The following is a 288,358-nucleotide window of genomic DNA, read 5'->3' on the forward strand; positions in this document are numbered from 1 at the left end:
CAGGATGCAGACCATCTTAGATAGCGGTTTCATGTGCCGGAATGGTGTACAGAACACCCAGACAACCTTAGATAGCTGTTCAGGTTACCGGAATAGGGCGCAGAACACCTTAGATACCAGTTCCGGGTGCCGAAACAGGGCTCAAACCATCTTAGACAACCGGTCCGGGTGCCGGAACAGGATGCAGACCATCTTAGATAGCGGTTTCATGTGCCGGAATGGTGTACAGAACACCCAGACAACCTTAGATAGCTGTTCAGGGTGCCAAAATAGGGCGCAGAACACCTTAGATACCAGTTCCGGGTGCCGGAACAGGGCTCAAACCATCTTAGACAACCGGTCCGGGTGCCGGAACAGGATGCAGACCATCTTAGATAGCGGTTTCATGTGCCGGAATGGTGTACAGAACACCCAGACAACCTTAGATAGCTGTTCAGGGTACCGGAATAGGGCGCAGAACACCTTAGATACCAGTTCCGGGTGCCAAAACAGGGCTCAAACCATCTTAGACAACCGGTCCGGGTGCCGGAACAGGATGCAGACCATCTTAGATAGCGGTTTCATGTGCCGGAATGGTGTACAGAACACCCAGACAACCTTAGATAGCTGTTCAGGTTACCGGAATAGGGCGCAGAACACCTTAGATACCAGTTCCGGGTGCCGAAACAGGGCTCAAACCATCTTAGACAACCGGTCCGGGTGCCGGAACAGGATGCAGACCATCTTAGATAGCGGTTTCATGTGCCGGAATGGTGTACAGAACACCCAGACAACCTTAGATAGCTGTTCAGGGTGCCAAAATAGGGCGCAGAACACCTTAGATACCAGTTCCAGGTGCCGGAACAGGGCTCAAACCATCTTAGACAACCGGTCCGGGTGCCGGAACAGGATGCAGACCATCTTAGATAGCGGTTTCATGTGCCGGAATGGTGTACAGAACACCCAGACAACCTTAGATAGCTGTTCAGGGTGCCAGAATAGGGGGCAGACCACTTATAGATACCTGTTCCGGATGCCGGAACAGGGCTCAAACCATCATAGACAACCGGTCCGGGTGCCGGAACAGGGTGCAGACCATCTTAGATAGCGGTTTCATGTGCCGGAATGGTGTACAGAACACCCAGACAACCTTAGATAGCTGTTCAGGGTACCGGAATAGGGCGCAGAACACCTTAGATACCAGTTCCGCGTGCCAAAACAGGGCTCAAACCATCTTAGACAACCGGTCCGGGTGCCGGAACAGGATGCAGACCATCTTAGATAGCGGTTTCAGGTGCCGGAATGGTGTGCAGGACACCCAGACAACCTTAGATAGCTGTTCAGGGTGCCAGAATAGGGGGCAGACCACCATAGATTCCTGTTCCAGGTGCCGGAGCAGGGTACAGACCAGCTTATACAACCGTTCCGGGTGCCGGAACAGGATGCAGACCACACTAGATTGCCGTTTCATGTGCCGAAATGGTGTGCAGGACACCCAGACAACCTTATATAGCTGTTCAGGGTGCCAGAATAGGGGGCAGACCACTTATAGATACCTGTTCCGGATGCCGGAACAGGGCTCAAACCATCATAGACAACCGGTCCGGGTGCCGGAACAGGGTGCAGACCACATTATATTGCTGTTTCATGTGCCGAAATGGTGTGCAGAACACCCAGACACCCTTAGATAGCCATTCCGGGTCCTGGAATAGGGCGCAGGCCACCTTAGATAGCTGTTCCGGGTGCCGGAATAGGATGTAGACCACCTTAGATACCCATTCTGGGTTCCGAAACGGGCAGCAGACCACCTTGGATACCCATTCTGGATACCGTGCTAGTGTGCAGAACACAGAGACATTTTTAGATAGCCTTGTTGGGTGCCAGAATTGGACGCAGACCACCTTAGATAATCGTTCTGGGTGTTGGAACCGGGTGCAAAAACACCCATACATCCTTATATAGTCAGCACCCCCACAGCTGTGCTTCCGTCGCTGCCCCGCCAGTGTTGTACTATACCGGCTCCTGCTCACACAGTGACAGGCAGCCTGCATTGGCACGCTGCAGTGACTGCAGCATCCTGTACCACCTACGCTCCTCCCCTCCCAATTCCCAATGTCCGCAGTAGGAGAAGAACATAGCGCGGTTGACAAACCGGCAGCCAGGTGGAAGCAGCTGCTCTGGAGGCTGAAGTAAGTATAACACACACAGACACACACACACAAACCAGGGATGTCTTAACAGCAGTGTAGGCCCCTGGGCACAGCAATGCACTGGCGCCCCTACCCATCCTCTAGTGGAAGGGGTGCTATCAGCGGCAGCTTTGGTGTCCCGTGGGTGGTAGGGGGTGTTTTATGGGCCCAATTCAGGACGGATCGCAATACGCAATCCAAATGCAAAAATTACTAAAAGGAAGCGGTGCATGCACAGGGCCTGTCCTGCGCCCGCATTTTCTGTATGCGCCCGCAGAAAATGCAAATGAAGTGTTCGTGGGGCAGGGTGCGGCAACGCTCCTTTTCCAAGGCAGAGACTTAGCTTTGCGGGGGCGTGGCTTGGAATTGGGGGGCGTGCCAGCATGAATGGGGTGGACATGACAGGGGCATGATCGGGGCGGCTGCGTGACTTCACACGCAGCCACCGCAATCAAAAAGATGGAGGCAGGCCCCCTGCGGTGTGATCGCAATTTCTGCTTGGAAATGGGGGGGGGGGGGGGTGGAACCTGAACCAGGCCCTATATTCCACTCTGCATGTAGGACCTGGAGCAGTAATTTCTGCTAATTACTCCTCTACTGCACAGGTGGTCAGTGATGTGGTGGGAGGGTGAACACTAAACTGTAGAAAGTTTACATTGTGCTGAATGAAGGGGCCCTGGTACATGACTTCCAGGGTGGTAGGGGTTTTTTAATATGTAGGGGAGTGGTGGATAGTGGAGTGGGCTTAATATTCATCATTTTCTGGTGGGAGGGCAGCTTGCTTGACTGCAGATATCTCAAGTTCTTGGAAATAGATTTTTTTTTAGCTTTGAATGAGATTAAAAAAGTAGCTATCCCCCCCTTTCCCCCCCCCCCCCCCCCCCGCCCACCCCCCTCCTTCAGGAGGTGCTGGGGACCTGGGGATCACAGTTCAGGAGCCAGAGCAATTCACCAACGAAAATATACAAATATATTATAGTATATATTAGGCATGTGGAGCTGGAGCCTGCTGCTGGAAGGCTGATATCTCTGGATCTGGGTATGGTAGAGACAAGCTGCCAGAGTCAACCAAAAGGGGAGAATCCCATCTTTTGGGGTACACTGTCAGAAAAACTCAAAGTCAGACAGAACCTGAGATATCTGGCTAGGAGAATCAATTAATAAGCTTGGATGGAGACCACTGCTTTGAAGTCAGATATCTCAGTTTCCCCAGGGCCAATTTTAAAAATCTGTTACCCCCTGGAAAGAGGGGACGTTCAGCTATCAGCCTAGCTCCCTTATACACCTGGTGCAATGTGCAAAAGGAAAGGGGGCTCTATCTGGTGCAATGTGTGACAGGGGGCTCTATCTAGTGCAATGTGTAAAAGGGGGCTCTACCTGGTGCAATGTGTAACAGGAATGGGGACTCTTCCTGGTGCAGTGTGTAAAAGGGAGCTGTACTTGGTGCAGTGTGTAAGAGGGGCTCTACCTGGCAATGTATAAGGGGACTGTAACATAGTAACATAGTTAATGAGGTTGAAAAGATGCCCATCGGCTTCAACCTGTATTCTGTATTAAGCCGAGTTCATTATAATGTCCCTGCTGAAGTAATGTTTTGTGTCTAGTTAACAACTATAAATCATGTTAATCCCAGATTATCAAAGTTGATATTTTAAATTCTATAACCTTGGATATCTTTTTCAGTCAGAAATGTACCCAATCCATTTTTAACTGCATTTACAGATTCCGCCATTACCACCTTCTCTGGCAGGGAATTCCAAATCCTTATTGCCCTAACAGTGAAGAACCCTTTCCTCTGCTGCGTACGGAATTTTCTTTCCTCCAGCCTCAGCGAGTGACCTCGTGTCCTATACAAAGGTTTTTTTAATAAGCAATTCCTCTGATAACTCTTTGTAATGTCCCTTTACATATTTGAAGATATTAATAATATCTCCTCTTAGATGCCTCTTTTCCAGTGTATACATATTCAACCTAGTAAGCCTTTCCTCGTAAGCCAGTCCTTCTAGCCTTTTAATCAATTTAGTAGCACGCCTTTAAACCCTTTCGAGTTCACAGATATCTTTTTTATAATGTGGTGCCCAAAATTGAACACAATATTCCAGGTGCGGACGTACCAATGATTTGTACAGCGGCAGGATTACATCCTCGTCCCTTGTCTCAATGCCCCGTTTTATGCACGCTAGCACCTTACTTGCCTTCTTTGCTGCACTTTGACATTGTATACGGTTATTAAGCCTATTTCTCTTACGTCCTAGAGCAGGCCTGGCCAACCTGTGGCTCTCCAGATGTTGTGAAACTACACATCCCAGCATGCTCTGCCACAGTTTTAGCATTCCCTAATAGCAAAACTTTGGCAAGTCATGATAGGACTTGTAGTTTTACAACAGCTGGAGAGCCACAGGTTGGCCAGGCCTGTCCTAGAGGATGCTGGGGTTCCATTTAGTACCATGGGGTATAGACGGGTCCTTTGGGAGCCACTGGCACTTTAAGAGTTTAATAGTGTGGGCTGGCCCCTCCCTCTATGCCCCTCCTACCAGACTCAGTATAGAAACTGTGCCCGAGGAGACGGACAACTTTGAGAGAAGGAATTACACAGATAGTGGCGAGATTCACAGCAGCTCACACATACAAGGCAAACCAAGCTAACCAACTTGCAAACTCAAAAAACAAAAAAAACAAAAACAATAGGAAGCGCTGTCACCAAAAGTATCAAATTTAATAAAAGTTGTTTTTACATTATTCACAATAACACACACAATATTATATTTATTATTATTATTATTATCCTTTATTTATATGGCGCCAAAAGGGTTCCGCAGCGCCCAATTACAGAGTACATAAACAAATAATCAACTAGGAAAACAGCAACTTACAGTTGGCTACAATATAGGACAAGTACAGGGTACATAAACATAGCTACATCAGCAGATGACACTGGAATAAGTATCAGGTGGCAGAAGACTGCTGGATTTAGTGCAGCTGAAGATTATTAAAGTAAGAAAAGGGTAAGCACATGAGGGAAGAGGGCCCTGCTCGTGAGAGCTTACATTCTAAAGGGGAGGGGTAGACAGACAGGGGTGACACAATTGGGATACATAGAGAGTGTAGAACAGAGGGTTAGGATGAGATTTGGCTGGGTTTGGTGAAGAAGTGGGTCTTGAGAGCCCGTTTGAAGTTTTGTAGAGAGGTGGAGAGTCTGAGAGGGAGAGGTAGGGAATTCCAGAGAAGTGGTGCAGCACGTGAAAAATCTTGGAGGTAGGAGTGGGAGGAAGTAATCCGTAGGCAGGAGAGTTGGCGAGCATTAGCAGAGCGAAGAGGACGGGTGGGAGTGTAAAGCGAGATAAGATCAGAGATGTAGATGGGAGAGGAGTGGGTGAGGGCTTTGTAAGCAAGTGTGAGAAGCTTGAAATGGATTCTGAAAGGGAAGGGGAGCCAGTGAAGGTCTAGTAAGAGAGGAGAGGTGGACGTAGTGCGTTTGGTGAGGAAAATGAGCCGGGCAGCAGCATTGAGTATAGATTGGAGTGGAGAGAGGTATTTGTCAGGAATGCCAGTCAGGAGGAGATTACAGTAGTCCAGTCTGGAGATGACCAGTGAGTGGATAAGAGTCTTAGTAGCATCCTGGGTCAGAAAGGGTCTGATCCTGGAAATATTTTTTAGATGAAAACGGCAGGTTTGTGACAGGTGCTGAATGTGTGGTTTGAAGGAGAGGGAGAAGTCAAGGATTTCTCCAAGACAGCGCACTTGGGGGGTAGAGGAGATAGTAGTGCCATCAATAGATAATGAGATTGTAGGAGGTGAGGTTATACGGGAGGGAGGGAAGATGATCAGCTCGGTCTTAGACATGTTAAGTTTAAGGAAGCGCTGGGACATCCAGGAAGAGATAGCAGAGAGACAGTTGGAGATACAAGTGAGGAGAGTAGGGGAGAGGTCTGGAGAGGAAAGATAGATTTGAGTGTCATCAGCATAGAGATGATATTGGAAACCAAAGGAACTAATGAGCTTACCTAGTGAGGACGTATAGAGAGAGAAGAGAAGAGGACCAAGGACAGAACCTTGGGGTACCCCTACAGTTAGTGGAAGTGAGGGGGAGGTGGAGTCATGAGAGGAGACAGAGAATGAACGGTCAGAAAGGTAGGACGACAACCAAGAGAGGGCAGTGTCACGCAGACCAATGGAGTGAAGGATTTGCAACCAACCAACTCTCCTGGGAGTTTGAAACCATTCTGCTGACTCAATGCTACAGATACAATGTTACTTTAGATTTTATACAGTAACTTTTTAGTGTCCACGCTAGGAGGCTCTCTTTGATACACTGTATCAATATCACCCTAGCAAAGTCTCTTATATTCCGGGCCACACAATCAGGCGAGCTGTGACAAGAGTAGCATGCTTTAATTCATTGTAGAACTGAACCGAACACTGTGGCATAATTGATCACAAATCATCTAAAATGTGCATCCTACAATTGTTATAAAAATCAAGGGCATTAGTGAGCTCATTCATTTAATTAGCCCACACGTGGAGCCTGCATATTTTAGAGACTTCTCTGAGGATCTTACTAAAGATCAATTCAATATTGATACAGTATATCAAAGAGAGCCTCCTAGCGTGGACACTAAAAAGTTACTGTATAAAATCTAAAGTAACATTGTATCTGTAGCATTGAGTCAGTAGAATGGTTTAAAACTACCAGGAGAGTTGGTTTTATAATATTGTGTGAGTTATTATGAATAATGTAAAAACAACTTTTATTAAATTTGATACTTTTGGTGACAGCGCTTCCTATTGTTTTTTTGTTTGTATATCCATTTTTATTTGAGGTTCAGCACCCCAAATTGTGAAGCTGCAGTCACTAATAAAGTGTTTTTATAGGTGTCTAACAGTCAGTATACTAGCGCCCACTGTCTATATTGGAGCTTGAAAACTCAGCAACATCTGAACAACATTACTTAACCAAGTAACAACACAGTACTTAACCAAGAACAAAACAGTACTGAAACAAATAGCTACTGCAGGATAACGAAGCACTGGGCGGGCGCCCAGCATCCTCTACGGACTACGAGAAAAGGATTTACCAGTAGGCGATTAAAATCCTATTTTCTCTTACGTCCTAGAGGATGCTGGGGTCCACATTAGTACCATGGGGATGTACCAAAGCTCACAGAATGGGAGGGAGAGCGCGGAGGCTCCTGCAGAACAGATTGACCAAACTGTAGGTCCTCAGATGCCAAAGTATCGAACTTGTAGAACTTAGCAAACGTGTTCGACCCTGACCAAGTAGCCACTTGGCAAAGTTGAAAAGCCGAGACACCCCGGGCAGCCACCCAGGGAGAACCCACGTTACGAGTAGAGTGTGTCTGAAAGGATTTTGGATACTGCAATCCTGCCGAAGAATATGCATGCTGGATAGTGAACCTGATCCAGCGAGAGATCGTCTGCTTAGAAGCAGGACACACAATTTTCTTGGGATCATACAGGACAAACAGAGAGTCCGACTTTCTGTGATGAGCAGTCCTCTTCACATGGATCTTCAGAGCTCTTACAACATCTAATGACTTTGATGGAATTGAGGAGCCAGTAGCAACTGGCACCACAATAGGTTGGTTGATATGAAAATCTGACACAACTTTTGGAAGGAACTGCTGACGTGTCATGAGTTCAGCTCTATATTCATGGAAGATTAAGTAGGGTCTTTTACAAGACAAAGCCCCCAATTCCGACACACGCCTAGCTGAAACTAAGGCCAACAGCGTGACAACCTTCCATGTGAGAAACTTGACCTCAACCTCCTTTAAAGGTTTGAACCAACACCACGTTAAGATCCCAGGGTGCCGTAGGAGGCACAAAGGGAGGCTGGATGTGCAGAACCCCTTTCAAGAATGTCTGAATCTCAGGGAGGGAAGCCAGTTGTTTCTGGAAGAAAACGGATAAGGCCGAAATCTGGACTTTTATGGATCCCAAACGCAGACCCATAGCCACACCTGCTTGCAGTAAGAGGAGAAACTGTCCAAGTTGAAACTCCACCATAGGAAACTTCTTGAATTCACACCAAGATACGTACTTTTTCCAAAGTCGATGGTAATGTTTAGACGTTACTCCATTCCTAGCCTGTATCAGGGTAGGAATAACCTTGTTCGGAATACCCCTCCATACCATCAAACATAGTCGTGGTAAGTCTTGATAAGCGAACGTCCCCTGTTGAAGAAGGTCCTCGTGAAGAGGAAGACGTCTCGGATCTTCCAGTAGTAATTCCAGAAGATCCGCGTACCAAGCCCTTCTTAGCCAGTCAGGAGCAATGAGGATCACCTGAACTCTTGTTCTTTTTATTAGTTTGAGAATCCTTGGGATGAGTGGAAGTGGAGGGAACACATACACCGACTGGAACACCCACAGAGTTACCAGAGCATCCACCGCCACTGCTTGTGGGTCTCGTGACCTGTAACAGTACCTCCAAAGCATCTTGTTGAGGCGAGAGGCCATCATGTATACTTGAGGTACGCCCCATTGGCTTGTTACCTCTGCGAACACCTCTGGGTGGATTCCCCATTCTCCTGAATGGAGATCGTGTCTGCTGAGGAAGTCTGCCTCCCAGTTGTCCACTCCTGGAATGAAGATCACCGACAACGCCACCGCGTGTCTTTCTGCCCAGATGAGGATTTTTGTTATCTCTAACATTGCAGCTCTGCTCTTCCATCCGCCCTGCCTGTTTATGTAGGACACCGCTGTGACATTGTCCGACTAAACCTGAATGGCTTGAGCTTGCAGAAGATATGCCACCTGTAGAAGGCCATTGTAAATGGCCCTCAGTTCCAGAACATTTATTGGAAGGAGGATTCCTGACTGGACCACTTTCCTTGGAAGTTTTCCACCTGAGTGACTGCTCCCCAACCTCTGCGACTTGCATCCGTGGTTAGAAGGATCCAGTTCTGAATCCCGAATCTGCGGCCCTCGAGCAGGTGAGAAGTTTGGAGCCACCAGAGGAGTGAAATTCTGGCTTTCGGCTATAGGCGTATCCGCTGGTGCATGTGAAGATGCGATCCCAACCACTTGTCCAGGAGATCCAGCTGGAAGGACTGTGCATTGAATCTGCCATATTGTAGAGCCTCGTAGGAGGCTACCACCTTTCACAGAAGGTGAATGCATTGATTAACCGACACCCAGGCTGGCTTCAAGACATCCCAGACCATTGATTGGATCACCAACGCTTTCTCTACTGGTAGAAACACCCTCTGCACCTCCGTGTCAAGGATCATCCCCAGGAAGGGTAGTCTCCTTGTTGGTTCTAAGTGTGACTTTGGAAGATTTAGGATCCACCCATGATCCAGGAGTAGTTGAATTGAGAGAACAATACTCTGCAACAGCCTTTCCCTGGAAGATGCCTTTATCAGTAGATCGTCCAGGTATGGAATAATGTTTACTCCCTGCTTGCGGAGGAGGAGGAGCATCATCTCTGCAATGACCTTTGTGAACACCCTCGGTGCTGTGGAGAGGACGAATGGAAGGGCCTGGAACTGGTAGTGACAGTCCTGTATCGCAAACCTTAGATAGTCCTGGTGAGGCGGCCAGATCGGAATGTGAAGGTTCGCATCCTTGATATCCAGGGATACCAGGAATTCCCCCTCCTCCAGACCTGAGACCACCACTCTCAGAGACTCCATCTTGAACTTGATCACTTGTAAGTATGGGTTCAATGACTTTAGGTTCAACATTGGCCTTACCAAACCATCCGGCAGTGCCGTAACTAGGCATTTTAGCGGTGTGTGCAAGAAACGACAGTGGCCCCCCCGCCCCCATGTAAGATAGGGGCAGTGCGCGCCGTATGCGCGCAAAAAATTGATAGGGGCATAGCTTCATGGGGAAGGGGCGTGGACACAAAATAATAGCAATTCATACTACGGTGCACAGTAGTCTACATTATTCAAATTACGCTGCACAGTAGCACCACTACACCTGGTAGATCCCCTTTTATACATTACAGCAGACAGCGTCCCACTTTTTACACATTACAGCAGACAGTCTCCCTTTTAACACATCGCGGCAGCCAGTCCCCCTTTTTACACATTGCGGCAGACAGCGTCCCCTTTTTTACACATTACAGCACACAGCGTCCCCTTTTTTAACATTACGGCAGACAGCGTCCTCTTTTTACACATGACAGCAGACAGCGTCCCCGTTTTTACACATTACGGCAGACGGTGTCCCCCTTTATACACATTGCGGCAGCCAGTCCCCCTTTTTACACATTGCGGCAGACAGCGACCCCTTTTTTACACATTACAGCACACAGCGTCACCTTTTTTAACATTACGGCAGACAGCGTCCCCTTTTTACACATTACAGCAGACAGCGTCCCTGTTTTTACACATTACGGCAGACGGTGTCCCCCTTTATACACATTGCGGCAGCCAGTCCCCCTTTTTACACATTGCGGCAGCCAGTCCCCTTTTTACACATTGCGGCAGCCAGTCCCCTTTTTACACATTATGGCAGACGGTGTCCTCCTAAAAGAGAGAGAGAGAGAGAGAGAGATACTTACCATCTCCCCGCTGACAGGCTCCTCGTGCAGCTTCCTCGATGCAGGCAGGTGAGAAGGAGGAGGAGGGAGGGGGAGCAGGGAGCCGCAGCAGCGCTATTTCATTGGTAGTAAGCACCGCTGCAGCATCCCCCTCTCCTTCCGTATTGGCTGCCCGGCGCTGCTGTGGATGCTGGGATGGAGGAACCGCATCCCAGCATCCACAGCAGCGCCGGGCAGCCAATACGGAAGGAGAGGGGGATGCTGCAGCGGTGCTTACTACCAATGAAATAGCGCTGCTGCGGCTCCCTGCTCCCCCTCCCTCCTCCTCCTTCTCTGCTGCCTGGTGCTGTAGCTGTCCTCCACAGCGCGGCGACGGCGCACGGGGCAGACTTCAGAGGCATGTAATGAGTCAATTTGACTCATTACATACCGCTGGCCGTGCGCCCTCAGGGCAACTGCGCTGTGTGCCAAGCCCACTTGGCACACAGAACAGAACAGTTAGTTAATAGAACAGTTAGTACTGTTATCACACTCCACCCTGGTACCGTGAGGCATTGGAGTTATGTGGAGGGCAGCGCTCCCTGTCAGCGTTCTGTGTAATCTGCAGGGAGAAAATGGCACTGTTGAATGCTGGATCCACTCTGAGGGGAAGCCCCGCGCCCTGACCTGGTGCGTGGCTTCCCGCACTTATTATTTAAACTGGCTTCAGGATTTTATATGTTAACAGTGGGATTAGTCCCTGTAAATGCTATGACCAGTGTAGGTTAACCTGCTGACTGGGGACTCCCCTCCAGCATCTACATGCAGAGATGTTGCTGAGCCATACCGGAGCACAGCCCCTCAGAGCTGTGCTCCAACCCTTGTGCCACCATACCCGCCGGCGACCCACTAACCATGATGCTGGCACCATACTCACCACTCTTCTATCTTCTGGCTTTGTTAGGGGGTGGCGGCCGTGCTGTGGGAGTGAGCAGTTGCCTCATGGGCTTGCGATCATCACCTTCAGGATCTCAGTGTCCTGTCAGCGCAGATAGAGAACCATTAACTCTCTATTAAGTTGGTTCCTACTCCCCCCTTAAGTCCCACGAAGCAGAAACTAAGGAGGTCATTCCGAGTTGTTCGCTCGCAAGGCGATTTTAGCAGAGTTGCTCACGCTAAGCCGCCGCCTACTGGGAGTGAATCTTAGCTTCTTAAAATTGCGAACGATGTATTCGCCATATTGCGATTACAAACTTCTTAGCAGTTTCAGAGTAGCTCCAGACTTACTCGGCATCTGCGATCAGTTCAGTGCTTGTCGTTCCTGGTTTGACGTCACAAACACACCCAGCGTTCGCCCAGACACTCCTCCGTTTCTCCAGCCACTCCCGCGTTTTTCCCAGAAACGGTAGCGTTTTTTCCCACACGCCCATAAAACGGCCTGTTTCCGCCCAGAAACACCCATTTCCTGTCAATCACATTACGATCGCCGGAGCGAAGAAAAAGCCGTGAGTAAAAATACTACCTTCATAGCAAAATTACTTGGCGCAGTCGCAGTGCGGACATTGCGCATGTGCACTAAGCGGAAAATCACTGCGATGCGATGAAATTTACCGAGCGAACGACTCGGAATGAGGGCCTAAGTCCCACAAACTAAGAAATCTCCTAGGAGCTCCCCTAGCTGTGACCGGCTCCTCCAGGCACATTTTCTAAACTGAGTCTGGTAGGATAGGCATAGAGGGAGGGGCCAGCCCACACTATTAAACTCTTAAAGTGCCAGTGGCTCCTAGTGGACCCATCTATACCCCATGGAACTAAATTGGACCCCAGCATCCTCTAGGACGTAAGAGAAATCGGGATGCCAGCATGGGTATTCTGAACGCTGGCATATCATACTGGATCCCAGAATCACAACTATACATTTTGGTGCCAGAAATAAAATTGGTGCCCCCCACAAAGGTGCGCTGGAAAAATATAGGGGCATGGCTTCAGCGGGAAGTGGCATGGTCTCAAAATAATACAAATTCATATAATGCCGCACAGTAGTCTCCATTATTCAAATTACGCCACACAGTCGTCCCACTTATACACATTGTACCAGGGAGAGCCTTCATATACTCTACACCAGGTAGAGCCCCTTTTACACATTATGCCAGGTACAGTTCCCTTATACAATGAAAGGTAGAGCCCTCTTACACACTGTACCAAGTAGAGCTCCCTTTTACACACTGCACCAGGAAGAGCCCCCATTCCTTTTACACATTGCACGAGTTAGAGCCCCATTTTTAACACATTGCACCAGATAGAGCCGACTTTCCTTTTACACATTGCACCAGGTGTATAAGGGCCCTAGTCTGATAGCTGATGGTCCCCTCTTTCCAGGGGTACCAGATTTTTTAGAATCTGCCCTGGGGAAACAGAGAGATCCGACTTTAAAGCTGTGGTCCCCATCCAAGCTTATTCATTGCTTTTCCCAGCCAGATATCTCGGGTCCTGTCTGACTTTGAGTTTTTCTGACGGTGTACCCGAAAAGCTGTGGCTTTCCCCCCATGTGGTGGACACTGGCAGCTTGTCTCTACTATGCCAGACCAAGAGATATCAGCCTTCTAACAGCTGGCTCCAGCTCCACACGCCTAATATATATTTCTCTGACGTCCTAGTGGATGCTGGGAACTCCGTAAGGACCATGGGGAATAGCGGCTCCGCAGGAGACTGGGCACAAAAAGTAAAAGCTTTAGACTAGCTGGTGTGCACTGGCTCCTCCCCCTATGACCCTCCTCCAAGCCTCAGTTAGATTTTTGTGCCCGAACGAGAAGGGTGCAAGCTAGGTGGCTCTCCTGAGCTGCTTAGAAGTAAAAGTTTAAATAGGTTTTTTATTTTCAGTGAGTCCTGCTGGCAACAGGCTCACTGCATCGTGGGACTAAGGGGAGAAGAAGCGAACTCACCTGACTGCAGAGTGGATTGGGCTTCTTGGCTACTGGACATTAGCTCCAGAGGGACGATCACAGGTTCAGCCTGGATGGGTACCGGAGCCGCGCCGCCGGCCCCCTTACAGAGCCAGAAGAGCGAAGAGGTCCGGAGAAAGCGGCGGCAGAAGACGTTCCTGTCTTCAAATAAGGTAGCGCACAGCACTGCAGCTGTGCGCCATTGCTCTCAGCACACTTCACACTCCGGTCACTGAGGGTGCAGGGCGCTCGGGGGGAGCGCCCTGAGACGCAATAAAACGATATAAAAACCTTATATGGCTAAAAAAAATGCATCACATATAGCTCCTGGGCTATATGGATGCATTTATCCCCTGCCAGTTTCCTGAAAAAAGCGGGAGAAAAGGCCGCCGTGAAGGGGGCGGAGCCTTTCTCCTCAGCACACAAGCGCCATTTTCTTTCACAGCTCCGCTGGAAGGACGGCTCCCTGACTCTCCCCTGCAGTCCTGCACTACAGAAACAGGGTAAAACAGAGAGGGGGGCACTATTGGCAGCTAATATATAAATACAGCAGCTATAACAGGGAGTAACACTTATATAAGGTTATCCCTGTATATATATAGCGCTCTGGTGTGTGCTGGCAAACTCTCCCTCTGTCTCCCCAAAGGGCTAGTGGGGTCCTGTCCTCTATCAGAGCATTCCCTGTGTGTGTGCTGGATGTCGGTACGATTGTGTCGACATGTATGAGGAGGAAAATGATGTGGAAGCAGAGCAATTGCCTGTGTTAGTGATGTCACCCCCTAGGGAGTCGACACCTGACTGGATGGTAGTAATTAAAGAATTACGTGACAATGTCAGCACTTTGCAAAAAACTGTTGACGACATGAGACAGCCGACAAATCAATTAGTGCCTGTTCAGGCGTCTCAGACACCGTCATGGGCGCTAAAACGCCCGTTACCTCAGATGGTCGACACAGACCCTGGCACGGATACTGAATCCAGTGTCGACGGTGACGAGACAAACGTAATGTCCAGTAGGGCCACACGTTACATGATCACGGCAATGAAGGAGGCATTGAACATTTCTGACACTACAAGTACCACAAAAAAGGGTATTAAGTGGGGTGTGAAAAAACTACCAGTGGTTTTTCCTGAGTCAGATGAATTAAATGAGGTGTGTGATAAAGCGTGGGTTTCCCCCGATAAAAAACTGCTGATTTCTAATAAATTATTGGCACTATACCCTTTCCCACCAGAGGTTAGGGAACGTTGGGAAACACCCCCTAGGGTAGATAAGGCGCTCACACGCTTATCAAAACAAGTGGCGTTACCGTCTCCTGATACGGCCGCTCTCAAGGAACCAGCTGATAGAAGGCTGGAAAATATCTTAAAAGGTATATACACACATACCGGTGTTATACTGCGACCAGCGATCGCCTCAGCCTGGATGTGCAGCGCTGGAGTGGCTTGGTCGGATTCCCTGACTGAAAATATTGATACCCTGGATAGGGACAGTATATTATTAACTATAGAGCATTTGAAGGATGCATTACTATATATGCGAGATGCACAGAGGGATATTTGCACCCTGGCATCTAGAGTAAGTGCGATGTCCATTTCTGCCAGAAGAACGTTATGGACGCGACAGTGGTCAGGTGATGCGGATTCCAAACGACATATGGAAGTATTGCCGTATAAAGGGGAGGAGTTATTTGGGGTCGGTCTATCGGACCTGGTGGCCACAGCAACGGCTGGAAAATCCACCTTTTTACCCCAGGTCACCTCTGAGCAGAAAAAGACACCGTCTTTTCAAACCCAGTCCTTTCGTCTCTATAAGGGCAAGAGGGAAAAAGGCCGCTCGTTCCTGCCCCGGGGCAGAGGAAGGGGAAAAAGACTGCACCATGCAGCCTCTTCCCAGGAGCAGAAGCCCTCCCCCGCTTCTGCCAAGTCCTCAGCATGACGCTGGGGCTCTGCAAGCAGACTCGGGCACGGTGGGGGGCCGTCTCAAGAATTTCAGCGCGCAGTGGGCTCACTCGCAAGTGGACCCCTGGATCCTGCAGGTAGTATCACAGGGGTACAAATTGGAATTCGAGACGTCTCCCCCTCGCCGGTTCCTGAAGTCTGCTCTACCAACGTCTCCATCCGACAGGGAGGCAGTATTGGAAGCTATTCACAAGCTGTATTCCCAGCAGGTGATAATCAAGGTACCCCTCCTACAACAGGGAAAGGGGTATTATTCCACGCTGTTTGTGGTACCGAAGCCGGACGGCTCGGTGAGACCAATTTTAAATCTAAAATCTTTGAACACTTACATAAAAAGGTTCAAATTCAAGATGGAGTCACTCAGAGCAGTGATAGCGAACCTGGAAGAAGGGGACTATATGGTATCTCTAGACATCAAGGATGCTTATCTCCATGTCCCAATCTACCCTTCTCACCAAGGGTACCTCAGGTTTGTGATACAAAACTGTCATTATCAGTTTCAGACGCTGCCGTTTGGATTGTCCACGGCACCACGGGTCTTTACCAAGGTAATGGCCGAAATGATGATTCTTCTTCGAAGAAAAGGCGTATTAATTATCCCTTACTTGGACGATCTCCTGATAAGGGCAAGGTCCAGGGAACAGTTAGAGGTCGGAGTAGCACTATCTCAGATAGTGCTACGTCAGCACAGGTGGATTCTAAATATCCCAAAATCACAGCTGATTCCAACAACACGTCTACTGTTCCTAGGGATGATTCTGGACACAGTCCAGAAAAAGGTGTTTCTCCCGGAGGAGAAGGCCAGGGAGTTATCCGAGCTAGTCAGGAACCTCCTAAAACCAGGACAAGTGTCAGTGCATCAGTGCACGAGAGTCCTGGGAAAAATGGTGGCTTCTTACGAAGCGATTCCATTCGGAAGATTCCATGCAAGAACTTTTCAGTGGGATCTGCTGGACAAATGGTCCGGATCGCATCTTCAGATGCATCAGTGGATAACCCTATCTCCAAGGACAAGGGTATCTCTCCTGTGGTGGTTACAGAAGGCTCATCTTCTCGAGGGCCGCAGATTCTGCATTCAGGATTGGATGCTGGTAACCACGGATGCCAGCCTGAGAGGCTGGGGAGCAGTCACACAGGGAAGAAATTTCCAGGGCTTGTGGTCAAGCATGGAAACGTCTCTTCACATAAATATCCTAGAGCTAAGGGCCATTTACAATGCCCTAAGTCAAGCAAGGCCTCTGCTTCAGGGTCAACCGGTATTGATCCAGTCGGACAACATCACGGCCGTCGCCCACGTAAACAGACAGGGCGGCACAAGAAGCAGGAGGGCAATGGCAGAAGCTGCAAGGATTCTCCGCTGGGCGGAAAATCATGTGATAGCACTGTCAGCAGTGTTCATTCCGGGAGTGGACAACTGGGAAGCAGACTTCCTCAGCAGACACGACCTCCACCCGGGGGAGTGGGGACTTCATCCAGAAGTCTTCCAAGTGATTGTAAACCGTTGGGAAAAACCAAAGGTGGACATGATGGCGTCCCGTCTCAACAAGAAACTGGACAGATATTGCGCCAGGTCAAGGGACCCTCAGGCAATAGCGGTGGACGCTCTGGTAACTCCGTGGGTGTTCCAGTCGGTATATGTGTTCCCTCCTCTTCCTCTCATACCAAAAGTACTGAGAATCATAAGAAGGAGAGGAGTAAGAACGATACTCGTGGCTCCGGATTGGCCAAGAAGAACTTGGTACCCGGAGCTGCAAGAGATGCTCACGGAGGACCCGTGGCCTCTACCTCTAAGGAAGGATCTGCTCCAGCAGGGACCTTGTCTGTTCCAAGACTTACCGCGGCTGCGTTTGACGGCATGGCGGTTGAACGCCGGATCCTGAAGGAAAAAGGCATTCCAGATGAAGTCATCCCTACCCTGATCAAGGCCAGGAAGGATGTAACTGCAAAACATTATCATCGCATTTGGCGAAAATATGTTGCGTGGTGTGAGGCCAAGAAGGCCCCTACGGAGGAATTTCAACTGGGTCGTTTCCTACATTTCCTGCAAGCAGGATTGTCTATGGGCCTAAAATTAGGATCCATTAAGGTTCAAATTTCGGCCCTGTCGATCTTCTTCCAGAAAGAACTGGCTTCAGTGCCTGAAGTTCAGACGTTTGTCAAAGGGGTACTGCATATACAGCCTCCTTTTGTGCCTCCAGTGGCACCTTGGGATCTCAATGTAGTTTTAGGGTTCCTAAAATCACATTGGTTTGAACCACTTGCCACAGTGGATTTGAAATATCTCACATGGAAAGTGGTAATGCTGTTGGCCCTGGCTTCAGCCAGGCGCGTATCAGAATTGGCGGCTTTATCCTATAAAAGCCCTTACCTGATATTTCATTCGGATAGGGCGGAATTGAGGACTCGTCCTCAATTTCTCCCTAAGGTGGTTTCAGCGTTTCACATGAATCAACCTATTGTGGTACCTGTGGCTACTAGGGACTTGGAGGACTCCAAGTTGCTGGACGTAGTCAGGACCCTGAAAATATATGTTTCCAGGACGGCTGGAGTCAGAAAATCTGACTCGCTGTTTATACTGTATGCACCCAACAAGCTGGGTGCTCCTGCTTCTAAGCAGACGATTGCTCGTTGGATTTGTAGTACAATTCAACTTGCACATTCTGTGGCAGGCCTGCCACAGCAAAAATTTGTAAAAGCCCATTCCACAAGGAAGGTGGGCTCATCTTGGGCGGCTGCCCGAGGGGTCTCGGCTTTACAACTTTGCCGAGCAGCTACTTGGTCAGGGGCAAACACGTTTGCTAAATTCTACAAATTTGATACCCTGGCTGAGGAGGACCTGGAGTTCTCTCATTCGGTGCTGCAGAGTCATCCGCACTCTCCCGCCCGTTTGGGAGCTTTGGTATAATCCCCATGGTCCTTACGGAGTTCCCAGCATCCACTAGGACGTCAGAGAAAATAAGAATTTACTTACCGATAATTCTATTTCTCATAGTCCGTAGTGGATGCTGGGCGCCCATCCCAAGTGCGGATTGTCTGCAATACTTGTATATAGTTATTGTTACAAACAAATCGGGTTGTTTATTGTTGGAAGCCATCTTTTCAGAGGCTCCTACGGTTATCATACTGTTAACTGGGTTCAGATCACGAGTTGTACGGTGTGATTGGTGTGGCTGGTATGAGTCTTACCCGGGATTCAAGATCCTTCCTTATTATGTACGCTCGTCCGGGCACAGTATCTTAACTGAGGCTTGGAGGAGGGTCATAGGGGGAGGAGCCAGTGCACACCAGCTAGTCTAAAGCTTTTACTTTTTGTGCCCAGTTTCCTGCGGAGCCGCTATTCCCCATGGTCCTTACGGAGTCCCCAGCATCCACTACGGACTATGAGAAATAGAATTATCGGTAAGTAAATTCTTATTTATAATATATTTGTATATATTCATTGGTGGATTGCTCTGGCTCCTGAACTCTGATGCCCAGGTACCCAGCACCTCCTGAAGGGGGAGAATCTCTAGTTTTTTTTATCCCATTCAAAGCTAAGAAATCTATTTCCAGGAACTTGAGATATCTGCAGTTAAGCAAGCGGCCCTCCCACCAGAAAATGATGAATATTATGCCCACTCCACTATCCACCCATCCGCTACATATTAAACACACCCTACCACCCTGGAAGTCATGTACCAGGGCCCCTTCATTCAGCACATTGTCCCTGCCCCTTCTGTGCAGTAGAAGAGTAATTAGCAGAAATCATTGCTCCAGGTCCTGCACGATGAGCAGAACATAGGGCCTGGTTCAGGTTCCACTCCCCACCCCTTTATCAAGCAAAAATTGCGATCGCACCACAATTTCTGCTTAATCGCTAAAATTAAGGAATACTCCTGCCGGTGCAGCCTGGCTGCGCCTGCAGCGGTCCAGCCTTCGTCTCTTTGATCATGGCGGCTGCGTGTGACATAAGGCACAGAGCCGGCCCTAGGTATAGGCAAACTAGACAAATGCATAGGGCATTTGGTATGCCTAGGGGCACAAGCAGCTTCTGCTGATTAAAATGATATGCATCATGCCTATATTCTGTGTGTGACTGTAGCTGTATCTGCATACAATATGCTACATTACAGTGTATTCCTGGAAATCAGTGTAACGTATCATTTCATATGCAGATACAGCCACAGTCGCACACAGACTATAGGCATGCAGCATATCATTTTAATCAGCAGAAGCTGCTTGTGCATCGTAGCCAGCTGACTCACACCAGGCATCTCCTGCTGCATCGCGTACTGAGGCAAGATATAGGAAGACACACCTGTATCCAAGCAGAGGCAGAGGTCACAGTGTTAGCAACCTTGTGAGTGCTGTGTGCAGGTGGGTTGGTTGTGCAGTAGTGTTCAGCATATGTGTAAGGGACATTATGTGTGTCATGTGTATAAATGCATTAAAAATGTGCGGTATAAGTGTAAGGAATGTTATGTGTTTTATATGTGTATAAAGGCATTAATAATGTGTGGCATATGTGTAAGGGACATTATGTTTGTCATTATGTGTATAAGGGTACTAATAATGTGTGGCATATGTGTAAGGGACATTATGGGGGAATTCAAATGTTTGAAAAGTCAGTTGGTTGTCTGTTTTTTCCTGTCTATTAGATAGGAAAAAACAGACACCCAAATGACTTTTCAAACAATTGAATTACCCCCAATGTGTGTACTTATGTGTATAAGGGCATTAATAATGTGAGGCAAATGTTAAAGGGACATTATGTGTATAAGGGCATTAATAAAGTTTGGCATAATATGTTAGGCACATTATGTGTAAGGGGTATTACTGTGTTATATAATGTGTATAAAGGCATTACTAATGTGTGGCAATATGTGTATAAGGTGCTCTATTGTGTGGCATAACATGTAGAAAGGGGCATATGGTCTAATGTGAATAAAGAGCAATATGGTGTGGTGTAATGAAAATAAGGAGCAATTCAGTGTGGTGTAATGTGGATAAGGGGAACTACTGTAAGGAGTAACGTATATAAAGTGGCACTACTGTGTGGTCTAATGTGAATAAAGAGCAATATGGCGTGGTGTAATGTGAATAAGGGGCACTACTGTGAGGAGTAATGTAAGTGGTACTACTGTGTGATGTATCGTGAATTAGAGACAATGGGCCTAATTCAGATCTGTTTGCTGTCTAGCGATTTTCGCTGCGCTGCGAACAGGTAACTACTGTGCATGCGTATGCACAGCAATGCACAGGTGCGCCGTACGGGTACAAACAGCATCGATGTTTTGCACAGGTTCTAGTGTCGATTCCATTTGCACGGGCGTTCGCAAGGAGACTGACAGGAAGGAGGCGTTTCTGGGTGTCAACTGACCGTTTTCTGGGAGTGTTTGGAAAAACGCAGGCGTGTCAAAGCGTTTGCAGGGTGGGTGTCTGACATCCATTCCGGGCTTGAATAGGCTGAAGTGATCGCAGCGGCTGAGTAAGGTCAGAGCTACTCAGAAACTGCACAAGCTGTTTTGGTACAGGGCGTCTGCACACGCGTTTGCACACTTGCAAAGCTAAAATACACAGCGTCTATCTGTTCGCAGCACTGCAAAAAATAGCCTGCAAGCGAACATATCTAAATTAGGCCCTCTATCGCATGATATAATGTGAATGAAGTTGCAGTACTGTGTGACATAATTTGAATTGGGAGGACTATTGTGTGGTCATGCCCCTTCCCAGAAAGAACACACCCCTCTTTGGGCTGTGCGCCGAATGTGCAAAGTGTTCCTATTTAAAATATAGTGGGTAGGAGCACCAAAATGAGGACTGCTATGGGTAAGGGGTGATGGTGCTGGGAAAGGGTTGCAGGATCAGAGGCGGAACTAGCGGTGGTGCTAGGGTGCACCAGCCAAAATCTTGCCTAGGGCATCATATTGGTTAGGGCAGGCTCTTGTAACGCAGCAGCCCCGATCACGCCCCACCGGTTCACGCTGGCACGCTCCCGTTTCTAAGCAACGCCCCCGCAATGCTCCATCCCTGCTTTGGAAAAGGAGCGTTGCCGCCCCCTGCCCCGCAAACACCTCTGCCTGATTGACAGGCAGAGGCGGTCTCATTTTCTGCAGGCACCCACAGAAAATTCGAGCGCATGCACAGGACGTGCCCTGCGCATGCGCCCAAATCTTTTTAGTAATTTTTGCTGTTGGATCGCATATTGCGATCCAACCTGAATCGGGCCCATAGAACACCCCCTACCGCCCATGGCACATCAAAGCACCCGCTGATAGCAATCCCCCACCCCTTCTGCTGCAGGATGGATAGGGGCCCCAGTGCACTGCTGTGCTCCTACTGCGGACATTGGGATTCGGGGAGGGGCAGAGCGTAGGTTGTACAGAATGATGCAGTCACTGCAGCATGCCAATGCCCGGTTGCCTGGCGGCGGCGGGAGCGCGGCTGTGGGGGTGCTGACTATCTAAGGATGTATGGGTGTTTCTGCACCCCATTCCGACACACAGAATGATTATCTAAGGTGGTCTGCATTAAATTCTGAAACCCAGCAGGGCTATCTAAAGATGTCTCTGTGTTTTGCACACCAGCATGGTACCCAGAATGGGTATCTAAGGTGGTCTGCTGCCTGTTTCGGAACCCAGAATGGGTATCTAAGGTGGTCTACATCCTATTCTGGCACCCGGAACAGCTATCTAAGGTAGCCTGCGCCCTATTCCGGTACCCGGAATGGCTAGCTATGGTGATCTGCTGCCTGGTCCGGCACCCGGAATGGCTGTGTAATGTGGTCTCTGTGTTTTGCACCTCCTTCCAGCTCCCGGAACGGCTATGTAAGGTGGCCTGTGGACCATTCCGGCACCTGGAACGGCTATCTAAGGTGGCCTGCGCCCTATTCTGACACACGGAATGGCTATCTACAGTGATCTGCTTCCTGTTCTGGCACCCGGAATGGCTGTGTAATGTGGTCTGGATATTCTACACCCCGTTCCGGCACCTGGAACGGTTGTCTATGATGGTTTGAGCCCTGTTCCGGCACCCGGAACAGCTATCTAAGGTGGACTGCGCCCCGTTCCGGCACCCGGAATGGCTATCTACGGTGATCTGCTGCCTGGTCCGGCACCCGGAATGGCTATCGACGGTGATCTGCTGCCTGATCCCGCACCGGGAATGGCTGTTTAATGTGGTCTGGGTGTTCTGCACCCCATTCTGGTACCCGGTACGGCTATCTAAGGTGGACTGCGCCCCGTTTTGGCACTCGAAACGGCTATCTAAGGTGGACTGTGCCCCATTCCGGCACCCGGAATGCTATCTACGGTGATCTGCTGCCTGGTCCGTCACAAACAATGGCTGTGTAATGTGGTCTGGGTTTTCAACACCTCTTTCCTGCACCCGGAATGACCATCTAAGGGGGCCTGCGCCCCATTCCGGCACACGGAATAGCTATCTACGTTGATCTGCTGCCCATTACGGCACATGGAATGGTTGCGTAATGTGGTCTGGGTGTTCTGCACCCTGTTGTGGTACCCGGTACGGCTATCTAAGGTGGACTGCACCCTGTTTCGGCACCCGGAATGGCTATCTAGAGTGATCTGCTGCTGGTTCCGGCACCCAGATTTTTTGCGTAATGTGGTCTAGGTGTTCTGCACCCCGTTCCGGTAACCGACACGGCTACATAATGTGGTCTGCACCCCATGCCGGCACCCGGAATGGCTGTCTATGGTGGTCTGTGCCTGCTCCGTCACCAGGAATGCCTATCTATGGTAGTATGCGGCCCATTCCAGCACCTGGATTGGCTATCTACAGTAATCTCCTGACCATTCCAACACCCCTTCTGACTGTGTTCTTCACCCCCTTCCGGGACGACAATCTATGGTGGTCTGCTGCCTGTTCAGGCACCCGGAGTGGCTATCAAAGGTGGTCTGCAGCCCGTTCCAGCACCCGTTCTGGCTGTGTAAGGTGGTCCTGCTGTTATGCACCTCCTTCCAGCACCCAGAACGACTATGTAAGGTGGTTTGCAGCCCATTCCGGCAACCAGAACTGCTATCTAAGGTGGACTGCGCCCCGTTCCAGGAACCAGAAATGGGTATCTAAGGTGGTTTGCATCCTATTCCATCTATGAGCCCTGTTTCGGCACCCGGAACAGGTGTCTAAGGTGGTCTGCGCCCTATTCCAGTACCCTGAACGGCTCTCTAAGGTTGCCTGGGTGTCCTACACACCATTCCGGCAAATGAAACAGCAATCTAATGTGGTCTGCATCCTGTTCCGGCACCCGGACCGGTTGTCTAAGATGGTTTGAGCCCTGTTGCGGCACCCGGAACAGGTATCTAAGGTGGTCTGCAGCCTTTTACGGCACCCTAAACAGCTATCTAAGGTAGTCTGGGTGTTCTGTACACCATTCCGGCACCTGAAACCGCTATCTAAGATGGTCTGCATCCTATTCCGGCACCCGGACCGGTTGTCTAAGATGGTTTGAGCCCTGTTCCGGCACACGGAACAGGCATCTAAGGTAGTCTGAAGCCTTTTACGGCACCATGAACCGCTATCTAAGGTTGTCTGGGTGTCCTGCACACCATTCCGGCACCTGAAACCGCTATCTAAGATGGTCGGCATCCTGTTCCGGCACCCGGACCGGTTGTCTAAGATGGTTTGAGCCCTGTTCCGGCACCCGGAACAGGTATCTAAGGTGGTCTGCAGCCTTTTACGGCACCCTGAACAGCTATCTAAGGTTGTCTGGGTGTCCTGCACACCATTCCGGCACCTGAAACCGCTATCTAAGATGGTCGGCATCCTGTTCCGGCACCCGGACCGGTTGTCTAAGATGGTTAGAGCCCTGTTCCGGCACCCGGAACTGGTATCTAAGGTGTTCTGCGCCCTATTCCGGCACCCTGAACAGCTATCTAAGTTGTCTGGGTGTTCTGTACACCATTCCGGCACCTGAAACCGCTATCTAAGATGGTCTGCATCCTGTTCCGGCACCCGGACCGGTTGTCTAAGATGGTTTGAGCCCTGTTGCGGCACCCGGAACAGGTATCTAAGGTGTTCTGCGCCCTATTCCGGCACCCTGAACAGCTATCTAAGGTTTTCTGGGTGTTCTGTACACCATTCCGGCACATGAAACCGCTATCTAAGATGGTCTGCATCCTGTTCCGGCACCCGGACCGGTTGTCTAAGATGGTTTGAGCCCTGTTGCGGCACCCGGAACAGGTATCTAAGGTGGTCTGCGCCCTTTTCCGGCACCCGGAACAGGTATCTAAGGTTGTCTGGGTGTCCTGCACACCATTCCGGCACCTGAAACCGCTATGTAAGATGGTCTGCATCCTGTTCCGGCACCCGGACCGGTTGTCTAAGATGGTTTGAGCCCTGTTCCGGCACCCGGAACTGGTATCTAAGGTGTTCTGCGCCCTATTCCGGCACCCTGAACAGCTATCTAAGGTTGTCTGGGTGTCCTGCACACCATTCCGGCACCTGAAACCGCTATCTAAGATGGTCTGCATCCTGTTCCGGCACCCGGACCGGTTGTCTAAGATGGTTTGAGCCCTGTTGCGGCACCCGGAACAGGTATCTAAGGTGGTCTGCAGCCTTTTATGGCACCCTAAACAGCTATCTAAGGTTGTCTGGGTGTTCTGTACACCATTCCGGCAACTGAAACCGCTATCTAAGATGGTCTGCATCCTGTTCCGGCACCCGGACCGGTTGTCTAAGATGGTTTGAGCCCTGTTGCGGCACCCAGAACAGGTATCTAAGGTGTTCTGCGCCCTATTCCGGCACCCTGAACAGCTATCTAAGTTGTCTGGGTGTTCTGTACACCATTCCGGCACCTGAAACCGCTATCTAAGATGGTCTGCATCCTGTTCCGGCACCCGGACCGGTTGTCTAAGATGGTTTGAGCCCTGTTCCGGCACCCGGAACAGGTATCTAAGGTGTTCTGCGCCCTATTCCGGCACCCTGAACAGCTATCTAAGTTGTCTTGGTGTTCTGTACACCATTCCGGCACCTGAAACCGCTATCTAAGATGGTCTGCATCCTATTCCGGCACCCGGACCGGTTGTCTAAGATGGTTTGAGCCCTGTTCCGGCACACGGAACAGGCATCTAAGGTGGTCTGAAGCCTTTTACGGCACCATGAACCGCTATCTAAGGTTGTCTGGGTGTCCTGCACACCATTCCGGCACCTGAAACCGCTATCTAAGATGGTCGGCATCCTGTTCCGACACCCGGACCGGTTGTCTAAGATGGTTAGAGCCCTGTTCCGGCACCCGGAACAGGTATCTAGGGTGGTCTGCGCCCTATTCCGGCACCCTGAACAGCTATCTAAGTTGTCTGGGTGTTCTGTACACCATTCCGTCACCTGAAACCGCTATCTAAGATGGTCTGCATCCTGTTCCGGCACCCGGACCGGTTGTCTAAGATGCTTTGAGCCCTGTTCCGGCACCCGGAACTGGTATCTAAGGTGTTCTGCGCCCTATTTTGGCACCCTGAACAGCTATCTAAGGTTGTCTGGGTGTTCTGTACACCATTCCGGCACATGAAACCGCTATCTAAGATGGTCTGCATCCTGTTCCGGCACCCGGACCGGTTGTCTAAGATGGTTTGAGCCCTGTTCCGGCACCCGGAACAGGTATCTAAGGTGGTCTGCAGCCTTTTACGGCACCCTGAACAGCTATCTAAGGTTGTCTGGGTGTCCTGCACACCATTCCGGCACCTGAAACCGCTATCTAAGATGGTCGGCATCCTGTTCCGGCACCCGGACCGGTTGTCTAAGATGGTTAGAGCCCTGTTCCGGCACCCGGAACAGGTATCTAGGGTGGTCTGCGCCCTATTCCGGCACCCTGAACAGCTATCTAAGTTGTCTGGGTGTTCTGTACACCATTCCGGCACCTGAAACCGCTATCTAAGATGGTCTGCATCCTGTTCCGGCACCCGGACCGGTTGTCTAAGATGCTTTGAGCCCTGTTCCGGCACCCGGAACTGGTATCTAAGGTGTTCTGCGCCCTATTTTGGCACCCTGAACAGCTATCTAAGGTTGTCTGGGTGTTCTGTACACCATTCCGGCACATGAAACCGCTATCTAAGATGGTCTGCATCCTGTTCCGGCACCCGGACCGGTTGTCTAAGATGGTTTGAGCCCTGTTCCGGCACCCGGAACAGGTATCTAAGGTGGTCTGCAGCCTTTTACGGCACCCTGAACAGCTATCTAAGGTTGTCTGGGTGTCCTGCACACCATTCCGGCACCTGAAACCGCTATCTAAGATGGTCGGCATCCTGTTCCGGCACCCGGACCGGTTGTCTAAGATGGTTTGAGCCCTGTTCCGGCACCCGGAACAGGTATCTAAGGTGGTCTGCAGCCTTTTACGGCACCCTGAACAGCTATCTAAGGTTGTCTGGGTGTCCTGCACACCATTCCGGCACCTGAAACCGCTATCTAAGATGGTCGGCATCCTGTTCCGGCACCCGGACCGGTTGTCTAAGATGGTTAGAGCCCTGTTCCGGCACCCGGAACTGGTATCTAAGGTGTTCTGCGCCCTATTCCGGCACCCTGAACAGCTATCTAAGGTTGTCTGGGTGTTCTGTACACCATTCCGGCACATGAAACCGCTATCTAAGATGGTCTGCATCCTGTTCCGGCACCCGGACCGGTTGTCTAAGATGGTTTGAGCCCTATTCCGGCACCCGGAACAGGTATCTAAGGTGGTCTGCGCCCTATTCCGGCAACCGGAACAGCTATCTAAGGTTGTCTTGGTGTCCTGCACACCATTCCGACACATGAAACAGCTATCTAAAATGGTCTGCCTCCTGTTCCGGCACCCGGACCGGTTGTCTAAGATTGTTTGAGCCCTGTTCCGGCACCCGGAACAGGTATCTAAGGTGGTCTGCGCCCTATTCCGGCAACCGGAACAGCTATCTAAGGTTGTCTGGGTGTTCTGTACACCATTCCGGCACATGAAACCGCTATCTAAGATGGTCTGCATCCTGTTCCGGCACCCGGACCGGTTGTCTAAGATGGTTTGAGCCCTATTCCGGCACCCGGAACAGGTATCTAAGGTGGTCTGCGCCCTATTCCGGCAACCGGAACAGCTATCTAAGGTTGTCTTGGTGTCCTGCACACCATTCCGACACATGAAACAGCTATCTAAAATGGTCTGCCTCCTGTTCCGGCACCCGGACCGGTTGTCTAAGATGGTTTGAGCCCTGTTCCGGCACCCGGAACTGGTATCTAAGGTGTTCTGCGCCCTATTCCGGCACCCTGAACAGCTATCTAAGTTGTCTTGGTGTTCTGTACACCATTCCAGCACCTGAAACAGCTATCTAAGGTGGTCTGCATCCTGTTCCGGCACCCGGAACGGTTGTCTATGATGGTTTGAGCCCTGTTTCGGCACCCGGAACAGGTATCTAAGGTGGTCTGCGCCCTATTCCGGCACCCTGAACAGCTATCTAAGTTTGTCTGGGTGTCTCGCACACCATTCCGGTACCTGAAACAGCTATCTAAGGTGGTCTGCCTCCTGTTCCGGCATCCGGACCGGTTGTCTAAGATGGTTTGAGCCCTGTTCCGGCACCCGGAACAGGTATCTAAGGTGGTCCGCGCCCTATTCCGGCTCCCTGAACAGCTATCTAAGGTTGTCTGGGTGTCCTGCACACAATTCCGGCACATGAAACAGCTATTTAAGGTGGTCTGCCTCCTGTTCCGGCACCCGGACCGGTTGTCTAAGATGGTTTGAGCCCTGTTTCGGCAACCGGAACAGGTATCTGAGGTGGTCTGCGCCCTATTCCGGCACTCTGAACAGCTATCTAAGTTTGTCTGGGTGTCCTGCACACCATTCCGGCACATGAAACAGCTATCTAAGGTGGTCTGCATCCTGTTCCGGCACCCGGAACGGTTGTCTATGATGGTTTGAGCCCTGTTTCGGCACCCGGAACAGGTATCTAAGGTGGTCTGCGCCCTATTCCGGCACCCTGAACAGCTATCTAAGTTTGTCTGGGTGTCTCGCACACCATTCCGGTACCTGAAACAGCTATCTAAGGTGGTCTGCCTCCTGTTCTGGCATCCGGAACGGTTGTCTAAGATGGTTTGAGCCCTGTTCCGGGACCCGGAACAGGTATCTAAGGTGGTCCGCGCCCTATTCCGGCTCCCTGAACAGCTATCTAAGGTTGTCTGGGTGTCCTGCACACAATTCCGGCACATGAAACAGCTATTTAAGGTGGTATGCATCCTGTTCCGGAACCCGGAACAGGTATCTAAGATGGTCTGCCCCCCATTCCGGGACCTGGTACTGATATCTAAGGATGTCCTATTTCGGCACCCATAGCATATAAGTTTGTCTGGGTGTTCTGCACCCAATTCTACCAACCGGAATGGATATAACGGCGCCCCACCCCACAGGGGCGTGGAAAGCCATGCTGAGCCCCAGTAATGTAATGCGGTGTGGCCTAATTCGGGTGCGTATCTACACCTCTGAAAGATATGATTAATTAAAGTATTAATTGTGTGCAATTTATTCAAAGGGGCCAGGTTGCTTAATCGGAAGCAGGTCCCTCCTCTTCGGCCGACGGCGCCATCTGCCCAGTGACATCTGGGAACATGACGCATGTGCACTACAGGACGCTGCCCAGTACCGCCAAGCGTAAGTATATTTGGGAAGGGGGATGTGGACTCCCCTGTCGGGCCCCTCCAGCAGCCTGGGACTGGGTAATTAATACCTGATTACCCGCCTCTTGGCACCACTGCATGTGGCGCTGCTCATAAATATTAGTTTTAATTATATTTTTTTATAAAGGCGGCGTGGTCACACCCCCTACCCTCCCAACAAAAACAATGGGCAAGTGGTCATTTATTATTATTTATTTATTTATATATTTATACTGCTCTAAAAAAGAAAAAAAACCTCCCTATGCAGCCAGTGTGTGAAATAGATGAGCTGCAGCACCAGCAGCTATGCCCGTTCTCCCCCCTCCATCCCTCTGCTCGAGTGTAGTACCAGCGGGGTATGTGGGAGGCTGTCAGCCCTGTACAGCGGTTCCCCTGTGTGACAGCAGCGCACAGACAGCGCCACTGTGCAGGGCTGACAGCCTCCTAGCAGTGCAGCAGCTTCGTGCGGGAGCCTGCAGTGATTTCTCCCTCGCCACTGACAGCCCGTCCGCGGACCCGCCCCCCCGGACGGGGACGCGCTTTCACAGCTCCTTAGCGGCAGAGGTCGCTGCAGGGAGCTGATCCGGTCCGGCATTCCGGAATTTGGTCTGGTCCGGTTTTCACCTAATCCCGCATCGGAACTACATATTTGTGCTGCTGCTGCTGCTGCTGACAGGTCATACACTGCACCCTGTATGCTGCAGCACTGATTCAATATAAAGTATATGACTTGCTCCTTATACTTTGATCCAGCGCTGCAGCATATAGGAGTGCAGAGTAGGACCTGTCCCTGGGCCTTATACATACCTCCCAACTGTCCCGATTTTCGCGGGACAGTCCCGTTTTCTGGGGTCTGTCCCGCTATCCCTCCCGCGGGCCGCAGTGTCCCGCGGCGGGTGGGGGCAGTTGGGAGGCTCCTGATCACTCACTGCTCTGCTCAGTTGAGAGCAGAGCTGCGGTGAATAGACGCTGTGCGCGTGCGCACAGCGTCTATTCCAGTGAGTTAGAGGGAGAGGGGGCATGCCAGCAGCTCACAGAGCGCTGGCCATGCCCCCTCAGTGACGAAAACGGGGGCATGGCTCGCGATCGCGGGACCTCCCGTGAAGCCACACCCCTTCTACACAGGCCACGTCCCTTTTCGGTTGCGGGCGCGCTACGCGCGCCAAGATGTCCCTCCTTCGTCTACTTCAATGTTGGGAGGTATGCCTTATACAGTGACTTAGAGGTCATTAATCATGAATTGCATATTCAGTGCGATCTGGGCGGGATCTTATCGCCTAGGATCACATTGCAATATGCGATCCTATCACCCGAATGTATTATTCTGCACACGCAAAAGGAACCTGTCCCTATGATGTACTGTGATGGCTGCCGTGGCTTCTGCGCATGCGCGGTCAGCTAAGATCACACTGCACAGTGGCCACTTCCGGGGAGTGTTCCGGGGGAACCCTCTGCCCGGCCACAAGTGCGATGTGTAGCCCATAAGCTACAATGGGCTACCTCCATTTTCAGATGGCAGTAGCCGCGGGGGCCTATTTTGGGAATGCAGCGCATTCCAGATATTGATAAATCAGGCAGCATCTCATCCTCCATAGAAACCTATTGGGGATGTGGCTGCCAGCGGGAATGGAGCGATTGCAGCAGGTATCTACAATACCTGCTGCGGTCCCTCCTTCTTACATTTGGGGGATACTTAATATTTGCAGTTTACCCCCGAATTTTTGGGGCTATAGCCGCAAATATACAATGATAAATGGGCCCGTTGCTGCTGCAGCATATGGGAGTGGAGAGTATGGCTTAGATAAACAATGCAAATAGCAACACCATGCATTTCGCCTCCGGTCATCTGGTATGAACTTACGCCTCTGGGTAAAGTCAATGGTTTCACCAACCTTCAGATGAAAAAGGTGGCACTCCAGCAGAGCTGACTACTGGAAGGATTCAGCAATAGTCTAATTGAAACTTGCAAGCTGAGAAGCCTCTGGAAAGTCTGTGTTTGGAGACAGTATAATCGGCACTGAGTACAGGGCTGGCAGTAACTTAAAGAAGGCAGGGCCCAATCAGACAGCTCCTGGAGAGACTGAGTAATTCTAAATCAAAGGCATGTGTGTACCTGCTCTGTAGACAGACAGCTAATTACTTATACCCCTTTTCCACCTGTAGCACGGGTCGCAGCCGGGAGCCTGACACGGCTGCGACCCATGCTACAGCCCCCTTTCCCACAGCGCTCACCAACCCGGCATATTGCCGGGTTGGTGACGCTGCTAGTGACGCGGCAGGGGCGGCGCTGGGAGATCACATGATCTCCCAGCGCCGCCCTTCCATTCACTGTGAACGGGAGTCGTGTCGCCTCGACGCGGCTTACGTTCACACTACACAGCTTACTGGGTTGAACACGTGTTCAACCCGGCAAGATACCCGGGTAGGATTCCCGGATCACTTGATCCGGGAATTTGCCAGGGGGGGCGTTTCCACTAGGAAAAAACATGGTTAAATGAGCGCCCCCGCGCATTTGCCTGTGTTTTTTAAAGGTAGTGGAAAAGGGGTATTAATGAACACATGATGGGAACACACAGGGAGGCAATGAAAGACCAGCTAAGCTGTATGAAAACGGAACCATGTTTGAAGCTGTAACCCATGGCAACAAATAACCGGGATCTGCCAGCAAACTGATCCGCTACCTGCGGATCCTAACAACATTCTGGGGGCACTTAATGTAACACCCCCAACCAGAGGCGTAGCAACATTTTGAAGGGGTCCATGTCCCAATGCTTCCAGAGAGACACCTCTCCATAGCAATTGTTCATTTTATGTCCCATAATAGTGCTCTAGTTTATTTTCTGAACCACAGTACTGTCTTCCTTTATTGTTATGTGCCATAGTAGTGCCCTAGTTTTTGTTTTATGAACCCTAGTAGTGCAATAGATCATGTTATGTGATATTGTAGGGCTGTCAAATCACATTATGCAACACAGTACCCCCAATTCACATTATGACATACAGGGCCCCCAGTTCATATGATATTATGGGGTGGTCTTCAGTTTGCCGGCTGTCGGGATCCCGGTGCACAGTATACCGGCGCAGGAATCCCGACAGCCGGCATACCGACAGCTTTTCTACCTCTTGGGTGTCCACGACCCCCCTGGAGGGAGAATAGATAGAATGGCGCGCACAGCGCGCCACCGTGCCCGCAAGGGGCTCATTTGCACTCGCCCAGCTGTCGGTATGCCGGCGGTCGGCATACCCTACTACACCCGATATTATGTCACATTACAGTGCCCCAGTTCATATTATACCACATTGCAATACCTTCACTTCATATTGTACCACATAACAGTGCCCAGTTTATATTATGTAGCATTATAATGTCCTCCAGTTCATTCTATGCTACATTACAAATAATAGGTCCAGTGGTGAAAAATGTATATAACATATATGACAGGAAATGTGGGCCCCTGTCTGCTCTTGGCCTCATAGCAGCTGCACCTCATCCTTGTATATAACACATGTAACTGTGACAGGGAAGGTGGGCACCTCTCAGCTCTGGGACCCATAGCAGCCACACTCCCTGCACCTATGATAGCTACGGCCCTTGACCCCCACCAATCAGGGCATGCCTACTGTTACCAAAGTGTGGGCACTTACAAGGAACCAGGTTCAAGGTGTGATTTCAGTATTGTGAGTGCACAATACTGGATTCACACGCCTTGTCAAAGTGACAAGCCAAACTATTTTTCTCACTGACACAATGAATGGCCAGAACGTCAAGTAAAACATTTATTTGTGAAACTAATCTGGATTTTGTTCCAAAGTAAAATAGACAATTCCACAAAAAGGTAATAACAGAGGAGCAATCAGGATATCAGAGAGCAATCAGGATATCAGTAGACACCAGTATTAGACAAATTATGCTAGAAAGATGACAGAAATCAGCCGTTTTCAAGTAATAAAAAAAAAAATACAACGTTGTTACTGCAAAGTACCACACTGCACTGGTTCAGTAGAACCGGGTAAGAGCTAAACTCCTCTGGTGCTCAATATCCCAGGATTCCTCCAAGCCTGAAGTATTCACATAACACTTTGTTATCCCTTCACATAAATAATGTAATGCATTTGATATTCAATAAGATCAGGAGCGGTTCTTGGTGCGGGCAAGCAGTGCCTTCGCCCAGGGCGCTGCGGCCTGGGGGCGCGGCTGCAGTCACCCCGCAGGCACCGCCGCCTACCCGCACCCCACTCCCCTCTCCACGACTGCAGCAGATGCCATGGGCTGTGTGGGCGTCCACTGCAGCCGGCTCCAGGGACAGACACTAGAGGACAGTATTGACCTCTAGTGTCTGTGCGGCGCTGCTATGGGAGAGACATCATGACGTCTCTCCCATAGAGAGGAGCCGGTGGCCAGAGACGGAGCAGCAGCAGCAGAGCAGCGGTCGGGAAGCAGGAGCGGGGCAGTGGTAAGTATTGTTTTTTTTGTTTTTGTGTGTGTGTGTTTGCAAGAGGCGACAGGGGGCACAACTACTGGGGGCAAAGAAAGAGGGGGCACAACTACTGGGGGCAAAGAAAGAGGGGGCACAACTACTGGGGGCACAACTACTGGGGGCAAAGAAACGGGGCACAACTACTGGGGGCAAAGAAAGAGGGGGCACAACTACTGGGGGCAAAGAAATGGGGCACAACTACTGGGGGCAAAGCAACAGGGGGCACAACTACTGGGGCAAAGAAAGAGGGGGCACAACTACTGGGGGCAAAGAAATGGGGCACAACTACTGGGGGCAAAGCAACAGGGGGCACAACTACTGGGGGCAAAACAACAGGGGGCACAACTACTGGGGCAAAGCAACAGGGGGCACAACTACTGGGGGCACAGCAACGGGGCACAACTACTGGGGGCAAATCTACTGGGGGCATAGCTCTAGGAGGCACAACTACTGGGGCAAATCTACTGGGGGCACAGCTACAGGGAGCATAGCTACAGGGGGCATATCTACAGGGTGCACAGCTACAGGGGGCATATCTACTGGGGGCACAGCTACAGGGTGCATATCTACTGGGGGCACAGCTACAGGGGGTATATCTACTGGGGGGGGCACAACTACTTGGGGCAAATCTGGGGGCACAGCTGCTGGGAGCATAACTGTGGCCATGCTCCTCCCCTATGGAGCCACCCCCATTTTTTTGTCGCGCCACAACTGTTTTGCCGCGATGGGGGGGGGGGGGCGCGCCAGTGGAAACTTTCGCACTGGGCGCCACAAGGTGTAGAACCGGCCCTGGATAAGATCTATCCTGGCCTGTGAAGTACCTGTGGGATTGTATGAGTTCCGGAGCTCTGGACCCCTGTCGGCCCATCTTCCATCTTTCGAGGGTAACTGAATGGCTGGTGATTAGAGTGCTTGAAACCCCTACCACAAATGTGGTCTACATGCTCTTATTTGTTTTATTTATTGTGAGTGTTCTGTTTAATAAATCTTCGTACTTTGTTTATGGCAGTACTGCACTATGTTCCTTTCTTTCCTTTGAGATACCAATAAGGTGGAAAACATGGGAGTATTTTGCCATATGTCTTTATAAGAGGAATCTGCACTTTAAAGGATCTTACAGTGAACAGGATCAAATACGCTCTAGGGAGCTGGAGTCAGGGTCAGCCTCTCCTTTCTCAGCTGGCAGGCAGTGACTTGCTCCTCCAGACATGGCTCCCTTGGACAGCGGAACCAGTAGTTTATGGAAAGAGGGGCTGTTCGGCAGCGGACCTTGAGACAAACGGTTGTGGCTGACAGCACTTCACGACTATCCCCTGGCTGGTCTCAATACCCAGGCTCTTCAGCAAGATCTGTCAGACTTCATCCCCCAGACTCACACACCACCATCTCTTCATGCCCTGCTCTGCCTCCGCTTCCAGCAACGTCACTCTCTGCTCTGCCCGCTGGTCTGATTCTGTTATTGGTCTCCTCACAATGCTGTCCTGCCCATGCCAGGACTCTGGGCTGCCATACTCCTCACTGCTTACCTGCTGGGCTCAAACTCTCTCCCTAGACCCCTCCAGCCCCCCTGCAGCCGTTCTCCTACTCTCTGTAGCTCCACCTCTCTCTCCAAGATTCCTGCTGATTGGTCCAGGTCACAGTGGCACAGGGTGTCTCCACTGGAATTCTGCCCAACATCATCAGTTCCCAACAGAGGGAATGAATACCTGCATTGTGGAATGTTACTAGGGCTCCAGGACAGTCTTTCCCACCCTTCCAGCACTTTCTGAGTCTGTCCAGCTAGAAGGGTCACATACATTTCACAGCAGTCCTGTTTGATTGATAGGGCTGCCCTCTTGTCTCAACTTCAGCTTATCAATAAACAGTGGTACCCCAGATTTTGGGGTACTAAATTAACATTTGCGGGTATACCCTAAAAAGGTCTGTTTTCTGGGAATTTAATGCAAATATTATTTGACAAATACAAGTGGTGTGCAAATTAGTTTGGACAAGCAAAATTTTCAATATAATCAGTTTATTTATTGATTAAATATGAAATACTACACTTTTACCTTTATTTTAGTATGTTATGTGTCCACCCTTAGCGTCTGTTACACTGTTCACTCGGTGTGGCATGGATAAAACTAGTTTTTCACACATATTGTTAAATTCTTGCTCGTGAAACCACACCTCACTTCGGGTGGTATTCATGTGACCGGCGGTCGGGAGACCGACGGTCACATGACCTCCTCCAGCATCCCGACCCCTCACTATCTCAATGGTCGGCATGCTGACCAACAGGGACTATTTCCACTCGTGGGTGTCCACGACACCCATAGAGTGGGAATAGAATCCGTGGCGACCGTAGGTCGCCACCGAGCCCGCAAGGGCGCAAGGGGCTTGCTGCACTCGCCCCTCCCCGTCGGGATCCCGGCGTCGGTATGCTGCCGGGATCCCGGCGTCGGTAAGCTGACCGGCGGTCTCCTGACCACCGGTCAGCCATACTACACCCCTCACTTCAGCAAATCAGCATCTTTTTGGTAGTACAGATCTTAATCGGGTTTAGGTCTGATGAGTTTCCCAGTCATCCTAAAATATGAAATATTGTGGTCTTGGGAGAATTTTTCCATTATCTTTGAAGTGTGGCATGAGGCAAGATCTTGTTGAAAAATACCATCTTCGTTTGGGAACTGGCTTGCTAGTGTAGGAATGAGAAATCCTTAAAAAAATTCTGCATATTTGACGCTGTTCATCATTCCTTCGATTGGTTTTAGATTACCAACTCCTTTTGATGTGAAAGATCTCCAAAACATTACTTTTGCCTGCGGCATATAGTCGAGCTGTCTACATTAACACCAGCCAATAAAAGGTCTATCTGAAGATCAACACTGGTCTTCCCAGGGTTTATAACACTATTTCTGATTAAAATCTTGTCATCCTGTGATGTAGTCTTTCGTTTTCATCCACAATGGGCTTTTTAGTTTGAGTTACATGGAACCGGTTTCCTTCATTAAGGAAATTATTCTTGAAACACTTGATTTTCCAATGCCAACTGCATCAGCTATCTGGCTGACAGTTTTCGTCGTATGCTGGTGCACAGTGATTACCTGAGCTCTCTTGGAATCTTCATGAGTGAACCTTCAAATGTGGATCACCTAAATTCACAAGTATTGACTGACCCAATGTTTCCACCACAAAATCTCACAAAAGACTAAAAATGTAGAGCTAAATGTGTCCCTAATAACTCCATAAAGTCATTTTACAACCTATTTTACCCAAATTTTAGCAAACACATGCAGTATTTTTAGTTTATATCTGTTTTTATTTCACATTCCGGGAAAAACGTGCTTGTCCCAACTAATTTGCACTCCACTGTAGGACCATAAATGTTGGACTTTCATACAGTAATATATATCAGGGTCCAATATACTACAAATTTCCCAAAAATAATTAAAACATTTTGGATTATTTATACCATATTATCAACATATTACACACAGAGAAGGCAGTCAGTTTGTGTATGGAAGCAGAATTTATGTAAATTCACTTGGAACTAGAGTTGTCTAATTCAGGCCTATTGTTTATGAAGCGCTGATTCTCTTTCACCAATATTGTTATAATCATCATCATTAATTTGTAAGGCATCACAATGTTCCACAGAGTTGGACAGTAGGGAATAACAGTACATATACAGTATAAAACAGGAACATACAGTATAAAGTAGGCTAAATAAATGAAGACATGAAAGCAAACGATGGGGAGGTCCCTGCTCATAGGAAGGCTTACATTCTAATTGGAAGAGGATACAGCAAGTATGACTGGACATTAGGACAGCGTGCATTAGTGTGGGTCATATAGGTGGGAGTAGGTGAAGCGTGAATAAAGAGATGGTCATTCAGAGAATTATTTCAGATTTGATGGGTGTGGGAGTGTCTGATCGAGCATGTTTATGGACTTCCATAAAGCCTTGTATATGGGAGAGAGAGGATATTACCAGAGACAAGGCAATTCAATAGGTACAATAGATCTAAGAGAGTGAGAAAGTACTTTCAGACAGGACTCGACTGGCCATCTGGTGATTCTGGGAAATATCAGAAGGGCAGATGGCATGATACTATTATTATTATTATTATTATTATTATTAATAATAATAATAATAAAAAAATGTATAAGGTGCCACAAGTGGTTCATAGTGCCTTACATGTGGCAACAGTAGGAGAGTACAGGGTACACAGAACATTACATTACAGTAAGCAAAACAGAGCACAAGTAACAATAAGCACCACAATTGCTGAGTGAGGAAGTAATCGGCGAAGAGTGGAACCTGTCTCTATGGTACCCTGACAAGTATGTGCGGGCCCCTTTAAGACCTGACTCACAGGTCTGCAGCAGCACTGGGAGAGCGCGGCACAGTAGGAGTTAAAGCCGAGACCCTGGTCTGATCACATGGTTTAGATGCAGATCGCTGATTGGACATGGGCAAATTGAGAGAAGAGAGCCTTATGGGAAGAAGTTGGAGCAGTGCAGAGTGAGAGAGGAGGTGTGAGAGCGCTTGCCACATGCGGAGCTGAGCAGGAGCTGAGAGATTAAGTGTCACCCACGGGACACTGGGCAGTGAGAGTAGCGCTGCAGAGTTGAGCTGTGGGGTTATGCCGGAGAGACAAGTGGCGGGTGAGCGTGTGTTGAAACGCAGCAACCAGAGACCGGACACTGCCAGGCCTGAGGAGAGGCACAGACACCATGGCCATTTTGGGACAAGAAGGAGCCCTTAAGGACTTGCTAGGCAATTAAACACCTCCACTTAAGAGGGTCTGAGTGAGTAGAAAAGTATACAAACAACAAGAGCCCTGGGCAAGTTTGATAACCAGGTTAAAGGACCCCTATCCATAACTTTGAAAGTAAAGGGCGTGGATAGCATAACGCCACATTGCTTAAGTTAGACACTGCAATCAGGGCCGTTGAGAGACATGCCGGGCGCCGGTAAAGGCTTGGGGGCATGGCTTATTAAGTGGGTGTAGTTATGTCCACTTAAGCCACATTTTAAAATTTGTGAATAATAAAATAAATGCAGGGCCGCTTACAAGGGGGGCACCGTTTTAACATAGGGGGAGGGCACCCGCTTCCTACCTTTCTTGATCTGAAAGTTGGTCCCTCCTCCCCAGCCAGCGCCATCTTCCCAGTGATATTTGGAAAGATGGCGTCTGCCACTAGAGAGAAAAGAGGTGCCAGAGTCTTTGCTTTCTATGTGCAGCACCATCTTCCGGAAGATATCTTCAGGAAGATGACGCCACAGTACAGGCATCCAGGGAGAGGAGGTTAGCAACCCGGGGCCCCTCCAGCAGCCGGATAATTTGTACCCTCTCCCCCTGCCTCTCGGCACCACTGACTGTGATGCCATAATTTCTCCAGCTAAGCACTGCAAGGAATTTATTGAGACAACCATCTTCTCTACCACATTGAGACTATGAGATTACATGAACCGAATTGTGGTATCAGCGCAAGTACAGACATTTATTTTAGGAAACTGAGTTTGTGACAAGCTTGTGTACAGCCCTGTAAGCAGGAAAAGAGACAGAGTTTGCTGCATTGAAAAGCTCCTCATCGCTAAGTAAATTATCTGTTAATAGACACTACCATCCCTTTGCTTGTTACATCCTCTTTTCATAGGACCGTGAACAATTGACTCTGAAAACATCCAGGATTACCGCTTTCATTTATGTGCCAATTACCCATTGACATACTGTGTCACAGCAGACTTCTACCTGAGCACCAACATTAATTTCTTGTGAAGATTGAAAGACCTTGGCTAGGGAAAAATAGAAAGTTAGTGATTATTGCTAATTGTATTTTTCATCACTCTCTTCATCAACACATTATATGATTCCAATTATTCCCTGCCAGTATTTGTTATTCTAATTAATATGTTCATCTGTGATTCTAATGATATTCTGCCATTCTTATGTGGTTCCAGTTAATTGTCTTTTGCATATTGAATGCTCCTTTGTGGTGTGAACTGTAGCCCACTGTCTTCTCTTTGTTTATCTTTTACACCCCAAATTCTTAATTTTTGTGATTATCCAAATGTAATTATCCATTTAATCATCATCTTCAATCCAGAGTTCATTGCAGCTCAATAAAAGACATCCTGTTGGAATTGATGACTCACTCCTGTTTCGTATCAAACTATCCTATCTCTCTGAACACGGTACTGCAGGACAAGGTACAGGGAGCAACATTTCAGGGGAAAGGTCCATCACATAGTCACCCAACACCTGTAATACCTCTCTTAACCACTTAGACATACCTGAGCGAGAGTAATTCCAGGCTAAATGGCCACTGAATAGGTGAAGGCTGTCAATAAAGTGCTAGAGAAAAGGCTAGAAAATTGGCCAGTCTGGCCACACCGAGAGACCAGTGCTGGCTCAAGCTCCCAGCATTCTGCTTGGCTGCCCGGCACACAGAGATAGGGGCTTACCAAGCATCTCCGCTTCCAAGCACTCTGCAAGGCTGTCCAGCATACAGAGAGATGAGGGCTGGGGGGTGGGGGGGTGCAATGAAGCCAGGCCCACTGTGACTTGTGGCACACACCAAAAGCCATGACCATGCCCCCTTGTCATGCATGCAGGCATGTGGTGCGTGTGCAGAGTAATATGTCAGAGCTGTTTTAGAATCCCAGTCCATCCCTGCTTTCAGATGAGATCTGAGTTGTAGGAAGTGCGTTGTATGAAGCTGTATGGGTGGTGTTGTTGAGGGCTTTTCAGGTTAGTGTGTGAACTTGAATTAGAAGACACACTGGTCCAGTGCAGGCATTTAGTAAGTGGTACTGTAGATGTGGAGAAATGAGAGCACAAAGATAACTGTATAAAATGGATTGAATTGGTGATTGATGGGTGAGGGAAATGTCAGATTAAAGGTTTCAGTAGACAAGGCAGGAGATTATGGACCTGATTCTAAATCGGATGCAGTCGCAGGGCCATCTTCATGTGTAGTCACACTGGCAACTGCCCAGGGCCCCCACGATTCTAGGGGTCTTCGAACGCAGGTAGAGAATGCTGTCGGGCCGCTCTGATTGTGAATTGCACACAATCAGAACGGCCATGCAGCATTCTCTGACTGTCTTACAGCCTGCAGCTAGACAGTTAAAGGCTTTCAGCATGCTAATTGATTGATGGATGGAGGTATCCACCAGAGTGCAACATTCTCTACCTGCCTCCCATTCTGCAGACAATGAATGGTTGTCAGCATGCTGATTGATGGATGGATGGATGGATGGATGGATGGATGGAGCTATCTACCAATCAGAGTGCAGCAGTCTCTATTTAACTTACATCCTGCAGCCAGTGAATAGCTGTCAGCATGCTGATTAGTGGATGACTGGAGTTATCCACCAATCAGAGTGCTGACAACCTTTCACTGTATGGAAATGTGTAGAGATGGCGCGTGACCACAGGATGTGTAAGTGCTTTATTTTTATAATTCCCGTAAATGGGTGGGTAGGGGTCCCATTGCATTGCTTTTCCCAGGGCCTACAATGCTGTTAAGATGGCCCTGCCCAGCCGCAATTGTGTCTGCGGCTTTTGGGAGTTGCTAGTCTGTGACTTTATGCTGATGTATAAAGCCATTCCTTGGTGTACAGCTGACTGAGATGCCCACTGTCAGTGTCTGTACACGCTGAAATACAGATTGGTGCATCTTTAGAGACACCGTCAGTCACACCATCATACTGTAGCTTGCACAAGCCCTATGGTAGGCACAGCTTCTCTGTTTTATAGATTCCAATGTGAGTGGTTGAGTGTTTGTGTATGCAACCACTTTCAATGACATGCCTGTTCAATGTCACTTTCAATGACATGCTCCTATAACAGGCCATATAAAATGGACCATTTCCGAGAAGTCACTAAGCCACCTCCCTGTACACCCACCTGTACACCCAGGTATACCCACCTCATTTTTCAACAAATTTCTAAGACAGTGGGGGAAATTTACTAAGCTCCCGATTTTGACCGAGATGCCGTTTTTTCATCAAAGTGTCATCTCGGTAATTTACTAAACACTAATCACGGCAGAGATGAGGGCATTCGTAATTTTTTGCAAATCCAAGTAAAAAATTCCGAATGAATACACCATCGGTCAAATTACGCCTGTTTAGATATGAATCTCGGTCATTTACTAACCATTCGTAATTGTAATTGCTGCCGTGAAAATGCATTCGCGGCCGCGAAAAATTACAAATCGTAATTTTTTCCTAAAAAAAAAACGCGCCAGCATTTGAAAAGCGTGTTTACATGTGTACTCAATTATCCATTACTCACACCTGAATGTTTGGCCCTATAAAAGTGTTCCCGGCACATTTTGAACTTCTCTCACTCTGAAATGGCGGCTGTGGTGTGTGGCAATGATTTTTTGTTTGCTGTGGGATACCTTAGACTGCTCCATGAGGCTTCCAGGAATCAGGCCCAGGTAAGTGAACATGGTCAACAGGTTGTCCAGGTACCGCGGAGGCTGCGCCAGCCTCGTTTTTTTAGAGGGCGTTTAAACTTAAATGCCTTGTCCGATGATAGGGTCATACAGATGTTCCGCCTAAATAGAAACAACATTTTCCACCTGTATGACCTTGTCAAACTGGGCATAGACCCTGAGACAGCACGCTCTCGCTCTGTCTCAGGCCTACACAAACTCCTGGCTGTGTTACACTTTATGGCTACTGGGAGCTTCCAGGCTGTGGCAGGCGACGTCATTGGTATCTCACAGCCCACCTTTTCCAGATATTTGATGCAGGTGAGTCTAAAAATACATAGGCGGTTATGTCTAAGTGTTGCTTCTGTAAGTTCAAACAACACAGTATTGTAGAGAATACCTAACATGACACTCACCTTAGCTTCTTTAATGTCCACTCAGGTTTTGGATGTGTTGGAGCCACACATTAATGCCTCAATCTGCTTCCCTACCGAGGAGTCGGAGTGGAGTGCTGTCAGGGTAGCTTTCTATGAGCTTGCTGGCATGCCCAATGTGCTGGGGGCCATAGATTGCACACACGTTCAGCTGAGATCACCTAAGGGCCGCCAATATATATATACTAATAGACATCTGTCCCAATCAACTAATGTCCAGGTGGTCTGTGATGCAAACTTAAAAATTATGAGTGTTGTTGCAGGTTACCCTGGTGGCTGCCATGACTCCTTCATCCTCAGTCAGTCATCGCTCTTCGATAAATTTGAGGACGGACAAATGCCTGATGGCTGGCTGTTGGGTATGTTTAAAATGTTTTGTGTGTATGTCTTTTATCCACAAACTCGAGTTATGATTAGGTGAAAGAATAATCTAACATATGTACTAATGTGGACTATATCTGTTTTTCAGGTGATGGGGGTTACGGCTGCTACTCTTGGCTCCTTACTCTATTGTCCCAACCTGATTCTCCTGCTGAACACAGTTACAATCATGCACATAAGGCTACGCGGAATGTGATAGAAAGATGTTTTGGTGTGCTGAAGTCACGGTTTCGGTGTCTGGATAAATCTGCTGGCCTTTTGTTGTATAGTCCCTCAAAGGTGACTAGAATTGTGTTCTGCTGCTGTTTTCTCCATAATCTGTGTTTAACCCAACATCTGGCACATGATGAGGGAGAAAGCAGTCGGCAAGCAGAGGAGTTAGACCCATCTGGTGACAGTGTGAGTACATATGTAGGGAGGCAGGTACGGCAAGAAGTGATCCTGCGCTATTTTTCAGGTCAGTTTTAGTAGGCTGTAATTATCCTTGACTAAACACTTTGCACTACTTTCTATTGTGTGTTTTGTTACTTACTGTTTGTAGTTTATAGTGGTGTGTCCATTGTACTTAGTTTATGCTAAAAATACATTTTCAGTCATTACCCATGAAAAACATACATACATACAGAGCAGCTTCGACAATGTTTGAGACGGACACAGGAAGTTGTGTGTTTGTCAAATACAAATTTTTATTTTGCCAATCACATTGGGGTTATTTTTTCCGCTTGTGTGTGCTGGGTGCTGAGCTTTGTGCTGGCTCACTGGCACGTGCTCTGGAGGAACGCCGAACAGGGGAGGTTACTGGCGTTTGGATAGGGGTCGTGGTCCCCGAGCTGGAGGTTACTTGGTGAGCTCCCATCAATGAAATATTGCTGCTCAAATTATTAAGGCTTGCAATCAGCTGAGTGTTGGTTGCAGTGTGGCTGGCTACAATCCTGGATAACGACTCATTCACCACTTGGTTGTGCTGAATGAGCTGAACGAGTGCCTGCTGATGGCGCTGTTGCTCATCTATGATGCGCGATAAATGAGCAAGCATTTGGCTGTTGTCAGCCCTTATTTGCTCCATTGAGGTTGCCATTCGCCCTACTTGTACAATCAGTCTGCCCGAGTTGCGACTAATACGCGGTAGATGATGGGGCAGACTGGCAAGGTGTTGTGTATGTGCGGTCAGGCTGGCATTGCTTTGGGCCTGTTGGCTTGTCCAACTGGCCCAAAAATCATCTGGTATTTGGCTTGGGGGCGGAGCTTGTGCCAGTTGTGGACTGATGGAGGCTTGGGGGATATCCTGCAGCTGTATTGGCTGGCTTGGGTCAACAGGTGTAAGTTGCAGTGTGATGGTTGCCTGTTGGTCTTGTCCCTGCTGGTCCACGTCGGCCATCAAGCTGGGCTCTGTATGGGGTGGCCAACATGCAATGTTTATTTGTAAATTTTTTGCAAGGCTACTTCTACACATTACTACATTCATAATACTCCATTTTTTTACTTTTTGGCGTTGATTTCATAAACTTATAATGTTTTTTATGCTCAAAAACATATATACCAACACAGGCGGCCACATAGACAGATTTGCATAATCCTCACCTAACTAACTCCCCTCCACAGCATTACACTGTTAGATTCCCTCCCCTGACCACGATATAGACTACTTACCTGGATAGTCCAGAGGAGCGGAGCAAGTAAGCCATCTACATACTGGACAGGGGAGATGTGTGAACACTATAATGTTGTGGATGCTGTTTTTTTTTTGGAATTTTATTGTTATTTTATTTAAATGTGCACGTGTGTGGGCCAAATTTTAAAACAATTCTGATATTTATTAAAAATGATGTTGGCGAGAACATCCACTAAGACCTTATTAAAATTTTTTTTTTCACCTTTAGCAATTGAAGACGTAACATCACATTGCTGGTTCTGGAAAACATGTAATCTCAAAACCAACTAACAACATATTAACTGTACTGTGTATATTATTGCCTATGTGTTTAATTTCTGTTTTTACTCACCAGATAACTGAGGGGATCGGGGCTCATCACTCTGCGAACTCGCCAATAGTGCCAGTGGTGGCTGGGGTGACACTGCCGAAAGTCGTCGCCTGGGTTGGGATGATGGAGCCGCAGATTCCGAGCCAAGACGCCGTGTCTTACTTGGCCTCCTGGGTAAGTGGCCCAAGCCCTGTGATGGGCGCCTTACAGGAGGTCGGCTTCCAGAAGCAGAACCTATGTGAAAATATAAACATTAATATTTTGTACTTCTATGTGTTTGCAGAATATGTGACTACACTGAAGTCTTACCTGCAATCCCAGCCTCATCCTGACTTGTCTGAGGCCTGTCTGGCCGGCTGGTCTGTGGGACTGTTGAAAAAGTGTACCAAACATTATTACCATGCTTTGTGTAAAAAAAACCCCTGCAAAGCCTTATTGTACTGTAACCATCTATTAGGTATTGGATAAACAAATAATTTCTGATTAAGAGCTTCAAGCTTCATTATTTTGTGGTGTATATCCAAATGTACATGATGTTGCACACAATAAATCTGTTACATTTTAGAATTATGCCTCAGATATTGCAGAGATTGACTACTTGCAAATGTTTCACAAATTTAATGTTGAAATAATTGCACCGTTTTTCAGAAGTAAATAAATACAAAAATCTTTTTAAAATAAGCAGACAACACAGATGTCCAAGCAATATCGTCAAAAAAAAAAATCATTTTTTTAAAAAAAATTAAAAAGCCATTGCACATGTTTTTGCGCAATATTAAATTTACCAAACAGCCAATGCAAGGTGAAAAAAGCACATTCTAAACACAAACACACCTTAAGGGTGCATAGGCCTGCAATATGTGAAACACAATTTATGCATCCTTTACCCTTTAAAAATGACATTTACAACATTTAGAGGACATTTAAATAAAAATATAACACATCAAACTTACCATCCTGCGTGGGTCGGTCCGAATCCCGGACATGAGTAGCAGACACCACTTCGGCAGGAATCAATGCCCGCACAGGCTCCTCCCAGTCCCGATAGGTGGCCCGGAAAGGGGGGCCACCTCCGGTTTTTCTTGCAGATTTGGCCTCTTTGGCCATCTTGGCCTTGACACGCCGCTTTATATCATAAAACCTCTTGCGGCACGTGTCCTCAGTCCGCCTCACCACACCCTCACTATTCACGGCAAGTATTACTTGCCCCCACAGGACAGACTTCCTGCGGGAGGACACCTTGCCAGCATCCTGACCAAACAATTGGCGATGGTGCTTCATCAGCTCACGCACCAAAGCCATGTTTTCAGCATAGCTGAACTTTATATTCCTGCCAGTCTTGGTAGTGGTGCGTGGCTGCGGAGCCACAACACCATCACTATCACTGGAAAATACAGCAACAGGCACCCCCTCCTCCTCCTCCTCACTAACCTCCTCCCTCTCACTACCCCCCTCCACCTCACTAACAGCCTCCACCTCACTACCAGCCTCCACCTCACTACCAGCCTCCACCTCACTAACCTCCGCCACCACACTGACCTCTGAGTCTGACATGACAAACAACAAAAAACACAGAAAAATCAAAACACAAAACACACTCCTCCACTACTCCTACTACTACACACCACACAGCCAACACACACGCTCACTCACTCACTCACAAACAATGACAAAAGACTGTAAAAAAAAAACAAGGACAAAAAAGTAGACAAACTGTGAAAAAACAATACTACAAATATGACAAGACTACTTACACACACAGTACAGCACTCAACAATCACCAAACTCCTCTCCAAATCCACCAAAAACTCCACCAAACTCACCAACTCCAAATACACCTTCCTCTCTCCTCTCCACTAGCTAAACCCACGAGGTGCGGTGTGTTTGGGGCGGTTTTATAGTAATATGCACAGACACTCCTCCTTCACGAATACAACCAATCACGGCCGCGTGACGAAAACGAAACTTAGGACTAAAAACGCGGCAGCAATTTCTAAATCACTGCCGTAACAGACATGTGACGCAGTCGTAAAAAAAACCATAAACGCGGCCGCGAAACAGCAAACGCGGCCGCAATCTACAGCAGAAAAGCACGAATGACATCGACATCGGAAGAAACGAAAAATACGAATACGACAGCTTAGTAAATTAGTCGTAATCAATTCAAAAAGTTGCAATTTTACACTGTCGATGTCATTCGTGATTGAACTTGGACATGATTCTGGAAATTACGAATCTTAGTAAATTTACCCCAGTGAGTCTCTGTGCGCATGCTATCTGGATGCACGTGTGGCACAGACTCAGGCTCTATGAGACCATGGAGAATAGCTTTGGAAACATCATGGATAAGCAAAGAACATATTTTGACAATATTGTAAAGGTGCTGATGGCAGGACCGGATGTGACGTATACAGCAGAAGGTGACGTCAAGTGTGACATCAAGACAGTGGGTTTGGGAGACTGCATATTAGTCCAGCACACACAGTGGCTGACTCTACTGTGTGTAGATTACAGATACATACTGTACTTGTATATGAAGCTTAAACTAACCAATATACCTTATCCTACCTTACCTGTCACATGCCCCTCTTGTAAACAAGCAATGCTTCCAAATGTAAAAAAGAAAAAGAACATCAATTTTCTTTTTAGTTTTATTGTATTTAAGAAATTTTATTTTATATATTTTGTTACACTCAGCATCAATTGATAACTTAATAAAAACCATAGCTGATGAATTAGTGACTGATGACATATTAATACTTTAGTTTCAGGATGAGGAAAATATGTTATGGATCTTATAATACAGTAGTCAAATTAAAAACGATTCAGTTCGTTGTAACACATTGCGGAAGCACATGGAAACAAGACTCTTCTCTGGGCAGAGGTAAGACCGGTGGACATGTGACTGTAGTATGCCATCACTATACTCTCTTCTTCTTTACAAATCCATTTGCCATGGACTGCCTATAGATAACAGGATACAAATAATGTTAATATAGTATATGAGGTATGAAGGAATGAAACAACCAGCTTATAGTACAATTTTCTATGAAATCCTAACACATACCTCCTAACTTTGAATTTCTAAGAAGCGGGACAGTACTGTGCGGCAAAGCCGTGCCTGCCCGAAAAGGCTGCATGGCCTCGGTAAAAGGGGGCATGACTTCACAGCAATGCCGCGACCACCTGCCACGCCTCTCGTTATCGTCACAGTGGGGGCATGGCCAGTGCTCTGTGAGCTGCTGGCATGCCACCAGTCCCTCTGTCCCCTGTGAATCAGGGACGTACAGTCAGGGGAGGCAGTGCCTCCCCTGTCATTAATGATTCAAATAATACAAAGAAGATACTTATGACACATATTCTGTCATAAGTATCTCCTTTATATTAATCTAATCCTTATCACTGTGTAGATGAGGTTGGGAGGCACCGATCGTGATGCCTCGCGTTGTCAATGGGAAAGGGGCCGGAGCGGGCGCGGATGGGACCAAGGCCCTCATTCCGAGTTGATCGCTCGCTAGCAGATTTTAGCAGCATTGCACACGCTAAGCCGCCGCCCTCTGGGAGTGTATCTTAGCTTAGCAGAATTGCGAACGAAAGATTAGCAGAATTGCGAATAGAAAATTCTTAGCAGTTTCTGAGTAGCTCGAGACTTACTCCTACACTGCGATCAGCTCAGCCCGTTTCGTTCCTGGTTTGACGTCACAAACACGCCCTGCGTTCGCCCAGACACTCCCCCGTTTCTCCAGACACTCCCGCGTTTTATTCTGGCACGCCTGCGTTTTCCGCACACTCCCAAAAAACGGTCAGTTTCCGCCCAGAAACACCTATTTCCTGTCGATCACACTCCGATCACTTCAACGATGAAAATTCTTTGTTCGGACGTGACTAAATCTACTAAGTTATGTGCTAAAATACTTAGCGCATGCGCACTGCGTACCATGCGCATGCGCATTTTTGCCTTAATCGCTCTGTTGCGAAAATCGGCAACGAGCGAACAACTCGGAATGACCCCCCAAGCTATGGGCAGGAAAAGCCCATTGAAAATACATTGGAAAGCGGCACCAACCCATGAAAGCACGCCCCTGTCAGTGAGGCCACAGTCATTGGCCAGCGGATCCGTCACTGGATCCGCTGTTATCACTGTGTGGACGCGGCGGAGGTGCGTGCGTCAGTGGTGGCGGGATGCGGTGGAGGTGCGGGCAGCAGGATGTGGCGGAGGTGCGGGTGGCGGGACGCGGCGGAGGTGGTAGTATTAGCGGCAGTCAGGGAACCGAGATCCCTGCCTGTCATTCTGCAGAGTTTGGCAGCGGAGCGGTACCAGTTTCAAAAATGGTGGCTCAGTGTCATTTTTTAAATTCAAGAAGGCCGCCACGAGCCAATCACGGCTCGCTGCATCATTTCCCCCTCTGGCTGACTTATATAAGTCAGCGTGAGGCAGGGGCGTCAGTCCAACTGAGGAGGAGGAGCAGTGAAGAGCTCCTGAAGAAAGAAGACGCCGTGGAAGTCCTGGATGGTCAGCGGCTATGCAAAAGAGCTTAACAGCTACCGTCCACCAGATGAAGACGCCGGAAGCCCTGGGAAGGCGGCAGCCATGCAAAAGGGGTTAAAGGCCACTTCGGGCGTGGCTTTGCATAAAGGGGCGTGGCTTTGCAGGAAAAGACTACCTCATACCCCAGTTTTGCAACCTGCACGCCCAGACGTTAGCCACCACAAGAAAGAAAAATAATCCTGATTCATGCCCCTTACATTATTTGTAATTTTTCCTCCTTATAGTAATGCCCAGTATACATTATGCCACATACTGCAATGGCCCTTAGACATTATGCCACACACAATAATGCACACACCGTAATGCCCCCGACACATTATCCACACACCGTAATGCCTGTGACACATTATGACAGGAATCGCAATGCCCGTTATACATTATGCTACACACTGCAATGCCCCTGATACATTATAGCACATACAATGTCTGTGACACATTATGACACACACCGCAATGACCCTGAGACATTATACCACATACCACAATGCTCGTGATATAGTATACAACACACCGTAATGCCTGGCACATTATGACACACACCGCAATGTCCGTGATACATTATGATACATTATGTGTGATACATTATGCCACACACTGCAATGACCCTGAGACATTATACCACATATCACAATGCCCGTGATATAGTATACCATACACCGTAATGCCTGTGACACATACTGCAATGCCTGTTATACCCTATGCCACACACCGCAATGCCCGTTATACATTATGCCACAATGCAATGCCCCTGAGACATTATACCACATACCACAATGCCCGTGATATAGTATGCCACCCACCGTAATGTCTGTGACACATTATGACACACACCGCAATGTCCGTGATACATTATGCCACACACCGTGATGCCCATTACACATTAAGTCCTATAGTAAGGCTTCTAATTACTTTTAAATTACCTGCTCGTTGCCAGGGGTTTTCATGCTCAGGGTGTCATGCTCGTTGCCAGGGGTTTCATGCACTGGGTGTCATGCTCGTTGCCAGGGGTGTCATGCTCGTTGCCAGGGGGTAGTGCTTGTTGCTAGGGCTGTGCTCTCCCAGTGCCACATATGCCCCCAGTGCCAGATATTTCCCCACAGTGCCAGGTACTCACATGCCCCCAGTGCCAAATATAGCCCCCCGCTCCCATGTGTCAGGTACACATATACCCCCCAGTGCCACATATGCCCCCTGTGCCAGATATTCCCCCACAGTGCCAGGTACTCACATGCCCCCAGTGCCAAATACAGCCCCCTTCACCCCCATTGTGCCAGGTACACATATACCCCCCAGTGCCACATAAGCCCCCCTACCCCTGTGCCACATATGCCCCCAGTGCCACATAAGCCCCCCTCCCCCTGTGCCGCATATGCTCCCCCAGTGCCTCCCCCCCCCACGCTGTTTTGTGCTGGAGGGACACGGAGGGCACAGCGCACGCCTCTCCTGTGTCCCTCCTGGGTCTCCGGCGATCTGTTAAAGGAAGTGTCGGTTCGTGAGCCAATCAGAGCTCACGAACTGCACTTCCTTTATTATACCCGCCGGAGCCCCGGGAGGGACACAGGAGAGGCGCGCGCTGTGTCCTCCGTGTCCCTCCTTACAGCAGCGGAGGGAAGGAGGAGACAGCAGATTGATATGCGGACGCTCGTCCGCATGTCAATCTGCGCTAAATCAGTGGCGCTCCCACAGCCCCTCGCCCCCAAGCCACCGCGAGGGCTGCAGGGGCAGTAGTTACGCCACTGGGACTTACCCTGCACAAGCTCCCAGATCTAAAAGTCCTCCCTTGTAAAATCTCCACTGTCCCTGGAAGTGCTGGCACCAACACGTTTCGGAACTTGATGTTCCTTTTGAAAGGCATATGCCTGCCGATGGGACAGCAGAACAGTCCCCCAAAAATGTGAATGTCCCGCGAAAATCGGGACAGTTGGGAGGTATGCCTAATAAATTGTAGGCCAAGCACAATAAGAATGTGTTCAAGCAATTGTACACATATGCATACCAGAACACAGAGGCATAGACACTTAAGAAAGTTGTATTACAGGTTGAGTATCGCTTATCCAAAATGCTTGGGACCTGAGGTATTTTGGATATCGGATTTTTCCTTATTTTGGAATAATTGCATACCATAATGAGATATCATGGTGATGGGACCTAAGTCTAAGCACAGAATGCATTTATGTTTCATATACACCTTATAAACACAGCCTGAAGTCAATTTTAGCCAATATTTTTTATAACTTTGTGCATTAAACAAAGTGTGTGTACATTCACACAATTTATTTATGTTTCATATACACCTTATATACACAGCCTGAAGGTCATTTAATACAATATTTTTAATAACTTTGTGTATTAAACAAAGTTTGTGTACATTGAGCCATCAAAAAACAAAGGTTTCACTATTTCACTCTCACTCAAAAAAGTCCGTATTTCGGAATATTCCGTATTTCGGAATATTTGGATATGGGATACTCAACCTGTATTTGCAGATGGCCAAAGGCAGGTGCAAATAGATGAAGATGATGATGATGACGACAATCAGAAGCACTGCTTGTGATTGGCAGCTTGTGAATTTACTAATAATGCTTACTGAAGATTTCTTCATTACACGGGTATACATTATGCTTCTATGTATTTGGTAATATTTTATGTTATTTTGTCATACATAATATGGGGAATTAATTCTGATGTATTAGAGAAGAATATTATTAATGCTTTATAGCCAATGTAATTTTTTTTTTAATAACTGGCTATAAATATGGGAATAAACCTGGGTGTGTATATGCTGCTGACACTTGCCATTGTTGAAGCTTTGCATGTTCATGTTCATGCAAAATGTGTTGTCAACACAAAATGTGCTTGTGCTTTGGGGCTCAACTGAAGACAACTCTGCATGAGGCCCAAGGTGACGTTAAGCAACTTTAATCCCCAAATGGAAAAGAGCACTTCCTGACAAGGATCACCTATGATACTTGCAAATTTGAACCTGGTTGGAAATGCTCTAAAATTTCACTGGTATGATGGACAGAAACTATTTTGTGGTTCAAACTTAGTGGATTGCTGTTTGGGTTGGTAGTACGCATTAAAATGTGCAAATTCAAATAGCTTAAACTTAGCTGAACCTGGTCGATTTGTTTCAAAATAGTTTTTGCTAATGTGTACTTTTTTCATATTTCAGTTCTGTTATATATAAAAAAAGAAAAGAAAAAGAAAAAAAGACAATGACAAAACATTGTAAACCCCCCCCCCCCCCACTAATCCGAACATGGCCTTTATTCTTACTTGTTTATGTAGTCCTTATGTCTAGGTGTCTTGGTATGATCTTGGTCGTCTATTTTCTGATCTTTAGAATTATCATATTCTCGGACATCATTCACTTCTTTAACCTGGCCCGTTAAGACTTTCACTACAAACATTACAATGTACTAAGAGGAAAAGCAGAAATATATTAATTGGTGAGGATAGAAAATGTTAATAGTCTAGCAGTTACAGTGTCACAGCTGATTTCATTGCTCATCTATTTATACAAAACAAACATATGGATGGTGTAATGGTTAGCATTACTGCATCACAGCACTGAGGTCATGGGTTCGATTCCCACCATGGCCCTAACTGTGTGGAGTTTGTATATTCTCCCTGTGCTTGCGTGGGTTTCTTCCGGGTACTCCGGTTTCCTCCCACAATCCAAAAATATACTGCTAGGTTAATTGGCTCCCAACAAAAGTAACCCGTGTGTGTGTGTGTGTGTGTGTGTGTGTGTGTGTGTGTGTGTGTGTCTGTGTGTGTGTGTGTGTGTAAAGCGTTGCAGAATATGTGTGCGCTATATAAATAACTGGTAATAAATAAATACATACAAATATGTATAACCAGAGCCGTAGCTAGACAGCTTGATGTCCTGTGCAAGGGAGAGAATTATTGGGACATTCCCCCCAACCCTCCCCCCCCTTCTCCTAGAGAAAGCCCATGCTATGATGCCCCTTCCAACATTTTATATATAATATAATATATTATAATATGTTATATTATATTATCTATAGATAATACTCACACATTTATAGACCACTATAAGAAAATGGATTTGGACACAAATACTCTTTATACCACATTCATGTACTTAACTTGTTATTCAGTTACAATACTCTTTATTAAATAACATATTTCAATATACTGCCATACCCAGGATTCAAACCTATAACCTGTTGAATTCTAATCAAACACCCTACCCATTGAGCTATTTGATCCTGCATAAAAACTATGAACGCTATATGAAGCTACTGGTACTTAAAAAAAATAATCAGCATTGCAATTGAGCAGATCTATGTAGTGTGCAGTCACACTTCCAATCTCTTGCAGCCACACACTACATAGATCGCCTCAGCCGATCATTTTTTCACAAAGATAAGTTTCAAATAGTTAGAATTCTCTAGCTTAGAATCATCTACCTTTCTATGCAAGAGCAGAGAGCTCAATGAATAGTTTGTCTGATTGCAATGCCACAGGCAATGGGTTCGAATCTTGGGTATGTCAGCACCTTGAAATGTAATAAAGGACAGTGTGACTGAATAACAAAGAAATCTCAAGTTGAGTTCATGAATGTTGTATAGGTATTAGTGACAGAAGGGGTCAGGGTAGGAGACAGCAGCGGTCAGGAAATGCTGGGCTTTAGAAACGGGAAACTGCAAGTGAAAGTAATTAAAACAGATAATTGACAAGTGCTGCCAACAGCGCCACCTACCATGCAGCGCTATGTGCGGTGCCCCCTCCGTACACACCTAGTTACAGCCCTGTGTATAACTAAAAACCACTACAAGGGACTAAGACAGTAATGATGTTACTAGCCAGGATATGCAGTGGTCCCAAACTCGGTCCTCAAGGAGCACTAATGGCCCAGGTTTTAAGTATGTAGGTGTGGCTGTTAAATACCGAGACTGATGCTATAATTTATGTTTAATTATATTAAGTAAATTTTAACTCAGTTCCCCTTTTATGTACTTCCCTTCTGCCTCCACACACCGCTGCATTCTTATTTTCCTTTGGTCAAAGTAATGCTGTAACACATTATCAGTTTCTTTGTAAATGTGACCAACGCTCTACTTATATAAGTAATACTGGGGTGGCAGCAGTACGTGTGAGAGGTTAAACCCAGAAACCTCCAGTATTTAAAGTTCAAACAGGATTTACACAACTGCGCCTACTTGCAAAATAAATTGTCAGTATAAGTGAAAGAACCACGGAATAATATGTAGTATGAAAAATACTGACGTTTATTTGTATATAAATAATATAGGGTCAAAATTTGCTTTTACCCAAATGTATGAAAAAAATGATAGTGATAATCATGAAGTTGGGCAAAGAATGATGATTAAAAAAAAAAAAAAAAAAAAAAAAATTATATATATATAATATAAAAAAAGAAAATGAAAAATATAAAGTGGAAATGAAAAAATTAGAAAAAATATGTCTAAGTCCCAAAATGTCTGGTGTGAGCAGAGTGTGGCGTCCCACCTCTTTTCCACCTTATTGTCGTTTTTTACTATCCGGTATCACAGTATAGATTGATATTTCTGGATTAGCAGGAATGTTGAATTCCACAGTTAGTCACAGTATCGCTGTGGGGTACCCCAATCTGGACAGTGGTGGGATGAGGTGATCAGGGTGAAGGTAAAATTAAATATCCCCGGACTCCCCGCTAACCTCCTCCGTCCTGTGCAGCAGGAGACGTCCGCAAACACAGACGTCTGCCAGTGTTCAAAACCGGAGGGACGCGGTCATGCCTCTGGGGGGAAGGTATCGACGACTTCTGGACCCACAAGGGGACTGTCCGCCGTGAACCTTCCCTCCTACGGGGTGTATTACCTTTTCTCCTGCGCTCGATCCCGTCACACACTTCCACTCCTTTCTTCTGTCTTCTCTCAGCCTGACGATCGGTGCTCCGCTCTCAGGTCTGTGTCCTCTCGGCCGTGCGGCTCCGTTTCTCCTCCACAGTGTCTCTTGCGAATCAGTTTGTTCCGTCCAGATATATTTCAAAATACTGTTGTTTTCTCTCGTCCCTGCCTGCAGCTCCAGCAATGCACAGTGCAGTAAGGTGGATGTGGCGGAGGAGCCGGACCCTGCAGCAGGCTGGTGATGACCAGACAGACACTCCGCTCTCTGTAACTGTATTAAAGCTGCTTTCTTGTGCCTGCAGGAACAGCTCAGCCCTTCCACTGGAAGGGCTGAGCTGTTCCTGCAGGCAAAAGAAAGCAGCTTTAATACAGTTACAGAGAGCGGAGTGTCTGTCTGGTCATCACCAGCCTGCTGCAGGGTCCGGCTCCTCCGCCACATCCACCTTACTGCACTGTGCATTGCTGGAGCTGCAGGCAGGGACGAGAGAAAACAACAGTATTTTGAAATATATCTGGACGGAACAAACTGATTCGCAAGAGACACTGTGGAGGAGAAACGGAGCCGCACGGCCGAGAGGACACAGACCTGAGAGCGGAGCACCGATCGTCAGGCTGAGAGAAGACAGAAGAAAGGAGTGGAAGTGTGTGACGGGATCGAGCGCAGGAGAAAAGGTAATACACCCCGTAGGAGGGAAGGTTCACGGCGGACAGTCCCCTTGTGGGTCCAGAAGTCGTCGATACCTTCCCCCCAGAGGCATGACCGCGTCCCTCCGGTTTTGAACACTGGCAGACGTCTGTGTTTGCGGACGTCTCCTGCTGCACAGGACGGAGGAGGTTAGCGGGGAGTCCGGGGATATTTAATTTTACCTTCACCCTGATCACCTCATCCCACCACTGTCCAGATTGGGGTACCCCACAGCGATACTGTGACTAACTGTGGAATTCAACATTCCTGCTAATCCAGAAATATCAATCTATACTGTGATACCGGATAGTAAAAAACGACAATAAGGTGGAAAAGAGGTGGGACGCCACACTCTGCTCACACCAGACATTTTGGGACTTAGACATATTTTTTCTAATTTTTTCATTTCCACTTTATATTTTTCATTTTCTTTTTTTATATTATATATATATATTTTTTTTTTTTTTTTTTTTTTAATCATCATTCTTTGCCCAACTTCATGATTATCACTATCATTTTTTTCATACATTTGGGTAAAAGCAAATTTTGACCCTATATTATTTATATACAAATAAACGTCAGTATTTTTCATACTACATATTATTCCGTGGTTCTTTCACTTATACTGACAATTTATTTTGCAAGTAGGCGCAGTTGTGTAAATCCTGTTTGTAACACATTATCAGTCAGCTGTCTACCTCTGTAACTGATGCAAAATGGGTTCCCTTGAGTACAGATTTGACTTTAGGGAAAATGAAGAAGTCACATAAGGTCTGGCGAGTATGGTGGGTGTTCTAGCACTACAATCTGTTTCTCGGCCAAAAACGGCTTCACAGAGAGAGCAGTGTGGGCTGGAGCATTGTCCTGATGGAGGATGAAACCATTTTTCCACAACTCTTGCCTCTTTCTTCTGATTCTTTCCTGCAAACTTTCTAGAGCAACCTGTCCTGAAGTTCCCACTAATAGGCCCTACACACTGGACGATTACTGCGATTTGAACAATTATCGATATGAATGATGATCGATACCATTGAAATTGGCTTGCATTGAAAAATGAGAAACGCGCATCGTTCATCATCGGTACCTCCACACTAAACGATATTAACGATATATCGTTCTTTTCCGAACAATATCGTTCATATCGTTCTTAGATATTTACCACTGCGTAGGGCCTATTAGAGGGAGCATGCTGGACGGGATGTACTAAAAGGAAAATGCGGTAAAAACCTGTTTTCTGGGTTTTACTGCAATTCTTGTATGTACTCGGTGTGTGGTGGTGGTGGGTGGTGGGGGGAGCGGAGCGGGCTGTGGTTTTGCCTAGGGCATCGAGGAATCTTGCACCGGCCCTGAGCATATGGAAAGATTCAGTGGTGTTTTGTTCAATGTAAATAATAATTTTAAATGAACACGTTGCTCTTCTTTTGAACTAAGCATTTTTATGACGCATGGGAAAAATACAACTTCTTTGAACGGCGTGTGACAGCAAACTACCTGTGCGAGAGGGGTGAAACTTGCACAACCGTTTTGGGATAGTCCAAGGTCAATGTTTCTCCACTCCCTCTCAACTCACTCAGAATGGTTTATTTTTTACAAGGACAATTATTATTATTATTATTATTATTATATAGCCACACCTAGTATTCATGCTTGGTCAAAGGTGACTTAATTAGTACCTCAGTTAAATATGATTTAACCATCTGTGCTGAGCCATGGATATCTTTAAAACCTGGCCTGTTAGTGCTCCTTGAGAGCAGAGTTTGTGAACCACTGTGCTAGACTATCTGCTTTGTTTTTGTTTGTTGTTTTACTATTCTTCCCTGACTCCTGCTTTAACCGTTCTTAGAAATATATTTACTATTTACTAAAGTGCAGGTTTTTAGAAGTGGAGACGTTGCCCATAGTAACCATTTAGATCCTAGCTATTATCTTCTAGAAGAAGCTAGATAAATGATAAGTAGAATCTGATTGGTTTTCATGGGTGACATATCCAATTCTTAAAAACCTGCACTTTAGTAAATATACCCCTAAGCCCCTTTGATTGATATTTACCAAATTATTACAAACAACTCTTCACTACAAAATTTCCTTTGTTTAATGCTCTCTACTCCTCCACTTGATTTGTTCCCAATGTGACTTCTCTGGAACCTGGGACTTCTCTGGAACCTGGGCTTCTTCCCTTGCTAGCTACCGCAAGATACAACTCCAATTAAATACAACAGAGGGACAAATTTGCTTGGTAAAATGTAAGAACTTGGTTCTAGTGGGAGTGTTAGAGGGTCCTTATTTTAAAAAGACAGTGACAACTTCCAATTAAAAATTAAAGCAATGGTAATGAAATGCATATAAGGAGATACTGACCACCAAAACATCAGTTTGACAAGCCTGCTCTAGAATGGAGTAGAAGGCACAGAAAATAAAAAATCCATGTGTACGGGCAGTCGGCTGAGTGCCCGTACACACAACACGATGCGCCAATATATCATTAAATTTATTGGTCGTTGGCTGTGTAGCAGGTCCGATGCTATATGTCTGTGAACAACAGCGTTCACAGACCTATCGCTCGTACACACTGGCCGTCAGACCCGCGATATATCAGCCATTCTCGATATATCGGCAGTGTGTGGGCACCATAAAGCTGGGAAGTGACAAACGATATATATCTGTAGTGCACTGGCAGGTGTGTACACTTGATATGGTACATATCAGGATATATCGGCATGTCTGGCTGTGTGTACAGGTGACTCTACGACCACCCATACACTGCCTGCAAGGACTTACATCACAGCTGGGCAGTAGAGATGAGCGGGTTCGGTTTCTCTGAATCCGAACCCGCACGAACTTCATGTTTTTTTTCACGGGTCCGAGCGACTCGGATCTTCCCGCCTTGCTCGGTTAACCCGAGCGCGCCCGAACGTCATCATGACGCTGTCGGATTCTCGCGAGACTCGGATTCTATATAAGGAGCCGCGCGTCGCCGCCATTTTCACATGTGCATTGAGATTGATAGGGAGAGGACGTGGCTGGCGTCCTCTCCATTTAGATTAGAAGAGAGAGAGAGAGAGATTGACCTGATTTACTGGAGCTTAGGAGTACTGTAGAAGTGTAGAGAGTGCAGAGTTTACTAGTGACTGACCACAGTGACCACCAGACAGTGCAGTTTTATTTAATATATCCGTTCTCTGCCTGAAAAAAACGATACACAGTGACTCAGTCACATACCATATCTGTGTGCACTGCTCAGCCCAGTGTGCTGCATCATCTATGTATATATCTGACTGTGCTCAGCTCACACATCTTATAATTGTGGGGGAGACTGGGGAGCACTGCAGTGCCAGTTATAGGTTATAGCAGGAGCCAGGAGTACATATTATTATTAAAATTAAACAGTGCACACTTTTGCTGCAGGAGTGCCACTGCCAGTGTGACTGACCAGTGACCTGACCACACTGACCACCAGTATAGTTAGTAGTATAGTATACTATATTGTGATTGCCTGAAAAAGTTAAACACTCGTATCTGACTGTGCTCAGCTCACACATCTTATAATTGTGGGGGAGACTGGGGAGCACTGCAGTGCCAGTTATAGGTTATAGCAGGAGCCAGGAGTACATATTATTATTAAAATTAAACAGTGCACACTTTTGCTGCAGGAGTGCCACTGCCAGTGTGACTGACCAGTGACCTGACCACACTGACCACCAGTATAGTTAGTAGTATAGTATACTATATTGTGATTGCCTGAAAAAGTTAAACACTCGTCGTGTGACTTCACTTGTGTGGTGTTTTTTTTTTTATTCTATAAAAAACTAATTCTGCTGACAGACAGTGTCCAGCAGGTCCGTCATTATATAATATATACCTGTCCGGCTGCAGTAGTGATATATATATATATTTTATATCATTATTTATCATCCAGTCGCAGCAGACACAGTACGGTAGTTCACGGCTGTAGCTACCTCTGTGTCGGCACTCGGCAGTCCGTCCATAATTGTATACCACCTACCCGTGGTTTTTTTTTCTTTCTTCTTTATACATACATACTACTACTACATCTCTTTATCAACCAGTCTATATTAGCAGCAGACACAGTACAGTACGGTAGTCCACGGCTGTAGCTACCTCTGTGTCGGCACTGGGCAGTCCGTCCATAATTGTATACCACCTACCCGTGTTTTTTTTTTCTTTCTTCTTTATACATACATACTACTACTACATCTCTTTATCAACCAGTCTATATTAGCAGCAGACACAGTACAGTACGGTAGTCCACGGCTGTAGCTACCTCTGTGTCGGCACTGGGCAGTCCGTCCATAATTGTATACCACCTACCCGTGGTTTTTTTTTCTTTCTTCTTTATACATACATACTACTACTACATCTCTTTATCAACCAGTCTATATTAGCAGCAGACACAGTACAGTACGGTAGTCCACGGCTGTAGCTACCTCTGTGTCGGCACTGGGCAGTCCGTCCATAATTGTATACCACCTACCCGTGGTTTTTTTTTCTTTCTTCTTTATACATACATACTACTACTACATCTCTTTATCAACCAGTCTATATTAGCAGCAGACACAGTACAGTACGGTAGTCCACGGCTGTAGCTACCTCTGTGTCGGCAGTCGGCAGTCCGTCCATAATTGTATACCACCTACCCGTGGTTTTTTTTTCTTTCTTCTTTATACATACATACTACTACTACATCTCTTTATCAACCAGTCTATATTAGCAGCAGACACAGTACAGTACGGTAGTCCACGGCTGTAGCTACCTCTGTGTCGGCACTGGGCAGTCCGTCCATAATTGTATACCACCTACCCGTGGTTTTTTTTTCTTTCTTCTTTATACATACATACTACTACTACATCTCTTTATCAACCAGTCTATATTAGCAGCAGACACAGTACAGTACGGTAGTCCACGGCTGTAGCTACCTCTGTGTTGGCACTCGGCAGTCCGTCCATAATTGTATACCACCTACCCGTGGTTTTTTTTTCTTTCTTCTTTATACATACATACTACTACTACATCTCTTTATCAACCAGTCTATATTAGCAGCAGACACAGTACAGTACGGTAGTCCACGGCTGTAGCTACCTCTGTGTCGGCACTCGGCAGTCCATCCATAATTGTATACTAGTATCCATCCATCTCCATTGTTTACCTGAGGTGCCTTTTAGTTGTGCCTATTAAAATATGGAGAACAAAAATGTTGAGGTTCCAAAATTAGTGAAAGATCAAGATCCACTTCCACCTCGTGCTGAAGCTGCTGCCACTAGTCATGGCCGAGACGATGAAATGCCAGCAACGTCGTCTGCCAAGGCCGATGCCCAATGTCATAGTACAGAGCATGTCAAATCCAAAACACCAAATATCAGTAAAAAAAGGACTCCAAAACCTAAAATAAAATTGTCGGAGGAGAAGCGTAAACTTGCCAATATGCCATTTACCACACGGAGTGGCAAGGAACGGCTGAGGCCCTGGCCTATGTTCATGGCTAGTGGTTCAGCTTCACATGAGGATGGAGGCACTCAGCCTCTCGCTAGAAAAATGAAAAGACTCAAGCTGGCAAAAGCAGTAGCACCGCAAAGAACTGTGCGTTCTTCGAAATCCCAAATCCACATGGAGAGTCCAATTGTGTCGGTTGCGATGCCTGACCTTCCCAACACTGGACGTGAAGAGCATGCGCCGTCCACCATTTGCACGCCCCCTGCAAGTGCTGGAAGGAGCACCCGCAGTCCAGTTCCTGATAGTCAGATTGAAGATGTCAGTGTTGAAGTACACCAGGATGAGGAGGATATGGGTGTTGCTGGCGCTGGGGAGGAAATTGACCAGGAGGATTCTGATGGTGAGGTGGTTTGTTTAAGTCAGGCACCCGGGGAGACACCTGTTGTCCGTGGGAGGAATAGGGCCGTTGACATGCCTGGTGAAAATACCAAAAAAATCAGCTCTTCGGTGTGGAAGTATTTCACCAGAAATGCGGACAACAGGTGTCAAGCCGTGTGTTCCCTTTGTCAAGCTGTAATAAGTAGGGGTAAGGACGTTAACCACCTCGGAACATCCTCCCTTATACGTCACCTGCAGCGCATTCATAATAAGTCAGTGACAAGTTCAAAAACTTGGGCCGACAGCGGAAGCAGTCCACTGACCAGTAAATCCCTTCCTCTTGTAACCAAGCTCACGCAAACCACCCCACCAACTCCCTCAGTGTCAATTTCCTCCTTCCCCAGGAATGCCAATAGTCCTGCAGGCCATGTCACTGGCAATTCTGACGAGTCCTCTCCTGCCTGGGATTCCTCCGATGCATCCTTGCGTGTAACGCCTACTGCTGCTGGCGCTGCTGTTGTTGCTGCTGGGAGTCGATGGTCATCCCAGAGGGGAAGTCGTAAGCCCACTTGTACTACTTCCAGTAAGCAATTGACTGTCCAACAGTCCTTTGCGAGGAAGATGAAATATCACAGCAGTCATCCTGTTGCAAAGCGGATAACTGAGTCCTTGACAACTATGTTGGTGTTAGACGTGCGTCCGGTATCCGCCGTTAGTTCACAGGGAACTAGACAATTTATTGAGGCAGTGTGCCCCCGTTACCAAATACCATCTAGGTTCCACTTCTGTAGGCAGGCGATACCGAGAATGTACACGGACGTCAGAAAAAGACTCACCAGTGTCCTAAAAAATGCAGTTGTACCCAATGTCCACTTAACCACGGACATGTGGACAAGTGGAGCAGGGCAGGGTCAGGACTATATGACTGTGACAGCCCACTGGGTAGATGTATGGACTCCCGCCGCAAGAACAGCAGCGGCGGCACCAGTAGCAGCATCTCGCAAACGCCAACTCTTTCCTAGGCAGGCTACGCTTTGTATCACCGCTTTCCAGAATACGCACACAGCTGAAAACCTCTTACGGCAACTGAGGAAGATCATCGCAGAATGGCTTACCCCAATTGGACTCTCCTGTGGATTTGTGGCATCGGACAACGCCAGCAATATTGTGTGTGCATTAAATATGGGCAAATTCCAGCACGTCCCATGTTTTGCACATACCTTGAATTTGGTGGTGCAGAATTTTTTAAAAAACGACAGGGGCGTGCAAGAGATGCTGTCGGTGGCCAGAAGAATTGCGGGACACTTTCGGCGTACAGGCACCACGTACAGAAGACTGGAGCACCACCAAAAACTACTGAACCTGCCCTGCCATCATCTGAAGCAAGAAGTGGTAACGAGGTGGAATTCAACCCTCTATATGCTTCAGAGGTTGGAGGAGCAGCAAAAGGCCATTCAAGCCTATACAATTGAGCACGATATAGGAGGTGGAATGCACCTGTCTCAAGCGCAGTGGAGAATGATTTCAACGTTGTGCAAGGTTCTGATGCCCTTTGAACTTGCCACACGTGAAGTCAGTTCAGACACTGCCAGCCTGAGTCAGGTCATTCCCCTCATCAGGCTTTTGCAGAAGAAGCTGGAGGCATTGAAGAAGGAGCTAAAAGGGAGCGATTCCGCTAGGCATGTGGGACTTGTGGATGCAGCCCTTAATTCGCTTAACAAGGATTCACGGGTGGTCAATCTGTTGAAATCAGAGCACTACATTTTGGCCACCGTGCTCGATCCTAGATTTAAAACCTACCTTGGATCTCTCTTTCCGGCAGACACAAGTCTGCTGGGGTGCAAAGACCTGCTGGTGACAAAATTGTCAAGTCAAGCGGAACGCGACCTGTCAACATCTCCTCCTTCACATTCTCCCGCAACTGGGGGTGCGAGGAAAAGGCTCAGAATTCCGAGCCCACCCGCTGGCGGTGATGCAGGGCAGTCTGGAGCGACTGCTGATGCTGACATCTGGTCCGGACTGAAGGACCTGACAACGATTACGGACATGTCGTCTACTGTCACTGCATATGATTCTCTCAACATTGAAAGAATGGTGGAGGATTATATGAGTGACCGCATCCAAGTAGGCACGTCACACAGTCCGTACTTATACTGGCAGGAAAAAGAGGCAATTTGGAGGCCCTTGCACAAACTGGCTTTATTCTACCTAAGTTGCCCTCCCACAAGTGTGTACTCCGAAAGAGTGTTTAGTGCCGCCGCTCACCTTGTCAGCAATCGGCGTACGAGGTTACATCCAGAAAATGTGGAGAAGATGATGTTCATTAAAATGAATTATAATCAATTCCTCCGCGGAGACATTGACCAGCAGCAATTGCCTCCACAAAGTACACAGGGAGCTGAGATGGTGGATTCCAGTGGGGACGAATTGATAATCTGTGAGGAGGGGGATGTACACGGTGATATATCGGAGGATGATGATGAGGTGGACATCTTGCCTCTGTAGAGCCAGTTTGTGCAAGGAGAGATTAATTGCTTCTTTTTTGGTGGGGGTCCAAACCAACCCGTCATATCAGTCACAGTCGTGTGGCAGACCCTGTCACTGAAATGATGGGTTGGTTAAAGTGTGCATGTCCTGTTTATACAACATAAGGGTGGGTGGGAGGGCCCAAGGACAATTCCATCTTGCACCTCTTTTTTCTTTTATTTTTCTTTGCGTCATGTGCTGTTTGGGGAGGGTTTTTTGGAAGGGACATCCTGCGTGACACTGCAGTGCCACTCCTAGATGGGCCCGGTGTTTGTGTCGGCCACTAGGGACGCTAATCTTACTCACACAGCTACCTCATTGCGCCTCTTTTTTTCTTTGCGTCATGTGCTGTTTGGGGAGGGTTTTTTGGAAGGGACATCCTGCGTGACACTGCAGTGCCACTCCTAGATGGGCCTGGTGTTTGTGTCGGGCACTTGGGTCGCTGAGCTTAGTCACACAGCTACCTCATTGCACCTCTTTTTTTCTTTGCGTCATGTGCTGTTTGGGGAGTGTTTTTTGGAAGGGCCATCCTGCGTGACACTGCAGTGCCACTCCTAGATGGGCCAGGTGTTTGTGTCGGCCACTAGGGTCGCTTAGCTTAGTCATCCAGCGACCTCGGTGCAAATTTTAGGACTAAAAATAATATTGTGAGGTGTGAGGTATTCAGAATAGACTGAAAATGAGTGGAAATTATGGTTTTTGAGGTTAATAATAATATGGGATCAAAATGACCCCCAAATTCTATGATTTAAGCTGTTTTTTAGGGTTTTTTGAAAAAAAACACCCGAATCCAAAACACACCCGAATCCGACAAAAAAAATTCGGTGAGGTTTTGCCAAAACGCGGTCGAACCCAAAACACGGCCGCGGAACCGAACCCAAAACCAAAACACAAAACCCGAAAAATTTCAGGCGCTCATCTCTACTGGGCAGGCACTTTCAAATGCCCGCCCACTTGTGATGTACAGCATGACACATCGATCAGCCGATTGGTGTGTATTCAGCAGTTACCAAATCGGCCCCTGGGTATCAAGTGCAATGAGCATGTATGACCCAGCAATGACAGGTCACACACTTGCCATAGACACCCGCAATGTCCAGCAAAGCAGTAAGTATCTGCTTACCCCGCCAGACAATACTGCCGGGGGCTGAGCATCATTTAGTTGCCTCCGTGAATGTTTAATGATAAATAGTGTTTATAGGTTGTGTCTTTGTTGCAATTAGCACTGATATAAAAACCCATATAATGATAACACAATCAAATCTCCAAGTTTTCTCATAAAAAGGAGAAAATTAAAGTGTACTCCCTTAGCAGACATTAAATGTAAGAAAAAATAAGATTTTAAACCTACCGGTAAATCTATTTCTCCTAGTCCGTAGAGGATGCTGGGGACTCCGTAAGGACCATGGGGTATAGACGGGCTCCGCAGGAGATAGGGCACCTAAAAAGAACTTTGACTATGGGTGTGCACTGGCTCCTCCCTCTATGCCCCTCCTCCAGACCTCAGTTAGAGAACTGTGCCCAGAGGAGATGGACAATACAAGGCAGGATTTAGCAATCCAAGGGCAAGATTCATACCAGCCCACACCAATCATACCATGTAACCTGGAACATACATAACCAGTTAACAGTATGAACAAACTACAGTAACGGTCCAAGACCGATGTCAACTGTAACATAACCCTTATGTAAGCAACAACTATATACAAGTCTTGCAGAGTTTCCGCACTGGGACGGCGCCCAGCATCCTCTACGGACTAGGAGAAATAGATTTACCGGTAGGTTTAAAATCTTATTTTCTCTTACGTCCTAGAGGATGCTGGGGACTCCGTAAGGACCATGGGGTTTATGCCAAAGCATCCAATCTGGTGGGAGAGTGCGTATGACTCTGCAGCACCGACTGAGCAAACGCTAGGTCCTCATCAGCCAGGGTATCAAACTTGTAGAATTTAGCAAAAGTGTTTGACCCCGACCAAGTCGCCGCTCGGCAAAGTTGTAAAGCCGAGACGCCTCGGGCAGCCGCCCAAGAAGAGCCCACCTATCTAGTGGAATGGGCCTTAACCGAATTTGGTACCGGCAATCCAGCCGTAGAGTGAGCCTGCTGAATCGTATTACAGATCCAGCGAGCAATAGTCTGCTTCGAAGCAGGAGCGCCAATCTGATTGGCCGCATACAGGATAAACAGAGCCTCTGTTTTCCTAATTCTAGCCGTCCTGGCTACATACATTTTTAAGGCCCTGACTACGTCCAGGGATCTGGAATCCTCCAGGTCACTTGTAGCCACAGGCACCACAATAGGTTGATTCATATGGAACGAAGAAACCACTTTAGGCAAAAATTGCGGACGTGTCCTCAATTCAGCTCGATCCACATGAAAAATCAAGTAGGGGCTCTTGTGTGACAAAGCCGCCAATTCTGACACTCGCCTTGCTGATGCTAAGGCCAACAACATGACCACCTTCCAGGTAAGAAATTAATTTTCAACTCAACCTTGTTAAGCGGTTCAAACCAGTGTGATTTTAGGAACTGCAACACCACGTTCAGGTCCCATAGTGCCACTGGAGGCACAAAAGGGGGCTGGATGTGCAGCACTCCCTTTACAAACGTCTGGACTTCTGGAAGAGAAGCCAATTCCTTCTGAAAGAAAATCGAGAGGGCCGAAATCTGTACCTTAACAGAGCCTAATTTCAGGCCCATATCCACTCCTGTCTGTAGGAAGTGGAGAAGACGACCCAGATGAAAATCTTCCGTAGGTGCATTCTTGGTCTCACACCAAGACACATACTTTCGCCAGATACGGTGATAATGTTTTATTGTCACCTCCTTCCTAGCCTTTATTAACGTAGGGATGACCTCTTCCGGAATCCCCTTTTTCGCTAGGATTCGGCGTTCAACCGCCATGCCGTCAAATGTAACCACGGTAAGTCTTGAAATACACAGGGCCCCTGCTGCAACAGGTCTTCCCTCAGAGGAAGAGGCCAGGGATCTCCTGTGAGCATCTCTTGTAGATCCGAGTACCAGGCCCTTCGAGGCCAGTCTGGGACAACGAGTATCGTTCGTACTCTTCTTCGTCTTATGATCCTCAACACTTTTGTGATGAGAGGAAGAGGAGAAAACACGTAGACCGATTTGAACACCCACGGTGTTACCAGAGCGTCCACTGCTATTGCCTGAGGGTCCCAGAGACCTGGCGCAGTACCTCTGAAGTTTTTTGTTGAGGCGTGACGCCATCATGTCTATTTGAGGAGTTCCCCAAAGATGTGTTACGTCTGCAAAGACTTCTTGATGAAGTCCCCACTCTCCTGGATGGAGATCGTGTCTGCTGAGGAAGTCTGCTTCCCAGTTGTCCACTCCCGGAATGAAGACAGCTGACAGAGCGCTTACATGATTTTCCGCCCAGCGAAGGATCTTTGTGGCTTCCGCCATTGCGACTCTGCTTTTTGTCCCGCCTTGGCGGTTCACATGAGCCACTGCTGTGACATTGTCTGATTGAATCAGAACCGGTAGGTTTCGAAGAAAACTCTCCGCTTGTCGAAGGCTGTTGTAAATGGCCCTGAGTTCCAACACATTGATGTGTAGACAGGACTCCTGGTCTGACCAAAGACCCTGAAAATGTTTTCCCTGTGTGACCGCTCCCCATCCTCGGAGGCTCGCGTCCGTGGTAACCAGGATCCAATCCTGAATTCCGAACCTGCGACCCTCCAGGAGGTGAGCACTTTGCAACCACCACAGGAGGGACACTCTGGTCCCTTGGGACAGAGTTATTTTCCGATGTAAGTGCAGATGGGACCCGGACCACTTGTCCAGAAGGTCCCATTGAAAAGTCCTTGCATGGAACCTGCCGAAGGGAATGGCCTCGTAGGCCGCCACCATTTTCCCCAGAACTCGAGTGCATTGGTGAACTGACACCCTTTTCGGTTTTAGCAGGTCTCTGACCATGTTCTGTATGTCTTGGGCTTTCTCTATTGGGAGGAAGACCTTAATTTGTTCCGTATCCAGTATCATACCTAGGAACGGTAGTCAAGTTGTCGGAATCAACTGTGACTTCGGTAGATTTAGAATCCAACCGTGTTGCTGGAGCACTCTCAACGAGAGCGCCACACTGTTCAGCAATTTCTCCCTTGATCTCGCTTTTATCAGGAGATCGTCCAAGTATGGGATAATTGTGACTCCATGCTCGCGCAGGACCACCATCATTTCCGCCATTATCTTGGTGAAAATCCTCAGCCGTGGAGAGTCCAAACGGCAACGTCTGAAATTGGTAATGACAATCCTGTACAGCGAATCTCAGGTATTCCTGATGGGGGGCATATATGGGGACATGAAGGTGCGCATCCTTTATGTCCAGAGACACCATAAACTCCCCCTCCTCCATGTTGGCTATTATCGCTCTGAGAGATTCCATTTTGAATTTGAATCTTCTTATGTACAGGTTTAGGGATTTCAGATTCAAAATAGGTTTGACCGAACCGTCCGGTTTCGGGACCACAAATAGGGTTGAATAGTAACCTCTTCCCTGCTGGTGCAGGGGAACCTTGATTATCACTTGCTGTATACACAGCGTTTGAATTGCAGCTAACACTACATCCCTTTCCGATGTGGAAGATGGTAGGGCCGATTTGAAAAATCGGCACGGGGGCACCTCCTCGAATTCCAATTTGTAACCCTGGGAAACTATTTCCAACACCCAGGGATTCAGGTCCGAACTGACCCAGGCCTGACTGAAAAGTCGAAGACGTGCCCCCACCGGTGCGGACTCCCTCGGGGGAGCCCCAGCGTCATGCTGTGGGTTTTGGAGCAGCCGGGGAGGACTTTAGTTGCTGGGCACCTGCCGAAGCAGGTGCTCTCTTGCCGCTGCCCTTACCTCTGGCGAGGAAAGAGGATCCCCGACCTCTTTTGGACTTGTGCGACCGAAAGGACTGCATCTGATAGGGTGTTACTTTCTTTTGCTGTTGGGGAATATATGGTAAAAAATTTGATTTACCTGCTGTGGCTGTGGAAACCAGGTCCGTCAGCCCATCCCCAAATAATACATCACCCTTGTAGGGTAGTACTTCCATATGTTTCTTGGAATCCGCATCACCCGTCCATTGGCGAGTCCATAAGGATCTTCTCGCTGAGACAGACATGGCATTGGCCCTAGAAGCTAGCAATCCAATGTCCCTTTGAGCATCCCTCATAAATAAGACTGCGTCTTTAATATTGGCTAGAGTTAGGAATATAGTATCCTTATCCATATTATCAAATTGATCTGTCAGCTCATCTGTCCAAGCTGCAATTGCGCTACACACCCATGCAATTGTCGGTCTTAGCACAGTACCCGTATGAGAATAAATACACTTTAAGGTAGTTTCTTGCCTGCGATCTGCAGGGTCCTTAAGGGCTGCTGTGTCAGGAGACGGTAGCGCCACCTTCTTGGACAAGCGCGTCAGGGCTTTGTCCACAGTGGGGGGTGATTCCCAAATCTCCCTGTCCTGCTTAGGGAAAGGGTATACCATATAAATTCTTTTGGGGATCTGCAGTCTCTTATTCGGAGTCTCCCAAGCTTTTCCAAAGAATTAATTTAATTCATGAGATGTGGGAAAGTTAATAATCTGTTTCTTTTCCTTAAACATGTGTACCCTTGTGTCGGGGACAGAGGGTTCATCCACAATATGCAACACATCCCTTATTGCCACAATCATACACTGAATGGTTTTAGTCACCCTAGGGTGCAATTTTATTTCGTCATAGTCGATACTGGAATCAGAATCCGTGTCGATAGTAGTGTCTTGTGTTAAGGGACGCTTTTGAGACCCCGACAGGCCCTGTGAGTCGGTCCAATCTGAGGATTGACCCCCTGATGTCCCCCCTAAATCAGCCTTATCAAGCTTTTTATGTAAAGATGCCACACTTGCATTCAACATATGCCACATGTCCATCCAATCTGGAGTCGGCACAACCGACGGGGACACACCACTCATTTGCTCCACCTCCTCCTTGGAAAAGCCTTCCGCTTCAGACATGTCGACACCACGTGCCGACACCCCACACACACAGGGATTAACCTATAAGGGGACAAAACCCCAACGAGGCCCTTAGGAGAGACAGAGAGAGAGTATTCCAGCACACACACAGTGCTTAATAACATGGAAAAATATGACCAGATAGCGCTTTTATATATATATAAAATGACCAGATTCCCACTCACTGCGCTCAAAATTCCCCCCTCCTCTTTTTTCCAGCCTGAATGTTCAGCAGGGGAGAGACCAGGGAGCCAGCGCTTTCCTCATGCAGCTTCTGTGGAGAAAATGGCGCTGGTTAGTGCTGGGGATCAAGCTCCGCCCACCCGACGGCGGGCTTCGGTCCCGGTGATTTTTTTATAGAAAACGGCGGGGGATCGTAGAATTACTGCCCAGCAGCCTAATCTACCTTGTCAGTGCCCAAATGTGAGGTTTATTGCTGCCCAGGGCGCCCCCCCCTGCGCCCTGCACCCTTCAGTGCTGCTCTGTGTGTGTGAATGGGAGCAATGGCGCGCAGCTTACCGCTGCGCGCCTTACCTCATGAAGATCTGATGTCTTCTGCTGCCTAGGATGTCTTCTGCCTTCTCATACTCACCCGGCTTCTATCTTCGGCATCTGTGAGGAGGACGGCGGCGCGGCTCCGGGACGAACCCCAGGTGAGACCTGTGTTCCAACTCCCTCTGGAGCTAATGGTGTCCAGTAGCCTTAGAAGCAGTGCCCAACTTGTCAAGCCAGCTCTGTTTCTCTCTCCTCTGTCCCACGATGCAGGGAGCCTGTTGCCAACAGGACTCCCTGAAAATAAAAAACCTAACAAAATTCTTTTTCCACAGAAAACTCTAGAGAGCTCTCTGCAGTGCACCCATTCTCCTCTGGGCACAAGATCTAACTGAGGTCTGGAGGAGGGGCATAGAGGGAGGAGCCAGTGCACATCCATAGTCAAAGTTCTTTTTAGGTGCCCTATCTCCTGCGGAGCCCGTCTATACCCCCATGGTCCTTACGGAGTCCCCAGCATCCTCTAGGACGTAAGAGAAAATGCATTGTTAGCTTTTTAAAATATTACTGAATTATTCACTAGCAAAGTCAATTAACATTCCTTTAGTGTCCATATTTGATGATCTGAAATGTTGGGAGTTCTGAATAAATATGAAAGAATTACTAAAGCATACAGAAAACCTGAGACTGAAAATCTAACATGAGTAGCTCAGACTGGATGAATTCACCATACAGATTAGTCATCCTACACACTACGCTAAGGCTTGTTCGCCCACATAATACATGCACCATTCAGTGTTGGCAGTCAGATCACAGAACAAGCATTGTTAATGTTGGATGTACGTGGACAAAATGTCACCATGAATCACAGTATTGTCTCAAACATTTCAGTTCTAGCAAGTTCCTTTAACCTATGCATATATATGACTGCGTTTTGTAAATACTTACATAAAGCAATTCAAATTGTGGGTTTGCTGGTCATTAGATTCTCTCTTGGTGTTGGTGTACCGTAATGGTCCATAACACAACAGTGTTTAAATATCAACCTTTGGTCTATTTTAACAGTTTTTTTAATTATCTTTCCAGTTCTTATAGTAAAGATGCACTTACAGTGACTATCCTCAACCTATTCTACTACCCACTAAATATACCGCCTACAGACTCCATAGAATATATTATTGCAGCATTAGGAGAGAGAGACAATATTTACAGATTTTAGGCTAGATGCATCATTGCTTGGAGGGTGATAAAATGGAAAGTGATAAAGTACCAACCAACCAGCTCCTAACTGTCATTTTTCAAACAGGGCCTGTGACTTGGTAGTTAGAAGATTATTGGCTGCTGCCTTTTCTCTTTCCATTTTGACACTCTCCAAGCAATGAGGCATCTAGCCATCTGACTGTAAAACAAAATGTATGAATATAGCTTTAACAATTAATCTGCTTCTGTTTTCTTACATCCTTAGATGTGACTGAATGGTCCCTCTTTAATGTCTGGGCAGAGGAGCAGCTGTGCCTAGACAGGAAGGGGGGTTTCTGGTACAAACTACCCCGGGCCAGTTTGTGGGCCCGCTCTGGCCAGGGAGGTATTACACTGCCTCAATGATGGTGCAGACATGCCCCCCTCGCCTCTTCATCAGATGGCACCAGAAGGGTTTGGCCATGATCCCTTAGCTGTCCTGCACAGAAGACAGATTCTTTTTAATTATTTAAAAAAGACATGGCTCCCCAGAGCTATAGCTATGTGAAGGTATATAAGGAGGGTATTGTACAGCTTATTATCATGTTCAGTAACAAAGAGTTATGTATGACATCATACATAGATAGATATATATATACACACACACAACACACACACACACACACACACACACACATTATATACTGTATACACACACACTCACACACATTATATACTGTATATACATACGTACTCACCAAAAACCAATAAATATTCATAAGTGTCAATAAAAAAAGGAGAACATTGAAGAAAAAATAAAACGGGATGTTTGGATTAGACTGGAGGCTGGAGCAACATGTGACATAAAGGACTTTCATAGGAAACCAGTAGAGACGGAACCAGAACCTGTGGGAACAGGAATATGATAAGTACGTACACACAATTATAGGACAGTCATTTAAATATCTATAGGTGACAAGTGCCAACAAAGTGTGTACTTACCAGCTCATGCTAAACAGTACAGACCCAATATCTGTAATGATACTGTTCATTTTGTGGTAAGCTCCACCTCGCGTTTTGAAGTAGATATTGAGTTTGGTGAATTCTAGCAGAATGTCATTAAAGTCATGAAGGAAGAGTACAAGGATTCCGATATTGTGGTATCTGGAAGGGACACATATAACAGATTATAGGATCTTAATCTGAATATTTCTGTAAATTAGCATAAAAGGTTCAAACATTCGTGATTATTGGTCAACATGACCCGTTAGGTCAAGGAGAAATGTATCCTATAGATTGTAAGCTTGCGAGCAGGGCCTTCCTACCTCTATGTCTGTCTGTTTTTACCCAGTTTTGTTCTATTACTGTTGTTCTAATTGTAAAGCGCAACGGAATATGCTGCGCTATATAAGAAACTGTTAATAAATAAATAAATAAATATTTGGTCTGGTAGTCCACTAATCACTGACTAAATAAACCTGGACTTAATTAATTGTTCTAAAAATAAGCATTTCCATTAATCAAGTGTATATTAGTACAGACAAAAAGAAGGAGGCGTTGTGGGCACTATTTATAAATAAGAAGCCCTTAATAGTGGTAATGACCATTTTTTATTGGCTCTCTGTGTTGGGTTACATAATTTTTGCTCAGAATTTTGAAAGAAAATATCATGAGGCAGTTAAGTATGGCAATACTGGCCTGAACCATACTCAACTGCCTCATGATATTTTCTTTCAAAAGAAACTTTATCTATGAATTGGACTTTATCTATGAATTGTATTGATTTTTAAACAGAAACTGAAATCCCAGTGAATATATATATATATATATATATATATACACACACAGTATATATACATATACACATATACATGAGCTGTCAAACCAACCCATGTTTGAGCACAACAACAGAGACTTGCCCAGCAAAGCAGTGAGCTTTGTTAAATTAGTTTTAGAATGAGGAAGCTCCTTTTGGTGCCATTGATATGGTGTCACTGTACCTGTCTTTGAGACAAACAATGTTGCATATTTTTTTGCAAAGGAAAAAATATTTGCTGATGATGGTGATGGACTGGTCAGTGTGTGACAATCTAATTGAAATTGAGGATTAGGCTAAGCTTAACATTTTCAAAAACATAAAGTTTTAGTGCAAACAGAATAAAATATTTAGAGCTACCTTATCACTTAGGAGGGTATACTGTGAGATGTGTTTGGAAGACAATCAATGGCACTTATAAGACTGTGCTGGTCTGTATTTTATGCACCTTTTATAAAGTGCTTTCCCTCCTGAAATAATAGCAACATTCACTTATAGCCAATTTTGCCCAATGATAGTTGAGAATAGTTTTCTTAAACAGGTATGGAAGCCAGCTCAGAGCACTTAGGGTCTGGCTCTGAAAAGACCTAACATCCTGTAAAAAGTCTCATGTATACTGCTGCTGTCCTCTGATTTCTAGAAGCAGCTTAGGATGGCATTAGTCAGAGATGCCCACAACAACAAAAAAGCTTTATTATTAAAATAAAGCTAAAATAAAGTTTTTTAATAATTTTTTTTAATGATTTTCTACATATATATTTTTTAAACATACTACTGTTTTCAGAACACAGATGGGTGGTGCTAAGATGGCTCACGTATACACTGATGGACAGAATACAGACTATGGGGTATATGCAATTAGCGGCGAATCGCGGCAATTTTTCGGCCGTTTGTTAATTCAACACAATTCGACCGTCGAATTCCAACAAGTGGGTGCCGGAATTCAACATATTCAATAAAAAACGGATTCGACAGTCCCGCTGTCGAAAAACGGCCGATTTGACGGATTTTGATCCGATTTAAAAAAAAACGGAAAAAACTGTAAAAAACCCGGAAAAAAATTGCGTGGGGTCCCCCCTCCAAAGCATAACCAGCCTCGTGCTCTTCGAGCCGGTCCTGGTTCTAAAAATCCGGGGGGGGAAATGACATGGGATCCCCCGTATTTTTAAAACCAGCACCGGGCTCTGCGCCTGGTGCTGGTGCAAAAAATACAGGGGACAAAAAGAGTAGGGGTCCCCCGTATTTTTTACACCAGCATCGGGCTCCACTAGCTGGACAGATAATGCCACAGCCGGGGGTCACTTTTATACAGCACCCTGCGGCCGTGGCATTAAATATCCAACTAGTCACCCCTGGCCGGGGTACCCTGGGGGAGTGGGGACCCCTTCAATAAAGGGGTCCCCCCCAGCCACCCAAGGGCCAGGGGTGAAGCCCGAGGCTGTCCCCCCCATCCAAGGGCTGCGGATGGGGGGCTGATAGCCTTGAGAAAATTGAAAGAATATTGTTTTTTCCAGTAGTACTGCTACAAGTCCCAGCAAGCCTCCCCCGCAAGCTGGTACTTGGAGAACCACAAGTACCAGCATACAGGAGAAATGCAGAGACCCCCCCGTGACTGCTGTCACAGAAAGGTCTCTTCAGCCAATCAGCGAGCGCAACGTCCTGGCACTCTGCTGATTGGCTATGCGCGTCTGAGCTGTCAGACAGCGCATCGCAAAGCCTCTCCATTATATTCAATGGTGGGAACTTTGCGTCAGCGGTGAGGTCACCCGCGGTCAGCGGCTGACCGCGGGTAACCCCACCGCTGACCGCAAAATTCCCACCATTGAAACTAATGGAGGGAGCTGTGCGATGCGCTGTCTGACTGCAGACGTGCATACAGCCAATCAGGAGAGTGCCACGAAGTAGCGCTTCCTGATTGGCTGAAGAGACCTTTCTGTGACAGCAGTCACGGGGGGGTCTCTGCATTCGTGGAAAGGGGTCCCATGTGTAAACATGGGACCCCTTTCAGTCCGCCTGGTTCGGGTGTTCGTTTTTTTTTTTTGCCAAATACGTGGATTATAATCTGGACACTGGATTGAGGTGAGTATAATTTTATTCACAGGTACACGTGGATTCTACTTGGACAAGTGGACAGAGGTCGGCGTGTGAACATAGGTAAGTATGTGTGTGTCGACATGTGTGAAATAAAGTTTTACTCTCACGGTGTGCGTGTCCTGTTTTTATTTGGGTATTTTTTTTCAGTAGAACTACAGGTACCAGCGGGCCCGTTTTTCTCCCGCATGCACGTACTTATGGTTCTCCAAGTACCAGCTTGTGGGGGAGGCTTGCTGGGACTTGTAGTACTACTGGAAAAAACAATATTCTTTCAATTTTCTCAAGGCTATCAGCCCCCCATCCGCAGCCCTTGGATGGGGGGACAGCCTCGGGCTTCACCCCTGGCCCTTGGGTGGCTGGGGGGGGACCCCTTGATTGAAGGGATCCCCACTCCCCCAGGGTACCCCGGCCAGGGGTGACTAGTTGGATATTTAATGCCACGGCCGCAGGGCGCTGTATAAAAGTGACCCCCGGCTGTGGCATTATCTGTCCAGCTAGTGGAGCCCGATGCTGGTGTAAAAAATACGGGGGACCCCTACTCTTTTTGTCCCCCGTATTTTTTGCACCAGCACCAGGCGCAGAGCCCGGTGCTGGTTTTAAAAATACGGGGGATCCCCTGTCATTTTTCCCCCCGGATTTTTAGAACCAGGACCGGCTCGAAGAGCCCGAGGCTGGTTATGCTTTGGAGGGGGGACCCCACGCAATTTTTTTTCGGGTTTTTACCATTCCATTTAAAAATAAAATTAAAAATAATAAGATTTTACTCACCGGTAAATCTATTTCTCGTAGTCCGTAGTGGATGCTGGGGACTCCGTAAGGACCATGGGGATTAGCGGCTCCGCAGGAGACTGGGCACAACTAAAGAAAGCTTTAGGACTACCTGGTGTGCACTGGCTCCTCCCACTAAGACCCTCCTCCAGACCTCAGTTAGGATACTGTGCCCGGAAGAGCTGACACAATAAGGAAGGATTTTGAATCCCGGGTAAGACTCATACCAGCCACACCAATCACACCGTATAACTCGTGATACTATACCCAGTTAACAGTATGATAACAACTGAGCCTCTCAACAGATGGCTCAACAATAACCCTTTAGTTAGGCAATAACTATATACAAGTATTGCAGACAATCCGTACTTGGGATGGGCGCCCAGCATCCACTACGGACTACGAGAAATAGATTTACCGGTGAGTAAAATCTTATTTTCTCTAACGTCCTAAGTGGATGCTGGGGACTCCGTAAGGACCATGGGGATTATACCAAAGCTCCCAAACGGGCGGGAGAGTGCGGATGACTCTGCAGCACCAAATGAGCAAACTCTAGGTCCTCCTCAGCCATGGTATCAAACTTGTAGACTCTTGCAAGAGTGTTTTAACCCGACCAAGTAACAGCTCGGCAAATTTGTAAAGCCGAGACCCCTCGGGCAGCCGCCCAAGAAGAGCCCACTTTCCTCATGGAATGGGCTTTCACAGATTTAGGGTGCAGCATTCCAGCCGCAGAATGTGCAAGTTGAATCGTGCTACAGATCCAGCGAGCAATAGCCTGCTTAGAAGCAGGAGCACCCAGCTTGTTGGGTGCATACAGGATAAATAGCGAGTCAGTTTTCCTGACTCCAGCCGTCCTGGAAACATATACTTTTCAGGGCCCTGACTACGTCCAGAAACTTGGAATCCTCCAAGTCCCAAGTAGCCGCAGGCACCACAATAGGTTGGTTCACATGAAAAACTGATACCACCTTAGGAAGGAATTGGGAACGAGTCCTCAATTCCGCCTTATCCATATAAAATACAGATAAGGGCATTTGTATGACAAAGCCGCCAATTCTGATACACGCCTGGCCGACGCCATGGCCCACAGCATGACCACTTTCCACGTGAGGTATTGTAGCTCCATGGATTTAAGTGGCTCAACCCAATGCGACTTCAGGAAATCCAACACCACGTTGAGATCCCACGGTGCCACTTGAGGCACAAACGGGGGCTGACTATGCAGCACTCCCTTAACAAAGTCCGAACTTCAGGCAGTGAAGCCAGTTCTATTTTGGAAGAAAATCGATAGAGCCGAAATCTGGACCTTCATGGAACCCAATTTTAGGCTTATAGTCACCTCTGACTGTAGGAAGTGCAGAAATCGACCTAGCTGAAATTTCTCCTTTGGGGCCTTCCTGGCCTCACAGCATGCAACATATTTCCACCATATGCGGTGATAATAGTTTGCGTTCACTTCTTTCCTAGCTTTAAATAGCGTAGGGATAACTTCCTCTGCAATGCCCTTTTCCTTCAGGATCCGGCGTTCAACCACCATGCCGTCAAACGCGCCGCGGTACGTCTTGGAACAGACAGGCCCCCTGCTGCAGCAGGTCCTGTCTGAGCGGCAGAGGCCATGGGTCCTCTGAGATCATTTCTTGGAGTTCTGGGTACCAAGCTCTTCTTGGCCACCCGGAACAATGAGTATAGTTCTTACTCCTCTCCTTCTTATTATTCTCATTACCCTGGGTATGAGAGGCAGAGAAGGGAACACATACACCGACTGGTACACCCACGGTGTTACCAGAGCGTCCACAGCTATCGCCTGAGGGTCCCTTGACCTGGCGCAATATCTTTGTAGCTTTTTGTTGAGGGGGGACGCCATCCTGTCCACCTGTGGCCTTTCCCCACGGTGTACAATCATTTGGAAGACTTCTGGATGAAGTCCCCACTCTCTCGGGTGGAGGTCGTGTCTGCTGAGAAAGTCTGCTTCTCAGTTGTCCACTCCGGGAATGAACACTGCTGACAGTGCTAACACATGATTTTCCGCCCATCGGAGAATCCTTGTGGCTTCTGCCATCGCCATCCTGCTTCTTGTGCCGCCCTGTCGGTTTACATGAGCGACCGCCGTGATGTTGTCTGACTGGATCAGCACCAGCCGGTGTTGAAGCCGGGGTCTAGCCTGACTTAGGGCATTGTAAATGGCCCATAGTTCCAGAACATTTATGTGTAGGGAAGTCTCCTGACTTTTCCATAGGCCTTGGAAGTTTCTTCCCTGTGTGACTGCCCCCCAGCCTGGAAGGCTGGCATCCGTGGTCACCAGGACCCAGTCCTGTATGCCGAATCTGCGGCCCCCTAGAAGATGAGCACTCTGCAGTCACCACCACAGCGACACCCTGGCCCTTGGAGACAGGGTTATCCGCCGATGCATCTGAGGATACGACCCGGACCACTTGTCCAACAGATCCCACTGGAAGATCCTTGCATGGGACTTGGCGAATGGAAATTCTTCGTAAGAAGCTACCATCTTTCCCAAGGCTCGCGTGCATAGATGCACCGATACCTGTATTTGTATTAGGAGGTCTCCGTCTAGAGACGCCAACTCCTTGGACTTCTCCTCCGGGAGAAACCCTTTTTATCCTGTTCTGTGTCCAGAACCATACCCAGGAACAGTAGACGCGTCGTAGGAACCAGCTGCGACTTTGGAATATTCAGAATCCAGCCGTGCTGTTGTAGCACTTCCCGAGATAGTGCTACTCCGACGAACAACTGCTCCCTGGACCTCGCCTTTATAAGGAGATCGTCCAAGTACGGGATAAGTACTTCGGCCATAACCTTGGTAAATACCCTCGGTGCCGGGGACAGACCAACGGCAACGTCTGGAATTGGTAATGACAATCCTGTACCACAATTTTTAGGTACACCTGGTGACGAGGGTAAATAGGGACATGCAGGTAAGTATCCTTGATGTCCAGTGATACCCTGAAATTTTCCAGGCTTGCAATAATCGCCCTGAGCGATTCCATTTTGAACTTGAATCTTCGTATATAAGTGTTCAAGGATTTCAATTTTAGAATGGGTCTCACCGAACCGTCTGGTTTCGGTACCACAACATTTTGGAATAGTAACCCCGGCCTTGTTGAAGGAGGGGTACCTTGATTTCACCTGCTGGAAGTACAGCTTGTGAATTGCCGCCAGTACTACCTTTCTCCGAGGGCAGCAGGCAAGGCTGATGTGAGGCAACGGCGAGGGGGAGTCGTCTCGAACTCCAGCCTGTATCCCTGTGATACTACTTGCAGAACCTAGGGATCCACCTGTGGGCAAGCCCACTGATCCCTGCAGTTTCCGAGACGCGCCCCCACCGCACCTGTCTCCACCTGTGGAGCCCCAGCGTCATGCGGTGGACTCAGAGGAAGCGAGGGAAGATGATTTGATCCTGGAACTGGCTGACTGGTGCAGCTTTTTCCTTCTTCCCTTGTCTCTGTGCAGAAAGGAAGCGCCTTTGACCCGCTTGCTTTTCTGAAGCCGAAAGGACTGTATCTGAAAATACGGTGCTTTCTTAGGCTTTCGTGAGGAAACCTGAGGTAAAAATTTTTCTTCCCAGCTGTTGCTGTGGATACGAGGTCCCAGAGACCATCCCCAAACAATTCCTCACCCTTATAAGGCAGAATCTCCATGTGCCTTTTAAATGCAGCATCACCTGTCCACTGCCGGGTTTCTACTACCCTCCTGGCAGAATGGACATTGCATTAATTCTGGATGCCAGCCGGCAAATATCCCTCTGTGCATCCTTTATATATAAGACAACGTCTTAAATATGCTCAATGTTAGCAAAATATTATCCCTGTCTTAGCGTATTAATATTATCTGACAGGGTGTCAGACCACGCTGCAGCAGCACTATTTATGCTGAGGCAATTGCAGGTTTCAGTATATAACCTCATACCCTCCAACTGTACCTTTTTAATAGGTACAGTACCTTTTTTTCATGGTCTGTACCGATTTTTGGCTCTCCAAACTTCCATTAAAAGTATAGGAAAAGGGACATGGCCACGCCCCCTTTACCCGCGACCACGCCCCTTTTTCGGATTTGTCCCGATTTTTCAGTGTAAAATGTTGGAGGGTATGTAACCTGAGTGTGTAAATACAAACTTCAGGATCGCCTCCTGCTTTTTATCAGCAGGTTCCTTCAAGGTGGCCGTATCCTAAGACGGCAGTGCCACCTTTTGACAAACGTGTGAGCGCCTTATCCACATTAAGGGATATCTCCCAACGTGACCTATCCTCTGGCGGGAAAGGGTACGCCATCAGTAACTTTTTAGAAATTACCAGTTTCTTATCGGGGGAAACCACGCTTCTTTTCACACTTCATTCATTCATCTGATGGGGGAACAAAACAGTGGCTGTTTTTTCTCCCCAAAAATAAAACCCCTTTTATGTGGTACTTGGGTTCATGTCAAAAAATGCGTAACACATTTTTTCATTGCCGAGATCATGTAACGGATGTTCCTAGTGGATTGTGTATATGTCTCAACCTCGTCGACACTGGAGTCAGACTCCGTGTCGACATCTGTGTCTGCCATCTGAGGTAACGGGCGTTGTTTGAGCCCCTGATGGCCTTTGAGACGCCTGGGCAGACGCGGGCTGAGAAGCCGGCTGTCCCACAGCTGTTACGTCATCCAGCCTTTTATGTAAGGAGTTGACACTGTCGGTTAATACCTTCCACCTATCCATCCACTCTGGTGTCGGCCCCACAGGGGGCGACATCCCATTTATCGGCCTCTGCTCCGCCTCCACGTAACCTTCCTCATCCAACATGTCGACACAGCCGTACGGACACACCGCACACACACAGGGAATGCTCTGACTGAGGACAGGACCCCACAAAGTCCTTTGGGGAGACCGAGAGAGAGTATGCTAGCACACACCAGAGCGCTATATAATGCAGGGATTAACACTATAACTGAGTGATTTTTCCCCAAATAGCTGCTTGTATACATATATTGCGCCTAAATTTAGTGCCCCCCCTCTCTTTTTAACCCTTTGAGCCTGAAAACTACAGGGGAGAGCCTGGGGAGCTGTCTTCCAGCTGCACTGTGAAGAGAAAATGGCGCCAGTGTGCTGAGGGAGAAGCCCCGCCCCCTTTTCGGCGGACTTTCTCCCGCTTTTTCTGTGATACTGGCAGGGGTAATTTTACATCTATATAGCCTCTGGGACTATATATGATGTATATTTTGCCAGCCAAGGTGTTATTTATTGCCCTCAGGGCGCCCCCCCCCAGCGCCCTGCACCCATCAGTGACCGAAGTGTGAGGTGTACATGAGGAGCAATGGCGCACAGCTGCAGTGCTGTGCGCTACCTTGGTGAAGACCGAAGTCTTCTGCCGCCGATTTTCCGGACCTTCTTCGTGCTTCTGGCTCTGTAAGGGGGACAGCGGCGCGGCTCCGGGAACGAACACCAAGGTCGGGTCCTGCGGTCGATCCCTCTGGAGCTAATGGTGTCCAGTAGCCTAAGAAGCCCAAACTACCACCTGTTAGGTAGGTTCGCTTCTTCTCCCCTTAGTCCCTCGCTGCAGTGAGTCTGTTGCCAGCAGATCTCACTGAAAATAAAAAACCTAAATATACTTTCTTTCTAGGTGCTCAGGAGAGCCCCTAGTGTGCATCCAGCTCGGCCGGGCACAAGAATCTAACTGAGGTCTGGAGGAGGGTCTTAGTGGGAGGAGCCAGTGCACACCAGGTAGTCCTAAAGCTTTCTTTAGTTGTGCCCAGTCTCCTGCGGAGCCGCTAATCCCCATGGTCCTTACGGAGTCCCCAGCATTCACTTAGGACGTTAGAGAAAATAATAATATTTTTAAAAATATATAAATAATACTTGTGCCTCCAAAATAGACAAACCAAGTACCTAATCCCTTCTAATATAAATAGATATGCTATTACCCAAAAAAAAACACAAAAAAACACGTTTTAATTTTTTTTTTTTAGATTCCGCCACCAAAGTGTGGCGGATTGAAAATGACGAATTTACTGTCTAAAAGCACTGTTGTTGAATTTCCAAACTTCAATTGAATATACTTTTGGCGAATTGCCGCATTTGTACCATTGCAGAAATGTCGAATTTGACAAATGTCGAATTTCAAAAAGTCGAATTTGGAAAGTCCGTTTTTTTGACGGAATGTACTGAATTGCATTTTCGATTTATTTATTTTTGGTGAAAATGTCCCGTTTTTCAACATTTTCGGGAATTCGACCGCAATTGCATATACCCCATAGACTACTCTTACAGCTGCCTACCAGAGTCAACAGGAGGTAAGCACTTCTGCAATGCCATGGTAACTCTTCTTTTTGAAGGCATATTAATAAATCTACAGTACTCCATAGTGTGATTAATACAGCAGCAGGGTAAACTGGATGAAAAGCGCATCCCAGTGGATGGATGTAATTGGCTCACATCCTGCTGTGGTACTCCCTCTTCGACCAGGAATACTCAGCTGCAGCAAAATCCCTTTGTCCTCATAGCAATATTTATTTTCATTATTTGTATAAAATTGGAACAAAAGATGTCTCTCACTGCCCTCAGTGTAAATTCACAATGTAGCATGCCTGATACATTTATAGCCCAATTAGGGATTATGTGTGTTCCATGCATTTGCAGGGCTTCTGTCACTATTCAGGCATTGGAAGGGACACACCTGAGAGTAGTGCAGCTCGGGTGGTCTTCAGGTTGGATTCTGGCGCCGTTGTGCTGGCCGCCGGGACCCCGACCGCCGGCAAACCATACTACACCCATGCAGCTCAGCTTGACTAGGAAGCCAGAGGCAAACTATTAATATACTGAGCAGATAACATTGTGGCCAGTGTCTGGGGGAAAGAGATAAGGATGTACACTATTGTTATGTGCACCTTAGATACCTGATTGCAGTAAGAGCAAGGCAAGAAACTTCTCTGGCAGTTAAACAACTCGTTGTAGTGATTAATAACCTGTTAAAATTTAGATGTACAGTATACAATTGTATAAGTACCACTATGCAACATACTGAGCATTTATGAAAAGTTCCTATATTAGGAATAACTCATACAGGACCTGTACATAAGAGCTCAAGCTTCAAGGTGTTGTATGGTACGTATACAGGGACGGATTGGGAACAAAAAGCGGCCCTGGAAAAATTTGTACTAGTGGCCCCACATGGGCAGCACCAGAGGTGTAAGGTCTAGCCATGGGCCATGGCAGCAGCACCCTCCCCCCAAGACTTTCCAGATAGTGGGCTTGTCCAGCATCAAGGGGGAAGTTAAAAAGAAATAAAATTAATTATTATGAGCACATTATATCAATGATACATCTTCAGAATTTAGGAAACTATATAATTCTTTAGAAAGATATATTTTCTTGCTTATTACACCAACTGTATCCCAATCACTATTCACTCAATCTTATATGTCAGCCAAGCAGGCAGACAGAGCATACACTAGATCATCTGCAATCACAGGCTAACTGGAAAAGTAATTTTCATATATGCAAATTATTTTGCATCTTATTCATTATATAGAACAAACAAAGAAAAAGTAAGAAAAAGTATACTCTGCGCCAAAAAACTATGTAATACCAGTGTGCAGTCTCCGGTTGCCTAGGAGACGAAACGCGTTGACGCCCACTCCTTATTGGTCTCTGTTTGGTCTCAGCTGTTCGTGGAACGGACCCGCTGCTGCACACAGCCACAGCGGTCATCTGCACGTTGTGCACCGGGTGCTCCAGCCGACTGCCAGCCGCAGACTGCTATCCGAGAGGCGGCGGTCCGGAGCTCAAAGCCGGCGGTGTCCTGCATTACGTCTCGTCAGTCCTTTACCATCACAGAAGCCGGCGAGTGTCAGCGGGTGCCGCACACGGCTGTTCGCAGCGGCTTCAATTTGGCCCGTCCCTCCATTCATCTTTACCGGGTGTCTGCCTATGTCCTCCGCAGTGGGGTCAATTACCCGTGGTATGGAAATAATCAGAGCAATCGTCTGATAAGACCGTCAATCAGTGGAGCTGCTCTGCAAATGGAACGGTAATTTCATTCGATCAATATCTATATGTGCAATTTACTATAAAACGGACCCTGTATCTATACAATCCAGGAACCAGCACATTGATAATTACCTAATACAATAAATATACATTATCCACAGAGAGACTGCATTATCATATTTGCGGGACTTCTTCATTACTATCAGGTTTTTTGACACTGGGACGCCAGTGCCTAATAATATAATCTTTACCAAACAGAGCCAATAAGTTATTTTTAGAATACAATATATTGTTTATTGTCTATGGCCCTCATTCCGAGTTGTTCGCTCGGTATTTTTCATCGCATCGCAGTGAAAATCCGCTTAGTACGCATGCGCAATGTTCGCACTGCGACTGCGCCAAGTAACTTTACTATGAAGAAAGTATTTTTACTCACGGCTTTTTCTTCGCTCCGGCGATCGTAATGTGATTGACAGGAAATGGGTGTTAGTGGGCGGAAACACGGCGTTTCAGGGGCGTGTGGCTGAAAACGCTACCGTTTCCGGAAAAAACGCAGGAGTGGCCGGAGAAACGGTGGGAGTGCCTGGGCGAACGCTGGGTGTGTTTGTGACGTCAACCAGGAACGACAAGCACTGAACTGATCGCACAGGCAGAGTAAGTCTGGAGCTACTCTGAAACTGCTAAGTAGTTAGTAATCGCAATATTGCGAATACATCGTTCGCAATTTTAAGAAGCTAAGATTCACTCCCAGTAGGCGGCGGCTTAGCGTGTGTAACTCTGCTAAATTCGCCTTGCGACCGATCAACTCGGAATGAGGGCCTATATTATTTATTTGGAGAGCAATATTGCTACAAAGTTTATGTATGTATGTGTCTTATGCTGCTAACTTTTAAACAAACTAAAATATAAAAGTGGTTATTTATAATTGAAGTTGTACTGAGTCAATCATTATACATGACAGACTGCACACTGGTATTACATAGTTTTTTGGCGCAGAGTATACTTTTTCTTTGTTTGTTCTATATAATCTTAAGCGACCTAGCAAGTTGCTTCTACTCAGCTGCCTATTCACATATCTTTATATTCTTTTTTAAAAATAGTTTGATATATTTATATATATATACATAATTTTTTGATTTCTAGAACCAGCGCCGGATTAGCAGATCTGTGACAAATGTCCAGTTCTGCAACCCACTAACCAATCTTATTCATTATGTCTATAAAAAGGACCACATGTCCTCAAACAAAACAGGCCCCACTGGTGCGCCGGCCCACCGGGAAACTTCCCTGTAAACCCTATGGGCAATCCGCCGCTGTACGTATATAAATGATAAATGTATACTGTGCATCTACATTTTAACAGTGTATTAATTTATTTGACTTTTAGACAAGGGAACATCATGAGGAGTTGCTAGCACTCCTAGATCCAGTTGTTACTGAATGTTTATTCATTCATAGCATTTTACAATCGAGTTAGTTGTCACTCTACATGTGTGGGTGCCAGTGTGTGTCTCTTCAGAATGTGTGACTCACCGGAAAGCATAGGAGAACATAATAAGACAGAAAGTGACCACATGGTGCAGGATCATTACAACAGAGTCCTTTCTCCATACATCCATATACAAAGTGGCATACGTAGAGTGTGCATAAAAACTACCTTGAATGAGATATATAAGGGCAATATTCCTGGGAACGTCTGCTCCTGACTTCCAACCTAAACTCCACCAAAGATACAACAACATTATATAAGACCAAGTTGTTTCAGTACTTGCACATGAACAGTGAAAAGAGCAAACATAGATCTCTAGTGGGACTACAAATCTTGTCATTACAGCTAACAGCTGACATCTTGGGTAGTTTCAAAAGGTAATAATTACATATTGCTGACATATTCTATCCCTCTTTTACCAGAATTGTTGGGATCACATACAATGCTACCCCTTATTCTTTGAGAACAAACTCCTGCCAGTACATCAAAGCTTCTGTTCCTGTGTGGACAACCAAGAGCAATTTAAACAGTCATGTCCTACTATCTAGCATGGAAACTACTTTGACAGAGCCTTTATAAACCTCCCCTTCTCCTGGTTGCCATTATAGGAATAAAAAAGACTGGAGCATCAGTGGTCACTGGAAGGGGACAGCAGGAGTCCCTGCCATAGAATCCCTAGTTCTCTGCCAATTGGGTGAAAGAGTGTTAGCTGAACATATTTATGGTGGTAATATGCCTTAAGTAAAGAGTACGGCCACCACCAGTTTTAGATGTTTATAAATCTTTGGTGGCTTTATTTACCAGGTGGCAAAATAAACACAATGGGAGAATTTAAGAAAGTGTAAAAAGATTGTAGTCAATAGTACCACAATTTCAGAGCTCCACAGTCCTAATTATGAAATTTTCCCGTAACTACACTTTTTACAATTTTTTATGTAATTTTAAAACTGTCGCTGACATTCCGAGAAGAGAAAGCAGTTCTGTAGAGACTACAACCTGACATAATACCATATAACGTTCCCATATTCAATGTACAGATAAGAAGATTGCATACTCATAGGCACCAACATTTCAAAACAATTTCCAGAGATAGATTTTTCTATGCATGTAACATACAAATTACCTTAAGGCAGTCAGTATACCATATACCATAACATGACCCCAGGACATGATCATATTGGAGCTCTTCTGGTACTTTCTTTCTGCAGTAATTCAGTTCACACATAGGGGTATATTTACTAGATTTCAAATTGATGTAAATCAAGCTAAATCGATGTTGCGTTTCGCGGGCTAAAACACACATTTGCTAACAGATTATTTTTGATATTTATTTTTAAATGTGTTTTTTAGCCCTGCAAACACAACATCAATTAGTTTGATTTCCATCAATTTGAATTTGATAAAAATTGTTGAAATATACCCCTCAGAGTCAACTGACGCCGTAAAAAATTAGAACCCTGGAGCTGGAACCCGCATAAATTCAGAAGTACGAGTGGTGTGCAGTAAGTTTCCAGATGTGTAGAATAAGGGTAGAGTAGACACAATCTGACTGTTAGGTTGTGGCCTGTAATCACTGACTAAAGTTCTTGTGAAATGTCAAGGCACAGAATTGTTTATAAGCAGCACTGCACACTGAAGAAGTCAGCATGTTCACTTCCTTTGCAAACTCATTATGGAGCTCAGCAGAGGCCACTGTAGAGCCATGATCTTCCACGACTACAAGAGTGGTCTGCGAAAGCAGGAGAGTTTGTGAACTGCTTTTGGGAAGGAAGTACCACTGTGTTTGAGTGGCTTACAGAATTTCAGCGCAGCAGACAGTCCTTGGAAGAAGAGTGATGTGGCTGACCTGTATCTGCCATCACTAGGGCCAAGGTTGCAGCCGTGCAAGCCATAGTTGAGGTGGGCGCCAGGTTGACCGTGGTCAAATTAGAAAAGGAGATGGACATTTCCTTGGAATCTACTTGCTTGATTCTCCATGAAAAGCTTGGCCTAAGCAAAATTTCTGCATGCTGGGTGCTCCATCAGCTGACTTGAGAGCAAAAGTAGGCTCGGATGACGTGGTGCAACATGCTGGCCTGGTTTGATGGTGGTCGCTCAAACTCTGTCTGGGAGATCATCAGTGGTGATGAATCCTGAATCTACAGTTTAAACCCTGAGATCAGACAACAGATGGCCTAGTGCATCCCAGTTGGAGGTGCGCTGCCACAGACGTTCCGATGTGAGCATAGCGTGGCTATGCAGATGGTGACTGTTTTTGTAGCCAAGACTGGCTATTTCCAGGTGCTGTCCAAGAGCTCGTGCTTGTGGTGCCGTTCTCCATCGCAACAATGCACTTGCATACAAGTCCAGGAAAGTGGTGGATTTTCTGGCCCATGAACGCATCCAGGACCTTGATCATCCACCATACAGTCCAGACCTGGCCCTCTGTGACTTCTGTGTCTTCCCACAAATCAAGTGCAAGATGCATGGGATTTGTTTTGAGTCACCGGAAACTGCAGTAGAGACCTTCATCTAGCATGTAGAAAACATACCTATTTCAGACTGGTCCAGCTGCTTCAAGTGATTTGTGTGCATGCAACTATGCATAGACTCCTCTGCGGAATACTTTGAAAAAATGTAGTGCTCACTATTTGTGTAAATATACTACTTTTTGTGCATCCAGAAACTTATTGCACACATCTCATAATGCCCAATTTATGCATGCTTGATGGGGGTGTATCACAGAGGAGAAGCTTGAAATTAAAGTGCTTTGACACAACTGTCAATAAATACAAGTAATAGCTGCTGGGATCCCAAAAGCCAGCAACTTGAATACCTCCCGTTGCATTGAATGGTGGATACATTGGCTAGTTATAAATCTGAGTAGCAGGATTGATGAATGGCTAGAACTATCCAGAAATCAGGAATGGATGCTGTCACATGGTCTTTACAGTATGCTGAGAGACAGCACTAGTGAGCAGGACGAATAAGTAATTAAACTGAGTCACCCAAACAGATCTATGACCTGACTTTAATAATGTGGGTGGGCTCCGTATTTAAATGACACCAGTTATCTGGGATCTGCTTTTGTATTTTGTGTGAATGGGTGTGGGGTCACTGCTCTACTGCACCAACCCAAAAGAAAAGTTTAGATCTGCTGCCACCCACTGGATTATGTGAATTTTTTGCTGCCATATGGGTTAGTACATAGATCTATGTATAAGGCATCCCTAAACCTACCATGGAAGGCGGAGGGTGAATCATAAAAGAAGTTGTGCTCAGTGAAGAAGAGTAGGTATGAGCAGTACGTCCACGACAAGCTGTAGAAGAGACATTTCCAGGCACTCTCTGGAACCTTTTCTGCTTCTCTTGGCCGGAGTCTGCACCATTTACTAAATGGCTGTAGATAAAATCAGAAACCTTGTCAATGTGTATATATAATGAGTGGAGGCCCAGGCTATGGATTGCATGTGTTTATATATAATAATGTACTTTCTGTGTGAGCTCAGTGATGAAGCAGAATTGGAGGATCCCTGCGGGCTCTGAAGAGTGCTGTACACAAGAGGTTTCAGAAAATGCTAATACATTAGGAGGAGTACTACATAAATGGATCAGCACGTGTGATGCTGGAAGCAGCGATCAATGAACTTACAATGGTGGAAGTAATCTGTACTGTGCCAAATTATGTGAATGTAGCTGTATACCCAACTGATCTGGAGTGGAAGCTAAACAGAGAAATTTAATTGATAGAACAGTGAATATATGAATAAGACTGCCAACGCTACAATTAAAAGTTCTAGAATAAACATACCACTGCCATGAAAACAGTATGAATAAAGGAACATAAACCCTCTGCTGTTAGCTTTTTATGTTTAGCATAAGAGGTAATCGTACCTCTTGTATCTCTCAGCAGTTTTCCTGTGCAGCTCTTTGACCGATGTCTAAAATTAGGCTTCAGCTACAAGTGGGATATAAACATGAACTTGCCAACCACGGTACATACAGTAGAGAAAAGGCCTTATACTACAGTAAATAATGTGCTTTCTGTAACCTATACCATATTGCTGCATAGTAGATTACACAAAATGTACCAATATATTGTTATGCACCTAGAATACAATTTACTTATTGGTGTGATGGAAATAAGACCTGACGACTAATGTGATGTTTGTGAGTTAATATTCTGTGGATAACACTAGCTGTTGTATGTTACAGATGGCAAGAGTATGAAAAAAAAAAGAAAGAAACACACTTTCGTGCTACCCCCTTTAAATGTTACCTGTACTTAACAACTATATACAGTATCTATCTATCTATCTATCTATCTATCTATCTATCTATCTATCTATCTATCTATCTATCTATCTATCTTCTGTAATTAAATTAATTAAAGATCCTCCTGCTAGCCCTCTGACGAAGTCCTGAGTGACGAAACCAGTAGGGGCGTGGCCTAGCAGGTGGATCTTTGTGCAGCCGAGAAGCACCTTTCACAGACGGTGAAGTCCGGTATTGATCTTGCACTTGTTATACTTACGGTGGTTTATAACGCCGCTTGTGGTACGTGTTCTTACCTCATGTGTGTCGGATTGTTGTAATAAACTACAATTTGAAAACTGATACGCACTATGGAGCGCTCCTTTTCTTCCATTTAATTACAGAATTCATTACCAACTGTAGGTATTGGTGTCCAGTGGAGCTGCCGATTCAAAGAATCTTGGTGCTTAAGGGGATATATTGGAATCCATTTGAAAGCGTGGACATTCTCCTTTTTTGCAGCTGAAACTGGGAGTTGTGGTTCCACAGTAAAACACTTGCAAAGAGGACTGGTATTTACGCATAAACTGTTTCTGTTTTATATATATATATATATATATATATAAAGACACTCGCTCTCCCAGCGCATTGGAAAAAGCAAAAACAAGCCAGCACTCACAGTTTATGATGAAGAATCGAAGAGGATTTATTCCATTTCAAAGCCACATGTGTGGGTACAGAGTCACAGTCGCAGCCCGACAGCTGTTTCAACCAATTTGAGTATTCCTCAGGGGCTGGTTGAAACAGCTGTCGGGCTGCGAATGTGACTCTGTACCCACACATGTGGCTTTGAAATGGAATAAATCCTCTTCGATTCTTCATCATAAACTGTGAGTGCTGGCTTGTTTTTGCTTTTTCCAATGCGCTGGGAGAGCGAGTGTCTTTATACTGTTTTGCTGCCTTGCACCACCAATACATCTGACATTATGGCTTTGAGTGCTGTCCTTTTCTCTTATATATATATATATATATATATATATAAAATATATAAAAGATTAAGAATGCCAAATTGATTTCTCACAAATATTTAAAATGCCCGCTCTAATATATATTGTAAACGCCTGCACCTCTTATTACCATATCCCATGACTGTGCGCTATACATCGCAAAACACTGCATCCCATAAGAGAAAACAATACACCCACACATTATCTGAGTTCCAAAGCTCATTGACGTATATATTTGTTATTAAAAAGGATATGGATTCAATATATATTTCAAAGTACAGTATACCTATAGTTACATGATTACAACTCACACAGTAAGCAGATTTAACTTACAGTTACATACAGTTACATACAGTTACATGCCAGCGATACAATACCATTATCCTTAAGTTATATAAATTCGTCTTTCCATATCACTCTCTCTCTCTCTCTCTGTAATGTAATGCTGGGACTCCATCTTCCTCTGAGACCTTACAGCAACTCTGAGACCAAAACAGGAACTACCTTCCTGTGTGATCAGTGTGTTATCTAGTTTCTGGGGGAGGGATTCACGATGAGTCACCAGTTCCTTTGTATGTGCTGAACAGGCTCAGCCCTGGGGACGTCCAAAGGGGCTGGCCTGAGCTTCCTGTCCACTGTCCTATTTGGAACATCCATTGTTCTAACAAAAGTGATTTTAGCTTTTATACATTTAATCATAACTATCTGTCACAATGTCCTACAAATTAATAACAAGTATCAAATTAATCTACACATTAAGCTGGTTGTTTTAATAGTAAATATGACAGATCTATCTTGCTTCGTTCAAATAATACACATTCATGACATTAATTCATTAGATAGAATTTTAAATCATCATGATGTCTGGCGCTTGATATTATTATAATTATGTACTGTATGAAATAAGTGTCGAATCCATCTCTGTGGCATGTCCGTGTAAATGCGTGTGTTACCATATATTGCTGTGCTCGCTTGCAAGTATAGCGACTTATATGTGTGTAGAGTTTGTATGTTCTCTTTATGTAATATTTTTGACTTCGACAAGATATAAAAGATATTTGGTGACTAGTACTGCGCTTAAGAACACTTTTATATTCTGACTTTAATAAAAAAATGATTCTCCATACCAAGTAATAATTATCTTATAATAAAATAAAAAATAAAAATGGCTGCTCCCCTAAGATTGGTCCGCTGCTTGAAAAAGGGCCTATTGGGTAAATATAAAAATAGTTTTCTTTGGGTGCGCCTATTCATATGACTTTCTATAGGTTAATTCTTTATCACAGAGATCTTAATTACAGTTTTGAATATCACAATAGATCATTGAGTACAACCAAACTTAAACAATAAACGAGCTAAAAAAGTGTACATATATACAATATATATTACTCCATGAACACAGTGTGTATGTTAGAAACCAATCGTATCTTTTTATTATTGGATCTGAATGATCAATCCATAAAACACCCTGTCAACCTTTTGTACCTGTCGACCTACTGCATGTTGACCATTTGGTGTCGACCTATTGACTGTAGACCTAAATACTGTAGATTGTCTATATTCAACACTGACCTTAAATTGTTTGCTAAAATGGTTGCAAATAGATTATCCCCTCTTTTGCCTAGTCTGATTAATCCTGACCAAGTGGGCTTTGTGGTAGGCAGGCAAGCGTCAGACAACACAAGCAGGGTTATTAATATGATTGAATACTGCCAGGTCCAGGACAAACCTCTATTAGTCCTTTCTTTGGATGCAGAAAAAGTGTTCGATAGGCTCCATTGGGACTACTTACAGACTACCCTGCGCCGTTTTGGATTTGCAGACAGGATACTCAACTCCATTTTGGCTTTGTACTCCTCGCCGTCGGCTTCGGTTTTCACCAACGGCTGTAATTCCTCTACATTTAATATTACTAATGGTACTCGTCAGGGATGTCCCCTATCACCTCTGATTTTTGTTTTGGCTGTTGAGCCTCTGGCTGAGCGAATTAGGTAATTTTAGTATGCCTTCTAGAGCCTGAATCGTCTCTACCACATTTGCATGCTCTCCTGGATTCCTATGCGGCAGTCTCCTACTATAAGATGAACACCACTAAGACTGAGGCCCTCCCTCTGAATATTTCTGACAGTGCGCTTCAGCGTCTGAAGAATGATTATAAATATGCGTGGCAACTTAGATCGCTTAAATATTTGGGTGTAAATATTTCCAGAGACAGGGATCTATTGGGGTGTAATTACGATACGCTCTTTCGGGCGTTTGAAATGTTTATTAAAGATTGGATGATGCAAGAGGTCTCCTGGGTTGGGCAGGTGGCGGCTGCAAAAAATGGTTCTTTTACCAAAATTTATGTACCTTTTCCGTACTATCCCCAGGCGTTTCCCTAAAGTTATTTTTAACAAGTTTAACCGTTTATTATCTAAATATATCTGGGGGATGCAAAGCCGAGGATAGCAAGAACCACTTTAATTGCTCCGAAGTGTGCAGGTGGGGTGGCGTATCCGGATTTGGAGATGTACCAAACTGCTTGTTTGCTTACTCAGACCAGGGATGGGTTTACTCAGGGCACTTTTAAACCATGGGTATCTATAGAACAGACTGCTACCGTATATACTCGAGTATAAGCCGACTTTTTCAGCACTTTTTTTTGTGCTGAAAAAGCCACCTCGGCTTATACTCGAGTCAGTGACAGGCAGAGGCAGAGCAGTGTGAAGGAGGGACACAGAGCGCACAGCGCGCGCCTCTCCTGTGTCCCTCCTGCATCTCCGGCGGCAGCGGCGGTTCTATTAAAGGAAGTACCCGTTCGTGACCTCTGATCACGAACCGGCACTTCCTTTAATAGACCCGCCGCGGCCGCCGAAGATGCAGGAGGGACACAGGAGAGGCGCGCGCTGTGCGCTTCGTGTCCCTCCAGAAGACAGCGCGGGATCGACGGAGGGGTAAGTAACAGCACTGTGGGGCATATCTGGCACCTGGGGAGGGAGCATATCTGGCAGCATGAGGGGGCATATGTAGCAGCATGAGGGGACATATCTGGCAGCATGAGGGCACAACTGGCAGCATGAGGGCACAACTGGCAGCATTGAGGGACATATGTGGCAGCATTGAGGGACATATGTGGCAGCATGAGGGGCTTATCTGGCAGCATGAGGGCACAACTGGCAGCATGAGGGCACAACTGGCAGCATGAGGGACATATGTGGCAGCATGAGGGGCTTATCTGGCAGCATGAGGGACATATGTGGCAGCATGAGGGCACAACTGGCAGCATTGAGGGACATATGTGGCAGCATGAGGGGCTTATCTGGCAGCATGAGGGGCTTATCTGGCAGCATGAGGGGCATATGTGGCAGCATGAGGGGCATATGTGGCAGCATGAGGGCATATCTGGCACTGTGGGGCATATTTGGCAGCATGAGGGCATATCTGGCACATCAGGCACTGTGGGGCATATCTGGCACTGTGGGGGCATATCTGGCACTGGGGGCATATCTGGCACTGGGGGCATATCTGGCAGTATGAGGGCATATCTGGCACTGTGGGGGCATATCTGGCAGTATGAGGGCATATCTGGCACTGTGGGGGCATATCTGGCAGTATGAGGGCATATCTGGCACTGTGGGGGCATATCTGGCAGTATGAGGGCATATCTGGCACTGAGGGCTGTGTACGGCTAGAGCTGCATTTCCCACCCTAGGCTTATACTCGAGTCAATAAGTTTTCCCAGGTTTTTGTGGTAGAATTAGGTGCCTCGGCTTATATTCGGGTCGACTTATACTCGAGTATATACGGTATATTTCCCTTTACTTTGCCAGACTTGCTCTGGTTGCCACATTAGTTCCTCCTAGAGTTGCTGTTTGTTCAGCGGTTCAAACAATGTTATCTGCGTGGCGAACAGTGATTAGATCTCTCCCCACTGGTGCTCTGCCCTCCCCGCAGCTGTCTCTCCATGCTATAGCCGTAATGATCCCTGATTTACACCTACATCATTGGCATGACCTAGGTCTCTCTACTCTACAAGATGTTCTCTTAGACGATGATTTAGTCCCCTTTTCCTTCCTCCGGGAACAATTTCACATACCTAAACAAGATTTTTATAAGTATCTCCAACTGCGGCACTGGCTTCAAGGTTGCCTTCCCAAATGCGTCCACCACACTGGTCTCCCTAAGGTATTAATGTCTCTTCTAATGCTCAAAAGTAATAGAGGTGGCATCTCTAGATGGTACAAGCATCTTGTTGTTGAATCCCGTAATGGAGTATTTCCCTCACAGACTAAATGGGAAAAAGACCTCCCTAATATTTTTACTGAACTTATATGGAAGGCTATATTTTGATCTTGTTTTAAAATTTCTAAATTTGTGAATCATTCTGAAATGTATTATAAATTAGTTCATAGAGTATATTTTACACCGGAGCGACTGCATAAAATTTGGCCTGATGTTTCCTCTAGTTGCTGGAGGAATTGTGGGATGGTGGGAGATATCCTTCATATTTTTTATGTCTGGCAATTCAGTCACTTTGGAGTGAGGTGTTTCTTCTCATTTCTAATGTATTAGGAGTGGTTATTATAGCTGACCTTCTCTTGGCACTTTTCCATTATTACTCTGGTGAGATGTCTAGTTGTGATAAATACCTTTTGGGCCATATTCTTATAGCCTCTAAGGCCGCTATCGCCCAAAAGTGGAAGTCGGCCGTCGTCCCCAATATATTGATGATAGAAAATAAAGTTCACCAACATTTTGTTTTTGAAACAGCAGAATATATTTATTCCTCAAGGGCTTCCTCTATCCATAGGAAATGGTATAAATGGACCCTATATAGAGAAAGATCAGGCCAAGCTTGTGTTTCTGGTGCTCCAGCTGACTTATCTGTACTGCGATCTCCTGACTCACACAAGACCTTAAAGTGTTGATTGATGCAGACTTTCTGTTCTCTTACTTCATTGTGTTCTACCTCCAATGTTGTATTACTGTTTTCCTGATATGTCCCCTTCTTCCCCCTTGTCTTTATTAGTTTTTTGTTTGTTTTTTATACTCAATCGTTTCCCTTTTGGTTTTGTATCTTACTATCTGTGTAAAACTTCAATAAAAATGTAATATAAAAAAAAAAAAAAAAAAAGTCTTCTCATGGCCGGGACAGTTCTAATGGTAAGAGTTGTCCCAGAAGGTAGGGGTTCCTGCATACCAGAAATCACAGATGCAGGCAGTAGAAAGTGGGATGTACCAGAATTTCCATATGAAAATTGATAGATCCCTTTGGGCCTGTTTCTGAGTTGGACACAAGTCCAAATGCAGATTAATCCATTGGATATCATGGATAAAGTGCGCATGTACTGTACACACACATGGCTGAGTCTGAGAGTGCAGATGGACTGATCTATTAGTTAACGGGTTGCTCTATCTATGAAGTGAGCTTTTCTGGGCAGCTATATGTAATCACACAGTACTGACTTGTCTCATAGGAATGTTATAGAAGTGTTGTGGACATGTAGGTAGCCTTCCATGCTTGTTAGTGGTATGCTGATGGAGATGGTATGCCTGATTTAGACAGATATTATTCACTTGGCATGGGGTGAGTGTAAGCCCAATGCTAATGATGACGACTGTGGACAGTAAAACAGTGGGCAGCCCGGCCTTCCATATGAAGAAGGATATTTGCATAAACAGAAGGATCCTGGCATTAGCATAAGGTAGTAGGCAGGCTGAATAAACAAGCACTGTGTGGACTAGTGTAATTATACAGTATACAGGGACAGAGCTGAGTGAACAGCTTATAGGGTAACAACAATCAATGGTCCAGCAGGAAGGCCACATTGCTACAAGCGTTAGGGGCCTAACTCAATCTAAAGGTGGAGTTAATTCTCCCAAGCAAACACCAAAACCTTTCCGTTTTTGGAGTCTGCTGAATATTGGGCAGCCCATTAGTGATGATGATTAGGCCCCTGAGTGAGCTCTGTGCAGGAGCCCATTCGGCATTGTGGGACTTGCCTTATCAGAGAAGAGTAATTGAGATTCCTCCTAAAACAAAATGTTATTTTTCCCCAATAACAACTAGGCTAACACTGCACTGTGTATCTCACCTTCATATATGAAAATTCAAATTTGACAGTTTTGTGGTCTTTTCCGATAAAAAGTTGGAAATAAGAGAAATTATCTAATTTTATATGACACAACTATTTCTGAAACATATTTTTCGGAAACTTTTCTTTTGCTTTCTATAATATATTGCTTCAAGTGCAACTCCTAAAGTGAAAAAAAAAAAACAGGAAAATTAATCTATTTTTATATTAAACTATAGTAATAAAAATAAAAAAAATAAAAAAGTTACTTGTATTCAATGAGTCAACATTTGCAAAAGTTATATTAATAATCCATCCCTTCTGAAGTTCAAATGGTCCAAGAAAATAGGATTTTAATTTTCTCGTAGTCCGTAGAGGTCACTGGGGTCCACATTAGTACCATGGGGTATAGACGGGTCCACTAGGAGCCATGGGAACTTTACGAAATAAATAATGTGGGCTGGCTCCTCCCTCTATACCCTCCTACCAGACTCAGTCTAGAAACTGGGCCCGAGGAGACGGACATACTTCCAGTGAAGAATTTAACTGAACAGTGGACAAGAGGAAAGCCATGCTAACCAAACTCAACAGGAACAGCAACAGCTGAACCAACAACATTACTTAACTAAGTAATAGGATAGGAAACACGAAGCACTGGGCGGGCACCCAGTATCCTCTACGGATTACGAGAAAAGGATTTACCGGTAGGTAATTAAAATCCTATTTTCTCTTACGTCCTAGAGGATATTGGGGTTCACATTAGTACCATGGGGATGTACCAAAGCTCCCAAACCGGGTGTGAGAATGCTGAGGTTCCTGCAGAACTGATTGACCAAACTGAAGGTCCTCAGAGGCCAAAGTATCGAACTTGTAGAATTTAGCAAACGTGTTGGATCTTGACCAAGTGGCTGCTCAGCAGAGCTGTAAAGCCGAGACACCCGGGCAGCCGCCCAGGAAGAACCCACTGACCTATAGAGTGGGTCTGTAATTTCAGAACCGGCAATCCTACCGATGAATAAGCTTGCTGGATAGTAAGCCTGATCCAGCGAGCAATAGACTGCTTTGAGGCAGGACACCTAATCTTTTTGGGATCATAGAGAACAAACAGCGAGTCAGATTTTCTGTGACGAGTTGTCCTCTTCACGTAGATCCTCAAAGCCCTCACAACATCCAGGGACTTTGAGGTAGCAGAGGTGTCAGTAAGCACCGGAACCACAATAGGTTGGTTGATATGAAACGCAGACACCACCTTAGGAAGAAATTGCTGACGAGTTCTGAGTTCAGCTCTATCCTCATGAAAACAAAATAGGGGCTTTTGTAAGACAACGCCCCCAGTTCGGACACACGCCTTGCAGAAGCCAAGGCCAACAGTGTAACAGTCTTCCACGTAAGAAACTTAACGTCAACCTCCTGTAAAGGTTTAAACCAGTCCGATTGCAGAAACCGCAACACCACGTTAAGATCACAAGGTGCCGTGAGAGGCACAAAGGGCGGTTGGATGAGCAGAACCCCCTTCAAGAACGTCTGAACCTCAGGGAGGGAAGCCAATTGTTTCTGGAAGAAAATGGACATGGCCGAAATCTGGACTTTCAAGGAGCTCAAACGTAGGCCAACATCCACACCTGACTGTAGAAAAGGGAGAAAACGTCCCAGTTGAAATTTCACTGCAGGAAATTTCCTGTTTTCACACCACGAGACATATTTTTTCCAAATACGGTGGTAATGTTTAGACGATACCCCTTTCCTAGCTTGGATCATGGTTGGAATAACCTTGTTCGGAATGTCTTTCCGGGCTAAAATCTGATGTTCAACTTCCATGCCGTCAAACATAGCCGTGGTAAGTCTTGATAGACGAACGTCCCTGTTGCTGAAGATCCTCTCGCAGAGGTAAAGGCCACGGGTCCTCCAGGAGCAACTCCAGTAGGTCCGCGTACCAGGCCCTTCTCGGCGAATCTGGAGCAATGAGAATCGCTTGAACCTTTTCCCTTTTTATTCTTTTGAGAATTCTTGGAATCAGTGGAAGAGGTGGGAACACGTAAACCATCAGGTAAACCCATGGAGTCACCAGAGCGTCCGCTGCCACTGCTTGTATTTCCCACGAACTGGAACAATAGCGCTTTAGCTTCTTGTTGAGACACGATGCCATCATGTTTATCTGTGGAATTCCCCATTGACTTGTCAAGGACTCGAACACCTGCGGGTGAAGGCCCCACTCTCCTGGATGGAGGTCGTGTCTGCTGAGGAAGTACACTTCCCAGTTGTCTATTCCCGGAATGAAGATTGCCGACAGCGCCAACGCGTGTCTTTCTGCCCAGAGGAGAATTTTTGTCACCTCTGACATTGCAGCTCTGCTCTTTGTTCCGCCGTCGGTTTATGTACATTACGGCCGTCACATTGTCCGACTGAACCTGAATAGCTTGATCTTGAAGAAGATGCGATGCCTGTAGAAGGGTGTTGTATATGGCTCTTAATTCCAGAATGTTGATCGGAAGAATGGCTTCCTGACTTGACCATTTTCCTTGGAACTGTTCCCCTTGGGTGACTGCTCCCCAACCTCTGAGGCTTGTGTCCATAGCTAGCAGAATCCAATTTTGAATCCCGAACCGTCAACCCTCGGTCAGATGAGAAGTCTGGCACCACCATAAAAGAGAAAACCTGGCTTTTGGCGACAGACGTATCCTCTGGTGCAAGTGAAGATGTGATCCGGACCAACAGATCCAGCTGGAATGGCCTGGCATGAAACCTTCCATACTGCTGAGCCTCGTAAGAGGCTACCATCTTCCCCAGAAGGCGAATGCACAGATGCACCGATATCCGGGTTGGTTTTAGGTTTTAGGACATCCCGCACCATTGACTAGATTACCAATGCCTTTTCTAAGGGAAGGAACACCTTTTGTTCCTCCGTATCCAGGATCATTCCTAGGAACGGAAGCCTCCGTGTTGGTTGCAGGTGGGATTTTGGTAGGTTCAAAATCCATCCGTGATCCTGGAGAAGTCGGGTTGAGAGGGCAACGCTGTCCAACAACCTCTCCCTGGAAGACGTTTTATCAGAAGGTCGTCCAGGTATGGTATGATGTGGAGGAGAAACATCATCTCTGCCATCACCTTGGTGAAAACCTTCGGTGCCGTGGAGAGGCCAACTGGCCCCCTCCTCCAGCCCTGAGATCACTGCTCTCAGAGACTCCATCTTGAATTTGAACACCCGTAAGTACGGCTTCACTGACTTGAGGTTTAAAATGGGCCTTACCAAACCGTCCAGTTTCGGTACTACAAACAGGGTGGAATAATAACCCTTGTTTTGTAGGTGTAGTGGAACTGGAACAATGACCTGAGTATGTACCAGTTTTTGAATCGATGCCTGTAAAGTCAAACCTGCTTCTTGAGAAGTTGGTAAGCCGGATTTGAAGAATCTGGGAGGTGGGAGTTCCTGAAATTCCAGTGTGTATCCCTGTGCAATAAGCTCTTTGACCCAGGGATCTTGACATGATGTCGCCCATATGGGACTGAAATAACGTAACAGGGCTCCCCCCTGCCTGTCTTCCAGGCAGTGCGGTCCACCGTCATGCTGAAGGCTTTGAGGAAGCAGATCCGGAGGTCTGTTCCTGAGAACCTGCAGCCGCGGGTTTTCTGGGTTTACTTTTACTGCCTGGAAGGTTGTAGAAGAACCCTTGGATTTTCCTTTAAATTTTGCAGTCCTAAAGGACTGCAGAATTGGAGCAGAGTAGGTTTTCCTAGCTGGGGTTGCTGCGGAAGAAAGGTATGTAGACTTACCCGCCGTAGCTTTGGATATCCACGTATACAGTTCATCTCCAAAAAGAGCCTCGCCCGTGAATGGTAGGCTTTCCACGCCTTTCCTGGAGTCCGCATCCACATTCCACTGACGTAGCCACAAGCCTCTGCGTGCTGACACTGCCATGGCAGTGGTGCATGCATTGAGCAAACCAATTTCCTTTAAAGCCTCCACCATAAAGTTAGCAGAATCCTGAATATGCTGTAGGAGTAAAATAATCTCCCCCTTGGGCAAGGAGTCTAAGCCGTCAAGTAGGTTACCTGACCACTTAGCAATGGCCCTAGTGATCCATGCACAAGCAATAGTGGGTCTCTGGGCCACCCCAGCCACAGTGTATAAAGACTTGAGAGTGGTCTCAATCTTGCGGTCAGCTGCGTCCTTTAAGGACGCGGCCCCTGGGAACCGGTAAGACTATCTTACGCGATAACCTGGACACTGATGCGTCCACAATCGGCGGGTTTTCCCATTTCTTCCTATCCTCCGCAGGTGTCGGAAAGGAAGAAATCAGCATTTTTGGGATCTGAAACTTTTTGTCAGGGTTCACCACATCTCTTCAAACAGGGCATTTAATTCCCTTGAAGCGGGGAAAGTAGCTGAGGATTTCTTTTTAGTGTTAAAATAAGATTCCTTTTCTACATCTTCAGTCTTGTCAGGAATATGTAGGACAGATCAGTGACGGCCTGTATACCCTGTGAAAGGACAGCATCCCCCCCACTCGCATCCACTTCACCCTCCTCTGGATGCGACGTTTCAGGATCCGTTTCACCCTGCATGATTTGGACCAGAGTACGCTTTTGTGGACAAATGGCGAGAGTGTGGGGCGCAGGCATGGGAGCTGAATCTCTATTTATCAGGTTATCCATATACTGCTATAAGAATTTTGTCTCATTCTCAGTATGAGACAGCTTAGTAGAAATATTTGAAATCATCCCTTTAATGGAGGCCAACCATGGGGGTTCAGCCCCACTGGACTGGGAGTGAACACTATCCTGAGTACAGGGTAGTGAGTCCCCAGGGATGAGAGACATACCGCTGTACAAGACACACAGTCCCTGGACATGATTGTAAAGGGGCACCTACACACACACTAATGAAAACTCAGTATATGTAGGCAGGGTCGTCAGAGAGACACAGAAATCAGAGCCAGCCACACAGCGCCCCTTCTAGCAAGGTAAAACCTAGCTGGGTCGCACAGAAATAAGCACCTAAGTAGTGGTTATAATCTTAAACTTGCTCCCCCCCTTTACTAAGACCCCATGGTACAACTGAGGAGACTTGGAGTCCTTGTGGAGGAGCAGCGCATCCCTGGGAATGCTGCCTGTATGAGCTGAAGAGGGAAATGGCGCTGGAGAGCTGTAGGATCAGCTCTGAACGAAGCCCCGCCCCCTGTAATGGCGCACGGATTCCTGCATTTTTTATACTGGCAATGTGGTAAAATATGTCTAACCAAGAGTTAAAACCCCTGTTAATATGTTGTGGCCAGTGTGGGCATCAGCAGAGATTCAGCGCGCCCCTCACAGCGGGACACACCGCCAGCGTGTGTCTGTCTGAGCCCCCTGAAGCGCAGCCTTCAGTCAGAGCTGCACTCCAGCCCTTGTGCCACCATTCCCGCTGTCACTCCGCTAACCGGGACGTCAGCGTTGTACTCACCACTCTTCATCTTCTGGCTCTGTTAAGGGGTGGCGGCATGCTGCAGGAGAGTACGCTGCACCGTGGTGTGGCTTGCGAATGGCTCCCTCAGGAGCTCAGTGTCCTGTCAGCAGAGAAACGGGGCCATTAACTCTAAGGAAGTTGGGTTGTTCTCCCCCTTAAGTCCCACGAAGCAGTCAGGCTGTTGCCAAACAGACCTGACTGAAAATAACAAACATTTGAAATAAAATTAGAAACCTCGTCAGGAGCTCTCCAAAGCGTGACCGGCTCCTCCGGGCACATTTTCTAAACTGAGTATGGTAGGAGGGGCATAGAGGGAGGAGCCAGCCCACACTATTGATTTCTTAAAGTGCCCATGGCTCCTAGTGGACCCATCTATACCCCATGGTACTAATGTGGACCCCAGTATCCTCTAGGACGTAAGAGAAATAGTAAATGGTACAGGTATATATATCACAGGCAGCTGAGCCTGCAGTTTTACTCAGCACAATTGCATCTTTATGCTAATGCAACAGCTGATGGAATTCATACAGACACGCCCGCCACTGTTGCTCTAATCTACTGTTTTGAGTAAAAATAAGATTTTACACTTACCGGTAAATCTATTTCTCGTAGTCCGTAGAGGATGCTGGGACTCCGTAAGGACCATGGGGAATAGACGGGCTCCGCAGGAGGCATGGGCACTTTAAGAAAGACTTTGGACTCTGGATGTGCACTGGCTCCTCCCTCTATGCCCCTCCTCCAGACCCCAGTTAGAGAAACTGTGCCCAGAGGAGATGGACAGTACGAGGAAAGGATTTATGGGAATCCCAGGGCAAGATTCATACCAGCCACACCAATCACACCGTATAACTTGTGATAACTACCCAGTTAATAGTATGAACAAACAACATAGTCTCGGTCTAAACCGATGAAACTATAACATAACCCTTATGTAAGCAAAAACTATATACAAGTCTTGCAGAAGAAGTCCGCACTTGGGACGGGCGCCCAGCATCCTCTACGGACTACGAGAAATAGATTTACCGGTAAGTATAAAATCTTATTTTCTCTAACGTCCTAGAGGATGCTGAGACTCCGTAAGGACCATGGGGATTATACCAAAGCTCCCAAACGGGTGGGAGAGTGCGGATGACTCTGCAGCACCGACTGAGCAAACAGGAGGTCCTCCTCAGCCAGGGTATCAAATTTATAGAACTTTGCAAAGGTGTTTGACCCCGACCAAGTAGCTGCTCGGCACAACTGTAATGCCGAGACCCCTCGGGCAGCCGCCCAAGACGAGCCCACTTTCCTAATGGAATGGGCCTTAACCGATTTAGGCAATGACAATCCTGCCGTAGAATGCGCCTACTGAATCGTGTTACAGATCCAGCGAGCAATAGTCTGCTTTGAAGCAGGCGCGCCAACTTTGTTGGCTGCATACAGAACAAACAGCGCTTCAGTTTTCCTAACCCTCGCTGTTCTGGCCACATAAATCTCCAAAGCCCTGACCACATCAAGGGACTCGGAATCCTCCAAGTCCCGTGTAGCCACAGGCACGACAATAGGTTGATTCATATGAAAAGAAGAGACCACTTTAGGCAGAAATTGAGGACGAGTCCTCAATTCTGCCCTATCCACGTGGAAAACCAGATAGGGGCTTTTATGTGACAAAGCCGCTAATTCCGAAACACGCCTCGCAGAAGCCAAGGCCAACAACATGACCACTTTCCAAGTGAGATATTTCAACTCCACTGTTGTGAGTGGTTCAAACCAAGGTGACTTGAGGAAACTTAATACCACATTAAGATCCCACGGCGCCACCGAAGGTACAAAAGGAGGCTGAATATGCAGCAAACCCTTCACGAATGTCTGTACTTCAGGAAGAGAAGCCAATTCCTTTTGAAAGAAAATGGATAAGGCCGAAATTTGGACCTTTATGGACCCTAATTTTAGGCACAAAATCACTCCTGTTTGCAGGAAGTGAAGCAGACGACCCAAATGGAACTCCTCCGTAGGAGCAGTCCTAGCCTCACACCAAGAAACATATTTTCGCCATATACGGTGATAATGTTTCAATGTCACATCCTTCCTAGCCTTGATCAGGGTAGGAATGACCTCCTCCGGAATACCTTTTTTCGCTAGGATCCGGCGTTCAACCGCCATGCCGTCAAACGCAGCCGCGGTAAGTCTTGGAACAGACAGGGCCCCTGCTGCAGCAGGTCCTGTCTTAGAGGAAGAGGCCACGGATCTTCTGTGAGCAACTCTTGCAGATCCGGATACCAAGTCCTTCGTGGCCAATCTGGAACAATGAGGATTGTTCTTACTCTTCTTAGTCTTATTATTCTCAACACCTTGGGTATGAGAGGTAGAGGAGGCAACACATAGACCGATCTGAACACCCAAGGTGTCACTAGAGCATCCACCGCTACCGCCTGAGGGTCTCTTGACCCTCAGGCGGCGCAATACCGCTTTAGCTTTTTGTTGAGACGGGACGCCATCATGTCTATCTGAGGCAGTCCCCACCGACCCACGATCTGTGCGAAGACTTCTTGATGAAGTCCCCACTCTCCCGGATGCAGGTCGTGCCTGCTGAAGAAGTCCGCTTCCCAGTTGTCCACCCCCGGGATGAATACTGCTGATAGGGCGCTTACATGGCCTTCCGCCCAGCGAAGAATCCTGGTCGCTTCTGCCATGGCCGCTCTGCTCCTTGTGCCGCCTTGGCGGTTTACATGAGCCACTGCTGTGACATTGTCTGACTGAATCAGAACCGGTTTGTCCCGAAGCAATGCCTCCGCCTGGCGTAGGGCGTTGTATATGGCCCTCAACTCCAGGACGTTGATGTGGAGACAAGTCTCTAGATTCGACCAGAGACCTTGGAAATTTCTTCCCAGTGTGACTGCTCCCCAACCTCGGAGGCTTGCGTCCGTGGTCACCAGGATCCAGTCCTGAATTCCGAACCTGCGGCCTTCTAGGAGGTGAGCACTGTGCAGCCACCACAGGAGAGATACCCTGGCTCTGGGAGACAGGGTGATCCTCTGATCCATTTGTAAATGGGACCCGGACCATTTGTCCAGTAGATCCCATTGAAAGGTCCTTGCATGGAACCTTCCGAAGGGGATGGCCTCGTACGATGCCACCATCTTCCCCAGGACACGCGTGCAGTGATGCACTGAAACCTTTTTTAGCTTTAATAGGTTCCTGACCAGGGCTATGAGCTCCTGAGCCTTTTCCATCGGAAGAAAAACCTTTTTCTGGTCTGTGTCTAGAATCAGACCCAGAAAGGTCAGGCGCGTTGTAGGGACTAGCTGGGACTTCGGTATATTGAGAATCCAGCCGTGCCCCTGCAACATCCTCACCGACAGCGACACGCTGTCCAGCAACTTCTCCCGAGATCTCACCTTTATGAGGAGATCGTCCAAGTATGGGATAATTGTGACACCCTGCTTGCGCAGGAGCACCATCATTTCCGCCATTACCTTGGAAAGCCCAAACGGCAACGTCTGAAATTGGTAATGACAGTCCTGTACTGCAAATCTCAGGAACGCCTGGTGAGGAGGGAAAATCGGAACATGAAGGTATGAATCCTTTATGTCCAGGGACACCATCCAATCCCCCCCTCCAGGCTGGCGATGACCGCTCTGAGCGATTCCATCTTGAACTTGAACTTTTTCAAGTACAAGTTCAGGGATTTTAGATTCAAAATGGGCCTGACCGAACTGTCCGGTTTCGGGACCACAAACAGGGTTGAGTAATACCCCTTTCCTTGCTGGAGAAGAGGAACTTTGACTATCACCTGTTGAAGATACAATTTTTGAATTGCAGTCAACACTAACTCCCTCTCTGAAGGGGAAGCTGGCAGAGCTGATTTGAAAAACCGGCGAGGAGGCACGTCTTTGAATTCCAGCCTGTGTCCCTGAGAAACAATCTCTATAGCCCAGGGATCCACCTGTGAGTGAACCCAGACCTGGCTGAAAAATCTAAGACGTGCCCCCACTTGAGCTGACTCCCCCCGGGAAGCCCCAGCGTCATGCGGTGGACTTTGCAGATGTAGGGGAGGACTTCTGCTCCTGGTAACTAGCTGCATGCAGCTTTTTTCCCTTGCCTTTTCCTCTGGCAAGGAAGGACGATCCCCGTACCTTCTTGCTTTTATTGGAACGAAAGGACTGCATTTAATAATGAGGTGCCTTTTTAGTATGCTGCGGAGGGACATAAGGTAAGAAATTCGATTTACCGGCCGTAGCAGTAGAGACAAGGTCCGAGAGGCCTTCTCCAAACAACTCCTCCCCCTTGTAAGGCAACGACTCCTTATGCCGCTTTGAGTCGGCATCCCCCGTCCACTGTCGGGTCCACAGGAGTCGCCTAGCAGAAATAGACATAGCATTTATTCTGGAGCTTAGTAAACAAATGTCTCTTTGAGCATCCCTCATATATAAAGCAGCATCTTTGATATGCTCTAGGTATCCTTATCTAGGGTGTCAAGTTCCGTAGATAAGGAATCTGTCCATGCTGCGACAGCACTACACACCCAGGCCGATGCCATAGCCGGTCTAACGATAGTACCGGAATGCGTGTAAATGTGCTTCATGGTAACCTCCTGCTTACGATCAGCAGGATCCTTGAGGGAAGCTGTATCCTGAGAAGGCAGTGCCACCTTCTTGGATAAGCATGTCAGCGCCTTGTCTACCTTCGGCGAAGATTCCCATCGTATCCTGTCCTTTTGTGGAAAGGGATACGCCATAAGAATCCTTTTGGGAACTTGTAGTCTCCTATCTGGAGATTCCCAAGCCTTTTCGCACAAGTCGCTTAGTTCAAATGAGGACGGAAAAGTGACCTCAGGCTTTTTCCCTTTATACATGTGTGCCCTCGTGTCAGAGACAGGGGGTTCCTCAGTGATATGCAAAACCTCTTTAATGGCAATAATCATGTAACGAATACCTTTCGCCACCTTTGGCTGTAATTTTGCATCCTCATAGTCGACACTAGAGTCAGTATCTGTGTCGGTTTCTGTGTCAGTGATCTGGCATATGGTGCGTTTTTGAGACCCCGACGGTCCTGGTGCCACAGGGACAGGCATGGTCTGACTACCTGACTGATCCCTAGCTTCAGCCTTGTCTAATCGTTTATGCAGTAAATTTACATTTGCATTCAAGACATTCCACATACCCACCCAGTCCGGTGTCGGCGTTGCCAACGGCGACCTGACCATCATGCACTCCCCCTCCTCCTTAGGTGAGCCTTCCTCGTCAAACATGTCGACACACATGTACCGACACACTTCACACACACAGGGAATCTCTTTTCTGAAGACAGGTTCCCCCTGAGGCCCCTTGGAGAGACAGAGAGAGAGTATGCCAGCACACACCCCAGCGCTATATAACCCTGGAGAAAAACAGATTGTTTACCCAGTAGCGCAGCTTAATGTATAAACGCCAATTATGTGCCCCCCCCTCTACTTTAAAACCCCCTTTCACCGTGTGTCAAGCAGGAGAGAGTCCGGGGAGCTTCCTCTCAGCGGTGCTGTGGAGAGAAAATGGCGCTGGTGAGTGCTGAGGGAGAAGCCATGCCCCCTCGGCGGCGGGCTTCTGTCCCGCTCAAACTTACTAAAAAATGGCGGGGGCTCTTTTATATACATGTACAGTGCCCACCTGTACATGTATGTAGACTTTTGCCATAGGAGAGGTGTTTTATTGCTGCCCAGGGCGCCCCCCTGCGCCCTGCACCCTTACAGTGACCGGAGTGTGTGTGGTGTATGGGAGCAATGACGCACAGCTGCGGTGCTGTGCGTTACCTCAGTGAAGCACTGAAGGCTTCTGCCGCCTGAGACGTCTTCTGTCTTCGTTTCTTCTGGCTCTGTGAGGAGAACGGCGGCGCGGCTCTGGGGTGAACGCCCAGGACGAACCTGTGTTCACTCCCTCTGGAGCTAATGGTGTCCAGTAGCCGAGGAAGCAGAGCCTATCATTTAAGTAGGTCTGCTCCTCTCTCCTCAGTCCCTCGATGCAGGGAGCCTGTTGCCAGCAGTGCTCCCTGAAAAAGAGAAAAAATCCTAACAAAAATGCTTTCTAAGCAGGAAACTCAGGAGAGCTCCCTGCAGTGCACCCATTCTCCTCTGGGCACAGTCTAAAACTGGGGTCTGGAGGAGGGGCATAGAGGGAGGAGCCAGTGCACACCCAGAGTCCAAAGTCTTTCTTAAAGTGCCCATGCCTCCTACGGAGCCCGTCTATTCCCCATGGTCCTTACGGAGTCCCAGCATCCTCTAGGACGCTGTTGTATTGTCAGTCGTGCATTCGTCACACCATTGCACATTAGAGCAATCCTATGATGTCACAGAATGTCTGCCAGTGCCACTGCAATTGTGTATTTGGATGCAGTGGATGGCCAAGGCACGCCTGCATCTGGCTAGTCAACCCCGTTACCACCCAGGATCGCCCACTGAAATGCCACACATTAGTATTGCATTTATACACATAATTCCACACAGTAATGCCTCTTACACATTATTAATGTACTTATAAACATAATGCGCCTTACACATTATGACAACCTTTATTAATGCACTTTTACACATAATGTCCCTTACATACATGGCATGCCGCACATTATTAATGCCCTTGTACACATAATGACACACATAGTGTCCCCTACACATTTGCTGCACATTATTAGTGCTCCTATACACATAATGACACACATACAGTAGTACCCTGTTACATATATGCCGCACATTATTTATGCCCTTATACACATAATGAGACACAAAATGCCCCTTACACATATTCCAAACACTGCACATTATTAATGAATTTTTACATGACACACATAATGCTCCTTACACATATTCCAAACACTACTGCACAACCAACCCAATCACATGCACACAGCACTCACACTGCCACTAACACTGTGACCTCTGCCTCTGCTTGGATACAGATGTGTCCTCATAAATCTTGCCTCAATGCTAACGTTGGGCACCTTTTTTTTTATAAAAAATGTATCTTATGTGCATTGCTTTGTGGCTAGGATGCACAAGCAGATTCTGCTGTTTAAAATGATATGCAGCATGCCTATATATTGTGTGAGACTGTGGCTGTATCTGCATAAGAAATGCTACACACAGAATATAGGCATGCCGTATATCATTTTAATCAGCAGAAGCTGCTGATGCCCCTAGGCATATCAAATGCCCTAGGCAATTGCTTAGTTTGCCTATACCTATGGCCGGCTCTGGGAGTGCCCACCAATGCTACTGCTGCACAGCCTTGCCTCCAGGTACACTGTGACTGCTGGTGTCAGTGGAAAAAAAGTGGTGTCGACCTTCTTTTCTGTCGACAATTTTCCATGTTGACCTTTTCATGTGTTGACATGTTGTACCTTTCTGCCGTTTCCAGTGCCGACCTTTCATAGGTTGACCTAATGACCATGTCAACATTTTGTTCATGTTGACCTTTTCACTGTCAACCATTTGGTGTTGACCTAATGATTGTAGACCTTCTGACTGTAGATCTATTAAGGTAAAAAAGCTTTCTTCCACAAATTCACAACCCCTTTAAGAAGGCCCTACAGACAGTGGGGGTCATTCCGAGTTGTTCGCTCGTTGCCGATTTTCGCAACGGAGCGATTAAGGCAAAAAAGCGCATGCGCATGGTACGCAGCGCGCATGAGCTAAGTAATTTAGCACAAAACTTAGTAGATTTACTCACGTCCGAACGAAGAATTTTCATCGTTGAAGTGATCGGTGAGTGATTGACAGGAAGTGGGTGTTTCTGGGCAGAAACTGACTGTTTTCTGGGAGTGTGCGGAAAAACGCAGGCGTGCCAGGATAATACACAGGAGTGTCTGGAGAAACGGGGGAGTGGCTGGCCGAACGCAGGGCGTGTTTGTGACGTCAAACCAGGAACGAAATGGGCTGAGCTGATCACAGTGTAGGAGTAAGTCTCGAGCTACTCAGAAACTGCTAAGAATTATTTATTCGCAATTCTGCTACTCTTTCGTTCGCAATTCTGCTAAGCGAAGATACACTCCCAGAGGGTGGCGGCCTAGCGTGTGCAATGCTGCTAAAATCTGCTAGCGAGCGAACAACTCGGAATGACCCCCAGTGTCCAACAATATTGTCACTATCGACCTTTTTACTACATCCAACAACAACAAGCACTAGAGTTATAAAAAGCTAAAATATTATAATTTTGATAAATAATCTTTACTAAAAGTGACAAAGCACGTAAAAGCAAAATAATAAATATAATCTGTGCACTTTGACAGAGGCGTCACAGGGTGTGGTGACACCCGGTGCGCATCCTTCACATGCAAGCGCGCTTGAGGCAAAAAGGGGGCGTGACCGCAAAGAGGGCGTGGTTGTACGGGTTGTCACTCCGGGGGGCGTGCGGAGATGCTGGGCTGTAATGGGCTGCCCCCGGAGACTGTCTGCAGCACTGTCGGCTCCTCTGCTATGACAGGAGCCGCGTGCTGTAGCAGAATTTCACACTGCAGCACCTGGCTCCTGTCACTGCGGAGAAGCCCACAGATTGGTGTCACCCCCTTCTAGGCGTCACACCCGGGTGTGGGCCGCACTCCCCGCCCGCGTCTTGTGACGCCATTGCACATTGATGTATTTTACATGATGCTTGCATGTTCTTAGTAAGTTTCCCTGTTAGTTCACATGACACCAAGGATTCGCTGGAGATCAAAAGGAGAAGATCCATTTGTCATAGTTACACATGTCCACCCATTTCATAAATCACCCTGGTGCCACTGCCAACCTGGTTCAAGATAATGTTTCTATCAGTTCCCACCAGTTTTCTCTTTAAAAGTACATCCCATATTGCTTCTCATCTTGGCAGGAGGAGATAATCAGACAGCAAATAAAATGTTTGTTTTCTACTTAGTAGATCCACAGTGGTGAGATTGGAGAATAGGCATATCCTACCTTTAAATCAAGAACAATATCATTCAGTATTATTAAGCATAGTTCTGTAATTAATGTACATATAGTTAAACTAGTATATTGTATATTTAAAGTATGCATTTTATGTACACTGATGTATTTTATTAGCAGAAGTTGGGATCAGAGCTGACATAATTCCCCTAACAGTAGGTGTTCCCCAACTTCTGCTCTTGGACCTTTCCTTTTCTCTCGCTATACGTCCTCTTTAGGAGAGCTCATTAACTCTTTCGACTTCCAATGTCATCTCTATGCTGATGACACTCAAATCTACTTTTCGTCCCCTGACCTCTCCACCTCTCTCCTCACATATATCTCCAGTTGTCCACCTGCTATCTCTTCTTGGATTTTCCAGTGCTTTCTTAAACTTTACATGTCTACTGAGCTGTTCATCTTTCCACCCTCCCGCATAACCTTGCCCCCCACAATTTCATTATCTATTGACTGCGCGATTATCTAGCCCTCAAGTGCGCTGTCTTAAAGTTATCCTTGATTCCTTCCTTTCCTACAAACCACACCTTCAGCACCTCTCACTGACCTGCCATTTCCATCTCAAAAATATTTCCAGGATCAGTCCCTTCTGCACCATGGATGCTATTAAAACCCTCATCCTTTCACTGGTCATCTCCAGATTGGACTACTGCAGTGGTTCTCAAACTCGGTCCTCAGGACCCCACACAGTTAACGTTTTCCATGTCACCCAGCAGCTGCACTGTGTATCACCAACTGTCACATTTTAAAAATCTACAGGTGACCTGCAAAACATGAACAGTGTGGGGTCCCGAGGACCGAGTTTGAGAACCGGTGGACTACTGTAATCTCCTCCTAAAGAAAAGAATGTCTCCCAGCGCTAATGTTATCAGGTGTAAATTCTATAATTTATAATAAAATCTATTCATAGAAATAAAAATAACTCTAACAACAATGTATGTTTAAAATAAAAATTGTATTTTATTTCCTAGCATGGATGTTAAAAAATGGACCATAAAAGGGAGATCCTCATTGGTTCCAATAATGTAAGGTATTCAATATAAAACAATTGCTGGTGAGTCCTAATACCGGTATACTGAATACAAACAACCACATACAACATAAAACATAAAGACCAGTGATACACTGAATAGCGAATTATTCACTGGATGGATATTTGTAATCCTCAGGTAAGTATAGGTGAGGGTATGAAAGTCGGTACTATAATGTAGTCACCTATCAAACAGGGAATTTGCCCATCAGGTGTCCTGGTTAATACCAGTCAAAGCGTAGTCCTTCCGGTGTAGGTATATACAAGTCACTCTAAACGGGATGCCCAGATCCTCAGTCTATGAACTTATAACGCTCAAAACACTTACTTAGATGTCCCAGGAAGTGAATGAACGGGTGTCTGCCGGCAGACTGTAACTGATTGCTCCGCGATCAACTAGTTTCGCCTGTCACCGCAGGCTTCCTCAAGATGGCCGAGCAAGGTCAATCCCCCGTTCTTTATACTTCCCTAGCGTGTCCGTAGTCATGGTGACCAGTTCTCCTGGCGCGCTTCGTACACATTCGTTACCATGGTAACCTGTCCTCCGTCTACGTCCTCCACATGTCATATTGGTAATCATGGTAACCAGAAGTGTTTAGATGAGCCGCTCCGTCGCGTTGGTTACTATAGTAACCGGACCTCCGTCTATGTCCTCGGCATGTCATAGCGGTTGTCATAGTAACTGAAAATGCTTAAATGAGCCGCTTATGACTCGTAGCACTTCCCTCCTCTCCTCCACAACATCCATCGTAGTTTTCACTCTCTATAGTAGATAGCAATAGTGAGATAGCACTCCCACCTATCCCGGCCATAATCCTCATCAGTCATAAAACGGGATTGTTAATCAACATTCCCTCTGTGTTGTTCCTGATTGTTTACCTCTATATCAGTTTCATCCCCTAACTTATAGTCTCTCAGGGGAAGGATGTAGAGGTCATAATATCTAATTAATAAGACAATTCTAAACGGCCATCTTCCAAAGTATCCACATGGTGTAAAACAACAGAAAACAACAGACAACAACCACACAAAAGACAGTGTCTCTCTATCCTAGGGATAACAATATAATAAAAATATATATATAAAATTATAATAAAAATGTTTCTAATACCCCCCAGTTTCCTCGAGCTAGGTCCCATAGGGTTTACTTTATTCTTTAAGGAAAGGAAAGAGGTCCCAATCTATATTAAGGCCCTTAGGCACCAAGGTTTCCAACTCAAAAATCATTCTAGCTTCTTCTTTCAGTAATGCATTATCCCAATCCCCTCAACTCCACGATCTTTGTACTAGTTTTATCCCAATAAATTCTAGGCCCATAGGGTCACTATTGTGCATTTTAGTAAAATGTTCCAGAATATTGTGATTGTCTTTATTAGTCCGGATATTATTTAAATGCTCATTTATCCTGGTGGATAGACTACGGTAGGTCTTCCCTACATACTGTAGCCCGCAGGGGCATGTCACCAAGTAAATTACGCCTTTCGAATTACACGTAATTTTATCTCTTATATTATATTCTTTCCCTGTACTGTGAGATATTTATCCACACATTTAGTCGAGATTTTTCTAGTTTTTCTACATACTACGCAATTATTGCATCTATAAAACCCGGACTTCATTTCTTTCAGCCAGGTTTCCCCCCCTCTCCTATCGTTCTTATAATAACTCCTGACTAGGCTGGTTTTTATATTGGGCGCTCTTTTGTATATTATTCTGGGTTTCGCTGGCAGGATTTCCCTAAGGTCATCGTCTGCGGTGAGAATATGCCAATGTTTGTAAATACTTTCTTCTAGAAACCTCCGTTGACTTGAGAAACCCGTCAGAAACATCACATCCTGCTTTGTCTTTGTACTCTTCTCTTTGTACTGGAGGAGGTTCGTTCTGGCCACTTCATCTACCTCATCCTTATTCTTCTCAAGGTCACTCCTGACATAATTCTTCTCCTCGAATTGTTCCATCAATTCCATGACTTGTGCATCATAATCCACTTTCTTAGAGCAATTCCTTCTTAATCTTTTCATCTGTCCTTTCAGAATATTAGATAACCATTTAGGATGATGATTACTCTTGAAATTTAGGTAGCTGTTACAATCCACATCCTTTCTAAATGTTTTAGTTTCGATCTTGTTTCCTTCAATAAAAATTGTTAGATCCAGAAAATTGATATTTTTGTCGCTCACTTCACACGTGAATTCCAGATTGTATATATTATCGTTAATTTTCGTAATAAATTGATCAAAGCCTTCTTTCGTCCCCCTCCAGATGATAATCACATCATCTATATATTGTCAAAGTCAGAAAAATATCACTATGCACACTGCCATATTTGCACCTCATGCGAGTGCCTGCTGCGAGTGCATGGGCTCTCCCGTGCGTGCGCATACTCGCTGTTGCGTGCACCCGCAGGCGCACGGTATGCGCATTTACGGTAAAGTTTATGTGCGTCTAGCGGGCGACTCGTTCATAACATATTTTAACTATATAACATATTTTGTAGATCATGGTCCCTTTGATAGATTCTGAAAGTTTAGTTAATATAGCATGTTCATGGACAAAGAGATCCCTCTTTGTTTGATACGAAGGGTCAGACATGGGTCATACAGTGGTGTTTAGTATCCATCAGAAGAGTATTTAATTAGCAATATTCCGGTGTTGGTTTGAAGCGGATTAATCGCTCGTGCGAATAGTTATGGACATAAGAAGTTTATGTCCATTTACTATTATTTGCACTTACTTATCCATGCGGCGGGAAACCTAGTTTCCCACCCACCTGAGCAGTTGGAAATGGTCTCAGCCCACCTGTATGAATCAACCTATGACCTTTTGTTATAATACGAAGACGAATTCCTGTGTCCAATGAACAATGAGATTGTAGGGACCATTGAATTGTATTGTGTGTGGGGCATAAATAGACAAGCCGATCATATCCAGCTCTCACTCTTCAACGGTTCTCATTGCTGATAATCGGGAGCTGGATATCCAGAGGCGCATGCGATCGTTCCCCTTTGTGCGTAAGTTTTTCTCCGCAATCATATTGTCTTTCTTGTTGTTGTGAGCCATCTCTCTCTCTCTCTCTCTCTCTTCTCTTTCTCTCTCATTTCTCTTATATAGTTATTGTACTGATATTGTATTTCCTGTGTAGTTATCTGGTTAGTTAGTCTATGTTATATTGGTAGTGTATGACTTGTATTGTATTATTCTTTTTGAACGTTCATTCATTTCCTTAAAAGGCGTTAGACCCTTAGACCGGTATTGTGTGTTCATTATATTGCAGTGGGTAATAGGAGCGTCTCTATCACTCAAACAGCTTTAGTGTAAGCCATCTGACTCTGTGTTGTATTCTCATCTTATCACTACCCCAAGGTTTACTGCATAATACACTGTTTTATGGTATAGTTATAAAGGTTTAACATTGTGAGCGTTAGCGCCGCTGGTGATCTCCTCGTGGTCCCGAGCGTTCGCTATGCTATAGCGAACCATTACGTTAGTCGGCAGCCAATAGCGTGCCTGTCTGTGATCTCTTGGCCGTGAGCAAACGTGACGCTTGAGCGTCTCGACTACGGCTAAGCGATTATTACGCAACGTGCGTACCCTTACGGTATTCCATACGTTAATAGCGTACAGTGTTCTTAGACCTCTTAAAGGGTTTCAAGTAAGAGAAATATTTAGCTTTATCAATTGGCGGCTCGTCCGTCCTTCACATATCTCTGCTAGGTAATTTCAGCAGACATTATCCATCAGCAAAGGGCGGGAGATCATATTCCTCGTAGTGCTGTCTGGATAAGCGTCTGCTTCGCTTAGTAAAGGGTGCTGAGGGAATCCGGAACCGGAGGTAAGAACAACACGCTAGTGTCTTTTAAAACTGTTTATTTCTGTCTTGCGTACGCACACACGCATATATCTGCATTTCTTTTCATTTGTGTATTTTCATATATCACTCTCCTGTTTGCCATTTTATAATTGATAAACGTGCTAAGAGAGATTTGTCGCTATTTCATAGTTAAAGTGTAAAAGTAATACATTAAGGGATAAAGTGCAAAGCACGCACGCAGCTCTACCTAAAGATACAAGGAGAGATTGGTGTGGTGTTCGGTAGATGATCGAGGATCATCTACATTGATAAACGTGTAAATTGTGTTACGGTGGATATTTGCTTTGCGTACACGTGTCTCTAACAAAGGGTGAGACTCGCGTACGCAACTCAAAGGCCGACGCACGCAGCGTACATTACGTAACGGAGCGTCCGGGTACGCCCACGTAACTCAAATCACACACTAGTGTTATTGTAACAGGCGAAAAGGTGGCAACGCGATAAATAGCGCAAATCGATTTTAGTGTCCGAAATTTAGACTAACAGATCCTTCTCCAAATTTACAACACATCTGGTCTAAAGGAAAGAAAATTTCTGCGCAGAAATAGAAATAGAAACAAAAGTGTACATGTGGTGAGTGAGTGTTTGCATATATAAGTTTATACAATTTTTTTAGGTTGAACCACAAGAAGTCGAGTTCTCGCAGGGTACATGCATGTAAGTGACGTACATGGTGGCTAGGGAGGCATCCCTTGTTAAACATAGAATCTGAGCAATAGAGTATAGCAGACCAGGAGGTCACACTGTAGCACAGACCAGGAGGTCCAGAACAGACCAGGAGGTCCAGGTACAGCAGACAAGGAAGTCCGCTATAAATAGAGAAAAGAGCACAACCCAGGGGGTTGGTGCAGAACCCATATAGGCCATTAAAGCTCATGCTGAAGGAATTCGCAGCCGCAATTTTCGATTCCACTGGTCGCTCTGCACATAAGATTAGTTGCTTATGTGCTGAACGATTGTACCGCACGTAATTGTGTGCATTAGTTAAATCTGACCAGTACCATTTGTGTACGAAACGGGTCATAAATACTATTTGTACATTCTGACGTGATTTGTGTAATTTTTTATTTTCAAAAGGGAAGTTCGCTGGTCACTCAGGAATTATCCAACAATCAATAGTTACTGGAAAGGGTCAATGCTCTGCGGAACACACTCACATGTTCCAGTAAATAAAGGTTCCTAGGGGCCCTGGGTCGAGTACGCCAGCACTAGGGCAGTGTGTAGGTCGTATTGGTCGGCGTGGGCGAGTGAGTGGGGTACTCGGTAAACCGCCACCGTCAGCCTATCTTGAACATTTTGGTTTTTGTAAGGGTTGGCTGAAGAAAGCAACGCCTACAGGTATGGGGGCCAATTGTTCAGGTAGGGGGCGATCAACCTCGGTTCGGGTTGATTCAGTGAACCGACCAGTCGGGTCGGCAAGGTACGTAATGTGTGAAAAATACGGTTCACACACAGAGGTTTTATGTGATGAATGGGAGAGAATGACTGTACATGACGGGGAGAAATTCCCAAGAGTAGGTAGCTTTAGCCCAGAAGTGTTACAAAATCTAAGGAGGAGGATATGTCTCATTAAATCAACAAAGAGACGAATCAAACATTATGATTATTTGCAGTTATGGCAACAGGAGGGTGAAATACAGAGAGGATTGGCTCAGGCGGCGGGATCTAACCCTATCAAGAAACTGATAGCCACGGCCCCGCCGCCACCATACATATCAGGAGAGAAATTGGTTGCGGAGAATGACGCACTAGGGTGTAACAAACAAACACTTAGCAACTGTGTAAATGTTAATAAGTTAACCAATGTAAGTATTAACCCGTGCAAGTTGTACCCTGTTTTGAACTTTCCCCAGGAGTGTGATCAAGAGGACGAATCGGCAACAATATCGGCGCTCTCTCTAGCAGCCACCATATCAGAAACTACAGTAGGCACGGCCCAACCCTTAAGATTAGTAACAAAGGCCCCTAGCGGAGGGACAGGTGAGGTCGTATCTACGGGTAAGTACGGCACCATACACTATGCTGAAACCATTTCACCACAGGCTGTAGAATCTACACAGAATGATGTTGCTAGACTTAATCCTGTTAGGGTGATAGCTGTTCCAAATGGGAAAACAGACACCACAGGAGTCACTCTCATTAGGAACATTGCCATGTATAGCCCATTTTCCCGAATGGAATTAAGAACCATAGTGTCTGAATTCCCTGACCCTAGGAAAGACTTAGTTGCTAGCCAGAAATACATCAGAGACCTAGGGAACACTTTAGAGCCCAATAACAAAGACTGGCAGGTATTGCTGAGGGCTTGTTTACCCTCCAATGTCGACTCGGCTCAATTTTTAGCTGACTGTGGATTGGATCAGGATGTACCTCTTACAGATGTGTACAACAAAGATAATGTAAAAAGGATAAGTTTACAGTTAAAGGAGTATTTCCCAGCTGTAGTTAAATGGAACAAGATATTCTCCATTAAACAAAAGGAGTCAGAAACAGCTGCAGAGTATTTTCACAGGGCATTACTAGATATGGCTAAATACACAGGCATAGAGGACATTAAAACAAACATAAACCATCGAGAAGTAGCAGTGTCTGTACTAATGGATGGCTTAAAAGAGGCATTAAAGACAAGGGTACAGACCACGCAACCATGTTGGCGAGGTCTGTCGGTGGCTACTTTGAGAGAGGCAGCTGTTGATCACGATCGGAATATCACCAGACACAGGGAGTCACAAAGTGATAAGTTAATGGCCGTAAGTATACAGGCCCTGACCACAAGGCAGCCTTTGTATAGATCACCAAACCCTGTGGGTAAGTCAAATGTGGTAACCTGTTATTCTTGTCATAGAGAGGGACACTTTGCACGAGACTGTAAATCGAGAAACATACAAAAGTCTTATCAACCCCCTAGACAACGACACGACACACGACATTGGGAGCAGGGTTCACAGAAACGGAGTTATGAGCCACATGCAGGGGAAACAAAAAGATATCCCCCGAACAGAGACTGGCAAGCCTCTGGTAGTTCCCATTTAACCCCTTCACAAGTAGTTGCTGCCAGCGGGATTCAGGGAGGTCACCATACCCAATAGGGGTGTGGCCATACCTGTAATCTGCAGCCAGTAAAATTGATTGCAAGTCTTGGAAGTGCAATTAAGTGCAATTAATGTAGCTGGTAAATCATTAAACTTTCTTGTAGATACGGGGGCGGCCAAATCAGTGATAAATTCGACAGTGGGCATGAGAACCACTGGTAAGACAATTCCAGCCATGGGAGTAACGGGAGTAGTCCAGCATTACCCTGTTAGCAAACCAGCCGAGATTATAATAGGGCCTTTACATACCAAGCATTCCTTTTTGCTGGCTGCATCGGCACCGACTAATCTCCTGGGAAGAGACTTATTGTGTAAAATGGGGTGCGTCATTTATTGTACTCCTGAAGGTGTATTCTTGGACATACCTGAGAATCACGCTCAGGAAGTGCGAGACATGTTAGACTCCCCATCAAAATTAATGACACATACCATTATGACAAATAAGATTCCATCCCAAATAGAAGAAATGACATCCCAGATACCAGAGTCACTTTGGACTAAAGATGGACAGGACACTGGATTAATGGCAAACGTAGCTCCGGTAGTTGTACAAGTAAAAGATGGTAGGATAGCTCCAAAAATCCCGCAGTACCCTCTGAAGCCAGAGGTGGAGTTAGGAGTTTACCCAGTAATAGAGCGCTTGCTACAACAGGGCATTCTGGTAAGAACATCCAGCACTGCCAATAGTCCCATCTTCCCTGTGAAAAAGAGTGGGGGGAGGGGTTACAGGCTAGTGCAGGATCTAAGGGGGATTAACAAAATAGTTGAGAGTCAGTTCCCCGTAGTGCCAAATCCAGCTGTCATCCTTATGCAAATCCCTCCCACTGCGAAATTTTTCACTGTTATTGACTTCTGCTCCGCTTTCTTTTCGGTACCTCTGCACCCTGACAGCCAATATTTGTTTGCATTTACATACAGAGGAGTCCAATACACATGGACTCGATTACCACAAGGTTTCATAGATAGTCCAAGTATATTTTCTCAGGCTTTGCATGATTGTTTACAGTCTTTCCAACCAGAGAGTGGATCAATATTGATACAGTACATGGATGATTTACTACTGTGTTCAGAATCATTGGAAGCATCCCTGAAGGATACGAAACAGCTCCTGTTTCATCTTTCAGACACAGGACACAAGGTTTCCAAAGACAAGTTACAATTATGCCAAACTAAAGTAAAATATTTGGGACACTGTCTAACACAAGGACTGAGACACCTGACCGCTGATAGAATTCAAGCAATTAGAGACATGACTCTGCCACAAACCCAGCAACAGATCAGAACGTTTTTAGGAATGTGTGGGTATTGCCGTAACTGGATCCCAGGATTTTCCATTCTAGCATTACCTTTGCAGGAGATGGTTTCCTCAAACAAGCCCGATCGGATTTCGCACACAGACGAGTCCGAGATGGCATTTGAGAGACTTAAACAGTGCCTAACGCAGGCACCAGCATTAGGTATGCCAGACTATGGGAAACCCTTTGAGCTGTATGGAACAGAAAGTGCTGGTTGCGCGGCAGGCGTCTTAACCCAAAAGCACAGTGATGCCAGCAGGCCAGTAGCATACTACAGCGCTCAGCTAGATACGGTAGCGCGATCCCTCCCCACATGCTTGCGAAGCGTTGCTGCAATAGCATTGCTAGTAACGAAAAGCGAAGATGTAGTGCTAGGTCACAACCTCACAATTCATACACCACATGCAGTGTCAGCCTTGCTAAATTCTGCCCAAACCAGGCACGTCTCATCAGCGCGGTTTACAAGATGGGAATTGGCACTAATGGCCCCCGTAAACATCACCATAAGGAGATGCAGTGCATTAAATCCTGCAACATATCTCCCAGGTGTGCCTGGACAGGCACAAAGGGTGGAGGATGAGAGTGGTGGGGAAGGAGAATTTAATACAAAGGAGGACACACATGATTGTATGGAATATTTGACCCAAAATTTTACCGCAAGGCCTGACATCAGTGACAACCCACTGGAAGATGTAGATCTAACCTTCTACACGGATGGTAGTTGTCACAGACAGTCAGACTCGGGAGACTTGTGTACTGGATACGCAGTCGTAGATGACCAAGGCACCATAGAAGCAGAACCGCTAGGCCCACCTCACTCAGCCCAGGTTGCTGAACTGGTCGCCCTAACCAGAGCATGTGAATTGGCTAAGGGCAAGTCAGCCAATATCTACACCGACTCTAGATACGCTTTCGGGGTAGTCCATGATTTCGGAGCCCTATGGCGCCTCAGAAACTTCATGACGGCAGCTGGTACACCGGTAGCGCATGCAGCTCACATCAAAAGGCTTCTAACAGCGATACAGGAACCCGACAGAGTGGCTGTTATCAAGTGTAAAGCACACACATATAGCCAGGACCCAGTATCACTTGGTAACAGCCGAGCAGACGAAGCTGCTAAGTTAGCAGCTGGTACCCCCAGACAGACAGACACCACACAACTGATGGTATTTAATACCATCAACACACAGAAGTTGTGTGAAATGCAAAATTTGTGTTCCACACAGGAAAAGGCAGTCTGGAAGGCAAAGGGATATGGCCAGGAGTCCTCAGGACTCTGGACGGATGGACAAGGTAAACCAGTGGCCCCCAGAGCATATCTTCCATGTTTAGCTGAGGCAGCACACGGGCTGACTCATCTGGGCAAGGAGGGAATGTGCAAGTTGGTAAGAGCATATTGGTGCGCCCCAGGATTTTCATCTCATGCGAGTAAGAGAGCAATGTCATGCCTTACCTGCTTGAGAAAGAATATCGGAAAGGCAATACCAACAGAACCATCTCATATCCCACCTACAGGCGGACCTTTTCAGGTAATACAGATTGACTTTATTCAATTACCCCCTTGTCGAAATTTGAAATATGTACTTGTTTGTATAGATGTATTCTCAAATTGGGTCGAAGCATTTCCTGCGGCCACAAATACCACTATGTTCACTGCTAAGAAAATTGTGCAGGAATTTGTATGTAGATATGGTATCCCTAGAATAATCGAAAGTGATAGGGGTACCCATTTTACAGGTGATGTCTTTCAAGGAATGTGTAAGTTGATGGGAATTGATAGCAAGCTGCACACTCCATACCGTCCACAGGCGAGTGCGAAGGTGGAAAGAGTGAACAGCACTATTAGAAATAAACTGAGCAAAGTTATGGCAGAGACAGGATTGACATGGCCAGAAGCTTTACCCATTGTACTGTACAGCATCAGAACCACTCCCAGGTCCCCTCTTAATCTGTCTCCCTTTGAAATCTTGTTTGGTCGACAACCGCATGTTATGATTAACCCTCAGGATGATTTGAAGTGTAACAATGAAGTGACTGTAAAGTACCTGGTTAACATGAGTAGACAGCTAAGGAATCAAAATGATAATTTGAAGTTAGTGATTCCTGATCTACCAGATAGTAATTGTCATGACATTGAACCTGGGGATTATGTAATGATACGGAATTTTCTACGCTCAGGTTGCCTTATTGACAGATGGGAAGGACCATACCAAGTCTTATTGACTAGCACTACTGCATTGAAGGTTGCCGAGAGAGAGACTTGGGTTCATTCGTCCCACTGTAAGAAGGTTGCTGATCCAGAGAGGTCCCGTGATAAGGAACAGACGGTAGAGGAAGTTGTATCACTGGAGTGTCTGTTCCAGGAGGACTGAGGCGGCACCTGAGCATTGAAAAATCATAAGATCAAAAGCAGTTGTCGATTCCCTGTTCCCTTTTATTGTTTTTTTTCCACTTCCCATCCCCTCTCCCTCAAATTATTTTTCCCCCCTTCTCATTCTTCTCCGTTTCCTCCTATAAGATGGACTTGCACCAAGAGACTGTGATCCGGATTTTCCTGTTGACCATGATGTTGACCAGAGCAGTCTGTTCCGGCGAGAGTACCATGGAGGTCGAGAGAGGTTCTGGAATGGGTTCTGATGACAAAGATGGAGGCGTAGTTTTCCAAGAACAACTTAACCAACAAGTAAAGGCGAGTATCAGAAAACGATCCGATAGCATTGACAATAGAAGGAATTGTGAAGGATTGTTAGCTGAAGAAAACTGTATCTGTAGGCTCTGTGACAATGTAGTTGAGGATGGGTGCATCAAGAAATGCCAATCCAGTTTTAATATCCACATGGACCGGCATCCATTGAGTGACTATCACTCCTTAGTGGGTAGTGTGTTAAATCAAACAGATTGTTGGGTATGCTCTCAAGTACCTCAAGGTCATAGCAAATCAGGACTAGTACCATTTCCTTTAACGGTAGGGGAGGTACTTGAGCTAAAGGGTGGGAGACCGGTGGACAGGAGGTTTAATATCTCCAGTCCTCCTAGTTTGAAGCTCCACCAATATCATGTGGATAGATCCCTAATATGTTTTAACATTACCAATCCCCGAAAGCCGGGAAATTGGGAAGTGTCATGGAGTAACCAAACCATTACCTTTTCATATAGAGCAGATAGAATGCCGACAGATACAGAGCTTATACGCCACATAGCCAGTAGAGAAAAATCTTTCCGATATAGGTATACCCTAGGAAGTAGGATTACGAGAGTTGGAGAAGTATCACCAGGATACTGTGCACATATCGTACAAACTGATACGTGTACTAGACAGATGGGAGAATTAGGGGTAGGAGATTTCACATGGAGGATGTGTAATATGGTTATGTCCTACTCCGTCCCATATGTTCTCCCCGATGATGCATATTTCATATGCGGGAGGAAGGCGTATAAGTGGCTTGCCCCAAACTCTGAAGGATTGTGTTATATTGGAAAGGTACTGCCTGAAGTAATGACTGTATCACATGCCAAAATGAAAGATATACACTGTGGTGCCCAAGCTCCTTATACTCACACCCACTACGAGCACGTAGTTAAACGGCACCTGATAGAAAGAACAGAGCATCCGGCCTCTGACATGATCCATGAATCCACCGGGATTCAGGTCCTAATCGCGTTAGATTTCACTCGCACCGCTAGAGGAGTGCTGAACTATAGATACATATCTGCGCTTGCAAATTTGTTAGACAATATCACAGAAATGTATGATGACACGTTCAGGTATACTGGAAGAGAACTTCAAGCTTATAAAACAGAACTGGTTCAGCATAGAATGGTTCTTAATTATCTCACGGCAGTAACAGGTGGATATTGTGTCACACTGGCAACGCAGTACGGCGTGAAATGCTGCACATATATAACGAATAGTACCGAGGACCCGGTCGAGGTCATAGACCAAAAGATGGATGATATTCTCCAATTAAAGTGGGAATTTCGCAGGAGACACAATCTCACCCTTGCTGCTGTGGGTAATGAGCTGACTGGTTGGGTGTCATGGTTGAACCCGCGAAATTGGTTCTCTGGTTTAGGAGAATGGGCTCAAGGAGTCATAATGGATGTAGGGAAGTTTCTCCTATGTATCTTAGGTGTTGTCATATCGATTGGCTTGATATTTAGATGCGGTCAGGCTTTAACGAAGTGCAAACGTAGTACCAGGGTAATGAGTCTAAGGAGTGAGGAAATTGTAATTCCAATGGATTTGATTTATGACCCAACTGTAGAAACAATGATGTGATGAAAATGCGATTATACGGTCCGTTTCTTTCACCTGTTTTTCCGTTTTCTCCAAGGTAAAAAGACCCACTTTTGACGAGGAATTTGATGATCCTGTATACAGACAACTGATGGATTAAAGAAGAAGTTTTGACAACCTTATACACAGATATTTGATGAACTATGCCATAGACCCCCAGTTTCCCTAGAAATTTTAAAATTACGCTAGCCCAACACTTTTGTAAGTCTAGGGACATTGACAAAGCTTTTTGCCTACACCTTTTGGCAAAAGCCCAAAGAAGACTGTATTCAACAGACACCGAACAAGACTTCAACCGACAAATGTTCATTAACCTGACATAGAATACCACTGCATTTACCATAAGTGTTCTTTATCTTCATCTCTACAACCTTCAGGTAATGACACACATAGTCGATAGGGTATACAGGCACAGATATCAGCAATCACATATTCCCCCATTCATGTATCATCAACTAAAATGTGCTCCCCCATTTTGTTGCAACCAAAAATCCGAAAAGAGCTCGGTAAAGTTTGACAGCCCATCCACAGACCCGTACCGCGGGATAAGAAGGAATTCAAATGTATACTTCGCAATACCTCGAAGCTTGATTTAAAACACGTACGGCACGATGATACATGACCCCCCAAACATGGATTCATACACACATGCTTCTGCTATCTCAATAGGTCATACCCTTTTCCTACCTTCTCCTCTCCTCCCCTACCCAACCATGGAAATGTATTTACACCTGACATATATTTTTCTTGTTTTGAAATGTTTTAGGAAGTGGCAGTTATTGTTGACTGCCAAAGGGTGGACTGTCAAAGTCAGAAAAATATCACTATGCACACTGCCATATTTGCACCTCATGCGAGTGCCTACTGCGAGTGCATGGGCTCTCCCGTGCGTGCGCATACTCGCTGTTGCGTGCACCCGCAGGCGCACGGTATGCGCATTTACGGTAAAGTTTATGTGCGTCTAGCGGGCGACTCGTTCATAACATATTTTAACTATATAACATATTTTGTAGATCATGGTCCCTTTGATAGATTCTGAAAGTTTAGTTAATATAGCATGTTCATGGACAAAGAGATCCCTCTTTGTTTGATACGAAGGGTCAGACATGGGTCATACAGTGGTGTTTAGTATCCATCAGAAGAGTATTTAATTAGCAATATTCCGGTGTTGGTTTGAAGCGGATTAATCGCTCGTGCGAATAGTTATGGACGTAAGAAGTTTATGTCCATTTACTATTATTTGCACTTACTTATCCATGCGGCGGGAAACCTAGTTTCCCACCCACCTGAGCAGTTGGAAATGGTCTCAGCCCACCTGTATGAATCAACCTATGACCTTTTGTTATAATACGAAGACGAATTCCTGTGTCCAATGAACAATGAGATTGTAGGGACCATTGAATTGTATTGTGTGTGGGGCATAAATAGACAAGCCGATCATATCCAGCTCTCACTCTTCAACGGTTCTCATTGCTGATAATCGGGAGCTGGATATCCAGAGGCGCATGCGATCGTTCCCCTTTGTGCGTAAGTTTTTCTCCGCAATCATATTGTCTTTCTTGTTGTTGTGAGCCATCTCTCTCTCTCTCTCTTCTCTTTCTCTCTCATTTCTCTTATATAGTTATTGTACTGATATTGTATTTCCTGTGTAGTTATCTGGTTAGTTAGTCTATGTTATATTGGTAGTGTATGACTTGTATTGTATTATTCTTTTTGAACGTTCATTCATTTCCTTAAAAGGCGTTAGACCCTTAGACCGGTATTGTGTGTTCATTATATTGCAGTGGGTAATAGGAGCGTCTCTATCGCTCAAACAGCTTTAGTGTAAGCCATCTGACTCTGTGTTGTATTCTCATCTTATCACTACCCCAAGGTTTACTGCATAATACACTGTTTTATGGTATAGTTATAAAGGTTTAACATTGTGAGCGTTAGCGCCGCTGGTGATCTCCTCGTGGTCCCGAGCGTTCGCTACGCTATAGCGAACCATTACGTTAGTCGGCAGCCAATAGCGTGCCTGTCTGTGATCTCTTGGCCGTGAGCGAACGTGACGCTTGAGCGTCTCGACTACGGCTAAGCGATTATTACGCAACGTGCGTACCCTTACGGTATTCCATACGTTAATAGCGTACAGTGTTCTTAGACCTCTTAAAGGGTTTTAAGTAAGATAAATATTTAGCTTTATCAATATCTTGCCTATAAGGCAAGATTTGGAAAATGCTCATTGTTGGCCCATATGAACTCATTCTCCCACTGGGCGAGGAAGAGATTCGCGTACGAGGGTGCGAAGTTCGTACCCATGGCGGTCCCTTGGGTTTGTTTATAATAATTGCCCACATACCAGAAGAAATTATGTTTTAAAGTGAAATGCCCTCCATAATAAAATTAATTTGATCACTCTTCATCTCAGATTCATTGGTGATGATTTTCCGGATATTCTCCATTCCTTGATCGTGTCGGATAGAGGTGTAGAGTGACTTAACGTCACACGTAGCTAGCAGATTGTCTTCTTCCCTTGTCACTTTACTCAAGGTATCTAAAATATGCACAGTATCTTTTATATAACTCCGTTGTGTTTTGACCAACTTTTTCAGGAAGACATCAATATAGCATGATAAATGTGAGGTTAATGATTGGACTCCAGCGACAATTGGCCTTCCTGGAGGGGCATTTTTGTCCTTATGGATTTTAGGCAGGTGATAGAACACTGCCACCTTGGGATGTTCCGGATATATGTACTTAAATTCATCCAACGCGATGGAGCGGCTCATCTAAACACTTCTGGTTACCATGATTACCAATATGACATGTGGAGGACGTAGACGGAGGACAGGTTACCATGGTAACGAATGCGTACGAAGCGCGCCAGGAGAACTAGTCACCATGACTACGGACACGCTAGGGAAGTATAAAAAACGGGGGATTGATCTTGCTCGGCCATCCTGAGGAAGCCTGCGGTGACAGGCGAAACTAGTTGATCGCGGAGCAATCAGTTACAGTCTGCCGGCAGACACCCGTTCATTCACTTCCTGGGACATCTAAGTAAGTGTTTTGAGCGTTATGAGTTCATAGACTGAGGATCTGGGCATCCCGTTTAGAGTGACTTGTATATACCTACACCGGAAGGACTACGCTTTGACTGGTATTAACCAGGACACCTGATGGGCAAATTCCCTGTTTGATAGGTGACTACATTATAGTACCGACTTTCATACCCTCACCTATACTTACCTGAGGATTACAAATATCCATCCAGTGAATAATTCGCTATTCAGTGTATCACTGGTCTTTATGTTTTATGTTGTATGTGGTTGTTTGTATTCAGTATACCGGTATTAGGACTCACCAGCAATTGTTTTATGTTGAATACCTTACATTATTGGAACCAATGAGGATCTCCCTTTTATGGTCCATTTTTTAACATCCATGCTAGGAAATAAAATACAATTTTTATTTTAAACATACATTGTTGTTAGAGTTATTTTTATTTCTACGAATAGATATTATTATAAATTATAGAATTTACACCTGATAACATTAGCGCTGGGAGACATTCTTTTCTTTTGCATTATTGCGAGGATAGTGGAAATCCTCATCTCTCCTCCATAGCAGCTTACATCTATCAGGTGAGGCACATTAGCGCAGTCCTCCAATCCTTGTTATTATGGTGTAATCTCCTCCTACCTGGCCTCCCTGATAAATGCCTTTCTCCACTCTAATCTATCATTCAGCCACCTCAGTCCGATACATAAATACCTTCATGGCAGCTCCACTTCACTCTCTCTCTCTCTCTCTCTCTCTCTCTCTCTCACACAGAGCCGTTTCTTGCGGTGGGCGAGGCGTGCATTCGCATGGGGCGCCCGCCGCGGCCCTAAGCCGCTCTGTTTGGCTCCCCCTCCCCCCGTCATTACTATTCCGCCTTGGGGCGGGGTTTCGTGCAATGATGCATTTGCGCCATGACGTCGCACTGCAAACACGTCATTGCATGAAACCCCGCCCCCGAGCGCAGTACTGATGACTGGGAGGAGGGGGAGCCAGGACACGACGGGAGACTGGAGAGGCGGGCCGGTGCGGGACGCGGGATGGAAGAAGATCTCTGGCCGCCAGATGCCGCTGCAGTGCAAACGTAAGTATAGCTTCTTCTTTTTTTTTCTCTCTATGTCTCTCTTTGTTGAAGGAGTCTATGCCTGCTATAATGTGTAAAATGGGGATTCTTGCCTGCCGTAATGTGTAAAATGGGGATTCTTGCCTGCCGTAATATGTAAAATGGAGACTCTTGCCTGCCGTAATGTGTAAAATGGGGACACTTGCCTGCCGTAATTTGTAAAATGGGGACACTTGCCTGCCGTAATGTGTAAAATGGGGACACTTGCCTGCCGTAATGTGTAAAATGGGGACTCTTGCCTGCCGTAATTTGTAAAATGGGGACACTTGCCTGCCGTAATGTGTAAAATGGGGACTCTTGCCTGCTGTAATGTGTAAAATGGGGACACTTGCCTGCCGTAATGTGTAAAATGGGACTCTAGCCTGCTGTAATGTGGAAAATGGGGACACTTGCCTGCCGTAATGTGGAAAATGGGGACTCTCACCTGCCGTAATGTGGAAAATGGGGAATCTTGCCTGCCGTAATGTGTAAAATGGGGACTCTGCCTGCTGTAATGTGGGGATTTAATGTATCAAGGGCATTGCGGTGTGTGGCATAACATGTGGGGTTTAATATTGTAGATTTTTTTTTCCTGTGGTGGCCGTGATCTGTTGGCGCAGGGTCAAAAACTGGGGTGTAAGGTAGTCTTTTCAGACGAGGCCAAGCCCATTTTAACGAGGCCACACCCCTTGTTGGGATCGCGTGCAAGGTTTTTATTTATACATCTAGGGTGGGGCGGGGCGCATTTTTTTTTCCATGACAATGTGGGGGGGGGGGCGCATTTTTAAATCTCGCACTGGGAGCCAAATTGGCTAGAAACAGCCCTGCTCTCTCTCTCACACACACACACACACACACACACACACACACACACACACACACACACACACACACACACACACGTCCCAACACATAATATAACACATCCCTCCCTCTCACATATATATATACCTAGTTCTACCCCTTACACCTCCCTCTCATACATGTACCCCAACCACCTACATCTCACACATATATACCAAGCCCTGCCCCAGCCACCACACTCTCACACACATGTACCCCAGCCACCTACCTCTCACACACATACACCTAGTGTGCCATGATCCTGCAGACATAATGTTTACTTTCTATGACTAATGTTAAACGTGATGCTTCCTTGTGTTTATGGTGGCCAATCCCAGGATCTGGATTGGTGGGATCCCAGGATCTAGGGCCAAAAACGGCCGGGATTCAATCCCGGGATTGGAAGGTCCAATCCCGGGGATTGAGGGATCAGCGTTGAGCGTCCACAGGACGCTCAGACGCTGCCCGGCTTCCTCCTTCCGGCTCCCCCGGCGCAGCATGAGGTCACGCTGCGCCGTCAGCCGTGCACCGTGGGAGTGCAGGAAGAGATCCCCACCCGCCCGCCCTTGGTATATGGTTAGTAATGTGTGCGGTGCGGGCGGGGTGGGGTGGGGAGTGGGGGCGGCCACACACTTAAAAGCCAATCCCGGGTATATGTGTATTAGTAGGAGTGATGGTGTATGCATACCTCCCAACTGTCCCGAGCTTCGCTGGACAGTCCAGTTTCCCGCGGTGGTGTGGGACAGCATCTATTCACGGGTGACAGAGGGACTGGAGGCATGCCAGCAGCTCATAGAGCGCACAGTGATGGAAAATGGTGGCGTGGCTCGCGAACGCAGCATTGCCGTGAAGCCATGCCCCTTTTGCATAGGTCACACCCCCTTTTCAGGAGTGTGTGTCTTCTAGAAGTCCCGCTTATAGGTTTCACCATGTTGGGAGGTATGGTGTATGTGCCCTAATATCTGTGTATTAGGAGGAGATCGGGTGTATCTGCTCTGAAGTCGGTGTAATAGGAAGAGATAGGATATGTATGTGTTCACATGAAGTGTATTTGACATAAAGTGGGTTACATCCATGTGTACTGATATCTGTGTATTAAGACTAGGTAAGATTTATGTGTTCTGATGTCTATGTATTAAGAAGAGGTTAGATGTATGTGGCCTGATTAGGCTTGCCATAATATTCCTTTACTCCGGAACACCAATGATTTACGCAGGTTCTGTGGCTGATTAAAATCAGGTGAAATGCAGGCTTGAAATTACCAGCCACAGAACCTGTGAAAATCATAAATGTCCCAGATTAAAGGGCCTGATCAGGTCCGGCACTACCCACTCAGCAAAGGGATGCAAAGCAGGTAGGCGCCAAACTGAAGAGGCGCTCTCCCTGCTCTGCATCCTTGTTCTGCGCCTGGGCCCCCTGCTGCTGCCGCCGGCTGCTGTGCCTGTCACAGCTTGAATCTTCCCCCTACCCCCCTGCAGTGTCCGTCCGTGTCCTGGCCGAAAAGGGGCGGAGCTACATGACACTGATGGGCGGAGATACACGGCGCCAAAGGGCGGGGCTACACAGGACCAGGCTGCAGGAGGAGGACAGAAACTGCTACAGATCCAGCCTGCCAGATGGTATGTTGAAGGAGAGTGTGTGAGAAAGTGTGTGTGTGTGTGTGTGTGTGTGTATCTATGTGTATGTATATCTACAGTATGTGTGTGTATGAATGTGTGTATATGTGTGTGTGTGTGTGTGTGTGTGTGTGTGTGTGTGTGTGTGTGTGTGTGTGTGTGTGTGTGTGGGGCATAATTTGTATAAAGGGCACTACTGAGGGCATTATATATCATCGGTGCTACTACAGGGGCTATTTTGCATATAACCGGCGCTACTACAGGGGCTATTATGCATATAACCGGCGCTACTACAGGGGCTATTATGCATATAACCGGTGCTACTACAGGGGCTATTATGCGTATAATCGGCGCTACTATTATGCATATAACCGGTGCTACTACAGGGGCTATTATGCGTATAACCTGCGCTACTACAGGGGCTGTTATGCGTATAACCTGCGCTACTACAGGGGCTATTATGCATATAACTGGCACTACTACAGGAGCTATTATGCCTATAATGCGTATAACCGGCGCTACTACAGGGGCTATTATGCATATAACCGGCGCTACTACAGGGGCTATTATGCGTATAACAGGCACTACTACAGGGGCTATTATGCGTATAACCGGCGCTACTACAGGGGCTATTATGCATATAGCCAGCACTACTACAGGGGATATCATGCGTATAACCTGGCGCTACTACAGGGGCTATTATGCATATAACCGTCGCTATTACAGGGGATATCATGCGTATAACCGGCGCTACTACAGGGGCTATTATGCATATAACCGGCGCTACTACAGGGGCTATTATGCGTATAACCGGCGCTACTACAGGGGCTATTCTGCGTATAACCAGCACTACTACAGGGGTTATTATGTGTATAACCGGCGCCACTACAGGGGACATTATGTGTATAAACAGCACTACTATGCGCAGGGTAATGTGAATAAGATTGTGATGCTGTGTGGCGTAATTTGAAATGGGGGTACCCTTCCATGTGAGACCACACCCCTTTTTTGCCGCACGCTGTCCCTTTGTAAACTATGGGAGGGCGCAAATTTATAGCTTGCAGGGGGGCGCCGAACATTCCAGCAGCGGCCCTGGTCCTGATGTCTCTGTATTAGATAGAAATTGAGAAGTCTGTGTCTTTTGTATTGGGAGGAGATACAGTAGGCTCAGGCCCGGCGCTACCCGCTCAGCAAAGGGATGCAGTGCAGGTAGGCGCCAGGCTGGGAGAGGCGCTCTACCTGCTCTGCATCCCTGTGTGCTGCTGCTGCCAGCTGCTGTACCTGTCACACTGTTTAACAGACAGCAGCGCTTGAAGCCTCCCCTTATCTCCCTGCAGTGTCCACCGTATCCTGGTCGAAAAAGGGGCGGGGCTACACAGCGCCGAGAGGCGGAGCTACACAGGACCAGGCTGCAGAGCCTGAGGACGACAGAAACTGCGGCCAGCCAGATGGTATGTGGAGGGAACGTGTGTGCGTGTGTATCTGTGTGCATGTGTGTGTGTATGTATGTGTGTGTGTGTGTGTGTGTGTGTGTGTGTGTATGTGTATCTATGTGTATGAGTGTGTGGGTGGGGGGTATAATTTGTATAAATGGCTCTTTTGACGGCATTACAGTGGTTGAAGTGGGCCGGTACTCAACGGTATGGCATACCGGCACTTCGCCACTGACCCGGAAGTTGTTTTTTTTAAACTAATAGCAGTATGCAGTGCAGACCATAGGCATGCGCACCCCCCACTCACACGCTTGCCGCCAATTATTGCCCTCCTACCCCACCCCCGCTGCCGATTAATGTGTCCCCCCCTTGAGTCGCCCGGTCAGGTCTCGTTCATGTGCCGTGCAGTGTGGAGACAGAGGAGCGGGACACGGTGCCTCAGCTCCTGTGTGAGGCTGCTGCCACCGTCCACGGAGGGAGTGACGCCGGATGGGAGCTATGGGGAGCAGTGTCCACAAAGGGAACAACGGTGGCCAGGACCCAGGATCTACAGGGAGCAGGTGACATTCTTGTTTAACTTAGCGAGCACCTTTCACTACCATACTGCCCTCCCTGCTCCGCACCACTGCTGCCATACTGCCCCCCCCTGCTCCGCACCACTGCTCCCATACTGCCCCCTCGCTCCGCACCACTGCTACCATACTGCCCCCCCTGCTCTGCACCACTGCTCCCATACTGCCCCCCCTGCTCCGCACCACTGCTCCCATACTGCCCCACTGCTCCGCACCACTGCTCCCATACTGCCCCCCCTGCTCCGCACCATTGCTCCCATACTGCCCCCTGCTCCACACCACTGCTCCCATACTGCCCCCCTGCTCTGCACCACTGCTCCCATACTGCCCCCCCTGCTCTGCACCACTGCTCCCCTACTGCCCCCCCTGCTCTGCACCACTGCTCCCATACTGCCCCCTGCTCCGCACCACTGCTCCCATCCTGCCCCGAACTACTGCTTCCATCCGGTGCTATAATGCTATACCGTGTGCGATAATGTGAATTATGCCTCATTCTATGTGCTATAATGTGAGTTTCAGCTCATTCTATGTGCTATAATGTGAATTTCGGCTCATTCCATGTGCTATAATGTGATTTCGGCTCATTCCGTGTGCTATAATGTGAATTTCGGCTCATTCTGTGTGCTATAATGTGAATTTCGGCTCATACCATGTGGCATAATGTGAATTTCGGCTCATACCGTGTGGTATAATGTGAATTTCGACTCATACCGTGTGGTATAATGTGATTTTCGGCTCATTCTGTGTGGTATAATGTGAATTTTGGCTCATACTGTGTGGTATAATGTGAATTTCGGCTCATACTGTGTGCTATAATGTGAATTTCGGCTCATACTGTGTGGTATTATGTGAAAGGGGCACCAGTACTAGATAGTATAAGGGGTACTACTATTGTGGTGCACAATGTGTATAAGGGGTATATAGTGTGGTACACTGCACTTATGGACACGACCCCTTTTGAGTGGCCACGCCCCCTTTTCCGGAGTGTGCAGAATTGCAACCATCATTTTTCCATACTCCCACTTCAAAATTTCCACTTCGACCACTGGGGCATTATATGTAACTGGTGCTACTACAGGGGCTATTATGTGTACAACCAATGCTACTACAGGGGTTAATATGTGAATAAGCAGTACTGCTACAGGGGCTATTATGTGTATAAGCAGCACTACTACAGGGGCTATTATGTGTATAAGCAGCGCTACTACAGGGGGTATTATGTGTATAACCGGCGCCACTACTGGGGACATTATGGGGTGAATTCAAATGTTTGAAAAGTCGGTTGGGTGTCCGTTTTTTCCTGTCTATTAGATAGGAAAAAACAGACACCTAACTGACTTTTCAAACATTTGAATTCTCCCCTATGTGTATAAACAGCACTACTATGTGCGGGGTAATGTGAATAAGATTGTGCTTCTATGTGGCGTAATTTGAAATGGGGGTACTATTGTGTGGCCATGCCCCTTCCTTGTGAAACAACATGCCTTTTGCCACACACTGTCCCTTTGTAAAATATGGGAGGGCGCAAATTTATAGTTTGCAGGGGGGCGCTGAACACCCTAGCACCGGCCCTGAGTAGGATGTATATTTCCTGATGTCTGTGTATTAGTATACGATTTATGAATCTTGATGTTTACGTATTAGGAAAAGGTGGGATGTGTGTCTTTTTGTCTCTGCATGTGTCCTATGAATTAAGAGGAGTAGGCTTAGGGATGGCAATTGAATGGTTCATCGTCAATGTTACCATCAGTACTTTATATAGATGGCAGGAGACCATTGATTGAAACCACTGATAGCGTAAACCTTTGATTGACATCACTACTGTTGGTCAGATAAATACGTTTAGCCAGTCAGGGAAGGAGGAGGGGCTAATTGGTGCGACCAGGGAATGGGAATAAGCCCCATGTACGGGGGAAAAAAACATTGCTGCATTTCTCACATTGAAACATCCACTCTACACCATCAATGGTTGCTATCCATCACTGAGAAAAAGGATTGGTAGAGTCTGCACAGGATCACTCAATTGAGGTGTTTAATATTTTAGGATGATATCATTAAAGCAAAAGCTCTAATATATAAACCAACATCTGGCCAATATACAACACAAATAATTAGTATTAGGCGCTGGGTTGGTGGTGCTCCCAGAGATAGTTCAGTAAACTAATGCACAAAAAAAAAAAAAAAAAAAAGGGGGGGATGATTCCCGTATAGTACCGGAGCCAAAAGAGAAAAAGAAAGACATTGGGGTATATTTACTAAGCTCCCGATTTTGACCGAGATGCCGTTTTTTCTTCAAAGTGTCATCTCGGTTATTTACTAAGCAAAAATCACGGCAGTGATGAGGGCATTCGTAATATTTTGGAAGTCCTAGGAAAAAATCACGAATCAATACACCATCGGTCAAATACGCCAGCAATTTGGTAGAAATCGGTAATTTACTAAAAAGTGCAAATCACAAAGACTGCCGACAACACTGCCGTGCTGAAATACAATTCGTGAAAAAGTGCAAAAAAAAACCAGACCTGCTTTTTTTTACCGTGATTGGATAGGCATGCACGGATCCATGAGATCCGTGCATGTTTTTCAGTGGGATGGGGTGGGAAATGTTTGAATTTGTTAAAACAAAATGCGTGGGGTCCCCCCTCCTAAGCCAAACCAGCCTCGGGCTCTTTGAGCCGGTCCTGGTTGCAAAAATATGGGGGAAAAATTGACAGGGGTTCCCCCATATTTAAACAACCAGCACCGGGCTCTGCGCCTGGTCCTGGTTCCAAAAATACGGGGGACAAAAAGCGTAGGGGTCCCCCGTATTTTTGAAACCAGCACCGGGCTCCACTAGCTGGACAGATAATGCCACAGCCGGGGGTCACTTTTATACAGCGCCCTGCGGCCGTGGCATTAAATACCCAACTAGTCACCCCTGGCCGGGGTACCCTGGAAGAGTGGGAACCCCTTAAATCAAGGGGTCCCCCCCCCTCCAGCCACCCAAGGGCCAGGGGTGAAGCCCGAGGCTGTCCCCCCCATCCAAGGGCTGCGGATAGGGGGCTGTTAGCCTTTGTTGAAAGTGTTGAATATTGTTTTTAGTAGCAGTACTACAAGTCCCAGCAAGCCTCCCCCGCAAGCTGGTACTTTGAGAACCACAAGTACCAGCATGCGGTGGAAAACCGGGCCCGCTGGTACCTGTAGTACTACTACTAAAAACATACCCCAATAAAGACATAAGACACACACCTTGAAAGTATAACTTTAATACATACATCCACACCACCATATACACATACTTACCTTATGTTCACACGAGGGTCGGTCCTCTTCTCCATGTAGAATCCATGGTGTACCTGTTGAAAAAATTATACTCACAAAATCCAGGGTAGAAGGCTCTTCTGCTTGTAATCCATTTGTAATCCACGTACTTGTCAAAATAAAAAAACGGACACCCGACCTCGAACTGAAAGGGGCCCCATGTTTTCACATGGGACCCCTTTCCCCGAATGCCAGAAACCCCCTCTGACTGATGTCTAAGAGGGTTTCATCAGCCAATCAGGGAGCGCCACATTGTGACACCCTCCTGATTGGCTGTGTGCTCCTGTACTGTATGACAGGCAGCACACGGCAGTGTAACAATGTAGCGCCTATGCGCTCCATTATAACCAATGGTGGGAACTTTGTGGTCAGCGGTGAGGTTACATTCGGTCAACCGCTGACCACAAAGTTCCCACCATTGGTTATAATGGAGCGCATAGGCGCTACATTGTAACACTGCCGGGTGCTGCCTGTCATACAGTACAGGAGCACACAGCCAATCAGGAGGGTGTCACAATGTGGCGCTCCCTGATTGGCTGATGAAACCCTCTTAGAAATCAGTCAGAGGGGGTTTCTGGCATTCGGGGAAAGGGGTCCCATGTGAAAACATGGGGCCCCTTTCAGTTCGAGGTCGGGTGTCCGTTTTTTTATTTTGACAAGTACGTGGATTACAAATGGATTACAAGCAGAAGAGCCTTCTACCCTGGATTTTGTGAGTATAATTTTTTCAACAGGTACACCATGGATTCTACATGGAGAAGAGGACCGACCCTCGTGTGAACATAAGGTAAGTATGTGTATATAGTGGTGTGGATGTATGTATTAAAGTTATACTTTCAAGGTGTGTGTCTTATGTCTTTATTGGGGTATTTTTTTAGTAGTAGTACTACAGGGTACCAGCGGGCCCGGTTTTCCACCGCATGCTGGTACTTGTGGTTCTCCAAGTACCAGCTTGCGGGGGAGGCTTGCTGGGACTTGTAGTACTGCTACTAAAAACAATATTCAACACTTTCAACAAAGGCTATCAGCCCCCCATCCGCAGCCCTTGGATGGGGGGGACAGCCTCGGGCTTCACCCCTGGCCCTTGGGTGGCTGGAGGGGGGGGGACCCCTTGATTTAAGGGGTTCCCACTCCTCCAGGGTACCCCGGCCAGGGGTGACTAGTTGGGTATTTAATGCCACGGCCGCAGGGCGCTGTATAAAAGTGACCCCCGGCTGTGGCATTATCTGTCCAGCTAGTGGAGCCCGGTGCTGGTTTCAAAAATACGGGGGACCCCTACGCTTTTTGTCCCCCGTATTTTTGGAACCAGGACCAGGCGCAGAGCCCGGTGCTGGTTGTTTAAATATGGGGGAACCCCTGTCAATTTTTTCCCCATATTTTTGCAACCAGGACCAGCTCAAAGAGCCCGAGGCTGGTTTGGCTTAGGAGGGGGGACCCCACGCAATTTTTTTTTTAAGTTTAAACATTTTTTTATTTTATTTTACAAGGTGCACAATGAAGCCCAGCACGGATCTCTCAGATCCGGCCGAGATTCATTGTATTAAAGTCGGCAGTGTTTTACAAGTCACTCGCGTAAAACACTGCCTAAAAAAACGAATGACATCGACATCGGAAAAACCGAAAATGCAGAATACGGCAGCTTAGTAAATTAGTCGTAATAAATTCAAAAAGTTGCATATTTACACTTTCGATGTCATTCGTGATTGAACTTTGACCTCAAACGAAAAATTACGAATGTTAGTAAATTTACCCCACTGTGTCTTTTCTGGGGCACACTTTTAATGAAAATGAAATGATGAGTTCTATTTAAAATATAACTTTTATTGTCAACCTTCATAAAATATTGACTATAAGGCAAAAGAAAGGGGGGGGGGAAACAAGGAAAGGTAATAATAATTACAAATTATTAAATTGCTAAGCTATAGTCTAAATAAATCGATAGAATATTGTCTGAATAAATCACTGATATAATAACGATAACAGTTTGGCTTAATGGTTCTGTGAGCGAAAATATATGGGTGTCTCCAAAAAATTATTATGTAAATCTTAAGTATTGGTGTGAAATTTTCTCCCTGGAATTGTAACAATTTGATATGTAGTGAAAATATCACCGGAAGAAAAAATCAAAACAAATAACCAAACAATAGGTTGTACCTGGCTCACCTCTAATTCCTGAGTGTATCAGGGATTTACAAACAGAAGGGGAAAAGAAGGAGGAAAGTGATTCTTGGTCCTGTGTCCTGGGTTTGGATAAAAATACCTGCAGTACCCGGTATTCCCTGGTGGTCTCCCAACCAGGTACTGACATGGCCCACAGTGCTTGGCTTCCAAGATCAGACGAGGTTGGGCATACTCAGTATGGTCTGACCGCAGGTAGATGTATCCCACACCTGATGACACCAGGAACTCTGTATCCTAGATTCTGAGAGAATTTCCCAGAGTTTTCTTGTAGAGGCCCATGGTCCCGTAATGATGTTGTTTGGCTCCGGTACTATATGGGAACCATCCCCCTTTTATTGTGCTATCCATCAATGGCCATCAGTAAGTAGGGTTTCTGTGTCATGATATTACTGTATTAGAGGAAGGAGAGTGAGAGCAAAGATGATTTTATCTATTTGTATTGTGGTGACAAGTGCTCTGTGTCTCTCAACTGCTCCCCTCCCCATCCATTCCCACTCTGCTCCTGGGCACATGACCCAGGGTACACATGTTGGAGAGTGTCACTGACCTGGAAGATCCATGTAGTAGTTGTCGTACGGAGACCAGTCAATGCCAGAGAACACAATACAACATACAGCAACTCCATCCAAGAAAACTTGGCATGTGCTTGTAATGTGGCGTATGACGATACCAAGCCACAGTCTTTGCATTCTTTCAGGGCACCCAGGAACTGTCTTCCACTCTGAATTATAAGGTCCATGTACCCCAGAGATGATGGGATCTCAAAATGTTGTATACTATGTCCTTGTTCCATGACTGGTGCTGGAAAAGAAATGTAGGACTCTTTCTCTTTAAATGTGATTAGAGTGTGAATAGGGTCTCATCTCTTTATTGGATTGGAAGGACGTAATCATATCAAAACCTCTGTACCTTTGGACTCAGCTGACAGCAATGCACTGCCAGAAGTTACCTGTTATAAGCTTGGTCCATTTGACTGCTCTTTGTAGGGTACAGTAAATGATGCAGAGATAGGTGCCCCTTCCTGGCCTTATTCTCTGCAGAGCTAGTAGGGGCAGAAGTGATGCATAATATGGTTAGAGGAGACAGCCAGCTGTAGAAGGGGTGATGCTAATGGGAAGAAGAGTCTCAGCAGCCCTGTGTCTTCTTTCTCTTGTCGCGGTGAGGAGGGGAAGCTGGTGCAGTGAATCTCCTTTTCCCTGGTTGGAAGGAACCAGTGTAGCAAGGCTGGTTCTAGCAGGGAGGAGAGGCTGCTGCTGCTGTTTGTTCAGTAGACAGATAGCAATCAGATCCTATATAGGAAATCTGAGCAGCAGGCTCGCTTGGCACAGGGACTGAGCACTGGAGAAAATGGTGCATCCACTCGTGGGGGCGAGCGTACAGACACTCTGCTTATCAGAAAAATGCAGCCAGACTATATATGTATTCAGAACACGTTTGAATGGAGGGGAGGGAAATAAGGGAAGGATTGTCCTGCGACCTATTGCTTCCAATAGAGAACAAGAGAAGGGGACAGAGCCTGTGTGATGTCAGATCCTGCAAGTAACTCATCTAAATGGGTCAGCTGTGTCCAGTACAGAGAATGTGAACTGTCAGATCATATTTTTCTATTGATAAGACATAAGAAGTATGTATATTTGTAGATAAGATATGTACGTCCTGAAGTTTGTGTATGCAAAGGCAATGAAAGGTACATGTTCATTTTATACCTGTGGACAGAACCTCTTTTTGGCCCAAATTATCTTTTTATCTAAAGTGTCCTTTTCATTTTAGTCAGTGTTTTTTATTTATATTACATGTTACTGGTAAATAAACTATAAACTCCCTAGATTTAAAAAAATAAATAAACAAAAATCAACTCAAGAAAGGGTAATTTTAGTCTAGAAATCAGAAGATGTGAGCAATGCCTGTGAATTTGTAGAAGAGAGCCTGTTATTGATTTTATATATAGTAAAAGGTTTGCTTCACAAAGTACGACTCTCCACACTTCGCTCTGTCAGGTGTCTCCTTTATTCCCCACAAATGTTGTTATATCACATTTGTTCAGCAAACACAGCTTTCCTGACCACTAACTAAGTCCAAACCGACCCTCTCTGTCATCCGGATACTAACTGGCGTCGGAAGCCCCGCCCACTGTTTAAAAAAAACCTTTATACCTTCGCACCATTAATTAATCACACCCATATAGTGTGTGTGTGTGTGTGTGTGTGTGTGTGTGTGTGTGTGTGTGTGTGTGTGTGTGTGTGTGTGTGTGTGTGTGTGTGTGTGTATCATATAAATATATATGGATCCCCATGATGAAGTCTCCCTGCTAGACAAAACATGTCGGGACTGCACAGCTGTACCTGATATTATCCCATGGACAGATAAGCGCTTATTTTTATGTTTGCTGGTATCAAAGATCTTAGATTGATTAAGCTGAATGCCTCAGCCTAAATCTATCGACAGTAGCGGATCTTACCACGGGCAAGCAGGACTTTTGCCCGGGGCGCCGCCTTCTGGAGGGCGCCGGAGCCATCCGGAGGGCGCCGCACCATGGCAAGATCCGCTGCTGCTGTGCCCCCCGCTGCCCGGTCTGTCCCACTGCCCCCCGCTGTGAAGGGAACTAGACGCATAGCGTCTAGTTTCCCTTCGTGGAGAGGACCTTTACTGTGCGGTGCGCGATGACGTCATCGCGCACCGCACAGCAAAGGTCCTCTCCACGAATTGAACTAGACCCTTCGTGGAGAGGACCTTTGCTGTACGGTGCGCGATGATGTCATCGTGCACCACACATCATTTCAGCGGCACTCATACTGTACAGGGGGCATAACTGACCACGCCCCCTGTATGAAGCCACGTCCCCATTGCCTGCCCGGGGCGCTGCAAGCGCTCGAACCGGCCCTGTCTATCGAGTACTGAGCTGCTAAGTGCTCAGGCGTCCTCTTCCCTCAGGGCAGACTCCAGTGGTTAGTGTAAGTTTGTGTTTGTATGTATATGTATGTATGTATGTATGTATGTATGTATGTATGTGTTCTATGTGTGTATCTGTGTGTACTGTATAAGCATACAGTGCATCCAGAAAGTATTCAGAGCTTCACTTTTTCCACATTTTGTTATGTTAAAGCCTTATTCCAAAATGGAATAAATTATTTTTTCCCCCTCAAAATTCTACACACAATACCCCATAATGACAACATGAAAAAAGTTTTTTTGAGATTTTTGCAAATTTATTAAAAAATAAACAAACTAAGAAATCACATGTACATAAGTATTCACAGCCTTTGCCATGAAGCTCAAAATTGAGCTCAGGTGCATCCTGTTTCCACTGATCATCCTTGAGATGCTCCTACAGCTTAATTAGAGTCCACCTGTGGTAAATTCAGTTGATTGGACACGATTTGGAAAGGCACACACCTGTCTATATATGGTCCCACACTTGACAGTGCATGTCTGAAATCAAAGAAATTGTCTGTAGACCTCAGAGACAGGATTAATTTGAGGCACAAATCTGGGGAAGGGTACAGAAAAATATCTGCTGCTTTGAAGGTCCCAATGAGCACAGTGGCTTCCATGATCCGTAAATGGATGAAGTTCAGAAACCACCAGGACTCTTCCTAGAGCTGGCTGGCCGCCTAAACTGAGCGTTCGGGGCAGAAGGGCCCTGGTCACGGAGGTGACCAAGAACCCGATGGTCACTCTGTCAGAGCTACAGCATTCCTCTGTGGAGAGAGTAGAACCTTCCAGCTAGCACTGTAGAGGGGCTATAGTGCTAGTTACACATAATGCCCCCCTATAGTACTAGTTACACATACTGCCCCAAGTATAGTGGCAGTTACACATACTGCCCCAAGTATAGTGCCACATACATATTCTGCCCCCAGTATAGTGCCAGTTACACATACTGCCCCTGGTATATTGCCAGATACATATACTGCCCCCAGTATAGTGTCAGTTATACTTAATGCCCCCTCTATAGTGCTTGTTACACATACTGCCCCTGTATAGTGGAGATACACATACTGCCGCTCTTCAGTATTGCTCACCACCCTGGGCCTCCTCCTCTGTCATGCTGCAGCTGGGCTGCCAGCGGTCTGTATCTATGGGAATTCAAGTGCACTTCTCCTTCCCCATTGTTGAGTCCAGTCCTCGGCGACCAATTTAAAAATAGTGGCGGTTTGTGATCAAAGCTTGCAGTCCGTCAGCCAAATAGGAGTCGCAGCTGCCGGGCTGTGAGCTCTGACTGGCTGATGGCGGTCACCATTTTTAAAATGAATATATGGGAGGTGGTGGTGGGCGGGCGCCGCCTGGGTGTCTGTGGACGCGCCCTCAGGCTGCAGCGCTCCAGCCGATGTCCTGCTTGCCCGCCTCCAGATCTGCCCATGATCCCAGGGCTGAAATTCCTCAGAAAGTTGGGACACCAATAAAATGATGTCCCTTCTCATGAGGAACAGAATCTGGGCATTGGGTGTGATGTTAATGGTGTATAAATAGCCATTAATATTATTTGTTACAGGTTGCCTACATGTCCCAGCAAGCCTGCTCCAGCATGATGGCACTTGCCAGCATTTCTGAAATTAAGTGAGTTAAGAATTTTGGGGAAGACTCCACACTTTTTTTTATTTGGTAATTATTTTGCTGCTTCCAACAGTGTGTCATAGCATTTTTTTTATTCATGATCAACAATTGATTTTGTATTAATTTAAACTGTCAACCTTATGCTCCCCTGTCATACTCCCTTTCAAACTCCTGACATATATAAAAACGATTAGAGTAATAGAAATAAGATATAACATAAACATCTTTGTTTATTGTAATCCTTTTTATAGCTAACACTCAGCTTTGTGGAGATCCCTGGAGCTGCAGGGAGACAAGAGATGAGGCAGCAACAGCTCTGTCTCAGTTCTACAGTCAGACACTGCTTTGCAGACCTGTGGGCAGGGCCACACCATGGGCAGTAAGGAGTAGGTAAAAACCGCAATGGTCCGGACCCCAGAACATTGGGCTGGACCGGCTCCCATAGTGTTCATCCCCGTCCTGGGGGGTTGGGGGGGTGGGGGGTGCCTGTGACAGCTGTTACCGGGGAGGGAGAGATTACAGCTTCCTCGTATGGTTTGGTCCGTTCCAGAGTGGCTGTAATCTCTCCATCCATGGCACCTGAGACAGTGTGGCATAATCTGAATAAGGGGCTCTACTCTATTGTGTAACGTGTATAAGGTGCACTACTGTGTGACGTATCATGAATAAGGGACATTACTCTGTGGAAAAACATGAATATAGGACACTACTGGGTGTAAAGTACATAAGGGGCACTACTGTGTGGTGTCATTTGGGATGGGTGTACTATTGTGTGGTCACCCCCCATACCCATAAGACCACTCCCTTTTTTGAAGGCACACTGTCCCTGTCCAAAATATGGGGGGTGGCACCAGTGCTCTTTCTGGCGCAGGGCACCAAAATGTCTGGTTGCAGTTGTGTTCTGATTATCTTGTGATGCCCAGTATCTGATCCCCCCCTGATCCCTACTGACCGCAACTGCAGCCGCTGTCCCCGCAGGGGTTAATAGATTGTCCGGTTGCTAGGCAACCCTGGCTGGCCGGACGATTACCTGGAGGACACTAGGACCCAGCATTGAGGAGGCTGGAGACTGAGCAGGATTGGCGGTCCGCAGAGCGGGAAGAAGGAGGCGGGACTGGCGCGGAGTTGTTGGCGCCGAGAGACAGGAGGAGTTCGACCGCGCGGTGTACAGGGGAGCCGCCGGTGACAGCCGTGATCGGAGAGCCGGGTCTGACCGTAGCCACCAGCCCTCTGTCGCGGAGGAGAGCTGCCAGACGGGACACCACCGCCGGGTGGAGGAGAGGTCCCGCTACTGCCGAGGAGGTTAAGAGAGTGGGGAGCCGGACCCGCTGCCGCAGACAGGGGAGAAACGGGAAGGAGCTGCTGGCAGGAGACGGCCAGAATCAGTGGAGCGCTGCCTGAGTGTATACCCAGCAGAGGGGAGAGCCGTGACCCGAGCGCAAGACAGCGCCAACATAAAGAAGTGCGCAGAGTGCTGCCAGCCTACAGGTATTTATGCTGTAGAAAGTCCTCCAGCCAACCCATGCACCCCCCGTGACTTGTCAAAAGACACACTGCAGCCAAGTTGGAAGTCCCTTAGCAGGGAAAGTGCCTGCATAACAAATACATCTCATCTACGGCCATAAAGACCTAGTCAGCGACACCCCTGAGGGCCATCACCATATTCCAACTTGTACAGCCCTAAAGCTCAGTTCACATAGACTGCTCAACCTCTGTGGAACCCTCAGGGATAACATTTGTGATTATTCACCAGGCTGTCAAGTCAGTATTATTTCTGCTGCCTACTGCGAGCAGGATTTATTGGACCTACCGGCTACCAAGTGATTATAAACCCCTTCAGACATTGTGTTCCACCAGTCCGTGCTCAAACTGTTGGGACATTATACTGGACTAGAGACTCCCTTTTATTGAGCCCATAACGCCATCTAGTGACCCGTCAGTATAACGCATGCATACTCATGAAACAGCTGTATAAGACGTCTGAGTGTTGAAATTCTGAAATGCTCTTGTGTTAATGTTATGTTATATTTTTAGTATGTGACTAAAAGTACTGTGGCTTATTGAATTGCACTGAGCTCTACTAAGCGGTGAATTAAGTCACATGGACCAGTGACTAACCCTGTGTATAATAAATCTTTGTTACTGTACCCCACCGTAGTGGTCCTTTCACATTTGGGGGGGGAGGGGGGGGGGTGTTGCCTATACTGGGGTATCTCCGTCCCTTCTGCCCAGGTTCTGCACAGGTGTCCTCCGCAGATTCCAACCACCTTCGCACAAGCAGGAACTGGACGGCCGGACCGGGACAGACGCGAGATTCCAGGTACGCTTTACCACGTATCACATTTGGCATCCGCGAACAGGATACGAGCAAGATGACGGATCCACAGGTTCCCGCTACTCCCATGCTACCACCGGCACCCGGACAAGGAAACACGACCACCATGGCGGCATCACCATAGACTATGCCATACTATTTTGGAGCACCATGGTTACCAATGTTTGCAGGAAAACAAGTGCCGGGTTCGAGTACATTCAAATAATTCAAAGACAAGATGTACTCCATGTTCCGCCTGTTCTCACTAACCGAAGAACAGAAAATAGAGATCGTGATGGGTCAATTGACGGATTCGGCACTACGGGAAGTGAAGGCATGGGAAAACAGTGAAAAGAAGACCGTCGAATGCATCTTCAAGAAGCTGGTGACCATATTCGACTGCCAGACCATAGCGGAATTAAAGAGCCGCCTTTATGCGAGGAAACAAAGACCCGATGAATCACTGCGTGACTTCGCGCTGGCCCTACAAGAAGCTGCAAAGACTATACGGGCACTGGATGAACGAGAGGCCGAAGGGATAGACAGAACGTTAACAGACCTGTTTGTGGAAGGGGCAAGAGGAGAGACGATTCGATCTCAAATGCGCATGGAGAGACGACGGCAACCAGAGAGCTCCTTCTCCGAATTCAAAGAGACGATGCTGCAGATCCTTGGGAAAAATCAGAGTAATAATGTCGAGAAAGACGCGTCTTCGGAGTGGAGTGAAGAGGACAGCTACTGAGAAACCACACCGCTCAGGAAATCTGACGGACCAACCCAAGGAGGAACGGTCCTCCAACAAGCGCAAGCCTCACCGAGTCCAGATTCTATGGAAACGCTCAACCAAAAGCTGGCGGAGATGACGGCGACTCTCTCCCGAATGAACCGAAGGATGGATGAGTTCGACAGGGACCAAGAGAGGAATAGGCGCCAAGAATGGCGTCAAGAACGAAGTGGGCGGAGTCGTCTTCGCTGGGATGTGGTAAAAGAATCTGGCCGAAGACCCACCAACCAGTTCGACTCTCAGGGGAGCCCGATATGCAGAAGGTGTCGACAGAGTGGCCATATCGAAAGGAACTGCCCTGCGGCCGCTTTAAACGAAGAACTCCCAAGGCAGCGGACCGACCTTCGGGAGAGGAACCAGTAAGTGGGCCATTGCCCCAAGAATGGTCCAGATACGTCGGGGAATGCCCACACCTGAAGATCTGTATCGATGGAATTGAAATTCCAGCTCTGTTGGATACTGGGTCGCAAGTCTCCACCATCCGGATCACCGAGTTCCTTCAGCACTGGGACGAAGCCGCCATTGTGTCCCCACCAACCACCTGGCTCCATCTGCTGGCCAGCAATGGACAACCCATAACGTATCAGGGTTACTGGGAAGAGGACACAAAAATTGGAAACGCGACATTGCCCCGGCAAGGGTATCTTGTCACCACGGCTCCTAACACCCACCTACCTCCCGTCATCCTGGGGATGAATGTCTTGAAGAATTGCCCTGATGAGCTAGTGGAAGCCCTTCGGCAGGAGATGCAGATAGCCGCCCCAGTGGAGCGGAGAGCCTTGCAGCAGACGGTGCACCTGCTGGAGAAGGAGAAGAAATTCGCCAACTATCGAGGGGAGGTGGGGAAGGCCAGAATCGCCGACCACCGGGCCATCCTCTTGAGGCCGAACTCTGAACATGTAATTTGGTGTAGGGCAAAAATCGGCCCAGGAGGACGAGACTATGAAGCCTTGGTGGAACCCTGTGACTCGGAGGGCCAACAACCCTTCGCGGTGGCGAGAACGCTAGCAAAGGTGAAATACGGAAGAGTGCCAGTGCGCATATTGAACCCGCACCCCTATACTATCAGACTACACAAGCGCTGCCTGGTGGCGAAAATAAGCTCAATCGACTTCCAAGACATTGTAGGCCAGGAGGTGACCACAGCTGCCCAAGAGACGGCGACCGAGGGGCCGTCGACAACGGGTCAAGAAACCCCATGGTGGGCTGATATTCAGATCGGCAGCGCAGATACCCCCGACGAACAAAAAGCGGGAGTATTACGAGTGGTGCGGCGGAATGCAGCAGGTTTTAGCCAACACCCTTCGGATTTTGGGAGAGCCGACAAGGTGTACCACCACATTCCTACAGGGACGACCCCTCCTGTTAAGGAGAGACACCGACCCCTTCCCCCAGCCTTATACCAGCCTGTGAGGAAAATGATAGCAGAGATGAAAGACGCAGGAGTTATCAAAGAAAGTCACAGTCCATGGGCAGCTCCGCTAGTGATCGTTAAGAAGAAGGACGGCAGCCTACGCTTCTGTGTTGATTACCGCAAGCTCAATGCGGCTACCCATAAGGACGCCTACCCACTCCCTCGGATAGAAGAGTCCTTGACGGCCCTGAAGACTGCCGCATACTTTTCGACCCTTGACCTCACCAGTGGATACTGGCAGATTCAGATGGCCCCCGAAGACATGGAAAAAACAGCCTTCACGACACCGATGGGTCTGTTTGAATTTGAAAGGATGCCGTTCGGGCTTTGTAACGCGCCCGCCACATTCCAACGAGTCATGGAACACTGCCTTGGACAGCACAACTTCGAGATGGTCTTGCTATACCTCGATGACGTAATAATTTTCTCGAAGAGTTACGAGGACCACTTGCAACATCTAGAAGAAGTGTTCCAACAACTGACAAAATGCGGTCTGAAACTTAAGCCCACGAAATGCCACCTGCTCAAACCCAAGGTCCAGTACTTAGGCCATGTCGTCAGCGCGGAAGGCGTGATGCCCGACCCTGAGAAGGTCCGAGTTGTCCGGGACTGGTCAGTGCCGAAGACCGTTAGGGATGTCCGAAGCTATCTCGGGTTCGTGGGCTACTACAGACGTTTCGTGGAACGCTTTGCCAAGGTGGCAGCTCCGTTGCACGAACTGTTGAGAGGTCAGTCTGGCCGCGAAAGGAGGGGGTCGTCACCAGTGCAGTGGGGCGAAAAACAACAACAGGCCTTCCACCAGTTGAAGACCTCCTTGACGGAAGCCCCGCTATTGGCTTATCCCGATTACGAGCAGCCGTTCCAAGTCTGCACGGATGCCAGCCATCGAGGATTAGGAGCCGTATTGTCTCAGGTGCAGAGTGGGCGCGAGAGAGTAATCGCATATGCCAGTAGAGGATTACGCAAGACAGAACGGAATTGCAAAAACTACAGTGCTTTCAAATTGGAACTGCTCGCCCTAGTCTGGGCCGTCACGGAAAAATTCAAACACTATCTCGCTGCAACACCATTTGTCATCATGACAGACAACAACCCCTTGGCACACCTGTCCACTGCCCGACTTGGTGCCCTGGAACAGCGATGGGTATCACAGCTTGCCAATTTCCAATACACTGTGTCCTACAGGAGTGGGAAGTCCAATGGCAACGCTGATGCTCTTTCCCGGTTGCCCACCACCGATGTGGCAGAAGAGGGAAGGGATGTCGAAGAAGAAATAGAAGCCCCTGTCTTCAAAGCCTCTAAGAAAAGATGGACGGTCACCTCAGACCCCGTGGCCGTCACGGACCAACAGCGATCGGACTTACCCGAAGCCCCTACTGTAGACTGGGAAGTGATCCAGCGACAGAATCCAGTGCTGAAGGAACTCACAGCCCTCCTCCGAAATAACCAACAACTGACCCGGGCACAGCGTGCCGAAGCAGATCCGGAGCTGGTAAAGCTACTGCGCCACCGGAGACAATTTCACCAGAAACAGGGCATCTTAGTACGTACCAGCATTGACCCCGGTACTCACCAGACAGTGAACCAAGTAGTTGTCCCCAGGAAACAGGCAAATTCCCTACTTACCGCCTACCACGACAAGTCGGGGCATTTCGGTACACAAAAAACGGAAGCCATCTTACGTACCTGGTACTTCTGGATAGGTCTGCATGATGACGTAGAATGATGGTGTCGGGACTGTGTCCCCTGCACCCTGAAGAGACGCCCAGATGCACATCAGAAGGACCATTTGCACCCCATCAAGAGTCACCGTCCGCTGCAAATTGTCGCTTTCGACCACGTGAAACTAGAGCCCAGCACCAGTGGACACAACTATGCCTTAACCATGACCTACCACTATAGCAAGCTCCTAGTGGCGGTCCCTGCGAAAGACTTGACTGCTAAGACTACGGCCGAACTATTCCTGAAACACTTCGCCAGACCCTACGGGTACCCCGAGTGCATACTAACTGATCAAGGGCCTGCCTTTGAGTCGCAGCTATTCTATGAACTGTGCTCCTATTATGGCTGCCAGAAAGCGAGAACGACACATACCACCCACAGGGGAATGGGCTGTGCGAGAGAGCTAACCAGACCCTCATTGGGATGCTCAGAAGCCTACCAGCTGGAGACCGCGCCCGTTGGCCGACCTTGCTGCCCGAACTCATTTACCTCTACAATAATGCGGAACATTCTTCCACCGGTTTCTCAACCATACTATCTTATGTTTGGTCGACAAGGTAAACTGCCTCAAGACCTAGAGCTTGCCCCCACGCTAACGTCTCCTGCCACTCCACAAACTGACTGGGTCCGTGAGCATCAGCGGAGAATTGAAGCAGCCAGAGAGCTGGTGGAGATGCGGATGGGAACCGTCCGACATCGACAAGAGAAGGATTACAATGCAACCATCCATCCTATGCCTCTGTACGTGGGCGACCTTGTGTGGAGGAAACGGAACCACCGCACCAGTAAGTTGGACACCATGTGGGAAAACGCACCCTACGTTGTCGTCAGCATCCCGGAGGGAGAACGGTTCACCTATGAGATCCGCCGAGGTCAAGATGGGCCGTCAGTGTTGTGCCCAGAGAGCAACTCAAACCTTACACCTCCGAAGTGTCACCAGAAACAGCAAACTCACCTGCGGCAGAAGGGCGGGGATCCTCGGGCGACATACCCTTACTTGACCCCATGGAGCTCTTACTCTTTATGTTCGGCCTGCCCGCATTGAGCTCAGCACCTGATGACACCCTAGACCCCGTGGTTAATGGGCCCTTAGAGGGTCAGAGTCGACCCAACCCAGTCGCTACCCATAGTGAGCACCGAGCCTCCACGGTGGAAATTAGAAGGTCGGGACGTAGCACAAAGGGCGTCCCGCCCTCTAGGTACAGGGAATAAGCTAATATTTGATCTGTAAATACGTTTGTTCAGAAATGTGTATGTATATTGGTACCCTACGTTCACCTGTTTACTACTGCTCGCATCCCGAAAGACTGTAGCATTAACTTTTGCCATGTCGCCTAATGCGTGAGGACACGCAATCTTCCAGAGGGGAATATGTGATGCCCAGTATCTGACCCCCCCCCTGATCCCTACTGACCGCAACTGCAGCCGCTGTCCCCGCAGGGGTTAATAGATTGTCCGGTTGCTAGGCAACCCTGGCTGGCCGGACGATTACCTGGAGGACACTAGGACCCAGCATTGAGGAGGCTGGAGACTGAGCAGGATTGGCGGTCCGCAGAGCGGGAAGAAGGAGGCGGGACTGGCGCGGAGTTGTTGGCGCCGAGAGAGAGGAGTAGTTCGACCGCGCGGTGTACAGTGGAGCCGCCGGTGACAGCCGTGATCGGAGAGCCGGGTCTGACCGTAGCCACCAGCCCTCTGTCACGGAGGAGAGCTGCCAGACGGGACACCACCGCCGGGTGGAGGAGAGGTCCCGCTACCGCCGAGGAGGTTAAGAGAGGGAGGAGCCGGACCCGCTGCCGCAGACAGGGGAGAAACGGGAAGGAGCTGCTGGCAGGAGACGGCCAGAATCAGTGGAGCGCTGCCTGAGTGTATACCCAGCAGAGGGGAGAGCCGTGACCCGAGCGCAAGACAGCGCCAACATAAAGAAGTGCGCAGAGTGCTGCCAGCCTACAGGTATTTATGCTGTAGAAAGTCCTCCAGCCAACCCATGCACCCCCCGTGACTTGTCAAAAGACACACTGCAGCCAAGTTGGAAGTCCCTTAGCAGGGAAAGTGCCTGCATAACAAATACATCTCATCTACGGCCATAAAGACCTAGTCAGCGACACCCCTGAGGGCCATCACCGTACTCCAACTTGTACAGCCCTAAAGCTCAGTTCACATAGACTGCTCAACCTCTGTGGAACCCTCAGGGATAACATTTGTGATTATTCACCAGGCTGTCAAGTCAGTATTATTTCTGCTGCCTACTGCGAGCAGGATTTATTGGACCTACCGGCTACCAAGTGATTATAAACCCCTTCAGACATTGTGTTCCACCAGTCCGTGCTCAAACTGTTGGGACATTATACTGGACTAGAGACTCCCTTTTATTAAGCCCATAATGCCATCTAGTGACCCGTCAGTATAACGCATGCATACTCATGAAACAGCTGTATAAGACGTCTGAGTGTTGAAATTCTGAAATGCCTTTGTGTTAATGTTATGTTATATTTTTAGTATGTGACTAAAAGTATTGTGGCTTATTGAATTGCACTGAGCTCTACTAAGCGGTGAATTAAGTCACATGGACCAGTGACTAACCCTGTGTATAATAAATCTTTGTTACTGTACCCCACCGTAGTGGTCCTTTCACATTTTGGGGGGGGGGGGATGTTGCCTATACTGGGGTATAGGCAGGAGTCCTCCGCAGATTCCAACCGCCTTCGCACAAGCAGGAACTGGACGGCCGGACCGGGACAGACGCGAGATTCCAGGTACGCTTTACCACGTATCACATTCTGTTTGTCACAAACACATCACTCAGGTTTAAGGGGTCCTGTATGCGACATACAGAATACCAGTATCTGGCAAACTCTTCCCTAATGCTGTCAGTTCTAGAGGTGACAAAACGAACTTGAGAAAGTTATTAGGATACTGATTTGCAGTTAGAAGGCCAGCCATAGTAGCTCTTACATGCTGTAGAATGCAAGCCTCCCAATAGAAGCAGTATCCGTCAGGGGAGACAGAGCCTCACCTGTCATATTCCAGTGAAAATAGCTGTTTTTTACACTGATCTGTATTATAAAATAGATCAGTATAAAAATTATGCTATTGTCATTGGAATATGAATTTGCAGCACTCCACTGCAAATGCAGAAAGCAGAGGAGAGGCACCAAGAGATCTGCCTCTCTCTAGCAGTTAAAAGCTGCATGAAGCGGGGGGCGGAGCCATGAGTAAGGCATTAATTCTTCTTTGAGAACAGCACCAGCTCATACTTACCTACTTCCTGGCTGCTCCTGGAGAGAGCAGCCAAGTCGGCTCAGCAGGGGGGCGGGGTGGGACAATGACAAGCAAAGGGGGTGGAGCAGCGGCAGGGTGGAGGCGGTTCTGGGCAGGGTGGAGGAGGGACGTAATTTAAGCCACGCCCCCGCTCTGTAAAACCGCTATTATCTGCATTATACTGCAGGGGGCGTGGCCATGATGACGCGATGCAACAAGAATCGCGTCATCGACTGCCTGGACCGCCCACTTTGCTCACAAAGTGGGTGGCCGGGCATAGGAGAATTTAAGAATCGGGAGACTTGCCTGCTCTTTCTGGAGCCTCCCGGCCATTCCCGGAGAGTAGGTAAGTATGCACCAGCTTGAGGCAGCTCTGACATATGTGCCTTGAGTCTTGACACAGGCTCAAGGCACGTCCCCTCAGTTATGCATATGCAATAGCTACCTCTCTCATCTCCCTTCCCCTGTACTGCACTGAACATGAGATACAGCCATAAGGAGACAGCTTCCTCATAAATATCACAAGATAGGTAAACAACATTGAAATGCCTGATCCCCCAGCTCTTTTATCACCATATCATCCAGCAGATACAAGATTTAATGTTTAGGGCACCATGGTGTGGGAAACCTATCATTAACTGCCCCAGCAAACATATAGCTGACCACTGCACTGCTGCTGAGGGGGAATATGTTTCTTTAAAGAAACAATCTTTCAAGGTACATGTGTCATGTGACTGCCCATGCCCAGACTCTTACATGGCAAGATTTTATGTGACACGTTTCCAGTGGGATCCGGTCTGAAGGTCGACACTGTCTAGGTCGACAATGTTTAGGTCGACCACTATAGGTCGACAGTCACTAGGTCGACATGGATGGAAGATCGACAGGGTTTCTAGGTCGACATGTGCTAGGTCGACAGGTGTAAAGGTCGACATGAGTTTTTCACATTTTTTTTTTCTTTTTTTGAATTTTTCCATACTTAACGATCCACGTGGACTACGATTGGAACGGTAATCTGTGCCGAGCAAAGCGGTAGCGGAGCGAAGGCACCATCTCCGAAGCATGGCGAGCGAAGCGAGCCATGCGAGGGGACGCGGTGCACTAATTGGGGTTCCCAGTCACTTTACGAAGAAAACGACACAAAAAAAACAAAACCTCATGTCGACCTTTAGACCTGTCGACCTAGCACATGTCGACCTAGAAACCCTGTCGACCTTCCATCCATGTCGACCTAGTGACTGTCGACCTATAGTGGTCGACCTAAACATTGTCGACCTAGATACTGTCGATTTGATGAACCACACCCGTTTCCAGTTTGGTCTTATGTTATGTGCAGAGGCATAGTACTTAGCTCCTATAGGTGAGACACCTAATAACTATTTACATCCTCTTCTAATTCTGGTTACTGCTGTTAACCCCTGCAAAACCACTACTTTGTTCCTGCATTATCTTGTTACTACTAGTGATGAGCGGGTTCGGTTCATCGGAATCCGAACCCCCCCGAACTTCACCCTTTTTTGCACGGGTCCGAGCAGACTCGGATCCTCCCGCCTTGCTCGGTTAACCCGAGCGCGCCCGAATGTCATCATCCCGCGGTCGGATTCTCGCAAGATTCGTATTCTATATAAGGAGCCGCGCGTCGCCGCCATTTTTCACTCGTGCATTGGAGATGATCGTGAGAGGACGTGGCTGGCGTCCTCTCAGTTTCTGTGTTCAGTGTGCTGCAAATATCTGTGCTCAGTGTGCTGCAAATATCTGTGCTCAGTGTGCTGCAAATATCTACGTTCTCTGCCTGAAAAACGCTGCATTGTAGTATATAGTAGGAGGACAGTGCAAAATCAGTGCAAAATTTTGCTGACCACCAGTATATATATAGCAGTACGGTACAGTAGTCCACTGCTCTACCTCTGTGTCGTCAAGTATACTATCCCATCCATACCTGTGGTGCATTTAAGTTTTGCACAGTGTATATATATAGTAGGAGGACAGTGCATAATTTTGCTGACCACCAGTATATAATATATAGCAGTACGGTACAGTAGGCCACTGCTCTACCTACCTCTGTGTCGTCAAGTATACTATCCCATCCATACCTGTGGTGCATTTAAGTTTTGCACAGTATATATATAGTAGGAGGACAGTGCATCATTTTGCTGACCACCAGTATATAATATATAGCAGTACGGTACAGTAGGCCACTGCTCTACCTACCTCTGTGTCGTCAAGTATACTATCCATCCATACCTGTGGTGCATTTAAGTTTTGCACAGTATATATATAGTAGGATGACAGTGCATAATTTTGCTGACCACCAGTATATAATATATAGCAGTACGGTACAGTAGGCCACTGCTCTACCTACCTCTGTGTCGTCAAGTATACTATCCATCCATGTCTGTGGTGCATTTAAGTTTTGCACAGTATATATATAGTAGGAGGACAGTGCATAATTTTGCTGACCACCAGTATATAATATATAGCAGTACGGTACAGTAGGCCACTGCTCTACCTACCTCTGTGTCATCAAGTATACTATCCCATCCATACCTGTGGTGCAGTTAAGTTTTGCACAGTATATATATAGTAGGAGGACAGTGCATAATTTTGCTGACCACCAGTATATAATATATAGCAGTACGGTACAGTAGGCCACTGCTCTACCTACCTCTGTGTCGTCAAGTATACTATCCATCCATACCTGTGGTGCATTTAAGTTTTGCACAGTATATATATAGTAGGAGGACAGTGCATAATTTTGCTGACCACCAGTATATAATATATAGCAGTACGGTACAGTAGGTCACTGCTCTACCTACCTCTGTGTCGTCAAGTATACTATCCATCCATACCTGTGGTGCATTTCAGTTGTGCACAGTATATATAGTAGTAGGCCATTGCTATTGATATATTACTGGCATATAATTCCACACATTAAAAAATGGAGAACAAAAATGTGGAGGGTAAAATAGGGAAAGATCAAGATCCACTTCCACCTCGTGCTGAAGCTGCTGTCACTAGTCATGGCCGTAACGATGAAATGCCATCAACGTCGTCTGCAAAGGCCGATGCCCAATGTCATAGTAGAGAGCATGTAAAATCCAAAAAAATAAAGCTCAGTAAAATGACCCAAAAATCTAAATCAAAATCGTCTGAGGAGAAGCGTAAACTTGCCAATGTGCCATTTACGACACGGAGTGGCAAGGAACGGCTGAGGGCCTGGCCTATGTTCATGGCTAGTGGTTCAGCTTCACATGAGGATGGAAGCACTCATCCTCCTGCTAGAAAACTTAAAAGAGTTAAGATGGCAAAAGCACAGCAAAGAACTGTGCGTTCTTCTAAATCACAAATCCCCAAGGAGAGTCCAATTGTGTCAGTTGCGATGCCTGACCTTCCCAACACTGGACGGGAAAAGGTGGCGCCTTCAACCATTTGCACGCCCCCTGCAAGTGCTGGAAGGAGCACTCGAATTCCAGTTCCTAATAGTCAAATTGAAGATGTCACTGTTGAAGTACACCAGGATGAGGATACGGGTGTTGCTGGCGCTGGGGAGGAAATTGACAAGGAGGATTCTGATGGTGAGGTGGTTTGTTTAAGTCAGGCACCCGGGGAGACACCTGTTGTCCATGGGACGAATATGGCCATTGACATGCCTGGTCAAAATACAAAAAAAATCACCTCTTCGGTGTGGAATTATTTCAACAGAAATGCGGACAACTGGTGTCAAGCCGTGTGTTGCCTTTGTCAAGCTGTAATAAGTAGGGGTAAGGACGTTAACCACCTACGAACATCCTCCCTTATACGTCACCTGGAGCGCATTCATCAGACGTCATTGACAAGTTCAAAAACTTTGGGTGACAGCGGAAGCAGTCAAATGCCAACTAAATCCCTTCCTCTTGTAACCAAGCTCCTGCAAACCACACCACCAACTCCCTGAGTGTCAATTTCCTCCTTAGACAGGAAAGCCAATAGTCCTGCAGGCCATGTCACTGTCAAGTCTGACGAGTCCTCTCCTGCCTGGGATTCCTCCGATGCATCCTTGAGTGTTACGCCTACTGCTGCTGGCGCTGCTGTTGTTGCTGCTGGAGGTCGATCGTCATCCCAGAGGGGAAGTCGGAAGACCACTTGTACTACTTCCAGTAAGCAATTGACTGTCCAACAGTCCTTTGCGAGGAAGATTAAATATTACAGCAGTCATCCTGCTGCAAAGCAGATAACTCAGGCCTTGGCAGCCTGGGTGGTGAGAAACGCGTTTCTGGTATCCACCGTTAATTCACAGGGAATTAGAGAATTGATTGAGGTACTGTGTCCCCGGTACCAAATACCATCTAGGTTCCATTTCTCTAGGCAGGTGATACCGAATATGTACACAGACGTCAGAAAAAGAGTCACCAGTGTCCTAAAAAATGCAGTTGTACCCAATGTCCACTTAACCACGGACATGTGGACAAGTGGACCAGGGCAGACTCAGGACTATATGACTGTGACAGCCCACTGGGTAGATGTATTGCCTCCCGCAGCAAGAACAGCAGCGGCGGCACCAGTAGCAGCATCTCGCAAACGCCAACTCGTTCCTAAGCAGCTACACTTTGTATCACCGCTTTCCATAAAAGGCACACAGCTGACAACCTCTTACAGAAACTGAGGAACATCATCGCAGAATGGCTTACCCCAATTGGACTCTCCTGGGGATTTGTGACATCGGACAACGCCACCAATATTGTGCGTGCATTACATCTGGGCAAATTCCAGCACGTCCCATGTTTTGCACATACATTGAATTTGGTGGTGCAGAATTATTTAAAAAACGACAGGGGCGTGCAAGAGATGCTGTCGGTGGCCCGAAGAATTGCGGGCCACTTTCGGCATTCAGCCACCGCGTGCCGAAGACTGGAGCACCAGCAAACACTCCTGAACCTGCCCTGCTATCATCTGAAGCAAGAGGTGGTAACGAGGTGGAATTCAACCCTCTATATGCTTCAGAGGATGGAGGAGCAGCAAAAGGCCATTCAAGCCTATACAGCTACCTACGATATAGGCAAAGGAGGGGGAATGCACCTGACTCAAGCGCAGTGGAGAATGATTTCAATGTTGTGCAAGGTTCTGCAACCCTTTGAACTTGCCACACGTGAAGTCAGTTCAGACACTGCCAGCCTGAGTCAGGTCATTCCCCTCATCAGGCTTTTGCAGAAGAAGCTGGAGACATTGAAGGAGGAGCTAAAACAGAGCGATTCCACTAGGCATGTGGGACTTGTGGATGGAGCCCTTAATTCGCTTAACCAGGGTTCACAGGTGGTCAATCTGTTGAAATCAGAGCACTACATTTTGGCCACCGTGCTCGATCCTAGATTTAAAACCTACGTTGTATCTCTCTTTCCGGCAGACACAAGTCTGCAGAGGTTCAAAGACCTGCTGGTGAGAAAATTGTCAAGTCAAGCGGAACGTGACCCGTCAACAGCTCCTCCTTCACATTCTCCCGCAACTGGGGCTGCGAGGAAAAGGCTAAGAATTCCGAGCCCACCCGCTGGCGGTGATGCAGAGCAGTCTGGAGCGAGTGCTGATATCTGGTCCGGACTGAAGGACCTGCCAATGATTACTGACATGTCGTCTACTGTCACTGCATATGATTCTGTCACCATTGAAATAATGGTGGAGGATTATATGAGTGACCGCATCCAAGTATGCACGTCAGACAGTCCGTACGTATACTGGCAGGAAAAAGAGGCAATTTGGAGGCCCTTGCACAAACTGGCTTTATTTTACCCAAGTTGCCCCCCCTCCAGTGTGTACTCCGAAAGAGTGTTTAGTGCAGCCGCTCACCTTGTCAGCAATCGGCGTACGAGGTTACTTCCAGAAAATGTGGAGAAGATGATGTTCATCCAAATTAATTATAATCAATTCCTCCGTGGAGACATTCACCAGCAATTGCCTCCAGAAAGTACACAGGGACCTGAGATGGTAGATTCCAGTGGGGACGAATTAATAATCTGTGAGGAGGGGGATGTACACAGTGAAAGGGGTGAGGAATCGATGAGGAGGAGGTGGACATCTTGTCTCTGTAGAGCCAGTTTGTGCAAGGAGAGATTGATTGCTTTTTTTTTGGTGGGGGCCCAAACCAACCAGTCATTTCAGTCACAGTTGTGTGGCAGACCCTGTCGCTGAAATGATGGGTTTGTTAAAGTGTGCATGTCCTGTTTATACAACATAAGGGTGGGTGGGAGGGCCCAAGGACAATTCCATCTTGCACCTCTTTTTTCTTTCATTTTTCTTTGCATCATGTGCTGTTTGGGGATTATTTTTTGAAGTGCCATCCTGTCTGACACTGCAGTGCCACTCCTAGATGAGCCAGGTGTTTGTGTCGGCCACTTGGGTCGCTTAGCTTAGTCACACAGCTACCTCATTGCGCTTCTTTTTTTCTTTGCATCATGTGCTGTTTGGGGACTATTTTTTTGAAGTGTCATCCTGTCTGACACTGCAGTGCCACTCCTAGATCGGCCAGGTGTTTGTGTCGGCCACTTGGGTCGCTTAGCTTAGTCACACAGCTACCTCATTGCGCTTCTTTTTTTCTTTGCATCATGTGCTGTTTGGGGACTATTTTTTTTAAGTGCCATTCTGTCTGACACTGCAGTGCCACTCCTAGATGGGCCAGGTGTTTGTGTCGGCCACTTGGGTCGCTTAGCTTAGTCACACAGCTACCTCATTGCGCCTCTTTTTTTCTTTGCATCATGTGCTGTTTGGGGACTATTTTTTTTAAGTGCCATCCTGTCTGACACTGCAGTGCCACTCCTAGATGGGCTAGGTGTTTGTGTGGGCCACTTGGGTCGCTTAGCTTAGTCACACAGCTACCTCATTGCGCCTCTTTTTTTCTTTGCATCATGTGCTGTTTGGGGACTATTTTTTTGAAGTGCCATCCTGTCTGACACTGCAGTGCCACTCGTAGATGGGCCAGGTGTTTGTGTCGGCCACTTGGGTCGCTTAGCTTAGTCACACAGCTACCTCATTGCGCCTCTTTTTTTCTTTGCATCATGTGCTGTTTGGGGACTATTTTTTTGAAGTGCCATCCTGTCTGACACTGCAGTGCCACTCCTAGATGGGCCAGGTGTTTGTGTCGGCCACTTGGGTCGCTTAGCTTAGTCACACAGCTACCTCATTGCGCTTCTTTTTTTCTTTGCATCATGTGCTGTTTGGGGACTATTTTTTTGAAGTGCCATCCTGTCTGACACTGCAGTGCCACTCCTAGATGGGCCAGGTGTTTGTGTCGGCCACTTGGGTTGCTTAGCTTAGTCACACAGCTACCTCATTGCGCCTCTTTTTTTCTTTGCATCATGTGCTGTTTGGGGACTATTTTTTTTAAGTGCCATCCTGTCTGACACTGCAGTGCCACTCCTAGATGGGCCAGGTGTTTGTGTCGGCCACTTGGGTCGCTTAGCTTAGTCACACAGCTACCTCATTGCGCTTCTTTTTTTCTTTGCATCATGTGCTGTTTGGGGACTATTTTTTTAATCTGCCATCCTGTCTGACACTGCAGTGCCACTCCTAGATGGGCCAGGTGTTTGTGTCGGCCACTTGGGTCGCTTAGCTTAGTCATCCAGCGACCTCGGTGCAAATTTTAGGATTAAAAATAATATTGTGAGGTGTGAGGTGTTCAGAATAGACTGGAAATGAGTGTAAATTATGGTTATTGAGGTTAATAATACTATTGGATCAAAATGACCCCCAAATTCTATGATTTAAGCTGTTTTTGAGTGTTTTTTGTAAAAAAAACACCCGAATCCGACAAAAAATTTTCAGGGAGGTTTTTCCAAAACGCGTCTTACTCCAAAATATGGCCGCGGAACCGAATCCAAAACCAAAACACAAAACCCGAAAAATTTCCGGTGACCATCACTAGTTACTACCAATAAACCCAGAACCCTTCTTAATTACTTTCACAACCACTTTACACCTATTGTGACCACCATCCCAATAGCCTATATTAATAAATAAAGTATCATGATTCTATGCAACCATATATAGGAAATTGAGCCAACCATCATTCTAGTTAAGTTTTACTAAGCAATAATGGCAGATTTTACCTATGGGCTTCAGGACTGCATGCCCACCCAGGTAAAATCCGCCACCCAGCTTAGGGGGTCATTCCGACCTGATCGCACGCTAGCTATTTTTGCAGCGATGCGATCAGGTCCAAACTCAGCAAAACTGCGCATGCGTATGCACCGCAATGCGCAGGCACGTCGTACTGGTACAAAGCGGATCGGTGCTGGGCGATGGATTTAACGAAGAATCCATTCGCATAGCCGATCGCAAGAAGATTGATAGGAAGAAGGCGTTTATGGGTGTCAACTGACCGTTTTCAGGGAGTGGTTGGAAAAACGCAGGCGTGTCCAAGCATTTTGCAGGGAGGGTGTCTGACGTCAATTCCGGGACCAGACAGGCTGAAGTGATCGCAGCGGCTGAGTAAGTTCAGACCTATTCAGAAACTGCACAAAACTCTTTTGTACCGCTCGGCTGCACAAGCGTTTGCACACTTGCAAAGCGAAAATATACTCCCCCATAGGCGGCGACTATCTGATCGCAGCGCTGCAAAAAATAACTAGCGAGTGATCAACTCGGAATGACCCCCTTAGAGTCAGTGTAGCCAGATGCAGTCCGTGACTGCACTGGCTTCACTATGACTGCAAGTGACTCCCTATTGGAAGTCCTACCTGTCAGTCACAGACATACAAGGCAGTCCCACTGGGAGGTGTTTCCTCCCTCCGGGATTGCCAGATCGTGCTGCGATTAGCAGAGAGCTGGCTTCCTATAGGAAGCCATTCCCTGTCTGGTCGTCACATTCCATAGACGCCAGGAGTGTGCGCATGCGAACTGAAGCCGACAGTTTGTGCGCATGCGCCGAGCCTGGAACCTGTCAACTCCATTGCGCATGCTCCGGTACACGGTATTGTCCGCTCTGGCATGGAAGTGGCAGCCCCTCTACCAAAAAAAGTAGGAGCTGCCGCTGCTAAGCAAACAAGATGGCAAATGTTATTTTGATTAGAATTACAAATGAGTTATTAACAGAGGATATCATTATATGATAATCATAGAGGCTGTAATAGGTATGACAAATGATACCATTTCCTACTGTATGTCGTCCTCTTCATGGCTGTAACTTCCAGAAAGACAGAACTGGCGCAGCATTCTCCCAAATACCACCCTACCATGCACCCCCCTTCCCCCTAGATCCGGGTAATTATTCTATGTGCCATATGAATAACAAGTTAATATTGCGCAGTGTGGTGAAAATGGGTATAGTATACTATGGGGGGTATGCAATTAGCGCCGTTTTTTCCGCCTAGGTGAAAAAACTGCGCTTTTTGCTATTTTTAGGGTGAATGGGGATTTGCGCTATGCAATACAGGTTGAGTGTCCCTTATCCAAAATGCTCGGGACCAGAAGTATTTTGGATATTGGATTTTTCCGTATTTTGTAATAATTGCATACCATAATGAGATATCATGGTGATGGGACCCAAGTCTAAGCACAGAATGCATTTATGTTTCATATACACCCTATACACACACAGCCTGAAGGTCATTTAATGCAATATTTTTAATAACTTTGTGTATTAAACAAAGTTTGTGTACATTGAGCGATCAGAAAACAAAGGTTTCACTATATCAGTCTCACTCAAAAAAATCCGTATTTCTGAATATTTGGATATGGGATACTCAACCTGTAGTAGGGCCGGATTTTTGCCTAGGCAAAAAATGCTGCATTGGACGGAAAACACGTGGATTGGCAAATCCATGTGTTTTCCCTCGAAAACGCGGGCCATTTTTGTCGATTTTGAGGCATTTTTTTCGCTTTTTCACTTAAAAAAAAAAAAAGGTAAAAAAAGGCATTGGCGAAAATGCATTCAAAACAGACAAAAACGTCCCAAATTGAACGCTCAGTGGGACAAATTCATTAGCTTTGAAAGGATCAGAGCTAATTGCATACCCCCCTATGTTTGTAACAGCTAAATACATATGTGTTTCAAAGGGCAGCGAGGACCACAGATGTTTTAAGGGGTACCAAGGTATACCAGGGTAAACCATCTTCCGCTTAGAATGGTGTAATGTTACTTGCTTCATACTATGACAGTCGTACTCCCTTTATGTTGCTTACACACAGCAACAACTGCCAATGGCCAATCACACATCTCATTCTCAAATAGTGGGACTAAAGAGAAGCAAAGTGAGAAACATTCTGTTGTATGGTTTTCTCCTGCCCAAAGGTGAACTCAAGATGTGGCCTACAGTATGTGCCAGGTTCTTTAGGAGGGGTGTAGTATGGTTTGCCGGCGGTCGGGGTCCCGGCAACCAGCATACCGGCGCCGGAATCCCGACCGCCGGCATACTGACAGCTGGGCGAGCGCAAATGAGTCCCTTGCGGGCTCGCTGTGGGCACGCTGCGCTCGCCACGCTGCGGGCACGGTGGCGCGCTATCTATTCTCCCTCCAGGGGGGTCGTGGACCGCCAAGAGGGAGAAAAGATGTCGGTATGCCGGCGGTCGAGATTCCGGCGCCGGTATGGTGGTCGCCGGGAGCCCGGCCCTCAGCAACCTGAAGACCACCCCTGTAGGAGTTGCTCCTAAGTACTGCTTATTGGAGAAGTGTGCAGAGAAATACTCTCCCCTGCACAGTGCTCTCTCCTGCCAGTAGTGTGCAGGAGAGAGTATTTGCCCGGATTGGAGCTCATACTTATCATATTAATACCTCCCAAGCCTTAGGGCGGGATGTACTAAAGCAAAAATGCGGTAAAACCCCCGAAAACGGGGGTTTTACCGCATTTTCATATTTACTAAGACCCTACCGCAGCGTTTTCGGCGTCCAGGGTTTCGCCATCTCTGGATGGCGAAACCCTATAGAAGCCTATGGGCTTCTTTTCGCCGACCGCCGCAACCCGCCGACACCGTCGACCCCCGCCGCAGACGCCGACCCCCCTTCCCCCTGGCTTACCTTCCTCCAGGCTGCCCTGGACCCGGAAGGTAGTGTCCTCCTCCCCCTAGCAACGCAGCCGGACGTCCTTCCGGCTGCAGGGGGGAGGAGGAGGTGCCGGGGGCAGCCTGCTGCTGCTTCCCGGCATCTAGCCAGTGTGGGGACCCCAGGGAGGTGACGGAGACCCCCCGCAGACCACCTAACAGGTATCGCGGGGGGCCTCCGTCACCGCATCGCGATGTTGATCGCATATGTTAGTACATATGCGATCAACATCGCTGCGGTAACCGGCGAGGGGCGGCGATGTATGTTAATACATCCCGCCCTTAGTCTTTTAGTTTGAATTACACTTTTATTGTGAAACCTCTGACCAACTGTATATCCCAGTGGTTTCCAAACTTTTTTGAATCACGGTGCCCTAGAATATCAGAATTTTTTTCACGGCACCCCTAGGCCAAAAATTTCTTATTGAGAAATTTAGAAAGAAATATTACATTAAGTAGATTGCGTTTATATGTCATCCTTAGGGTCAGTTGTGTGGTGAGGGACAAGATTTGCTTCTGTTTGGCCACATATTTTATGACTGGCAGCCACCAGCACTGGTTTTGCCTATTATATTGGCCATGAATAATTTGAATTGGTCCTGGACCACCAACCCAGGGCACCCCTGAAAGTGTCCCGAGGCACCCCAGGGAGCCACGGCACACAGTTTGGGAACCTCTGGTATATCCCATTAGAATACATTGCATGGGCTTGGGAGTTATAGGGCCAGATGTACTTGAAAAGCCTTGAAAAGTGATAAATTGCACGGTGATAAAGTACCAACATACCAGCTGCTATCTGTTATTTTTGAAACCCAGCCTGTAACATGGCAGATAGTAGCTGATTGGCTGGTACTTTATCACTGTGAAACATATCACTTTTTAAGGCTTAGTACATCTCCCACATATTCTATTACATTACAGGATGAGTATCCCTTATCCAAAATGCTTGGGACCTGAGGTATTTTGGATATCGGATTTTTCCGTATTTTTTAATAATTGCATACCATAATGAGATATCATGGTGATGGGACCCAAGTCTAAGCACAGAATGCATTTATGTTTCATATACACTCTATACACACAGCCTGAAGGTAATTTTAGACAATATTTTTCATAACTGTGTGCATTAAACAAAGTGTGTGTACATTCACACAATTCATTTATGTTTTATATACACCTTGGGGGTCATTCCGAGTTGTTCGCTCGCAAGCTGCTTTTAGCAGCTTTGCACACGCTAAGCCGCCGCCTACTGGGAGTGAATCTTAGCTTATCAAAATTGCGAACGAAAGATTTGCAATATTGCGAAAAGACTTCTCTGTGCAGTTTCTGAGTAGCTCGAGACTTACTCTGCCAGTGCGATCAGTTCAGTGCTTGTCGTTCCTGGTTTGACGTCACAAACACACCCAGCGTTCGCCCAGACACTCCTCCGTTTCTCCAGCCACTCCCGCGTTTTTCCCAGAAACGGTAGCGTTTTTTCGCACACACCCATAAAACGGCCAGTTTCCGCCCAGAAACACCCACTTCCTGTCAATCACATTACGATCACCAGAACGAAGAAAAAACCTCGTAATGCCGTGAGTAAAATTCCTAACTGCATAGCAAATTTACTTGGCGCAGTCGCACTGCGGACATTGCGCATGCGCCTTAGCGACTAATCGCTCCGTTGCGAGAAAAAAATAACGAGCGAACAACTCGGAATGACCCCCCTAATACACACAGCCTGAAGGACATTTAATACAATATTTTTAATAGCTTTGTGTATTAAACAAAGTTTGTGTACATTGAGCCATCAGAAAACCAAGGTTTCACTATCTCACTCTAACTCAAAAAATTCCGTATTTCGGAATATTCCGTATTTCGGAATATTTGTATATGGGATACTCAACCTGTATTATTATTTTATTATTATTATTATTATTATTAACAGTTTCTTATATAGCGCAGCAAATTCCGTTGCGCTTTACAACTGGACACAATTAGAAGACAAAACTGGGTAAAAACAAACAGTCATAGAGGGAGGAGGGCCCTGCTCGCAAGCTTACAATCTATGGGGAAATAGGCATTGATACACAAGGATAGGTGCTATCTATTGCATAGTTGTTCACCAGATTGTAAAGGTTCTTAGTGGGCTGCATGATATCACATCACACCAGTGATGAACCAGGTTCAGGGGAAAGGAGAGTGAAGAAAGAAAATATGTGGGGGATGCGTGGACTGTGCTGTGAGGATATAATTGGATAGGAGAGCTATGAAGGTAATGTGAGCGGTTCTGGAGTTTAATAAGCTTGTCAGAATAGGTGAGTTTTCAGGGAACGCTTGAAGGTTTGAAGACTAGAGGAGAGTCTTATTGTATGTGGTAGGGCATTCCACAGAGTGGGTGCAGCCCGAAGAAAGTCCTGTAATCGTGCATGGGAGCAAGTAATGAGTGTGGATGAGAGACGTAGATCTTGTGAAGAGCGAAGGGGTCGGGTTGGGAGATATTTTGAGATAAGTGAAGAGATGTATGTTGGTGTAGTTTGGTTAATAGCCTTGTGTGTGAGTAAAAGTATTTTATATTGAATACGATAGAATACAGGTAACCAATGGAGGGACTGACATAGTGGGTCTGCAGACGATGAACGTATAACAAGGAATATTAGCCTCGCAGCTGTATTCAGAATTGATTGTAATGGTGAGAGTCTCTTCTTAGTAAGACCAGTAAGAAGACTATTGCAATAATCAATGCGGGAGATAGCGAGAGCATGGATTAGGGTTTTAGCAGTGTCTTGTGTAAGATATGATCGTATTTTAGAGATGTCTCTTAGATGCATGTAACATGATTTTGATACAGATTGAATGTGGGGAGCAAAGGACAGTCAAGTATGACACCTAGGCAGCGAGCTTGTCGTGTAGGGCTGATTGTAGAGTTCTCAACAGTGATAGAAATATCAGGTTGGTAACTGCTATTGGCCGGTGGAAATATAATTAACTCTGTTCTGGAAAAATTAAGTTTGAGGTGGCGAGATGACATCCAAGATGAAATGGCAGAGAGGCATTCAGTGACCCGGCCCAATACAGATATAAACAAATCAGGGAAGGATAGGTAGATTTGAGTATCATCTGCGTACAGATGATACTGAAATCCAAAAGAGCTGATTAGTTTACCAAGAGATGAGGAATAGATTGAGAAAAGCAGAGGACCTAAGACTGAGCCCTGCGGTACTCCAACTGAAAGAAGTAGTGAAGAGGAGGTGGATTTAGTGAAACGGACACTGAAAGAGTGATTAGATAGGTAGGATAGGAACCAAGAGAGGGCAGTGTCCTGAAGACCTAGGGATTGTAGTGTTTGTATGAGAAGAGAGTGGTCAACAGTGTCAAAAGCAGCAGAGAGCTCTAGAAGAATAAGTAGTGAGTTACGGCCTTTAGACTTCGCAGTGACCAGATCATTCCCTACTTTAGTCAGTGCTGTCTCTGTGGAGTGTTGGGAGTGAAAGCCTGATTGATGTGGGTCCAATAAGTTATATGAGGTAAGGAAGTGTGTGAGGCGAGTGTAGGCAGCCCTCCGGGAGATCCTGCAGGGGAGGTGACACATCATCTGCTTCAAAATGCCCCAATTCACGTCACTAAGCAGCAGAGACAGGATTGTGATGCTGTCATTCAACTCAAGTCATTTTATCATCATCATGTTCCCATTCATTGGAGAAGTGTCAGGATCTGAAAGTATGGACTATTGTCTTGAGGAATCTGGGAGAACTCACTCAAATACACCATGATTTTTTTTGTCCTTTAAAGGATATATCCACCTTCAATGGCATCTTCACAACACTGGAGATGTAGTAACTGTTAGACAGTGGATCACTCTATTGTCTGTCTCTATTCCCAGCACTAGAGGCAGCTTCCTTTCTCTAGTGTTTTCCCTCCTAGTGTTAGCTCAGTGCAGGAGGAGGTGCTTAGTGCACAGTCTGAGAGAGTTCTTCCTGGGAGAGACAACTGCATTGACGTGCAACTTCTGCTCTCCTGAGTGTGTGACCTTGTCTACCCCGCAGCCGCACCCTGTGTGTATTCAGCTGCATCTTGTGTGTACTGAGATGCTCTGTCACTGCTGTACTGCTTCACATGTATACTGTGAGTTCCTGCTGTTGCAGAACAACTTCCATATACTAGTGTTATCTTTGTTATCTGAATAAACCAATCATCCTGGTTAAGTGTCGTTGTGTGGACTAACATCCCTATTCGACACACTGCCAACAATAAGGCTCTATAGAAACTGTTCTATAGAGCTCTATTGGGAACAAGGACAGCTTTGCAGATTTCTGTATTTTGCCTGCAGCATCGTTGCAGTGCTGAAAAAAATAGCTTGACATGGTTCTCTGCTTGAGGTAGCGTGGGAAGGTTTTGCAAATATGGGTCTGCTATTTGTTGTACTCACAGCATGTTAAAGTAACAAAAATTGCAATAACGATAAAGTTATCTTTAAACTCAAAAGTAAGAACGTAATTTTGGGGGAGATTTATCAAAGCTTGAAGAGAGATAAAGGAAGACAGATAAAGTAACAGCCAATCAGCTCATAACTGTCATTTTTCTAACACAGCCTGTAAAATTATGACTAGAAGATTGGTTGTTACTTTATCTCTCGCCACTTTATCCCTCTCCACATTATGACAAATCTCCCCCATCTGCCACTAAAATGAGTCTTGCAACGAAATGTAGCCCCTCATTCTCTGTAGGTGGGATTGCAGTACAGGTGTAATGCATATTATGTAAAATAAGATTTACTACTGTCCTACATACATTATACACTATGAACAACCTCTCCTTAATGAAAGAGTCTTACCTGTTACCAGTATGTGTGGAAGGGGGAGATTGGACACAAGTTAATCCATAGCCCAGAGATTCAATGGGTGCTTGGCACTTCAATTCAGGTGACGTGGGATCTTTACAGTGGACCCCAATTTTCTCTGCATGTGATACATATTTGATGAAGGTGGGTTTGCCCAAAAGTGCACAACCCTTTAAAAAGGCTGTACATCTCACACAGTATGTGTACAACAACAGTGAAGTCAATATATTCTGTCTGCAGTGAGTTTTTTGACATGTTGCTGTTACATTGGTACATTACTCTGATGATGAATAGGACATACATCACTAAGGATATAATAGCATTCTATTAGGCTTTACCAAAGGTAAAAAAGAGGCTATTTTATTTATATTAATTACATTTGTAAAATCAACCTGGTACTGCTGAGTGAAATAGTGTTGCTATGGTGACCGATAAGAATGCTGATGTTGCTATGAGAAACTGTTCTGCAGCTGCAACAATTCAGTGTCCCCCCACCCTCTGCTTCCCTAGTTTCCTCTTTTGCTATTCATCCCCACCTCCTCTCATTTATGCTGGAGGTTAGAATCTTGTTCTGCTGCTGTACATAGAATGGAGAGAAGGCAAAAGCTTACATGTTTTTTTTCTGTACTCAGTAAATCCATAATGGTAGGACTAGAGAACTGAGATTTCCTACTTTCAAACAGACTACTAAATAATGTAAAACTAAATTAGATTTTTTTTGTATCATCTTTCTGTAACTATTGAACATATAATTAAATTGTTTATTGTATGTTTAATTATGTGTAGATTGAGTTGGTGCAAGATGTTTGTGTCCTAACATTTATGTCGTTTGAGGAGGTAAGATGGATGTGTCTTGATATCTGTGTATAAGAATGAGGTGAGACGGTAAGTTCTTTGACATTTGTATATAAGGATGAGGTGGGATGTACAGTAGAGATGAGCGCCGGAAATTTTTCGGGTTTTGTGTTTTGGTTTTGGGTTCGGTTCCGCGGCCGTGTTTTGGGTTCGACCGCGTTTTGGCAAAACCTCACCGAATTTTTTTTGTCGGATTCGGGTGTGTTTTGGATTCGGGTGTTTTTTTCAAAAAACACTAAAAAACAGCTTAAATCATAGAATTTGGGGGTCATTTTGATCCCAAAGTATTATTAACCTCAAAAACCATAATTTACACTCATTTTCAGTCTATTCTGAATACCTCACACCTCACAATATTATTTTTAGTCCTAAAATTTGCACCTAGGTCGCTGGATGACTAAGCTAAGCGACCCTAGTGGCCGACACAAACACCGGGCCCATCTAGGAGTGTCACTGCAGTGTCACGCAGGATGTCCCTTCCAAAAAACCCTCCCCAAACAGCACATGACGCAAAGAAAAAAAGAGGCGCAATGAGGTAGCTGTGTGAGTAAGATAAGCGACCCTAGTGGCCGACACAAACACCGGGCCCATCTAGGAGTGTCACTGCAGTGTCACGCAGGATGTCCCTTCCAAAAAACCCTCCCCAAACAGCACATGACGCAAAGAAAAAAAGAGGCGCAATGAGGTAGCTGTGTGAGTAAGATAAGCGACCCTAGTGGCCGACACAAACACCGGGCCCATCTAGGAGTGTCACTGCAGTGTCACGCAGGATGTCCCTTCCAAAAAACCCTCCCCAAACAGCACATGACGCAAAGAAAAAAAGAGGCGCAATGAGGTAGCTGTGTGAGTAAGATAAGCGACCCTAGTGGCCGACACAAACACCGGGCCCATCTAGGAGTGTCACTGCAGTGTCACGCAGGATGTCCCTTCCAAAAAACCCTCCCCAAACAGCACATGACGCAAAGAAAAAAAGAGGCGCAATGAGGTAGCTGTGTGAGTAAGATAAGCGACCCTAGTGGCCGACACAAACACCGGGCCCATCTAGGAGTGTCACTGCAGTGTCACGCAGGATGTCCCTTCCAAAAAACCCTCCCCAAACAGCACATGACGCAAAGAAAAAAAGAGGCGCAATGAGGTAGCTGTGTGAGTAAGATAAGCGACCCTAGTGGCCGACACAAACACCGGGCCCATCTAGGAGTGTCACTGCAGTGTCACGCAGGATGTCCCTTCCAAAAAACCCTCCCCAAACAGCACATGACGCAAAGAAAAAAAGAGGCGCAATGAGGTAGCTGTGTGAGTAAGATAAGCGACCCTAGTGGCCGACACAAACACCGGGCCCATCTAGGAGTGTCACTGCAGTGTCACGCAGGATGTCCCTTCCAAAAAACCCTCCCCAAACAGCACATGACGCAAAGAAAAAAAGAGGCGCAATGAGGTAGCTGTGTGAGTAAGATAAGCGACCCTAGTGGCCGACACAAACACCGGGCCCATGTAGGAGTGGCACTGCAGTGTCACGCAGGATGTCCCTTCCAAAAAACCCTCCCCAAACAGCACATGACGCAAAGAAAAATTAAAGAAAAAAGAGGTGCAAGATGGAATTGTCCTTGGGCCCTCCCACCCACCCTTATGTTGTATAAACAGGACATGCACACTTTAACCAACCCATCATTTCAGTGACAGGGTCTGCCACACGACTGTGACTGAAATGACGGGTTGGTTTGGACCCCCACCAAAAAAGAAGCAATTAATCTCTCCTTGCACAAACTGGCTCTACAGAGGCAAGATGTCCACCTCATCATCATCCTCCGATATATCACCGTGTACATCCCCCTCCTCACAGATTATCAATTCGTCCCCACTGGAATCCACCATCTCAGCTCCCTGTGTACTTTGTGGAGGCAATTGCTGCTGGTCAATGTCTCCACGGAGGAATTGATTATAATTCATTTTAATGAACATCATCTTCTCCACATTTTCTGGATGTAACCTCGTACGCCGATTGCTGACAAGGTGAGCGGCGGCACTAAACACTCTTTCGGAGTACACACTTGTGGGAGGGCAACTTAGGTAGAATAAAGCCAGTTTGTGCAAGGGCCTCCAAATTGCCTTTTTCCTGCCAGTATAAGTACGGACTGTGTGACGTGCCTACTTGGATGCGGTCACTCATATAATCCTCCACCATTCTTTCAATGGTGAGAGAATCATATGCAGTGACAGTAGACGACATGTCCGTAATCGTTGTCAGGTCCTTCAGTCCGGACCAGATGTCAGCATCAGCAGTCGCTCCAGACTGCCCTGCATCACCGCCAGCGGGTGGGCTCGGAATTCTGAGCCTTTTCCTCGCACCCCCAGTTGCGGGAGAATGTGAAGGAGGAGATGTTGACAGGTCGCGTTCCGCTTGACTTGACAATTTTCTCACCAGCAGGTCTTTCAACCCCAGCAGACTTGTGTCTGCCGGAAAGAGAGATCCAAGGTAGGCTTTAAATCTAGGATCGAGCACGGTGGCCAAAATGTAGTGCTCTGATTTCAACAGATTGACCACCCGTGAATCCTTGTTAAGCGAATTAAGGGCTCCATCCACAAGTCCCACATGCCTAGCGGAATCGCTCCGTGTTAGCTCCTCCTTCAATGTCTCCAGCTTCTTCTGCAAAAGCCTGATGAGGGGAATGACCTGACTCAGGCTGGCAGTGTCTGAACTGACTTCACGTGTGGCAAGTTCAAAGGGCATCAGAACCTTGCACAACGTTGAAATCATTCTCCACTGCGCTTGAGACAGGTGCATTCCACCTCCTATATCGTGCTCAATTGTATAGGCTTGAATGGCCTTTTGCTGCTCCTCCAACCTCTGAAGCATATAGAGGGTTGAATTCCACCTCGTTACCACTTCTTGCTTCAGATGATGGCAGGGCAGGTTCAGTAGTTTTTGGTGGTGCTCCAGTCTTCTGTACGTGGTGCCTGTACGCCGAAAAGTGTCCCGCAATTCTTCTGGCCACCGACAGCATCTCTTGCACGCCCCTGTCGTTTTTTAAAAAATTCTGCACCACCAAATTCAAGGTATGTGCAAAACATGGGACGTGCTGGAATTTGCCCATATTTAATGCACACACAATATTGCTGGCGTTGTCCGATGCCACAAATCCACAGGAGAGTCCAATTGGGGTAAGCCATTCCGCGATGATCTTCCTCAGTTGCCGTAAGAGGTTTTCAGCTGTGTGCGTATTCTGGAAAGCGGTGATACAAAGCGTAGCCTGCCTAGGAAAGAGTTGGCGTTTGCGAGATGCTGCTACTGGTGCCGCCGCTGCTGTTCTTGCGGCGGGAGTCCATACATCTACCCAGTGGGCTGTCACAGTCATATAGTCCTGACCCTGCCCTGCTCCACTTGTCCACATGTCCGTGGTTAAGTGGACATTGGGTACAGCTGCATTTTTTAGGACACTGGTGAGTCTTTTTCTGAGGTCTGTGTACATTTTCGGTATCGCCTGCCTAGAGAAGTGGAACCTAGATGGTATTTGGTAACGGGGGCACACTACCTCAAGAAATTGTGTAGTTCCCTGTGAACTAACGGCGGATACCGGACGCACGTCTAACACCAACATAGTTGTCAAGGCCTCAGTTATCCGCTTTGCAGCAGGATGACTGCTGTGATATTTCATCTTCCTCGCAAAGGACTGTTGGACAGTCAATTGCTTACTGGAAGTAGTACAAGTGGTCTTCCGACTTCCCCTCTGGGATGACCATCGACTCCCAGCAGCAACAACAGCAGCGCCAGCAGCAGTAGGCGTTACACGCAAGGATGCATCGGAGGAATCCCAGGCAGGAGAGGAATCGTCAGAATTGCCAGTGACATGGCCTGCAGGACTATTGGCATTCCTGGGGAAGGAGGAAATTGACACTGAGGGAGTTGGTGGGGTGGTTTGCGTGAGCTTGGTTACAAGAGGAAGGGATTTACTGGTCAGTGGACTGCTTCCGCTGTCACCCAAAGTTTTTGAACTTGTCACTGACTTATTATGAATGCGCTGCTGGTGACGTATAAGGGAGGATGTTCCGAGGTGGTTAACGTCCTTACCCTACTTATTACAGCTTGACAAAGGCAACACACGGCTTGACACCTGTTGTCCGCTTTTCTGTTGAAATACCTCCACACTGAAGAGCTGATTTTTTTGGTATTTTCACCAGGCATGTCAACGGCCATATTCCTCCCACGGACAACAGGTGTCTCCCCGGGTGCCTGACTTAAACAAACCACCTCACCATCAGAATCCTCCTGGTCAATTTCCTCCCCAGCGCCAGCAACACCCATATCCTCCTCATCCTGGTGTACTTCAACACTGACATCTTCAATCTGACTATCAGGAACTGGACTGCGGGTGCTCCTTCCAGCACTTGCAGGGGGCGTGCAAATGGTGGAAGGCGCATGCTCTTCACGTCCAGTGTTGGGAAGGTCAGGCATCGCAACCGACACAATTGGACTCTCCTTGTGGATTTGGGATTTCGAAGAACGCACAGTTCTTTGCGGTGCTTTTGCCAGCTTGAGTCTTTTCAGTTTTCTAGCGAGAGGCTGAGTGCTTCCATCCTCATGTGAAGCTGAACCACTAGCCATGAACATAGGCCAGGGCCTCAGCCGTTCCTTGCCACTCCGTGTGGTAAATGGCATATTGGCAAGTTTACGCTTCTCCTCCGACAATTTTATTTTAGGTTTTGGAGTCCTTTTTTTACTGATATTTGGTGTTTTGGATTTGACATGCTCTGTACTATGACATTGGGCATCGGCCTTGGCAGACGACGTTGCTGGCATTTCATCGTCTCGGCCATGACTAGTGGCAGCAGCTTCAGCACGAGGTGGAAGTGGATCTTGATCTTTCCCTAATTTTGGAACCTCAACATTTTTGTTCTCCATATTTTAATAGGCACAACTAAAAGGCACCTCAGGTAAACAATGGAGATGGATGGATACTAGTATACTTATGGATGGACTGCCGAGTGCCGACACAGAGGTAGCTACAGCCGTGGACTACCATACTGTGTCTGCTGCTAATATAGACTGGATGATAATGAGATGAAATCAATATATATATATATGTATGTATATATAATATCACTAGTAATGCAGCCGGACAGGTAGATAATATATTTATTAGGTAATGATGACTGATGACGGACCTGCTGGACACTGTCAGCTCAGCAGCACCGCAGACTGCTACAGTAAGCTACTATACTCTATAGTAGTATGTACAAAGAAGAAAGAAAAAAAAAACCACGGGTAGGTGGTATACAATTATGGATGGACTGCCGAGTGCCGACACAGAGGTAGCTACAGCCGTGGACTAACGTACTGTGTCTGCTGCTAATATAGACTGGATGATTGATAATGAGATGAAATCAATATATATATGTATGTATATATAATATCACTAGTACTGCAGCCGGACAGGTAGATAATATATTTATTAGGTAATGATGACTGATGACGGACCTGCTGGACACTGTCAGCTCAGCAGCACCGCAGACTGCTACAGTAAGCTACTATACTATAGTAGTATGTACAAAGAAGAAAGAAAAAAAAAAAACCACGGGTAGGTGGTATACAGTTATGGATGGACTGCCGAGTGCCGACACAGAGGTAGCTACAGCCGTGGACTAACGTACTGTGTCTGCTGCTAATATAGACTGGATGATTGATAATGAGATTACTGTGTCTGCTGCTAATATAGACTGGATGATTGATAATGAGATGAAATCAATATATATATGTATGTATATATAATATCACTAGTACTGCAGCCGGACAGGTAGATAATATATTTATTAGGTAATGATGACTGATGACGGACCTGCTGGACACTGTCAGCTCAGCAGCACCGCAGACTGCTACAGTAAGCTACTATACTCTATAGTAGTATGTACAAAGAAGAAAGAAAAAAAAAAACCACGGGTAGGTGGTATACAATTATGGATGGACTGCCGAGTGCCGACACAGAGGTAGCTACAGCCGTGGACTAACGTACTGTGTCTGCTGCTAATATAGACTGGATGATTGATAATGAGATGAAATCAATATATATATGTATGTATATATAATATCACTAGTACTGCAGCCGGACAGGTAGATAATATATTTATTAGGTAATGATGACTGATGACGGACCTGCTGGACACTGTCAGCTCAGCAGCACCGCAGACTGCTACAGTAAGCTACTATACTCTATAGTAGTATGTACAAAGAAGAAAGAAAAAAAAAAACCACGGGTAGGTGGTATACAATTATGGATGGACTGCCGAGTGCCGACACAGAGGTAGCTACAGCCGTGGACTAACGTACTGTGTCTGCTGCTAATATAGACTGGATGATTGATAATGAGATGAAATCAATATATATATATGTATGTATATATAATATCACTAGTACTGCAGCCGGACAGGTAGATAATATATTTATTAGGTAATGTTGACTGATGATGGACCTGCTGGACACTGTCAGCTCAGCAGCACCGCAGACTGCTACAGTAAGCTACTATACTCTATAGTAGTATGTACAAAGAAGAAAGAAAAAAAAAACCACGGGTAGGTGGTATACAATTATGGATGGACTGCCGAGTGCCGACACAGAGGTAGCTACAGCCGTGGACTAACGTACTGTGTCTGCTGCTAATATAGAGTCTAGACTGGATGATAAATTATTGATAATGAGATGAAATCAATATAATATCACTAGTACTGCAGCCGGACAGGTACTATATATATTTATTATGTAATGACTGATGACGGACCTGCTGGACACTGTCAGGTCAGCACAGCACCGCAGACTGCTACAGTAAGCTACTATAGTAGTATGTATAAAGAAGAATGAAAAAAAAAAAAACCACGGGTAGGTGGTATACAATATTATATATATATATATATTATATACAATTATATATATATATATATATATATATATATATTAAACTGGTGGTGATTGATTATTAAACTGGTGGTCACTTCAGGTCACGTTGCAACTTGCAACTAGTACTCCGAGGCCTAAGCAGACAATCACAAAATATATTATTATACTGGTGGTCAGTGTGGTCACAACAATGGCAGTGTGGCACTGACTCTGGCAGCAAAAGTGTGCACTGTACGTTATATGTACTCCTGAGTCCTGCTCTCAGACTCTAACTGCTCCCCACTGTCAGTGTCTCCCCCACAAGTCAGATAATACCCTTACAGTCACACTATCTAATCTATAAATATCACTTCAGCAAGTAGTATAGTAGTATACAGTATAGTAGTACTCCTCCTAATAATGCTCCCCAAAATACTGTGTCTCTCTCTTCTCTAAACGGAGAGGACGCCAGCCACGTCCTCTCCCTATGACTCTCAATGCACGTGTGAAAATGGCGGCGACGCGCGGCTCCTTATATAGAATCCGAGTCTCGCGATAGAATCCGAGCCTCGCGAGAATCCGACAGCGTGATGATGACGTTCGGGCGCGCTCGGGTTAGCCGAGCAAGGCGGGAAGATCCGAGCCTGCTCGGACCCGTGTAAAAAACCTGAAGTTCGGGCGGGTTCGGATTCAGAGGAACCGAACCCGCTCATCTCTAATGTACAGTATGTTCCTTGATATGTGTATGTAAGGATGAGGTGGAATGAATGTGCTTGGATGTCTGAGTGTAAGGATGAAGTGGAATGTATGTTCATTGATATCTGTGTAAGTATGAGGTGGGATGTATCCAGGGCCGGACTGGGACTAAAAATAGGCCCTGGTATTTTCGAAGCACACGGGCCCACCTCTGTGACTCCTCCCCTTACTATTCCTGACCCCTCCCACTTATTAGTCTATGCTCTTACAAATATAATTAATATTCTAACAACATACAAGTGTACATCATTCTCTATTAAAATACACACAACCAGTGGTTGAAGTGGAAATTTTTAAGTGGGGGTATGGAAATGTGAAGTTTGTAATTATGCCGCGCGCTCCGGAAAAGGGGGCATGGCCACTCAAAAGGGGCGTGGCCTTCAGTGTAGTTTACCACACCATACACCCCTTATACGCATTATGCACCACAATAGTAGGACCGCTTATACTATCTAGTACTGGTGCCTCTTTCACATTATACCACACAGTATGAGCCAAAATTCACATTATAGCACCCGGTATGAGCCGAAATTTATATTATATGCCCCCAATAGTGCAGTGCCAGATCCACAATTGCCCCCACAGTGCCAGGTATACAAATGCCCCACAGTGCCAGGTATACAAATGCCCCCACAGTGCCAGGTATACAAATGCCCCCACAGTGCCAGATCCACAAATGCCCCCACAGTGCCAGATCCACAAATGCCCCCACAGTGCCAGGTATACAAATGCCCCCACAGTGCCAGGTATACAAATGCCCCCACAGTGCCAGATCCACAAATGCCCCCACAGTGCCAGATCCACAAATGCCCCACAGTGCCAGATCCACAAATGCCCCCACAGTGCCAGGTATACAAATGCCCCCACAGTGCCAGGTAAACAATTTCCCCCACAGTGCCAGGTATACAAATGCCCCACAGTGCCAGCCAATTGCTCCCACAGTGCCAGGTATACAATTGCCCCCACAGTGCCAGGTATACAAATGCCCCACAGTGCCAGCCAATTGCCCCCACAGTGCCAGCCAGGTATACAATTGCCCCCACAGCAGCCAGTGCTGCAGCTGCTTACCGCTGCTGCACTGCTGCTGCTGCTGCTGCTGCTGCTCTCCTCGTCCGGGCTCCGGCTGTGAGGGACGAGTGAGTCAGGAGAGGTAGCGCCTGCCAGCGCGGCTGTGTCTGGCGCGGCGGCGTATAGCGGATTTCGTTCAAACCAGCCGCCAGTTCGTGAGCCAATCAGAGCTCGCGGACCGGCGGCTTCTGATTGGCTGCCGGTCCGCGAGCTCTGATTGGCTCGCGAACCGGCGGCTGGTTTGAAGTCCGCTATACGCTGCCACGCCAGACACAGCCGCGCTGGCGGGCGCTCTCGTCTCCTGACAGCTGAGACATGCTGCTGCCGGACTGAGCGGCAGCGTGTCTCAGTCAGCGCTGGACCGGCCCACGTGGCCATCGGCCCTTCTGGCATTTGCCAGAAGTGCCAGATGGCCAGTCCAGCGCTGGATGTATCTGTTGATATCTGTGTGTAAGTTTGAGGTGGGATGTATGTGTTGATGTGTGTGTGTAAGGATGAGGTGGGATGTAGGTTCCTTAATATCTGTGTGTAAGGATGAGGTGAGATGTATGAGTTGATATTATGGGCGGGATGTACTAAACGAAAAATGCGGTAAACTCCCTGTTTACCACATTTTCTGGATGTACTAACCCCCGGCTGGCAGGACAGCGCCGCGGTGGGGTACGCCAGCTTTAGTTGGCGTACGTCCATAGAAGCCTATGGGCTTCTCTCCGCAGCGCTGTGTGAGGGATCCGATCGGATCCCTCCCAGCATGCCCTGCGGCCGCCCCCGTCACCCCGCGCATGCGCAGACTGACTTCTGGGGCCGAATCCCGGAAGTCAGGCTGCCGCTGCGCATCGCGGAGGACAGCTCTTTTTCGGAAGAGCTGTCCTCCGCAATGCTGATCGCATATGTTAGTACATATGCGATCAGCAACGTAGCGATGGGCGGCGATGTACATTAGTACATCCCGCCCTATATGAGGTGGAATTTACGGGCCTAATTCAGACCTGATCGTAGCAGCAAATTTGTTAGAAGATGGGCAAAACCATGTTCACTGCAGGAGGGGTGGACAGATATAACATGTGCAGAGAGAGTTAGATTTGGGAAGAGATGAGTGGGTTCGGTTTTACTCGGATTTACTCGGTTCTCAAAACGGCATCTTATTGGCTCATGGATGTCACGTGTTTTGGATAGCCAATAAGAAAAATCTGGATAAAACCGAACTGGCGTTAATTCTGGCGTTACATCCGAACCCACTCATCTCTAGATTTGGGGGGGTTATTTTGTTTCTGTGCAGGGTAAATACTGGCTGCTTTATTTTTTACACTGCAATTTAGATTTGAGTTTGAACACACCCCACCCAAATCTAACTCTCTTTGCACGTTACATCTGCCCCCCTGCAGTGCACATGGTTTTGCCCATCTGCTAACAAATCTGCTGCTACGATCAGGGCTGAATTAGGCCCCGAGTCATTGGCGTTTCTACCATGGGTGCAATGCGTGCGGTGCACACGGGCCCCTGGGTCCAGGGGGGCCCACACCGCACCCATTGCACCCATACTGGTTTAAAACTTACCTTCCGGAGTCCTGCGACAGGTGCTGAAACCGCAGTAGTCGCTGCAAAAATCCATCCCAAAATGGCCACCACGCATGCGCAGTAGCCAATTAGTCCCCGGAACATGTCGGGTGCTATGTTTCCAGAGACTTGCGCATGCGCAGTAGACTCCATCACATTGCCGGAACCTACGGCGCCGTAGAGTGGAGGGGGCCCACCCGGAGCCTGCACACAGGACCCCTCCTCTCATAAAGCGCCCTTGCCCCAAGTGTCTTGATATCTGTGTGTAAGGTTGAGGTGGGATGTACTGTATGTGTCTTGATATCTGTGTATAAGAATGAAGTGGGGTGTATGTTCCTTGATATCACTGTATAAGGATGAGATGGGATGTATATGTCTTGGGATCTGTATATTAGGAGGAGGCATGATATTTGCATACTTAACTATTCTTAAAGAATGTCTGGACTCATTAATTTTGAGTGATTCTCCAGGACTCTTAGTACAGTAAGCCAGCCTCACGGCTGCCACTCACTTATTGGACCGATTTTCATCAAATTTATATAAGGAGGAGGTAGGATGTATGAATCCTGATGTCTATGTATTAGGAGGAGGTGAGATAGATATGACCTGATGTCTGTACAGCAGTAGGAGGTGCCCCGATGCATACTGCATACTTACCTACTTTTTGGCTGTTCCCTCCGGGAGCGAGCAGCCAGGTCACACGGGAATGGGCATGGAGGAGGCGGTAGGGGGACATGGTGATGCGATTGCATCATCGTAGCCCCGTCCCCCGCTTTATAATGCCCATATTATTGGCATTGGAAAGTGGGGATGAGGCTATGATGACGCGATTTAGCACGTATCACGTCATGGCCCCACTCCCTTTTTCTATGTAATGGGATGCCGTGGAGAGCAAGTGTAATGAGCAAGGGGTGCGGCACGGGAGCAAACGGGATGCAGAAGACTTGCCCACTGTCCCAGGGGCCCAGGAGTGAAACTAAATGATCGGGAGCCCCCCGGCCTTTCCGGGAGAGTAGGCAAGTATGGCCTGATGTCTGTACATTAGAAGTTATTGTGACATATGTGTCCTGATGAATACATACCTATCCTCATAACCATGAGTCCGTGAAGGGGGGGGGGGGGGGGTCTAAAGTGAAGCAGTTTTCATTTAATTGCATCATATTGGACCTGCGATTCCTTTTATTATCTCCTCTCCCCATCCTGCCCAGTCCACTAGGAAGTCTGCAGTATGCGAAAGATCCACCACTCTTACAGGGGTTCACTGAACTTTCCTGCACCTGGAGTGCAAGTAAGTATTGTGAAAGCAGGTAAGTGCTGTGCGTTGGGAAAAAAGGAAAGTACAGTAATTGTGCACCTGGTTAAGACCATGTTGCATTGCACTGTAATTGGGGGAGATGTAACATGTGCAGAGTGAGATAGATTTGGGAGAGGCATGCCAAATTCATATCTAAATTGCAGTAAAGTTGCTCAGTATTTGTGGGCTACATGCAGAAGGATCCAGTATTTATCCTACATGCAGAAATCCCTGTTTCCCACAAGCCAAGGGCATGGCCTCGATGGAAGGGGGTGTGGCTTTATGGAAAGCCCCTGATTGCATCATTCCAGGTGAGTGCCCAGCATTCCTGGAGATGCTGGTCTGCCCCCAGAGACTGGTCTGCCTGCACTACTGGCTCCTTCTCTGTGACAACAGAGCATCAGCATCAGCAGCCGGTGATCAAAGCCTCCCCAACTGTCCCCCGCCCGTGGGACACAGCTGCCCGCGGGAGGGACAGCGGGACAGTGTCCAAATAGCGGGACTGGAATCGGGACAGTTGGGAGGTATGAGAATGTCCCACTGCAGCACCCAGCTCCTGTTCCTGTGGAGAAGCTGGCATTTTGGTGTCACTCCCTCCAAAGGTGAAACCCGGGTATGTCTCGTCACCCCCACACCCCATAGTGACGCCACTGGTGGGATGTATGTATCCTGATATCTGGGCATTAGAAGGAGTGTTTATTACAAGGAGGTAGGATGAATGTATCCTGTTGTCTTTATATTAGGAGATAGGATGTAGGTATCCTGATGTCTGTACATTAGGAGGAGGTGGGAAATTTGTGTCCTGATGCCCGTGTATTAGAAGGAGTGTGTATTAGTAGCCAGTGGAATATATCATACCATCCAACATTGCAGAGCGGGAAACTGGTACAAAACAAGAAAAGTGGCCATGGTCACATGTAAAGGGGGCGTGTCCCCTATGGCACTGTCATATAACTCAATTGGAGCATGGAGACGCTGAACCCGGTACAAAGTCCCTTTTGGCAGATACAGACAGCTCCAGCTCCAGGCCCCCACATAAAAATAGGCCCATCACCATGACAGCATGATGATGACCAGCTATCAGCTGGCCACATGGTCGGCCATAAATCATAAGGGTTAAAATTTCATTTCTATTCTCCACACAAAATGATGCAATTTTTGTACTTTTATATATGTAGGGAGTCATTGGGGCTTAAAGTGTACGGTGTCTACTTGCCTATATGGCATTGGCCTCACCTCCTCTGCTTCTCATAATAGGCCCTTGAACATTTTCAGCTCCAGGCCCATGAGGCCCTTAATCCGGCCCTGGGTACAGACCATAAAAAAATGGTTCTATACCATCCAAAAGGGTACAGTTGGAGTGTATGATATATGTGTCCTGATATCAGAATATTAGATGGAGTGCGTATTACTAGCCAGTGGAATATATCATACCATTTAACACTGCAGAGCGGGAAACTGGTACAAAACAATAAAAGTGGCCATGATCACATGTAAAGGGGGCGTGTCCCCTATGGCACTGTCATATAACTCACTTGGAGCATGGAGACGCTGAACCCGGTACAAAGTCCCTTTTGGCCGGTACAGACCATAAAAAAATGGTTCTATACCATCCAAAAGGGTACAGTTGGAGTGTATCATATATGTGTCCTGATATCAGCATATTAGATGTAGTGTTCACTCTAGCCTTCTTTGACGGGGCGCTGCGCCCTGCCCCTTTTCTGAGTGGCAGAATGCGCCCTGCCCGTTTGTGCCCGCCCTGCCGATTACTAAAGGTCCGCCTACTCACCGCCGCACCAGGCTATCACTGCCCCCTGCCGTGATGTCACTCCTCCCCGCCGCTCTGTCTCACCGCGCTGCCTGCCGCGCTGCCACTCCCCCCTGCCGAGATGTCACTCCTCCCTGCAGCTGCCTTAGGCTTGTTGCGCTGATGCGCTGAAGGCAACACTGACAGGCTGCTCGGAATCTGGTAAGATGAGGAGGGCTGGGTTTGCTTCTCCCGCTGAGGCAAACCCAGCCCTCCCTCCTCTGTGTACATGACCCTATAAAAGAGGACGCCGGGGAGGATCAGTGTGGCGGCCATTTTCAATCAGCTCCGCGGTGTGTGAGGGGGAATCAGCACGATCAACTCCTGCAGCATCAGCCCCCAGTAAGTAAAATTAGCACACAAAAAAGCGGAGATCAAAAATGTGACCTACCTGGTGCAGTGTGTCTCAGTGCTCTCTACCTGGTGCAATGTGCCTCAGTACTCTCTATCTGGTGCAATGTGCCTCAGTGCTCTCTATCTGATGCAGTGTGCCTCAGTGCTCTCTATCTGGTGCAGTGTGCCTCAGTGCTCTCTATCTGGTGCAGTGTGTCTCAGTGCTCTCTACCTGGTGCAATGTGCCTCAGTGCTCTCTATCTGGTGCAGTGTGCCTCAGTGCTCTCTATCTGGTGCAGTGTGCCTCAGTGCTCTCTATCTGGTGCAGTGTGCCTCAGTCCTCTCTACCTGGTGCAGTGTGCCTCAGTGCTCTCTATCTGGTGCAGTGTGCCTCAGTCCTCTCTACCTGGTGTAGTGTGCCTCAGTGCTCTCTACCTGGTGCAGTGTGTCTCAGTGCTCTCTACCTGGTGCAATGTGCCTCAGTGCTCTCTATCTGGTGCAGTGTGCCTCAGTGCTCTCTATCTGGTGCAGTGTGCCTCAGTGCTCTCTATCTGGTGCAGTGTGCCTCAGTGCTCTCTATCTGGTGCAGTGTGCCTCAGTGCTCTCTACCTGGTGCAGTGTGCCTCAGTGCTCTCTGCCTGGTGCAATGTTTCTCAGTGCTCTCTACCTGGTGCAGTGTGTCTCAGTGCTCTCTACCTGGTGCAGTGTGCCTCAGTGCTCTCTACCTGGTGCAGTGTGTCTCAGTGCTCTCTACCTGGTGCAATGTGCCTCAGTGCTCTCTACCTGGTGCAGTGTGCCTCAGTGCTCTCTATCTGGTGCAGTGTGCCTCAGTGCTCTCTATCTGGTGCAGTGTGCCTCAGTGCTCTCTACCTGGTGCAGTGTGCCTCAGTGCTCTCTACTTGGTGCAGTGTGCCTCAGTGCTCTCTACCTGGTGCAGTGTGCCTCAGTGCTCTCTACCTGGTGCAGTGTGCCTCAGTGCTCTCTACCTGGTGCAATGTGCCTCAGTGCTCTCTATCTGGTGCAATGTGCCTCAGTGCTCTCTATCTGGTGCAGTGTGCCTCAGTGCTCTCTATCTGGTGCAGTGTGCCTCAGTGCTCTCTATCTGGTGCAGTGTGCCTCAGTCCTCTCTACCTGGTGCAGTGTGCCTCAGTGCTCTCTATCTGGTGCAGTGTGCCTCAGTCCTCTCTACCTGGTGTAGTGTGCCTCAGTGCTCTCTACCTGGTGCAGTGTGTCTCAGTGCTCTCTACCTGGTGCAGTGTGTCTCAGTGCTCTCTACCTGGTGCAATGTGCCTCAGTGCTCTCTATCTGGTGCAGTGTGCCTCAGTGCTCTCTATCTGGTGCAGTGTGCCTCAGTGCTCTCTATCTGGTGCAGTGTGCCTCAGTGCTCTCTACCTGGTGCAGTGTGCCTCAGTGCTCTCTGCCTGGTGCAATGTTTCTCAGTGCTCTCTACCTGGTGCAGTGTGTCTCAGTGCTCTCTACCTGGTGCAATGTGCCTCAGTGCTCTCTACCTGGTGCAGTGTGTCTCAGTGCTCTCTACCTGGTGCAATGTGCCTCAGTGCTCTCTACCTGGTGCAGTGTGCCTCAGTGCTCTCTATCTGGTGCAGTGTGCCTCAGTGCTCTCTATCTGGTGCAGTGTGCCTTAGTGCTCTCTATCTGGTGCAGTGTGCCTCAGTGCTCTCTACCTGGTGCAGTGTGCCTCAGTGCTCTCTACTTGGTGCAGTGTGCCTCAGTGCTCTCTACCTGGTGCAGTGTGCCTCAGTGCTCTCTACCTGGTGCAGTGTGCCTCAGTGCTCTCTACCTGGTGCAGTGTGCCTCAGTGCTCTCTACCTGGTGCAATGTTTCTCAGTGCTGTCTACCTGGTGCAATGTTTCTCAGTGCTCTCTACCTGGTGCAATGTTTCTCAGTGCTCTCTACCTGGTGCAATGTTTCTCAGTGGTCTCTACCTGGTGCAATGTTTCTCAGTGCTCTCTACCTGGTGCAATGTGTATAACGTGCTCTCTACCTGGTGCAATGTGTATAACGTGCTCTCTACCTGGTGCAATGTTTCTCAGTGCTCTCTACCTGGTGCAGTGTGTATAACGTGCTCTCTACCTGGTGCAATGTGTATAACGTGCTCTCTACCTGGTGCAGTGTTTCTCAGTGCTCTCTACCTGGTGCAATTTGTATAATGTGCTCTGCCTGGCGCAAAGTGTAGAACGTGCTCTATCTGGCGCAATATGTATAACGTGCTCTACCTGTCGCAGTGTGTATAGGAAGTTCTATCTGGTGCAATGTGTATTAGCTGCACTACTGTGTGGTGTAATGTGAATTGCCACTATTATGTGGCCACGCCCCTTCCCCACGAAACAACGCCCTAAATTTTTGCTGCGCGCCTTTGGCGCGCAATGTCCATGCTTTCACATGTAGCAATGGGAGGACCAAGCATTATAGTATGTACCTAATTTTGCCCTACTAACTTAAAAATGTGCCCTCCCGAATGAAAAATGTGCCCTCCCCAATGAAAAATGTGCCCTCCCCGTGATCAGCACCCTGCCCTAAAAAAATCCTAAAGTGAACACTAAGATGGAGTGCGTATTAGTAGCATGTGGGATATGTGTTTCCTGATATCTGCATTTAGAAGGAGTGTGTATTAGTAGCACGTGGCATATATGTGCCCTGATATCTGCATATTAGATAGAGTGTGTATTAGTAGCACGTGGGATATGTTTCCTAATGTCTGCATATTAGATATATGTTTCCTGATATATGCATATTAGATGGAGTGTGTATTAGTAGCACGTGGGATATATGTGTCCTGATATCTGCATATTAGATGGAGTGTGTATTAGCACATGGGATATATGTGTCATGTTATCTGCATATTAGATGGAGTGTGTATTAGTAGCATGTGGGATATATGTGTCCTGATATCTTCATTTAGAAGGAGTGTGGATATACAGTATGTGTTCTGATGTCTACTAAAAAGAGGAGGTAGGATGGATGTGGCCTAATGTCTTTATATTAGCAAGAGATGGCACATTTCTCATGATGTCTTTACAGTAGGAGATAGCAGGTCATGAACTGATGTATTTATATTAGCAGGAGGCACAGGTATGATATATGAGATGGGATGCACTTGTTATGATGTCTGTGCTTTAGACGGAAGAGTTGCCATGTTATGTGACATGTCATAAACTTCTCATCTGTGTTAGAGGGCAGTATGCATCATGCACCACATTTTGAATGCATTGCATCCTGCCACTCATAGCAAGCATAATGGCGTTTATCTGAGATCTGATTGCAAAAAGAAGCCCATAGAGTCAACAGTACGACTGGTGTAATGGTTAGCATTACTGCCTCACAGAACTGAGGTCATGGGTTTGATTCCCACCATGGCCCTAATTGTGTGGAGTTTGTATATTCTCCCCGCCCTTGCGTGGGTTAGCTCCGGGTATGCCGGTTTCTTCATACAATCCAAAAATATACTGGTAGGTTGCTTGTCTCCCAACAAAAAAATAAAAAAATAACCCAAGTGTGCATGTGGTAGGGAATAAAGATTGTAAGCTCCATTGATGCACACCACCAAAAACGAGAAAGAAGTTTGTTTCCAGATATATTTGTATTCAGTTGAGAAGTATGACTGTGTATCAAGAAGAATTTACTACTTAAGTTTGTTTCAAATATGGATTATTTATGCTTTTGTCTGTGTATTCATGTTTTTGTTTTTTTATTTGATCTTAGGTCTGTATATTAGAATTTGTTGATATACCTGTATTAGCGTTCCTGTGTTGTAGGAATTCGTTGATATATTAACATTCCTGTGTTTTAGGGGAAGGAGAGTAAGACAAACTGTGAAAGTCTGCATTTGTATTGTGGTGACAAGTGCTCTGTGTCTCACAACTACTCCCCTCCCCATCCATTCCCACTCTGCTCCTGGGCACATGACCCAGGGTACACATGTTGGAGAGTGTCACTGACCTGGAAGATCCATGTAGTAGTTGTTATACGGAGACCAGTCAATGCCAGAGAACACAATACAACATACAGCAACTCCATCCAAGAAAACTTGGCATGTGCTTGTAATGTGGCGTATGACGATACCAAGCCACAGTCTTTGCATTCTTTCAGGGCACCCAGGAATTGTCTTCCACTCTGAATTATAAGGTCCATGTACCCCAGAGATGATGGGATCTCAAGACTTTGTATTCTTTGTTCTTGTTCCATGGCTGGTGCTGGAAAAAATGTTCTCCTTAAATGTGATTAGCGTGTGAATGGGGTCTGAACACTTTATTGGATTGGAAGGATGTAACCATATCAAGCAAGTTCTTCATAAAAACCTACCCTTGCACTCAGACAGAGGTGCACTGCTAGAAGCTACATGTTACAAGCTTGGTCCATTTGACCTCTCTTTGCAGAGAGAGGTAAATGATGCAGGGAGATAGACTGATCTAAGGCGCCCCTTCCTGGCCTTATCTTCTGCAGAGCTAATGGGGACAGAAGTGATGCATATGATTAGAGGTAAGGTGGATGCTGCCAGCTGTAGAAGGGGTGATGCAAATGGGAGAAAGAGTCTCAGCAGCCTTGTGTCTTCTTTCTCTTGTCGCGATGAGGAGGGGAAGCTGGTGCAGTGAATCTCCTTTTCCCTGGTTGGAAGGAACCAGTGTAGCAAGGCTGGTTCTAGCAGGGAGGAGAGGCTGCTGCTGCTGCTGTTTGTTCAGTAGACAGATAGCAATCAGATCCAATATAGGAAATCTGAGCAGCAGGCTCGCTTGGCACAGGGACTGAGCACTGGAGAAAATGGTGCATCCACTCGTGGGGGCGAGCGTACAGACACTCTGCTTATCAGAAAAATGCAGCCAGACTATATATGTATTCAGAACACGTTTGAATGGAGGGGAGGGAAATAAGGGAAGGATTGTCCTGCGACCTATTGCTTCCAATAGAGAACAAGAGAAGGGGACAGAGCCTGTGTGATGTCAGATCCTGCAAGTAACTCATCTGAATGGGTCAGCTGTGTCCAGTACAGAGAATGTGAACTGTCAGATCATATTTGCTTACTGAGAAGATATGAGTACTATGTATTTGTAGATGAGATCTGTTTTCCTCAATGTTTATACATGTAGAATTGATGACAGGTATGGTCTCTTTTTACATCAGTGTATAGAGCTTCTTTTACATGTACCTCTTTTTCCCTGTTTATCCTTTTATTGTTATAATTTATAATATTATAGACCACAATATTTTTCCAAAGTGCTTGTGTGCTAAACCCAGTGCTGTCTACGAGCCAATGACAAAAGGCTGTTTAAACAGATCTGAAAAATAGTACTGTAGGACCAGATGGTAGTGATGCCAGTGTCTGTAGCTGAATACATGCAGACATGAAAGAAACACATGCAAGACAATGTGGGACAGATGTACTAAGCCTTGGAGAATGGTAAACTGGAGAGAGATAAAGTACCAACCAATCAGCTTCTGTCATTTTTCAAACACAGTGGTGAATGTATTATGCCCAAGGGTGTAGCTAGACCCACAAAGTTGTGGCTATGTCCCTGATTATGCCCACATGTATCGTGCGGGTGTAACGCCTCCTGCTTTGCCTCTTTACCAAGGCTAGCAGGAAGCTACATCGACAAGATGTTTTATCATCTTGTCTGCCGGAAGGGGAAGTGAAAACGCTCTCTTTCGGCGATTACTGCTAGAGCACACAGCGCATCAGCCTAGCGCGGGTGCTCTGTCTCTCTCTTCAGGCTGCCTACAGTGCGCACGTGCGACACCTCTCTATTCTCGCGAGATCTCACATGCAGCCCGGAGCCGACAGCCAGGACAGCGCTGTCCCTGGCTGTGGTGTATGGGCCAACGACACCTGCAGCTGTCGAAATTGATAACTGCAGGTGTCAGAACGATCAGTGCCACTAACATTACATTACCAGCACACCCCCGCTTCCCACATATCGATGTTTCTGCAGTGGGGTACATTGGTTTCCACGGGGAAACATCGGGTGTAGAGGTGGATCTTGATCCAGGCACCAACAAGCTAAAGCTATAGACTGTCCCAGAATGCACTGGGGCCTCCTCTATAGCCCCGTCTCCAGGCACTGTGAGCTCAGTTTGAGTTGGTGCCCTGCAGAGCAGGTCACTTAACAGGGGGGCTGCACTGGGCAGCCCTGAAAAAGCTTTTAATTAGAAGACTTCAAGGGCTGCATCACTTATATGTCAGAGTGACATTCTGTGCTGCGGCTCCGTCACCTCCCCAGTGGCGTTGCATACTCCCGCTGGCTCAGTTCCCAGGTACTTGCGGCGGGGACACTCCGGCATTGGGCACATGTGATAAAGCTAAATATTTATCTTATATAAAACCCTTTATGAGGTCTAAGAACACTGTACGCTATTTACGTATGGAGTACCGTAAGGGTACGCTCATTGCGTAACGATCGCTTAGCCGTGGTCGAGACGCTCAAGCGTCACGTTCGCTCACGGCCGAGAGATCACAGGCAGGCACGCTATTGGCTGCCGACTAACGTAATGATTCGCTATAGCGTAGCGGACGCTCGGGACCACGAGGAGATCACCAGCGGCGCTGACGCTCACAATGTTAAACCTTTAAATCTAAACCATAAACAATGTAATATGCTGTAAAACCTTAGTGTAGAGATAGGGTGTAGATGCAACACAGTGTAACCTTATTAACTTAAAAGCTGTTTGAGCGTCACCGACGCTCTGTGAATACTTAACACTATAAGAAATACACAGATACCGTGTTTAGGGTCCAACGCCTAATATATATATTATGAATGTTATACTTGCAAAAGAATTAATACAATACAAGCCATACACTACAATATAACATAGACTACCTAACCAGATAACTACACAGGAAATACAATACAATACTATTACGTTTAGGAGAGTACGAGAGAAAGAAGAGAAGAGAGAGAGAGAGAGAGAGAAATGGCCCATAACAACAAGAAAGACAATATGATTGCGGAGAAAACTTACGCACAAAGGAAACGATTGCATGCGCCTCTGGACATCCAGCTCCCGATTTTCAGCAATGATAACCGTTGAAGAGTGAGAGCTGGATGTGATCGGCTTGTCTATTTATGCCCCACACACAATACAATTCAATGGTCCCTACAATCTCATTGTTCATTGGACACAGGAATTCCTCCTCGCATTATAACAAAAGGTCATAGGTTGATTCATACAGGTGGGCCGTGACTATTTCCAACAGCTCAGGTGGGAGGGAAACTGGGTTTCCCGCCGCATGGATAAGTAAGTGCAAATACAGTAAATGTTCATAAACTTCTTATGTCCATAACTATTCGCACGAGCGATTAATCCGCTTCAAACCAACACCGGAATATTGCTAATTAAATACTCTTCCGATGGGTACTAAACACCACTGTATGACTCCTGTCTGACCCTTCGTATCAAACAAAGAGGGATTTCTCTGTTCATGAACATTCTACATTAACCAAACTTTCAGAATCTATCAAAGGGACCATGATCTACAAAATACATTATATAGTGGAAATATGTAACGATTGAGTCGCACGCTACGAACACATGAACTCTACCGTAAATGCACATACCGCGCGCCCGCGGGTGCCCGCAACAGCGAGTATGCGCACGCACGGGAGAGCGCACGCATGCGCAGCGCAGACCTGTGTGAGGTGCAAATATGGCAGTGTGCATAGAGATATTTTTCTGACTTTGACAGTCCACCCTTTGGCAGTCAACAATAACTGCCACTTCCTAAAACATTTCAAAACGAGAAAAATATATGTCAGGGGTTAATACATTTACATGGTTGGGTAGGGGAGGAGAGGAGAAGGTAGGAAAAGGGTATGACCTAGTGTGATAGCAGAAGCATGTGTGTATGAATCCGTGCTTGGGGGTCATGTATCATCGTGCCGTACGTGTTTTAAATCAAGCTTCGAGGCATTGCGAAGTATACATTTGAATTCCTTCTTATCCCGTGGTACGGGTCTGTGGATGGGCTGTCAAACTTTACCGAGCTCTTTTCGGATTTTGAACAAAATGGGGAGCACATTTTAGTTGATGATACATGAATGGGGGAATATGTGGTTGCTGGTATCTGTGCCTGTATTCCCTATACTATGTGTGTAATTACCTGAAGGTTGTAGAGATGAAGAAAAGACATAATTACGGTAAATGCAGTGGTATTCTATGTCAGGTAAATGAACATTTGTCGGATGAAGTCTTGTTCGGTGTCTGTTGAATGCAGTCTTCTTTGTGCTTTTGCCCATAAGGTGCGAGCAAAAGCTTTGTCAATGTCCATAGATTTACAAAAAGTGTTGGGCTAGCGTAATTTTAAAATTTCTAGGGAAACTGGGGATCTATGGCAAAGTTCATCAAAAATCTGCGTATCAGGTTGTCAAAACTTCTTCTTTAATCCATCTGTTGTCTGTATATCGGCTCATCAAATTCCTCGTCCAAGTGGGTCTTTTTACCTTGGAGAAAACTGAAAAACAGGTGAAAGAAACGGACCGTAGAAATCGCATTTTCATCACATCATTGTTTCTACATTTGGGTCATAAATCAAATCCATTGGAATTACAATTTCCACACTCCTTAAACTCATCATCCTGGTACTTCGTTTGCACTTCATTAAAGCCTGACCGCATCTAAATATCAAGCCAATCGTTATGATAACACCTAAGATACATAGGAGAAACTTCCCTACATCCATTATGACTCCTTGAGCCCATTCTCCTAAACCAGAGAACCAATTTCGCGGGTTCAACCATGACACCCAACCAGTCAGCTCATTACTCACAGCAGCAAGGGTGAGATTGTGTCTCCTGCGAAATTCCCACTTCAGTTGGAGAATATCGTCCATCTTTTGGTCTATGACCTCGACCGGGTCCTCGGTACTATTTGTAATATATGTGCAACATTTCACGCCGTACTGCGTTGCCAGTGTGACACAATATCCACCTGTTACTGCCGTGAGATAATTGAGAATCATTCTATGCTGAACTAGTTCTGTTTTATAAGCTTGAAGTTCTCTTCCAGTATACCTAAACGTGTCATCATACATTTCTGTGATATTGTCTAACAAATTTGCGAGCGCAGATATGTATTTATAATTCAACACTCCTCTGGCGGTGCGAGTGAAATCTAACGCGATTAGAACCTGAATCCCGGTGGATTCATGGATCATGTCAGAGGCCGGATGCTCTGTTCTTTCTATCAGGTGCCATTTAACTACGTGCTCGTAATGGGTGTGAGTATAAGGAGCTTGGGCAACACGGTGTATATCTTTCATTTTGGCATGTGATACAGTCATTACTTCAGGCAGTACTTTTCCAATATAACACAATCCTTCAGAGTTTGGGGCAAGCCACTTATACGCCTTCCTCCCGCATATGAAATATGCATCATCGGGGAGAACATATGGGACGGAGTAGGACATAACCATATTACACATCTTCCATGTGAAATCTCCTAACCCTAATTCTCCCATCTGTCTAGTACACGTATCAGCTTGTACGATATGTGCACAGTATCCTGGTGATACCTCTCCAACTCTCGTAATCCTATTTCCTAGGGTATACCTATATCGGAAAGATTTTCCTCTACTGGCTATGTGGCGTACAAGCTCTGTATCTGTCGGCATTCTATCTGCTCTATATGAAAAGGTCATGGTTTGGTTACTCCATGACACTTCCCAATTTCCCGGCTTTCGGGGATTGGAAATGTTAAAACATATGAGGGATCTATCCACATGATATTGGTGGAGCTTCAAACTAGGAGGACTGGAGATATTAAACCTCCTGTCCACCGGCCTCCCACCACTTAGCTCAAGTACCTCCCCTATCGTTAAAGGAAATGGTACTAGTCCTGATTTGCTATGACCTTGAGGTACTTGAGAGCATACCCAACAATCTGTTTGATTTAACACACTACCCACTAAGGAGTGATAGTCACTCAAGGGATGCCGGTCCATGTGGATATTAAAACTGGATTGGCATTTCTTGATGCACCCATCCTCAACTACGTTGTCACAGAGCCTACAGATACAGTTTTCTTCAGCTAACAATCCTTCACAATTCCTTCTATGGTCAATGCTATCGGATCGTTTTCTGATACTCGCCTTTGCTTGTTGATTATGTTGTTCTCGGAAAACTACGCCTCCATCTCTGTCATCAGAACCCATTCCAGAACCTCTCTCGACCTCCATGGTACTCTCGCCGGAACAGACTGCTCTGGTCAACATCATGGTCAACAGGAAAATCCGGATCACAGTCTCTTGGGGCAAGTCCATCTTATAGGAGGAAACGAAGAAGAATGAGAAGGGGGAAAAATAATTTGAGGGAGGGGGGATGGGAAGTGGAGAAAACAATAAAAGGGAACAGGGAATCGACAACTGCTTTTGATCTTGTGATTCTCAATGCTCAGGTGCCGCCTCAGTCCTCCTGGAACAGACACTCCAGTGATACAACTTCCTCTACCGTCTGTTCCTTATCACGGGACCTCTCTGGATCAGCAACCTTCTTACAATGGGACGAATGAACCCAAGTCTCTCTCTCGGCAACTTTCAATGCTGTAGTGCTAGTCAATAAGACTTGGTATGGTCCTTCCCATCTGTCAATAAGGCAACCTGAGCGTAGAAAATTCCGTATCATTACATAATCCCCAGGTTCAATGTCATGACAATTACTATCTGGTAAATCAGGAATCACCAACTTCAAATTATCATTTTGATTCCTTAGCTGTTTACTCATATTAACCAAGTACTTTACAGTCACTTCATTGTTACACTTCAAATCATCCTGAGGGTTAATCATAACATGCGGTTGTCGACCAAACAAGATTTCAAAGGGAGACAGATTAAGAGGGGACCTGGGAGTGGTTCTGATGCTGTACAGTACAATGGGTAGAGCTTCTGGCCATGTCAATCCTGTCTCTGCCATAACTTTGCTCAGTTTATTTTTAATAGTGCTGTTCACTCTTTCTACCTTCGCACTCGCCTGTGGACGGTATGGAGTGTGCAGCTTGCTATCAATTCCCATCAACTTACACATTCCTTGAAAGACATCACCTGTGAAATGGGTACCCCTATCACTTTCAATTATTAAACATAGCGGTATTTGTGGCCGCAGGAAATGCTTCGACCCAGTTTGAGAAAACATCTATACAAACAAGTACATATTTCAAATTTCGACAAGGGGGTAATTGAATGAAGTCAATCTGTATTACCTGGAAAGGGCCGCCTGCAGGTGGGATATGAGATGGTTCTGTTGGTATTGCTTTTCCGATGTTCTTTCTCAAACAGGTAAGGCATGACATTGCTCTCTTACCTGCATGAGATGAAAATCCTGGGGCGCACCAATATGCTCTTACCAACTTGCACATTCCCTCCTTGCCCAGATGAGTCAGCCCGTGAGCTGCCTCAGCTAAACATGGGAGATATGCTCTGGGGGCCACCGGTTTACCTTGTCCATCCGTCCAGAGTCCTGAGGACTCCTGGCCATATCCCTTTGCCTTCCAGACTGCCTTTTCCTGTGTGGAACACAAATTTTGCATCTCACACAACTTCTGTGTGTTGATGGTATTAAATACCATCAGTTGTGTGGTGTCTGTCTGTCTGGGGGTACCAGCTGCTAACTTAGCTGCTTCATCTGCTCGGCTGTTACCAAGTGATACTGGGTCCTGGCTATATGTGTGTGCTTTACACTTGATAACAGCCACTCTGTCGGGTTCCTGTATCGCTGTTAGAAGCCTTTTGATGTGAGCTGCATGCGCTATCGGTGTACCAGCTGCCGTCATGAAATTTCTGAGGCGCCATAGGGCTCCGAAATCATGGACTACCCCGAATGCGTATCTAGAGTCGGTGTAGATATTGGCTGATTTGCCCTTAGCCAATTCACATGCTCTGGTTAGGGCGACCAGTTCAGCAACCTGGGCTAAGTGAGGTGGGCCTAGCGGTTCCGCTTCTATGGTGCCTTGGTCATCTACGACTGCGTATCCAGTACACAAGTCTCCCGAGTCTGACTGTCTGTGACAACTACCATCCATGTAGAAAGTTAGATCTACATCTTCCAGTGGATTGTCACTGATGTCAGGCCTTGCGGTAAAATTTTGGGTCAAATATTCCATACAATCATGTGTGTCTTCCTTTGTGTTAAATTCTCCTTCCCCACCACTCTCATCCTCCACCCTTTGTGCCTGTCCAGGCACACCTGGGAGATATGTTGCAGGGTTTAATGCACTGCATCTCCTTATGGTGATGTTTACGGGGGCCATTAGTGCCAATTCCCATCTTGTAAACCGCGCTGATGAGACGTGCCTGGTTTGGGCAGAATTTAGCAAGGCTGACACTGCATGTGGTGTATGAATTGTGAGGTTGTGACCTAGCACTACATCTTCGCTTTTCGTTACTAGCAATGCTATCGCAGCAACGCTTCGCAAGCATGTGGGGAGGGATCGCGCTACCGTGTCTAGCTGAGCGCTGTAGTATGCTACCGGCCTGCTGGCATCACCGTGCTTTTGGGTTAAGACGCCTGCCGCGCAACCAGCACTTTCTGTTCCGTACAGCTCAAAGGGTTTCCCATAGTCTGGCACACCTAATGCTGGTGCCTGCGTTAGGCACTGTTTAAGTCTCTCAAATGCCATCTCGGACTCGTCTGTATGCGAAATCCGATCAGGTTTGTTTGAGGAGACCATCTCCTGCAAAGGTAACGCCAGAATGGAAAATCCTGGGATCCAGTTACGGCAATACCCACACATTCCTAAAAATGTTCTGATCTGTAGCTGGGTTTGTGGCAGAGTCATGTCTCTAATTGCTTGAATTCTATCAGCGGTCAGGTGTCTCAGTCCTTGTGTTAGACAGTGTCCCAAATATTTTACCTTAGTTTGGCATAATTGCAACTTGTCTTTGGAAACCTTGTGTCCTGTGTCTGAAAGATGAAACAGGAGCTGTTTCGTATCCTTCAGGGATGCTTCCAATGAATCAGAACACAGTAGTAAATCATCCATGTACTGTATTAATACTGATCCACTCTCTGGTTGGAAAGACTGTAAACAATCATGCAAAGCCTGGGAAAAGATACTTGGACTGTCTATGAAACCTTGTGGTAATCGAGTCCATGTGTATTGGACTCCTCTGTATGTGAATGCAAACAAGTATTGGCTGTCAGGGTGCAGAGGTACCGAAAAGAAAGCGGAGCAGAGGTCAATAACAGTGAAAAATTTCGCAGTGGGAGGGATTTGCATAAGGATGACAGCTGGATTTGGCACTACGGGGAACTGACTCTCAACTATTTTGTTAATCCCCCTTAGATCCTGCACTAGCCGGTAACCCCTCCCCCCACTCTTTTTAACAGGGAAGATGGGACTATTGGCAGTGCTGGACGTTCTTACCAGAATGCCCTGTTGTAGCAAGCGCTCTATTACGGGATAAACTCCTAACTCCACCTCTGGCTTCAGAGGGTACTGTGGGATTTTTGGAGCTATCCTACCATCTTTTACTTGTACAACTACCGGAGCTACGTTTGCCATTAATCCAGTGTCCTGTCCATCTTTAGTCCAAAGTGACTCTGGTATCTGGGATGTCATTTCTTCTACTTGGGATGGAGTCCTATTTGTCATAATGGTATGTGACATTAATTTTGACGGGGAGTCTAACATGTCTCGCACTTCCTGAGCGTGATTCTCAGGTATGTCCAAGAATACACCTTCAGGAGTACAATAAATGACGCACCCCATTTTGCACAATAAGTCTCTTCCCAGGAGATTAGTCGGTGCCGATGCAGCTAGCAAAAAGGAATGCTTGGTATGTAACGGCCCTACTGTAATCTCGGCTGGTTTGCTAACAGGGTAGTGCTGGACTACTCCCGTTACCCCTATGGCTGGAATTGTCTTACCAGTGGTTCTCATGCCCACTGTCGAATTTATCACTGATTTGGCCGCCCCTGTGTCTACAAGAAAGTTTAACGATTTACCAGCTACATTGATTGCAATTTCTGGTTCACTTCCAAGATTTGCAATCAATTTTACTGGCTGCAGATTACAGGTATGGCCACACCCCTATTGGGTATGGTGACCTCCCTGAATCCCGCTGGCAGCAACTGCTTGTGAAGGGGTTAAATGGGAACTACCAGTGGCTTGCCAGTCTCTGTTCGGGGGGTATCTTTTTGTTTCCCCTGTATGTGGCTCATAACTCCGTCTCTGCGGACCTTGCTCCCAATGTCGTGTGTCGTGTCGTTGTCTAGGGGGTTGATATGAGTTTTGTGAATTTTTCACTCTACAGTCTCGTGCCATGTGTCCCTGCCTATGACAAGAAAAACAAGTTACCACATTTGACTTACCCACAGGGTTTGGTGATTTATACAAAGGCTGCCTTGTGGTCAGGGCCTGTATACTTACGGCCATTAACTTATCACCTTGGGACTCCCTGTGTCGGGTGATATTCCGGTCGTGATCAATAGCAGCCTCTCTCAAAGTAGCCACCGACAGACCTCGCCAACATGGTTGCGTGGTCTGTACTCTTGTCTTTAATGTCTCTTTTAACCCATCCATTAGTACAGATACTGCTACTTCTCGATGGTTTATGTTTGTTTTAATGTCCTCTATACCTGTGTACTTTGCCATTTCTAGTAATGCCCTGTGAAAATATTCTGCAGCAGTTTCTGACTCTTTCTGTCTAATGGAGAAAATCTTGTTCCACTTAACTACCGCTGGGAAATACTCCTTTAACTGTAAACTTATTCTTTTTACGTTATCTTTGTTGTACACATCTGTAAGAGGTACATCCTGATCTAATCCACAGTCAGCCAAAAATTGAGCTGCGTCGACATTTGAGGGTAAACATGCCCTCAGCAATACCTGCCAGTCTTTGTTATTGGGCTCTAAAGTGTTCCCTAGGTCTCTGATGTATTTCTGGCTGGCAACTAAGTCTTTCCTAGGGTCAGGGAACTCAGACACTATGGTTCTTAATTCCATTCGGGAAAATGGGCTGTACATGGCAATGTTCCTAACAGGTGTGATTCCTGTCGTGTCAGTTTTCCCATTTGCACTGCTATTACCCTAACAGGATTAAGTTTACTAACATCACTCTGTGTAGGTTCTACAGCCTGTGGTGAAATGGTTTCAGCATAGTGTATGGTGCCGTACTTACCTGTAGATACGACCTCACCTATCCCTCCGCTAGGGGCTTTTGTTACTAATCTCGTGGGTGGAGCCGTGCCTACTGTTGTCTCTGCTATGGTGGCTGCTAGAGAGAGCGCCGATATTGTTGCCGATTCGTCCTCTTGATCACACTCCTGGGGAAAGTTCAAAACAGGGTACAACTTGCACGGGTTAATACTTGCATTAGTTAACTTATTAACATTTACACAGTTGCTAAGTGTTTGTTTGTTACACCCTAATGCGTCATTCTCCGCAACCAATTTCTCTCCTGATATGTATGGTGGCGGCGGGGCCGTCGCTATCAATTTCTTGATAGGATTAGATCCTGCCGCCAAAGCCAATCCTCTCTGTATTTCACCCTCCTGTTGCCATAACTGTAAATAATCATAATGTTGGATTCGTCTCTTTGTTGATTTAATGAGACATATCCTCCTCCTTAAATTTTGCAACACTTCTGATCTAAAGCTACCTACTCTTGGGAATTTCTCCCCGTCATGCACTGTCATTCTCTCCCATTCATCACATAAAACCTCTGTATGTGAGCCATATTTTTCACACATTACGTACCTTGCCGACCCGACTGGTCGGTTTACTGAATCAACCCGAACCGAGGTTGATCGCCCCCTTCCTGAACAATTGGCCCCCATAACTTGCAGGCGTTGCTTTCACCACCTCTGACCTTATTTCAGGGTCTTCAGCGAACCCTTACAAAAACCAAAATGTTCACGATAGGCTGACGGTGGCGGTTTACCGAGTACCCCACTCACTCGCCCACGCCGACCAATACGACCCACACACTGCCTTAGTGCTGGCGTACTCGACCCAGGGCCCCTATGAACCTCTATTTACTGGAACATGCGAGGGATATCCGCAGAACACTTACTCTTTCCAGTAACTATTGGTTGTTGGACAATTCCTGAGTGACCAGCGAACTTCCCTTCAGAAAATAAAAAATTACACAAATCACATCAGAGTGTACAAATAGTTTTTATGACCGGGATCGTACACAAATGGTACTGGTCAGATTAACTAATGTACACAATTACGTGCGGTACAATCGTTCAGCACATAAGCAACTAATCTTATGTGCTGAGCGACCAGTGGAATCGAAAATTTCGGCTGCGAATTCCTTCAGCCAGAGCTTTATTGGCCTATATGGGTTTTGCACCAACCCCCTGGGTTGTGCCCTTTTCTCTTTTATGGCAGACTTCTTAGTCTGCTGTACCTGGACCTCCCGGTCTGTAGTATGACCTCCTGGTCTACTATTCTCTACTGCTCAAATTTTATGTTTAACCAGAGATGCCTCCCTAGCCACCATGCACGTCACTTACATGTATGTACCTCTGCGAGAACTCGACTTCTTGTGGTTCAACCTGTAAAATTGTATAAACTTATATATACAAAACACTCACTCACCACACGTACACTTTTGCTTCTATTTCTATTTCTGCGCAGAAATTTTCTTTAGACCAGATGTGTTGTGAATTTGGAGAAGGATCTGTTAATCTAAATTTCGGATTTAAAATAGATTTGCGCTATTTATCGCCTGATGCGCTACTTATCGCCTGTTGCGCTATTTATCGCCTGTTGCGCTACTTAAAAATCAACACTGTCGTGTGACTTGAGTTACGTGGGCGTACCCAGACGCTCCGTTGCGTAATTTACGCTGCGTGCGTCGGCCTTGGCGTACGCGAGTCTCAGCCCTTTGTTAGAGACACGTGTACACAAAACCAATGTCCACCGTAACACAACTAACACTTTTAACAATGTAGATGATCCTCGATCGTCTACTGCGCAACACACCAATCTCTCCTTTTACCTTAGGTAGAGTTGCATGTGGGTTTTACACTTTAACTATGAAATAGCGACAAATCTCTCTTAGCACGTTTTATCAATTATAAAATGGCAAACAGGAGAGTGATATATGAAAATACACGAATGAAAAAGAAATGCAGATATGTGCGTGTGTACGCAAGACAGAAATAAACAGTTTTAAAAGACACTAGCGTGTTGTTCTTACCTCCGGTTCCGGATTCCTTCAGCACCCTTTACTAAGCGAAGCAGACGCTTATCCAAACAGCACTACGAGGAATATGACCTCCCGCCCTTTGCTGCTGGATAATGTCTGCTGAAATTACCTAGCAGAGATATGTGAAGGACAGGACGAGCCGCCAATTGATAAAGCTAAATATTTATCTTATATAAAACCCTTTATGAGGTCTAAGAACACTGTACGCTATTTACGTATGGAGTACCGTAAGGGTACACTCGTTGCGTAACGATCGCTTAGCCGTGGTCGAGACGCTCAAGCGTCACGTTCGCTCATGGCCGAGAGATCACAGGCAGGCACGCTATTGGCTGCCGACTAACGTAATGATTCGCTATAGCGTAGCGGACGCTCGGGACCACGAGGAGATCACCAGCGGCGCTGACGCTCACAATGTTAAACCTTTAAATCTAAACCATAAACAATGTAATATGCTGTAAAACCTTAGTGTAGAGATAGGGTGTAGATGCAACACAGTGTAACCTTATTAACTTAAAAGCTGTTTGAGCGTCACCGACGCTCTGTGAATACTTAACACTATAAGAAATACACAGATACCGTGTTTAGGGTCCAACGCCTATTATATATATTAAGAATGTTATACTTGCAAAAGAATTAATACAATACAAGCCATACACTACAATATAACATAGACTACCTAACCAGATAACTACACAGGAAATACAATACAATACTATTACGTTTAGGAGAGTACGAGAGAAAGAAGAGAAGAGAGAGAGAGAGAGAAATGGCCCATAACAACAAGAAAGACAATATGATTGCGGAGAAAACTTACGCACAAAGGAAACGATCGCATGCGCCTCTGGACATCCAGCTCCCGATTTTCAGCAATGATAACCGTTGAAGAGTGAGAGCTGGATGTGATCGGCTTGTCTATTTATGCCCCACACACAATACAATTCAATGGTCCCTACAATCTCATTGTTCATTGGACACAGGAATTCCTCCTCGCATTATAACAAAAGGTCATAGGTTGATTCATACAGGTGGGCCGTGACTATTTCCAACAGCTCAGGTGGGAGGGAAACTGGGTTTCCCGCCGCATGGATAAGTAAGTGCAAATACAGTAAATGTTCATAAACTTCTTATGTCCATAACTATTCGCACGAGCGATTAATCCGCTTCAAACCAACACCGGAATATTGCTAATTAAATACTCTTCCGATGGGTACTAAACACCACTGTATGACTCCTGTCTGACCCTTCGTATCAAACAAAGAGGGATTTCTCTGTTCATGAACATTCTACATTAACCAAACTTTCAGAATCTATCAAAGGGACCATGATCTACAAAATACATTATATAGTGGAAATATGTAACGATTGAGTCGCACGCTACGAACACATGAACTCTACCGTAAATGCACATACCGCGCGCCCGCGGGTGCCCGCAACAGCGAGTATGCGCACGCACGGGAGAGCGCACGCATGCGCAGCGCAGACCTGTGTGAGGTGCAAATATGGCAGTGTGCATAGAGATATTTTTCTGACTTTAACACATGGTCGCAGCGCTCTCCTGGTTCGCATGACTTCTACGAAGGGAGGAGGTAAGAGGGTTCCCCAGGTGGGATCCGCCATTAAATCACGTTCCGATCGCAGTCTAGGGAGATGGGTGCTAGGCAACCGAGGCTGTGCAAAAGGAAAACAATCTGGAGGGTGTTGAGACCCAGGAGAATCTGGCTGTGCCTGAGAGGAGAGCGGGAAAAAGCAGAGAAGCTAGATAAGCTGCAGAGGAGGATGTGACGTCAGACGCCAGAGGAGCCTGCTCTGAGAGAGACTGCACCTGACGGAGCTTACACTGTGTGAGATTCAAGCAGTAACCAGCATTGTGTGAAGTGAACATTGCACATACTGTTATTAACTGCAGCTCAGAAGGAGAGAGAATAGTTACTGTGCACAGAGGGGAAGCAGAGCGGAGCAATCGTTCCACTCAGTAACCGGATGACAGTGATCGGAAGAGAGGATACACTGGCAGCACGGCGTTGCACGGCCAGACAGCGAAGTTTGTGTGGGGTGACTCCTGAGTAAGCAGATCATCACTACAGTCATAGGACACGTGAGTCTGGCTAAGTTAGCCACTGAGTTCTGGAGTATGCATTACAGTGCGGTGGGGAAATAGCGCAGACCGCAGTCCCTCTCATGCCAGCGGAGCAGCCTAACGCCTGGGACAGTCTCATACACTATATTAAACAGCTGTGAACGGGTGTAAAGACCCATGATTAGCCTCTGAAGAAGTGTGTAGTAATATAAAGCCCCCGAGGGTATCCATGGTAACGTGATACCGGATCCTGATTGGCTCTCTGCAGTGACGCGAACTGACCACGTCATCATCCCAGCGCGGCGGCCTGTGGTTTGGAGGGACTTTCGAAAGGCGGGCATAAGCCGTTCTATATATATATGTGTATATATATATATATATATATATATATATATATATATATAGTTTGATAACATAATATAAAGCTGCTAGTCTATGCCCACATTCCCAAGAACGCTCGTGCCTTCGGCAAACGCATTGAGGTGGGGGGGTGCTTTACAATTTCTCGCTCAGGGTGCTAGTAGGCCTGGAGCCGGCCCTGGTCCCTCTAAAATAGCACAAAAATGCACCTCGATGCACCACTTCTAAAAATCTACTGGTGCAAACCTTTATAAATTAGACTAAACCAATCAGAATGCTATAAGAGCACACCAAGTTACTTGCAGCACGCTTAAGTGTAGTGGTGGAACTTGTAAATGGTGGGCCTAGGTGCAAAAATATACTTTGGGCCCACTCCCCTGACCCACAATAAGTTCTTAATATGCAATAGAAAGAAATAGACCAGAATGGCGATGGCTAAAAGCTGCTAGTTCAAGGAGGGTGACAGCATCCAACATGAAAAGGAGAACCAAAGGATAAAAAGGTGAACAGCGTCAAACAGTATATTCCAGAATTAGCCCAATGTGGTGCAAAGCCACCATTATGGGTATATATTATAACAACGTTTACTCAATAAAACATTGGTTCAATCAAACAAAAAACGTTATAATATAAAAGTTTCTAGTTTCGGCTTGGTATAAAATTAGACAATTTATTAAACTTCATATACAGGGCATAGATTCAGCATAAAAAGTTTTTTTTTCAATAGAACAAAAATTACCTTGTGGCCTGCCATAGACTCTGACACTATGTAGATCCTAAACCCATGAGGGGTCTCATGTACCAAATGAACATTTGCATTTATGTTTTTTATTGAAAAAACTTTCAGTAAGTTTCCTATGAGAGACCTAGTTAACACCTGCCATAAAGTTGTTCCAGCATTCCTGCACAGCTACCAGTTTGCAGGGATATGGGTCGTTGGGTCGACACAACTTAGGTTGACAGTCATTAGGTCGACAACTATTGGTCAACATGCATTAGGTCGACAGGGTCACTAGGTCGACAGGGTCATGAAGTCGACATGAACTAGGTCAACAGGTCAAAAGGTCGACATGAGTTTGAAAAAAAATTGGTGTAATTTTCTTCGTAAAGTGCCCGGGAAACAAATTAGTGCACCGTGTCCCCTCACTCCGCTACCGCTTCGCTCGGCACAGGTTACCGTTCCAATCATAGTCCATGTGGATTGTTAAGTATGAAAAAATCCCAAAAATGAAAAAAAAAGTGAAAAACGCATGTCGACATTTTGAACTGTCGACCTAATGACCCTGTCGACCTAATGCATGTTGACCAATAGTGGTCGACCTACTGACTGTCGACCTAGTGACCTTATCCCATTTGCAGCAAACATTTACCGCCTGAGAGTATAATTACTATTGTTCGATTTCTATTCGATTTTCATTCAATTTTGATTGAAGAGATTTACTAAAGGCAAAATTGAATGTCAAATTGATTCTAAAACCGAATTCAACTCAAACCCCACTTAAAATAGAATTTCTGGAAAATATCAGTGTTTTCCCACAGTCGAATATAGGATCCCCTCATTTACTAAAATTCGATTTGCAAATCGTTTTGAAATCGAACACTAAATCGAACTTTAAATCCCCAAAAGAATTGAATCATGTTAGACATTCTATTTGTGCTTCTAAACACCCTTCTATTAGTAGGAAATTGATTGTGATGACTTTTAAAGTTCCCAAAAGCGTATGGCCATAGGAATAATGGCTGTCCAAGGTTATGGTATGATGTGCACCTACCTGCACAATGCAAGTCACCACCTGAGTAAGAGAACCCAGGACCATTAACCAGAGCAACATCAGCAGCTTCATGAGTTGAATACTGCACATGTTTATACAAATATGCATCATACCTAGGAGGTGATTCAAATCTGATTGTAGATGTGCTAAATTTAGCACATGTATGATCAGTTACTCAGACATGCGGGGGGATTGCATAGGGCTAGTCCGCCCCTTCCCCGGGTGCACCCGCCGAGTAGCTCCGTGCCTCCGCAGCCTAACTACACTGGCAGGTGGCTACCCACCCCTGCAATGGTCCGAACATGCCTTCGTTGTCCGGCCCACGGCCCACCAATGGCGTTCTAATGCCATTGGCGCGCCCCTCCTGCCCCATGACCACCTCTGCCTTTCAACCAGGCAGAGGCGATCGCAGCCCTGAGATGCTTTCAGCATCTCACTGGGCCTCCCGGGGTGCGCACACACAGTGTGCCTGCTGCGCGTGCGCACTCCCCAAAGGGCTTCAGACTGCGAACGCTGCAGCTGCAGCGATCCAGTCTGAATTAGGCCCCTAGTCCATGAATGTGCAATAGATAGCAGCATAGCACAATATCTGACACTTTGGTCGGATGATAAAATGAAACTTAAATTCCTGATGTTTTACGTGTTGTTATGTGTTGTAACTGACTATCCTGGCTCATGCCATGATGCCTACATCCTCGGCAAATCATCCCTGTCTGCAAAATTTGAGATGAGTCAAATGCCCGACGGATGGTTGTTGGGTAAGTTACCTGTACATGTTATTGAAGCAGCTAATAGTACTTGCTACTACAGTATATTGTTCTAATTACTCCCCTATCCTCCACACACAACAGGTGATTTATGCTATGACTGTTGCTCCTGGCTTTTGAATCCATTGTCAAATCAACAAACTCTTGCTGAGCATAAGTATAAAGATGCACATATAGCCACCCAGTCCATGACAGAATGCACCTTTGGACTGTTAAAAAGAAGGTTAATAATTTGGGAGTCACCAGTGTACATCTAACAGTGGGTATGGCTGTACCTGCTGTCTATTAATAAGCCAACACCACTGGTTAAGTAACTGGGCTGTTCATAGTTTAAGTCATCCAGTGGTATGTGCCAATATAACTCTGCAATATCAACAACTGCACACACATCATTTCCAACAGTGGGAACACAGTGGCCACTGTTCTGTCTGTGAGAGGGGACCCCACCCTCTGTGCTTCCCTCAGTTCGGCACTCAGTAAAGCCGTCTCTGACAGCACAGTTACACGCCATGAGCTGCCATAAAGGCAGTATACGTCTGTGATCATCAGTTCTGACAGGCAGCAGGACTCCCCTCTCAGTCTGGCTCAGATGGCAAACTTATACGGTTTGTCAAAGTCAGAAAAATATCACGCTGCACATTGCCATATATGCACCTCATGCGTGTGCCCGCTGCACGTGCATGAGCCCTCCCGTGCGTGCGTATACTCGCAGTCGCGTGCACTCGCAGGCGCACGGTATGCACATTTACAGTAGAGTTTGTGTGCGTCTAGCGGGCGACTCGATCGTTACATATTTTAGTCATATAATGTATTTTGTAGATTATGGTCCCTTTGATAGAATCTGAAAGTTTAGTTAATGTAGTATGTTCAGAGACAAAGAGATCCCTCTTTGTTTGATACGAAGGGTCAGACAGGGGTGACACAGTGGTGTTTAGTATCCATCGGAAGAGTATTAAATTAGCAATATTCCGGTGTTGGTTAGAAACGGATTAATCGCTCGTGCGTATAGTTATGGCCATAAGAAGTTTATGGACATTTGCTATATTTGCAGTTTATTACCCATGCGGCGGGAAACCTGAGTTTCCCTCCCACTTGAGCAGTTTGAAATAGTCACAGCCCACCTGTATGAACCAACCTATGACCTTTTGTTATAATGCGGAGACGGATTCCTGTGTCCAATGAACAATAAGAATGTAGGGACCATTGTACTGTACTTTGTGTAGTGTATATAAAGACAAGCCGACCTGGGCCAGCTCTCTACTCTTCTCAACGGTTCTCATCACTGATAATCGGGAGCTGGATATCCAGAAAGGCGCTTGCGATTGTTTCCCCTTGTGCGTAAGTTCTCTGCAACCATATTTATCTCCTATTTGTTGTAAGCCATTTCTCTTCTTCCCCTTAAATGTAATTGTGCCGCTATTGTAAATTTAACGTGTAGTAATTCGGTTAGGTATTTTATGTTAGTTTGGTAGTGTATAAGTTGTAATGTGTATTCTTTTGCAATTGAACGTTCATTCTCTCCCTTAAAGGTGTTAGAACCTTAGACCGCTATTTGAGTGTTTATTATATTGCTAAAAGTGTTCTCTGAGCGTCACATACGCTCATACAGCTTTTAAACTAACAAGGTTACACTGTGTTGCATTTACACCCTAACACTGCACAAAGGTTTACAGTATAAGTACATTATTTATGGTATAGTTATAAAGGTTTAACTCTGTGAGCGTCAGCGCCGCTTGTGATCTCCTCGTGGTCTCGAGCGTCCGCTACGCTGGTAGCGTATCATTACGGTAATCGGCAGCCCATAGCGTGCTTGCCTCTACGCATTAAGCCGTGAGCGAATGTGCCGCTCGTGCGTCTCGTCCACGGCTAAGCGTCCGCTATGCTAAGTGCGTACCCTTACGGTACCACATACTCCAATAGCGTACTGAGTCTCTTAACCTTTTAGCGTGTTTAATATAGGATAAATCAGTAGGCTTTATCAATTGGGGACTCGCCCGCTCTTCACATATCTGCACTAGGTAACTTTAGCAGACATTATCGGTCAGCAAAGGGCGGGAAGGTGTTATCCCTCGTAGTGCTGACCAGATAAGCGTCTGCTTCGCTTAGTAAGGAGTGCTGAGGGAATCCGGAACCGGAAGGTAAGAACAGTACGTTATTGTCTTTTAAAACTGTTTAGTTTCTGTTTTGCGTACGTACGCATAAGCACACACACCTGTATTTCGTGTTTAGCATTATTTGTCCGTACCTCATTCTCCTGATTGCCACATACTAGTGATAACGTGCTGAGACATTTGTTGTTATTAATAGTTAAAAGATAAAAAGTAATATTTAAGGGAATAATTGTAAAAGGCACGCACACAGTCTCGCCTAGAAATACAAGGGAGATTTGGGTGGTGTTCAGTGAATGATTACTGTTAAAGATCATTCACATTGATAAATGTGTAGTGTGTTACTGTGGACGTACTTGGTCTGCGTACACGTGTCCTTACAAGGGCAGGGCGTACGCAACGCAAGGGTCGACGCACGGAGCGTATATTACGCATCGAAGCGTACGGGTACGCCCACATAATACAAACCGCACGATAGTAATGTTTTAATAGGCGATAAGGAAGTAACGCGAAAATAACACAAATCTATCTCAAAATCCAAAAGTTTAAAGTTAAAAGAAAAAAAGACTTTCTCTGTTGCAATTCTTCTGGGTTAGACTATTACTGAATGAAAGGAATTCTGTACAGAAATAAGAGTGTTCGAATGTAAGAGTGTGTATATATAAGATTTCTCTTTTATTACGGACGTGGGAACCATAGGCCAGTAGAAAGAGGTACACCAGCGAGAGTGATAGCGCGGGGTGGCTTGGGAGGCGTCCCTTGTTAGTCTCGACATATTAATGAGCAGTAGAGTCTGCTGTACATAACAGACCAGGACCAGGAGGTTCAGGTACAGCAGACTAGAAGTAGAGAGCACAACCGAAGAGGGTTGGTGCGAGACCCATATAGGCCAACAAAGCTCATTGCTGAAGGAATTCGCAGCCGAAATTTTCGATTCCACTGATCGTTCCGCACATAAGATTAGTTGCTTGTGTGCAGATACGATTGTACCGCATGTGATTGTGTGCATTAGCGTGTCTTGAATGTTCATAAGAACGCTACTTGCACATTGTTAACGTGATTTGTGTAATTTTTTTATTTTAAGGGAAGTAGCCTGATCACTCAGGGACATTCCAGCGACTGATACTTGCTGGGGAGGGTAAGACACTCCCACACGCCCGAGCAAGTAGACGTACTTAGGTGCCCTAGGTTGGGTACGGAACCTCTGGGAACTTTGGTCGCCGTATTGGCCAGCGTGGGCGGGAGTTAAGTGGGCGAACCTCGAGGCAAAACCACCACCGCAGCCTTACCCCGAACATCTTGGTTTTTGTAAGGGTTGCCGAAGACCCTGATTTGAAGTCAGAGGTAGTGAAAGCAGCACCTGCAGAGATGGGGGCCAGTTGTTCAGGTAAGGGGCGATCAACCGAGGTTCAGGTTGATTTGGTAAACCGACCAATCGGGTCGGCAAGGTATATCATGTGTGAGAAATATGGTCATCACACAGAAATGTTGTGCAATGAATGGGAAAGGATAACTGTGCATGACGGGGAAAAGTTTCCCCGGGTAGGTAGTTTTAACCCAGAAGTATTACAGAATTTAAGGAGAAGAGTTTGCCTGATTAAATCTTCAAAAAGGCGTATTAGACATTATGATTATTTAACATTGTGGCAACAGGAAGGTGAAATACAAAGGGGGTTGGCGCAAGCCGCTTGATCTAACCCTATCAGGAAACTGATAGCCACTGCACCCCCACCACCATACATACCTGGAGAGAAATTGGTTGCAGAGAATGGCACTCAGGGTCATGTTAAATGTATAGAAGTTAAAGATAATGTAACCAAAGTAATTAATGCTAACACTAATCCGTGCAAGTTGTACCCTGTTTTGAACTTTCCCCAGGATTGTGACCAAGAGGATGAGCCCACAACAATATCAGCACTCTCCCTAGCAGCCACCATATCAGAAACAGCAGTGGGCACGACCCAACCCGTAAGATTAGTATCAAAGGCCCCTAGCGGAGGGACAGGTGAGGTCGTATCGACTGGTAAGTACGGCACCATACACTATGCTGAAACCATTTCACCACATGTTGTAGAATCTACTCAGAAAGATGTTGTTGGACTTAATCCTGTTAGGGTAATAGCAGTGCCAAATGGTAAAACTGACACTTCAGGAGCAACTCCTGTCAGGAACATCGCCATGCACTGTCCCTTTTCCCGAGCAGAATTAAGATCAATGATGTCTGAATTCCCTGATCCTAGGAAAGATTTAGTTGCATGTCAAAAGTATATTAGGGAGCTAGGAAATTCTGCAGAGCCAAATAACAAAGATTGGAGGACAGTTTTGAGGGCATGTTTACCCCCCAATGTTGATTCGTTAAAGTTTATCGCTGATTGCAAGTTAGATGAGGAAGTACCACTAACAGACGAGTATAATCAGGATAATGTAAAGAGAATCAACTTACAGTTAGGAGTATATTTTCCTGCAGTAGTAAAGTGGAATAAAATCTTTACAATAAAACAAAAAGAAGGTGAATCCACACCAGAGTATTTTCACCGGGCTCTGCAGGATATGGCTAGGTACACTGGTATAGATGACATTAAAACTAATGTACACCACAGGGAAGTAGCTGTTTCTGTATTAATGGACGGTTTAAAAGAGGTTTTAAGGAATAGAATACAAACCACTAGGCCTGATTGGAGAGGTATGTCGGTGGATGCATTGGGAGAGGCTGCTGCTGGGCATGATCGGAATATCATCAGACACAGGGAGTCACAGAGTGATAAATTAATGGCTGTGAGCATACAGGCCCTTACTACCAGGCCACCTCAGCCCAGAACTGTGACCCCTGTGGGTAAGTCAAGAGGTATAAAATGTTATAGTTGTCACAGAGAGGGACACATGTCACGTGATTGTGAAACAAGACAAATACAAAATTCATATCAACCCCCTAGACCACGACATGACACACGAAATTGGGATCAAGGACCGCAGAGGCGGAGCTATGAGCCACATGCAGGGGAAACAAAAAGGTATCCCCCAAAAGAGACTGGCAAATCTCTGATAGTTCCCATCTACCCCCACCACAAATAATTGCTGCCAGTGCGATTCAGGGAGGTCACCATACCCAATAGGGGTGTGGCCACACCTGTAATCTGCAGCCAGTGAAATTAATTGCGAGTCTTAGAAGTGAACCCGAGGTCACAATTGATGTAGCTAGTAAACCATTAAATTTCCTTGTAGATACGGGGGCGGCCAAATCAGTGATAAATTCGACAGTGGGCATGAGAACCACTGGTAAGACAATTCCAGCCATGGGAGTAACGGGAGTAGTACAGCACTACCCTGTTAGCAAACCAGCAGAGATTACAATAGGGCCTTTGCATACCAAGCATTCCTTTTTGCTGGCTGCATCGTCACCGACTAATCTCCTGGGAAGAGATTTATTGTGTAAAATGGGGTGCGTCATATATTGTACTCCTGAAGGTGTATTCCTAGACATACCTGAGAACCACGCCCAGGAAGTACAAGATATGCTAGACTCCCCATCAAAACTAATGTCACATACCCTTATGATAAATAGGAGTCCATCCCAGGTAGAAGAAATGACATCCCAAATACCAGAGTCACTTTGGACTAAAGATGGACAAGACACTGGATTAATGGCAAACGTAGCTCCAGTCGTTGTGCAAGTAAAAGATGGTAGGATAGCTCCAAAAATCCCACAATACCCTCTGAAGCCAGAGGTGGAGTTAGGAGTGTACCCCGTAATAGAGCGCTTGCTACAACAGGGCATTCTGGTAAGAACATCCAGCACTGCCAATAGTCCCATCTTCCCTGTTAAAAAGAGTGGGGGGAGGGGTTACAGGCTAGTGCAGGATCTAAGGGGGATTAACAAAATAGTTCCCCGTAGTGCCAAATCCAGCTGTCATCCTTATGCAAATCCCTCCCACTGCGAAATTTTTCACTGTAATTGACCTCTGCTCCGCCTTCTTCTCGGTACCTCTGCACCCTGACAGCCAATATTTGTTTGCATTCACATACAGAGGAGTTCAATACACATGGACTCGACTACCACAAGGTTTCATAGACAGTCCAAGTATCTTTTCACAGGCTTTGCATGATTGTTTACAGTCTTTCCAACCAGAGAGTGGATCAATATTGATACAGTATGTGGATGATTTACTACTGTGTTCAGATTCACTGGAAGCGTCCCTGAAAGATACGAAACAGCTCCTGTTTCATCTTTCAGACACAGGACACAAAGTTTCCAAAGACAAGTTGCAATTATGCCAGACTAGGGTAAAATATTTGGGACACTGTCTGACACAGGGACTGAGACACCTGACCGCTGATAGAATTCAAGCAATTCGAGACATGACTCTGCCACAAACTCAGCAACAGATCAGAACGTTTTTAGGAATGTGTGGGTATTGCCGTAACTGGATCCCAGGTTTTTCCATACTAGCATTACCTTTGCAGGAGATGGTTTCCTCAAACAAACCTGATCGGATTTCGCACACAGACGAATCTGAGATGGCATTGGAAAAACTTAAACAGTGCCTAACACAGGCACCAGCATTAGGTATGCCAGACTATGGGAAACCCTTTGAGCTGTACGGAACAGAAAGTGCTGGTTGCGCGGCAGGCGTCCTAACCCAAAAGCACGGTGATGCCAGCAGGCCGGTAGCGTACTACAGCACTCAGCTAGACACGGTAGCGCGATCCCTCCCCACATGCTTGCGAAGTGTTGCTGCGATAGCATTGCTAGTAACAAAAAGCGAAGATGTAGTGCTAGGACACAACCTCACAATCCATACACCGCATGCAGTGTCAGCCTTGCTAAATTCGGCTCAAACCAGACACGTCTCATCAGCGCGGTTTACAAGATGGGAATTGGCATTGATGGCCCCCGTAAACATCACCATAAGGAGATGCAGCGCATTAAATCCTGCAACGTATCTCCCAGGTGTGCCTGGACAGGCACAAAGGGTGGAGGATGAGAGTAATGGTGAAGGAGGATTTAGTATAGGAAAAGACATGCATGATTGTATGGAATATTTGACCCAAAATTTCACGGCAAGGCCTGACATCAGTGACAACCCACTGGAAGATGTAGATTTTACTTTCTACACTGACGGTAGTTGTCACAGACAGACGGACTCGGGAGACTTGTGTACTGGATACGCAGTCGTAGATGACCAAGGCACCATAGAAGCAGAACCGCTAGGCCCACCTCACTCAGCCCAGGTTGCTGAACTGGTTGCCCTAACCAGAGCATGTGAATTGGCTAAGGGCAAATCAGCCAATATCTATACCGATTCTAGATACGCATTCGGAGTAGTCCATGATTTCGGAGCCCTATGGCGCCTCAGAAATTTCATGACGGCAGCTGGTACACTGGTAGCGCATGCAGCCCACATCAAAAGGCTTCTAACAGCGATACAGGAACCCGACAGAGTGGCTGTTATCAAGTGTAAAGCACACACATATAGCCAAGACCCGGTATCACTTGGTAACAGCCGAGCAGACGAAGCTGCTAAGTTAGCAGCTGGTACCCCCAGACAGACAGACATCACACAACTGATGGTATTTAATACCGTCAACACACAGAAATTGTGTGAAATGCAAAATTTGTGTTCCACACAGGAAAAGGCAGTTTGGAGGGCAAAGGGATATGGCCAGGAGTCCTCAGGACTCTGGACAGATGGACAGGGTAAACCAGTGGCACCCAGAGCATACCTTCCAAGTTTAGTGGAAGCAGCACATGGGCTGACTCATCTAGGCAAGGAAGGGATGTGTAAGCTAGTAAGAGCTTATTGGTGCGCCCCAGGACTTTCCTCCCATGCGGGTAAGAGAGCAATGACATGTCTTACCTGCTTGAGGAAGAATATCGGAAAGGCAATACCAACAGAACCATCTCATATCCCTCCAACAGATGGCCCTTTCCAGGTAATACAAATCGATTTCATACAATTACCCCCTTGTCGAAATTTGAAGTATGTACTAGTTTGTATAGATGTGTTTTCAAATTGGGTCGAAGCATTTCCTGCGGCCACAAACACCGCTATGTTTACTGCTAAGAATACTGTACAGGAATTTGTGTGTAGATACGGTATCCCTAGAATAATTGAAAGTGATAGGGGTACCCATTTTACAGGTGATGTCTTTCAAGGAATGTGTAAGTTGATGGGAATTAATAGTAAGCTGCACACTCCGTACCGCCCCCAGGCGAGTGCGAAGGTAGAAAGAGTGAACAGCACTATTAAAAATAAATTGAGCAAAGTTATGGCAGAAACAGGATTGACATGGCCAGAAGCTTTGCCCATTGTATTATACAGCATCAGAACCACTCCCAGGTCCCCTCTTAAACTGTCCCCTTTTGAAATTCTGTTCGGTCGACAACCGCATGTTATGATTAACCCTCAGGATGATTTTAAGTGTAACAATGAAGTGACTGTAAAATACCTGGTTAAGATGAGTAAACAGCTAAGGAATCAGAATGACAATTTGAAGTTGGTGATTCCTGATCTGCCAGATAGTAATTGTCATGACATTGAACCTGGGGATTATGTAATGATACGGAATTTTCTACGCTCAGGTTGCCTTATTGACAGATGGGAAGGACCATACCAAGTCTTATTGATTAGCACGACAGCATTGAAGGTTGCCGAGAGAGAGACTTGGGTTCATTCGTCCCATTGTAAGAAGGTTGCTGATCCAGAGAGGTCTCGTGATAAAGAACAGACGGTAGAGGAAGTTGTATCACTGGAGTGTCTGTTTCAGGAAGAGTGAAACGGCACCTGAGCATTGAGAATAATAAGATCGGAGGCAGTTGTCGATCCCCTGTTCCCTTTTATTGTTTTTCTCCACCTCCCATCCCATCTCCCTCAATTATTTCTTTCCCCCTTCTCATTTTTCTCCATTTCCTCCTATAAGATGGACTTGCCCCAAGAGACTGTGATCCGGATTTTCCTGTTGACCATGATGTTGACCAGAGCAGTCTGTTCCGGCGAGAGTACCATGGAGGTCGAGAGAGGTTCTGGAATGGGTTCTGATGACAGAGATGGAGGCGTAGATTTCCAAGAACAACATAATCACCATGAAAGGCGAGTATCAGAAAACGATCTGGTAGCATTGACCATAGAAGGAATTGTGAAGGATTGTTAGCTGAAGAAAATTGCATCTGTAGGCATTGTGATAACTTAGTTGAGGATGGGTGCATCAAGACATGTCAGTCCAGTTTTAACATTAACATGGACTGGCATCCATTGGGTGACTATCACTCATTAGTGGGTAAGGTGTTAAACCAAACAGACTGTTGGGTATGCTCTCAAGTACCTCAAGGTCACAGCAAGTCAGGACTAGTACCATTTCCTTTAACGATAGGGGAGGTACTTGAGTTAAGTGGTGGGAGGCCGGTGGACAAGAGGTTTAATATCTCTAGTCCTCCTAGTTTGAAGCTCCACCAATATCATGTGGATGGGTCCTTAGTGTGTTTTAACATTTCCAATCCCCGAAAGCCGGGAAATTGGGAAGTGTCATGGAGTAATCAAACCATGACATTCTCACATAGAGCCGACAGATTGCCCATAGACACAGAACTTATACGCCAGATAATCGACCATAGGAAATTCTTTCGGTATAGGTACACCTTAGGAAGTAGGATCATGTGAGTTGGAGAAGTATCACCAGGATACTGTGCACAGATCGTACAAATTGATACGTGTACTAAACAGATGGAAGAATTAGGGCTAGGAGAGTTCACATGGAAAATTTGTAATATGGTTATGTCACACTCCGTCCCATATGTTCTCCCCGATGATGCATATTTCATATGCGGGAGGAAGGCGTATAAGTGGCTTGCCCCAAACTCAGAAGGGTTATGTTATATTGGAAAAGTACTGCCTGAGGTAATGACTGTATCCCACACTAAAATGAAGGATATTCACAGCAGTGCCCAAGCTCCTTATACTCACACTCATTACCAGCACATCGTTAAACGGCACCTGATAGAAAGAACAGAGCATCCGGCTTCTGACCTGATCCATGAATCCACCGGGATTCAATTCCTAATCGCGTTAGATATCACTCGTACCGCCAGAGGAGTGATAAATTATAAATATATATCTGCGCTTGCAAATTTATTAGACAATATCACTGAAATGTATGATGACACATTCAGGTATACTGGGAGAGAGTTACAAGCCTACAAAACAGAACTGGTTCAGCATAGGATGATTCTCAATTATCTCACGGCTGTGACAGGCGGGTATTGTTTTACCCTAGCGACTCAGTATGGAATAAAGTGTTGCACGTATATTACAAACAGCACTGAGGACCCAGCCGAGGTCATAGACCAAAAGATGGATGACATTTTGCAATTAAAATGGGAGTTCCGAAGGAAACACAATCTCACCCTTGCCGCTGTGGGTAATGAGCTGACCGGTTGGGTGTCATGGTTGAACCCACGAAATTGGTTCTCTGGTTTAGGAGAATGGGCCCAAGGTATTATCATGGATGTAGGGAAATTTCTTTTGTGTATTCTGGGTGTCATCATATTGGTCGGTCTGATATTTAGATGCGTTCGGGTTTTAACAAAGTGTAAACGTAGCGCCCGAGTGATGAGTTTAAGAAGTGAAGATACTGTAATAACAACGACTGATTTGATTTACGACCCAACCATTGAGACAATGTTGTGAAGAAAATGTGATTCCACGGTCCGTTTCTTTCACCCGTTTCTCCTTTGTTTTCCTCCAAGGTACAAAGACATCCGCTTGGAAGAAGAATTTGACAACCTTTTACACAGACCATTGATGGACAATGCCATAGACCCCCAATATCCCTAGCAATTTTAAAATTTTACGATAGCCCAACACTTTTGTAAGCCTATGGACATTGAGAAAGCTTTTGCTCGCATTTTGGCAAAAGCCCAAAGAGACTACAGTCAACATGTACATCAAGACAAGACACCAGACAAGACTTCAATCAACAAATGTATATTAAACTCACATAGTTTATGACTGCATTTACCATAATTGCTCCTTATCTTCATCTCTACAACCTTCAAGTAATGACACACATAGTCGATAGGGAATATAGGCACAGATATCAGCACTCACATATCCCCCCCATTCATGTATCATCAACTAAAATGTGCTCCCCCATTTTGTTGCAACCAAAAGCCGAAAAGAGCTCGGTAAAGTTTGACAGCCCATCCACAGGCCCGTAATACGGGATAAGAAGGAATTCAAATGTATACTTCGCAATACCTCGAAGCTTGATTTAAAACACGTACGGCACGATGATACATGACCCCCCAAACATGGATTCATACACACATGCTTCTGCTATCTCACTAGGTCATACCGTTTTCCCACCTTCTTCTCTTCTCCCTTACCCAATCATAGAAATGTATTATACATGACATATATTTTTCTCTTTTTGAACTGTTTTAGGAAGTGGCAGTTATTTGGTGACTGCCAAAGGGTGGACTGTCAAAGTCAGAAAAATATCACGCTGCACATTGCCATATATGCACCTCATGCGTGTGCCCGCTGCACGTGCATGAGCCCTCCCGTGCGTGCGTATACTCGCAGTCGCGTGCACTCGCAGGCGCACGGTATGCGCATTTACGGTAGAGTTTGTGTGCGTCTAGCGGGCGACTCGATCGTTACATATTTTAGTCATATAATGTATTTTGTAGATTATGGTCCCTTTGATAGAATCTGAAAGTTTAGTTAATGTAGTATGTTCAGAGACAAAGAGATCCCTCTTTGTTTGATACGAAGGGTCAGACAGGGGTGACACAGTGGTGTTTAGTATCCATCGGAAGAGTATTAAATTAGCAATATTCCGGTGTTGGTTAGAAACGGATTAATCGCTCGTGCGTATAGTTATGGCCATAAGAAGTTTATGGACATTTGCTATATTTGCAGTTTATTACCCATGCGGCGGGAAACCTGAGTTTCCCTCCCACTTGAGCAGTTTGAAATAGTCACAGCCCACCTGTATGAACCAACCTATGACCTTTTGTTATAATGCGGAGACGGATTCCTGTGTCCAATGAACAATAAGAATGTAGGGACCATTGTACTGTACTTTGTGTAGTGTATATAAAGACAAGCCGACCTGGGCCAGCTCTCTACTCTTCTCAACGGTTCTCATCACTGATAATCGGGAGCTGGATATCCAGAAAGGCGCTTGCGATTGTTTCCCCTTGTGTGTAAGTTCTCTGCAACCATATTTATCTCCTATTTGTTGTAAGCCATTTCTCTCTCTCCTTCCCCTTAAATGTAATTGTGCCGCTATTGTAATTTTAACGTGTAGTAATTCGGTTAGGTATTTTATGTTAGTTTGGTAGTGTATAATCCACTAAAAAAGGAAAGGCGCCTGTGATAGAACCTGTGTTGAGATGCTATTTGCTGCTCTCAGAATAGGGTATTAGCGTCCCTATATAGAGTAAACAAGCAAAAAAGGAAAGAGAGCGCAAATAGACTTGAATTATTCCATATTTATTATATCTACAATTGCACATACACCAAAATTAGTTTAAACTATACCAATTGGCAACTGGATTTAAAACAACTTAGTACTTTAAAAATATATTTCATAGCATAGGATCCCTAACACTCGAATATCCTTATGGTTCCACTCAAGTAATACCCTACTGATTACTAGATAATTTTCACAGGTGTCCTTTAGTGAAATCAATGTAGAAAGAGTCCAAGAATGGTGAAAGACCCTCATTTATATCCACCAGTCACGTCCTGTGTGATAATACATGTATTTATACCGTAATCATGGTTATTGTTTCTTTTAAGAAAGAATTGAAACAGTTAATGTAGCAAATATACTGATGCTTCAGGTAGCTAAAAGTCAGTTTGTAAAGCAGGCTTTATCTCATATTGCAGCCTCTCTAGAGCGTCTCCGTCTGCCGCTCTCTACCTTAATCACTTATTGTGTTCAGAGCGGTTAGGCTTCCCGCTTCCCGAGAGTTTTGGTCCACGGCGCCGGGATTGCGCGCACCGCCTGGCGTGTCCAAGGTGATTGTAGCTGCGGCGCCTGTGTTCACCTCTCAGTGCCCGACTGGACCGCTGGCTCCAGGCACGTGATCGGCATCCACGGTCCCTGCTTTGCAAAGGGACCAATGCAGGTGGCTCCAGACCCAGGACCGGACTGTCCAATAAAGTGATTGATGCTGAAATCGATGGCAACCAAATCCGTGAAGAGTGTTTGGATCCTAAAACACCCTGACGCGTTTCTCGACCGTTATAAGCTGGTCGTTTCTTCAGAGGGAAGGAATATTCTATCCCATCAGGTCTCCTTATTTAAAGAGACCTGAGAATGAAATGAGTGCAAACACCTGAGAGTCCACCTGTTCTATTAGGTCTCAGGGAAGCGTGTGCATACAGGATTCTAAATGTATACTCATTTGAATATAAATCAGCATGACCCAAAATTATATATCTCCTTACAGCATTAGAACTATTAATATAATAAAATAAGTTTTGATAATACATATAGAATAAATAATTAATCCAATATAAAATATAAGCTATACTATACAAAGTGTATAAAATACATAAATGTATATAAAATATATAGATATATGAACACATAAATATACAATCATATATATATAGAGAGAGATTGAGACAAGCGAAGACAGCAGTACCATGTCAATTAAACAAAAACACACATGTAGAAAATATATTACTAAAATATATATATACATATATACATATATACATAGAATACATATATATTAAAAACATTCACATATCATTCTAAAAATTATACATGATAATATACACATAGAATAATACCCATCCACACTCTCCTATATAGAATTTGTAGGATTATGCAAACTGTATCAAACCTATATAAACTATTACTTATTGAACTGGTCATGTGGAACAACACCCACAGGTCTAAACAGCCACTATAATAGTGACAACACCACCCATATTAAGTCATATTATGTTCTGTTGTATTAGCCTCACTCAGACTAAATACTAACGGTAGTGATGTCCGACATATCAACTGAAACACAGAATAACAATATAATAAGATAAAATTAAAAAAACATATATAGGAGTAGAGAAGCACATACAAACTCTACCCATCCATATTCACACATGTTGATAATTTATTAATATCTTTATCTCAGTTCATAGGTTACATCTATTTACATTAGACTACATCTCTCTATTCAAAGGGGAAAGGAGTCTAAGGATAGGATATGAATCTAGAAGAATAGGGAAACTCAAATGAAATTACCCCAAAGGAGAATATACTCGGGCGCAAACTACAGGATATCTACAGGGACCCCGAACAATCCTCTGATGGCAACCCACCTAAAGAATTGAAAGAATATATAAAGGTGTATAGGAAGGGGAAGGAGCACCAATAGAGGATTAATCCGAGTGGGTGGATGGCCCTGTAACACCCTAGGAAGAGAGATATATTTACACTCGATCCGCCTAGGGTGAAACAGGTGCCAACCCAACCCCTCCGGTTCCTCTATATTCATTGACAAACTGTACTAAAGATATTCTTATAAATCAGCAGAACATAGGCCCCTTAGAAGCAAATGGGTCCCAGCCTCAACCAACAACTAAAGACCAATGTCCAGTGCCAATACTGAGAACCCATCAGATGGCATTGAGTTCCACCGTGTCATTCAGACCATGTGGACTCAAAGTATGTAATTGAAATATCCAGAAGGCTTCGCGCATGCAGAGCCTTCTAAACCTATCCCCTCCCCTCATGGTGAAGCTAACATGTTCAACGGCTCTAATCGTGAGACCACTCATGTTCCCCTTCTGACATATCGAAACATGACTGGACAGACTATGAGTCTTAAGATTCTTAGCAATGTTTCTCTTGTGCTCCATAAATCTCTCATGAAGGGGGCGAATAGTGCGACCTACATACTGCAGGCCACATTTACACTGTATAACATAAATTACATAATTTGTCCTACAATTCATGAAACTTTTTATCTCAAATTCCTCTGATCTATCGAAAGACTTGATTTTTTTACATTTGTTTTCAGCAAAAAGACAAGTGACACATTTATCCTTACCACACTTAAAAAACCCATTAGGTTTCGGGGGTAATCTCAACGTGTCCCTTCCCGTGTCTATATGTGCCCTCTTAAATAGACTCGGTGCTAGTTTTTGTTTAAGGGAATTAGCCTTTCTAAACACCACTAGATTTCTTTCCATTAGTGTGGTTTCTAATAATTTGTCAGATTTTAGAATCGCTGAATTCTTATTAATGATCCTTTTAATCTCACTTGCAGCTGTGTTAAATTGGGTAATGAATGATATTGACCTATCCCCATTATTATTTTTATTATTTTTATTTCCTTTGTTGTTATTACTAGTATTCTTACTGGGGGATTCATACTCCACCTTTAACCTTTCTGGATGGACCAATGTAGACCTAGATTTAAGTTGAGTCTCTCTAAGGGCTTTATCAATAATGTGTGTAGGATACCCTTGCCTTATGAATGCAGCATACATAGTTGCTGCTTGATTATTAAAGGCTTCTTCTGTAGAGCAATTCCGGCGAAGCCGTTGGAACTGACCCTTCGGTATATTCACCTTCCATGGTCTATAGTGACTACTCGCAAAATGTAGATAATTGTTACAATCCACATCTTTAATAAATGTGGAAGTAACAATCTCCATATCCTGAATTGCAACCGTAATATCTAGAAAATTAACCGACACCTTACTAAAATTATTAGTGAATTTTAAACCCATTGTGTTTGAATTAAGAGAATCAGTGAGATGTGAAAATGGTGAAATACCCTCATCCCAAATAAAAAATAAATCATCAATATATCTCCCATAGAGGACCAGGCCCGCACCGAGATCGCCACCCCAAATCTGGTGTTCCTCGAACCACCCCAAAAAAAGGTTCGCGAAACTCGGCGCGAACCTGGTCCCCATGGCTGTGCCTTTAGTCTGTAAATAAAATTGTGAATCAAAAGAAAAGTAATTGTGCTCCAATATAAACCTCATTGCTGACAAAATAAAAGTGCGAAAGGAAGAGTCCACCTCTGTGTCATAATATAAATAGTGGTTGACTGCCAGAAGACCTAATTCGTGGGCTATATTAGTGTACAACGCCTCTACATCGTATGTTAACAATATATATGAATCCTTCCAAAGTATGCCCTCTAATTTCTGAAGGAAATGTGTAGTATCCCTAATATAAGAGGGAAGAGCCTGGACATATTTTTGTAAATGTGCATCTATGAAGGCAGACAAATTGGATGTCAGGGATCCCACCCCTGAGATTATCGGTCGTCCAGGTGGAGACACCAAAGATTTGTGTACCTTCGGCAAATGGTAGTAGATGGGGATGATGGGATATTTTACCATCAAGAATGTAAAGATTTCTTTATCTATATTCCCCTCATCTACTGCCATCTCCAATAGGGATCTTAATTCACCCTGGTAAGTCCCTGTGGGATCTCTTCCAATCTTTTTGTAAAATGTTATATCATCCAGTTGTCTATGAGCCTCTGAGAGATAATCTTCCAGATCCTGAATGACCAGGCCACCACCCTTATCGGCCTGTTTGATAATAATTCCCTTATCCTGTGTGAGCTTTTTAAGTGCCGCTCTCTCTGATCTTGACAGATTATCTCTCAGGGCCAAGGACTCTTGTTTAGTACAGAGTTCCCTAAACTCTCTCATAGTTGTTGTATAGAAGCCTTCAATATAAGGACCCCTATATTGAAGAGGATAAAACTCAGATGGTGATTTAAACTTCCTGGAATCTACCCCCTTAATGTCATAGACTTTCTTTAGTTCATTAGCACCTGGGGTATCCTCCACCCCCCTATTTTCATCAAGAAGTGATTCCAAGATCCTAAGACTCTTATCATCCTGTCTATCCAAGCATATTGGTGACCCCCTAATATCTTTACTTTGCAAAGATTTTTTTATGAAGTACCTTTTCCTACTCAGAGTACGGACAAATCTATTAAGATCCACAAAAAGCGTAAAAAGGTTCGGTTTATCCTCTGGGGCAAACTTCAAGCCCCTATTAAGAAGGGAAATTTCAGCTGGTGTAAGAATCTTTTTGGAGAGATTAAAAATACTCCTATCATTTAAAACCTTCTTACGCTTTTTGTGGGTATTTTTGACCCCTCCCCTGCAGCCTCGAACCCTTCTTCTCTTCTTCTTTTCGGGGTGAGTACTTTTCTTGTGTTTTCCCACAGATTGTCTTGTGGGTCCCCCGACGAGGGATGTCGTCTCTCTAAAAAATTCACCTTAGTCTGTTTATTCTGGGGATCTTCTCTTTGATTAATTCTGCCTGGGGGAGTCAAATCACCAGAACTTAGGACCTCATATCTATTCCTATGATTCCTATCTCTCCATGTGTCCTTACTGAACAATCTCTGTCTCTGAGGCCGTTGTCTCTGAGGATTATTGGAATACCTACTATTGTCATAATGAAAAGATCTCTGTGTCTCCCCTGTATCTCCATATGAGGATAGCCTTCCTCTATTTGTAACCCCATACCTCTTCTTAGATCTAGGAGAAACTCCATTGTATTGCCTCCTAAAAGAGGTAGTGTCCTCTCTCTTATTATATGTTCGCACCTGATCCTTATCATAGTCCTCTCTATCTCAATTCAATTTCTTATGTTTCAAAGAGATCAGGGACTTTTCAAAGTCCTGAACTTTCCTATTAACTCTCTGATCTTTCCCCTCAAAATCTGGATGATTTGAGTGGGTGAGGAGTGATTCTTGTATTTTCTCTATCTTAGTTTGAATAGTTTGTATTTTATGTTCCCTATGTTTAATAAGAAGCTTCATCAGGCTCCTAGAACATATATCTAGAGTACTATCCCACTCTGTCAGAAACTCAGGATCATCCTTAAAGGAACAGGATTTAAATAATCTTAGACCTCTTGGGATCATATTTTTATCCAAATACTTTTGCAGTGTTACTTGGTCCCACCAGTGTCTGGTCTCCGCAATGAACAAGTCCTCAAGTTCATTGAAGAGACCAAACATATCCACACAATTATCTGTATTCGATTGTTCCACATGACCAGTCTCCTCAGACATGTAGTGCTGTCTCCTTTCGAGGCGTTCTGCCATACACCTCAAAACAGGCATATTACTCAGTCTCAAAATAAATTATAAAAAAAATAAAAATTCAAAATCTTTATCCCAATGCACACACTAGTTTCAACACAGGTTCGAGGAACACCAGATTTGGGGTGGCGATCTTGGTGCGGGCCTGGTCCTCTATGGGAGATATATTGATGATTTATTTTTTATTTGGGATGAGGGTATTTCACCATTTTCACATCTCACTGATTCTCTTAATTCAAACACAATGGGTTTAAAATTCACTAATAATTTTAGTAAGGTGTCGGTTAATTTTCTAGATATTACGGTTGCAATTCAGGATATGGAGATTGTTACTTCCACATTTATTAAAGATGTGGATTGTAACAATTATCTACATTTTGCGAGTAGTCACTATAGACCATGGAAGGTGAATATACCGAAGGGTCAGTTCCAACGGCTTCGCCGGAATTGCTCTACAGAAGAAGCCTTTAATAATCAAGCAGCAACTATGTATGCTGCATTCATAAGGCAAGGGTATCCTACACACATTATTGATAAAGCCCTTAGAGAGACTCAACTTAAATCTAGGTCTACATTGGTCCATCCAGAAAGGTTAAAGGTGGAGTATGAATCCCCCAGTAAGAATACTAGTAATAACAACAAAGGAAATAAAAATAATAAAAATAATAATGGGGATAGGTCAATATCATTCATTACCCAATTTAACACAGCTGCAAGTGAGATTAAAAGGATCATTAATAAGAATTCAGCGATTCTAAAATCTGACAAATTATTAGAAACCACACTAATGGAAAGAAATCTAGTGGTGTTTAGAAAGGCTAATTCCCTTAAACAAAAACTAGCACCGAGTCTATTTAAGAGGGCACATATAGACACGGGAAGGGACACGTTGAGATTACCCCCGAAACCTAATGGGTTTTTTAAGTGTGGTAAGGATAAATGTGTCACTTGTCTTTTTGCTGAAAACAAATGTAAAAAAATCAAGTCTTTCGATAGATCAGAGGAATTTGAGATAAAAAGTTTCATGAATTGTAGGACAAATTATGTAATTTATGTTATACAGTGTAAATGTGGCCTGCAGTATGTAGGTCGCACTATTCGCCCCCTTCATGAGAGATTTATGGAGCACAAGAGAAACATTGCTAAGAATCTTAAGACTCATAGTCTGTCCAGTCATGTTTCGATATGTCAGAAGGGGAACATGAGTGGTCTCACGATTAGAGCCGTTGAACATGTTAGCTTCACCATGAGGGGAGGGGATAGGTTTAGAAGGCTCTGCATGCGCGAAGCCTTCTGGATATTTCAATTACATACTTTGAGTCCACATGGTCTGAATGACACGGTGGAACTCAATGCCATCTGATGGGTTCTCAGTATTGGCACTGGACATTGGTCTTTAGTTGTTGGTTGAGGCTGGGACCCATTTGCTTCTAAGGGGCCTATGTTCTGCTGATTTATAAGAATATCTTTAGTACAGTTTGTCAATGAATATAGAGGAACCGGAGGGGTTGGGTTGGCACCTGTTTCACCCTAGGCGGATCGAGTGTAAATATATCTCTCTTCCTAGGGTGTTACAGGGCCATCCACCCACTCGGATTAATCCTCTATTGGTGCTCCTTCCCCTTCCTATACACCTTTATATATTCTTTCAATTCTTTAGGTGGATTGCCATCAGAGGATTGTTCGGGGTCCCTGTAGATATCCTGTAGTTTGCGCCCGAGTATATTCTCCTTTGGGGTAATTTCATTTGAGTTTCCCTATTCTTCTAGACTCATATCCTATCCTTAGACTCCTTTCCCCCTTTGAATAGAGAGATGTAGTCTAATGTAAATAGATGTAACCTATGAACTGAGATAAAGATATGAATAAATTATCAACATGTGTGACTATGGATGGGTAGAGTTTGTATGTGCTTCTCTACTCCTATATATGTTTTTTTAATTTTATCTTATTATATTGTTATTCTGTGTTTCAGTTGATATGTCGGACATCACTACCGTTAGTATTTAGTCTGAGTGAGGCTAATACAACAGAACATAATATGACTTAATATGGGTGGTGTTGTCACTATTATAGTGGCTGTTTAGACCTGTGGGTGTTGTTCCACATGACCAGTTCAATAAGTAATAGTTTATATAGGTTTGATACAGTTTGCATAATCCTACAAATTCTATATAGGAGAGTGTGGATGGGTATTATTCTATGTGTATATTATCATGTATAATTTTTAGAATGATATGTGAATTTTTTTAATATATATGTATTCTATGTATATATGTATATATATATATATTTTAGTAATATATTTTCTACATGTGTGTTTTTGTTTAATTGACATGGTACTGCTGTCTTCGCTTGTCTCAATCTCTATATATATATTTGATTGTATATTTATGTGTTCATATATCTATATATTTTATATACATTTATGTATTTTATACACTTTGTATAGTATAGCTTATATTTTATATTGGATTAATTATATATTCTATATGTATTATCAAAACTTATTTTATTATATTAATAGTTCTTGTCAAAGTCAGAAAAATATCTCTATGCACACTACCATATTTGCACCTCACACAGGTCCGTGCTGCGCATGCGTACGCACTCCCGTACGTGCGCATACTCACAGTCGCGGGCACCCGCAGGCGCACGGTATGCGTATTTACGGTAGAGTTTATGTGATCGTAGCGTGCGACTCAATCGTTACATATTTTCACTATATAATGTATTTTGTAGATCATGGTCCCTTTGATAGATTCTGAAAGTTTGGTTAATATAGAATGTTCGTGAACAGAGAAATCCCTCTTTGTTTGATACGAAGGGTCAGACAGGAGTAATACAGTGGTGTTTAGTACCCATCGGAAGAGTATTTAATTAGCAATATTCCGGTGTTGGTTTGAAGCGGATTAATCGCTCGTGCGAATAGTTATGGACATAAGAAGTTTATGAACATTTACTGTATTTGCACTTACTTATCCATGCGGCGGGAAACCCAGTTTCCCTCCCACCTGAGCTGTTGGAAATAGTCACGGCCCACCTGTATGAATCAACCTATGACCTTTTGTTATAATGCGAGGAGGAATTCCTGTGTCCAATGAACAATGAGATTGTAGGGACCATTGAATTGTATTGTGTGTGGGGCATAAATAGACAAGCCGATCACATCCAGCTCTAACTCTTCAACGGTTATCATTGCTGAAAATCGGGAGCTGGATGTCCAGAGGCGCATGCGATCGTTTCCTTTGTGCGTAAGTTTTTCTCCGCAACTATATTGATCTTCTTGTTATTGTGGGCCAATTTCTCTCTCTCTCTCTCTTCTCCTCTTTCTCTCTAATTTTCCCTTAAATAGTAATTGTATTGTATTTCCTGTGTAGTTATCTGGTTAGGTAGTCTATGTTATATTGTAGTGTATGATTTGTATTTGTATTAATTCTTTTGCAAGTATATCATTCATAATATATATATATTAGGCGTTGGACCCTAAGCCCAGGTATCTGTGTATTTCTTATAGTGTTAAGTATTCTCAGAGCGTCGGTGACGCTAGAACAGCTAAAAAGGTAATAAGGTTACACTAGGTTGCATCTACACCCTATCTCTACACTAAGGTTTTACAGCATATTACATTGTTTATGGTTTAGATATAAAGGTTTAACATTGTGAGCGTCAGCGCCGCTGGTGATCTCCTCGTGGTCCCGAGCGTCCGCTACGCTATAGCGAATCATTACGTTAGTCGGCAGCCAATAGCGTGCCTGCCTGTGATCTCTTGGCCGTGAGCGAACGTGACGCTTGAGCGTCTCGACCACGGCTAAGCGATCGTTACGCAACGAGCGTACCCTTACGGTACTCCATACGTAAATAGCATACAGTGTTCTTAGACCTCATAAAGGGTTTTATATAAGATAAATATTTAGCTTTATCAATTGCGAGCTCGTCCTGTCCTTCACACATCTCTGCTAGGTAATTTCAGCAGACATTATCCATCAGCAAAGGGCGGGAGGTTATATTCCTCGTAGTGCTGTCGGGATAAACGTCTGCTTCACTTAGTAAAGGGTGCTGAAGGAATCCGGGAACCGGAGGTAAGAACAACACGCTAGTCTCTTTTAAAACTGTTTATTTTTCTGTCTTGCGTACACACGCACGCACACATATATATCTGCATTTCTTTTTTTCATTTGTGTATTTTCGTATATCACTCTCCTGTTTGCCAGTTTTATAGTTGATAAACGTGCTAAGAGAGATTTGCCGCTATTTCATAGTTTAAGAGTAAAGGTAACATAGTTAAAGTATAGACAAACACACAGGTTTGCCTGGGAGACAAAGCGAAGTCAGTGTGATCAAGGATCAAGATCAAGGATCATCTACATTTATAAACGTATAAATTGTGTTACGGTGGATCTTTATTTTGCGTACACGTGTCTCTAACAAAGGACTGAGACTTGCGTACGCAAACCAAAGGCCGACGCACGCAGCGTATATCACGCAGCGGAGCGTCCGGGTACGCCCACGTAACTCAAATCACAAGTTTTTTTTTTCTCCTCTCAACGCGATAAGTAGCGCAACGCGGTAAATAACGCAAGGCGATAAATCGCGCAAATCTATTTTAACATTCGAAATTTAAATTAACAGATCCTTCTCCTAATTGGTAACACATCTGGTCTAAAGAAAATTTCTGCGCAGAAATAGAAATAGAAACAAAAGTGTATATGTGGTGAGTGAGTGTTTGTTTTTACAATTTTTGAGGTTGAACCACAAGAAAAGTCGAGTTCTCGTGAGGTACATGCGTGTAAGTGACGTACATGGTGGCTAGGGAGGCATCCCTGGTTAAAACATACAATTTGAGCATTAGAGTGTAGCAGACCAGGAGGTCATACTGTAACAGACCAGGAGGTCATAGCAGACCAGCAGGTTCAGGTACAGCAGACAAGGAAGTCCGCTATACAGTCCACAGGCACAACACCAAGAAAGGGTTGGTGCAACACCCATATAGGCCATACAAGCTCTGGCTGAAGGAATTCGCAGACGTAATTTTCGATTCCACTGGTCGCTCCGTACATAAGATTAGTTGCTTATGTGCTGAACGATTGTACCGCACGTAATTGTGTACATTAGTAAACCTGACCGGTACTATTTGTGTACGAAGGTCATAAACGCTATTTGTACATTCTAACGTGATTTGTGTAATTTTTTTTATTTTAAGGGAGGTTCGCTGCTCACTCAGGAACTATCCAACAACCAATAGTTACTGGAAAGAGTAAGTGTTCTTCGGATAACCCTCGCAGGTTCCAGTAAATAGAGGTTCAGGTCGCAGGGGCCCTGGGTCGAGTACGCCAGCACTATATCAGTGTGATCAGGTCGTATTGGTCGGCGTGGGCGAGTGAGTGGGGTACTCGGTAAACCGCCACCGTCAGCCTATTTTGAACATTTTGGTTTGCGTAAGGGTTGGCTGAATAAAGCAACACCTTCGAACTATGGGGGCCACTTGTTCAGGTAGGGGGCGATCAACCTCGGTTCGGGTTGATTCAGTGAACCGACCAGTCGGGTCGGCAAGGTACGTAATGTGTGAGAAATACGGAAGTCACACAGAAGCTTTATGTGATGAATGGGAGAGAATGACGGTACATGACGGGGAGAAATTCCCAAGAGTAGGTAGCTTCAGCACAGAAGTGTTAACGAATTTAAGGAGAAGGATATGTCTCATTAAATCAGCAAAGAGACGAATCAAGCATTATGATTATTTGCAGTTGTGGCAACAGGAGGGTGACATACAGAGAGGATTGGCTCAGGCGGCGGGATCTGGCTCGATCAGAAAACTGATAGCCACGGCCCCACCGCCACCATATATATCGGGAGAAAAATTGGTTGCGGAGAATGACGCATTAAGGTGTAACAAACAAACACTTAGCAACTGTGTAAATGTTAAAGATAATGTTAACCAATTAACCAATGCAAGTATTAACCCGTGCAAGTTGTACCCTGTTTTGAACTTTCCTCAGGAGTGTGATCAAGAGGACGAATCGGCAACAATTTCAGCGCTCTCTCTAGCAGCCACCATAGCAGAGACCACAGTAGGCACAGCCCCACCCCCGAGATTAGTAACAAAGGCCCCTAGCGGAGGGATAGGTGAGGTCGTATCAACGGGTAAGTACGGCACCATACACTATGCTGAAACTATTTCACCACAGCCTGTAGAATCTACACAGAATGAGGTTGTTAGAGTTAATCCTGTTAAGGTAATAGCAGTTCCAAATGGGAAAACAGACACTTCAGGAGTCACTCCTGTTAGGAACATTGCCATGTATAGCCCATTTTCCCGAATGGAATTAAGGACCATAGTGTCTGAATTCCCTGACCCTAGAAAAGACTTAGTTGCCAGCCAAAAATACATCAGAGACCTAGGTAACACGGTAGAGCCCAACAACAAAGACTGGCAGATATTGCTGAGAGCATGTTTACCCTCCAATGTCGACGCAGCTCAATTTTTAGCTGACTGTGGATTAGATCAGGATGTACCTCTTACAGAAGTGTACAACAAAGACAATGTAAAAAGAATAAGTTTACAGTTAAAGGAGTATTTCCCAGCCGTAGTTAAATGGAACAAAATATTCTCCATTAAACAGAAGGAGTCAGAAACAGCTGCAGAGTATTTTCACAGAGCATTATCAGAAATGGCAAAATACACAGGCATAGAGGACATTAAAACAAACATAAACCATCGAGAAGTAGCAGTATCGGTACTGATGGATGGTTTAAAAGAGTCATTGAAGACTAGGGTACAGACCACACAACCATGTTGGCGAGGTCTGTCTGTGGCTACTTTGAGAGAGGCTGCTATTGATCACGATAGGAACATCACCAGACACAGGGAACAACAAGGTGATAAGTTAATGGCAGTAAGTATACAGGCCCTGACCACAAGGCAGCCTTTGTTTATATCACCAAACCCTGTGGGTAAGTCAAATGTGGTTACTTGTTATTCTTGTCATAAACAGGGACACATGGCACGAGATTATAGAGTGAAGAATTCACGAAACTCATACCAACCCCCTAGACAACGACACGACACACGACATTGGGATCAGGGTCCGCAGAAACGGAGTTATGAGCCACATACAGGGGAAACAAAAAGATATCCCCCGAACAGAGACTGGCAAGCCTCTGGTAGCTCCCAATTAACTCCATCACAAGTAGTTGCTGCCAGCGGGATTCAGGGAGGTCACCATACCCAATAGGGGTGTGGCCATACCTGTAATCTGCAGCCAGTAAAATTGATTGCAAGCCTTGGAAGTGAACCAGAAATTGCAATCAATGTAGCTGGTAAATCATTAAACTTTCTTGTAGACACAGGGGCGGCCAAATCAGTGATAAATTCGACAGTGGGCATGAGAACCACTGGTAAGACAATTCCAGCCATAGGGGTAACGGGAGTAGTCCAGCACTACCCTGTTAGCAAACCAGCCGAGATTACAGTAGGGCCTTTACATACCAAGCATTCCTTTTTGCTGGCTGCATCGGCACCGACTAATCTCCTGGGAAGAGACTTACTGTGTAAAATGGGGTGCGTCATTTATTGTACTCCTGAAGGTGTATTCTTGGACATACCTGAGAATCACGCTCAGGAAGTACGAGACATGTTAGACTCCCCATCAAAATTAATGTCACATACCATTATGACAAATAGGACTCCCTCCCAAGTAGAAGAAATGACATCTCAGATACCAGAGTCACTTTGGACTAAAGATGGACAGGACACTGGATTAATGGCAAACGTAGCTCCGGTAGTTGTACAAGTAAAAGATGGTAGGATAGCTCCAAAAATCCCACAGTACCCTCTGAAGCCAGAGGTGGAGTTAGGAGTGTATCCCGTAATAGAGCGCTTGCTACAACAGGGCATTCTGGTAAGAACGTCCAGCACTGCCAATAGTCCCATCTTCCCTGTTAAAAAGAGTGGGGGGAGGGGTTACCGGCTAGTGCAGGATCTAAGGGGGATTAACAAAATAGTTGAGAGTCAGTTCCCCGTAGTGCCAAATCCAGCTGTCATCCTAATGCAAATCCCTCCCACTGCGAAATTTTTCATTGTTATTGACCTCTGCTCCGCTTTCTTTTCGGTACCTCTGCACCCTGACAGTCAATATTTGTTTGCATTTACATACAGAGGAGTCCAATACACATGGACTCGATTACCACAAGGATTCATAGATAGCCCAAGTATATTTTCTCAGGCTTTGCATGATTGTTTACAGTCTTTCCAACCAGTGAGTGGATCAGTATTAATACAGTACGTGGATGATCTACTACTGTGTTCTGATTCATTGGAAGCATCCCTGAAGGATACGAAACAGCTCCTGTTTCATCTTTCAGACACAGGACACAAGGTTTCTAAAGACAAGTTGCAATTATGCCAAACTAAGGTAAAATATTTGGGACACTGTCTAACACAAGGACTGAGACACCTGACCGCTGATAGAATTCAAGCAATTAGAGACATGACTCTGCCACAAACCCAGCAACAGATCAGAACATTTTTAGGAATGTGTGGGTATTGCCGTAACTGGATCCCAGGGTTTTCCATTCTAGCGTTACCCTTGCAGGAGATGGTCTCCTCAAACAAACCTGATCGGATTTCGCATACAGGCGAGTCCGAGACAGCATTCGAGAGACTTAAACAGTGCCTAACGCAGGCACCAGCATTAGGTATGCCAGACTATGGGAAACCCTTTGAACTATACGGAACAGAAAGTGCTGGTTGCGCGGCAGGCGTACTAACCCAAAAGCACGGTGATGCCAGCAGGCCGGTAGCATATTACAGCGCTCAGCTAGATACGGTAGCGCGATCCCTCCCCACATGCTTGCGAAGCGTTGCTGCGATAGCATTGCTAGTAACGAAAAGCGAAGACGTCGTGCTAGGTCACAACCTCACAATTCATACACCACATGCAGTGTCAGCCCTGTTAAATTCTGCCCAAACCAGACACGTCTCATCAGCGCGGTTTACAAGATGGGAATTGGCACTAATGGCCCCCGTAAACATCACCATAAGGAGATGCAGTGCATTAAATCCTGCAACATATCTCCCAGGTGTGCCTGGACAGGCACAAAGGGTGGAGGATGAGAGTGGTGGGGAAGGAGGATTTAATACAAAGGAAGACACACATGATTGTATGGAATATTTGACCCAAAATTTTACCGCAAGGCCTGACATCAGTGACAACCCACTGGAAGATGTAGAACTTACGTTCTACACGGACGGTAGTTGTCATAGACAGTCAGACTCGGGAGACTTGTGTACTGGATACGCAGTCGTAGATGACCAAGGCACCATAGAAGCGGAACCGCTAGGCCCACCTCACTCAGCCCAGGTTGCTGAACTGGTCGCCCTAACCAGAGCATGTGAATTGGCTAAGGGCAAATCAGCCAATATCTACACCGATTCTAGATACGCATTCGGGGTAGTCCATGATTTCGGAGCCCTATGGCGCCTCAGAAATTTCATGACGGCAGCTGGTACACCGGTAGCGCATGCAGCTCACATAAAAAGGCTTCTAACAGTGATACAGGAACCCAACAGAGTGGCTGTTATCAAATGTAAAGCACACACATATAGCCAAGACCCAGTATCACTTGGTAACAGCCGAGCAGACGAAGCTGCTAAGTTAGCAGCTGCTACCCCCAGACAGACAGACACCACACAACTGATGGTATTTAATACCATCAACACACAGAAGTTGTGTGAGATGCAAAATTTGTGTTCCACACAGGAAAAGGCAGTCTGGAAGGCAAAAGGATATGGCCAGGAGTCCTCAGGACTCTGGACGGATGGACACGGTAAACCAGTGGCCCCCAGAGCATACCTTCCATGTTTAGCTGAGGCAGCCCACGGGCTGACTCATCTGGGCAAGGAAGGGATGTGCAAGTTGGTAAGAGCATATTGGTGTGCCCCAGGATTTTCATCTCATGCGAGTAAAAGGGCAATGTCATGCCTTACCTGTCTGAGAAAGAACATCGGAAAGGCAATACCTACAGAACCATCTCATATCCCACCTGCCGGCGGCCCTTTCCAGGTAATACAGATTGACTTTATTCAATTACCCCCTTGTCGAAATTTGAAATATGTACTTGTTTGTATAGATGTTTTCTCAAATTGGGTCGAAGCATTTCCGGCGGCCACAAATACCGCTATGTTTACTGCTAAGAAAATTGTGCAGGAATTTGTATGTAGATATGGTATCCCTAGAATTATCGAAAGTGATAGGGGTACCCATTTTACAGGTGATGTCTTTCAAGGAATGTGTAAATTGATGGGAATTGATAGCAAGCTGCACACTCCATACCGTCCACAGGCGAGTGCGAAAGTGGAAAGAGTGAACAGCACTATTAAAAATAAACTGAGTAAAGTGATGGCAGAGACAGGATTGACATGGCCAGAAGCTTTACCCATTGTACTGTACAGCATCAGAACCACTCCCAGGTCCCCTCTTAATCTGTCTCCCTTTGAAATCTTGTTTGGTCGACAACCGCATGTTATGATTAACCCTCAGGATGATTTGAAGTGTAACAATGAAGTGACTGTAAAATACTTGATTAACATGAGTAAACAGTTAAGGAATCAAAATGATAATCTGAAGTTAGTGATTCCTGATTTACCAGATAGTAATTGTCATGACATTGAACCTGGGGATTATGTAATGATACGGAATTTTCTACGCTCAGGTTGCCTTATTGACAGATGGGAAGGACCATACCAGGTCTTATTGACTAGCACTACAGCATTGAAGGTTGCTGAGAGAGAGACTTGGGTTCATTCGTCCCACTGTAAAAAGGTTGCTGATCCAGAGAGGCCCCGTGATAAGGAACAGACGGTAGAGGTTGTATCACTGGAGTGTCTGTTCCAGGAGGATTGAGGCGGCACCTGAGCATTGAAAATCACAAGACCAAAAGCAGTTGTCGATCCCCTGTTCCCTTTTATTGTTTTTCTCCAACTTCCCATCCCCTCTCCCTCAAATTATTTTTTCCCCCTTCTCATTCTTCTCCGTTTCCTCCTACAAGATGGACTTGCCCCAAGAGACTGTGATCCGGATTTTCCTGTTGACCATGATGTTGACCAGAGCAGTCTGTTCCGGCGAGAGTACCATGGAGGTCGAGAGAGGTTCTGGAATGGGTTCTGATGACAGAGATGGAGGTGTAGTTTTCCAAGAACAACTTAACCAACAAGTAAAGGCGAGTATCAGAAAACGATCCGATAGCATTGACCATAAAAGGAATTGTGAAGGATTGTTAGCTGAAGAAAACTGTATCTGTCGGCTCTGTAACAATGTCATTGAGGATGGGTGCATAAAGAAATGCCAATCCAGTTTTAATATCCATATGGACCGGCATCCATTGAGTGACTATCACTCCTTAGTGGGTAGTGTGTTAAATAAAACAGATTGTTGGGTATGCTCTCAAGTACCTCAAGGTCATAGCAAATCAGGGCTAGTACCATTTCCTTTAACGTTAGGGGAGGTACTTGAGTTAAGTGGTGGGAGACCGGTGGACATGAGGTTTAATATCTCCAGCCCTCCTAGTTTGAAGCTCCACCAATACCATGTGGATAGGTCCCTATTATGTTTTAACATCTCCAATCCCCGAAAGCCGGGAAATTGGGAAGTGTCATGGAGTAATCAAACCATGACCTTTTCGCATAGAGCAGATAGAATGCCTACATATACAGAGCTTATACGCCACATAGCCAGTAGAGGAAAATCTTTCCGGTATAGGTATACCTTAGGAAATAGGATTACGAGAGTTGGAGAGGTATCACCAGGATACTGTGCACATATCGTACAACCTGATACGTGTACTAAGCAGATGGAAGAATTAGGGTTAGGAGATTTCACATGGAAGGTGTGTAATATGGTTATGTCCTACTCCGTCCCATATGTTCTCCCCGATGATGCATATTTCATATGCGGGAGAAAGGCGTATAAGTGGCTTGCCCCAAACTCTGAAGGATTGTGTTATATTGGAAAAGTACTGCCTGAAGTAATGACTGTATCACATGACAAAATGAAAGACATACACCGTGTTGCCCAAACTCCTTATACTCACACCCATTACGAGCACGTAGTTAAACGGCACCTGATAGAAAGAACAGAGCATCCGGCCTCTGACATGATCCATGAATCCACCGGGATTCAGTTTCTAATCGCGTTAGATATCACTCGCACCGCTAGAGGAGTGTTGAATTATAAATACATATCTGCGCTCGCCAATTTGTTAGATAATATCACTGAAATGTATGATGACACGTTTAGGTATACTGGAAGAGAACTTCAGGCTTATAAAACAGAACTGGTACAGCATAGAATGGTTCTTAATTACCTCACAGCAGTGACAGGCGGATATTGTGTCACACTGGCAACACAATACGGCGTGAAATGTTGCACATATATTACGAATAGCACCGAGGACCCGGTCGAGGTCATAGACCAAAAGATGGATGATATTCTCCAACTGAAGTGGGAATTTCGCAGGAGACACAATCTCACTCTTGCTGCTGTAGGTAATGAGCTGACTGGTTGGGTGTCATGGTTGAACCCGCGAAATTGGTTCTCTGGTTTAGGAGACTGGGCTCAAGGAGTCATAATGGATGTTGGGAAGTTTCTCCTATGTATCTTAGGTGTTATCATAACGATTGGTTTGATATTTAGATGCGGTCAGGCTTTGATGAGGTGCAATCGTCGTACTAGGGTAATGAGTTTAAGGAGTGAGGAAACTGTAATTCCAATGGATTTGATTTATGACCCAAATGTAGAAACAATGATGGGATGAAAATGCGATTTCTACGGTCCGTTTCTTTCACCTGTTTTTCCGTTTCCTCCAAGGTAAAAAGACCCACTTGGACGAGGAATTTGATGAGCCGATATACAGACAACAGATGGATTAAAGAAGAAGTTTTGACAACCTGATACACAGATTTTTGCTGAACTATGCCATGGATCCCCAGTTTCCCTAGAAATTTTAAAATTACGCTAGCCCAACACTTTTGTAAATCTATGGACATTGACAGCTTTTGCTCGCACCTTATGGGCAAAAGCACAAAGAAGACTGCATTCAACAGACACCAAACAAGACCTCAATCGACGAATGTACATTTACCCGACATAGAATACCACCGCATTTACCGTAATTATGTCTTTTCTTCATTTCTACAACCCTCAGGTAATGACACACATAGTCGATAGGGAATACAGGCACAGATATCAGCAATCACATATCTCCCCCATTCATGTATCATCAACTAAAATGTGCTCCCCCATTTTGTTACAACCAAAGCCGAAAAGAGCTCGGTAAAGTTTGACAGCCCATCCACAGGCCCGTAATACGGGATAAGAAGGAATTCAAATGTATACTTCGCAATACCTCGAAGCTTGATTTAAAACACGTACGGCACGATGATACATGACCCCCCAAACATGGATTCATACACACATGCTTCTGCTATCTCACTAGGTCATACCGTTTTCCCACCTTCTTCTCTTCTCCCTTACCCAATCATAGAAATGTATTATACATGACATATATTTTTCTCTTTTTGAACTGTTTTAGGAAGTGGCAGTTATTTGGTGACTGCCAAAGGGTGGACTGTCAAAGTCAGAAAAATATCACGCTGCACATTGCCATATATGCACCTCATGCGTGTGCCCGCTGCACGTGCATGAGCCCTCCCGTGCGTGCGTATTCTGGGTGTCATCATATTGGTCGGTCTGATATTTAGATGCGTTCGGGTTTTAACAAAGTGTAAACGTAGCGCCCGAGTGATGAGTTTAAGAAGTGAAGATACTGTAATAACAACGACTGATTTGATTTACGACCCAACCATTGAGACAATGTTGTGAAGAAAATGTGATTCCACGGTCCGTTTCTTTCACCCGTTTCTCCTTTGTTTTCCTCCAAGGTACAAAGACATCCGCTTGGAAGAAGAATTTGACAACCTTTTACACAGACCATTGATGGACAATGCCATAGACCCCCAATATCCCTAGCAATTTTAAAATTTTACGATAGCCCAACACTTTTGTAAGCCTATGGACATTGAGAAAGCTTTTGCTCGCATTTTGGCAAAAGCCCAAAGAGACTACAGTCAACATGTACATCAAGACAAGACACCAGACAAGACTTCAATCAACAAATGTATATTAAACTCACATAGTTTATGACTGCATTTACCATAATTGCTCCTTATCTTCATCTCTACAACCTTCAAGTAATGACACACATAGTCGATAGGGAATATAGGCACAGATATCAGCACTCACATATCCCCCCCATTCATGTATCATCAACTAAAATGTGCTCCCCCATTTTGTTGCAACCAAAAGCCGAAAAGAGCTCGGTAAAGTTTGACAGCCCATCCACAGACCCGTACCACGGGATAAGAAGGAATTCAAATGTATACTTCGCAATACCTCGAAGCTTGATTTAAAACACGTACGGCACGATGATACATGACCCCCAAGCACGGATTCATACACACATGCTTCTGCTATCTCACTAGGTCATACCCTTTTCCTACCTTCTCCTCTCCTCCCCTACCCAACCATGTAAATGTATTAACCCCTGACATATATTTTTCTCTTTTTGAAATGTTTTAGAAGGTGGCAGTTATTGTTGACTGCCAAAGGGTGGACTGTCAAAGTCAGAAAAATATCTCTATGCACACTACCATATTTGCACCTCACACAGGTCCGTGCTGCGCATGCGTACGCACTCCCGTACGTGCGCATACTCACAGTCGCGGGCACCCGCAGGCGCACGGTATGCGTATTTACGGTAGAGTTTATGTGATCGTAGCGTGCGACTCAATCGTTACATATTTTCACTATATAATGTATTTTGTAGATCATGGTCCCTTTGATAGATTCTGAAAGTTTGGTTAATATAGAATGTTCGTGAACAGAGAAATCCCTCTTTGTTTGATACGAAGGGTCAGACAGGAGTAATACAGTGGTGTTTAGTACCCATCGGAAGAGTATTTAATTAGCAATATTCCGGTGTTGGTTTGAAGCGGATTAATCGCTCGTGCGAATAGTTATGGACATAAGAAGTTTATGAACATTTACTGTATTTGCACTTACTTATCCATGCGGCGGGAAACCCAGTTTCCCTCCCACCTGAGCTGTTGGAAATAGTCACGGCCCACCTGTATGAATCAACCTATGACCTTTTGTTATAATGCGAGGAGGAATTCCTGTGTCCAATGAACAATGAGATTGTAGGGACCATTGAATTGTATTGTGTGTGGGGCATAAATAGACAAGCCGATCACATCCAGCTCTAACTCTTCAACGGTTATCATTGCTGAAAATCGGGAGCTGGATGTCCAGAGGCGCATGCGATCGTTTCCTTTGTGCGTAAGTTTTTCTCTGCAACTATATTGATCTTCTTGTTATTGTGGGCCAATTTCTCTCTCTCTCTCTCTTCTCCTCTTTCTCTCTAATTTTCCCTTAAATAGTAATTGTATTGTATTTCCTGTGTAGTTATCTGGTTAGGTAGTCTATGTTATATTGTAGTGTATGATTTGTATTTGTATTAATTCTTTTGCAAGTATATCATTCATAATATATATATATTAGGCGTTGGACCCTAAGCCCAGGTATCTGTGTATTTCTTATAGTGTTAAGTATTCTCAGAGCGTCGGTGACGCTAGAACAGCTAAAAAGGTAATAAGGTTACACTAGGTTGCATCTACACCCTATCTCTACACTAAGGTTTTACAGCATATTACATTGTTTATGGTTTAGATATAAAGGTTTAACATTGTGAGCGTCAGCGCCGCTGGTGATCTCCTCGTGGTCCCGAGCGTCCGCTACGCTATAGCGAATCATTACGTTAGTCGGCAGCCAATAGCGTGCCTGCCTGTGATCTCTTGGCCGTGAGCGAACGTGACGCTTGAGCGTCTCGACCACGGCTAAGCGATCGTTACGCAACGAGCGTACCCTTACGGTACTCCATACGTAAATAGCGTACAGTGTTCTTAGACCTCATAAAGGGTTTTATATAAGATAAATATTTAGCTTTATCATTCTAATGCTGTAAGGAGATATATAATTTTGGGTCATGCTGATTTATATTCAAATGAGTATACATTTAGAATCCTGTATGCACACGCTTCCCTGAGACCTAATAGAACAGGTGGACTCTCAGGTGTTTGCACTAATTTCATTCTCAGGTCTCTTTAAATAAGGAGACCTGATGGGATAGAATATTCCTTCCCTCTGAAGAAACGACCAGCTTATAACGGTCGAGAAACGAGTCAGGTTGTTTTAGGATCCAAACACTCTTCACGGATTTGGTTGCCACCGATTTCAGCATCAATCACTTTATTGGACAGTCCGGTCCTGGGTCTGGAGCCACCTGCATTGGTCCCTTTGCAAAGCAGGGACCGTGGCTGTCGATCACGTGCCTGGAGCCAGCGGTCCAGTCGGGCACTGAGAGGTGAACACAGGCGCCGCAGCTACAATCACCTTGGACACGCCAGGCGGTGCGCGCAATCCCGGCGCCGTGGACCAAAACTCTCGGGAAGCGGTAAGCCTAACCGCTCTGAACACAATAAGTGATTAAGGTAGAGAGCGGCAGACGGAGACGCTCTAGAGAGGCTGCAATATGAGATAAAGCCTGCTTTACAAACTGACTTTTAGCTACCTGAAGCATCAGTATATTTGCTACATTAACTGTTTCAATTCTTTCTTAAAAGAAACAATAACCATGATTACGGTATAAATACATGTATTATCACACAGGACGTGACTGGTGGATATAAATAAGGGTCTTTCACCATTCTTGGACTCTTTCTACATTGATTTCACTAAAGGACACCTGTGAAAATTATCTGGTAATCAGTAGGGTATTACTTGAGTGGAACCATAAGGATATTCGAGTGTTAGGGATCCTATGCTATGAAATATATTTTTAAAGTACTAAGTTGTTTTAAATCCAGTTGCCAATTGGTATAGTTTAAACTAATTTTGGTGTATGTGCAATTTTAGATATAATAAATATGGAATAATTCAAGTCTATTTGCGCTCTCTTTCCTTTTTTGCTGGTAGTGTATAAGTTGTAATGTGTATTCTTTTGCAATTGAACGTTCATTCTCTCCCTTAAAGGTGTTAGAACCTTAGACCGGTATTTGAGTGTTTATTATATTGCTAAAAGTGTTCTCTGAGCGTCACATACACTCATACAGCTTTTAAACTAACAAGGTTACACTGTGTTGCATTTACACCCTAACACTGCACAAAGGTTTACAGTATAAGTACATTATTTATGGTATAGTTATAAAGGTTTAACTCTGTGAGCGTCAGCGCCGCTTGTGATCTCCTCGTGGTCTCGAGCGTCCGCTACGCTGGTAGCGTATCATTACGGTAATCGGCAGCCCATAGCGTGCTTGCCTCTACGCATTAAGCCGTGAGCGAACGTGCCGCTCGTGCGTCTCGTCCACGGCTAAGCGTCCGCTACGCTAAGTGCGTACCCTTACGGTACCACATACTCCAATAGCGTACTGAGTCTCTTAACCTTTTAGCGTGTTTAATATAGGATAAATCAGTAGGCTTTATCAGGTTGCACACACACAAGGTCAGCCCCACCTCCCTTCGCTGAGCCAGTCATCTGACTTTGCTCAAAATAGTTATGCTGGTCTGGGCAGCAGTGGGTCCCTTAGTCCCAAGGGGCCCTGGTGCAATGCACCTGCTGCACCAAGGGTAGTTCTGCCTCTGTTGAGGCAGGTTTTGTTGTAGCCTGCATCCAGGCACTGATTTCATGTGTCCTGCACTAGTTGATTGATTGGGGATTTTGTAGCATTACAGCGATTTGCGGTGGAAATTGAGGTGTGAACTGGTTTGTGCTGGCATGCAACTTGTGGGGCATTCTACTGCGAATTAAAGTGCGTTCAAATGTGACATACGAAGCGACTTCCCATGCGAAAGCCGCAAAATTGACGCAAATTGCAAACTCCAAAAAGCAACAACATACACCATTGAAAGACATAGAAGCAAGTGAAAATGCTTGTTAGTAAATGTGTGATTTTTATTCTGGGGATTAGGAGCGAGAAAGGGCGATTAAGGCAATTCTTAGTAAACTTTCCCAGGTGTCACAAGGATTTGGTTATTAAACAACTGTATGTAAAAGTTACCGCTTCACAGTTGTTGAAGCATGAAATTTAAAAAGAGGATTTATGTTCTTTCCTTGTTAAATCTTTTTTTCTTTGAGTTCATAGAGGGCACAGGAACACTGGGTATAGCCTGGAAAGGAGAGAGTCTGGGCAGCAAAATAGTAAAAAAAAAATCCCTGCAGCCCCAGACTCCCTTTCCACTATACACCATCCCCAGCCACCATGCAGCCAGTTAAGTTAGCAAGCCCACGGCAGGAGCAGGGAGAAGGAATACATGGAAACACACTTGCATGAAAGGCGTTCAGAGAACCAGTATATAGGAACTGTCCACTGCAAACCAGAATCCCTGTGCCTCCTATGGTCTTGAAGTAAAGGATTGAATAAAGGTACCAACATAAATCCTCTTCTTCCATACACTAGTGGGCTCAGGGAACATTGTGAAGTCCTAAAGCTGTCCCCTAATGGGTGGGGATGCCCCGGAGCTGCGCTGAGAACTGTATACCCGAAGGCTGCATCTGAAGATGCAAAAGTGTCATATGCATAAAAACAAAGAAAAGTGTGGAAGAGGACCATGTGTCCCACTTTACAAAGCTGCTCTGCAGAAGCATCACACTGAGCTGCCCAAGAAGCTCCCACTGACTAGGTCGAGTGAGCCGTCACAACGGCAGGGGCAGGAAGAGTTTCCATAGAATAAACATGGCGGATAGACAAGTGGAACCTCCTGGCCATAGGATGTTTTGAAGCAGACCAGTCCCACTTCTGAATATCGTACAGGACAAGAGAATCCTACCTGTTTACTTCCCTGGCCCTGTCCACAAAAGTTCGAAGAGACCTCACCACATCAAGAGATGCTCCCTCTGGTGAAGTGTTCAGAGTATAGAAGATGGAACCACTCTCTCTTGGTTGATGTGATTCAGAGACACCTCCTTAGGTAAGTAACATAAGGGAGTTCTAAGGACCACCCAATCTGCATGGAAAATCACTAAAGGTGAGTGCCAAGGGAAGGCGCGCAAGTCGGACACCCTCCAGGCCGACTCAATGGCAAGTAAGAAAGCTGAATTCCATGCAAGCCAACAAATGTCTACCATATGCAGGGGCTCAAAAGGAGTGGACGGGAGAACCCTAAAAGCCAAGGACAGTTCCCATGGAGCAACCCAATGGACAAATAGTGGATGGACATGTAGGATACCCTGAAAAGAGACTCATATGTCCACTAAGAGAGCACTTTAGTGCTGAAAGAGGACAGACAGGGCAGAGACCTGTACCTTCAAGGACAAGAGCAGAGGCACAAATTAGAGAGAGCAGGAATAACTCATGGCGGAACAGTGCAAAGAATGTCTGCCAAACACAGAGGTGAAGATTGGCCGAATATTGCTTTTGGGCATCGAGCATGAGACCCCTATGCCAAAAATGCATGAAAACACACAAAGCCGTCCCAGTGACAATGTCAGAAAATGGAAGTGATGCTCATGCACCTTCTACCTGAGCAAGCGCAGGTTAGGTATGGGTTACCGGCGGCCGGGATCCTGGCGATCAGCATCCCGACACCGGGATCCCGGGCGTGGAATGCCTGTCGGGATTAGGAGGGGGCGAGATGTAGTCACCGGTCACATAACTACATCCCGCACTGTTCACCAGTTCAAGTATGGGCTGCTGTAATGTGCCACACTAAAGACAATAAACCCCTTTATATGCATAGCAGAACTGAGCGTCCTCTAGTGCATGTGCCAGATACTGACCCAGGCACAACACTATGCCTGTCAGTAACCACCAGCCTAGCTATGCTAGCAGACACAAAGGCTGGCAGCGACCAAAAAGGGGACTCCCACCTGGCCTGCAGCTGGTAGAAATCTAGATATCTAGGTGCGCCTATGCATCGGTAGGAAGCACCCAAGCTACTCAGAAGGCAATACCGGTGTTTTGACACTTAATACTGAAGATCACTGTACTCCGGTAGTTTACAATAACTGCACTGTCAGGCACCTGTTGTCATGATTAAGAATGGGACAGTTAGCAAACCCATGAATGCAGACTCATAGATGGAGACTGATGGCCCACATCACTGTGCTGGCTTGCACTGAGGAGGTCTCAACAGCTTAGGGAAATGAGACATTAGCTTCCTGTTCTGGAACCAAAGCCATAACCCAACCAGACAAGGCATAACCAGAGAAGCTGCTTCCAGCTGCGCAATCTCTGTCAAACATGTGTGGGAAAGGTGCTGACAGCTGAACCAATCCAGTTGCTGGTGCTGCTGTAACTGACGCTGGATGTTGGAGAAGCTGTGAGGGAGTCCTATAGGACGCCTGTATAGACTGCTCATCATAAATAAAAGTGACAGTAAAACAAAAATGAAAGTAAAATAAAGCAAAATAAATAAACTGGAGGGACCACTTAATAGCAGACCCCACAAAATGGTGCCTACTGCTGCAAACTGAGACTGGTTAGCTGGTGGCTGGGGGCGGGGTATAGTGGAAAGGAAGTCTGTGGCTACTGTGAAAAAAAATTGCGACTATTTGGTGCACAGACTCTCTCCTCTCCAGGCTATACCCAATGTTCCCTGTGCCACCTAGTAGATGGAAGAAGGGTGCTTTTTAATGGCAAAAATTGGCTGTTTTGTTAATAAAAGCATTGACATTTTAAATTTTAGTTTGTAAACTGACCTAGAAACTGTGTTTTTTTCCAAGCCGCTGACTAGGAAATAAATCCTTCACAATGAGGAACCATCACTTTGTCTAGGCAATAGCGCAAAAACACCCTGTGTAACTATGGAAATAGCAGACCTGTTTGGAAACTGTAGATGTATGTTATGTCTGAAATCTCTGGAATTAACATATCTGACACTGGTGGGAGGTCATTGCTTGTCAATATAATGACATCCTTTTTATCACAAGCTGATATTATTATATAGATTTATCATGAACTGTCTCTTTGTGGCAATATGTAAATTCCACAGTTTATCAATAAAATATTAGCAATACTCAGCTGTCCAGTCACACCAGTCTTTGAGATAGATTTGGGTTTTCATATCCCCTGTAGTAGAATTTTTTTTTTTAATGTTTCAAAATAGATTTTTTTTGAAAATAAAGATGCAATACGGTGAGAACAAATGAATCACATTATTTATTTTAAATAGTTTTCTACATTAAAATATGTTTTTCCAAGCAATAAAACATTTTTATTTTTTCAATAAACAGTTTATTGATTTTACAACATAAAAGAAAGAGCGTTATATCACAAGGGGTACAAGAGATATGGACGACAAATACAGAAGAGTCAGTAACATAAACAAGAATTATAGGACCATGAATTGTATTTTGGTCATGAGTTACGGATTAGTGTGAAATGTCCAGTATGAGGCTCAAGATCCAAGAACACATTCAATAAAATTTATGTTACAATCAAAACAATTTTCAAATACCCATGGTAACAATAAGAAAAGCAATAATAAAGGGAAAAAGGGGGAAAGGAAAAAAAAAGGGGGGGGGGGTGGAGTGTAACGACACAGACATGGGAGGGGGGACTGTATAGATTTACCATGATGGGTAGCAGTTGTGCTTCTGCCTTTCACAATAAAACATTTCCATGATATACATCCTACATGTTTACCCAAATTTAAGAGGAAATCTCAATTTTTTCCGTTAGAACATAAGAGTTCAGCAATTACTATTTTTTACAATAAAACTCTCAGTGACTTTAAATCCTTGTGCAGTAGATCTGGAAATAGACAATCATCTTGTCATTATGAATTCAATCACAATCTGTCCAAAAAGGAGAGACTTGCCTTGAAGGAATTAAGAGAAACCCTCTCCCTTGTCATTAGACCAGCAGACAAGGGAGGGGGGATCATTATACAGAACAGAGATGATTATATATTGGAGGCTAACAGACAATTATTAGACACTCAATATTATACATCTCTACCTAATAATCCTACACTTAGTTATCAAAAAGAATACCGACTTATGTTGGATCTTGCAAAGAATGAGAAGGCCATATCTGAAGATGAATTTTATTTTTTATTATGTACACATCCCATCACTCCGGTTTTTTATCACCTTCCCAAAATTCACAAAACACTCATTTCACCTCCTGGGCGCCCTATAATTTCAGGTGTTGGTTCCCTCACTTCTAATTTGTCACATTTTGTTGATGTACACCTACAAAATCACGTTGTTAATTTACAGTCACATATCAAGGATACTAAACATATCCTACAAAAGGTGGTAGGAAGAAATTGGAAGAAGAGTTGGGGGTTTCTTACCCTTGACGTCCAAGCATTATACACCAATATTCCACATGCAGCTGGTATTGATGCGGTGAATTATTACTTAAATATGGATCAAAGCTTGACGTTGGAGCGACGTGATTTTATTATTCAATCCATTTGGTATATACTCACTCACAATTATTTTTTGTTTGGTGACACTTATTATTTACAGGCACTTGGGACGGCCATGGGGACCAGGTTCGCGCCAAGTTTCGCGAATCTCTATATGGGCCGCTTCGAGGAGGAGTATATATGGAGCGGTCCATATAGAGATAACCTGGTCCTCTATGGCCGTTTTATTGACGATTTGTTCATTATTTGGGATGGGGGTCCTACACTAGCACAAGAGTTTGTTAATTTTGTTAATAATAACACGTATAATCTCAAGTTCACATACACTTTTGATTTTGATGTGATAAACTTTCTTGATGTGGCTTTCTCAATTCAAGACGAGGTGATTGTATCCAATAATTATACTAAACCAGTAGGAACGAGCAATTATTTACATTATGAAAGCGCTCATTTTAAACCTTGGATTAAAAATATACCCAAAAATCAACTAATGCGTATTAGACGCAACTGCTCAAGAGATGAGGATTTCACTGAACAATCTGGTACTATGATCAATCATTTTAAAAGAAGAGGATATCCACAGAAACTGTTAGAGGAGGCTTTGACCTCTACTAAAACAACAGAGAGAATAGAGACTAATACTGGAAAATTGGACAGTGGGATTACTTCGAGATCCCAATTTAAATCTTCTATTAGAACATTGGAAGCCACCAATCAGCTTGATCCCTCTGAAGAGCTGTTATTTGTATCTAAGTTTAACTCCAAATCGAATAAGATAAAAAAGATCATGAACACGAATTTTGGAATATTGAAACAAGATCATGTATTGAATAAGTACATTGGGGATAAACCAAGGATAATATATAAGAAAAATACAAATTTAAGGAATCTATTAGCACCAAGTGATTTGAGACCAATCAAACAAGCAAAAAAAGATCAGCCAGAATCTTGGCTCCCTAATAGACCTTGCGGTAGCTATAGGTGTAATAAATCCACTTGTCTTACTTGTGGGCATATGAATAATGGGTCAACAAATGTTATATCTTGTAGTAGTGGGGGGAGTTTTCCGATTAAACAATATCTAAACTGTGAATCCACTTATTCTGTGTATGTTTTACAATGTCCGTGCCGACTGCAATATGTCGGCAGGACTATTAGAACAATCAAATGCCGCTTTAGGGAACATAGGCGTAATATTATTAATAAATCCATTAAACATAGTGTATCAAGACATTTTATTAAATGTCATAATGGGGATCCTAAGGGGTTATCTCTAATAGTGGTTGAACAATTTTGTAATACCAGGAGGGGTGGAAATAGATATCGGCAGCTATGCATTGGAGAATCTGCTTGGATATTTAAACTGGATACGTTAAGTCCTAAGGGGCTTAACGAGGCGATTGATTACACTTGCTTAGATTAGGTAAATTTATATGGGGAATGGTAGTAATTACATGAATCATATATTTTATTGTCATTTTGATTAAAATCATGAATAGTTAAAATTAAAATATTAATATCGGTGATGCTGACCATAATGTTAATACTAACACTGTTGCCTTTATTGTTTAAATTAAAAACACCTGAATTTTTGAAAGCTCTATTTTAATGTTCATATATGTGCTTATATGGAAATACTTGTTGTTTACGAAGTACCTAGAGTCTGCTTCTTAATTATTTATTTTCAATTTCTAACTGTTAAATATATATAAATCTAAGTTTCTAGACTTAATATACGGATCTATGTAATTATAATCACAGGAGATCAGTGTGTATGTAATTTTTAAGACCGAGCCTGTTTCACACTGGTGTTTGTAATTTTAATGAAAGGCGGTCCATACGGGGATTTAAATAAGGGCCAAGATGGAATGAGCCCTTCAGTCTTGAGGAAGTCCCGATTTACGACGGGACGAAACGCGTTGACGTCATATCCCCGTTTGCAGCCACACACTGACGGAAGCATCGTACGAGCATTATCTGCAACAGCCTCGTTGTAAGCGCAAACTGGAGCTCCGTTTACCCGCAAGCCAGGACCGAGACTGTGCCAAGTCCAGCGGCCACATTGGAAAGCGGTAACTGGGAGCATTTAAATATATACCCGCCTGCCAGAACTGAGATTGCACTATAGCGCGGGCGGTGGATGTTCATACTGACAATCACAGGAACGTGTATCTCTCCGGGTGACTGCACTGCCAGACATTCCCGTAAGCTCGGGTAAACCATTATACAGCAGCATCCCTCTGCACTGGGACGCCAGGAGCAGGAGGATAGGAGAGACTTTTTTTCCTTGCATAACTGTCAGTATATTGTTACAGTTTGACACAATATTTAGCAGATTGCAAAGGGTCTGTTTAGTGTCAAAAGAGGTACATTGTTGCTAATAACTATACAGCGCTAGAGGTTATTTGATGCTCCCTATTTGAGTGTGTGGTATACAAACCAATTCTTTGATTTTATAGTTTTTATGTGTAATATATTGTTTATTAATTGAAGTAAAGATTAATTGATGTATTTATAAAGCAGATTCTATGGTTATTTATTTCAGTTTTGAGCATAAGCAGACACCTAAACCTATTGAATTTAAAGATATATAAATACACAAAAGCGCACCACTTTTCCTTGTTTTTTGTCCATGATATACATCAAGACAAATGACGGAGAAGGTACCAAGAGGTAGATTCAAAGACCGATTGCATTTGGTTCTAAGTGGACACGGGAAGTTTAGTAATGTATAATTCCCATTTTCTATAAAAGCGAATAACCCCTTTCTCAACAACTGGGAATGCAGATTGGCGTTCATAATAGATAAGAGTAAGTAGTCTCATCTGGACTTCATGAAGAAATGGGTGGGATTTGGATATCCAGTGAGATAAAATAACTTTCTTGGCCACCGTCAAGTAAGGTGATCATATTATAACTCTAGGGGGGTAATTCTGAGTTGATCGCAGCAGGAATTTTGTTAGCAGTTGGGCAAAACCATGTGCACTGCAGGGGAGGCAGATATAACATGTGCAGAGAGTGTTAGATTTGGGTGTGTTATTTTGTTTCTGTGCAGGGTAAATACTGGCTGCTTTATTTTTACACTGCAAATTAGATTGCAGATTGAACACACCCCACCCAAATCTAACTCTCTCTGCACATGTTATATCTGCCTCCCCTGCAGTGCACATGGTTTTGCCCAACTGCTAACAAAGTTCCTGCTGCGATCAACTTGGAATTACCCCCTGGGTCTCCAAATTCCAGTGTGAATAACTAAGTAGAAGACATGACATAGGATGTTTAACCAAATCAAGAGAGAAGATTTTGTTTACAAGCATTTAAAACTTTATCCCAAAAAATAAGATTTTACTTACCGGTAAATCTATTTCTCGTAGTCCGTAGTGGATGCTGGGGACTCCGTAAGGACCATGGGAAATAGACGGGCTCCGCAGGAGACATGGGCACTTTAAGAAAGAATTTAGATTCTGGTGTGCTCTGGCTCCTCCCTCTATGTCCCTCCTCCAGACCTCAGTTAGAGAAACTGTGCCCGGAAGAGCTGACAGTACAAGGAAAGGATTTTGTAAATCCAGGGCAAGTTTCATACCAGCCACACCAATCACACCGTATAACTTGTGATAAACTTACCCAGTCAACAGTATGAACAACAACAGAGCATCAGTGCAACCCTGATGCAACAATAACATAGCCCTTATTGCAGCAATAACTATATACAAGTATTGCAGAAGAAGTCCGCACTTGGGACGGGCGCCCAGCATCCACTACGGACTACGAGAAATAGATTTACCGGTAAGTAAAATCTTATTTTCTCTAACGTCCTAGTGGATGCTGGGGACTCCGTAAGGACCATGGGGATTATACTAGAGATGAGTGGGTTCGGTTCCTCGGAATCCGAACCCGCCCGAACTTCAGGTTTTTTTACACGGGGCCGAGCGACTCGGATCTTCCCGCCTAGCTCGGTTAACCCGAGCGCGCCCGAACGTCATCATCCCGCTGTCGGATTCTCGCGAGGCTCGGATTCTATCGCGAGACTCGGATTCTATATAAGGAGCCGCGCGTCGCCGCCATTTTCACACGTGCATTGAGATTGATAGGGAGAGGACGTGGCTGGCGTCCTCTCCGTTTAGACCAGAGTACTAGAGAGAGACACAAATTTTGGGGAGCATATTATTAGGAGGAGTACTACTTGCTGCTGATAGTGTGACCAGTGACCACCAGTTTAATTAATCCGTTCTCTGCCTGATAAAAAACGATACACAGTGTGACACAGTCACATACCATATCTGTGCTCAGCCCAGTGTGCTGCATCATATGTAATACTGTATATCATTATCTGACTGTGCTGAGTGCTCACTGCTCACACAGCTTAATTGTGGGGGAGACTGGGGAGCAGTTATAGCAGGAGTACATATTTTAAGTACAGTGCACACTTTTGCTGCCAGAGTGCCACTGCCAGTGTGACTGACCAGTGACCACTGACCACCAGTATTGTGATTGTCTGCTGACCACCAGTATAATTGTGATTGGTCTGCCTGAAAAAGTTAAACACTCGTCGTGTGGTGTTTTTATAAACGCATTCTGCAGACAGTGTCCAGCAGGTCCGTCATTACATAATATATACCTGTCCGGCTGCAGTACTAGTGTGATATATATATATATATTTTAATTTTATCTCATTATCATCCAGTCTATATTAGCAGCAGACACAGTACGGTAGTCCACGGCTGTAGCTACCTCTGTGTCGGCAGTCGCTCGTCCATCCATAATTGTATACCACCTACCCGTGGTTTTTTTTTCTATCTTCTTGATACTAGTAGCTTACTTTAGGAGTCTGCAGTGCTGACAGACAGTGTCCAGCAGGTCCGTCATTACATAATATATACCTGTCCGGCTGCAGTACTAGTGTGATATATATATATATTTTAATTTTATCTCATTATCATCCAGTCTATAATATTAGCAGCAGACACAGTACGGTAGTCCACGGCTGTAGCTACCTCTGTGTCGGCAGTCGCTCGTCCATCCATAATTGTATACCACCTACCCGTGGTTTTTTTTTTTCTATCTTCTTGATACTAGTAGCTTACTTTAGGAGTCTGCAGTGCTGACAGACAGTGTCCAGCAGGTCTGTCATTACATAATATATACCTGTCCGGCTGCAGTACTAGTGTGATATATATATATATATATATTTTAATTTTATCTCATTATCATCCAGTCTATATTAGCAGCAGACACAGTACGGTAGTCCACGGCTGTAGCTACCTCTGTGTCGGCAGTCGCTCGTCCATCCATAATTGTATACCACCTACCCGTGGTTTTTTTTTTCTATCTTCTTGATACTAGTAGCTTACTTTAGGAGTCTGCAGTGCTGACAGACAGTGTCCAGCAGGTCCGTCATTACATAATATATACCTGTCCGGCTGCAGTACTAGTGTGATATATATATATATTTTAATTTTATCTCATTATCATCCAGTCTATATTAGCAGCAGACACAGTACGGTAGTCCACGGCTGTAGCTACCTCTGTGTCGGCAGTCGCTCGTCCATCCATAATTGTATACCACCTACCCGTGTTTTTTTCTTTTCTATCTTCTTGATACTAGTAGCTTACTTTAGGAGTCTGCAGTGCTGACAGACAGAGTCCAGCAGGTCCGTCATTACATAATATATACCTGTCCGGCTGCAGTACTAGTGTGATATATATATATATTTTAATTTTATCTCATTATCATCCAGTCTATATTAGCAGCAGACACAGTACGGTAGTCCACGGCTGTAGCTACCTCTGTGTCGGCAGTCGCTCGTCCATCCATAATTGTATACCACCTACCCGTGGTTTTTTTTTTCTATCTTCTTGATACTAGTAGCTTACTTTAGGAGTCTGCAGTGCTGACAGACAGTGTCCAGCAGGTCCGTCATTACATAATATATACCTGTCCGGCTGCAGTACTAGTGTGATATATATATATATTTTAATTTTATCTCATTATCATCCAGTCTATATTAGCAGCAGACACAGTACGGTAGTCCACGGCTGTAGCAACCTCTGTGTCGGCAGTCGCTCGTCCATCCATAACTGTATACCACCTACCCGTGGTTTTTTTTTTTTCTATCTTCTTGATACTAGTAGCTTACTTTAGGAGTCTGCAGTGCTGACAGTGTCCAGCAGGTCCGTCATTACATAATATATACCTGTCCGGCTGCAGTACTAGTGTGATATATATATATTTTTTAATTTTATCTCATTATCATCCAGTCTATATTAGCAGCAGACACAGTACGGTAGTCAACGGCTGTAGCTACCTCTGTGTCGGCAGTCGCTCGTCCATCCATAAGTATACTAGTATCCATCCATCTCCATTGTTTACCTGAGGTGCCTTTTAGTTGTGCCTATTAAAATATGGAGAACAAAAATGTTGAGGTTCCAAAAATAGGGAAAGATCAAGATCGACTTCCACCTCGTGCTGAAGCTGCTGCCACTAGTCATGGCCGAGACGATGAAATGCCAGCAACGTCGTCTGCCAAGGCCGATGCCCAATGTCATAGTACAGAGCATGTAAAATCCAAAACACCAAATATCAGTAAAAAAAGGACTCAAAAATCTAAAATAAAATTGTCGTCGGAGAAGCGTAAACTTGCCAATATGCCATTTACCACACGGAGTGGCAAGGAACGGCTGAGGCCCTGGCCTATGTTCATGGCTAGTGGTTCAGCTTCACATGAGGATGGAAGCACTCATCCTCTCGCTAGAAAAATGAAAAGACTCAAGCTGGCAAAAGCACAGCAAAGAACTGTGCGTTCTTCTAAATCCCAAATCCACAAGGAGAGTCCAATTGTGTCGGTTGCGATGCCTGACCTTCCCAACACTGGACGTGAAGAGCATGCGCCTTCCACCATTTGCACGCCCCCTGCAAGTGCTGGAAGGAGCACCCGCAGTCCAGTTCCTGATAGTCAGATTGAAGATGTCAGTGTTGAAGTACACCAGGATGAGGAGGATATGGGTGTTGCTGGCGCTGGGGAGGAAATTGACAAGGAGGATTCTGATGGTGAGGTGGTTTGTTTAAGTCAGGCACCCGGGGAGACACCTGTTGTCCGTGGGAGGAATATGGCCATTGACATGCCTGGTGAAAATACCAAAAAAATCAGCTCTTCGGTGTGGAAGTATTTCAACAGAAATGCGGACAACATTTGTCAAGCCGTGTGTTGCCTTTGTCAAGCTGTAATAAGTAGGGGTAAGGACGTTAACCACCTCGGAACATCCTCCCTTATACGTCACCTGCAGCGCATTCATAATAAGTCAGTGACAAGTTCAAAAACTTTGGGCGACAGCGGAAGCAGTCCACTGACCAGTAAATCCCTTCCTCTTGTAACCAAGCTCACGCAAGCCACCCCACCAACTCCCTCATTGTCAATTTCCTCCTTCCCCAGGAATGCCAATAGTCCTGCAGGCCATGTCACTGGCAATTCTGACGAGTCCTCTCCTGCCTGGGATTCCTCCGATGCATCCTTGCGTGTAACGCCTACTGCTGCTGGCGCTGCTGTTGTTGCTGCTGGGAGTCGATGGTCATCCCAGAGGGGAAGTCGGAAGACCACTTGTACTACTTCCAGTAAGCAATTGACTGTCCAACAGTCCTTTGCGAGGAAGATGAAATATCACAGCAGTCATCCTGTTGCAAAGCGGATAACTGAGGCCTTGACAACTATGTTGGTGTTAGACGTGCGTCCGGTATCCGCCGTTAGTTCACAGGGAACTAGACAATTTCTTGAGGTAGTGTGCCCCCGTTACCAAATACCATCTAGGTTCCACTTCTCTAGGCAGGCGATACCGAGAATGTACACGGACGTCAGAAAAAGAGTCACCAGTGTCCTAAAAAATGCAGTTGTACCCAATGTCCACTTAACCACGGACATGTGGACAAGTGGAGCAGGGCAGGGTCAGGACTATATGACTGTGACAGCCCACTGGGTAGATGTATGGACTCCCGCCGCAAGAACAGCAGCGGCGGCACCAGTAGCAGCATCTCGCAAACGCCAACTCTTTCCTAGGCAGGCTACGCTTTGAATCACCGGTTTCCAGAATACGCACACAGCTGAAAACCTCTTACGGCAACTGAGGGAGATCATCGCGGAATGGCTTACCCCAATTGGACTCTCCTGTGGATTTGTGGCATCGGACAACGCCAGCAATATTGTGTGTGCATTAAATATGGGCAAATTCCAGCACGTCCCATGTTTTGCACATACCTTGAATTTGGTGGTGCAGAATTATTTAAAAAACGAGAGGGGCGTGCAAGAGATGCTGTCGGTGGCCAGAAGAATTGCGGGACACTTTCGGCGTACAGGCACCACGTACAGAAGACTGGAGCACCACCAAAAACGCCTGAACCTGCCCTGCCATCATCTGAAGCAAGAAGTGGTAACGAGGTGGAATTCAACCCTATATATGCTTCAGAGGTTGGAGGAGCAGCAAAAGGCCATTCAAGCCTATACAATTGAGCACGATATAGGAGGTGGAATGCACCTGTCTCAAGCGCAGTGGAGAATGATTTCAACGTTGTGCAAGGTTCTGCTGCCCTTTGAACTTGCCACACGTGAAGTCAGTTCAGACACTGCCAGCCTGAGTCAGGTCATTCCCCTCATCAGGCTTTTGCAGAAGAAGCTGGAGACATTGAAGGAGGAGCTAAAACAGAGCGATTCCGCTAGGCATGTGGGACTTGTGGATGGAGCCCTTAATTCGCTTAACAAGGATTCACGGGTGGTCAATCTGTTGAAATCAGAGCACTACATTTTGGCCACCGTGCTCGATCATAGATTTAAAACCTACCTTGGATCTCTCTTTCCGGCAGACACAAGTCTGCTGGGTTCAAAGACCTGCTGGTGAGAAAATTGTCAAGTCAAGCGGAACGCGACCTGTCAACATCTCCTCCTTCACATTCTCCCGCAACTGGGGGTGCGAGGAAAAGGCTCAGAATTCCGAGCCCACCCGCTGGCGGTGATGCAGGGCAGTCTGGAGCGACTGCTGATGCGGACATCTGGTCCGGACTGAAGGACCTGCCAACGACTACGGATACGGACATGTCGTCTACTGGCACTGCATATGATTCTCTCCCCATTGAAAGAATGGTGGAGGATTATATGAGTGACCGCATCCAAGTAGGCACGTCAGACAGTCCGTACTTATACTGGCAGGAAAAAGAGGCAATTTGGAGGCCCTTGCACAAACTGGCTTTATTCTACCTAAGTTGCCCTCCCACAAGTGTGTACTCCGAAAGAGTGTTTAGTGCCGCCGCTCACCTTGTCAGCAATCGGTGTACGAGGTTACTTCCAGAAAATGTGGAGAAGATGATGTTCATTAAAATGAATTATAATCAATTCCTCCGTGGAGACATTGACCAGCAGCAATTGCCTCCACAAAGTACACAGGGAGCTGAGATGGTGGATTCCAGTGGGGACGAATTGATAATCTGTGAGGAGGGGGATGTACACGGTGATATATCGGAGGATGATGATGAGGTGGACATCTTGCCTCTGTAGAGCCAGTTTGTGCAAGGAGAGATTAATTGCTTCTTTTTTGGTGGGGGTCCAAACCAACCCGTCATTTCAGCCACAGTCGTGTGGCAGACCCTGTCACTGAAATGATGGGTTGGTTAAAGTGTGCATGTCCTGTTTATACAACATAAGGGTGGGTGGGAGGGCCCAAGGACAATTCCATCTTGCACCTCTTTTTTCTTTCATTTTTCTTTGCGTCATGTGCTGTTTGGGGAGTATTTTTTTGAAGGGCCATCCTGCGTGACACTGCAGTGCCACTCCTAGATGGGCCAGGTGTTTGTGTCGGCCACTAGGGTCGCTTAGCTTACTCACACAGCTACCTCATTGCGCCTCTTTTTTTCTTTGCGTCATGTGCTGTTTGGGGAGTGTTTTTTGGAAGGGCCATCCTGCGTGACACTGCAGTGCCACTCCTAGATGGGCCAGGTGTTTGTGTCGGCCACTAGGGTCGCTTAGCTTAGTCATCCAGCGACCTCGGTGCAAATTTTAGGACTAAAAATAATATTGTGAGGTGTGAGGTGTTCAGAATAGACTGAAAATGAGTGGAAATTATGGTTTTTGAGGTTAATAATACTTTGGGATCAAAATGACCCCCAAATTCTATGATTTAAGCTGTTTTTTAGTGTTTTTTTGAAAAAACACCCGAATCCAAAACACACCCGAATCCGACAAAAAAGAATTCGGTGAGGTTTTGCCAAAACGCGGTCGAACCCAAAACACGGCCGCGGAACCGAACCCAAAACCAAAACACAAAACCCGAAAAATTTCAAGTGCACATCTCTAGATTATACCAAAGCTTCCAAACGGGCGGGAGAGTGCGGATGACTCTGCAGCACCGAATGAGCAAACACAAGGTCCTCCTCAGCCAGGGTATCAAACTTGTAGAACTTTGCAAAAGTATTTGAACCTGACCAAGTAGCCGCTCGGCACAGCTGTAATGCCGAGACCCCTCGGGCAGCCGCCCAAGAAGAGCCCACCTTCCTAGTGGAATGGGCCTTAACTGATTTTGGCAGCGGCAATCCAGCCGCAGAATGAGCCTGCTGAATCGTGTTACAGATCCAGCGAGCAATAGTCTGCTTTGAAGCAGGAGCACCGAGCTTGTTGGAAGCATATAGGATAAACAAAGATTCTGTTTTCCTGACCCTAGCCGTTCTGGCTACATAAACCTTCAAAGCCCTGACCACATCAAGCAACTCAGAATCCTCCAAGTCAGTAGTAGCCACAGGCACCACAATAGGTTGGTTTATATGAAAAGATGAAACCACTTTTGGCAGGAATTGTGGACGGGTCCGCAACTCTGCTCTATCTGCATGGAAAACCAGATAGGGGCTTTTATGTGACAAAGCCGCCAATTCTGACACACGCCTAGCCGAAGCCAAGGCCAGTAGCATGACCACCTTCCACGAGAGATATTTCAATTCCACCGTTTTGAGTGGTTCAAACCAGTGGGATTTCAGGAAACTCAACACCACGTTAAGATCCCAAGGTGCCACTGGGGGCACAAAAGTGGGCTGAATATGCAGCACTCCCTTCACAAACGTCTGAACTTCAGGTAGAGAAGCCAGCTCTTTTTGAAAGAAAATGGATAGGGCCGAAATCTGGACCTTAATGGAACCCAATTTTAGGCCCAAAGTCACTCCTGACTGTAGGAACTTGGAAGTGAAGGAAACGGCCCAGCTGGAATTCCTCCGTAGGGGCATTCCTGGCCTCACACCAAGCAACATATTTTCGCCAAATACGGTGATAATGTTGAGCCGTCACGTCCTTCCTAGCCTTTATCAGCGTAGGAATGACCTCATCCGGAATGCCATTTTCCGCTAGGATCCGGCGTTCAACCGCCATGCCGTCAAACGCAGCCGCGGTAAGTCTTGGAACAGACAAGGCCCTTGTTGCAACAAGTCCTGTCTTAGAGGAAGAGTCCACGGGTCCTCCGTGAGCATTTCTTGCAGATCTGGATACCAAGTCCTTCTTGGCCAATCCGGAACAATGAGTATTGTTCTCACTCCTCTTTTTCTTATGATTCTCAACACCTTTGGTATGAGAGGAAGAGGAGGGAATACATAGACCGACTGGAACACCCACGGTGTTACCAGTGCGTCTACAGCTATCGCCTGGGGGTCCCTTGACCTGGCGCAATACCTCTGTAGTTTTTTGTTGAGGCGGGATGCCATCATGTCCACCTGTGGCAGTTCCCACCGACTTGCAATCTGTGCGAAGACTTCTGGATGAAGTCCCCACTCCCCCGGGTGGAGGTCGTGCCTGCTGAGGAAGTCTGCTTCCCAGTTGTCCACTCCCGGGATGAACACTGCTGACAGTGCACTGACGTGATTCTCCGCCCAGCGAAGAATTCTGGTGGCTTCCACCATCGCCACCCTGCCCCTTGTGCCGCCTTGTCAGTTTACATGAGCCACAGCGGTGGTGTTGTCTGACTGAATCAGAACCGGTTGACCGCGAAGCAGGGTCTCTGCTTGACGTAGGGCATTGTATATGGCCATTAGTTCCAGGATGTTGATGTGAAGGCAAGTCTCCTGACTTGACCACAGACCTTGGAAATTTCTTCCCTGTGTGACTGCTCCCCACCCTCGGAGGCTTGCATCCGTGGTCACCAGGACCCAGTCCTGAATGCCGAATCTGCGGCCCTCGAGAAGGTGAGCACTCCACAGCCACCACAGGAGAGACACCCTGGCCCTGGGGGATAGGGTGATTAACCGATGCATCTGAAGATGTGATCCGGACCATTTGTCCAGTAAGTCCCATTGAAAGGTCCTCGCATGGAACCTGCCGAAGGGAATGGCCTCGTATGATGCCACCATCTTTCCCAGGACTCGAGTGCAGTGATGCACTGACACCTGTTTTGGTTTTAATAGGCCCCTGACCAGTGTCATGAGTTCCTGAGCTTTCTCTATCGGGAGATAAACCCTTTTCTGGTCTGTGTCCAGAATCATGCCCAGGAAAGGCAGACGAGTCGTAGGAACCAACTGCGACTTTGGAATATTTATTTAGAATCCAGCCGTGTTGCCGTAACACTTCCAGAGAACGTGCTACGCTGATCAGCAACTGCTCTCTTGACCTTGCTTTTATGAGGAAATCGTCCAAGTATGGGATAATTGTGACCCCCTGCTTCCGCAGGAGCACCATCATTTCCGCCATTACCTTGGTAAATATTCTCGGAGCCGTGGAGAGACCAAACGGCAACGTCTGAAATTGGTAATGACAATCCTGTACCACAAATCTGAGGTACGCCTGATGAGGTGGATAAATGGGGACATGAAGGTATGCATCCTTTATGTCCAGAGACACCATAAAATCCCCCCCCTTCCAGGCTTGCAATGACTTTTCAGGTACATGTTCAGGGATTTTAAATTCAATATGGGTCTGACCGAACCGTCCGGTTTCAGTACTACAAACATGGTCGAATAATAACCCTTTCCTTGTTGAAGGAGGGGAACCTTGACCACCACCTGTTGAAGATACAATTTGTGAATTGCAGTTAACACTATATCCCTCTCTAAGGGGGAAGCTGGCAGGGCCGATTTGAGGTATCGGTGAGGGGGCATCTCTTCGAATTCCAGCTTGTATCCCTGAGACACAATATCTATTGCCCACGGATCCAACTGGGAGTGAACCCACTTGTGGCTGAAATTTCGGAGACGCGCCCCCACCGGGCCTAGCTCCGCCTGTGGAGCCCCAGCGTCATGCGGTGGATTTAGTGGAAGCCGGAGAGGACTTCTGTTCCTGGGAACTAGCTGTGTTGTGCAGCTTCTTTCCTCTGCCCCTGCCCCTGGCAAGAAAGGACGCACCTCGGACTTTCTTGTTTTTCTGTGATCGAAAGGACTGCATTTGGTAATACGGTGCTTTCTTAGGCTGTGAGGAAACATATGGCAAAAATTTTTACTTTCCAGCTGTAGCTGTGGAGACCAGGTTCGAGAGACCCTCCCCAAACAATTCCTCACCCTTGTAAGGTAAAACCTCCATGTGCCTTTTTGAGTCGGCATCACCTGTCCATTGCCGAGTCCACAGGACCCTTCTGGCAGAAATCGACATAGCATTTATTCTAGAACCTAGTAGGCTAATGTCTCTCTGAGCATCTCTCCTATAAAGGACAGAGTCTTTAATATGCCCCAGGGTCATTAATATAGTATCCTTGTCTAAGGTATCAAGTTCCTCAGATAAGGTATCTGTCCATGCTGCTACAGCACTACACACCGAAGCCGACGCGATTGCCGGCCTCAGTAAGGTACCTGAATGTGTATAAATGGACTTCAGGGTACCCTCCTATTTTCTATCCGCAGCATCTTTGAGGGTAGCCGTATCCTGTGACGGCAGGGCTACGTTCTTGGATAAGCGTGTCAAAGCTTTGTCCACCCTAGGGGAGGATTCCCAGCGTAACCTGTCCGTTGGCGGGAAAGGATACGCCATAAGAATCCTTTTGGAAATCTGCAGTTTTTTATCTGGAGATTCCCAAGCCTTTTCACATAACTCATTTAGTGTTGAAATATGTACAACAGACTATGGGTTTGTTTATATGCATGTAGTTACCGTACAGGGGCAGCAGATGGCGCTGTATACTTACAGAGGTGTAATGTTTGTCTGCTGCATATGTTTGTACTTGTTTGTTTTATCTCCTCACATGTGTGTTCTAGAAAAGTCTCTGAGGAAAGGAGATGAGCTGATGTTACTGACATGTTTAAGTTGAGAAGCTGATACTGAAACCTGTTGTTATATTGATCCTGCTATTCAGTACTATAAAAAGAAGATATACATCTCAAGTCTCGTTCTGTCTGAATACAAGGTAACTCCTGAGGTGATACTTTATCTATAAGACTTCCCGCTGCACACCTATGGTATCGATCCATCGCACTATGCCAACAGGTTATGGGCCCAGACTGGAGTCTATACAAGATAAAGTTTTCAGGAGTGCATCCTAAGCAGCATCCAGATCACGAGTCGCACTGCAAGTCCCAGCAGGCGCAGACAGCAGACTGTGTAACGCACACAAGAAACAACCCAGGAGAACCTTGGAAAGAAAACTGTGAGTAAAACAAGTTTAATACCACAGAAGAATAGAGAGATCTATACAAGGAAGGGTTATGGCAAATTACACAGATCTCAGACTAGCTGCTAGCAAGCTTTCTAATGAGAACTATCAAACATGGAAGTTTAAAGTAGAAATGCTATTAACCAGAGATGATTTATGGGATGTTATAAATGCAGACAGACCTGAAGGAGAGGATCAGCAGTGGATTAAGAAGGACAGACAGGCAAGAGCCACTATAAGTTTACTAGTGGAAGATGAACAGCTTATACACATAAGACAAGAGAGTACAGCTAAAGGCATGTGGACTGCATTACAGAGAGTGCATGAAGGATCAAGTTTGAACAGCAAACTATTCCTATTAAGAAAATTATATCAAATGAGATTTAATAAAGGCAAGACAATGCAAGAACACATCAGTGCACTACTAGAGATAACCATACAGCTCAGGTCAATGGGAGAAGAAATCAAAAGCAGCCACATAGTAGCCATCTTCCTTTGCAGTTTACCAGATACATACAGTGCACTAATAAATGCACTAGAAATGAGACCTGAAGCAGAAATCACACCAGACTTTGTGAAGAACAGGCTCATAGAGGAGTATCAACGCAGAAAGGAGCTTACAGAGTGCAATACTGAAAGTGACACAGAGAAAGCACTTAAAATGGCGGACACTAAGCCACACACCAGGGAAACAAGAGCTTGTTTCAGATGCAAGAAAGTGGGTCACCTGAAAAAAGATTGCACCATATGGAAGACAGAGCAGCACAAACCACCAGAAAGATTACACAAACAAAGAGCCAAAGCCACACTTACAGATACAGGAGCACACACTTGGAATGGAACATTTAAAGCGACAGTAACCCAATTGTCAGAAAAGTGGTATGTAGACTCAGGAGCGACTAGTCATATGACAAATAACAAGGACTTCTTTACTGAACTTGATTTGAACCATAAAGAAACAATCTACCTAGCAGATGGAACAAATATCATTGCAGAAGGGAAAGGGAATGGTCAATTCCTATGCTCCAAGGGTAATGGCAGCTATGCAGAAATACCCGTAACAGATGTGCTATATGTTCCCAAGCTTGAGGGAGCACTGCTATCAGTAAAGAATCTAGTAGAAAAAGGACTTACTGTAAAGTTTCAGAATAATAAGTGTTTTATCCAAAATGGAAGAGAAACACTAGCTACAGCCAGAATAAAAGAACATTTATACTGTCTGGATATCGCAGCACAGCAGGCAAAGCTGAGTACACAGAAACACGCTGACTGTATTCACAAGTGGCATAGAAGATTAGGACACAGACACCCAGATTGCATAAAGGAAATGCAGAAGAGAGACCTAGCCAGGGATCTCAAAGTGTCAGACTGTTCAGAAATGATGAAGTGCCAATGCTGCATAAAAGCAAAAGCAACAAGGACGACAATTCCTAAGAAAAGTGAAAACAGAGCTTCCAGACCACTAGACCTGGTACATAGTGATGTATGCGGACCTATGAAAACGCGAACCGTAGGAGACAAAAGGTATATGCTGACATTCATTGACGACTACTCCAGGTTCACAGTCACTTATTTAATAAAAAGTAAAGATGAAGTCTTAGAAAAGCTGCAAGACTACGTGACCATGACCAGAAACAGGTTCAAGAGGAATATGCTAACTCTTCGCAGCGACAATGGAGGCGAGTTCACAGGACAGAAAATAGAACGGTACTTGAGAGGACTCGGTATTGAGCATCAGAAGACAGTACCATATACACCAGAGCAAAACGGTGTATCTGAGAGGAAAAACAGATCACTAACAGAAATGATAAGGTGCATGCTTACAGATTCAGGACTACCTGATAAATATTGGGGTGAAGCAGCAGCAACAGCCACCTATCTTCAAAACAGACTACTTTCCAAAGCAGTAAGGAAGACACCATATGAGCTGTGGCACGGTAAGAAACCCAGCTTAAAGCACATTAGAGTTTTTGGATGCAGAGCCTTCGTCTACATTCCTGCTGAAAAACGAAGCAAGTTGCAGAACCGAGCAGAAGAGGGAGTTCTAGTCGGCTATAGTGAACATTCAAAAGGCTACAGAATCTTAAATCCAAGAACTGGAAAAGTAGTTATAAGCAACAGTGTGACATTCATAGAAGAAACACGAGATAATGTCATAACTCCAGTAGACTCTACTGAAGAAGAAAGCACTGAATCCAAAGAAACAGATGAAGTAGAGATCACTCAAGAAGTTGAAGTACAACACAAGACAAATACCAGCGACACTCATGAGAGTGCATCCGAGGGGGTGAGACGCTCTTCAAGAGAAAATAAGGGAAAAGCACCTACACGTTTATCTTACAAAGCAAAAGCCATTAACATACAAGAACCTGCAACATGGGAAGAAATTGCTAACTTTTCTGAAAGAGAAGCACAGAAATGGCTAGGAGCCGCAAAAGAAGAAATGGAATCAATGGAAGACAATCAGACATGGACATTGACCAGACTACCAATAGACAAAAAGGCCATAGGATGTAAATGGACTTTTAAGGTCAAGTATGATTCTGAAGGAAAAATAGAAAGATACAAGGCAAGACTCGTTACTAAAGGATATTCACAGAAATTTGGAGAAGATTATGATGAAACGTTTGCTCCAGTTGTGAAGCACACTACCATTAGAACCTTACTCCTAACAGCAGCCATAAAGGGTATGCAAGTGAAACATTTCGATGTAAAGACGGCTTTCCTACATGGTGAACTAAAGGAAGATATATACATGGAACAACCACCAGGCTTCGTGAATTCTCAGAACCCAGATCATGTATGTAAACTTAACAAGAGTATATATGGTCTTAAACAAGCAGCAAGAGCATGGAATACAAAGATAAATGGAGTTCTGACAGAAAAGGGATTCATCAGAAGCAAAGCAGACCCATGTCTCTATACAAAGTTGATAGAGTAGATGGTTCTATGTATTGATTTACGTGGACGATTTGCTAGTTTGTTTTGAACAAGAAGGGGACGAAATTGAATTGTTACAAGAACTAAACCGTCAGTTTGAAACAAAAGACCTCGGCCACATAACGCATTACTTGGGAATGCAAATCTCAAGAGAAGATGATGGAACATTCACACTAAGTCAGAAATACAAAATTCAGGAAACCATTGAGGAATTCGGTATACAAGATGCAAAGACAGCAAGCACTCCTATGGAGACAAGTTATGAAAAGGAACCAAATGATCAGAGCAACCTGTTACAGGATAACTATCTATACAGAAAAGCCATAGGAAAATTGCTATACATTGCAACCGTCACCAGACCAGATATCTCCACAGCAGTCGGGATTTTAAGCAGAAAAGTCTCTAAACCAACAAAGATGGATTGGAATGCAGTTAAGAGGGTAATTCGTTACTTAAAGGGAACGATTAACAAGAAGCTTAAGCTCTCAGCAAACACAAGTCACAAGTTAACAGGATATGTTGACGCAGATTGGGCTGGGGACACAAGTGACAGAAAATCCACAAGTGGATATCTATTCTCTATTGGAGAAGGATTAATCAGCTGGACAAGCAAGAAGCAGTCTACCGTAGCACTATCTTCTACAGAAGCTGAATATATCGCAGCAGCTCACGCCAGTCGAGAAGTGGTATGGTTAATGCAACTACTATCAGACCTAGGAATGCCTCAAGAAGAACCTATCAAGATATATGAGGATAATCAAGGATGCCTTGCATTAGCGCAAACAGAAAGAGTGAACCCAAAACCAAGCACATTGATGTCAAGCATCACTTCCTGAGGGATCTACAGGAACAAGGTCTTATAGAGTTGAACTATTGCCCAACAGAAGATATGACAGCTGATATCATGACTAAGCCTCTTACCAGAGAGAGACATTGGAGACTTACGTCAAAGATGGGTCTAACTGAAGAAACCCAGGCCCTCATTCCGAGTCGTTCGCTCGGTAATTTTCATCGCATCGCAGTGAAATTCCGCTTAGTACGCATGCGCAATATTCGCACTGCGACTGCGCCAAGTAATTTTACAATGAAGATAGTATTTTTACTCACGGCTTTTTCTTCGCTCCGGCGAACGTAGTGTGATTGACAGGAAATGGGTGTTACTGGGCGGAAACACGGCGTTTTAGGGGCGTGTGGATAAAAACGCTACCGTTTCCGGAAAAAACGCAGGAGTGGCCGGAGAAACGGGGGAGTGTCTGGGCGAACGCTGGGTGTGTTTATGACGTCAAACCAGGAACGACAAGCACTGAACTGATCGCAGATGCCGAGTAAGTCTGAAGCTACTCTGAAACTGCTAAGTAGTTTGTAATCGCAATATTGCGAATACATCGGTCGCAATTTTAAGAAGCTAAGATACACTCCCAGTAGGCGTAGGCTTAGCGTGAGCAACTCTGCTAAATTCGCCTTGCGAGCGATCAACTCGGAATGAGGGCCCCAGTCTGTTGAGAAGGGGTGTTGAAATATGTACAACAGACTATGGGTTTGTTTATATGCATGTAGTTACCGTACAGGGGCAGCAGATGGCGCTGTATACTTACAGAGGTGTAATGTTTGTCTGCTGCATATGTTTGTACTTGTTTGTTTTATCTCCTCACATGTGTGTTCTAGAAAAGTCTCTGAGGAAAGGAGATGAGCTGATGTTACTGACATGTTTAAGTTGAGAAGCTGATACTGAAACCTGTTGTTATATTGATCCTGCTATTCAGTACTATAAAAAGAAGATATACATCTCAAGTCTCGTTCTGTCTGAATACAAGGTAACTCCTGAGGTGATACTTTATCTATAAGACTTCCTGCTGCACACCTATGGTATCGATCCATCGCACTATGCCAACATTTAGCTCGTGTGAGGGGGGAAAGGTTACCTCCGGCTTCTTTTCCCCATACATATGAACCCTCTTGTCAGGGACTGGGGTTTCCTCTGTGATGTGCAACACATCCTTAATTGCTATAATCATATAACGGATGGATTTAGCCAATTTTGGCTGTAACCTTGCATCATCGTAATCGACACTGGAGTCAGAATCCATGTCGGTATCCGTGTCAATAATTTGGGATAGTGGGCGCTTCTGAGACCCTGTCGGCCTCTGCGACATAGGATCAGGCATGGGTTGGGACCCTGACTGTCCTGAGGCTTCAGCTTTTTCAAACCTTTTATGTAAGGAATTAACATTATCATTTAAAACCTTCCACATATCCATCCAATCAGGTGTCGGTGCCATCGGCAGAGACACCACATTCATTTGCTCCCGCTCTGCTTCCACATAGCCTTCCTCATCAGACATGTCGACACAAGCGTACCGACACACCACACACACAGAGAATGCCCTTTTTGAAGACAGTTCCCCCACAAGGCCCTTTGGTGAGACAGAGAGAGAGTATGCCAGCACACACCCCAGCGCTATATAATCCAGGAATAACACAGTAACTTAATGTTAACCCAGTAGCTGCTGTATTTGTGTTTTTAGCGCCTAATTATGTGCCCCCCCTTTCTTTTTACCCTGTTTCTACCGTGATCTGCAAGGGAGAGCCTGGGGAGCTTCTTCTCAGCGGAGCTGTGGAGAAAAAATGGCGCTGGTGAGTGCTGAGGGAGAAGCACCGCCCCCTCGACGGCGGGCTTCTGTCCCGCTATAATACATATCTTTTTGGCGGGGGCTCATACATATATACAGTGCCCAACTGTATATATGTTTACTTTTGCCAACAGAGGTCCATATGCTGCCCAGGGCGCCCCCCCCCCCTGCGCCCTGCACCCTTACAGTGACCTGAGTATGTGAGGTGTGTATGGAGCAATGGCGCACAGCTGCAGTGCTGTGCGTTACCTCATGTGAAGAACGGAGTCTTCTGCCGCCGATTTCGAAGTCTTCTTTGCTTCTCATACTCACCCGGCTTCTGTCTTCCAGCTCTGCGAGGGGGACGGCGGCGCGGCTCTGGGATCGGACGACGAGGGTGAGATCCTGTGTACGATCCCTCTGGAGCTAATGGTGTCCAGTAGCCTAAGAAGCAGGACCTATCTTCAGAGAGTAGGGCTGCTTCTCTCCCCTCTGTCCAACGATGCAGGGAGTCTGTTGCCAGCAGAGCTCCCTGAAAATAAAAAACCTAACAAAATACTTACAGCAAGCTCAGGAGAGCTCACTGAACAGCACCCAGCTCGTCCGGGCACAGATTCAAACTGAGGTCTGGAAGAGGGACATAGAGGGAGGAGCCAGAGCACACCAGAATCTAAATTATTTCTTAAAGTGCCCATGTCTCCTGCGGAGCCCGTCTATTCCCCATGGTCCTTACGGAGTCCCCAGCATCCACTAGGACGTTAGAGAAATGTCTAATCTTGCCGCATTCCCAGAGGTTATGGAAGAGAGTGGCATTTAGAGCTTTTCAATTTGGACAACTGCCTGTTTCCTCAGGCACCATATGTTTCCATTGCGATTGCGATATATATGCTCTATTTACTATTTTCATGTGGACCTCCTGCAGATCAGCGGAGGGTAGAGATTTAAGAATAGTTTCCCATCGACCTAGCCATATCATGGTAGACTGTACGGCTGAAATATCAGAGGACCAACCAGACAGGATGCGCATCCACGTCTGGTCAGCCGTAGGCTTAAGCAAATAAGGATATAAAAATCTCAATTTGTAGGCTGTATGTGTAATTAGAGACATAACTTCTAATATGGAGTCACTGTTTGGAGATGACGAAACAACAGATTGTCCTGATTGGGCAAAATATCTCACTTGTAAATACATTTAAAAAAATTGATGATATATTAAAGCTATGCCAGAGATACTCAAAATGGCGAAATATACCACCCGGATCGAAAATGTCCCTGTTAGAAGATATTCCGTTCTCTTTCCAGATCAGGTAATGGTGATTTTCTAAGCAGGTAGAAAACCTGATTACCTGGTTACCCCAGAATGTGGTGAAAGGTAAAGTAAAATCCATTTTTAACTGTTTGTTAATAGAGCACCAATGGGCATATGTGCAAGAAAACAAAATATTGGAAGTAGCTATTATTGACAGTCATTTTTTGGGAGTATGTAGCAGGGTACTAGGGGAGTATGGAGAGAACAACACTGCTTTGAGTTTGTAATAAGTAAATATGGACCGCTGGAGAAACCTGCAGGTATGTATCTGAAGAGAGCTGCCTGTGAGAAAGCAGGGGGATCAGGAAACCCAAAGCCTACCGATGATTTGGGCAAAATCCTTGTAATATATGCTATTCAGGTTTTTTTGCATTGACAGATAAAGGAAGAAAAGCTGAAGCGAATGGTCTGAGTATCTCACTTAGAGAGGGAAGTAGGAAGCATTTGCAATACATATGAAAGCTTCGGGAAACTAACACTTTTCACCACGGCTATCCTACCGGACAGGGATAGAGGTAGCTCCATCCAGTTCAATAACAGTTTCTCGATTGATCGTAAGATTGGAGTAAAATTCACTGTATAAAGGGAATTTAAAGTAGGCGGTATTAAGATACCAAGATATTTCAAGGGGGAGCAGCAAATAGAAAAGCATGACACAGCAGAGTGTGAGGCAAAATAGGATACATCTGGGGATAGGGGTAGTAATTTAGACTTTGAGTAATTTACTTTAAAACCAGCAAAAGAAGAAAATTCTGTAATGATAGAGGTAATCTCTAAAAGGGAGTAGTCAGGATGTGAAAGGAAAAGAAGCATGTAGTCCGCAAAAAGACTGAGTTTGACTTCCTTTCCGCCAACAAGGATACCCTTAAATAGTGGGGATGTCTGCAGAGCAACTGCTAATGGTTGCAGAGCCAATGCGAAAAGGAGGGTATAAAGGGGACAGCCCTGCCTAGTTCCTTGCATAATAGGAAAAGGAGAGGAAAGGTAGCTTTTGGATAAAATTTTAGAAGAAGAGTCAGAGACGATGGAGGATGGAAATTAAGCCCTCCGGGGCCGTAAATCTGTGCAGGGAGTCAAAAAGATGATCCCAATAAATAAGGTCAAATGCCTTTTCAGCATCAAGTGATAAAATATCACTATGATTCAGCAACCCAGACGACTCAATCTAGAGGGTTACATGCTGTACAGGAGAGACAGACTAAATAAACGGGGTGGAGGGGTATGTCTTTACGTAAAGCCATTTCTAAAACCTGTTATACGGGATGATATTCAAGAAGGGACTGTAAATACTATTGAGACATTATGGGTAGAAATTGCATGCGGGGGTAAAGGAATAAAGAATATTATTGGGATTATGCTACAGGCCGCCTGGTATTAATGACGAGAAATTGTTACTGAATCAAATTGAAAGAGCAGCAGGAGTAGGAGACATAGTAGTGATGGGAGACTTTAACTATCCCGAAATAAACTGGAAAATCAATTCATGTGATACTGCTAGGGGCAATATGTTTTTAAACATGCTAAATGATAATTACTTAGTTCAATTAATCGAGGAACCAACTAGGTACAATGCAATCTTAGACCTGGTATTAACTAACAATAGGGAATTGGTATCAAATATTGAAGTTGGAGAGCCTATAGGTAACAGCGACCACAATATGGTCACGTTCAATATCAGTTTTCGTAAGCAGTCCTATACTGGCTTAACTAGGACTCTAAACTTTAGCAAAGCCAACTTTGACATGATGAAGGAAGCGTTAAGGGACACTGAATGGGAAATTCTGTTTCATGGAAACAATACTACATAGAAATGGGATGTATTAAAATCACTGCTAATTAATAATACTTGTAAATTTATTCCCACCAGCAGTAAAAAAAGGAATAAAAATCCCAAACCAATGCGGTTTAACAAAAATATAAAGGAATTAATGGACAAAAAAAGAGGAGCATTTAAAAAATACAAATCTGAGGGGGATGCGGAGTCATTTCAGAACTATAAGGACAAAATATGCAAAAATACAAAAATAGGAATAAGAGCGGCTAAAGTAGAAACTGAAAAACTAGTAGCAAAGGAAAGCAAAGCGAATCCCCAAAATTTTTTTTAAGTAGATCAAAAGCAAGAGACTAAAGAAGGAGAGTATACACCCTTTAAAGGACAAGAGGGGAGTCTTAATCAAAAATGATAATGACATAGCAAACAAACTAAACAAGTTTTTTTCAACGGTATTCACCAGAGAGGACCAAATGCTGGGTCTAACACAAAATCTCAACAAAGATAATGTCCCACTGCTAAATGCTTATTTATGTGAGGAGGTAGTCTGTGACCGATTAAAAAAGTTAAAGATTAGTAAGTCACCTGGTCCTGATGGAATTCACCCGAGGGTTCTTATGGAGCTGCACGCTGAACTAGCAAGACCTCTATTTTTGATCTTCATGGATTCGGTTAAATCCGGTATGGTTTGTCGAAGTCAAAAATATTACATAGAGAGAAAATACAGACTCCACACATATGAGTCGCTATGCTTGCAAATACGCGCAGCGAGCACAGCAATATATGGTAACATACACATTTACACAGACATGCCACAGAGATAGATTCGACACATATTTCATACAGCACATAATTATAACATATCAAGCGCCAGACATCATAATGTTTTAAATGTATTTAATGGAGTAACGTCATGTATGTGTATTATTGGAACGAAGCAAGATAGACATGTCGTGTTTGGTATTAAAGCAACCAGATTAATGTGTATATCAATTTGATGCCTGTTATTAAGTTGTAGCTCATTGCAACAAGTACATATGATTAAATGTATGAAAGCTAAAGTCACTCTTATTAGAACAATGGACTTCCTGGAAGACAGCATGATTGTAGCCTGACCAGTGGCTATCTCCTGTAATTACACCATCAGGGCTGGACCTTGTTAGCATACGAACAGACCAGTGACTCATCATGAGTGAGAAAGTTCCCTCCCCTAGACTAGTCTGTGCACTCCCCCAAACTACATAGTATATTGCTGAATTGACACACAGAAGTCTCTGTTCTTTTTCCTCTGGGTTCTGAGCGAGATGGAGTGTTGGTAATATTTTGCTTCTGTTAGCTGGAGTTGAGAGCTAAAGATGGAGGAACTGGAGCGTAGAAAGCATTGAGCAGAATATGGTAATTGTATCGCTGGCCTGTAACTGTATGTATTTGATTTAGTTGTATTAACTGCTTACTGTATAAATTGTAACCATGTAACTATATATATACTGTACATTGTGATATATTAATAACAAATATATACATCAATGAGCTTTAGAACTCAGACAGTGTGTGGGTGTATTGTTTTCTCTTAAGGGATGTAGTGTTTTGCGACATACAGCGCACTTTTATCGTATATGGTAATAAGATGCGCCTGGCGTTCACAGTATATATTAGAGCGGGCATTTTAAATATTTGTTAGAAAGCAATTTGGCATTTACAGGTTCCCAAAGACTGGCGTATAGCGGAGGTAGTGCCGAGATTCAAAAAGGGGAGCAAAGCTGAACCAGGTAATTATAGACCAGTTAGTCTTACATCTGTAGTGGGGAAAGTATTGGAAAGTATTCTAAGGGACAGTATTCAAAAGTTCCTTGAAGCAAATAAGGTAATTAAAAGGAACCAACATCGATTTGTGAAGGACAGATCATGTCAGACCAACTTACTTGGCTTTTATGAAACAGTAAGTGCGAACCTTGATCAGGGTAAGGAGGTGGATGTAATCTTTTTAGACTTTGCCAAAGCTTTCAACACTGTACCACACATGCGTCTTATCTATAAACTACAAGAAATAGTGCTAGGGAGCACAATATGCACTTGGGTTAGTAATTGGTTAGATAATAGGGAGCAGCGCGTTGTGGTCAATGGATCATTTTGATCCATTGACCACAATGGATCATTATTGTCCCCATAATAAATTGGAAAGTAACTTTCCAGGTCTATTACCAAAGCGATGAAACTTACAGCCAGATGAGGAGTATTTCGACTCAACCTGGGACAACATAGCATCAAAAGCAGACTTCTGTGTTAGGTACGCTTCCCTATGAGCAGGTGAGGGGGATTCCTTAAATAATTAGTAAGCAGAGGTTAGAGCAGTTTGCATTGCTATATAGGGAGAGCGAAAAACCTTATCCTTATGAGAACAATAAGACATTATTTCACCACGGAGTATAGTCTTAGAAGCTTGCCAAAATATTACAGGGGGTCAGTTTCTGCATCAACATTATTATGTTTATAAGCTAACCATGAAGCCTTTAAAGCATTTCTGAATTTGAAAGATTGTGACAGGTAAGATGGGATCCTCCATTGCTTATAAGGGCTTTTATCTATGGAGAGAGCAATCTTCACCCAGCACAGTGCGTGATCCGACAGGCATATTGGCTCAATATGAGATTATAAAATGCGGAAAAAGAGAGTATCTGACGCCAGAATATAGTTCTTGAGAGGGTACCATGGGCAGATGACAAACAGGTAAAATCACGTTCAAGAGGGTGAGAGGCCCTCCAGGTATCAACTAAATGAAGTTGTCTGGATAAATAGGTTATACCTATTTTAGGGGGGTGAGATGCAGGGGATGATCTGTCCATATGTGGAGAGGAGATAAGGTTAAAGTCACTTCCCAAAAGGATAGGTAAAGCACCAAAAGAATAGGAAGAATTTATAATTTGCAAGAAAAAGGGTTTAGAATTGGCGTTAGGGGTTTAAATGTTACATAGGATACACCTGAGTTGACCTATTGTGGAGTCAGCAATAATAAAACGTCCCTGCGGATCAATTACAGTCGAATAAACAACAGTAGATAAGGATTTTCTGGCTGGAATCACAACTCCCCTGGCCTTGGAAGAGTAGGGGGCAGAAGCTAATACCTTCCATTGTAAGGCATTCAATTTATCAACCTCAGGAGGCAGGAGGTGGGTTTCCTGCAGGTATGCTGCATCAATATGTTGTCTATTGAGATACCCCGACATTAAATGATCCCAAGATTAAGCTTGCCATGGTCATTTAAAGAAAGAGAAGAGAAGGGGGCGTGGCTTAACGGAGGAGCTGACTGGAAGTGCACTCAGGGAGCTCCTGCTACATTCTGCTTATAGTGCCCGACTCCTGCCTCCTTTGCAGCCCCTACTACCCTCCAGCTGTTGCCTGCGGTGGTGGGAAGCCCACAGCACTTACCCCGGGCGCTGGGACCGCCGGAGAAGAGGTTTCCGGCGCGCGGCCTACTCCGGCTCCAGAAGCCGGGGGCTAGATTTAGCACTCCTGCCCGGCGGCGAGCTCCGTGGCCGGATCGCGGACGCGACGGCCGAAACGGACACCCGGGGAGGCTCCACAGTTGCATCCAGCACCGGCCCCATATCCCCCCTGGATCCTCTCCACTAGGGCCCTCTCCCCCACCGAATAGGGCTCCTAATCTGGGACTAAATATCTGGCCCAGGAGACAGGAGGTGGCGGCCATCTTCACACTGCAAGGCATAAGGAGAGCTTGGGACACTGTGCTGCTGTATTGCCCTGTCAGTTGCTCTGTCATTGCTCTGAACCTCAGCAGCACAGATTATCATCCTGAGCCCTGTCTACCTGCTTGACCAGTCCTGATACACCCCGGTGTCGTGCACGCTGCTGTACTTATAGGATGTAGACACCTTTCCAATGTATCTTCCCCGTAACTCCCCGCAATCATTTTAGCTGACGCAATCACGCACGTGGAATAGAGGATCTCTACCGTTCTGGGCCTTTGACGGAATTCTCCTTTCTACTGGGGTTCTTCTACTCTCTCAAGGTGATACATGATGCCTCCAAAAAAGCATAAAGCCTCCAAATCAATTTCCCAAGTTGCCTTTTTTAAGCCTTCCCCTTATCGTAATAAAGCTCAAGGGCCTGGGGCCTGTACCACCGGATCGGACCCTCCGACTACGACTTCCTCGCCCAGGATGGCCTTGCCTTCATCTCAGGATCCCCCCTCCTCTCCACGCCTAGAGGACAGTGAAGCCTTAACGGTGGGCGCCATGAAGCTCTTGTTACACCAGTTTAAAGATGAGGTGGCGTCTGAATTTCGTACTATGTTGCAATCTTGCCAACGCTCCATTGAGGATTTGGGCGAGAGGACCGGACATTTGGAAACAAAGATGGGTGAGGTAGTGGGCTCTCATAATACCCTTATCGACTCCCACGATACTCTTGAGGGGGAAGTGGCGGCTTTGCGGGATAAAGTAGCAGACTTGGAGGACCGCTCACGCAGAAATAATCTCAAGCTCAGAGGGGTTCCTGAATCCGTATCTAACAGCAGCCTACATGACTATACAATCGAAATATTCAAGAAGCTGCTACCCTCAGCTACATCTGCGGACTTGTTATTGGACCGTATTCATAGAGTTCCGAAGGCCCGCAGCGCTCCCGAGGGGGCGTCGAGGGATGTTTTAATGAGAGTCCATTTTTTCCACATTAAAGAATCCCTGCTCAAAGCGGCTAGACCCACCTCTGACACGTGAAAGCTTTGGGCCAGCTTCAACTTTTTGGAGACTTATCACAATACACCCTTATCAGGAGGCGTTCCTTTCAACCCGTCACTGCGGCCCTTCGGAAAGCTGGGATCATATATATAGATGGGGTTTCCCCACGCGTTTGCTGCTTTCTAGAGAAGGTTCAACTATTGTGGTGTCTTCGGTGGAGGACGGTATGAGACTTCTTCACAAATAAAATATAGCTGGAGATCAAGGGGCCGGCTCTCCTGACCGCCGACTTCAGCCGGACTGGTCGATGGTTGGGAAGTAGGCCCTTCCCACTGCAGTACTTTACCTGCCAAGAATGGCTATCTAAAGGGCTAGCGCTGTTTCTACAAGATAGTACTAATTTCACTGTTTACTATAAGTCAATTGCCTTGTTATCTCATGCCTAATGCCTTTTATACCATTGTATGACGGGATTTTTTTCTTTCTCTTTAACGACTGTTGTTGTTTCACAGGCTCCTGGTCTGATTTGTATGCTCCCCTTAGAGCCGTCCTGTTGCTGTATTTACAGTATTGCTCTTCGCCGGTTCCAGGACCCTGTGACTCATTACAAATTAGCCTATCATTCCATCCTTAACAACATTCTTTTGTTATGCCATGTGCGATTGTTTGCTTATAATGTTTACAAAACTTTGGTTACTTGATTGCGGGGAGGTTGGCCACTAACCTCCCAACTTTGCTGGGTGAGGCGCTGTATGTTTTGGCGTCTTACTATGACTTCGTCACTGCACGGAGTCGGCTTTCTTTGTTTTGTGTACTGTGTTTTTCTCTTTTCTCTCTTTGTCCTCCTCCGTGTGTCTCCCTCTGTGTCTCGTCCCCCCCATGATTCTTTCTTTCTGCACTATATGTTCAGGGTATTGCATTTTTTGAATTGTATTCTTTGGTTTCAGCGGATGCTCCGCCTCCTGATTAGCTTGTTATGGTTAAATTGGTATCACTGAATGTTAAGGGATTGAATTCCCCACAGAAGCGTAGGTTGGCCTTATCTTCCTTCTATAAACTGAAGGCGGATGTGGTAGCTATCCAGAAAACCCATTTTAGAAAATTAGACCCCCCCAGACTCTATGATAATCATTTCCCTACCTGCTACATGGCTAATGGTCCCGCAAAAAAGGCCGGAGTGGCTATACTAATTTCTCGTGACTGCCCATTCACTCTAGAATCCCAAATCATAGACCCCGAAGGAAGGTATTTAATATTAATTGGACAGCTTGAGGATACTACAGTTACCTTGGCGTCCTGTTATGCACCCAACTCTGGTCAACTCTCCTTTTGTAGGAGACTATTCTCCCTGATACAGAAGCACGCTAAAGGTGCCGTCATGCTATTGGGGGACTTCAACTTAGTTGTAGACCCCTCTGTTGATAGATCTCTCCCCACTAGAAACCCCTTAGCTAAACCCAGAACATCTCCGGTTAATACCCTTGGGCTTCGCCAATTGTTAGGAGAGTACAAACTCTACGATGCATGGAGAACTAAACATCCTACAGTTAGGGATTACTCCTTTTATTCACATGTCCACTCCTCATATTCTAGAATTGATCTTGCTCTGACTGACAGAGTGTCATTACCGGCCATTACGAAAATCAATATCTTACCAATGTCTTGGTCTGACCATTCTCCGCTGAAGGTAGTGTGGAATCTTGGGGCCCGTAAAGTGTCACCAAGCCCTTGGAGACTGGGAAATTTCCTGTTGTGCCATCAAGAGGCTTCACTTGCTATACATCAAACCTTAAAGCTATATTTAGAAACTAACAAACCCGAAGATACTTCGGTCTTTAATAATTGGTGCTCTTGTAAGGCTGTAATGCGAGGAGCTGCCATTCAGGCCGCGTCAAGGCTAAAACACTCTCAAAATGCTGAACGTCTCTTAGCTGAAAGCGAAGCTGCAAAATTAGAATTAGCACATAAGGCTGACCCGCAGAATAGAACTGCCTTTAAGCTTTTGCTTGCCGCAAGGGAAAAGGTGAACGTTTTTTCTCTTCGGGAAGTACAACGCAATCTTAGCAGATTAAATCAGAGATTTTATGTATTTGGAAATAAGGCAGGGTGACTCTTGGCACGGAAACTGCGAGGCCAGCGAGCTAAGGCCAGACTTCACTTTGTCTATTCCCCTACGGGCTCAAGAGTCTCTGACCCTTATGGTATAGCAGACACTTTTGCAGAGTATTACTCCCGACTTTACAACCTACAGTCAGACACTAATACCCCCCAACCCATAGAAGCTGAAATTCAATCCTTTTAAAAAAACCTGTCCCTACCGACACTGAACTCCGAGGCCTGCCTGTCCCTCAGCTCTCCCTGGACTATTCCTGAACTTGAGGCAGCTATTGACAGTCTTCCACGTGATAAAGCGCCAGGGCCAGATGGATTTCCGTCTAATTTTTACAAAACTTATAAAGCAGATTTGGCACCAGTGTTATTGGCAGTTTTCAACGAGGCGTCGGAAGCTGGGAGGTTCCCGAAGGAGATGCTTGAAGCGCGGATAGTTGCTATCCCCAAGCCGGGTAAATCTCCCACATCCGTTCAAAATTACCGACCGATAGCTCTGCTGAATACAGACGTAAAGCTTTTTGCTAAGCTTATCGCTAACCGTCTTTGCCCTTTATTGCCTTCCCTTATAGCTGCTGATCAGGTTGGCTTCGTCCCGGGCAGGCAGGCCCCGGACAACACTCGGAGAGTTTACAATGTCATGAAGTATTGTAACGCTAATAGAGAGCCTCTCCTCGTCCTATCGTTGGACGCTGAGAAGGCGTTTGATAGGTTACACTGGGGATATCTAAGATCAGTCCTGGGTAAGTTTGGCTTCCAGGGAAGGTTCCTGGATTCCATTTTTGCTTTATACTCTGCCCCCTCTGCTAAGGTGTATGTTAATGGGTGTCTATCCAGGGGTTTTGATATCCTTAACGGCACCAGACAGGGGTGCCCTTTGTCCCCCCTTATTTTTGCCCTGGCTATTGAACCCCTGGCTGAGACTATTAGATCTGATACGGGGGTCTCAGGACCCGAGATAGGAGGATTGAGTCATAAAGTCAATCTTTTTGCAGATGATATTCTACTCTGTTTGACCAACCCTGAATCCTCCCTTATCGGTCTCCATGCCATATTAGATAAGTATTCCAGGTTATCATATTATAAACTGAATACTGCAAAAACGGAGGCACTACTGCTCCATATCCCACCACATATCCTGGCTTTACTTAAGGATAGATACAGATATGCTTGGCAAACGAGAACTATTAAATATTTAGGTATACACCTATCGCTTGACAGAGATTTGTATGACTGTAACTACTCACCTTTGTTTAGTGCCTTCGAAAAATTGATTAAAGAGTGGTCCTTGCATGAAATCTCTTGGCTGGGGCGTATCTCTGCAACTAAGATGGTATTGCTACCTAAACTCCTTTACCTATTTAGGGCCATCCCCCGCAGCTTCCCTAAATCTCTTAGTGTTAGGGCTAATAAAATTCTATCACACTTCATATGGAAGGGATCTAGACCGCGTATCTCTAGGCAGGTTTTGTCATTGCCCAAGGGTTTTGGTGGGGTTGCTTACCCCAACTTAGATGCATATCACTCCGCCTGCCTTCTGCGACTGGTATGCTGCCCATTCCCCCAAGCCATGGGTAATTATTGAAAAATCCTTTTTAGGGTCGATTAACATTACAGATCTATTTCTACTGCCGATAAATAACGTTCCAAAATGGACTGGTCCTGGGGACGCGATTAGATGCACTTTGAAAGTATGGCACTCAGTGGTTGTGTCTGACCCGACTATTACATTACCGGCAGCGGACCTTCCTATCAGAACCGTAGCTTGCAATATCCCTGATCTTATATTAGACACCTGGATGGACGCTGGAGTTGTGAGACTGAAAGATCTGTTCTTGAATAATGGTTTAATTCCCTTCTCTCAGCTTCAGTCTCAATTTGGGATATCAAAGCATGACTTTTTCAAATACTTACAACTACGCCATTGGCTCCATTCTTATGTTGGCAGGTCTGGTGGCCCCCTTCCTCTACCTGCTATTATGCTCTCTAGATTGTCTACCTCAGGTCATAGAGGGGGGGTATCCAGATGGTATCAGTATATTGTTCTTTTGAATAAAACTGGTAAACTCCCTCCGCAGGTTAAGTGGGAGAAAGATCTCTCTATTGTACTTCGAGAGGAAGAGTGGGATACAATTTCCTCACAGTGCTTTAAAATCTCTAAATGTCTCCAGCATTCAGAAATGTTCTATAAACTATGCAATAGGGCGTACTTCACCCCGCAGAGGCTTCACCGTATCTGGCCCTCGACCTCCCAGCTATGCTGGCGAAAATGCGGCGAGGTAGGTACCATTCTACATATTTTCTGGGGTTGCCCAGTTTTGAGGCCTCTGTGGACGGAAGTGTTCTCTCTTTTGGAGGAAGTGGTGGGAGCGAGTGTGCCACTAGATCCATTATTTGCCTTATTCCACTACTCTCCTCACGCTCTCCTCAGCTGTGACAGGTACATTGTAGGCCACGTCTTAATATCAGCTAAAGCAGCGATAGGCCAATTGTGGAAGTCACAGTCCATACCTCACATTCAGACGGTTATTAATAATACCCACAAGCACTTCATTTTTGAAACAGTACACAGTGTGTACTCTTCATCTCCTTCTTCTATCTATATGAGATGGTTTAAATGGAGCGAATTCCGGGAGAGACAGGTTCACTCCGTAATTTATAGTGAACCCATTGACACGGCAATTCTACACTCTCCACAATCTGATAATACCCATTTGTGACAGATGCCTCTGTCTCTTTACCTATTTATTTTCATGTTACATTACCTGAGTAAGGTATTCCCCTGACATAAATGTTTTCTTCTCCTTGTCCATACTTCTTCCCTCTTGTGTCACTGTCTTGTTATATCTTTCTCTCTTTCTTTCTCTACTGAGCTCTCTATTCTATTACTTCTATAGTTCTATTTCTGGTTGATAGTTAAGAGAAACTATGTACACTATTAGTGAACTGAGCTTCTGAATTCAGATTCGTTGTTTATGATCGGGTTCCATGTATTAGCTCAATGTTGTACACTTTATACGATCTCTGTAAGTGTACATTTATTTGTTCTGTTTTTTCTCTCTCTATATTTGGAAACTAATACAAAAATAATTATTGAAAAAAAAAAAGAAAGAGAAGAAGCGTCATTAAGAAAAACAATTGTCGAGTCATGGACACATGGCGAGTGCACAGTTGGAAATACAAGACAGGACACATAAGGGAAAGAGGAGGGAGGAAAGGACCAACGAGAAAGAGCATCATAATGAGAAAGTAGAATCCGCTAGCGGAGTACAGTCTCATTTCCACACAGTAACCTAAGACCATCAATAAAAGATATACCATACTTCCCAACATGACCCTCTCCAGGAGGGACACAATGCTCTGCTCCTGGACTTTTCTCTTAATTTATGATTGCCGGCACCTGTTTTGAACAGGTTAATGGATAAGAAAGTTGTTTCAGCACAGGTGATGGCAATCATAAATTAAGAGGGAAGTCCAGGAGCAGAGCATTGTGTCCCTCCTGGAGAGGGTCATGTTGGGAGGTATGGATATACCACATCAACCGCCGGTTACGTATTATACCTTTAATAGAAAACAATAAAAGGAGGGTACTCTCAGCGACCCTCGATCATAGAAATATTAAACTGAAAATAACACAGGGGGGAGCGAGCCATACAGCCATATGTAGATATTAAAATTTAAAAATGAGCATGGTGATAGAATGGGATAAAGTGCAATATGTAACAGCATAAATCACAATAGTTGGCACAGTCAAGTGCAGTTTACATTAGTAAGGAAAGAACACAGAGAACATAAAAGAAGCATATATGGAAGTAATACAATAATAAGGCAAATACAACCTGTCAGCGACATATCAAGGTGATTATTTTGTAAAGAATGTAGAGAATAGAGTCACTGTACGGTGGTAGAGTCAAATCCGTACCAGCAGGTACTAGGCAAATGCTGCATAGGGAGATAAAATATATCCAAGTAACAAAGAAAAGTGCAGCATTGAAGTAGCTAGGCCAGGAGGAACAGTCCCACACATTTGGGGTGGCCCCATCACTGACTGGAAATTGGCAGCTGGAATTTTCATCCAATTCAAGTAAATAGCTTTCAGAATCTGCGCTCGAAGTAAAGTCTTTAAACCCTGTACTGTGAAAGAGACGTAAGCGCGCTGGAAACAAAAAAGCAAACTTTTTATTATCTTTCACCAATTGGGAGCATAAAGGAGAAAATTCCCTACGAGCTCTCATTACTTCTGATGAATAATCCTGTAAGATAAAAAAGCGGGAGCCTTTCCAGCGAAGATCTTTATGGCATCTGGTTGCTGGCCAAATTGCTTCTTTGTGAAAAAAGCTTAAACATTTAAATATGATCACCCGTGGTCTGTTGTCATTGGTAGATCGCGGCTGACCCATGCGATGAGCCCGTTCAATTACAAGCCCCTCACAGACATTCTGTATATTCAATAATTACGGAAGCGAGGACTGCAAGGGCCAAATAAATCAGGGCCTTTCAGAGTTTCAGGTATAACCACTATGCGCAAATTATATCTCCGCAACCTGTTTTCAAGGTCATCTACCTTCGTGATTAGCTAATAATGGGATTTCTACAGGGCCTCATAGCGTGTCTTAAGTTCAGCCACATCTTGAAAAGTCTCCCCTAAATGTTGTTTATTTACACTCACAGACTTGCAGAGTTGTTTAAGCTGTGACTTCATATCACAGACAGCTTGCTGCAGGTGCGCTGAGTGAGCAACCATGATGGGACCATCGCATCCTGCAGCGCTCTAACCACATCTGAATATGTGACAGGACCATCCAGCAGGCATAGTATTAGAAGAGAGGTGACTGGGTGGCAATGGAGCTGGGAGCTTGAAATTGGCAGTGTCCGCTGTACTGTCTCCAACATGTGAGTTGGGAGCGACGGCCATCTTGGAGTGCTGGGGCCGGCGCTCAGACCTTGATCGCGGCATTTTCAGGGGGCATAGAAGTGGACAGAAACTTGTCCATTTAAGGCATCAGAGTTCCCCTGCTTAGGGACAACAGAATCGCCCCTGTGCTGTAAGTATTGGCGGCTCTATGGGCTCCAGGAACCAAGGGCACAGGAGAGCAGGAGTGATCAGCATCTCTTTACATGGGCGACGGAACCGGAAGTCAGAATAAAACATTTTAAAATTATTTTAGTCTGTTATCGTAATGGGTTTTGTGGAGGCACAAAGAAATTTGCACTACTTGTATTATTAATATCAATAAGAGATAAATCAGAAGATTGCTCTTACCGGAATGAAAAGGAAAAATATTCCCCCAGCACACTGGAAAGGATTAATGAGAATTGGTTACTGCGTGATAATAGAAATGCAGAGATCTCAGTTTGTATATATTTGCAAAATATGATAAAGTTGCCAAGCCGCTTCAATGCATTTCTGTTTATGGCGGCACCTAACACCACATGATAATAGCACCCACTCTGGGTCATATAATTGCTTATTGTTATGCTCAGTGGTCAAACTGGGAATTTTGAAGAAGGGCCATGGAAAATTTAGAAGTGGAGGGATTGTAATTGAATTTTAAATTGTGTTCTTCTATTCTTGACAAGTTCTAACACAGACTTACACTGAAAAAAACAAAACAAGCACATTAGCAATAGGAAAAAAATAAAACACATTAGCCCCCACAGAGGAAAAACCAACTCAGTGGCCCCCCACAGGAAAACAAACAACAAATTGGCACAGATAGTAACAAATGAAAACACACTGCACTCCACTTGAAAAAAAAACATGCACTTTGCCCCCAACAGGTAAACAAACACACAAATTGGTACTAATAGGAAAAAATGATAATACATTGGCCCTCACTGGAGAAAGAAAAACAATCACTTTGGCCCCCACATGAAAACTAACAAGCACATTGCCCCCCAAAGGAATACTAACACACAATTGGCACTGATAGGGAAAAATGTAAACACATTGGCCCTCATTGGAAAAACATACAAACAGCTACACAGGAAGAATAACTGTGGATGGTATTTCTTAAAGACCTGTTGCTTCTGTAATGTTGAGTGTAACCCCAGCCCACACCACTGTGTTCCCTGTAGATTGGGTTGATAGCAAAGAGATTGATGTGTCCTATTCAGCGACATCTGCAGGGTGAAGGAACCACACAGGAAGCACAGCACACCACATGTGAAGGAGTTGCAGTGCACTGCAGATTCAGCTGGGGAGGAGACATGCTCCAGGCAGCCTGTCTGCTGTAAAATGGCATCTGCGGGTGGTAGAGGGGGTCAGAGGCAGTGTAGGGAAGCCAAAAATGAGTGTAAAGGAGGGGAGCAGGGAGCAGAGTTCCATCCATATGTAACCGTGTGGGATCCAGGAGCAGCAGCTGCGATAGTCAAGTTAGAAGGGCAGGGAAGTCCAGAAACTGAGAAGCCCCATAACACCCACCAGTATCGCTGCAGGTGCAGCATGGGGTCCGTTGGGTCCTCTGACAGGGGGGCTCTGGTGTCTGGCAGGCCAGGATATCCTGCTGTATCCCACAGTTTGCTCAGCCTTGCTACACTCTCTGACTCCAGCGTTTGCTGTGCATGCTAGTTTCCAATCTGCAGCACCTTCCCAGACTGATTGCACAGGTGCACAGACTTCAGATCCCAACAGTGTTCTCAGACCAGTTGTTAACTACTTGTGTGCCTGAGGTGTATTCACGCTCCTGTGTGCAGTCTATGATATTCCCTGACATTGCTGCATTCCATGATTTCCAGCTGATCTCCTCTTCATCAACCTAAGTCTCAGTCCGGTCAGCCAGTTACTCTGCAGCCAATCACAGTTCAGCAGAGAGTTTAAAGGAATTTCAGCTGCAGTAATCTGGGCCTGTGCAACTAGACACATAGTGTGACAAGTGAACCTGTTTCGCTTCTTCCGTGTGGCACTATCAGGCCCAGCATATCCTCAGCTGGTAACCAGTCTGGTCATGCATATCCTCAGCCAGTAGCCAGTCCGGTCCTGCTATATTCCTCAGACAGTAGTCAGTCCGGTCCAGCAGCATCTTTTCAGCCGCTAGCCAGTCTGGTCCAGTTGTATTCCACAGCCAGTAGCAAGTCCGGTCCAGTAGTATCTATTCAGCTTGTAGCCAGTCTGGTCCAGCTGTATTCCTCGGCCAATAGCCAGTTCGGTCCAGCAGCAGCTTTTCAGCCGGTAGCCAGTCCAGTCCAGCTTTATTCCTCATCTGGTAGCCAATCCAGTCCAGCAGCATCTCTTCATCCGGTAGCCAGTGTGGTCCAGCAATATCTTTTCAGCCAGTGCCAGTCCAGTACAGCTGTATTCCTCAGCTGGTAGCCAGTCCGGTCCAGCAGCATCTCTTTTTCTGGTAGCCAGTCTGGTCCAGCAGTATCGCTTCAGCCAGTAGCCAGTCTGTTCCAGCTGTATTCCTCAGCCGGTAGCCAGTCCAGTCCAGCAGCATCTCTTCAGCCGGTAGCCGGTCCGGTCCAGCTGTATTCCTCAGCCAATAGCCAGTCCAGTCCAGCAGCATCTCTTCATTCGGTAGCTAATCCAGCCCAGCTGTATTCCTCAGCCGGTAGCCAGTCCAGTCCAGCAGCATCTCTTCAGCAGGTAAGCAGTCTGGTACATTACCACTGCGTGGTTCATAACCTTGGATTGATATCAAAGGTAGTTCTCAATGCTACCCAAATCCCATGTCAAAAGAGCTATATTAAGCCTCCTTAACTCCATTTCCAAGCCTCAGGCCCTGGACGTCGGTCGTCACCTGACCTAAGTAACCTTATGCACAAAACTGTGACACCACAGCAGCAGAGATGTGCTCCAGGCTGTCCCGCTCGGCATTCAATCTGTACCCCTGCTGCACCGTAACTACAGCCTTGTAAGCTTCAGATGGGGAGATGTATTAAGCCTGAAAAGTGATGAATTTTACAGTGATAAAGGCCCTACAGTCACCTCCTAACTTCCATGTCACTGGCTGTGTTTGAAAAATGACAGTTAGGAGCCGATTGGCTGGTACTTTATAACCGTGATATTTATCACTTTTTTTCACTGATATGCTGCCCTGGGCTTTCTGGCTTATGCTGATTTTTGGGGTGCCACACCCTGCACCTAGATATAGTGCTAGAGACCCCAATATACAGAGAGGCTTTGATGCAGCTTGGGGGCTTAATCATACATTTGCACAAATATATGTAACCGAGATCTCTGAAATATAATATTGTGTGGGATTTATATCCTGCTATCATTCAGGGTGCTGGGGGAAACAGAATGCCTTTTTTTCTTGCTTAGAAATACCCCTAATACCCCTCCCTTTCAAGCATCTGAATGCGATCACTTAGCTATTTGAGTATCTGCCACTATATATGTCTATATATTAATTCTATAAGGTTTTTACTTTGAGACCTATTTTGAGAGAATGGCTGAACGTAAAAATATGGTTGATATATCAAAGTAAAGGTCTTATCATGTAGATTGCCAGTCAAAGAGAAAAATGAGATTGGGCCAACGGTTTGGGCATTGTGGAGCAGCAAATTTCCAATATAAAGTCTATGGGAGAAGCGCGCTCAAGCAATGTAAACATTTGCTATACCGCTAGATCCAAAATATCCACTTTATTGGTTAACCTTGTGATGGGGATCATTGCCCTTATCTACGTAAGGCGCTCAATTCAGTGTCAGGCAGTTCAGTGATTGCATGGTGATTTATGATCAGTAAGTAAATACTTTACAGGTTGAGTATCCCATATCCAAATATTCCGAAATACGGAATATTCCGATATACTGACTTTTTTGAGTGAGATAGTGAAACCTTTGTTTTTTGATGGCTCAATGTACACAAACTTTGTTTACTACACAAAGTTATTAAAAATATTGTATTAAATGACCTTCAGGCTGTGTGTATAAGGTGTATATAAAACATAAATGAATTGTGTGAATGTACACACACTTTGTTTAATACACAAGGTTATTAAAAATATTGATATAAATGACCTTCAGGCTGTGTGTATAAGGTGTATATGAAACCTAAATGAATTGTGTGAATGTAGATACACTTTGTTCAATGCACAAAGTTACAAAAAATATTGACTAAAATGACCTTCAGGCTGTGTATAAGGTGTATATGTAACATAAATGCAATATGTGCTTAGATTTAGGTCCCATCCCCATGATATATCATTATGGTATGCAATTATTCCAAAATACGGAAAAATCCGATATCCAAATTACCTCTGGTCCCAAGCATTTTGGTTAAGGGATACTCAACCTGTATTACATACTTACCCTTATAGAATGTCCGCAGCAAATAAAAAAAGAAAACTTAAGAGCCTTACTGGAAGGCGTGAGCCATCAATGAGTTACAGCTATTTGATGCTTGATATGAGTTTTTTTTTTTTTCAAAAATCAGCTAACTGTCGTTTTCAACGGGTTTCCAATAGTGTTATATGAAAATAGCACATACATGAATATATCTAAATTGAGAGGCAACTCACCTGGAGTCATCCCTTGATCCTCCAAATGGCACAAGGACCAGCATGCCCTCCAAATGCTTGTCCCATCCATGCCTCTTAGAACAGTAACATAAAATGGTAGCTGTTCAATCAATTTAGTACTTACCTTTTAGGTGCATGAAAGGGATGGATTATTCTAGACAAAAAAAGGGGTAAAAAAAAAAAAAAGGATCAGCATCACTGTTCTGGCAGTCCGTAACAATGCGTAATAATAGCAGCCACTCTGGGTCATAAAATTGCATATTGTTATAATACATGATAAAAGTACATACATGAATACAGCTAAATTGAGAGCCAGCCACAGCTTTGTTTCACATCACTTCTGATCCATAGCCAGTGGGATTCCAGCAAGCTCAGAAGAAGAGGAGGAGGAGGAGCGTAAGGTATAAAGAGGGGAGAAATGACAGAGATGGGTGGCAGGAAAAGCAGCAGGACAAGAAGAAAAGTATGTTGTGAGGAGCACATGGGTTGTATCTGCTAAGACACAGCCCCCCCCCCCGCCACACACACGCACACACACACACACACACACACACCAATTTTCTATCACAAAAGCAGCCCCCATAGAAATAAAAAAAAGCAGAATTTGACAAGCTCGGCCAAGTGACTAATACCATTGTAGCCTAGGGGCTACATATTGCAACACTTACCAGGATCCCACCCCAGCAATGGTCACTGCATATGTGCAGCCTGGTCCTAAACCTTGAAGCAAAGTGATCGCATTAGCGATCACTTTACATTTACACAACACAGGTTTTTCAAACATTCAGGTGTCACCTAATATCTAACTGACGAGGTAAATGGCAATAAAAAATTATAATTATCCAAAGTCCAGTTAATAAATAAATAAATATAAGTAGACAAACACTAGAGTAGACAAATACAGAAACTGGTTGAAACATACACACTCGTTGGGGGGGATTGGTGGGGCAGGGGGGATGGTTAGGTACAGCTAAATTAATACGCTGCATTAAGCAGGTAAAGAACAGAGCTGCTTGAAGTCTGAGCACCCACTGCAAGAAATAAAGTAGGAAGTGAGCAACAAGTGTGGTGGAGACTAATACCCCTTTTCCACTAGCTATTTTTACCCGTGTTTTTGCACGGGGGCGCGCATCGACACGGATTTTTAGTAGGTGGAAACGGGTCAACACGGGTTGAGTGACCCGGGAATCCAACCCGGCTATTTACCTGGGTAGAACACGGTAATGACACGGATAGCGGTGCAGTGGAAACGGTCATTACACGTGTTTTCAGACCCGAGTAACGCTCTGAGACGCTGATTGGCTGCTTCTGGGGCACTGGAAGATGATGTCATCCCTGGGAGACACGCTGGGCACATGCAGGCACCGCAGCAGCAAACAACACTACGCTGGGCACATGCAGGCATTGAGGCAGCAAACAAAACACTCTGAAGTCGCGCTGGGTACATACAGATATTTTTATTGCAGCAGCTTCCAAACAAACAGACAATATACAGCAGCAGAAGCTCCAGCACAGCAACATGGCTAGCCATACCTGGTCAGACACAGAGATCAAAGAGCTGCTTAATATTCGGGGAGAGGAAGAAATAAGAAGGCAGGTGACTGGAACAGTTAAGGATGCTATCGTCTACAAGAACATATCCCTTATGCTGGCAGAAAGGGGCATCCAAAAAACCCAGCAACAAGTCGTTAACAAATTGAAGGCACTACGCAGACAATTCACCAAAGTACACGACCATAACCGCAAGAAAAGTGGTGCTGGGCGTATGGAATGGCCATATTATGACCTATGCTATAGTGTCTTCGGCAAAACTGCGATAACAAATCCCATAGCACTATCGTCATCCAGCTCTGCCAGTCGCCAGATGTCAGTCGACGAGGACTGTGACGAAACACAGCACAGCCTTCCCAGCTCACAATGCAGCCCATCATCCCCGCTGCTTATATCGGACAGCAGTTTTGAAGACTCGACCGTCAATGATGATTCCATCAGTGCCACTATTGAGGACGTACCACAGTCTCAGGCGGAGACGTCGCAACCCCCCAAGACCACGACTTTGCGCTCAAATAGTAAGTATTACCATTACAAATACAGTTGCAGCAGTCCCTATATGTAAAGGCATGGTAATGTTGCAGAGTATAGCTAATG

The 288,358-nt window shown here is 45.7% G+C and overlaps 1 protein-coding gene, 1 long non-coding RNA gene and 1 pseudogene across 3 annotated transcripts; all 3 read right to left on the reverse strand.

Annotated features, from left to right (window-relative positions):
* Positions 1-43,555: 43,555 nt before the first annotated feature.
* Positions 43,556-45,283, reverse strand: LOC134929105 (uncharacterized). Its single transcript, XR_010178322.1, has 3 exons — positions 45,186-45,283; positions 44,898-45,110; positions 43,556-44,283 (listed from the first exon to the last, which is right to left on the reverse strand). It is a non-coding gene; the product is annotated as an uncharacterized LOC134929105 (long non-coding RNA).
* Positions 45,284-47,567: 2,284 nt separating this feature from the next.
* Positions 47,568-188,709, reverse strand: CERS1 (ceramide synthase 1). Of its 2 annotated transcripts, none has more exons than XM_063914534.1 (7): positions 187,837-188,709; positions 89,383-89,542; positions 86,208-86,388; positions 73,020-73,181; positions 72,776-72,923; positions 52,705-52,847; positions 47,568-47,840 (listed from the first exon to the last, which is right to left on the reverse strand). In XM_063914534.1, the coding sequence occupies exons 1-7, from the start codon at positions 188,080-188,082 to the stop codon at positions 47,798-47,800; spliced, it is 1,083 nt and encodes a 360-aa protein (XP_063770604.1). In that variant the 5' UTR covers positions 188,083-188,709; the 3' UTR covers positions 47,568-47,797. The 2 variants fall into 2 exon arrangements, with proteins under 2 accessions (XP_063770604.1, XP_063770603.1); XM_063914533.1 differs by lacking the exon at positions 187,837-188,709 and adding an exon at positions 140,029-141,141.
* LOC134951110 (5S ribosomal RNA) lies at positions 139,558-139,675 on the reverse strand (annotated as a pseudogene).
* Positions 188,710-288,358: the final 99,649 nt, after the last annotated feature.

Source organism: Pseudophryne corroboree, chromosome 1, assembly GCF_028390025.1.
Source record: "Pseudophryne corroboree isolate aPseCor3 chromosome 1, aPseCor3.hap2, whole genome shotgun sequence".
Classification (NCBI taxonomy): Eukaryota; Metazoa; Chordata; class Amphibia; order Anura; family Myobatrachidae; genus Pseudophryne; species Pseudophryne corroboree.

Excerpts from the sequence above, each read along its gene's own strand:
- CERS1 (XM_063914534.1), bottom strand. The coding sequence starts at position 188,082 with ATGGAACAAGAACAAAGAATACAAAGTCTTGAGATCCCATCATCTCTG. Across the intron at positions 89,543-187,836 it reads CTACTACATGGATCTTCCAG|CCATTTAGTAAATGGTGCAG; the intron begins GTCAGTGACACT and ends TTTTATCTACAG. Across the intron at positions 52,848-72,775 it reads TGAATATTTATTGGTTTTTG|TACATTGTAATGTTTGTAGT; the intron begins GTGAGTACGTAT and ends TTTTCCTCTTAG.